This window comes from Crassostrea angulata, chromosome 7 (assembly GCF_025612915.1).
Source record: "Crassostrea angulata isolate pt1a10 chromosome 7, ASM2561291v2, whole genome shotgun sequence".
Lineage (NCBI taxonomy): Eukaryota > Metazoa > Mollusca > Bivalvia > Ostreida > Ostreidae > Magallana > Magallana angulata.
In genome coordinates, this window is record NC_069117.1 from 36,174,668 (window position 1) to 36,417,408 (window position 242,741).

Genomic DNA, 242,741 nt, shown 5'->3' on the forward strand with positions numbered 1-242,741 from the left:
TGTTGTCAGAATACTTGTATTATTATTAAAAGAACTTGTAGCCAGATACTCTCTCTCTCTCTCTCTCTCTCTCTCTCTCTCCATATTCATATATGAATTAATCGTCATTAAAAAAAAAAAAAAAAAAAAAAAAAAATCGACCTACCTACCCTATTTTAAAATTTCATGAAATAGGAAACACACATATTTTTTTTTTTGGCCTTAGTTGTATTGTGCTATGCAGTACATAGCAATGAGCTGCGTATTCACTATCTCTGTTTACTAGGTGTATGCCGCCATTACAGATGTTATAAATAGATCTATGCAAATTAGATCCAGGCTATGAGCTACCTTGTTCTTTTCATTGTTTAAGTTCTTTAAAAATCTGTTTAAAATAATAAGCAATTTATCACAAATTATTTAACGTAAAACAATTCATTTAAATTAAACAACTCACAGGAGATTCGTTTCACCTATATTTTTTAAAAACACATAAGCGTCCCTCTTCGAAGCTGTTGTTGTGAACACATGCGCTTGTAACCTATTAATTTTCTCGGACATCCCCTTACGGCAAAGAAATAATCAAGTCACCCATAATATCCTGCATACCTCTGTTGTTTTGCTCGGTAACTCTATAATCACTGCAATGTATCATATGCTAGATAATAAAAATACAGTCAGGGTTTTCCATTAAAATGTCGACAATCACACATCGTTAATTTACACATTTTTTAAGCAAAACTTTTTATTAGTTTGACCGGACTGACTAGACAGAAATTTTGTTAATCCGTATGAAAATCTATTAGTCTGTGACTAACGGACTAAGGTTAGTGTCGAACCCTGCAAACAAAAATTTTTATTGGTGTGGTCTAAGTTATTAATTCTTTAAAAAGTTTTACTTCAATATTTGGTTTCCATCATCAGATTTCATTTTTCACTACAATTCTATGGAAATTCCATGGGAGTATCCATCATGCACAGCAATCTGAAAGTATGCATTCACAAAATATCATACCAAGGCCATACAATTATATAGTTGCTGATATTGAGATAACTCCTCTCAATACGCTCCACATGTACATTACAGTATAAGCAGTGATTGGGAAGGACCTGCGCCACGCGCCATAGTCGCATTTAAGAGAAAAATGGCGCATTAAATCAATTACTCTACGCGCCGAAGTGCGCATTCAAATTTCTCATCGGTTATAAAAGTTTTAGCAATGTCCGCTGGAAATTTACTCTGTACGACTTAGCTAATCGTCTTTTAATACATTTGTTTTAAAACATCAAATTTCATTGGTCGTGTTTGGTAAAACAGAAATAAACAACCAATAAAAACGTTTCCACTCTTTTATGCGTGGTAGATTATTCCAGAATTTCCTCCGAAAGAGAAGTTGAAGTCGCCCAGTATTCTGAGTTCTCAATTATGTAAACTAACCGCAAATGCAGTAAAATGATGATTATCTAATTGAAAAGACGTTTTCACAGCCTCAATTAATCCCTGTTGTGATTATTAAAACTCACGACTGTCTTACCATGCTTATCGTTACTGTAGGGGTTATAAATACGGGTGATGCAACCACACTGCATTGAAAATTACAACCGATGTTTATTTATTTAAGTGTCGATACTACAATTAGTTGTAACTTGTAATTATTTGATAACTCGCAAAATTAATGTTTAAATAATAAGAAAAACAGTTATCTTCAAAGTTTGAAAGATTCTCTACATAACTGTAATAATTGGGTCAAAGGGTTTGACTAATACCTCCAAAAAACACAGAAGACTGATTTTATTTATCATTAAGCAAACACCATAACAAAAATTGCATCAGTGAAATGTATAAACACATCAAATAAATGAAATTTAACCAGTTGGTTAAGTTTTTAAATTTTATAGAAGTTGTTTTGCTCTAGGTTGGTCCTTGATAATTTCAATTTTACAAAATGGCCCCAATGAATAAATAGATGGCCCTTTCATTATGAAAATGGCCCATTAAAATTAATAACTGTGGGGCCATAGTCCCATTGACATTTTTGGCCTTCCCAATCACTGTATAAGCCTGTATAATACAATTAACAAAAATTTTAGATGTGTACAAATGATTGAATATATATTAATATACAAGCCAGTCACAACATTTATGCTTATCAAATATATGTATGTTATGTCTCAGCAATATTACATTCAAACATGCAAAAAAAAAAAATCAGTATGGTATACAGAACATCATGAGTTTTAGGTGTGGAAATCAGGTGTACAACAAAAATGAAAGGCTTTATCACCCAATTCTTTTATTTATTTTAGCCAAAGCTTTGTAAAATGTTGTGTTCAGATGAAGCCTACTGTTTTTTGTCAGAGAATGTACCACATAATCCTCTAATTCTTAGCCCCCCCCCCCCCCCACCCAAACAAGATTCCAGCAAAACCTAATTCAAAAAACATTTAAACAAAATAGATTACAATAGAGCTACAATAGATTAATCACTGAAAAAAAATTCTTCAGCTTCAATTCAGTCATGAATTTTTTCAGGGCTGGGACGATACTTTACTTAGATATGATACATATCACGATACATTGCAACTAAATGAAAACATGAATAAGGGCTTAAAATTTATTGAATCTGTCTATGTATTACCACATGTCCAAAGTGATTTCATTATATTTAAAATGAACGTTGAACAATTTACAAATTACTTTCGTCTTGTATTCACTACTTTTCATAAACAAGTAATCCGAAAGTTTTCCACACTCCAGATTTAGCTTCGATTTGACAACTTTATGAGGTTTTCTGCCATCTTTGTACTTTCATATTAGGCGCGCAGACTTAAAATAGCTGGTATATGAAGCTCGGATATTTTATGAAAATAAAAAAAAAGTTCGCTATGGTATCGTTGTATTAATGGTAAATGTATCGATCCAAATATCGTCAAAGTATATACCGTGATGCACTGGTGTATTGTCCCATCCCTATATTTTTTTGCGGTTATATGTTAAATATAGCAAATCAGACCAATATTTTATTGACATCAAATATACTTACATGTACTTGGCTGGGTACACATATTTTAACTTTCTTATTTCCTTTCTTTTGCAATGGATTACTTTCAGAGAGTATTTAGCGTTGATTTCCTTCTGCCCCTCCAAGATTTTTTCCTGCTGAAGCTCAATCTTTCTCAACTTGAAAAGTGGCCACGATGCTGGTCCTATTCATCAAAATAGTGAAAATAAATCAAAATACAGGCATTGAAGAGTTATTCTAGGCCTCTAAGGGGAATCAAGTCAAGTCGTACCCAAACCGACTCGTATAACCAAGCCGACTCTTAATCAATAGGTCACAGATTGTGACTATAATGGGTAGCAATTCTTGGTTAATAGCTACACTCTGTCCCGAGTTTTTCCTTCGTTCACTTTTTCTTGATATTTTGATAATCATAAATATCTATGTGCTCAAATTATGTTCATCCTCAAAATAGATATGAAATATCTTCAGATTATCTGTTTTGAAACACCCCTTTGGCTTTTGCCCCTTCAGATCTCAATATACTACTCAAAATAGTCCATGGGGATTTTTTACTGCACCAGCCATGAAATAGCCTGGATAACAAAAAATTGTGCAAGGTATATATTCCAAGTGATTTCAAGATGGCGAAAAGATGCAGACATTTCCTATTATAAATTTCCGTAAGAAATTTATTTACCTTCCTGTGAACTTTTATGAGTGAAAAATGATGTGTCATTGAATGGAGATATCTTGGATATATTTTCCATTTCATCGATTTCAACTGTACTTCTATTTGAGTGTATCCTAGGTGTATTTTTATAAAAAATCATCAAAAAGTGATGGAAGCAATAACTTGGGACAAATCATAATCAACATTGATTAAATTTGAAACTTGTGTGTTTAATCATTGCTCCCCCCCCCCCCCCCCCCCCCCCCCGTCCATTCTCGGGTTATTTTTTTATCATTTATTTTTAACTATATGTTGATTTATGCTACATTTAAAAAACACAATTAACGCAAAAGCTATGCAGAAAGAAAATATATACCCCTGGTATAAAAAGCAAAGAATTTGCAATGTCAGCAGACACCATCCTGTAAAATTTGACACCTCGCTAGGAAATCCTTAAATTATTTATACTTGTTTCTATCATATCGCTGGTTCTATGGTATCGCGGTATTTCTGTTTACTTATAGTAGCACGCGCTGAAATTGACATTTGACGTCGGAATATTTATAGACATTGAAAACAGACACGTTAAACATTACTGAGGTATATAAACTCACAAAACATTAGTTTCTGGAAATATTTTCGTATTGATAGATTTTTTAACAAAATAATATAACTACCGCGATATCATAGGACGGGCTCATAACTGAAAAAGTACTGACCGGCTGGAAATGACATTTCCAGCCGGTCAGTACTTTTTCCAGATGGTCTCTTTAATTTCATAAGGTGTCAAATGGTGAAAAAATAACTTGTGAATGTGGGGGGGGGGGGGGGGGGGGGGGGGGGAGGGGGTGAATATGGGAGTTGGGGGTCCCGTCCCCAAGCAAATACTTATACCGGTAGATAATATGGTAATTTGATAATATGACATACCCGACAATATTTATTGAAATGAATATCAATATTAAACAGTTATGACTGTGGGCATAATCATGTAATTTGAAGTTATTTTTAACTCGGACTATCCGACTATTTGATTACAAATCAGTTTGGTTACGAGTTGACTGTACTTCTTACAAGGGAAATAATCATGTTCACAAGGGGAAGTAACTATAAAATTACAAGAGCATGTGTTAATGGGACGCTTGTTTATCGATACTGTAATCACCACCATACCTATTAAACAACTGGTACTACTGGCCGGCGAACCTATCTCCAAGGTGCTGCTACATGTAAGAACAGAAGTTGAGGCAAAGGACTGACGTTGTGGGACTGTTTCGCCATCTTGTTTCTCACGAGCGCTCTACCTGCTTGACATGGTGGTGACTTTTTCTTCCCTTTCGGCACTTGACAATAGTCTTGACAATGGATGTTTTCCTAAAGATTTCGTCGATGTACGAATCTGATGATTCATAAGTCCAAGAGCACTAAATTCTGATAGATCTACTTCGCTACTACACTCAAATCCGACATGTTATCTCCATCGCAGCTTGGCGGGTTCAGAATTCTCTCGATTTTTGATTGGCTTAATTTGATTCGCATGCGCGTCTCTCTCTCTCTCTCTCTCTCTCTCTCTCTCTCTCTCTCTCTCTCTCTCTCTCTCTCTCTCTCTCTCATCCTGAATCAATTGTTATAATCAAATATTTTTTATTTGCTTTGTGAGGTGTTTTTTTTTTACTACAAATCAAATATTTCCTTGAAGTGATTAATTTAGTGGGTTTTTTTCGTCCCAAACCCCTTCCACGTACATGTAAGTTCAGAGCTGCAGCATATAATAATATTGGATGCTTTATAATATTTTGTCTGTTTGTATCAGTGTATAAACAATATTTTATTCTAAATGAAAGATGTATTAATGGCACATTAATTATCACGTATATTTAATGCAAATCAAACTTAGTTAAACTTCAAGTATAAGCAAATATACATATAAAGATCACACTAAAATTATCATAGTTATATATTTTTTCTATTAAACTTTGTTATTCTTTTTTGTATATTGTATCTAATCTACTTATACGTGTCTGAAAAAATAATCATTAGGATGTTTTGTGTTTACCGTCTCGAACCCCTCCCATGATTAAATCAGAACATAATGATCAGATAGTTTGATACATATAGACGATTTTGTGTATTTGCAATAATGAGTACGTAAACAACATTTTATTTTGTATAAAATAACATATTATTGACACATCAATTATCATATATATTTCCTGAATACCAGAAACATTATTAAACTTTATGTATAAATGTATTTACGTATGAATGTCAATTTTCTTAAACGAAACGTGTAATTTTTTCTATTAAACTACATTATTCTTGTTGTATATCGCATTAAATCTAATTATACTTTATTATAAAATCCAATCAAGTAAATGACATTATATTTTGCATATAATATAACGTTATACACAAATTATATTAAAAACAAGAAATATAATTTGGTAAGCGAATCTATAAAATTATATTAAACGCGACTTTTCGTGCAGTGTATTGATCGTTGCTCTACTGATACACGTGTATACATACGTGTTAGTTTCTTGTGTATTCTGTGTGAATTGAACGGTTTTTTGTCTCTTAAGAAACAATAGACCTTACCTACCTGTATATTGGAAGAAGACCGTGAAGCACACACCTTGTACACAAGCCTCTCTCTCTCTCTCTCTCTCTCATGTGTTTTAGGTGACTGAGAAAAATAGTTATGAACGAGTCGATCTACCTAAGTATGTCTTAAGATACTATGTATAGCCTTTGAACTTGCACCTAAATATTAACCCAAAAGTAGTATTAAAACCTTGCAGTCCACTTTAATTATTCCAATTGATAGAGCAAGATCACCATATCATGGTTTCTGATTCTTATATTTGTATTTTATGTATCTATATGAAATTGAAGAATAATACAATTTTATCCTTATATATGTATATATCATGTACAAGCACTTAATAAAAAAAACTATTTCTGATTAATAAGCCATCAGTTTCTAATTGGTCAGACTTACGTCTCTTCATAAAACGTGTATAGTCCATTCATAACCGTAAACATTGAAACATTTGTGTTAAGTACTAGTACTAGTACTATATATCTTCGAGAAGCTTATAAAATATACAGAAAAACAAAACTTATTTTGTAGGGGAAAATATCATTCATCATTATTTACGAGACACTCCAGGCTTATAACCAAGAATATTGACATGATTTGAATCACTTTACAACGTTAATCATTAAACCAGGGTTCTTTTTTTTCTCCATTAAAAACTGAGACCATAAATCGTAAAATTTTAACCCGGTCACATTTTCATCAGCTTGGAAAAATTAAACGAACTTAATACTGAATGATAACCTCAAAATAAAGCATATACTGAACATGTAGCTGCAATAATTATACCGGTATATTGATTGTGTTGAATATTGAATTAACCTAAAGAGTTCTGCTTTGATTTGGTAATTGCATGCTCTATAAGTCTGCTTTTTTTCTTCTACGAACAGAATAAGTCATCACTGGAAGGTAAAGCGTGTATTGGGTTTCAAAAGTCTATAGTGGGGTATGATTGAGTCTATGTTAGATTTTCTTGTTAGAAAAAGCCAGTTTTTTGTTTAATATTCAAACTGATACCCCCTACCCCTCTTTCCCTTGAATGGAATAATTATCCGCTACACTGATATCATGCAATGTAAAATTTTGCTACAGGCTTATGAATGTCCTGTGTAATATTTGATTTTAAAAGATTTAGATATAGTTTGGTGAACTAGGCGGTGAAAGTCTTGAGATGAAAAAGTTTTTCAAGATGTAAACAGTTACGAACATTGATACAGAACTAATTGTGTACGAAAATGTAAATGCACTTTGCTTAAAAAGTCTAAACTTTCCCTATATACATTTACTAGAATTAATAATTTAGGAGCATAAATATTTATAAAATCTGGAATGCTTACACAATTTAAGTACGCCAGCCTGTTTGTTTAAGAAATACATTATACCGGTATAGCCTTCATACACGGATAAAGGTTATGCCAGTCCACTTCTCTAAAGAAATGAAATTGTCGAATTGCATCTTTTGAATTGATTGAGTTGGTGTAAATATTAATTTCCATTACATGTCTTGAATTTTGTAATTACATGTTCACCCAACACAGTATTTACAGTTTGACTCCATACGTATTTCTGAACTTAGTATAACAGTACATTAATTATATATATTCACATCAGTATACTTTCCTTCTTATTTCAGACACCACTTTTAGATCGTATGAATATATAACATAAAATATTTTTATTATACGTAAAACACATGCATATTTTAAGGGTTCTTCGAAAAACTAGAGACCATCTGAGACATACAAAAGTAATGTACATGTATATAACAGTATATATGTCCCTGATTCGAGTTTGTAATATCAGGCACGTAGCATCAGGGGGGCCAGGGGGGCCTGCCCCCCCCCCCCCCCACACTTTTTGGGAAACGTAACATTTTCCTTTTTTTTTTTTTTTTGGTCTAGATTTTTTGGATGAGTCTGGCCCCCCCCCCCCACTTTAAAAAACGATGCTACGTGCCTGAATATATCTTTAATTAATTGCAACAAAAGAATATGGTATGAAAACACTATTACAGTATAATGATAACTATGTAAAAAGCTGAAGTTTTTCAAGAAATGAAAATAAAAGACATGGATAAATGATTAAATCAGCAGGCTTACTGTACAACTCAGTGTCTCGGCAGGCGTAAGCAGGGTAGGAACTCTTTGTCTTCTTTACAGACTTTGAACATTTAATAATATTTTCCATTAAACAGCGAATACAAAATAAACTTTTATTTCTTTGATCATGTATTTAGTTAGGGAACATAAAATATCCAAGAAAAAAAATTATGTAGGCGTGTTCTCTTCTCGGCAGGCGTATGCATTCTATGAGGCGCCGTTTTAATATTTTTGAGGTATTTTCTGATATCAAAAAATAAATATTTGATATCAATAATTCGAATTTTTGATATCAAAAAATAATTCTTGATATCAAAAATTAATTCTTGATATCAAAAAATCTATTTTGTGATATCAGAAAACCATCATTTTTTGATATCACAAATTCGAATTCTTGACATCAAAAAATGATTTTCTGATATCACAAAATAGATTTTTTGATATCAAGAATTAAAGTTGATTTTTTGATATCAAAAAATTGAATTCTTGATATCACAAAATCATTTTTTGATATCAAAAATTCGAATTCTTGATATCACAAAATCATTTTTTGATATCAAAAAGTCATTTACATTTTCTGATATCAGAAAATCTATTTTTTGATATCAGAAAATAAGACTTACATAAAATTACTATCAACTTAATGAATGCTCCCTGTATTGCAACTTTTGTAATTTGTAAGAAAATGTGTTTCAGGTCTGTAGATGTCTCTTAAGAATAATAATGAATGCCTTATTTTAAACCTGGTTTCATTCTGGCAAGTTTTGCCACATTAACAATGATCAACACTGCTTTCTTTGCGATTTGCTGTGAATATTGAAAAATGATGGCCTCGCATAATATAAAGAGTTATACAGGCGTACAGTTAGCGCTTTCTATACATAAGACCAGAATTATCAAGAACACTTATTAAAAAGCTGCTTGGTCCGATTTTATATCAAATTTTATGCACGCTTTTAAACGATGGCTATGCTTAGTATATGTATAATAATATACATTGTAGTACTTTTACCCGTCAATTATGCCAAATTTCAATGAAGAAAAATACGTATAAAATATGCTAACAAAACAAACGACATTAAAAGGTACCGCGTTATTTCGCCTCATGTTAAATTTCACCCCTGACGACGAGACGGGTATGGTTGTATTACGACTTTAACATCGCTTTAAATAAAGGTCGAAATGATCAGACAAATTACAATTAAACATGTGTACGTTTTGTTCGCTAATATTTCCAAAGTCTGCTTTCTTTACAATCGATGCATAGCATGCGGATTGAATAACCCCAATCATTCGGGGGACGAAACGATGTGGATTCCTTTTCTAAACATTCCCGTGATGCATTTTGGTTTGTTTTTTCGTTTGCCCAAAGAGAAATTATTTTTATTTACTTTTAATATTTCTAACTTTGAAAGGAGACTGATTCTGCTGGTGTAAATAGGAGAAAGTCCATAACTTTCTAAGATAAATGATTTGTATGAAAAAAAATTTGATACTGTAATTACAAAAAAAATCGGACCAAGCAGCTTTAAATTTTACATTAAAATAAATAAAAGACAACAAATATTTAAATGCAAATCTGACTCTGTAGTTCGGCAATTTAATTTTGGGTCAAGGGAGTATTCATTGAATAGGTGAAATTTATTCGCCATTTTCTTTGAATTTCTGATATCAGAAAATATAATTCTTGATATCAAAAAATCATTTTCAATTTTTGATATCAAAAAATCATTTTCTGATATCAAAAAATCGAATTTCTGATATCAGAAAATGATTTTTTTTGATATCAGAAAATCGATTTTTTGATATCAAAAAATGGATCGTATTTTCTGATATCAAGAATTCGAATTTTTGATATCAAAAAAATCATTTCCTGATATCAGAAATTCGAATTCTTGATATCAAAAAATCATTTTCTGATATCAGAAAATACCTCAAAAATATTAAAACGGCGCCCCATAGCATTCTGCGTAAGAGTTATCTATTTTACCGATTTTTACTAATTTTGTGTTAATTAACGAATTTAAAGTCAAGTTTTTATTTCTGTTATCAATTATTAAGCTAAGTAAACTAAAATATCAAAGAAATAATTAAAATAATCCATCAAATAAACGGCAGGCGTATACATTTTCTTGGCAGGCGTGTGATTTCTTCGTAAGAGCTATCAGCTTACCCGATTTTTACTTATTTTGTGTTAATTAATTAATATAAAATCAAATTTTGATTTCTATTATCATCTATTTAGTTAAAAGAAATAAAATATCAAAGAAAAAAGTAAAATAATCCATCAAATAAACAGCAGGCGTCTAGATTTCCTCGGCAGGCGTATGTATTCTACGTAAGAGTTATCTATCTTTACCAACATTGAACATTTTTGCTAATTTTGTGCAAAATAATCAATATAAAGTCAACTTTTTGTTATTATGATACTTAATTTAGTGAAGTTAAATAAAATATCAAAGAAAATATTAAAATAATCCATCAGGTAAACGGCAGGCGTGTGGTTTTCTCTCGGCAGGCGTGTTTTCCCCGGCAGGCGTGTTTTAGTATGACCGGTTATTAATCTGTTAATCGAAGAATAATTATTTTCCGTTCAATAAATGACTATTTCTTATTAGTATTTCATATGTTTTACCGGTGTAACGAAGAATTTTGACCCGGGTTGAAAATTGACCCGGGCGTCATTTTTCCACATTGAATATTGAGACCAAAGGTGTTGAATAAAGACCCTAATCCATTGAAAATTGACCCGCATCGTGGAATTTTGATCTTGAAACCGCGGTTCAAAATGCAACAGCAAAGAAGCACAAATTAACGAATCAATATTATAACTTGAGTTTATTTAATTAAAAATTATCAGTTTTTATATATTTATTCTTTAGATTTACATGTTTACATGTTTCAACGGGGGGGGGGGGGATTAAAATGAGACTTAAATAATTATTTTTTGAATTTTTTATTCATAATAAACTTTTCCCGTATAATTGCTGTGTGTGATATCTATATATTTTTAAAGAAATATATGTTTTTTAATAATATTAGTATACATGGTTACACGTTAAAATATTCAATTCAGTAAAACACTTTTTTTTAAATTTGTACAAAATAATGTACAAATATAAATAATTAAAAAAAAATACAATACGTCATATTATATAATTTTGGTTTTACGTTCACCCAGTAAATTGAAACTTTGATATTGTTCATTGTAAATTTTCTGAGTGGGTGTAAATAAAACAAATTACAGTATGTCATATTGAGATTTTTGTGTTTGCTATCTGAATTTTGTATTCTCACCCATCCAGCCAATAACAGTTTACGAAATGATGATATGCTAATATGATTGTACTCTTTCATGAACAATGCTGCTGCAGCAGTAACTATATCTTGAAAGCCGATTTTTGGTGTTTTATTTGTTCCGTTAGAATAACTGTTGATGTAACTAAATATCATCAAATCGCTTATTTTTCTAGGCATTAACAATTCTGCTTCATGGAATCTGTAGCAAGTTAGCAACCTAATTTTTGTACAGGATGACAATAGAATTCTGCTTTAAAGTTTCTAAATTGCTTTGATCACAAAAATTTATCATAAATTTACTAACAGTAATTGTTTTCGTCAATAAATTGGTAAATTGCATTTTTGAATAGAAATAAGTAGTAGATCATACAGCAGCGTTGGAGTAGATGATTGACCTTCCTATCACAGCCACGTACATTATTAATTTGATTTAAACGTGTTAAATGTGTATATTATGTGTATATACATGTAAGACATGAGGTACTTGAATATTAAATAAGTATCTGAATATTTATCATAAATGATTGTATGACATATTGTTGGTATACATGTTCACTCACACCTATATTAACAAACATATCACCTTCATTTATACCTGCAGAGATACAAACATAAGAATGATATTTTCATGATCCAGCCCATTTGAAAAGAACAGTAAATAAAAGGGAACTGTATATTTAGTAAATATACAGGTATAATACTTAAATAGGTTTAAACAATGTACCTTAAGAGAATCAAAAACGCTTTGGAGATCTTATATAAGTATAAACATGGGAAACAATTTTACAATTTTATCTATATGAAAAATCAGAACTACCATAAAGTATATAGTTCATATAAAATGGTACGCTAATGTCAAAAAGTTGTTTAAAAAGTTCGTCTCTTTGTTGAGTGTATCTTGGATATCCAGGGGGAAATCACATTTCCCACAGTATAAACATCGACTCACATCAGATAAAAAAAATCCTTAAATAAGGAAGCTTTACTAGCTTTATTCTGTAATTGACGTAAAATAATATTTCCTATTGTCTTAACTGAAATGTTTGTAAGCTCTAGGTATATTTTGTTTTTTAAGTTTTGTCTTAAAAGAAATATAAAGTTGATGAAATTTTCTCTTTTCTGCATGAAGATTATTCCATAATTTACATGTAGACGGAGCAAAGCTATTGTAATAAGTATATAGTGGTAGATAGTAAAAAAGCTAATTCGATCTATGATTATATGCATGTTCAGTAAGAAAATATGATTGAATTAAATCTAACATATCTTGCGGTGCTAAACCATTTATATTCTTGTAGAATATAATTAGTTTATGGTTATCCCTTCGAGATTGCAAGGTTTCCAAATTAAGCTCACTATATAAAATGATTTTAGAAGAATTAACTCTGATCTCTGTCACTGTCCTGGTTACTTCAATTTGTACATGATTAAGCAAATCGGAGTTTTCCTTGATACAGCTGCTCCAAACAACATATCTATCAGTTGTATACTTTTCGCATACATTTTCATGTATATACCATTAATATAATTAGATCAACAACCCTCCGACTGTATACTTAGATGCAAACCTACTTTTTTGAAAATTGATAACATTTTTGCTGTAGAAGGTATATGTTTTTAATTTTGAGAAAATATATTACGTCAGCTGCCTGTGTTTCTAATTTACAGGTAAATAATAGAATTGAAAACTCAAAATCATAGAAATAAATTGCATTTTTAAGAAGAACTATGACTGTATATGCAGAAAATTGGATGGTGCTTCAATAAAGTTAATCAGAAAAGTTTATGAAAAATCATTTTTAAGTCGTAAAAAATTTAAAAAATGTGTAAATATGTATATGCTATATATATACGTATAAAAAAAACCTAGTATATATGAAAAAGGATAAAAATATGACAACCAATCATTTATTATTTTGTCAGTGAAATATTCTGACTTCTTCAAATTAAGCATAGGTATCTGACATTATATCCTTTTGTCTTGATATAAGTATATACATGTATACCCTTTACCCAATAAAGCAGTATAGAGGTTATATATTTTCAATTATTAGAAAAATGTACAACGTCAGGTGCCTGTCGAATAGAGTTCTGTTGAATTGCCTTAAAAGTGACGATAACGGGCAATATATTTGTTAGATATATTTATTAGAGATTGTGACAAGTTTAAACTTTAAATTCTGTCACATGAGGGAATGAAAACCATGTCATCTATGTCAAAAAGTATTCTAGTCCTACTCGCCTGCTCCATTCCGAAGCAAACGGTCATCTTCTTAGCTTTTGTACATAGTAATGTAATAATAAATGGATATCATATTTTCGATCTAAAAACTAAATGTTTAATTGGACATATCAGCCTAAACGAAATTAGCCACGTCCGCATATGTATTGGACAGTATGTACATTTTAAAACTGAAACTGTCAAATATGTGCATGATTGTACATTTAAACCGTGTAGAGTAAGTTCCAGTTCAGATCAAAACTCTGTGGTTTGGGTCAATTCTCAACAGGATCAATTTTCAACGGGTCGATGTCATCAGAGTTTCGAAAAATCTTTCTCATACCGTTGAAAAATGACCCCGGGTATAAATTTCACGATTTTGGTCTCAATTTTCAACGTTGGAAAATGACCCCCGGGTCAATATTCAACGTTGAAAAATGACCCCCGGGTCAATTTTCAACCAGGGTCAATATTCTTCGTTACACCGGAATTAAACGTGAAATGTTCAGTTTTGTCTTAAATAAGTCCACAAAACCGTAAAATGTCGACCCGGGTTTGCCTACCCATTTTACCAGCTTGAAAATTAACAATCGTCGATAAATTTCTTAATATACAATGTTGTGCAGAAATATTTACAGCGAATACAGTTATATCAATTGGTAACATATCCTGAAAATTTCAACTGTACACACGTGCATCCAGCAAGGCGTGAGACTTTGTTTACCTCAAAGTTACACATGTGCTTGAAAATCAAGCCCGGGCCTTTTCACCCTCTCCGGAAACAACACGCATCAAAAATTCAAATGACCTCGCATTATTTCAAAACTGGGATAGTTAGACCTCTTACACATTGTTTTTCATCTCATTAAAAAAAATCAGCTCCTGTCTCGAGCGGAAACGCCCCAAATTCAAAGGAAAAATTCGGGAATTATTTTGCCTCAGCCTATTCTCTTTTGAGAAGTGGACAGGCATAGCCTACATCCACTTCTTTTCGCAAGCACATTGGCTTGGTTGTTGGATCGTGAATTTCCTAATTATTTGTTCCCGAAGAATAAAATGATTAAAATTGGTAATCTTATGTGTATTTCTGTGTATTCAATGTACATTAAAAAAAGTAAAGGGACGACACTCGCCATCTTGGATTTATAGGGGGTCCTCGTTTCAAGCTATGTTTTAAACAAGTTCTTCCGTTTCTCCAACGATTTCTGACGAGATCTAGGTTGAAAATGTTAAAATTACTTATTCCTATCGTCTGACTACATCTGTACACTGCATAATAAACACATCGTTCCAAAATGTACTAGATACTCGCCAAACTTATCGAAAGCAACGGAAGTTGATGAAAACCCTGAGGAGATCCGAAAGCATTGGATAAACCAAGAGGAATATCTTTTCGCGGAATTTTTGCTCTCTCCAGATTTATCATACATTTTCGGAACATCTCAGTGATTATATGGAGAATTTACGTCACTCAAAAGTAAACTTCCGTTGCTTATGATAAGCTTGGCGAGTATCTAGTACATTTCATTAAAGAATTTTGAGAGTTATTGCAATGTTTGTACTATCGCATAGCCCTCTAACTCCGTCACTACCCTAACTCCGTCACTTTCGGGAAACTCGCCGTTTGAAAATACACTCGCCGTTTGAAATCAAGTGCGATTATGACGTCATTTTTTGCAAATCAAAAATCTTCAATCAAATGTCAACAATTTACAACGGTAAATTTAAGAATGTCTTCAAACATAACAAAGTTACACCTTGTTTATTTAATGCAACAAAAATTGCGTGAAATCAGCTAACATACCACAAAGAAGCAAACGAGTTGGTTGTTATACAGTACTAGTATATTAAACCATTTTGATTTTTTGTTGCACTGTATTGAATAAAACTTAATGCATCAGTTTATATGATTTCAAGGGACCACATAATAAAATAAAAATGAATTATTTTAAAGGTACATGCACATGTAAGATCGTGCTCATCCGTTAGAAACTGCACAATTTAAAGTAAAATAAATGAACCGGATAATTTTCTTCCCATATGGAATATCAAATCTTATCTACACTTCCGATTATGAAGGTAATCATGGTTATTTAATTGCATGAGGTTTTCAAAAGAATTAAAAATAAATCAGGTCAGCTCAAATTTCAGGTCATTTCAAAATTTTCGATCTTTCATATTTTTTATGGACTTAACCGACCCAACATATTTCTGTAAACAGTCAGTAACAAACCTAATAAGTAATAATATAACAGTATCATATTATACAATTTCATGTGATATAATTCTATATTACAGAAACTAATATCATATTATACAATATCGTATGATACAATAATATAGAATATACAATATTGTATCATAGGATACAATATTATTTTTTGCATTATTTTTTGTAATAATATCATGTGATTAAATTATAAATTAATAATACAATATAATATTACACAATATTGTAGCATAATATACAATACTATACATAATGGTATCATGATACAATATCATAACATAAAATATCAAAAAAATTGATATATATAATATCATATCGTATCATATTACTTTTTATAATATTACATATGATATTATATTGTATCATATTAAACAATATTGTTTCATACCATACAATGCTATATCTTTGGAATCATGTTATATCATTTATCAACAAACACATCTATCTATCGAGCAGGTTTGAGTGAGGTAGGAGATTTCTTTAGCATCCTTGATAATGGAGATCAGGCTCTGCATCTGAAGCAACCTCTGCATTTCATTTATAATAAAGTTAAATCAACTATGCAAGCTATCATCTATAAAACATGTGAGCTGTTCCAAACAAGAGGCCCATGGGCCACATCACTCACCTGAGACACAATAGGTATGATAAAATCAGCTTAATGGAGTCAAAATACAAACTATCTGGACAATGTACAATAAAACATAATACATACTTTGTATCTACATTACCTGAGGATGTGGCCCTACCCTACCCCTGGGGGTTATTATTTTCACAACTTCGAATTTACACTTGCTTCCATACAAGTTTCAGCTATGCCGGCTGATTAGTTTCCGAGAAGAAGATTTTTAAAGATTTACTCTATATATTCCTATGTTAAACTTTGACACTACCTGAGGATGCTTCAACACAAGTGTCAGCTTTCCTGGCTGATTAGTTTCTGAGAAGAAGATTTTTTAAGATTTACTCTATAGATTCCTATGTAAAACTTCGACCCCCCATTGTGGCCCCACCCTACACCTGGGGGTCATGATCTCCACAACTTTGAATCTACACTACCTGAGGATGCTTCCACACAAGTTTCAGATTTCCTGGCTGATGAGTTTCTAAGGAGAAGATTTTTAAAGATTTCCTCAATATATTCCTATGTTAAACTTCGACCCCCCATTGTGGCCCCACCCTACCCCCGGGGGTCATGATTTTCACAACTTTGAATCTACACTACCTGAGGATGCTTCCACAAAAGTTTCAGCTTTCCTGGTCATATGGTTCTTGAAAAGAAGATTTTTTAAGATTTACTCTGTATATTCCTATGTAAAATTTCGACCCCCCATTGTTGCCCCACCCTTTCCCCAGGGGTCATGATTTTCACAACTTTGTATCTACACTACCTGAGGATGCTTCCACACAAGTTTCAGCTTTCCTGGCTGATTAGTTTCTGAGAAGAAGATTTTTAAAGATTTACTCTATATATTCATATGTTAAACTTTGACACCCCATTGTGGCCCTACCCTACCCTAAGGGGTCATGATTTTCACAACTTTGAATCTTCAGTACCTAAGGATGCTTCCACAAAAGTTTCAGCTTTGCCGGCTGATTAGTTTCTGAGAAGAAGATTTTTAAATATTTACTATATGTATTCCTATGTTTAACTTCGACCCCCCATTGTGGCCCCACCCTACCCCCAGGGACCTTGATGTTCACAACTTTGTATCAACACTACCTGAAGATGCTTCCACACAAGTTTCAGCTTTCCTGGCTGATTAGTGTCTGAAAAGAAGATTTTTAAAGATTAACTCTATTAACTCTATATATTCCTATGTTAAACTTCAACCCCCCATTGTGGCCCCATCCTACCCCCGGGGGACATACTTTTCACAACTTTGTATCTATACAACCTGAAGACGCTTCCACACAAGTTTCAGCTTTCCTGGCTGATTAGTTCCTGAAAAGAAGATTTTTAAAGATTTACTCCATATATTCCTATGTAAAAGTTTGACCCCCCCCCCCTATTGTGGCCCCATCCTACCCCCGGGGGTCATGATTTTCACAACATTGTATCTACACTACCTAGGGATGCTTCCACACAAGTTTCAGCTTTCCTGGCTCATTAGTGTCTGAGAAGAAGAATTTTAAAGATTTACTCTATATATTCATATGTTAAACTTTGACCCCCCATTGTGGCCCTACCCTACCCTAAGGGGTCATGATTTTCACAACTTTGAATTTACACTACCTGAGGATGCTTCCACAAAAGTTTCAGCTTTGCCGGCTGATTAGTTTCTGAGAAGAAGATTTTTAAATATTTACTCTATATATTCCTATGTTTAACTTCGACCCCCATTGTGGCCCCACCCTACCCCCGGGGGCCATGATGTTCACAACTTGAATCTACACTACATGAGGATGCTTCCACACAAGTTTCAGCTTTCCTGGCCGTTTAGTTTCTGAGTAGAAGATTTTTAAATATTTATTCTATAGATTCCTATGTAAAATTTCGACCCCCCATTGTGGCCCCACCCTACCCCCGGGGGTCATGATTTTCTCAACTTTGTATCTACATTACCTGAGGATGCTTTTACACAAGTTTCAGCTTTACTGGCTGATTAGTTTCTGAGAAGAAGATTTTTAAAGATTTACTCTATATATTCATATGTTAAACTTCGACCCCCCATTGTGGCCCTACCCAACCCCAGGGGTCATGATTTTCACAACCCTAAATTTACACTACCTGAGGATGCTTCCATACAAGTCTCAGCTTTGCCAGCTGATTAGTTTCTGAGAAAAAGATTTTTAAATATTAATTCTATAGATTCCTATGTAAAATTTCGACCCCCATTGTGGCCCCACCCTACCCCCGGGGCCATGATTTTCAAAACTTTGAATCTACACTACCTCTTGATGCTTTCATACAAGTTTCAGAATTACTGGCTGAATAATTTCTGAGAAGAAGATTTACTTTAAACATTATATTCCTATGTAAAACTTCGACCCCCCATTGTGGCCCCACCCTACCCCCGGGGGTCATGATTTTCTCAACTTTGTATCTACATTACCTGAGGATGCTTTTACACAATTGTCAGCTTTCCTGGTTAATTAGTTTCTGAGAAGAAGATTTTTAAAGATTTAATCTATACATGTATATTCATATGTTAAACTTTGACCCCCCCCCATTGTGGCCCCACCTTACCCCCGGGGTCATGATTTTCACAACATTGAATCTTCATTACTTGAGGATGCTTCCACACAAGTGTCAGCTTTGCTGCCCAATTAGTTTCTGAGAAGAAGATATTTAAAGATATACTCTATATATTCATGTTAAACTTCGACACCCCATTGTGGCCCCACCCTACCCCCGGGGGTCATGATTTTCACAATTTTGTATCTACACTACCTGAGGATGCTTCCACCCAAGTTTCAGCTTTCCTGATCTTATGGTTCATGAGAAGAAGATTTTTGAAAATTTACAAAAGGGCGTGGTCCTTAATTTTCACAACTTGGAATCCCCTTAGGCTAAAGATGCCTTGTGCCAGGTTTGGTTGAAATTGGCCCAGTGGTTCTTGAGAAGATGTTGAAAATGTGAAAAGTTTACAGACAGACGGACAGACGGACGACGGACAACGGGTGATCAGAAAAGCTCATTTGAGCTTTCAGCTCAGGTGAGCTAAAAACCTTAACCTTCTTCAGCATCTGTAACCTATACCTCAGATTCAGCACCCAAGCCTGCCTGGTGCATCAGTATCATAAGACACACCATCAATGCAAGTTCGTTGAATTACGGACCAGCAGTAACTTAGATATTGCTATCACAGGGCACCTGTAACAAAAACTTTAACCTGCTCCAAAAACCTTAACCTCCTCCAGCATCCGTAACCTATAGCTCAGATTCAGCACTCAAGCCTGTCTGGTGCATCAGTTTCATAAGACACACCATCCATGAAAGTTTGGTGAAGTACGGACCTGCAGTAACTTAGATATTGCTATCAAAGGGCACCTGCAACAAAAACTTTAACCTGGTGTAAAAACCTTAACCTCCTCCAGCATCTGAAATTTAGGACTCAGATTCAGCATCCAAGTCTTTCAAGTACATTAGTAGGTCCAGATGCATCATCCATGCAAGTTTGGTGAAGATAGGACAAGTAATAGCTTAGATACAGGACCTGCAACAAAAACTTTAACCAGGTCCGGACGCCGACGCCGACGCCGAGGGTATAGCATAAGCTCCCCCTGACTTCGTCTCGGTGAGCTAAAAACTATACTAGTATACAGCTATTTCTGTACAAGTTCGGTGTTTATAACATTAAAATCAACTGAACAGAGTGAAAATTGCAGTAATTTCAAAGTCAGATACCTTGTCGGGATACTGGGTAACCAATTTCTATTCTTGTTTACATCGGGGGTCATTTTTTACGGGGGTCATTTTTCTTCACGTTTAACATGAAGAAAAATGACCTTGGATCTTTTTTCTTCAGAATAATCCAATTATTCTACAGCAAGGGGGGGGGGGGGCATTATTCTACGCCGAAAAATTACCACCGGTCATTATTCTACGGGGGTCATTATTCTTCATTACACCGGCGTAGCCTGTCCAGGCCCCGGCGAACGAAGTTGGGCATTGGCCATCCGAACACGTGTACACACTTGGCGAGCTGAATTGAAAGTCATCGATTGTATCTATCGTACGGTTAGGGTTTACCTGGGGCATGTGCATCGGGGTTTCATACCTGAGTGATTTTAACTATTTATAGGTAGTCACACTTTAAAGAGCTGTATTTTTATTGTTGAATTGAAGGTCAAGGCCTTATTATATCTCATGGAAATATTTGAAATATAATTCATTATTGGCATGGAACAATAGACCCTCGTTTACGTATAATCTTGTAATTAAGTAACAATTAAGTACGTTTACGTATAATCATAACATGTCGAGCTACATGTAATATGTTACAGTTATGAACACTATGTTTCATATAAAAATGCAGCATTTTTATACAAAATATTTCGATTAACACCTTTTTCACGATAATTTGTGGTATCTTTTTATCAATTTTTTTAGGCTTCGTTTTCTGTATGCAATATTTCAGAAATTATTTTCTATCAATTTGCATTGATATGCAATTTGATCCAACACAAATGATTAAAATATAATTCATAAAAAGTGTAACTGTTGAGTTACTTGAAATACCACAGTTAATATAATTATGTAATAATCGTTATAAAGTGATACATCGCTTAATTTTCGTAGACGACGCTTCATCGTGTGCAGCTATAATTTTATTGATGACTTAACAGTTTTCCATCCAATCGGCAGAGCTCGTATGTATTGCAGGTGTCACTACAGTATTCAAGTTCATGCGCGGTTTCGGAAAAAATCAAGGGGGGGGGGGGGTCCGCTGGTTATTTGAGTTTGTCGGGGGGGAGGGGTTCCGAGGCATATGTTTGGTAATTTTTTAATGTAATTTAAAGAAATTTGAATTTTTCGGAAGGGGGGGGGGGTCCAGACCCCCTAAACCCCTCTAGATCCGCGCATGAAGACTATATATCCCTACTATTACTGCGCAAATCTAGATACCAAGTTATAAATTCAAAACAAACTTCTTGGAAAATCCGCCTGATATCTTTTTAAACAAAACCTTTTTTACAATTTAGTAGCAAAACCACATGTGCATCCATCAAGGCGTGAGAGTTTGTAACGTCGAAGTTACACGTGTGCTTGAAAAGCACAAGACCACAAGTCAAGAACTTTTCATTCATTCTCCACTTCAAAAAACAACACGCTTATAATTAAAATTCAAATGGTCTTGCATTATTACAAAACTTGGATAGTCAGACACCTTACACATGTTTTTTCATTACATAAAAGGTTAGCCCTTGCCGCAGGCGGAAACGGTCCAAATCCGAAGGAAAATTCGGAAATTATTTTTCCTCAGCCCTGTTTTGACGTGAACCTACAGTGAAATACTGTTGTGACATCTGAATCGGCGTCCATGACAACACCCTTTAAATTAAACTTGTCAAAACACGCTACCTTTTACCTATGATTAGACTTTATGAAATTAAATGATATACCCTAAAATATACCACAGAAGAGACTGTCTAGTTGATACTTAAATTGATTAGAAGCGACTCCATTTTGTATAATATCAAATATTCTAACATCTGGTAATGTTAACACATTAATGGTCTTTGCATGGGGTATTGTAGCAGAAGGCTGGAAATACTGTTCAAATACCAAAGCTAAAATTTTTAAGAATAAGTGGCATTTCCTGCAAGGCAGATCTCTAATGCGATCAGTATTATCTCTAGTTACTTTAGTCAAAACTTTATTGCTTTTTATTTTTGCAGTTGATATCGTAATTTGCCACTCTATTTTTTAGTGTTCGTCATGATTTTGGTTTGCAAATTGTCAGACGTAAGAAGAAAGAGATGATGAAAATTACCAAATAAACATAAAGAAAATATCAGTCATAGTCTAATTTTTGTTATTTGCGATAATCTTATTTTACTTTATTTTCTTCACAAGAAACATGTGCTGTTTAGCTCTGCTAAACATTAGCACATTTTTTATAGGCATTAGCATTCTGTTTTCATTGTAAGACGACCGCATGCATTAAGCATTGAAAAGATTAATGTATTCTATAACTAAGGCATATCCAAATTCTATATTATTTCAGAATTCTGAGTACGTGAAATTTACAATAACGAACCAATCCCGATTCAAATATGATTCTTTACATGTATTTTCAAAACATTTGGTATATTTTAACACTTTCTTCCCGGCTTAGCGCTTTCCAATTCTTTCAGTACTTTGATTTTACTATGGGAGGCATTGCTACTCCCAGGTCCACCATCCGAATATTTTTCAGACCTGCAGCTGTTCTTCATTATGGTTCTAAAACTTCTCATCTATTTACAAGTTTATATAATATTAGACTAATTAGAAAATTACAGGAATAGAAATAACCCTATAGCATTTAACCAACATTGCAAGTGTCCCTTACAGTACATGTGCCAAATTCTACTTTACTTTTTTACAAAAATTGTGCAACTTAAATATAGGTGTGTTAATTCAGAACGAACTTTTGGAAAATTACTCTTTACGTCTTTTGTAACAAGATTTCATATACATTTTAGCTGCAAAATACAAGGACATCCATTAAGGCAAGATAGCTCTTCTTTTTTTTTTTTTTTACATCGAAGCTGCACATGTGACTGAACATCAAGTCCAGGCTTTTTAGTTCCCTTCAGAAAAAAAAATTCAATACACGTAATTTGAATAGTCTCGAATTCGAATAACTCGAATAATTTGGGAAAGTCTAACATGTTCTTTTTTGTTTTATAATAAATACCCACCCTAACACAGCCGAAAACACTCTAAATGCAAATGGTAATTTATGGTGTTTTTTTGCCTCGGCCATGTTTTCACGTAAACATTCAGAGAAATAATGTACTGACATCTCTATCAAAATGTATTTAAGTTACATCCCAGCTTCTAAATGTAGGACAAATAGTTTATTTGCTTATTTAGTATACCCAGTATTTTAGAACATTGATTTCATTACATGTATAATTCATAAGTCAATTTACTTATGCATTTGGTTGGAATATCAGGGGAGGTTGTCCTGAACTTTTAGATTATTCCACACTTATGTCTTGATAAATTGATAAGCCATGCCAACAAACATTTTTTCAATAAGATTCAAATACATTTTCACTAAATATTGCTGGTAGTTTTACATTTGTTTTCCTTTTTTAGAATCATGATTTTGTGTTGTTGACTTGTGATTAATTGACAGACTTGTAATCAAACTTGTCAATCATATCAATAGTATACAGCATTATAATGATGAACACTTTTTATTTAGGACAAAATATTGTTAAACTTGATATTTATTGATGCAATGACACATGAAAATATCAATAACCATTCTTCTCAGGAGCTTGCTTGTGTGCAATATAAAGAAATCCGATGCTTGACAAAGCACTCACAAGAAATATGACATCAAACCATCGATGGTAGAAATTAAATTGCAGGTCTCCAAGTACTTCTGTGATAATTGACCTACAAAAAATCAAGCACATAATATTTTTCAAGACCCTGAAAGCCAAAGGTTATTCATCCATGCATGTATTCCTTGCAGAACAAACCGTTATATTATTTGGCAAAGAAATAAGTTATTAAATGCATACCTATATTCCTGCGGCATATTCATTCTAATAAGAAGTACAGAGCTCACAAAATACATACCCTATAACAAAACAATAATATAAAATTACTATAATAAAGTAATCAAATTGCATCAAGAAGAAGATCAATTAGTTTAATTATTAACACAATTTTTGTTTTAAAATTAGTGTTTCAAAGGTATAATGTTAAACATAATACTATCAAAACATTTAATAATACCTATATCAAAACCAAAACACATGATTATATGACTTGAACCGTTAAAGCATAAAATACAACCAGAGGCCCGTGGGCCGCATCGCTCACCTGAGCAACAACAATAAATTCAGATTAATGGAGTCATAATACAAAATATCTGCACAATGTAGTATGATACATGTAATTCCTTTATTAATAAAAATCCATCTCCCCCTTGGATATTCTTATGATTACAATCAAGTTATTTTTCTAACTGGATGATTTTATAGTCATATTACATGTTGCACATTGCAGTTTTCAAAGATTCATAACGATTGTTTATATAAAAGATATAAACCTATAACAAACTCTGAAATCCTTGTGAGGCCCAATAATAGACCTGTGTCCAAAGTATAAACAATTCACAATTTCTCAAAATGCTTGTATGTAAGTGAAACGATATATCATAACATATTAGTTTTTGTGAATATTAAAATGATGATCTTTGTAAAATTGAATCCTCAATGTGGCCACACCCTACCCCTTTGTTTTTTTATTTTAACGAATTTATTGAATTTACACTTCTTAAGGTTACTTTCACAAAAGTTACAGTTTCTCTAGGTAAATGGTTTTTGAGAAGAATTTAAAAGATTTTTTCTATGTATTCCTACGTAAAAATCCCCCCCCCCCCCCCCCCCCCCCCCCCCCGTTGTGACCCCATCCTGCTCCCGGAGATCATGATTTGAATGAAATTGAATCTACCCAGCCGCTATTTCAGGATGATTTCACACAAGTTTAAGCTTTTCTGGCCAATCGGTTTTTGAGAAGAAGATTTTTAAAGATTTTTCTCTATATATTTCCGTGTAAAAATTCAACCCACTATTGCGGCCCAACCCTTCCCCCCAGGTTTCAGGAGCAAAACAAACTCGAATATACATTAGTTGAAGATGTTCCATACAAGTTTCAGCTTTTCTGGCTATTCCGTTTTGAGAAGACGTTTAAAGATTTACTCTATATATTCCCAGGTAAAAATTAAACAACCCCCACCCTACCCCCAGTGGTCATGAGTTTCACAACTTTGAAACTACACTTCCTGAGAATATTTCCACATAAATTTCAGCTTTCCTGGCTGATCAGTTTCTGAAAAGAAGATTTGAAAAAAATTACTCTATATATTTCTATTTAAAAATCCTCCCCCTGGTTGTCATGATTTTCTCAACCTTTAATCTATTCAGCCTGAGGATGCTTCCACACAATTTTCAGTTTTCCTAGCTAATCAGTTTCTGAGAATATTTCTATGAACCCCCCTCATTTTGGCCCCGCCTTACCCCCTGGGGTCATGATTTTCACAACTTTGATTCTACACTACCTGAAAATATTTTCATATCAGTTGCAGTTTTCCTGGCTGATTAATTTCTGAGAAGATTTTTAAAGATTTACTCTAAATATTCTTATGTAAAAATTCGACCCCCATTGTGGGGCCACCCTATCCCCTAGGGTCATGATTTTCACAACATTGCATCTATACTGCCTGAAAATACTTTCATATAAGTTTTTAATTTGCTGAGCTGATTAGTTTCTGAGAAGTTTTTTTAAGGTAAGGTTTGCATTTTTTAAGGAATTGTACCAAAATTATACATCATTTTGTTTACTATACTGCAGGTTTTTTTGCATAAAATCAGTAAAAATAGGTAATTGGAGATTACAAGGCATCTCCTTTTTAGACCACCTTTAGCATGAAAATGAAAGTTTATGAACTTTATAATAATGGTGTATATTGTAGTTTGAAACAATATCGTATAATTTCATTAAGGGTGTTGTTTACTCAGGGTTTGAGTTCTCAAATAAGGATTGTTATAAAGTTCAATGTCATGAGTAAAATTTGTTCTATACACAAAAAGTAATTAAAAAGCAGATTTTGTTTTCCGCTAAAACATTTTGGCAGTACTCTAATATTAAAAGTTAAGATTATACATTTTAGTCTATATAATTTTGCATATTTTCTGTTGGTTTTAACTCACTTATTCATTAGAATAATCGTATTGCTTGAGTTGCACAAATATTGAAAATGCTTAAAAACGATAATAAAAAGACACCATATCTCAAAAGTTTCATCATTGACCTCATATAAATTTTATGCCAAAAGAATATTGTCTACATAAATAGACGAAATACTATAAATGGGTTTATATTTTCTAAATTAAATACTTAGTAAAATTGGATAAAAAATAGGTAGGGATTTAAAGACTGATAACGGGAATTCGGACTAGAATATTTTTAAAAAATTATTGCTGAAATTTTAATGCTTTGTATCTATTTTGTGCCACTACCATTCATTAACTGTATTTCATTTTTTAAAGTGTTTATTATCATTTGTAATATTTTCACAATTAAGAAAATCTCGATCATAGTGTAAAATTTTATGTGATTTTTCTTGATTTTTCAAAATATATTAAATGGCCAGTAACTCAAAAAGTAGGTCATTGACCTACTTTTTCAAAAGAGTAAAGTAACACTACAATCAAAGGTATATAACATACAGTAGATGGCTTTTCATTATCATCAGTGAATTTTTTTCATTCTGATACTTGTATGTCATCCTAATAAATAATGTATCAAATCATTTGTAAAGGTCATATTGTATAGTATAATTCAATATTTAATAAAACACTTCTATACAATATAATACTATACCATACAATATTGTATATTGTTATATTCAGTAATATATTCTCACTATATAGGTCTATATAGACAAATTATCAATAATTGTAATTTTAACTCATCAATATAATATTGACTGGCTAGGAATAATATCAAGTTAATATTTCCTCTATTGTAATTAATCGCCTCTGACTTGTTGATTCGTAAACTGTGACGTGAATAGACTTCGCTACTCCAAAACAAGATGACGTCATAATAGGCAATCAGTGAAGGCAAGTAAACAACGGACGCACAATGGGGCAGTTTGCTTTCGTAACGGATAAAAGGATTCCCAAATTACTGCGAAGTAAAATCAGGTAGAACATCTGTTACTTTATTCATACGAGCAGTGGAATATCACCTGTGACCATTTGATGCCAACAATATTTTAAAAATGGTTTTTATGCAAAATTAAATTCGTAGTTCTATGTTGAACATTTTCTGTTTTCAAATCCTTTCTTGAATTTTGGTTTGTTTCTTCATATCAAATGTTAACTGTGTTTTGGGGCAACATTGATTATAATAGCCCCTTGGCGTCAAATTATACAATTTCATGTGATATAATTCTATATCACAGAAACTTATATCATATTATACAAAATCGTATGATACAATATTATAGAATATACAATATTGTATCATAGAATACAATATTATATTTTGCAATATGTTATGTAAAAGTATCATGTGATGAAATTATAAATTAATAATACAATATAATATTATACAATGTTGTATTAAATATACAATACTATACATAACGATATCATGATACAATATCATAACATAATATATCAAAAAAATTGATACAATATCATATTGTATCATATAACTTTTTAGAATATTACATATGATATTATATTGTATCATATTAAAGTTATTAAACAATATTGTTTCATACCATACAATACTTTATCATAGGAATCATGTTATATCATTTATCAACAAACACATCTATCTATCGAGCAGGTTTGAGTGAGGTAGGAGATTTCTTTAGCATCCTTGATAATTGAGATCAAGCTCTGCATCTGAAGTAACCTCTGCGTTTCATTTATAATATAGTTAAATCAACTAGGCAAGCTATCATCTATAAAACATGTGACCTGTTCCAAAAAAACTAAACCTCATCCAGCATCCGAAACCTATGGCTCAGATTCAGCATTCAAGCCTGTCAGGTGCATCAGTATACATAAGACGCATCTCCATGCAAGTTTGGTGAAGTTCAGACCAGTAATAACTAAGATATCATCATCAGAGGGCACTAGCAATTACAATCTTATCCTGCTCCAGCATCCGCAACCTATGGCTCAGATTCAACATCCATGCCTGTCAGGTGCATCTGTATCATAAGACACACCATCCATTCAAGTTTGGTGAAGTTAGGACCTGTAATAACGAAGATATATTTTTTAGCATCCTTGATAATGGAGATCAAGCTCTGCAACTAAAGCTTCCTCTGTGATTCATTCATATTACAGTTTAATCAACTATGCAAGTTTGAAAAAGTACTATTATCTATTAAACATGTGACCTGTTCCAAAAAACTTAACCATATCCAGCATCTGAAAACTATGGCTCAGACTCAGCATTCAAGCCTGTCAGGTGCAGCAGTATCATAAGACGCACCATCCATGGAAGTCTGGTGAAGTTAGGACAAGTAATAACTAAGATATAATCATCAGAGGGCACCTGTTTCAAAAACTTTTATCAGCTCCAAAAACCTTAACCTCCCCCAGCATCCGAAACCTATGGCTCAGATTCAGCACTCAAGCCTGTCTGGTGCATCAGTATCATAAGACGCACCATCCATGGAAGTCTGGTGAAGTTAGAACAAGTAGTAACTAAGATATAATCATCAAAGGGCACCTGCAACAAAAACTTTAACCAGCTCTAAAAACCTCAACCTCCTTCAGCATCTGTAAGCTATAGCTCAGATTCAGCACCCAAGCCTGTCTGGTGCATCAGTATTATAAGACACACCATCCATGCAAGTTTGGTGAAGTACGGACCAGCAGTAACTTAGATATTGCTATCAAAGGGCACCTGCAACAAAAACTTTAACCTGCTCCAAAAACCTTAACCTCCTCCAGCATCCGAAACCTATAGCTCAGATTCAGCACTCAAGCCTGTCGGGTGCATTAGTATCATAAGACACACCATCCATGCAAGTTTGGTGAAGTACGGACCAGCAGTAACTTAGATATTGCTATCAAAGGGCACCTGCAACAAAAACTTTAACCTGCTCCAAAAACCTTAACCTCCTCCAGCATCTGAAACCTATAGCTCAGATTCAGCACTCAAGCCTGTCGGGTGCATTAGTATCATAAGACACACCATCCATGCAAGTTAGGTGAAGTACGGACCTGCAGTAACTTAGAGATTGCTATCAAAGGGCACCTGCAACAAAAACTTTAACCTGGTCCAACCACCTTAACCTTCTCCAGCATCTGAAATTTAGGACTCAGATTCAGCATCCAAGTCTTTAAAGTCCATAAGTAGGTCCAGATGCATCATCCATGCAAGTCTGGTGAAGATAGGACAAGTAATAGCTTAGATACAGGACCTGCAACAAAAACTTTAACCAGGTCCGGACGCCGACGCCGACACCGACGCCGAGGGTATAGCATAAGCTCCCCCTGACTTCGTCTCGGTGAGCTAAAAATATCTGTTTAATTAATAGGTTGATACTACATGTAGATCCAGTCGTTTATCAATTGATATAGCTCGATATTATTGTCATTTTATTGATTTTTTAAGTAGATAATAATAAATGAAATTTGATAAATTCATTATGAAACTAAATTCTTAGTATGAATATAACCTTTCACTTTAGCTTAATCTTTTTTTGTACTGTAACTTACAGTTATTCAAGTTAGAATATTTAGAAGAAATTATTCATGTCATTAGTGGGGGTTTTTTAAGTTCGTTTATTATTCCAGACTATTTTCATTGCATCTATTTTATAAAGATTAGATATACACTCTGAAAATTGTTTTTTTAACTGAATGTTATAAATAAAGAAAATGTTTACAATGACAACAAAATGTGGTGCATAGTGTATGAGATTTAAGCACAAAAGCAAATGCAAGTTAACTTTACGATTGTCATTTAATTGTTACAAATATGAATTTATACAATATATGCACCACCTTATTTTTGCCCCCGCTTTGTTTCTCTTGTGGTCTGTCAGTAATATATTTAGGCAAAATAGCAGTATTATTTAATAGATGCTTATAAAGTGCCGATCAGATCATTCAGAATAAAAAGTGAAATAAAATAATTTTTTCAACCCTTCATTAGTTTTAGTGCTACAAAATTGTAAAGAACAGATAAACATATAATCGGCTACTTTCTCTGTGTTATCAAAATGTGTTCAAAACAGCGTACATGTTTATTGTAATAATTAATGATAACATATTTTAAACATAGGTAATCACAGATTACAAAGCTCACCGAGACGAGGCATCAACTTTATGAGGCATCACCTTTAAAACCACCTTTATCATATGATATGAAAATCATAGTTAATGATCTTGGATATTCATGGATACTGTTTTGACACAATATCGTATATCATATGTAAAAAAATTGTATGATAATCCTATGTTCATTTCATACATTATTATAAGATACAATGTTTATCAATACAATAATATAAAATATGATATTGCATCCAATGATACTTACAATATATATCATTTAATACAATATAATACTGTAATAAATATTGATGCAATATGATTTTGTAACATATAATATGACATTGTATCGTGTTATACATTATTGTATTTAATCACATAATACAATATCATAATATCTAATATAAATACAATATAGCATTATTTGATACTATATCATATCACATAATACATCACAATATTGTAACATATGATATTATATTGTATAATATAGTATAATTTTGTATTGTATGATATTGTATCATATTTGATACACAATATTGTATCATATGATACAATATAATTTGATAAAACATTGTTTCATATCATATGATACAATATCATCTGATACAGTACGATATTATATAATACAATATCATTTTATACAATATCATATCATATGATACAATATCATATTATACAATATCATATTATATGATATCTTATAATATCATATAATACAATTTCATGTATTACATAACAATATATTATATAAACCAATATCATATTATACAATATTGTATCATACGATATGCTATAATTATAATATACAATATCGTATCATATGATACAATATCATATATTGCAATATAATATGAAACAATATCATTCGATAAAATAATATATTATACAATATCATATTCTACAATATTGTATAATTATATACAATACTATACATAACAATATCATAATACAATATCATATAATAATGTACAAAAAAATTGATACAATATCATATCATATCATATAACTTTTTACAATATAATGTATGAGATTACATTGTATCATATAAAACAATAGTGTATCATATCATAGAATACTATATCATAGGAATCATGTTAAATCATTTAACAACAAACACATCTATCAAGCAGGTTTGAGTGAGGTAGGAGAATTTTTAGCATCCTTGATAATGGAGATCAGGCTCTGCATCTGAAGCTACCTCTGCAATTCATTTATATTATAGTTAAATCAATTATGCAAGCTATTATCTATAAAACATGTAACCTGTTCCAAAAAACTAAACCTCATCCAGCATCCGAAACCTATGGCTCAGATTCAGCATTCAAGCCTGTCAGATGCATCAGTATCATGAGATGCATCATCCCTGCAAGTTTGGTGATGTAAGGACCAGTAATAACTAAGATATAATCATCAGAGGGCACCTGCTCTAAAAACTTTAACCAGCTCTTAAAACCTTAACCTCATCCAGCATCCGAAACCTATGGCTCAGATTCAGCATTCATGCCTGTCAGGTGCATCAGTATCGTAAGACGCACCATCCTTGCAAGTTTGGTGAAGTTAGGACCAGAAATAACTAAGATATATTTTTTAGCATCCTTGATAATGGAGATCAGGCTCTGCATCTGAAGCTACCTCTGCCATTCATTTATATTATAGTTAGATCATATATGCAAGTTTGAAATAGTGCTATTACCTACATATATTAAACATGTGACCTGTTCCAAAAAAACTAAACCTCATCCAGCATCCGAAACCTATGGCTCAGATTCAGCATTCAAGCCTGTCAGGTGCATCAGTATCATAAGACACACCATCCATGTAAGTTTGGTAAAGTTAGGACCAGTAATAACTAAGATATGATCATCAGAGGGCACCTGCTCTAAAAACTTTAACCAGCTCTTAAAACCTTAACCTCATCCAGCATCCGAAACCTATGGCTCAGATTCAGCATTCAAGCCTGTCAGGTGCATCAGTATCATAAGACGCACCATCTATGCAAGTTTGGTGAAGTTGGGACCAGTAGTAACTTAGAAATGGCTATCAAAGGGCACCTGCAACAAAAACTTTAACCTGCTCGAAAAACCTAACTTCATCTAGCATCCGAAACCTTCGGCTCAGATTCAGCACTCAAGCCTGTCAGGTGCAAAAGTATCATAAGACACACCATCCATGCAAGTTTGGTGAAGTAAGGACCAGTAGTAAGTAAGATATAATCATCAGAGGGCACCTGCTCCAAAAACTTTAACCAGCTCTAAAAACCTTAACCTCATCCAGCATCCGAAACCTATGGCTCAGATTCAGCATTCAAGCCTGTCAGGTGCATCAGTATCATAAGACACACCATCTATGCAAGTTTGGTGAAGTTTGGACCAGTAGTAACTTAGAAATGGCTATCAAAGGGCACCTGCAACAAAAACTTTAACCTGCTCCAAACACCTTAACCTCCTCCAGCATCTGAAATTCATGGCCCAGATTCAGCATCCAAGTCTCTCAAGTCCATTAGTAGGTCCAGATGCATCATTCATGCAAGTTTGGTGAAGATAGGACAAGTAATAAGTTAGATACAGGACCTGCAACAAAAACTTTAACCAGGTCCGGACGCCGACGCCGACGCCGAGGGTATAGCATAAGCTCCCCCCGACTTCGTCTCGGTGAGCTAAAAACGTTTAAAAGCCAAATTCACTTGATTCTGAAATTAAGTTTACAAAACCTATTAGTGGTCTTATATTTTAATTACGTAAGCAGGCTAGCGATGTACATGTACTGATTTAGATTACTTAAAGCTAGCATTGATTACAAGTTCGTTGCAAAAAATTTAACAATAAGTATTTTTAATTGATTAGATTTTATATTATTTCCAAATTTAAATTAGTTGTCCAAAAGTTTATGGAGCTTGATTTTTTATATAAATATACATTTTTAAGGGAGGGGTATTGACCAACTTCTTTGGAACAAATTCCTAAATGACAAAGGGTAAATACATGTAAATTGTGCGTACAACATCTACCATAAATGTAAATAGCAATAAGAATATAACCCGCTCAGTTTGTTTTATAATACATGTAGATGCATTCCGGCAGATAAGATGCTAGAAATTTTAGACAACGCTCAAAAACATGAGAGAAGTTTTTTTTTCAATAAAAAAAAGTTGGTGTGCTGATTATTCAAAATTTCCGTGGCATTTGAGCTACATATACAAGCACTAAATTATTCATGTGTCGACATGTTAACATTCATATTTTGACTTAATAAATATTATTTTTTTTTAACTTCAATTTTCATTTAAACACATTTACGAATTTATTGAAATGAACATGTATCTGTATCGCACATTATCATGTTTACTTTCAAGATGTAGTCCCCATTTAGTTTTGTAGGTGTCTATGCTAATTTTCAGACTCTCGAGATCCATGCCAAGCTTGCGAAAAGGATCATTATTTTATGTTAGAGCTTGGTGAACTCATTGTATCTTTTATTGATACGCGTAGGAGCAAAATAATTAGCTCGAATTGTCTCTCTAAGAGCGAAACATCCCGGAATCTTAATAAGCCTGCTGGGTATTTTCATAAACCTGAACGGGGGGGGGGGGGGGGGGGGGGCAATTGCAGCAAACACAATACCGCTTAGCTTAAAAATTAAAAATGCGACTTTTCATTTAAACGATTTCATTGCAGAATTTACGTTTTTAATTAAAACACAATTAGGTATAATAATGAACTAAGGAACAAGATCAGTAAATATGAAAGAAAGTAATTTAAATAATTACAGACTAAAATATATTAAAGCAACATAGAATTAAGCAAGCCATGACGAATCAAAGTAAAATACGATTACCGTTAATATGAAATCACTAAAGTGACAATCATGTGTAAATGTACAGAAGAATAAAGAAGTTAAAGCAAACTGAGAAAAAGAAAGATCGACATTTGCGAAATTTCTTTTTTTTCATAAAGCATGCACAGGAATCAAATGCATATATATTGGCACCATACATTTTTTTAAATGCCACGTTCATTGTACTTAGTTATTGATAATGAATAATTTTAAAAACATTCTTTGAATTGCACATGTAGTTTATAAAATCAGTTATTTACTAGACTAAGATATGATTTATTCAGAAAAAATGAAAGTGCGTTAAAAAGACTTCATAGTTTTCGTGACATTTACATTTTCAATGTGCACATGCAAGGAGCCGCCCCGGATTATATAAAAAAAATTATGTATTGATATTTATATATGCATTATTATTAAAAGTTATTAAAAAGTTATCTTATAATAATTTAAAAGTGATATCTTCAAAAGCAAAGATTATAAAAAATAAAACATTGGGGCTATATACCTAACATAAAAATGACGTTGATAAAATCATAACGTAACGTCGCAAGGTGAACAACGTCATAGGTAAAAAAAAATCCTTAACTTTAAATGCTAAATAAAGATATTTATAGTAATTGGATCTTTATGAAACTTCATAACTTTAATCTTCTGACATATATATGTATAAATCCATAAAAATCTGAAATTGTGAAAAAAATGCCATAAGGGCCCTTTTCTCACGAGCGCAATCATATCTGATCAGATAATATCATAATAAAAATCATACGATACATACCATAATACAATATCATATCAAGCAATATCATATAATGATACATCATATGATATGACATTATATCACAAAATAACATCTTATAGTAATACTGTATCCTTTTATATTATAAAATATTTCACAATACCTTATCATATTCTACATTTTGTATCATTTAATACAATACTGTATCATAATATATCGTACAATATCAATGAATATAATATGATTGAATATAATATCATATAATTTAATGTCATAGGCATCATCTATCCAAATTGGTAGAGAAGGAACCGGTAATAACTTAGATTTGGCTCGCAAAGGTCACCTGCTTCAAAAACTAAAACCAACTTTTAAAACATTAACCTTCTCCAACATCCGAGACCTTTGGCTCAGATTCAGCAATCAAGCTTATCAAGTGCATAAGTATTAGAAGATGCACCATCCATCCACCTTGGTAAAGATAGGACCAGTAGTAACTTAGATATGACTATCAAAGAGCACTTGCTCCAAAAACTAAAACCTGCTTAAAAAACTTTAAATATGAAATTCATGACTGAGATTTAGCATCCAAGTCTTTTGAGTTCATAAGTAGGTCCAGATGACCATATATGCAAGTTTAAATAAGATAGGGAAAGTAATAACTTAGTTACAGAACTTGCTTGAAAAACCCCAACCAGGTCCGGACCGTGACACCGGGGTAAAACATCTGCCCCCTGACTTTGTCTCCGTGAGCTTAAAAGGAGAAAAAGGTCACTGTGACCTGATATTAGGATATGAAGACATAAGGATGCTTACATACTTAGTCTTATACAAGTATCACTAAGTGTAGTATTGTACATGTACCTCTTTAAAAAGTTAACAATTTATTTTATAACCTTTTCTGGAGTCCAAGTTTCAGTTGGGGGTCACGATTTGAAAAATTTACAATGTACACTTTCCTAGGATGCTTACACTGTATTATTATAAATTGTAGTTTTTATGATTTTAAACATTTTCCATATATATTTCTATTTGTTTAACTTTGACCCTCTTCCCCTTGGGGCCAATACTATTTGAGGATTGAGCACTATATAGTTCTTGAGAAAAAGATTTTTGAAGACACAAAAAACTAATGATTCACAAAATATTGAATTCCACATATTTTATGTATCATATGAATAAACGGCCTTTGAACAATTAAGGTGTTTAAAAGTAAATAAATCCAATACTATATAGAAAATTAGAATTATCCGTTGGATCAACACATAAATATTGAGTTTCCCTTCCATTTCATAGCCACAAAAGCGCAGGGGAACATAAATAATGAAGAGTTGTATACATCATAAGCAAACACCCTCTCAGTGAAACTTGATGTCTTCAAGAACTAATATAATTTGTATTTTTGTTAAGATGTACTTTGTGATGCATATTATTTACTACAAGTACGAATAACTTCAAATTTCAATTCTTTTCTTAGTGCATCGATCCCAATTTAACTAATTTTAGACTGCAATCACAATCACAAGACACTTGTGAACTGTAAACTGATAGGTGATGATTAATAACGCGTGAAACCTCCAATATGATAAAAAAGAGATCAGTCTTTTAAATTATATAAACGAGGCAACACAGAGTGAACAACAATTATCTGATAATATACTTGTGTGAGCCAATATTTATATTTTAAGAGAAAGTGGAAAATCAAAATAGATGAATAAAACACTTCTAATCTGATAATTATATTATAAAGGAAACTGGTCTGGTAGAGTATCGGTATTTTTTTCCACTCAATATGTGCATCACAAAATATTTATGAGAAAAGTAATTGAAAGTAATCAAGAAAGTAATTATAATTACATTGAAATTCAAAAAAAAATAATTACGATTACAAGTAATCGAAAATCTCTTTGATTACAAATTACTGTACATTACTTGAAAAAGAGTAATAATTACAATCGATTACAATTACTTGATTATGATTACCCCATGCCTGTATCTCACAGCTATATAAGTCTGAACAATATATAAAATTTCATACATTTTTACCGTGTGGCTATATTGATCCTACACAATTGCTTGGGTCCTGGCCCAAGGGTGATGAATTGCACAAATAAGTTAAAGGGTTTAAAAAAGATCATAACCATGCATTCAGTTTAATTTTCCCTTCTGTGGATGTAGAGAAGAAGATTTTCTAAGATTAATACATTTTCACTATATGGCCATATTTGCCAAACTAATTAAATACTAATTACTTTGCAAATGTAATTAATTTAATAACACATTGCATTTGAGAATAAGATGTTTGTGAAACACTTATGCCCCCTCCCTTGGAAACATCCACAAAGAAAATGAAAGTAAACTGCAAATGATTGGAATTTTTCTAAGTCCAAGGGGCATAATTCTGTCGAAAATGGCTCGATCTTACCTTATATTATACTTGACTTAGATATTATCATGATAAACCTGTATACCATATTTTATTTCAATATGTTCATCCTCTGCAAAGAAAATGATTGGAAACTGCTAATAACTGGAATTTTTCTACGTCCAAGTGTCAAAAATGGCTCGATTATACCTTATATTAAACTTGACTTAGATATTGCCATGATTAACCTGTATACAAAATTTCATATCAATATGTTCATCCTCTGTGAAGAAAATGAGTGGAAAATGCAAAAAACTGGAATATTTCTATGCAGTAGAAACAGACTCTAACCAATCAGATTCCGAATTACTATTCTCTGCGATACTATCATGTCAGTGCCTACGGTTCAATTGGAGTCTATCATGTTATGACGCAGATTATGCACATTAGAATACAACAAAAGTAAGCATGCTATACATGGTTGTTTAGATAATTTATTGTAGAAGAAAATGGTACTAAACACCTTTGCATTGCATTTCGTATAAAAGCGAAAACGAATGCAACACACGGGAGGGGGTGGTTTAACTCATTCGGAGTTAGATACCTTGTGTTATTATTATACAATAGGGTAAAAGAAATTTCTCAGAAACAAGTGCCTGTGGTATAAACACTGATTAAAAGAAACAAAGTATTATACTACATGTTTATAAGCACATATAGATCTTAACACGTTGTCTATAGCTTGATTCGCCGCATTTTATTCACAGAGTTGGACTGTGGTTATGCCCGGTATGAAGGTAAAAAGACATTTACACGCATTTTTATTGAACGCAAGCGCCGATGAATCTTTTTGTATATATGCAGAGATCCTGGAAATTTTACAGGGGGGTTTGAAGAATAATTTTCTCTTTCGAGGAGGGGGAGCATGAGCGGATTAGAAAATTTTTCCGGGGTGGGGGTTGAGGGTCTGACCGTTATTTGAGTTTGCCAAGGGATGTCCGAGGCATATTTTGTTGGTAAGTTTATAATGTACACGTAATTGAAAGAAATTTTGCGGTTGGGGGGGGGGGGGGGGTCTGGAACCCTTTCCCATCCCTTCCAGATCCGCGCATGGAGAAGACCGATGCCGGTAATTTTACTGCAATTTTAACCTTTTTTATTTAATTATTCATTTTCAAAATTATCGGAATGCCAATATTACCTTTCAAAGCAGTTAAAACTTAAGATACGAACCATTTAGTCTCGGTGAGTATTGCGTCCGCGTACGAAAGAAATGGCAATATTCAAGAAATTCGGATGGACGATCTGGATCCTAGGTCGTCCATCCGATTCTTTTTCAGACTAAAAGTTACAGACCTTCAGTTAGAGATTGTCAAATTCTTATTGATTATGTCAATTTGTTTTGTCTCAAAGAATCATTTTTTTTTAATCAATTAAGTTTTACCTTAAAAAAAGAAAGAAATCGAGCTGAATTTTCAATGTTAGCATTTTACAATTTCATAGTCTAATAAAATTTCAAGAAACAACTCGTCATTGCTTTATCCGAAATATTGTATGGGAAAAAAGATTTAGATTGCATTTTTTTAAATAACAAAAGGATATACAAAATGAACTTAGATTAACCGCTAACAAACAGGCATAAAGAGAGACTGAGAACTAATTTCTTCTCTTTTTTACATCAAAAGAAAGTCAAGAATAAATCAAAATATATTTTTTCTTTATATGCGTTAATGGAAACGTAGATCAGCAAGGGGTTCTTTGTCGTGCAAGCACCTACTTAACATATTGTTACACGGGTCTAAAACGATGACAAATATCGAAAAGGCAATATTGTGGGTGAAGGATAAATATGTACATGTAGTTTGTTTTTTAGGTTTAATTTTGATGCATGTAATTATATTTATCTGCATCAGTTTTGTTTGTTGTTTTGTTTTGTTTATTAAAAAGGGGAATAAAGAAAATGAGTAATTTCCAGGCCCGTAGCATCGCTTTTGAATGGGTGGGTGGGGGGGGGGGGGGGCAAACTCATCCAACAGATCTTGACAAGCAAAAAAAAGGAATTTTTAATTTTCCAAAATCTTCACAATCTAATGGGGGTGGGGATGGGGGGGGTGCTTAGTATATCTAAAACTTCAATTTCAATCCTTATTTCATGATTTTAATTTCATACCATTTTTTTTTACATACGCCCAAAATAGTGGGGGGGGGGGGGGGGCAACTCCATGATAATTCAATTTTTTATATGTAAATTTTTAAAAATTAGTTGCTGCGAGAAAAAGTGGGCATGCTCTCCCCCCCCCCCCCCCCCCCCCACGAATTTTCCCATATGAAGTCAAGCATATATTTCCTTATTATCATAGCATGTTGAAAAAAAGAAATATTGTATCAAGCAGTTATTATGCGCAGATCATGCATGCATTCCTCTATGGTTTTCACAATTCCAGGAACTTACTAAGGAAAAATATATTTCCAGATAATATCGGTAACTTATAGTTCATTTAACAGTTAAGTTCCAGCTTGTCTTCTGCCACATGCAAGCACGTGTGTAATCCTGATTTAGAAATAGGTATCATGACCGATGTAAGGGGGGGGGGGGGGGGGTTGTCATCGCAACAAGATTGTGTACTAGTGTGTACATTCATTTTTAATTTATTATTAATGTTGAATTATTATTAACAAACATAATCATTAATTAATTATAACATGCAGTCTGGAAAATTAACTGGAAGAACTAAAATGCCAGGGGGTTTTGATTTCTCTATCTGCTGGACGATTTCATTTGCCTTAAATGTATAGGGTGTAAGGATGCCCGCCTACTAAATACACAACCATGCCCACACGTCAACCGATTACAAATGGCTGTATTATGGATTTATAAATCGTTCTAAAAGATTGAATCTGATATATCATTGTTAACAATTCAAAACTTTGAATTATTAAATTGGTTTTTATACTTACCCCGACCCTTACGAAAGAATCAATCCTGACCAATGGAAATTTTATTTACATGACTCCGCGCCAGAATGTCTCATTAATTTTTCGCAGTTATAGTAGACGAGTCCAAAAAAGGAACTTTTGAGACACATCATACAATGTGACCATATACCGTGAATACAGTTTACTTTGCGTCTATTTTCTTATTTTGAGAGTCCTTCGAATCATTGCTTGAAAATGAGAGAAAACATTGAATGCTGTTAATCTTTATATCATATAACATTTGAAACTGTTTTCATTCCACCCACAAGCTTGAAATTATGAAATAATTTTAATGAAAACAATATAAATAGTCGTCATAAATCCCCTATCAAACGACATATTACCACTTGGATCTGCGCGTCTTTTTAAAGGGACTTGGACACGATTTGACTTAAAATTTTCAAATATTTTTTTTCCATTTTCAATGTTTATATTGATAAATATAGAAGTTTATTCCCTATACTTAAAGGGATTTGGACACGATTTGACTTTAAGGTGGTATGGGACACTTCAATGTTGTGACGTATTGTTTATCGAAATAAACAATAAAATAAAGTGTTATTATATATTTCCAAAAGTGGTCGCCTAACTCCGTAGTGCAGTGGGTTAGAGAATTTATTACAAACCTGTAAGTCATTAGTTCGAATTCCGCTGGGGGTTTTACAATTTCTACCTTTTCAAATATTTTTAAAAGCTATATTTTGGTTAAATATTGTAAAATTTGAAAATTCTAAACCGGTGAAAGTTTTCCAATTATATAGTACTTTAATCCACATTGATATCGACAGATGTCCCATACCACCTTAAATTTTCAAATTTTATTTTTCCATTTTCAATGTTTATACTGAGAAATATTATAAATTAGAAGTCCATAATGCTCTGTAAAAATTTGAACTCAAATATTAAGTTATTATCAAGATACAGAGTTTATAATTCTTTGTTGTAAACCAAGCTCGAATATTGTCATTTTTAACGTATTTGTTGTATTGGTGTAAATTTCAAATGTAGCTTACTTTTGTTGATAATAGTAATAAGATATTGAGTTTGTTTAAATTATTTTTTACATGTCATTTTGTCTTAGAAATGGTAATACTCTTCATTACATTTTTTGCAAACAACTATAAGACTCGAGCTTTGTTTACATAGCTATCAATTCTTCCTCTGTATCTCGCTTGTAACTTGACTTTAACATTTAATATTTTGGTCAATCATTTAAAATACACCAATAAACCATTTTATACATAAAAATAAAAATAAAATTTTGATCTCAAATCGTGTCCAAGTCCCTTTAAAGAACCCAACTCTGATCACAGGATTCCACTTTACTACAGATGCATTCGCCTTTTCTTAGTCATATCCAAGGTATAAAGTGCAGTGCTAAACAACAGGTTAACAATTTACTTAGAGGATAACAAACTTTTAGTCAATGAACAAAATGGATTTAGAAAAGACCGAAGTTGTGAAGATCATGTTTTTACTCTGAACAGTATAATACAAAATAGAGATTCCACATTCGTTACATTTATACATAAATCCCATACATATATTTCATTGTATTGATGAATCATTTGCATGTTATTTGCATACTGTAATATGAACCTGGACATTCTAGGCTATTATTTCATTCATTCTTTGTTATAATCATGATATATTTTTTTTTAATGTACAAAGGTGGATCCAAAAGAAATGTCAAACTATGCATCGCGTTTCACTCTGGCGCTGTATTGTATAGAATGATAGATCAAAATTTTCCTTATCAAAATTCTAATTTGAAGTAAAATTTATAGCATGACATATATGTGACATCGCCGCTTCATGAATTTATGTCTTTTGTAAGGTTTGCATTTCTGAAAAAAATACATGCTTCAAAATTTGAAAAATACCCAAACAACACAATATTTTGAAAAAGAATAAATCATAGTCTTTTTCTAACTGTTTTAAAAAAAATACGAAACGTTACCGTCCATTTTGAATATCTACGCAATGCCTTTTGTCTCTAGATCAAGGAATAAAAGGACTGGACATTTTTTGCTTCGATGGATAAAAATCACTAGAAAATATACTGGAATTGATATATCAAACTAAAACTTAGAGCGAGTGAACAGGTACCCTAAATGTGGTTCCAATATCTAATAAAAGAATGCACATGTCATGGTAATACGTAAATTAAATAGACAGAAGATATACCCTCTGAAGGAAAGTTAAAACTAGGTTCTAACGTCATGAACTCTATTATTCAGTTCATGACTTCTTGAACAGACCTCGACAAAATGATCACACATTACAAAAAGAGAAATTAGTTTCTTTATGGGGAAAAATTAAAAAAAAAAAATGTAAAATAGAGCATCGTGGCCAAATTTTATAGAGTACTAAATTACGAAAATCTACCAGAACGCCAAAGATCAAGAAATAACGTCACTAGCGTGCGGTGATTATCCTTGCTTCACGCTCTACAAAACACATTGTATATTATCTTCAGAAATATTTATAATAATGCATTAAAATTTTCAGATCTGAATTGAATAAGGTAGATATCTCAAATCACAAGTTCTTGTCACTTTATGAGGATTTTTCACGATTTAATCGCATCTGTGACATTACTTTTGGATCAACCCTCGTATAGGCCCCCTTAGGGCCCTTGATTGGTGAATGAATAAATAAACACATATAACAGTAATACATTTACAAATTTATGTATCTGATGTTTTGTTTTTCATTTAATTGTTTTAAAGAAAAACCAACAAAGTGACGATAACCCCTCCCTTTGCAGTAAATAGAAATACCGCTAGCCAAGCAATGCTCTTCTGTTGAAAATACTTTGAATATCTTTCTAATAAAAGTCTTCATAGATGCAATTAGTGCTCCTAAGGTACAATGCAAATTGATATCAGAAATTGATCCCACAGGACTATGATTTTCTTTAATGAGCTTGTTAAATTTAATAAACTCCAAAAAAAATTACCATAAAGACTATACTATGTAAATTATGTAAAAAAGAAAATTTAATATTACAAACAATTTCAAAACTGCCAAAACACTACAATCATATCAGTAATCTCGAATTTCATTTAAATTAATGCCTTACAGTGTCACTTCATCAATTCATTTGACTAATTAATTTAAACAACTTCTAAAAATAGTTAACTTCTTTATTAATAATGATATTATTTATTTCCTTATAATGATAGAAACGTTTGGTTTACATAAAACAGTTTTAAAATAGCTCCAGAACCACAATCAATTTTACAGATTACCAATTTTCCCTGAAACCATGGTTCAGATTATGGTCCTCTTCGAACAAATGAATTCAGCCACACTTGTCTTTGATGTTCTTATCAGCTCCTAAGAATTTATCATTGACAAAGAACATTTTTGCATTGTCAGTTGATAGAATACTTACAAAAAATAAATTTAGTTAGGAGACAGACAAAAAAAAACTTCCTCTGGATGTTTATGTATAAATATATTTAGAGTGTTTTAATACTATTAATTAATTAATAAAATATGTAAGGATTACCTTCCTTACCTTTCAACATTAGTGTACAAAATATAGAATAAGGAAAATTAAAACTGTCATAAAATTATTAAATCTTGTCTGATCTTAAAAAAATTGCAGGTGCACATCTTCAGATGGTGTTCAACATATGTACAGATTTTCAGACTGTTCTATTCAGTAATAAAAAATTCTATAGGGGGACAATGTTGCGTCTACAGACACACGGACAGACAGACGGACAGGGAACATTTCAACACTGAAAACTATGTGCTGATGGACATTCCAAAAAATATGAGATCCACAATGGCGCAACTTAGATGTTGGAAACTGGACGGTTTCGTGGTGAACCTCTCAACGATAGAATTTGCATCTTTTGTGACTTTAACGAAATTGAAACTGAATTACACTTTCTTTTAAAATTGTTGAATATTTCATTGAATTTAAAGAATAAATGCTGCCTATCCTACATAGACTTTTTAATTGTATACTACCAACAGGACTCTTTCCTGAATCATGGTCTTCTTCTATTATTGTGCCTATTTTTTAAAAAGGGAGATAAATCTAATCCTAATAACTATAGAGGAATCAGCCTTGTTAGCAACATGTGTAAACTTTTTACTTCTGTATTGAACAACAGACTTATAACATGGTCAGATGAAAATAATGTCATTACTGATGCACCATTCGGGTTTAAATCTAAATGTGGTACAAGTGATGCAATTTTTGCTCTACATACTTTGATTACTTCATCGTTGGCAAATAATAAGACTTTACTGTGCCTTTGTTGATTTCAAAAAAGCATTTGACTCTGTTGATAGGTCTAAACTTTGGATGAATTTGTAAAAAATTGGTATCCAAGGAAAACTTTTACGTTTTATAAAAGGGTTGTATAAAAATGTTAAAGCATGTGTGACTTCTGATGGATTTTTGAGTGATTTTTTTTAACAGCAATCTTGGTTTAATGCAAGGTGAAGTTCTTTCACCCATTTTATTTATTTTGTATGTTAATGATTTTGAAATCAATTTTTTAAATTCTGAATGTGTACCATTTGAAATTTCGTCACTGAATCTTTTCCTTCTTATGTATGCTGATGACATGGTGATTTTTTCAGAGACAATTGCTGGTCTTCAATCTCTTTTGTATGAATTAACATATTATTGTAGCACATGGAAATTACACATTAATGTTGATAAGTCAAAGATTGTTGTTTTTAGAAAAGGTAAAAGAAAGTGGAAAATGGTATATTTATGGTAAATCACTTGAAATCGTAGATTAGTTTGCTTATCTAGGCATTATTTTTTACTACAATAATAATTTTTTTAAAGCCGAGAAACAACTTGCTGAGCAAGGTAAGAAGGTATTATTTTTATTGAAATTTTTTTTATTAGAAACATGTTTTTTAATCATAATACTTTGCTATCATTGTTTGATTGCTTTGTTGACAGTGTCATTAACTATGCCTCATATGTATGGGGTTCACTAAAAGCACCTAATATTGAGAAACTTCATCTTGATTTTTGTAAACATATCTTTGGAGTTAGAAGGTTAACTTGTAATGTAGCAGTTTATTCTGAATTAGGACACTGTCTTCTGCTGTACCAAAGAGTGTTCAACATAGTTATGTTTTGGAAAAAATACTGTACTATAATAATTGTATTATTCAACATTGCTATTATACACTATATGACTCTGTTGAAAAACATAATGCAAAAAACTTCTTGAATAATGTTAAAGAATTTTTATGCAATCTGGGTATGTTTGAAAAGTGGGGAAAAAAACCCAGCTGCAGATCTCATTGTTGTTAAACAACGTATTTTTGACCAAGCTTCATAGTATATTTTTTCTCAACTAGATATTTATAGTAAATGCTCTTTTTTCAAATACTTAATTGCAACCCATTCTTTTAAATTTTTATTTAAGGAAACCTATTCCAAACAAATATCAAAAGTGTATTTCAAGATTCAGGTCGTCTTCCCATCAATTGTCTACAGAAACAGGTCGATTATATAATATTGAAAGACACAATAGAAAATGTTTTTTATGTTCAAATTCTATTGAAGATGAATTTCATTTTATTAGTCCCCAACCGGTTTTTACCGGAGGGGACTATAGCTTTCTTCTGCGTCCGTCAGTCCGTCCGTCTGTCCGACCGTCCGTCCGTCTGTCTGTCTGTGCCACTTCAGTTTTCCACTGTTTTTTTTATGCGTTTGACGAATGATATGATATAAGCAGCTTCAAAATATCAAACTACAGATCAAGTTAACACTTTTGTAGCATCTGGTTGACATATTTTAGAGAAAATTTATTTTTTATATTCCAATTTTTTAATGTTCGGGTTCGTTATCGGGCTCGGTGTGTATCAAATAACGAGGAAAGTATGTTTTCAGTAATAATATCGTGCATTTCTTGGACCATTCCTTTTATTGTTTCTAACAAACAAAAAAGTTCTGTAAAATAGTGTCAAGCATTGTATTGTAAATTTAATCGACAGGTTTTTTGTATTATAACAATCGGGTTTGTTATCGGGTTGGTCTGTTGAGACGGTAAGAAATGGTATTCTGCATAACAGTGTATTGTTTTCACAAATTTCTACAAACCGGTAGGGGACGTGTATTGCTTATGCAATACTCTCAGAATGCTTGTTTAATAAGTAAAAGACTGTAAATAAACTAGGTTTGGAGACTTTCCCTGCTACGTGTAAACAACTGAATGAAGAAATTTTATGCATGTAAAACCAGCTTGGCGCAGGTGAAAGATCAACACAATTTTAGAATATTTTATATAAAATTGGTAGAGAAAGAGAATATAAGTACCAGTGTGAATCGTGCTTGGGAAACCTACGGATTTACCCCAATTTTTTGTAAATCGCCTTTGATTAGTAAAAATGTGCATTATTTTGATGATTTTGTGGAATGTTTCAACAGTATCTTCCATAAACGAAAGATGTATTTCTTTCCCAAGCAATAACTTCAAAGTATATGACTTAAAAAGGATTTTTCTTAAAAATATCTATGATTTAATGTCATTAATCCCCTGCGACGATGCGATTTAAATAGATCATTTGAAATGTTAGGATTCGCCCGTCACGTGATTACAAAGTACATATGACGACACAAAAATGCCTCAAATATAATGTTTAACATCGGTGTCAATAAATGTAACATAGATTTTAAGAAATACTCCCAGTCAAAGTATTTTTGCGATGATTCAAATGATATCGTTTTCTAGCCGTATTTTAGCATCGTGACGCCTTTACATTGCTGCGTATGTACACTTTTGCCACATTCTCCTGTTAACCTACCTGTACGTGTATATTGTTTACATTTATTGTACTGATAAGCTGTATAGCTTAAAGTTAATAAAGAACTAAACTGAACTGAAAAGTGTAAGCTGTAATTTTTCATGCTTGCATGGGCTATCACTGATTCATATTTCTAAAAGTGGCATTTGCTTTGATAGTTCATGTTAATTGATCAATTATTGTTTGTTGACTTTTTGGCTTAATAAAACACATTGTTTTGCCTCGGACTAGAATGTCGCGACGTCATTGGATGAAACGCGTCACGTGGCTGCCTTACAAATTTCTTTAAAAGGCAAGCGTCAAAATTTATAGGGCAACATGGCGGACGTAACGTTATTTGAACTGATTTTCTACACAAACGTTTGTTTACATATCAAACTTTAGGTCCTCGACAAAACAAAACACTTATTAGGTTTGTTACTGACTGTTTAAAGAAATTTGTGGGGTCGGTAAAGTCCATAGAAGGCTCGGCTCCGCCTCGCCTTCTATGGACTTTACCGACCCCACAAATTTCTTTAAACAGCCAGTAACAAACCTAATAAGTAATATTGCTGTACTATCAGAAATCATAGAAATTTGCCCTTGCATGGACAGTATTCCAATTTCTCTGTCTGTAATTAAAGGGACTTGGACACGATTTGACTTAAAATTTTCAAATTTTATTTTCCCATTTTCAATGTTTATACTGATAAATATAGAAGTTTACAATGCTATGTCAAAATTTGAAAGTCAAAATCAAGTTATAAGCAAGATACAGAGTTTATAATTCTTTGTTTTGTAAACAAAGCTCGAAAATGTCATTTTTTTTTTTTACAAATGTGTTGTATTGGTGTAAGTTTCAATCAAATGTATTTTTCTTTGTTGAAAATAGTATTTATAAAGATACTGAATTAGTTTAAATTGTTTTTTGCAGGTCATTTTGTCTACAAAATGGTAATTCTCTACATTACATTTTTGTAAACAACTACATGTATAAGACTCGAGCTTTGTTTACATAACAATCAATTCTTACCTCTGTATCTCGCTTGTAACTTGACTTTAACATTCAATATTTTGGTCAATCATTTAAAATGCACCAATAAACCAATTTATACATAAAAAATGAAAATAAAATTTTTGATCTCAAATCGTGTCCAAGTCCCTTTAAGGTAAAAGCATGACTATTTGAATTTTAATCAAACATGTGACCCTCTATCTCATAAACAAGAGATTTGCAACTTGACCATTGTAAAAAGCGTTGTGTATTTACTGAATTAATTTCTTTTGTCTTTGCGACAAAATTAATACTCATTTACCAACCATGTGAGCCAAAAAAAGTGTAAAATATGAATACAATTCACAAACTTGATAACATACCTTTAACTAGAACTGTCCTAATGGGACTATCACCCCTGCAAGGCTGATTTCAAATGGGACAAATAATTGAATTGAATAATAAAGGTTTGGAACACATACAAAAAAAAATTCTAGAATTGTAAAAAAAAAAATTAGTTAACAAAGAAAAATTAAAATCAAAATTGTCAGAATTTCACTGGAAATACATATCTATAACAGTAATACATTTACAAAAGTATGTATCTGATGATATATATTTTGTTAATTTAATTGATTTAAAGAAAAACCAACAAAATGACAATAACCCCTCCCTTTGTAATAAATGGAAATACTGGTAGCCAAGCAATGTTCTTCTGTTGATAAAACTTTCAATATCTTGCTAATAAGAGTCTTGACACATGCAATTAGTTGTTTCAAATTTTCCTCACTTTCTCCTATGGCACAATGGAACTCCATATCAGAAAATTGATCCCATACTAGGACTATGATTTTCTTTGATGAGCTTGTTATATCTAATAAACTCCCAAAACATTACCATAATTACCATACTATGTAAACAAATGTAAAAAAGAAAATTTAAAATTACAAACAATTTTAAAATTGCCAAAACACTACAATCATATCAGTAATTTTGAATTTCATTTACATTAATGCCCAATAGAGTCACTTCATCAATTTACTTGACTAATAAATTTAAACAACTTCTAAAAATAGTTTAACTTCTTTATTAATAATGATATTATTTATTTCCTTATAATGATAAAAAATTTTGGTTTACATAAAACAGTTTTAAAATATCCCCAAAACCATCACCCATTTTACAAATTATCAATTTCCCCTAAACACATGCTCCATCTGAACCATGGCTCAGATAATGGTTCCCTTGGGACAAATGAATTCAGCCTTGTCTTTGATGTTCTTATTAGCTCCTAAGAATTTATCATTGACAAACAAAAACTTTGCATTGTCAGTTAATAGAATACTTAAAAAAAAAATTCTTTATTAATTAAGACATAGACAAAAAACCTCTATCTGGATGTATTTATATCAATATATTTTAGAGTGTTTTAATACTATTAATTAATCAATAAAATCTGTAAGGATTACCTCCCTTACTTTTCAACATTAGTGTACAATATATAGAATAAGGAAAATGAAAACTGTCATAAAATCATTGTCTGATCTTAAAAAAAATTGCAGGTGCACATCTTCAGATGGTGTTCAACATGTGTACAAATTTTCAAACTGTTCCATGCAGTATTAAAATATTCAATAGGGGGGACAAAGTTGCGTCTACAGACAGGCGGACAGACGGACAGGGTGACACCAATATACCCCCCTAAACTTCGTTTGCGGGGGTATAATTAATGTACTGTATTTGATATGCACATGAAATTCAAACCTCAAGTGATAATTAATAAAATTTGTTCATTTGACTATATTATTTTAACTTACCATAAGTTGGGCCAAACAAAGGACTATCACATTTGAAGACTTGCTACTAGCTATTGCATAAAAGAACTGGAGAAAAAATGCAACATTTTAACAAATCAATGATACAAAAAAATGAGAAATGTTCAAGTGTTAACAGTCTATGGTAGAAAGATAAACTTACCCTTGTCAATGTTATTAGTAATCCTCTAATAGAAGTCACAATGATGATTCCAATTAAAAGGAAGGAGATTTGCTGTGACCAGAATTTTACCTAATTAAAGTAAATTGAAACACTATAATGCCATGAGGAACATCACCTACCTGAACAAGGATAATCACATAAAACATTGTTATACCCATGTAAAACAGTTACTTTATAACTCTTTACGTAAAACAAGAGGCCCATGGGCCACATCGCTCACCTAAACAGTTCCTTGTAACATTCTATTTCGTAGCGTATGCTATTTTTATTTTTAACTTTGAACCCTTTCTGAGGCCCCAGTAATGGTCCAAGGTTTATGGTTGGCTTTAACAATTTGGAATTTACACTATTTGAGGATCCTTGCACAGTTATCACACATACTGTAGCATTATAGTTCTCGAAAACACTTTTCAAAAACATTTTCCATATATATTTCTGTTAAACTTTGAACCCCTTTTGGGGCCCCAGTATTAGTCCAGTGGTCACAGCTTTATTAATTTAGAATCTACATTATTTAAGGATGCTTGCATAGTAATCTCACAAGTTGAAGCATTGTAGTTCTCTAGAAAAAAAATTTAAAACATTTACCCTCTGTATTTCTATGATAAACTTTGAACCCCTCTTGGAGCCCCAATATCAGAACGAGGGTCATGGCTTTTATAATTTCGAATCTACATTATTCGAAATGCTAACGTAGTTACCTGACAAACTGAAGCATTGTAGTTCTCGAGAAAAAGAGTTTAAAACATTTTCCATATATACTTCTACATTAAACTTTTAATACATCTCGTGTCCCCAGTATTAGTCCAGGGGTCACTATTTTAAAACTATCGAATCTACATTATCCAAGGTTGTATGCATAGTAATCTCACAAATTGTAGCATTGTAGCTCTCGAGATTAGATTTTTAACATGTTACCTATATATTTCTTTAATAAACTTTGACCTCTCTTAGGACCCCAGTATTAGTCCGAGGGTCACGATTTTACCAATTAAGAATCTAAATAAGCCACGGATGCATGCATAGTAATTCCGCAAACTGTAACACTGTAGTTCTCGAGAAAAGATTTTTTAACATGTTACCCATATATTTTTTTAAATATTAAGCGATTTTGAACCCCTCTTTGTGCCCCATGATTAGTCCGGGAGTCACGATTTTTACAAATTAGAATCTACATTATTTAAGGATGTATGCATAGTAATATCCCAAACTGTTATATTATAGTTCTTGAGAAAAATAATTTTAAACGTTTTCCTATATATGTTTAACTTTGAACCCCGCTTGGGGGTCCGAAGGTCACAATTTTTACAATTTAGAATGTTCACTATATATACCAGCTTTTGTGTAAATATTGGCGTTTCTGGTGCAGTGGTTCTTGAGAAGAAGATTTTTAAACTTTTTATGTTAAACATTCTGCCCTGCCTTAGGGGCCCCAGTTTTGATATTTAGAATCTTTCCTATACATATCAATGGCCGGAACGGCCACAAATTAAGGCGTCGAGCTGACATTTTCTTTAATATAAATTTTTACAATTTTAACATCACCATGTGATTGTATACTCAGTATATTACCTACGTAGTGATGCATTTGTAATACAATGCATCATAACTCATCATGGTTTCAAAAATTGAAGAAATTTCAAAGGTCAAAAATAAATTATCTTCTTTCTGCTTTAAACAGTCTTTGAACAAATTCCATGGGTTCATCATTTGTAGACGAGGGTAACACATTCACAGTGTTTCCCTAATTATAATAAAACATACTTTTATTTAGTTCAATTCCTGTGTGAAACAAGATTACACCTATGGTATGGTTGTTTACAAATAAATCCACACCACGTGCGTTGATCTGCCGTATATATAATGCTCAACCTACCAACTAGCTGCAATATTGCAACAAAATCACAAGATACATTTATCGCTTACATTCATTTTGGAGACTGTGCCCGAAAAGAAATAAATTTACATATTAATTTTTATTTTTTATAGGGCACGGTCTCCAATTGCAAACTGTAAGCAATAAACTTAAATAATATTTATTGAATTTTTACACCTTATCATATTCATCCGTCATTTCTTGATTAAACAAACTAACATACATATGCAATGAGTCGTCAATAATTAGGGAGACACAGTTGGGTTTCTTGGTGCACAATTAGTTGAATAAATGGAACAAAGATCTTGTAAACAATGTTCTATGTATTTCTGTATTAAACTTTGAACCTTGCCGGGGCCCCAGTTTTGGTCCGAGGGTCAAGACTTTTACAATTTAGAATCTTCACAATATATACAAGTTTTTGTGTAAATATTGGCATTTCTGATGGGGTGGTTCTTGAGAAGAGGATTTTTAAACACTTTTCCTATGTACTTCTATGTTTGAACCATGCCTTGGGCCCCCGTTTGGGTCCGAGGGTCACAATTTTTACAATTTAGAATCTTCACTATATATACAAGCTTTTGTGCAAATATTGGCATTTTTGGGGAGTGGTTCTTGAAAAAAAGATTTTTAAACATTTTTCCTATGTATTTCTATGTTAAACTTTGAACCCTGCCTTTGGCCCCTGTTTTGGTCCGAGTGTAACAATTTTTACAATTTAAGATCTTTACTATATACACAAGCTTTTCTGTAAATATTGGCAATTTTGGTGCAGTGGTTCTTGAGAAGATTTTTTTTAAAGTCACACACCATATACTCACTGTTTCACAATTATCTCCCTTTTAAAAAGGGTTGTACCCTTTATTTAACAATTTAAAACCCTCTTTTCATAAGGATGATTTGTATTAAATTTGATAAAATTTGGTCAATCTGTTTTAGAGAAGAAGTAAAAAATGTGAAAAGTTTACAGATGGACAGACAGACAGACGACGGACAATGGGTGATAATAACACCTTCGGTTCAGGTGTGCTAAAAACACAATCATTTCAGGTCTAAAACTGGAATTTTCACTTCAACATTCAAAATATAAACAAAAGCTTTGTTTACATAGCAAATACTTCCAAGCTCTCTAACTCGCTTATAACTCAACAAATGATACTCAAATTTTAGTTGCCTATTAAAAATGCTTTACTGAAGCACTGTAAACATTAAAATCAGACAAATAATTTTTGACCAAATTGTGACCATGCCCCTTTAAACTAGAGATACTGTGAGCAAGCTCACAATTGATACCCCCCGCTAAGAAAAATTTAATATTTAAACATTTTGAATTATTGGTATACTGAGCCGGATCCCGAATTTTTTTTCCACACATTTTATTTTCCTTAAAAAATTCATCGGGGCAGGCCATTTTCAGAGAGACGGGTATGAGAAAAAAATGTCTAAAAATAGTTTTATGTGGCCTGAGACAGGCAAGCTTTGTGTCAAAGGGGTCATGATTTCACAATTTTGGTAGAGGGTTTCATGGACATCATAATCATGCATTTAGTTTTTAACAAATATAAATGGGAGTAGAGAAGAACATTTTCAAAGATTTAATACATTTTACTATATGGCCATATTGGCCCCACCCTAGAGCCTGAACCCCTGAACCAGAGGCCATGAATTTCACAATTTTAGTAGAAGGCTTCATGGACATCATAACCATGCATTCATTTTTTTCCTCACATGTGTGGGAGTAGAGAAGAAAATTTTTGAAAATTCGGCTTTTTTGCATATTTGGCCCCGCCCGTGGCACCCCAGGGGTGGTAGAGCCATGCATTTCACAATCTAAATTCTTCTTACCATAGAGACATAAAAATGGTAACGATTGGCCTGGTAGTTTTTAAGAAGAAGTTAAAAATGTAAAATTGTTAACGCACGACGACGGACGAAGACCAATTGCAATAGGTCACATGAGTGACTCAGGTGACCTAAAAAGCCTTTAATTTCACTTCTTTAATTTTCGAGCTTATTAGAAAGTGTGCAAATAGCGGTAATAGAATTTTTGGAGCATGAATTTGTCCCGTGTAAAATTATGAAATAATCGATTGCAGAATTCCGAAACTGTTAATCCAAGTTTGTTACAAATGGATTAATCAGTTGTAACTACCGTAATACAGGTGCATATGATTTTTTTTTGTATTTTTTTATATATATAAAATTTCAATCATAAGTATAACTGAAAACACAATAGAAATACTATTATAAGATGTATATGTTAGACATTATTTTAAATGAAATTTATTTAATTAGAGTAATTTATTTTCAAGAAGAAAAATAAAAACAACTAGAGCAAAGCTCGTTGTAAAGCAACGAGTGGGTCTTCCGTTAATGTCGGAGGTAAAGCTTGAAGTTTCTGTAAGAGGCAGAGCTCTTATACCATATAACAAGAGTAACTAAAATAAAAAGATGAAAAAAATCGAATTATTCCTGGTACGACTTAACAAAATCCGAATGATTTTTAGTACGAATTGACAAAAACATTTTTGATTTCAAGAACCACTTATCAAAAAAATCCGAATGTGTTCAAGTACGACTTAACAATTAATTTTGGTACGCGTTAATTTTACTTTGAACATTACGCTGTTTTTTAAACCAAGGACGCAGAAACAAAATTTCCGGAAAAATCAATTTTTAAACCCCGATATCTTTGTAACGCATCGTCTGATTTTTAAACGGATTTCAGTTTCGTACTCAGCATTAAGATGACTGTAAGATACGTACGTTTAATTTTTAAAATCGAAAATCATGAAATTGAAAAAAATTGGTTTTACTTCCGGTTTCGACCGGAAGTGTCCGAATTGAGTTACCAGCCTTATGTCATAAGTAAAATAGTAGTTATACCGCGAAAAACGTCAATATCTGACGAATTTGATGACATCATCGAATAATTTTTTCAAATCATAGAGATCTTTCAAAAACACATAAAACCTAAAAATTTCAAAGCAATCGATGCAAGCGATTTTGAAATATTTGAGTTGGAAAAAAAATAAAAAGAATAATAAGAATAAGAACAAGATATCTGTGAGCCAATGCTCACTAGTGATACCCCCGCTCTGATGTGAATATGCAAAATAAGCAAAGTCGACATTTAACAGGAAGCTGGCATCTGATTGGTACAGAAATATATCCCACAATATGGCATGCCTAAACAAATAGTGTGTTTAAATTTCAAGCATCTGCGATAAATAGCTGCTGAGAAATCTTTGAGGAAAATTGGTTTGAAAATTTTGGCTAAAATAAACAAAGTACTCATTTAACAGGAAGTTGACGTCCAATTGATACAAAAATATATCCCACAATATGGCATGCCTAAACAAATAGTGTGTTAAAATTTCAAGCATCTGCAATAAATAGCTGCTGAGAAATCTTTGACAAAAATTTGTTTGAAAATTTTTGCTAAAAATAAACAAAGTCGTCATTTAACAGGAAGTTGACGTCCGATTGATACAAAAATATATCCCACAATATGGCATGCCTAAACAAATATTGTGTAAAAATTTCAAGCATCTGCGATAGATAGTTGCTGAGAAATCTTTGACGAAATTTTCTTTGAAAATTTTAGTTAAAAAATAAGCAAAGACGTCATTTAACAGGAAGTTGACGTCTGATTGGTACAAAAATATATCCCACTATATGGCATGCCTTAACAAACACTGTGTAAAAATTTCAAGCATCTGCGATAAATAGTTGCTGAGATAAATGCGACAGAAATTTTTGTTACGGACGGACAGACAGACGGACAGACAGACAGACAGACGGACAGACAGACAGACAGACACACAAGGGTAAAACAGTATACCCCCTCTCCTTCGGAGCGGGGGTATAATAAGAAATAAAAGAAACCGTAGAAAAACAAAAGGGTCTTCTGTTGGAAACGGAAGACCCTAATAAAAAGAAACAATAGAATAACAAGACTAATAGATAATAATAATAAACTAGTAGACTAATTGTTCATGGAACAATTAGGAGGTCTTTACACCATTCATTTGCCCTCTTGGTTTGTTTAAATCTTTTGCGGGAAATCTGTAAATTTGAAGAAAAAAAATGGTTCTGCACAGTGGTACCGATCCGAGTACCCTTAGATTATTAGGCGAGAGGGCTGCCGCTACGCTATGTCGCTTGTTACTTGACTGAAGGTGAAAATTGTTGAGTTGTGTAGTCAATTTGGATGATGATAGAAAGAAGAGATGGAGCGTTCTTTCTTCCATCTGAAGTTGATACCCCAACATTGAGAAACCTTTAGAATAGATAGGAGCCTAGGTTGCTGATAGAAATGTAAACACGGATTTTCAGTGAAAGTTGAGCATGAATTTATTAGATACAAATATCAAAGCGTTGAAATTTCGTTTCTCGGGATGATGTTTCAATGCCGCTGAGGTGGATAACTTTCTTCAATAGGGTTCATTTCGTTTGAAATTTGGCAGGCAATTAGATTCAGGTGTGAGGAACAGTCCCATGAATTTTCGCCAAGTTCTACAGAGTTTTACTGGAGCTGGAATTTTTATTTGGAGGCGTAGCTAAAACGCGGTCTGGAGTCAAATGGCAGGCAGTGTTTCATCCTTTCAAAAAATTCTGACAAACGGTTGTAATTAACACTTTTTTAGGTTTTATTTTAAAAAGGATTATTAAATTTCAAGTGCAAATATTGAGGGTCAAGTTCATATAAGAATTCAATCCTTGTATAAAAGAAGGTGGGGGGGGGGGGGGGGGCTAATTGTACATAAAACTAAATCTGTTACATATGTTGCATATGCTTATAACTCATTAGTTCTAAAAGGTCAAGGTCAAAGGTCAAGGTCAGGTCAAAGTCAAACCTAAAAATAAGGAGGGGGGGGGGGTTAAAGAGCTAATTGCACATATAAATGAATCTGATATGTATATGTTAAATATACTTGTAACACATCAGTACTTAAAGGTCAAGGTCAAAGGTCACACAAAAAAGGGGGTGGGGTGGGTGGTGTTTTTTTTTAATTTCGTATGTGTTTGTGAAATCAATGAAATTGAAAGGGGAATTACTGCCAGAAGGGGAAATTTGACCCTTTTGGGGTCAATAGATTGAAGAAACTTCTAAGTGTACTGAAGACATTGGTAAAAGTTTCAAGTCTCTACATGTTATGGTTTCAAATCCTTGCCTGCAATTTCACAGTCACTTACCAAGACTTAAACATAAGAGAAGATTAGCAAAGGTCGATTAAAATTCGCCATGACAAGTTATAGATCTCACATTTAAAACTAGATGCTGTCATTAGACAGTAATACCCTCACCAAGTGTTTGCCCCTTAAAATAACACTGTTTTGTCAAAGTACAAGTTTTAGTAAAAACAAAGGCTACATGCAATTTCCAGTAATTTTTAAAAATTATAATTTTCATAGAGGATGAGATCCCATCCCATAAAACTCACGAGAAGCCTTTTATGTAAGATTTGGGGTTGAACTATTTGCATTTGTACTAATTTTTAAAGTTAATCAATAACGTTTAACATTTCATGTCATAGAAAGTATGGTCTATATAATTATTACAAACAAAATTATGCCCCTCCCCTCTGCGGTTGCCGGCTTCAGATTTGCTTCTGTGTGCCAACATCTTTGTGTGCATGGACTTTGAGAAGGGGTGGGAGTGAGTGGTCTAGACCCTCCTCCTCCCTTGAAAATTCCTTTATATCACTGTAATAGTAAAATTACCAAACCCCAATCCGCCCCGCCCCCCGCAAACACAATTACATGTATTACTCTGATCCCCCCACTTTCCTCATGGATAAATAAATATACATCAGAATTTTTTTTATAACAACGAAAGCCTGTATGTGTAGTTGCAACAAAGAAGATTGTAAACAGTGCAAAATAAATGACATACATGTGATTATATTGCGCAATGACTTACAATGCTGAACTGCCAGGACAGAAGATAAAATTACTGATTTAAGGTAGCTCCAGACTCGTAAAATTCTCTGAGGAAAGTTGAAAAACCGAACCGATTTCGACTTAATAGACTTAAATTTCATCAATTGTTAGAAAAAATATACATGTCATCACACTTTTTGAGATGCCAGATAAACATAAACTAAAGCATATTTTAGCATTAGAAAAATGTATTTTTTTTCTGTTAAAAGTAAAATCTTGAAGGCAGAAATTTGTTTTTCTTGTTTAATTTTAATGTCAACTTTATCAGAAAGCTAAAATTACAAAAAAATTTTAAAATTAATCGTTGGAATAAGAAAAACTATAGCATTTAGACATACAACTGAGAGAAAAGTCAGAAAAAGAGTTATTTCCCCTTTGGATAGATAAAATATATAAAAATTTGGAAATTTAGTATAAAATTAAGTGCGTAAATATCTTTAACCTACCAATAATTCTAATTACATCCATGTGATTATATTCACATAAAATAAATAAAACTATCTTGCACAATTTTTAAAGAATTCAAAGTTTTACAAAAAAGTGTGACGTCACAGAACACTGGATCTACTTTAAGCTGGTATAAAACACATGTCAATATTTATGTGGATAAAAGTGTGTTATAATCAAAATTCTTTCATGATAATGTTTAAGAATTTTAAAATTTTACAATACATATATTTGTCCCCCCCCCCCCCTCTCCAAAAAAACTAAGTTTTTAATTTTTTAGAAACTTAAAAGCCCCAGCAGGATTTGAACTCTTTACTTACGGACAAGTAGTTAACACTCTAACCCACTGCACTTCACTGTTAGGTAACATTATTTTGGGGGAAAATATTACATTTATACTTTATTGTTTATTTCAATAGGGAGTGCATCACAATATGCAGGTGTCCTGTACCACATACCTTAACTTAAGACTGAAATGTGTGCTTTACATATTCATTCACCTAATAAAATAGTGCAATAGGTTTCGATGAATATTTAAAGTCATAAAAATACATGCATGTTACAAATAACTGATCTTTGTCTCAAGTTACTTACACAACACAGGTCTGCAGGCCGCATTAGCAGGTACTAGTTTTACCCAGCTCTTTGGTTAGATGTGTAATTTCTCGTGGTGTACATACCAGTATGTGTTTTCCATATACAGAAAAGGTTTATAAACACGCATAAACGTTTCTTCTGTGATGATCAGCTAAAGGGATTCCTATATTGTGCTCTAATTGGATTATCATTATGATGTTGACCAATATAGGTAAGCATAATACATGTAGTAGCATGTACAGTATTATGAGACACCGCCATAGGTATAAGTATTACTTTCACTTTCTAAATAAGTGATCTCCCTTTGCCAGCATACTGTATCATCATCTTTTAATATTTGAATAAGCTTATCATCATTACCTATCCTTTCGCATTTGTACAGTTTCTGTCATTTTAATTGCAAAGGTTATTTTTTCATTTGTCAGACTTACACTATTGAGTTGACCCCATATTGACCCTGTGACTTTTTGTATTAAATTTGTGTATTACATTTAAGTAAGTTTAGAGACCTATTATCATGTTTATATGAGTTATAATAGGAAGGAAGGGGTCCTTTTTTCTTAATGTATTATGATGAATCAAATTTAATGTAGGCCATGGCCCTATGGGATTGTTCAGACCCCAAGAAACAGGAAAATACCAAATATCTTGAAAACTGTTTAGATCCTTCCCACTAAATCATATATCATAATTCTTGTGTCTAATGTCATTATGATGCATTAAAAGGTGTTAAGTATGACCCCCAGGTAATGTTTTTAAGGTGGAAGGCTACATCGTCACAATATGTCTGACATCCGATTACGCCATTTTGTTCCGGATTGATAGCATTATGTCGTGGTACAAAATAGCTATACACCGTTCAATTGAACTCTTTTAACGAGGGAGATCAGATAAGAATGTAATCACCTGATTATATATAAACGCTTAAAAAATTTGTCAATTCCCTTCGTGATTAAGGGTGCAAAACACAGTTTTATATGTAACGTTATAAGGATGTTTTCAGATGAGGGGAAAGCAAAACTGACCCCTATACAAATAAATTGTAAAAACATGTTACATATATATCTATATATCAATAGAAAGATAAAATTGTGAATTTTTTAAATATTTAAGAATAATGCACATGTAACTTAATGCTAGAATTTATTTGGCATTCAAAACATGCGGAAAAAAGACAAAAGGATGCCTCTAAATGCAGTACACCCATGCATTTTAGGCTCCCCCTAAAAGCAGAATGCAACCAAATCAGCAATTTTAATTTCTGTACATTTTCAAGAACAAGTCCTTAGGAATCGTTTGATAGAATTTTCAGGGTACATTCGCCAGCTTTTCAAAGAGCTATGTCACCCGCTAAAACATGTATGAAATTCTACATGAAATTCCAGATGTTTTTGGAGTTACCTCTCTTTATTTTAGAGTCTCACAAAATTAATTTTTAAAATTTTTCTACATACTCTTTTCATGTATTCGACAGATAATCCACTATATTATGCAATTGAGAATTTAAAAAATTAATTTTCATGTATACCGCATAAAAATAGCAGGAAAATCCCTACCCATCATGCTTTTCCCCAGAGAAAACCCCCTGGATTTTATACGAAACTGTGTTTAGCTACCTAAAGCTTTCAACTAACATTGATAATCAACTGTTATGTACAGAAAACGTGAAATCGAAATATGCTGTTGGCAATACATATTTGTCATGTCATCTGCAACAGACGATAATAAATATGTGATGGATTATCGATAAAGGTGACCAGATTTAATATTTTCACTTGAACCATATATGCATGATTAATATAAAACTAAAGTTCAGTTAAGTACCATCTCTTGTATTATTTGAAACATTTGCAGTATAAGACTTGCATTGAAAGTTTGACACTTAACTAATGTATTTTAATTGAAAAAGATATAGCTAGGTAGCAAGAGCAATGGAAGCCCGGATTTGCAAGCCAAATGAGGGAACGACAGAATCTTGAAAAAGAACATGTTTTTAATTACAACACGTACATGTGTATCACTATGGACATCTAATGTATGTATCAATATGCATGTGGTTGTTTATAATTTGTATTGTATATAAAAAAAAGGGCAATGAAACTACTTACATTTTGTTTTAAAGAGTTAAATATAAATATGATGCATTCATCAAAAATATATCGTTTTCAGATTCAAACATTATCATAAGCACTACTAACCTTATTCCTACATTTTAGCATATACTTGTACCTTTTTAAAAAAAATTCTTTGTGATTTTTTTTTAATTTGAAAATTGGTCCCAAGATATTAGAGACCAAGTAAAATCAAGAAAGACAACTCTTAAACAGGATCTTTCAAACCAAGATTTTTGCAATAATTAAGTATTTCTTTTAATTTTTCAATTTCATTCAATTTCTTTTTTTCATCTCATTAACCAACGATTATTGTTTCTTTTTCAGATTTTTGTGGGATTTCATCCAGCAGTTTGCCTTAAAAGAATTTCTTAATATTTTAGTTTGATATTTATGTGGATTCAAATAAAAATCATACAAACTTCATTCATGATTATTTTGTTTTTCATTTTCAAACTTTATAACATTTCACTTTCATAAGAGTTTTAAAACAGAAATAATTAAAAATTTGACTTATCTGGTTATCTGGAAGCAGATTGATATTTTAAAAATTCTCTAAAAAATAGAGTATTGTACTTTGAGGTCTATTATTGTTGAATACTGTGCATATTATTAGTAACAAATGCATGCAACAAAAATCTCCTACTCTTATTTGGTGTAGACACCCCCCTTAAACACACACCCTCTCTCTAAAATAGGAAATGATGATATATTTTGATAACTTTTGAGATCCCCATCACTAAACCATATCTATTCTTGTTCTTTGTGTCATTGCGCATCAAATGGTATATAGGTTATGCCCCTTTGGAGACACCCTGACTTTCTCGAACTAGAAATAATAAAGTATTTTATCTTCTTCACATGTAGTGTAGTGTTTGACCCATGTGGGTAATTCTTATCTTAATGATGAAACTGCTTTGTTAAGGCAACTTAACTGTTGCCCCAAATATATACAATATTTTCTTTATCTAAAAAATTACAAGAGGTCCATGGGGCCACATCGCTCACCTGAGCAACTATGGGCGTTCAAAAGATATTGTGCCATATGGCCCTCGGTAGAATAACAAAAAAATAAATATTGTAAAGTATTCGAATTTTACACTTATTTTTGCATACACGTAATCTTTGACATTGTACCTTCATGAAATACTGTTTTTACACAGAATAAGAAAATCCTACGCAAGATATAGAACTAAATATTTGGTAGGGGTACACTGTTATATAACTTCTAATTCCCTGTATTTTCGTTCTGCCCCCCTCCCCCACTTAATAAAGCGATCAAAATATATGAGAGCATATAGGTACATTTTCTTCCTCAACTACTTACTAGTTTTTGTATTTTTTTTTAGATATAATAGTTATTGTATTTTATCAAATAAATCCAACATGTATATATGTGAAGAAGAAAATTGCACCTCAATGCGCTCAATTTCTCAAATTAAAAATATTTAGCAATTTAATTTGTTTTCTCCATTATAATTAAATGACTGTTGTTTACCTCGCGTAAACTCGTGACTTTTATAACTTTACTCACACTTGATTGATGAATACACTGGACTGAAAAATGTTGTCACGTGACATGTTAACGAGCTATAAAAATCAGTGTTACCGTATTGACAGGCACATCACTCTAATTTACTACGGCCCACTCATTATTTTCATTTTTATTCAAAAATAACAAATGGCTACAAACCAGGATAATTTTCCGATGTAATATTTTCTTAGGAATAGCGATAATTCTTTTATCCCCGCAACAGAAATGTGTCAGAACTATGGAAACTGTTTTAACGATGTCGTTTTTATTTACTCACATTTCACATTATTCATTGTATAAAGAGAAGGCCCCAGAGAGTAGTTATATTCAGCATATCATTCTTTAATTTTTTTGTGTACAAGTATTTAACATACTCTAATTCATATAGAATTACTAATGATCAACCAAAATTTCAGCGTCAATCATAGAAATATAAGCAAGATGAGCTCAAAATTTTGCTAGGTTTGAGTCATATTTTGTTCACATGAGTTTATTACATTCAGCTTAAGATTTTTAACTTGGTATTTCCTATTCGGCATTTCAAATAGAAAAAATGAATGGCCTCAGATCTGTGTACAAACATAGAATTGTGAGCAAATCTCTGTATCTTGCTTATAATTCGAAGCTTCACACTCAAATATGGTAAGTAAATAGAAATTGTAAACAATTAAACACAAGAAACATGCACTATAACAAATAAAGAACGCAATTTATTTTTCAAAATGAATCATATACATTTATATACCTACATATTTCCGTCAGCGATATAAAACTCTATTTAAACTGAATAAACTCGAGAAAATGCCGAGCATCTCAACAAAACATATTGCATTATTCTACCATTACGCAAAAGATGATACCGAATTACCGATAGCCTTAATGAATTGCATTTTAGTTCTTTCTTAATACATCAGATGTTGCTTAATTTGCGCAGGTAAACAGTAAACTGTTTGATTTACCGAAGTCTCTGATACGTAAAAATCAGGAAACACAAGCGACAGTTCCCAGGTTAACGCAAAGCATAAATGAAAACGAAACGAAAATCACAACAAGCTAACACCACCGTCATATGTGAAAACTGTCAACGCATTGAAATATCTAGCCTCAATTTACTTCAAAAAATCGGCACCAATGTATTCTGCATGTTTCAAAGATTCCCTTCGTACACGGACTGTTGCACAACAAACAAATTCATCATTGTCAGATCGACCCGTTTATCATATAGTGTCCTGGCTGCTTTAAACAAAGAGCTGCGTTTTAGAATTATAGAATACGAGTCTTGGTAAAATGGGTAAGCAAACCCGGGCCAGGGCAAAATAAAAGCCGGGGCAGATTGGCAATTGTCAATTCCAATTATTTTGCAGCAATATTTACAGCGAATACAAATATACTGGTCAGTGAATATCTTGAAATTTTAATGAGATTGGCAGATTAATAACTGTCAATCTTTTGTTCTGCCCTGGCCCGTTCATGCCTACTCATGGATGCTATAAATTGCTTGAAACACGCCTTTTCTTTCTTATTATTTTCGTTATAACTCAGATTTGAAAAAGAATTAGCCCATAATTTTTGCAATTAATATTTTCCTTCCCATAAGGATTATTGATGCTAAATTACGTTGAATTTGCCTAAGTAGTTCTTGAGAAGAAGATTTTTAAAAAATGCACCCCCTTTTTTTTTTTTTTTTTTTTTTTACAGTTTTGAGGTTTTCTCCGCTTTCAGTGAAAATTTCTCTTTCATTTCTGCAATTTATATTTATCTTTCCATAAGAATGCTTTGAGCCAAATTTGGTTGAATTAGGATAAGTGGTTTTAGAGAGGATGTTCAAAATGTGAAAAGTTTACAGACGGACAGACAGACGGACGACGGACAAAATGTGATCAGAATAGCTCACTTGATCTTTCAGGTCAGGTGAGCTAAAAAAGCAATTTCCAAAATCTGAATGTGCATCTAGAGAAAAATACCAAGAAATGATTTATAATTTGCTACTGTACACATGTAAGAAGAATCTGAATCTTTAGAACGTTACCAGGTTTGATTGGGGTGGATGGGGGCGGATGTGGAGGATAAACATTTAATTTTAATAATTTATTGTTATTAATTTTAACTTAAATATTAGTTATTGATCCCCAGGTAGAAAATAAGACATCTGATCATATCTCAATAGATCATTTGTCAATTATGCAAGATGTAATTTGATTTTTTTTTTAAAGAAAAATATTTTTTACCAGTTAATAAAACTTGTTGTACCCCAAATTATATTTTGATTTTAATAGATCATTCGACAGTTAAGTAAAGTGTAAATTTAAGGGTTTTTTATTTGAAGCAAAAATAAATGGCCTTGCAAGGTTTTTTTTTTTACAAAAAAAGCGTGATTTTATTTACCCCACCCCACCCCCTATCTCATCTCTAGATCCACACATTGCACATCTATAGGACAGCCCCTATCATATCCCAAGGTATGATGTGTCTATTCATTAAATCTAAGAGGAAGTTCTGGGATATAGGTTTTTTATGGAGTGATAAACGTAAATTTTCTGCTACTATTTGACTCCCTGGATGAAATTTAAATTTTTAAAACCATATTACACATCTATAGGACAGCCCCTATCTTATCCAAAGATATGATGTGTCTTATTTATCATAATGATTTATGATTTATTATATTATTTATTAATCATAAGAGGAGTTCTGGGATGTAGTTTTTTTAAGTGATAAATTTTTTTTGTCTTGTATAATCCGTTGTTGGTGGCAATGTACAAGGTTGTATCGTGCAATTAAAGGATGCTGTAATCCAACAAACACAACAAGGTGATTTGTAAGCATGTTTAATATATCAACCAATGAATTGATTTGAACATATTTTATTGGGTAAATTACACAAAAGGATTGGAAACAAGTTCTTACAACTTACAAGTTCCTCTCCTTATGATAACTAGAGGTACTGTGAGCAAGCTCAAATTGATACCCCCCGCCAAGAAAAATTTAATATTTAAACATTTTGAATTATTGGTATACTGAGCCGGATTTTTTCCGAAATTTTTTTTCCACACATTTTTTTTTTCCTAAAAAAATTCATCGGGGCAGGCCATTTTCAGAGAGACAGGGATGAGAGTCTAAAAATAGTTTTATGTGGCCTGAGACAGGCAAGCTTTGTGTCAAATTTTAGCTTCTAATATTTCCATTAATACAAGACATAACACAAAAAGAATTTAGCATTTTTGAAACAATGACCTTGAACTTCCTCAATTGACCTTGGGTCAAGGTCATGACACACCCATAGGTCATAAGCAATCCTTATGTGAAGTAAAAACTTCCAATGTTTCCCCAATAAGAAAGATATGGACCTGACACGAATTTTGCATTTTTCTGCCAGTGACCTTAACCTTTCCCAAATGACCTTGGGTCAAGATCATGACAAACCCTTAGGTCATAAGCAATCTTTGTGTGAAGTAAGAACGTTTAATGCTTCTCCATAATGAAGATATGGACTGGACACAAATTTTGCACTTTTTCTGCCAGTGACCTTGACCTTACCCAAATGACCTTGGGTCAAGGTCATGACACACTCTTAGGTTATAAGCAATCATTGTGTGAAGTAAAAACTTCCAATGTTTCCCCAAAAGAAAGATATGGACCGGACACGATTGCACAGACAGACGGACGGACAGACGGACGGACGGACGGAACAGGGTAACAACAATATACCTGAACTTTCTTTAGAAAGTGCGGGTATAATTACATTCAACTTAAGATTTTTAAACTTGGTATTTCCTATTCAGAATGAACAAAAGCATGGCCTCAGTTCTGTGAGCAAAGCTCTGTATCTTGCTTATCATTCGAAACTTTACACAGCTGAATATGGTTAGTAAAGAGAAAATCGTAAACAATTAAAACAGAAGAAACATGCACTATAAAGAAAGAGCACAATTTATTTTTCATAATATATATATACCTATATATTTCTAGCAGCAAAAACAATCTCCGTTTAGATTGAAAATGCAGAGCATCTTAACAAAACACGTTGCATTATAATCAACCATAACGTAGAGATCGTACCAAATTACCAATAGAATGTATAGTATTCATAATATAATATGTTGTACGTGCATCAGATTTTGCTCATTTTGCACAAGTAAACAATTAACTGTCTGATTTACAGAATTCTATATTCGATATGGGGATTCAATGTGTAAAAATTCCAAAATACGGGCGACATTTCCCCTCAACTTCAAGTTAAAAAGCATAAACGAAAATTAAAACACCGTAAAACCACGGTCACAAGTGAAAATGTCAACGCATTGAAAAATTTAACCTCAATTCACTTCATGAAATTGACAAAAATATATTTAGCATGTTTCAAGTATCCCCTCGCACGTTAACTGTCGCACAACAAGCAAATTCATCTTTGTCAGTTAGACCCGTTTGTCATGCGTCAACATTCAAACATGGCTGCCTTATACAACGAACTTTTGTTTTCGATATGGAATACCGAACCCGAAGTTATAAAGTGATTGACAGCGATTATCTCTTTATTCTTATTTTCGTTAATTACTTAAATTTGAAACATAATTCGCCGATAATTTTAGCAATTTATATTTCCTTTCCATAAGGATTATTTATGCAAAATTACGTTGAATTTGACTTAGTAGTTCTTGAGAATAAGATTTTTTAAAATGCACCCCCTTTCTACAGTTTCGAGGTTTTCTCCGTTTTAAATAATGATCGGTCTTTCATTTCTGCAATTTATAATCACCTTTGTTTAGGGATGCTTTGTGCCAAATTTGGTTGAAATTGGCCAAGTGGTTTTAGAGAAGAAGTTTAAAATGTGAAAAGTTTACAGACGGACAGACGGACGACGGACAAAAGGTGATCAGAAAAGCTTACTTGAGCTTTCAGCTCAGGTGAGCTAAAAACCAAATGCTTAACAAACAGTTTTTCTATTTCAAATACAGCACATTTAAGATTTTAGTCCCCTAAAATCTCTAATAACGTCATCAATGGGTGTGGCAATAAGATTTTTTACAAACTAATATTGTTACCATCAACAACTTTGCTTCTAGAATGCTTTACAGAATGTTGTTCGTTTATAAGGTATGTGTAAGAGACTTACCGAGTCTCTTGGCCCCTAACTGAAGGGGCCAGCCCCTTTTTGAGTTCATTCAAAAGGTCCCATGAATACTAACATTTTTTTTTGCTTACAACCATCTAAAATTATTGTTCATTTTTTAGATACAGATGATTGAATATTGTCATCAACTCTTGACCCACGGGCCATGAATTTCACAATTTAGGTAGAGGAGTTAGTGGACATTATAACCATGTATTCAATTGCTTACCCACATGTGTGGGAGTTGAGAAGAAGTTTAAGATATAAAATTTTTTACTATATGGCCATCTTGGCCCCACCCTAGAGCCTGAACCCCTGACAAAGGGGTTATGAATTTTACAATTTTGGTAGAGGGGTTCATGGACTTTATAACCAGGCATTTAGTTTTTAACAAATATATATGGGAGAAGAGAAGACGATTCTCTAAGATTTGATACAGTTTTACTATATGGTCATATTGGCCCCACCCTCGAGCCAGAACCCCTGACCCAGGGGCCATGAATTTCACAATTTTGGTAGAGGGCTTCATAGACATTATAACTATGCAACCAGTTTTTTCCTCACATGTGTGGGAGTAGAGAGGAAGATTTTTGAAAATTTGGCTTTTTTGCATATTCGGCCCCACATGTGGCGCCCTGGGGGTGGTACAGCCATGAATTTCACAATTTAGATTTCTCTTACCATTGAGATGCCTCACACCAAAAATGGTAACAATCAGTCTTGTAGTTTTTAAGAAGAAGTTAAAAATGTAAAATTGTTAACGCACGACGACAGATGAAAACAGATAGCAATAGGTCACCCGAGTTTACTCTAAAACAAGGAGGCTAGTATACTAGCGTTTACTTTGCTTTTAACAAGTCTACTTGTTTATTTAATAAAAATTCAAAACTACTTTTTTTTTCAAATGATAAGTCAGTACTGAAGTACTGACGGGAGTTGATTTTATCGACTATTATTAATCTTAAAATCAACGATATGTTATTTTGCTTGGTAAGTAGTTGATAATCTGTATTTAAATTACGCACATTTTTATAATATAAGTTCTTGGACTTTTCCAAAAAGAATTTCGAGAAAACCTCTTATGAATCATGTTGTGTAATATTTAAAAAATAAAAAAATTGATTCCATCAAACTATGTATCGGCATTCGAAATATTTCAAAAATTGTATGGATCCAACCAATAATGAACTCTAGTCTCGTTCAACAAGATGCTCGGCTGTCTCCATTATCTCCATCAAGTAAGAGATACCAGGTCACGTGATAGCTTGATGATGCGACCTCTTAATATAGACTGACTCTCTGCTTGTAGGAGATGTACAGAGACAGCCGATGGTCGAACGAGACTATATTGAACTCTGGCGTGGAAAAATATATAACTGAATAAAATTTCTAAATTGTTCGTACTATTTAAAATCTGACCATTTTCAAGGTATTTATTAGCTGCAGAACTGTAGCTCTCCGGGAAAAAATATTGACAGACCGCTCTGTCGATATTTTTTTCCCGGAGAGCTACAGTTCTGCAGCTAGGTATTTATAAATAAGTTTCCCTTTTTAAAAAATGCTTCAACGTACATTACATCGAATTTATCGATTATTTTCAAGAACTAAGTCTTGTCAGCCATAATGATTTGTGCTTAGGTCCAAACACTGTTTTAGTTTCGGTTTGCCAGAGTAACTGCATAGGAGAGTTAATTAAAAATCAACTCCCAAAAATACTCTCATAACTCTTTTGATCATACAACTTCTTAACTGCATTCTATTCAATGATTAAATACTGGATATGAACAAGTATAGGAAGATAACTTCATTGCGAAGAAGCATGGGAAGATAACTCCATGAACTGTTATACTCCTCTTCCCTGAACTCTTTTCAAATGCTTTTACAATATCTTATTGATAACTTTGATAGACAGCTTCATTATTTTTCTTTTCTAAACATGTGAATTAACTTATTTCTTTCCTTAAAATTCATGAGCAGAATAAAATAAGAAGACAAATACAACCCCCCCCCCTCCCACCATAACCCTTGCCTTACATGCAGGAAACATAAAATATTATTAAAAATGACAGCTTAATGTTTTTTTCCTAAACATGCAGTTAGTTTATTTTCTGTGTCAGTGGATATTTTAAAAACATTTTATATACAATAACACTAAATCACAATTTTGGCCCACCCTGCATTAAGAACCCATTCCCTGTACACTATTTGAGTGTTTTTCTCCCTCCCTAGACCCAAATCCCTAAATTGGGAGACTTGAGATTCAAAATTCTGACAGATGGCTTTATTTTCTTTCTTTACATTCTGTCAGAAGAAATTTTTTAAACATTATATGCATTAACACTGTATGGCCATATTGCCCCCCCCCCCCTTACGACCTGAACCTCTGACCCAGGGGCCATGAATTTTACAATTTAGGTAGAGGAGTTTGTGGACATCATAACCATGCATCCAGTTTTTTCCCCACATGTGTAGGAGTAAAAAAAGAAGATTTCCAAGGATTTAATACATTTTCACTACATGGCTAAATTGGCCCTGTCCTAGAACCTTAACCCCTGTACCTGGGGTCATGAATTTCACAATTTATGTAGAGGAGTCCGTATACTTCATAACCATGCATTCAGTTTTATTCAAATATATATGGGAGTAAAAAAGATTTTATAAGATTTAATACATTCCCACTATATGGCCAAAGTGGCCCCAACATAGAGCCTGAACCCCTGACCCAGGAGCCATAAATTTCACAAATTTGGTAAAGAGCTTCATGGACATCATAACTATGTATTCAGTTTTTCCCTCACATGAGTTTGGGTAGAGAACATTTCTTTTGAAAATCTTTTTTTGCATATTTAGTCCCACATGTGGCCCCCAATGGGTGGTAGAGCCCTGAATTTCTCAATTTAGATCCCTCTTAGCATTGATTAATAGTAATTTTACTATTGCGGTAATATAAAGGAATTTACAAGGGGGGCCTGGACCCCTCAATCCCACCCCTTCTCTAAATCCATGCACACAATGATGTTGGCACACTACAAAATCAAATCTAAAGCCGGCAACCGCAGAGGGGAGGGGGCATAATTTTATTTTGTTTGTTATAATTATATAGACCATACTTTCTATGACAATTGAAATGTTAAGATTATTGATTAACTTTAAAAATTAATTCACATGCAAACAGTTGAACCCCAAATCGTGTGTATTATGGGATAGGATCTCATCCTCTGTGAAAATTATAATTTTTAAAAATTACTGGAAATTGCATGTAGCCTTCGTTTTTACTAAAACTTGTACTTTAACAAAACAGTGTTATTTAGGGGCAAACACTTGGTGCGGGTATTACTGTTCAATGACAGCATCTAGTTTGTAGCTGTAGATAAGTTTACAATCAAATATGTGCTAGAACTTGTGGTTATGATGTTGTTAGGGGATTAATAGGGCTTTTACCTTTCTGACTCAGGGCCTCAAATTTTAGTACAAATGTACTGGAAAATCAGAGAGAGAGAGAGAGAGAGAGAGAGAGAGTTTATTTAATCAGAGATCGATTCAGTAAAGAAATTGATTATCTTTTTATGTGTTTCTTTTATATATCGATTATTTTTCTTTTTGTCTTTGGTTTATCTTTGCCGACAAATACTATGTGATAAAATAAATTCTGCTAAGTCAGCAAATAAAATAACTACCCCAGTTTTATTTCTACATGTAAACGATCAGTGTTAAGCAATCACTTAAAAAAATACGAAATTTAATGAATTTTGACCTTATGCTTAATCACTAAACAGGTGTAATAAATCCTGTTTTGGGGGAACATTATATGAATGTAGTACTTTGTGAATATTTATAAACTTAAAGACAGATTCTAAATGATTATACAATCCCCATGCACCGAGCAGTAATGATGTTTTTTTTATTAAACGTGAAAATTTGTACTTTTTGCTTCAACAGTGTATTTCCCCGATCAGTGTTTACACCTGTTTATTCCTAGGATCAAACACACAGACAGGTGGGCAGTTTTCACACCTTGTCGCAGTCACCAAGTCGTATGTATAATTCCGTGTGTATACTTTAGAGGCTTAATCCCAGACAGACAAACGATTTTTATCTGTAGATCAGGCCTGCTGTAGACATACACAAACACATTATATAAGCAACATTTCTAAATAAAGGCATGTATACATGCATGCATGTATCTATATATGTGAATTAAAACTAAACAGTCGTCCTCTTAAAGCCATGTGCATTGGTAAATGTTGTGTCAATACAATCATTGAGATGGCAGAATTTCTTCGATGCCGGTAAATCGACCCAACAAACCCTCATGCGGTCCAACTGCAGTAGTGCTTTGGCGGCATGTCTTTGATGCCTGCAATGCGACGACTGTCTGAATATAGCGAGCTAACAAAAAATGCTCTAAATTTGCACTGAAAAAAACCCCCTATTAATTTCAATATAATTAAAAGACAAAAATAAAACGGACAAGTTTCTGTCCTTTAAAAAAAGACTGCAATACATGGACCATATGCATGTGATTCTAACAAAAACATGAAAGTCTTAAGATTATCAACGATTCCACCGACTCTAGCCACCTGCTTTAAACCACTAAATCTGTATGTTGTATTACGTATACATGGAATGGCATGGAATCCCAATCCCGAATCAGATAAACGTGTGCTAGCCTGGTTCCCTGAGCGACCCATTACGCACAGGAACCAGGCTAACTCATGCGCAGGCTGAATTTTCCCCATAGCATTCGGTTTAACATTGCTTATTTATTTTCTGAGTGGACCTAAGGGGCCTCGCAAAAAACATTCAAATCCATCATTTTAAAGATAAAATCGTTAAACAAAACACGATTAAGAGAGAAAACACATTCGGCACTTGGGGACTGAACCTGGGTCGCCTGGGCACAAGTCCACTACTCTAACGACTGAGCTACGTAGACTCTCGCTTCAAGACATTGAAGCCCAAAATCTTGAAAGTGCATGGATTGATTTTAAAACAAATTTCAGATTCAGAAGTTTTGAGAACGTGTATATCGAATAAAAACATTTTAAAAAATTCAATTTAAAAAAAAAGAATAATTAAGGTCTTTCATTTCCTTCCAGTGACGACTGGAAGTGACAGCGGACGTTCGAATATAAAAAGGGCACTGTGGCCGTTAATTCTCTACCATCTCTAAAAATTTGAAAGTTTTTTAATACTTTTGGAGAAAAATAAGGCACAAGCAAAAACATAAAATCTTTAATATCTCAGGACCGGAGGTGTATCTCCCGCACTTTTCATTAAAGAAAATGAAACTCGACCGTTGACTAGAAATTTCTTCATCAGTAAACATCAACTACTCAACACATTGGCAAACAGAGATGAAAAGTGCAATGGACATTCCCTCAGAATCGGGGCTGCCACATCCGCTGCATCCGGTAATGACAACATGATAAAATGTTGGGAAGATGGAAGTCTGACTGCTATAACCGTTAGGCCAGCATTTTTTAATTTTTAGATTTACGAAATATTTTTCAAATTATTTGGGTAGGAGGAGGGAAAAAAAATAAAAATAAAATTGAAAAATTTGTCCGTCGAGAAAAAAAATAAAAATAAAACAATTTTTCAACAATATTTTTTTTATTTTTAAAATAAGAACACATGTCCAGGAGCTGCCATTTTTTAAATATATAAGTAATTTTGGTTGTTGATGATGTTCTTATCATAACATATTTTATCCATGGGCACTAAAAATTTGTGTTAATATATTGTATATGCATGTATAAAAACGAAGGTTTTTTTTTTTTTTATATATAATTACATGTATATATATACAAGTACATACTGTACCAAAAAAATTAAGGGAGTTTTCACTTCTTCCTTGCAGAAAAATAGGAAGAAGTTTGAGAAATCATTCATCTGATTAAGTTAACAATGCTATTCACAAATTCAAAATATAAAATATTGTTACTGAAAATAAATTGGATTAGAAGCATGTCCATAAATGTCAGTAAAAAATCAAACAAGTTTTTTTTATTTAAAAAAGACGAACTAATTTTTAAAATTTTATTTATTTATGTAATTATACCTTTAATAAAGGAAATGTTTCGTTATTTTGTTAGCTTAATGACAAATAAAATCATTCTCTTTCCTTCAGTCATAAGGCTCCTGTGTTCAGTCTGTTTAGGGTTATTAGTCCAACCCTATGACCCACTTACAACCGTTATGTAGAGGATCTATTTCCAAACGGTTAAATTATGATTATTTTAGAATTTCTTTTGCAAAAAATGTTTTTTTTAAATAAGTAACTTATCATTTTCTTGCGCCAATGAGGTTTTTTTTTTTAATTTACGGAATTGTGATAGAAAAAGACTTCAACTTCTCTTTCTTGAGGAAATTCTGGCTAAGTTGCCGATCACAAAACTTAAAAGGGTCGTAAATTGTAGGGTTGGACGAAAGCAAACAGGAGTAGGCCCAATGGTGTTTTTTTGTGACTTCTAGTGCCTGTGACTTGATCGGAAAGAACTTGGTCTTTTTAATCAATGCATGAAAAACAATAATTCAGACTACACGTACGTGATTGCATCAACATTATTTTTATTTTTACCAGAAAGAAAATTTCGGGTCGGAGGAAAAAATAAAATTAATAGCTAGTTCTGGTCCTTTTATTTTTATTTGAATTTTTAAAAAAATAGGGTCGGCGGGTTTGTAAATCGAAATTTCAAAAAATGCTGGCCTTACATCCGTACAGATGACACATTGTGCACCAAGTCATTCATTGTGATAATAAATAAAAAAAAATCCATGTCGATTACAAATGGAAAACTGTTTCTGTAATTCCCAAGGATCTGATATTCCATATGCAGTTCAATTGTGTCAAAATCCTCACTCATAATTAAAAAGAATGTGATATTCCATATGCAGTTCAATGGTGTCAAAATCTTAACTCATGTGCAATATAGATATTAAAATAACAGTGTTTTCTTTGCAATTACATATTATACATGTCATACTGATATGGAATGATTTATAAGCTCTATATAAATTTTGTTTGTTTCTCTCATTTTATTGTGCATTCAACTTAAAACATGTGTATACTTTACAGTGTTTTTTTTATTGTTCTATAAGCTTTGTATATATGGTTTTTTCTCACTTTAATGCTGTGTTCAAATCATAACTAATGTATAATACAAAGTGTTTCTTTCTAAAACCATACATAGTATTTTCTTGCAATTATTGTACTGATATGGATTGTTTCATAACTTTTATAAGATATGTCCAGTAAAACTCGGTTATAGCGAAGTCCTAGGGACCAATGGATTTACTTCGTTATATCCGTAATTCGCAATACTACCTATAGCAAATTCACTATATACATGTTTTCTTTCACCAGACTACATTTTTTTCTAATTAAGGGTTAGATTAAAAATACACTTTTTTGATATCTTTAATAATCTGATTGTGAATTGAAGAATTTATCTGAAAGTTCAAACTATTATGCTAAGAGGTAGGTAATGAAAACTTTTTAAGCTGTTAAGTAATTCGTTATAAAAGTGTTAAATTTCGTTAATATTCACCATTACTGGACTCAAAATCAGTTTGCAATATCCGTAAATTTGTTATATTGGAAATAACCGTAAAATTTTGCAAATGTTTGTTAAAGGGACATGGTCACGATTTTGGTCAAAAATTATTTTTTCGATTTTGATATTCACAATGCTACCTGTGTCCCCTTAGAGGGCCCCATAATTGCCTTGACCAATTAATATTTTTAATTGAGGAGTAGGCGTTCGGAGAACACACCGATGGGGGTAATTCAATTTCTTTTGGGGACTCTCAGCTACCTCAAACACATCAATTATCTGTTTGTGATACCTTTATTTTAGGTATTTCACACATGAGTAAATAAGCATATGTTGTTTGTGCTACCTTCATTTTGGGCATTCCACACATGAGTAATTATGTCATGTGTTATTCAACCCCAAAGAAATTGCATTTTTAGCATACATGGTACATTTGGTATCAAGGCCATCTGCCACAAATACATGCATAAGGCCATCGGCCTTCTTCATTTCCAAGGCCATTGGCCAATCACACAAGGCCATCTGCTACAAAAAAGTTTCAAGGCCATCGGCCAATGAGATGTTTTAGTGTTTTATCTTATGAAGTGTTAACTGTGTATGCAATATCTATTCCTAATATTTAGCATTGATGATGTGTATAGCTGAGTAGTTCTCAAAAGGCAAATAAATACCTCAAATTATTGTTTATATAAAAGGTACATTGTCCATGTCAGTTGTATTCTATTACAATATACTGTCAGTGCATTTGATAAATGGAATAACAGTCATGACTTTTTTGGGGTCTTTTCTTCAGGCTTTTTACATTTTGATTTCTTTCATTGTCTCTAACAAAATGTTCATATGTTCATGAACAGTATTCTGTTTTCATGCAGAGGAAATTGATAAAGGAGCAGGCTTATAGAATTGTGCAAATCAGAATCTTTGTTGCAACTTGCAGTTGTAATATGGACCAATTTGAAAGTGTCATTACTGAACACGAATTACTATATTGGTTACAGCATATACTATTAGGTAAGATCATGTTATTAAAGTAGAGAGCTCTTTATCTAAGGTTAAAATTATAAATTGATAGGAAACACTTACATCAAATTGAATTCCAATGTAGTTGACAGCTATTTCTATTCCTCTTGTAACAGGGTCAACTTTACCAACACGATCAAAAATTATGTTTATCGTTGACTGCAAAAAAAAATGACAAGTAAGTTAGTGCTTGTGAAGAACATACAACTGTATTGTCAAGAACTCTTTTTACTATATTGAAAGATAAAACAAAAAGTCTTTTTAGATTGATATCTAGATTGGATGCTGATCAATGGCTCCTAGGAAAAGTATGAAAATGTGAAAAACTCAACCGATCTTTGAGCCTTCTGCCAAGCTGATTTAAAACAAATAGCTGTGTTCTGGTGAATTTTAAATGTAGATTGTTCTAGGTCTAAGATGCATTATTTAGGAAGATTTGATGATTTTAATTTTTTTTTTAAATATGAAAATAGAAGTATTTGGTAACTTCAAATAATGATTTCTGGGGATAGGGTATGGTCACAATATGGGGAGAGAAAACCAAATCTTTAAAAATCTTATTCTAAAAGTAAAATGTATGTATAAATCATGTCATCAGTATATATGTTCATTTAAGATAGACATAATGATGTCAGTTAATCGAAGGTATCAATTGTGAGTGAAGCCCTTCTCAGCACGCGGGGTTATAGGGGTAATTAGTAGTTATATAAAAAAAAAATTTAAATGACTACTACTTATGGACACCTGTTCATATAGAAAAAGTAGATAACCTTCAGCAAAAATTTTATTTACTTTTTTTAAATTGTTGAATAACTTTTAGGAAGAAAAAAATTGCAAATGCAGATCACGCGCAAATTTGCTAAAAATTTATCTACGGTAAAAATTTCCAGATTTATGGTAATATTTAAGCGATAATCTTTTTTGTGTTTTAAGTTTTCCGCTCCGCTTTCCCTTCCGCGTTTTAGCAACACCCCATGATAATGGATAGAAACCAATTGCAATTGGTTACCTGAGTCAAGTGAAAAAGAAAGTGAATTTTAAATGACTATACTAATGTTGCGTTTTGGTATAAAAGGCAAAGAAAACAATATTAGCATCCATTATGCTAACAAATTCATTTTCATTTATGACAACAGTACACACATATTAGTTTATATACTTTATATGCAATATTTTGCCAAAAAATCTAATATCTTTTCATTTGTTAAAGAGAAAAAAACACAGCGACAGTAATTCCCTTTGCAGTAAATGAAAATAGCCATGCAAAGTTCTGTGGATAAACACATGATAAAACCTTTAACATGTTTCTTATGTGAGTCTTGACAGATTAGTTTTCCTAACTTTCTTTTATGGTACAATGTAACTCCATACCCCAGAAAATTGATCCCACAAGACTATGATTTTCTATAATGAGCTTGCATTTTTTTACCTTGGATAAACCTTGCAAAACATTTATCATAATCCGCAAACTTTTATTATTTAAATGTAAAAAGGAGAATTTAATATAACAATTTCAAAATTGCCAAAACACTATGTCTACAATCATGAGAATGATTTTAAATCTTAATTGTAATACATAAATGCCCTATAGGGTCACTTTATCAATTTATTGCCTGATGTCAGGCATATCTAAGGTTTAAAAGTTACATTCTCCGAAACAGTGCAGACAATGGGATCAAGCAATATCATGATATTTTACAATAAAGATTAACCGATGCATGTTTAAGGTGTCAGCATTTACATTCACAATTGATGAAAATGTTATATGGGATGTATTAAATCCAGCGAGCAAGAGTTTTCAAGTAAAAGGGATGTTCCCCATGCAGTGCACGTGTATAATCCTGATTTAAAAATAGATCAGCATTCCACCATATTTGAATGGTGAAAAAAGGGGGTAGGGGGAGGGTCTTTGCAACAAGTTGTAACATATTGCCTATTACGATACAATGTAAGTAATAATTGGTGGTGGATTATCATTATTACAAGAGAGTCATCAGCTTGGATTAAAACAAATATATATTTATACAGCTGGAATGTTTACTGGAGGATCTAAATTGCCAAAGCGGGTTGCGACCCGATTTTCGTTCAGTTGGGCGATTCACTAATCTCAAAACTCGTGGGTCTTACTAAATGCACATTACTACATTGAACAACTACTAATCAAGTGTGTTTGTTAATTCGATATATTTCTTCCAAAGCATCTGATCCAAAGTGTAATATACATGTATGTAGCTGTTACAAAACAAATGTCAAAAAATTTATTTGAACCCCTCCACATGGATCCCTGCCAATGGATGAGTTCATTCACACATCTCAGCCGTTGCGTGAATGGTAAAGCAAAACTTCGCGCCATAATGTCTCATTCATAGTTTTTGCGCGCCGATTAGTGGACGAGTCCGTTGGGATCATGTGAATACCACAGAGCACACCGTGCTCTGTAAACACCACAGGCACGTATGTTACAACGCACTTTGAAAAATTTTGCACTTTGAAATTTTGTTTTCAAAGTGTGTTAATTTTGGGACCAAGTCAACGCACTTGGAAAAAAATATTTTTTTTTCAAAGTGCGTTGATATTGTCGATATTAACGCACTTTGAAAAAAAATGTTCATGGTTTAGTGAAAACAGTTGATAGTTTTATATACAAAAAAAGATTGTTTTAACCTTGTTCAGCTTAATGTGAAATATTTAAAAAAGAACTCATTGCATTCTCAGCTAGCTTGATAAGCAGTTTCTAGATGAGAATTTTTTTCTTTTCTCCTAAGCTATTAAGACAATGTCAACAATTAACACCAAAAAACTTTGGGAGGTTTGAATTATCCAATATCACATAAACTTCATTGCATAGCAACTGCATTTCCTTTTTTGAGTATGCAGCAAATTTACCTCTCATCTAGTATACTAGGGCTATGCCCGAACGAATATGATTTATATATATGAATAATGGAGATCAATGTTTTATATATTTCAACTGGCTTATTGCAAATATGATGTGAAAACAAGAGGCCCATGGGCCACATCGCTCACCTGAGGAACAATAGGTATGATAAAATCAGCTTAATGGAGTCATAATACAAACTATTTGGACAATGTACAATACATGTAGATCCTGTATCAATAAAATCCATTTTCCCCTGGATATTCTTATGTTTATAATCATTAGTCCCTTTTCTAACAGGATGATTTTATAGTCATATCATATGTTGAGTATTGCAGTTCTCAAAAAGATCCAACAATAGTTTATATATGGGATATAAACGTACATCAACCTCTGAACCTTCTCGGGAGGCCAAAGAATTGTCCTGGGGCCAAAGTCTTAACAATTATAAAGAATCATCTGGCTGATTAGTTTCTGAGAAGATTTTTAAAGATTTACCCTATATATTCCTTTGTTAAGCTTTGACCCCCCACTGTGGCCCCACCCTACCCCTGGGGATCATTATTTTCACAACTTTGAATCTACACTACCTGAGGATGCTTTCACACAAGTTTCAGCTTTCCTGACTGATTAGTTTCTGAGAAGAAGATTTTTAAAGAGTTACTCTGTTTATTCCTATGTAAAACATCGACCTCCCATTGTAGCCCAAACCTACCCCCAGGGTTATGATTTTCACAAATTTGAATCTACACTACCTGAGGATGCTTCCACACATGTTTCAGCTTTCCTGGCTAATTAGTTTCTGAGAAGAAGATTTTTGAAGATTTACTCTATATAATCATATGTTAAACTTCGACCCCCCATCATGGCCCCACCCTACCCCCAGGGGTTTTTATTTTCACGACTTTAAAACAACTTTGAATCTACACTACCTGAGGATGCTTCCACACAAGTTTCAGCTTTGCCGGCTAATTAGTTTATGAGAAGAAGATTTTTAAAGATTTACTCTATATTCCTTCATTAAACTTCGATCCCCATTGTGGCCCCATCCTACCCCCGGGGGTCATGATTTTCACAACTTTGAGTTTACACTACCTGAGGATGCATCCACACAAGTGTCAGCTTTCCTGGCCGATTAGTTTCTGAGAAGAAGATTTTCAAAGATTTACTTTATATATTCATATGTTAAACTTCGACCCCCCATTGTGGCCCCACCCTGCCCCCGGGGGTCATGATTTTCACAATTTTGAATCTACACTACCTGAGGATGCTTCCACACAAGTGTCAGCTTTCCTGGCCGATTAGTTTCTGAGAAAAAGATTTTTAAAGATTAACTCTTTATATATTCCTTTGTTAAACTTTGATCTCCCATTGTAGCCCCACCCTACCCCCAGGGGTTATTATTTTCACGACTTTAAAACAACTTTCAATCTACATTACCTGATGATGCTTTCACACAAGTTTTAGCTTTCCTGGCTGATTAGTTTCTGAGAAGAAGATTTTTAAAGATTTACTCTATATATTCATTTGTTAAACTTCGACCCCCCCCCCCCCCCCCCATTTTACTTTTTTAATCTTTAGTTTTTAAGATCTGTGTTCAAACATAGAATTGTGAGCAAATCTCTTTATCTTGCTTATAATTCGAAGCTTAACACTTAAATATGGTTAGTAATAGAAATTGTAAACAATTAAACACAAGAAACATGCACTACATGTATAACAAATAAAGAACACAATTTATTTTTTCGAAATGAATCATATATATACATGTATATACCCACATATTTCCGTCAGCGATATCAAACTCTATTTAAACTGAATAAACTTGAGAAAATGCCGAGCATCTCAACAAAACCTATTGCATTAATCTATCATTACGCAAAAGATAATGCCGAATTACCGATAGAATGAATTGTATTTCAGTAGGCACCTACCCCTACATCAGATTTTGCTTAATTTGCGCAGGTAAACAGTTAACTGTTTGATTTACCGAAGTCTCTGTTTGATTTAACACGTAAAAATCACGAAATACAGAAGATAGTTTCCAGGTTACAAAGCATAAATAATGAAAACGAAACGAAAATCAGAACAAGCGAACACTAACGTCATGTGTGAAAACTGTCAACGCAATGAAATATAAAAATATTGAAAAATAAAAATCAGCACCAATATATTTTGCATGTTTCAAAATTTCCCTTCATACGCGAACTGTTGCACAACAAGCAAATTCATCATAGTCAGATCGACCCTTTTTCGTATAATGTCATGGCTGCTTTAAACAAAGAACCTCGTTTTAGAAGTATGGAATACGAGTCTGGGTAAAATCGGTATGCAAACCCGGGCCGTGGCAAAATAAAAGCCGGGGCAGATCGGCAATCGTCAATTCCAAATACGCATTATTTTGCAGCAATATTTACAGCAAATACAAATATACAAGTCCATCAAATATCCAGAAATTTTAATGAGATTGGAAGATTAATAACTGCCAATCTTTTGTTTTGCCCTGGCCAAGTCTTGCCTACCCATTTTACCGGATGCCGAGCCCGAAGCTATGAAACTGATTGAAACACGCCTTTCCTTTATTATTATTTTCGTAATAAGTCAGATTTGAAACAGAATTACCCCTTAATTTTTGCATAAGGATAATATATGCTAAACTACGTTGAATTTGCCTCGGTAGTTCTTGAGAAGAAGATTTTAAAAAATGCACCCCCCTTTTTCTACAATTTCAAGGTTTTCTCCGCTTTGAAAACAGATCGGACTTTTATTTCTGCAATTTATATTCGCCCTCCCATAAAGATTCAAAATGTAAAAAGTTTACAGACGGACGGACGGACAGACGGACGGACGGATGGACGGACGAACAGACGGACGACAGACAAAATGTGATCAGAAAAGCTCACTTGAGCTTTCAGCTCAGGTGAGCTAAAAATGCTGCTTTTGCATGCATTCGCTATTAAACATAAAAACCACATTTTCCATTTTAGTATGTGATGAAATATGCTCTTATTGGGAAATCTTTTTTTTTTTTGGAAACCAAAGGCCTGTCTCGCATACGCTTACTTATTGTGCATTATTGAATGTGTTTGTGAAATTTTGACCTTAAGGGCCCTTTCCTTGTGACGGCAGTCATTTATTCCCTTATAATGATCATGATGATAGAAACTTTATTTATATAAGACAGTTTTAAAACAACCCACAAATCACTGCCCAATTTACAGCTATCAGGTTCCCCTGAACACTTGCTTCTTCTAAATCATGGCTCAGATAATGGCCCTCTTGGGACAAATGAATTCAGCCACATTTGTCTTTGATCTTCATGTAAGTTCCTAAGAATTTATCATTGACAACCAAATTTTTGCATTGTGAGTGGATTGAATACTTTAAAACATATATGACAAAAAACCTGCATCTGGATGTATTTCTATATATTTTTTTTTTGCTTTAGAGTGTTTACTTTTAATTAAGGTGGAAGGCTACATCGTCACAAACATGTCTGACTTCCGTTCGAAACGCCATTGTGTTCCGGATTGATAACATTATGTCGTGGTACAAAATAGCTATACACCGTTTAATTGAACTCTTCTAACTAAGGAGACGAGATAGGACTGAAATCACCAAAACGCTTAGAAAATATGTCAATTTTCTTCCTGTTTAAAGCTTTTAACTAACATTGACTATCAGCTGTTTTGTACGGAAAACGTGGACTCTAAATAATATACCGTTTCCCTGCTCTGCTGCTATTGGCAATACATTTTTGTCATGTCATCTGCAACAGACGATCATACATATGTGGCGGATTATCGATATAGGTAAGCAGATGTCAAATTTTCATTTAAACTATATATGTATGATGAATATAAAACGAAAGTACCGTAGTACGATCTCTTGAATTGATCCTAACTTCCCAAATTAAAAAAAAAAAATGCAGTAAAAGACTTTCACTGAAACTTTGACATTAAACTAATGTATTTTGATTTAAATAGATACAGCTAGGTAGCAATAGCAGTGGAAGCCCGGATTTGCAAGCAAAATGAGGGAAAGACAGGATTCTGAAAAGGAGCATGTTTTTCATTTCCACACATGCATGTGTATCACTATGGACATCTAATGTATGTATTAATATGCGTATGGTTGTTGTTTATAATTGCTATTGTATATAAAAAAGTAAAAGGCAATTTATAATATAATTAACTACTAATATTTTGTTCTGAAGAGTTAAATATATATAATGCATTCATCAATAATATAATTGTTCAGCTTCAAACATTATCATAAGCACTACTTATCTTATATCTACATATTTAGCATAGACTTGTTCCTTTTTTAATTTTTCTTCGTGATTTTTGTTAATTAAAAAATTGATCCCAAGATATTTGAGACCATGTAAATTAAAGAAAGACAACTCTTAAACAGGATCTTTCATACCAAGATTTTTGCAATAATTAAGTATTTCCTTTAATTTTTCAATTTCATTCAATTTCTTTTCTTTATCCCATTCACCAACGAATATTGTTTATATTTTCAGGTTTTTGTGGGATTTTGTCCAGCAGTTTGCCTTAACAGAATTTGTTTATATTTTAGTTTCATATTTATGTGGATTCCAATAAAAAATCATACAAACTTCATTCATGATTTTTTTGTTTTTCATTTCTAAACTTAATAACATTTCACTTTCATAAGAATTTTAAAACAGAAATGTTTAAAAATTTGATAAACAAGGGGTTATCTGGAACCAGACTGATATTTTAAAAATTCTCTAGAAAATAGTGTATTGTATTTTGAGGTATATTATTGTTGAATACTGTGCCTAGTATTGGTAACAAATGCATGCAACAAAAATCTCCTACACTTATTTGGTGTAGAGATCCACCTTAATTAATAAGATTTGTAAGGATTACCTCCCCTAGTTTTCAACATCAGTGTACAATTATATATATTGTAAGGAAAATGAAAACTGTCATAAAATCATTAAATCTGGTCTGATCTTAATAAAAGTTGCAGGTGCACATCTTCAGATGGTGTTTGGCATATGTAATATGTAATATATGATTTTCAGACTATTTTATGCCATAGTAAAAAATTCTATAGGGGAACAAAGTAGCATCTACAGACAAGACTGACAGATGGACAGATGGACAAGGTAATTCCAATTTACCCCCCTAAACTTTGCTTGAGGGGGTATAACTACTTTTAACAGGTGGCATTTTATTCATGAATTATCAAAAAATTAAAATCCAAGTTATATGCACATATCTGATATATTTTCAATTAATCTGCTAAACAACAACTCCTTATCTTGAATATGAAGGAAGAGTTATCCATACAATACAAGTGTAATATTTTGCCACAAAAATAAGTTCAACAGGTGTTTTTTATTACATCCCTTCTTTGATTTGACATATAATTTCACACCATATAACATGTATAAATATAAGGAATTCACTATTTTCCAAGAGATTCGTAGCACAGTTGAATGCCTGATTGCACAATTATGTATTAAATAGTCTACGATTTGGTGTATTACAATATGATAATAAACGAATAATTTTATAAGTTTTGTTTATAATGTATCATAACACCGACAAAGAACTATATATGATAAGAGTTAAATTTGGCCCCCATAATTCGCCATTTTTTAAGTGTTTCGGGTACAATAAAATGTTAACTAATTTTTTTAAAGAGTTGATATAAAATTTATTTTTCATCTATTTATTTGATTTATATGCACTCACTGGCAGTATATGACGTCAGAAGTGACGCCATTTCTATAATTCAATCAAAATCAGCCAAAAGTTGACATTTTTCTTATCTATTTACGAATGGGAAATATAGAGCGCATGCTTGAACAAGGAATATTTTCTTGTCACTTATTAGTCTTGGCTAGATACATCTCTGATTAAAATATTTTATTTGTTCAAGAATGCGCTCTATGTTTTCGGAAGGAAAAACTGCTTGAAAACAAGCTGTTTTACGCTAAAAATGCAAAAATGGCGGGAAAAGGTTGTCTTTACAATGTCATATTTCTAAATTGTGGGCACTTGAACCAAAATGAATATTATGCAAACACATCACATACATATCTGTACTAAGAAAACAAAGAATGATAGTAAAATGATGATGTTCATTTTAGGGGGCCATTTTAGGCCCTTATCATATATAGTCCTTTAGTTTAAATATTAGCCGATAACTGGTACTTTGTTAATGGACATCAGGTTCTATATCTGGAGCTAGCTCTACAATTCATTTATATAGTTATATCAACCATGCAAGTATGAAATAGTACTATTATCTATCAAATATGTGACCTGTTCCAAATAAACTAAACCTCGTCCAGAATCTAAAACCTATGGCTTTGGTTCAGCATCCACACCTGTGGAGTGCATCAGAATCACAAGATGCATCATCTATAATTCAAATCTGATAAAAATTGAACGAATAAGATTTGTCTATCAAAGGGCATTTTCACTAAAAACTTTAACCAGCGCAAAAACCTTAACTTCATCATGCATTCAAAACCTATGGCTCAGATTCAGCATTCAAGTCTGTCAAGTGAATAGGTATCATCCAAGTGAGTTTGGTGTGAACCAAAAATAACTAACTTAAGAATATATAGGGCACATGCTCTCAAAACTTTAACTAGCTCTAAAAACCTTAATCTCATTCAGCATCCAAATCATATGGCTCAGATTCAACTTCAAAGCCTGTCAGGTGCATCAGTTTAATGAGACGCGCCATTAATGCAAGTTTGGTGAAGTTAAATCCAGTTATAACTAAGATACATGTATAATCATTAGAGGGCACCCGTGCTCCCAAAACTTTAACTAGCTCCAAAAACCATAACCTCATTCAGCATCCAATACCTATGATTCAGATTCAGCTTCCAAGCCCGTCAAGTGCATCAGTATCATAAGACGGATCATCCATGCAGGTTTGGTGAAGTTAATAAAGACCAGCAGTAACTTAAAAATAAACAATTAAGGGCATCTGCTCCAAAAACTTAAACTAGCTCGAAAAACCTCATCCAGCATCTGAAATTCGTGGCCCAGATTCAGAATCCAAGTCTTTAAGTCTATAAGAAGGTCCAGATGCACCATCCATGGAAGTTTGGTGGAGAGTGAACAAGTAATAACTTAGATACAGGACCTGTTCCAAAATCTTTAACCAGGTCCGATGCCTACGCCCAAGGTATTTGACTCGGTGAGCTAAAAACAGAGAGAAAGAGAAAGTAGTGAAAAATAATACACCTATTTGTAAAAACAAAAAAGTATACTTACAATAAGTATTTTCCACACACAATAAATGGAGAAGAAATAACCCAAAAAGTTAAAATATTTCCCTTTGAATGTCTTCGAATAAGCTATTCTTTCCTAAAAAAAAAAAAAGAGTACATATCATTAATCAATTTCACAGAATTGTGCATATGTAGAGTAACAAATATATTAACTATTACGAAAGCATTTGTATAACATATACCTTGCTACCAAAACTTGTTTACAACTAGTGTGATTCAGTAAAAAGGTTCATTAGCAGACTAAGCATACATGTTTACTCTACCGATTTACGCAAAAGTCTACCACTTTTTGGCTCCGTCTCCCACCAATCGCTTTTACTAAAAAATCTACTGCTTTTCTTCAAAATACAAATGTACATTCCTTGTCTTGATAGATAGCCATTTTGGAAGCTATTGTGGTCCAAAAATCTTGTCAGGTTTGAAATTAGCGCCTGACATTGAATCAGAGGCACACAAACACTTTTAGTTAGGTAAATGATAAGTTTCAAGCATGTGTCTTACATTGAACGATGAAAGAATCCACTTTCAGTGTTTACATTAGTCACAAGACATTTCTATATATAACTCACAAAGGGAAAAGAAGCTTTGTTCTTCTACACGTGGCTTCAAGGATGACTGAATATATCTTTAACTTGACTTGCAGCTTATTGCAACACTGCATGATTTATAATAAATATGTAAACATCATTTTTCATTGTACATACATGTGAATGCATGAAACATACGTACATGACTGAAGAAGATTGAATATTAAAGATCACCGGTTGCAGAGAGAGAGAGAGATAGAGAGAGAGAAAATCAATTATTTTTATGTATGTGTACATTTATTTTCTGAATTATAAGAATGACTGTGATTCCCCCACGCACGAGGAAGATAATCTTTGCTAGCCAAGGGTTTCAGATACTTTACGTTCCTCATAAACTTTAAAGCTACAGTGAACATGAAAGAAGATCGACTGCATTAAAAAAAACAGAAAACATAAATATTATGGACACTGCTTGCACAGAGAATGAGAGAGAGAGAGAGAGAGAAGGGGGAGGGAGAATGCCATAAAAAAGACAATTATCTTTGGGAGTTGATTTGTAATCAACTCTCCTATGCAGTCACTCGGACAAACCGAAAGTGAAACAGTGTTTGGACCTCAGCACAAAGCATTGCTCCTGACAAGACTTAGTTCTTGAAAATAATTGATGAATTCGGTTTAATGTATGCTAAAGCATTGTTTTTCAAGGAAACTTATTTACAAATACCTTAAAAATAGTCAGATTTTAAATGGTACGAACAATGTAAATATTTTTTGTAGTCGTATGTATTCCTACGCCAAAGTTCAATATAGTCTCGTTCAACTCGACGCTCGGCTGTCTCCGTAAACCCTTGTCGGAGATTTACGGTGTCAGCCGAGCGTTTGGTTTAACGAGACTAGAGTTCAATATAAAATAATTGCTTGGATCCATACAATTTTCGAGAAATATTTCTACCACTGATACATAGTTTGATTGAATTAATTTTATCTTTAAATATTATTTAACATGATTCATATGGAGGTTTCTCGACATTCTAGTCGAAAAAGTTCAAAAATTCATATTATAAAAATATGCGTAATTCAAATTAGAAACTACGTATACATGTACTTGTCATGCAAAATAACATATCATTGATTTTAAAATAAATAAACATCGACAAAATCAACTCCCGTCAGTTCTTCAGTACTTTGTTTAAACAAGTACACTATAATACATGCAGCTTTCCAAAAAGCTTGCCTGACAAATGAAAATTGTTTCATAGGAAAGATGTACAAATTAGGCTATCTTTTCAAAAATATATATCTTTTAATTTTCGCTGCTGTTCATAAATTCATAAATGGAACGTGTATAATCATGAATCAATTTAAATACATTTATTTTTTTCATCTAGTGCACGTACTACAATATATGGAAATATTCGCCCCGTTTTATTTTGCCCATTTCGCCCCCGTTGTCAGCGGGCGAATTGAAGACTAGGCGAATTCAAATGTCTCAAAATATCTCAGTATCTTTAAGCATAACTTTGGGCGGGCGATTTCAAGACGGGGCGAAACCGTTTGCAACTGAATAAGGGCGAAAATATACAATACAATAATTTGACTTTAAGCTTGTAATGTGGATCTGGGCATTCTTTCCACATATTTCAACCGCTATTTATTATAATCATGATTATATTGTTGTTGAATGTGTATGCCCCTTGATGACCCTTTAATTGGTGAATAAACAAACATAGATTTGTGTGCAATTTTATTATTTCAAATTATTTTAGGATTGTTCATGTATCAAAAAATTGTAGGCTTGACAGCAGAAGAGAAAACAGACAAAATTTAAATTTTATTTGCTAAATAAAGATGCAAAACCAAAGGCCATTTTTGTCATTTCCAACCATAGGAATTTTTTTTGTTTTCAAATAAAGCTACATGTGTACACGTGGTATTCTCACGATCCCAATTTGGACTCCTCCACTAATGTGATATTAATTTATTACGGCGCGAAGTTCCATTAACATGTACTTTCACCCTCTGCCTTTCACCGAAAGGATTAGATCATCGCTGCCTTGAATGAACTCATTAATGAGCCCAACAATGGATCTATGGGGGGAGGCGGTCAAAGAAATAAGATGGGGCAATAAGAGGGCGCAAATGCCCATTTGGTTTAGTATTGAAACAGAATTTTGAATTTTTTCCACCAATTAAGTTTGCAAAATTTCTATCTATAGTCAGTTTTTAATTATATAACAAAAAAAAAGAAAAAAATATTGTCGAAAATTTTGGTGGTATCGAACCCGTCACATAAAAACCCTAGATATATAAGGTTAGCTTATGTCAAGTGCTCTAACCACTGGGCCATTTCAGACACAACAAAGTGGGCCTTTTAATATTATGTCTGACTTTGGCCAGAACTACCGGACTTGTAATTTTTTTTCAAAACGTTCAATTGTTTGGATACAAAATGATATTTTTAATGTAAATGGGTCATCTCTCAACGTTTTTGTTGATTGAAATTGGTTTGTTTTCCAATAGATCTTAATTAGACTATGAGAAAAAAATATGGAGCACAGACCCACTCTTGAAGTTAAAAAAAAATGACATTATTTGCAGGTTTTGATACGTTTGAGTCTATATATTCCAAGTATTGAACATACCTATAGGTTAAAAATCAATGATTTGTTAAATATATATTGTTTTAAATGATTTTTAAAAATCCGCTCAGATTTATTGATACTTTAATTTTTCAGTAGCCTGTCCGACCGTGTATGGGCATTTTACATGCCTTATCCACCCATCTTCTTTGTTGATATATTTTTTTTTAACAACAATATATGTATATTATATTTTTTGATCGAATTGTTTAGGAAGAGTCAATTGTATGAATTAAAATAGTGATGCACACTACTAGTTATTGTTTAATGTACATTTAGTATGACACGTACATGTAAATTAGTTTTTTTTTTAAAATTAATGAAATTGATCAAAAAATCGGGACAAGCCCCGCTTCAGCGAATCAGTTCCTCCAGAAAATATTCCAGCTTTAGGAATATATATTTATTTCAATCCGAACTGATTATTTTTTGTTGATAATGATACAGCAAACTACATTGAAGCGTTTAATAGTAGCTAACTCCACAAAAGTTATTCGTAATGTTTTGACTGACCTTTGTCCAATCAGATCGTAGCTGGGCGGAGTTGAGACCTTAACTTGAGAGAGAGAGAGAGAGAGAGAGAGAGAGAGAGAGAGAGAGAGTTAACTGGTTAATGGAGCAAATTATAGCCTAGATGAGGCAGATGAGCTAACTATCTGTCGACAATAATTATAAAGTGACAAATCAAGGTCTAGTATATCTTTTTTAATTTATGAAACTTTGAAGACAAATATGTCTATATATAGATAATGTGAGGAGGTAATGTCAAACATTGAAGACTACGAATATTTAAGAAACTGTTTTTATTACAAGTGTTACCGTTAGTACTCTAATCAAAGTTTGCCGAATCTTCCTGGAATTAAACATAGGTTGTAAGTTTACTTTGTATAAAAACTTTCTTCATGGTTACTCAGTCTGAAACATTCTTTACCTTAGGACGAATTTGTCCGCCATTGTTTTACTTTTCCACTAAGCATCCACCTGCGTTGCCTTTCCTTTACACAACATCTAAATTCATCATGTTCATTCATTCGCATTTCAAAATATTTAATGTCCATATTCTCGGACTCCATGCTAGGAAATTTAGTTGGTTAGCTACATCATTCTTATCCATGTACATGTTAATTGTCGACGGCGCATGGCCAAAGAAATTTTCACAATAGTTCTTTAAAACGCTTTAAAGTTAACCAATATAGGATATATATGTAATTTTTATAAACAGACCTTAGTTAATTTGTTTGCAAGTTACTAATGATTATTCCTTCATCGGCACCACTTATAATTTACTCAATTCACTCTCTCTCTCTCTCTCTCTCTCTCTCATTCAAATCACGAGCGGCAATGTCTTAACTCCGCCCAGCTACGTACTTACATTCTACCATAATATACAACATCCCTGCGAATGTTATCGTCATTTAAATTTTAGACCACGTGTTTTGAATGATTGAACATTTTAGGGCCAAGCCCTATAGATCCTTAATGGGGACAGACATTGGTGCTTTGAGTACCGGTAATGGAATCAATTAGAATCATCAATACAAACATTTTCTCTTCTACAATGCTTAACAAAATATTTCTCCTTCTCTAGATATATTGCATATGACCATAAGTTGCTAACACTAGTATTCATTTCAGCTTCTAAAATATGTATCCATTAAGGCGAGGAATGAAGAAGTCTTCTTATCCAGGTTGATTTAAGTGCTAACATAAATTCTGTGTAATCGATCATCTTAAGCCCTCCGTGATTGTAGTCTTGAATGATTGTATTTTTCTTAATTTTATGTATATCTGACCCCCAGAGATAACTTTATCAGACTTTTGTATTAATTCATGGTCGGGTTTGGTAAAGTTAAAATCAAATGATTCATTTTGGGTACAATTAAAGTTTTTATATACTATTCTTCCAATCGGAGTTAATTTTCTTGATTTCCATTGTTTAACTGTTTGTTCAATTTCCAAAATTTTACTTTTATAATTAAGTTCTGGCATTTCCTGTAAGTTAACTGAAAATTTAATTCCTAGCAGATCAAAAGTTGTATTATTCCAGGTTAGTTTCCATCTAGAGTGATGAAAAACATCTTTTGAAAATTTGTTACTGCCTATCCAGACCTGCATTTTTGTTTTCGTAAAGTTAATTATTAGACCTGAAATACTCGCAAACATATCTAATTTTATAAGAATCCCATTTAAATATTCAAGTGATCCATTTGTAACAAGCGATGTATCATCTGCGTATTGAGAGATTTTATATTCTTCTCCAGCTATTGTTATTCCTTTAATATCTTTGTTATTTCTTATCAAAATTCCTAATATTTCAGCACATAATAAAAATTGGGTGAAATTGGGTCACCCTGCCCACAGCCTCTTTGGGGTTTAAAATATTTTGAAGAGAATCCATTTCGTAAGGCACATGAATTTATATCATTATAAAATGTTTTAACCCAATCTTTGATAGGTTGACCAAAATTGAATATGTCAAGTGTCTGATAAATAAAATCCCATGATATCGAATCAAAAGCTTTTTCAAAATCTATCAACATTAGCAGACCATGTATGGAATTTCGTTTTGTATAGGTCATAACATCATATACAATCCTAATGTTTTCACCTATAAATCTCCCTTTTATAAAACCTGTCTGATCTTTACTTATTAATTTGTCTAGAATTTTTTTAATGCGTTCTGCAATACAACCTGAAGCTATTTTATATATGACATTAAGAAGACTAATAGGGCGCCAGTTTTTCAAAAATTGTTTAGGTTTTCCATCTTTTGGTATGCAAGTTATAATCGCTAATTTATTTGGTTCTGAAAATTGCATTAATTCTTTAGAATTATTGATTGCTCTTGCAATAAAAGAGCTTTTATCTGTCCAGAAAAACTTGAAAAATTCACATGTAAATCCATCAGGACCAGGAGTTTTGTCATTTTTCATTTTTTTTTAAAAACTAAGAATTTCAGACTTGGTTAATGGGCCTTCAATACTTTTAGATCTGTATCGCTCAACTTTGGAAATTCAATTTTCTTTAATTTTGTAAAAAAAAAAACGTTGATACAATAATTTTCCTTTTTTTTGTATAAGTTTTCATAAAATGATTTTGTTTCATCTTAAATTTTAAACTGGTCAGATACAACTTGTCCATTGAAATATTTGCTTGCTAATGTAATTTCTTGATTCTAGTGAAGTGAAATATTTAGAGGGTTTCTCTCCATCTTCTATCCATTTAATCTTTCTCCTAATACACTCACCCTGCATCTTTTTCTTTCTGATAGCTTCAACACACCTCACAGCCTTATTAGCATAATCGGAACCTTTCTGGTTTTTATATTCACGAAAGAATGAAAAAACCCGAGAAAGTCAAAACTTCGTATATCTCGGGATTTTAACGAGACCAGTCTCATACTCGTGAAAATCGAGAGAGGAGTTTAAATGGAAAAAGTAAGTAAAAGTTTTTGTTTCTTATATTGGCAAGCTTTTAAATTATTTAAAGTTGCAGAACAATTGTTTATTAATGTGAAGTCGAAGTTTGGGGTGATTAGCCTTATCTCTTTAAATTTTGTTCAGCATGAAACAGTCTGAACAGCAATCCTCGATTTTGTCAATAATCTAAAACGTGCTAAGGAGTAGTCATTCGTCGGTAAGAACATCCTTACTTACCGTATTTTTCGGGGCATAGGCCGGTATTTTTTTCCTCCGATGAGCGAGCCCCGGCCTATCCCCCGGGATCGGCTATTCTTAGACTCAAAGTTAAAAAAATTTAACAGTAAAATATAAAATCCATGTACTGTTGTAGCAATTTATTATGAGGGTTGGTTTTTTTTCATCCGTTTGAACTATTGTTCGATAGTTGTCCCGTTGATAATTTTTGTAATGACATCGTGAGTAATAAATGTACAGTACTGTACAAGGTATTTCTTTACAACCCCAATCAAAAGAATTTTTTCCCACGTTCGTGTATGAACCCTGGAAACTATTATTGCATAGTAAAAAAGAAAACGAAACCGGGTAGAATGTAATATGACGGAATTTTGGTGAATTCTTCATTTCTGCGTTCGTAGGAATCACTGGTCTTGGGTGTAGAATAAATCAAATGCTATGTGTTTTTACAATTAATTTTCTGTTGGATGAAATAACGGTATTCTGGTGTCGTGTGTATATACAAAGGTGTGAAACCCGTGACTAAAACACAGCCTGGGGGCACGTAGTGTACACCGTTACACTTCATTGCACTAACTGTGTTTTTAACATTACAACTTCTCTGCATAACGGCAAGTCACTATTTAATTAATTAATGGAAAGAACACAAATTAAATATTTTATGTTTGGTATTTCGTTTTCTCATTCATAGCGATTACGGGGGATAACTCTATTTGGATATGAAACCACGTGTTGAGCTAATGGACGCCATACCCCGTATTTACAAGTAGCTTTCAAAGTATAACTTGATTAAATGAGATTTAGCAATAAGGTATTAATAAAATATAACAGGTTTGGTAAAATATTATACTTAGTTCTACCAGAGAGAACCACGGAGGTTGGTGTTGCAATTAGATTTACACTATGTAAAATTACGATACACAACGATACACCGACGAATACGGAAGAGACCAAACAGCCACAAAACACAGATTAATTTTTAAAAATTGCTTGAAATATATATGTTAAGCAAATTTAATAACTTTAATTACTCTTTTGACTTTCTACATCGATATTCTGAGAGTATATACTTAATACGGTGACTTTCTTAATCAGCGGTCATACTTTCACTATAGTAATCATCGATTGAAAATCGGCTTATCCCCCAATTAGGCTAGTCTAAGGATTTTTCTTGAATTTTGTCTAAAAATTAGCAATTCGGCCTATGCCCCGAAAAATACAGTACATTGTTAAACTACTCAAAAACTCTTTTAAAAGCCTACAATGCATTAAGTCTAGTACAAGTGTTACAAAAATGTCGATAATTAATGGTCGTTGTGAAATGTGACTTGAAAGACATGTTTTAGTATGAAATGTGTATGCAGGTGTATTATAGTCAGTTTTTACACATATTGTTACGTAGCATACGTTAAAAAAATATTGTATGTTTTTCCTATAATATTGACTATTGAGTTTGTGTCAATCATGCTTTCAGTCATTTCCATACAGAATTTCCTCGACACGTAGTATGTACACTGTACATGTGGTTTTGATATCTGTATCTCATTCAAACTGTTAACTTTATGTCTTATTTATCTATTAACGATGAGAGTGTTTATGAATCAAGGGTCTGCATTTGTTATGTAAATATAACATTATACGATTGAGAGTATGAGATAGAGATAGACTCAGAGAGAGAGAGAGAGAGAGAGAGAGGAGAGAGAGAGAGAGAGTGTGTGTGTGTGTGTAATTACTGTGTACCGTACATGTAATTGTTATTGATTGCCTAGCTTCCATGAACCATATATATATTTCAATAATGCCACATTGCACTAGAAATATTGCTGACAAAGATGTTAAGAGAGATCATGGAGAGAGAGAGAGAGAGAGAGAGAGAGAGTATGAAAAGCCATAACAAATTTTATAGTTATATGTCATTTCCCACTTAATGAGTTGTTATAGCTGTTATCATGGTAATGTTTTGACCATGTCTCAGATACTGCATGTGCCCATAAAAAAGTGTAATCTATGACACACCCTTTTGTTTGATAATGACAGCATTTAGCTTTGTAATGATAGCTAGTGTATCTTTTTTCTTCTAATCTACAGGTTTACCTGCGGCTTCCAGATGATCTGAAGATCAGGAATATAGAAAATATTGTCAATTTGATATTGCTAATGACCCAGTCAAGTCTGCTGAAGCCCAGAAGGTACTTCTTTGTCATGTAATAAACTTACAACTTGTTTTCCATATGTAGATATATTTGGTTTAAGCTGATTGAAAGCCAAGCAAGGTCATCTAAATAGCTACAATGTCTTGTGTAAAAGAAAGGTTTATATGGGCATCTTGTTGCAAATCTGCTTGATTATTAGCTGCAGATCTGTAGCTCTCTGGTTGAAAAAATTCGGATAGACTATCCGAATTTTTTCAACCAGAGAGCTACAGATCTGCAGCTACTTGATTATCTGTATTTTAAGGGGTGGGAACCTCTGAAAGGAATACCCGGAGTTTGAAAATATTATAAACTTTAAGAGATGTGTTTTACACTCTCTGAGAAAATGGGATTTGCAGAAATCCCATGAATTTCTTATGCTGGAAATATGTTTTTCAGATTAGTTTTTGTTATTGACGCAATTATATTTTGGTGTACATAGAATGTTGATAGTTGAAAGTCATACAGACAATCTCTCTGTCCACTGGATATCTAAATATCTTTGAAGTTACACCATAAGTCCATTGAAGTTACACATTCATTACATTTATCATGTGTGTGCAGAATTGATTGAGCCAGGTTTCCTGATGTTTCCTGATGTTGTCATATAAGTGATACATTGTACTGCTTTAAAAAGTATATATCACTTGTGACTTACTGGTATATTAGTACATATTTCATTTGTAAAATCATTTGACAAATTTAAGTGTTTTGTAGTACTGAAATGTTTTTATGGCTTTTAAAATTACTGAAAGTACATGCACATGATGCAACTAACTTTTGACGCTGTATATATAACAAAAAGAAACTGTCAGCTGGGTTTAAAATTAGTGGCAAAATGATGTAATACATGTATGTACAATATTAGAAAAGATTACATTGTTAGTAATTGCACATTCCATAAATAACTTCATTGAATATATACATGTGAGTATTTGATGAGTGCACAATGTTTGCAAAAATTACATGTAATTCTCTTCACACTTTATGTTTATTCTATTTTAGTTTCCAGACCATGACATTAATGAATATTCCTTGAATGGAATGCATGAGGATTAGAATGGAACCTTATTCTGCCTTTTTACCAACTCACACCATCTTTTCAAGATTTATGGAGCCAACCACAGAAGAATTTGTTCTATACACATCATTCATAACATTCTTATTTATGTTGCATAACTTTAAATGTTACTGGATGAATTGTGTTCACATAATGAATACCAGCAAACTTTTTATCTAACATATGTTTTTATATTACATATTCATATACATGTTACATAACATTTTTGGAAACAGCTATTTTTTTTAAATTGGAATTTAGCCTTACTATTTTATACAAGTTTTTTTTAAAGGGACTTGGACACGATTTTAGATCAAAATTTTGTTTTCAATTTCTTTATGGATAAAATGATTTACTTGCACATTTTGAATAATTGACCATAATTTGAATGTTAGAAGTCAAGTGATAAGATAGATACAGGGGTACGAATTTATTGTTATGTAAACAAAGCTCGAGTCTTATGTTTGTTTACAAATAATATAAAGTATGAAATTACCATACTGATTCGATGTGATCATAAATGATATTAATGATATTATTAATAGAAAAAAGCAACATTTAAATGAAACTTACACCAATAAAACACATATGTTAATAATAACAAGACTCGCGCTTTGTTAACAAAACAAAGAATATTTGATTCTTATCTTTCTTTTAACTCAATATTTGACTTTCAAAATTAGTATCATGATTTTTTTAGAATGATATATGCAATTTCATTAATTTATTTTTCATTTTAAGAAAATTCATTTTAAAAAAGATCTCTTACAACCTGTGTATTTTTTTTTCAGTTTACATAACACAGTGTATTAATTGAATGTAGTTGTGTAGATTTATACATGTACCTACAAGCAATATACATTTAATATTCACCAGGTACATGTACCAGCCTACTATATTTGATAAATAAATGTACTTCTTTCATGCCTTTTACTCATTGTTATATGTATTATTTATAATTAAAATACTTTGAAAACTTTTCTCAATTTATTTATTTTAGTAAGATTAAGAAACGGACTATAGTTAATGGATGTTTTCAAGAGTTGTCTCTCTTGGGAACAATAATGAATGGTCCCCAGGGTTCATGACCCTGAATATTGAGTAGGCTGTGAGGTGTGTTCAAGCTCTGTTTGTTTATTTGTTAGCTCTTCTGTGGAATAATTTATTACGTTTTGTTCTATATTTGTTATATATTTTTCAAGAGCTGACTTTTTTTCTTTATTTTCTGTTTTTTAAAGGTTGCATAAGAGATTGTTTTCCCTCTAATTTCTGTAAATAAACAAGATATCTGTGAGCCAATGCTCACTAGTGATTCCCCCGCTCTGATGTGAATATGCAAAATAAGCAAAATCTACATTTAACAAAAAGGTGGCATCCGATTGGTACAGAAATATATCCCACAATATGGCATGCCTTAACAAACACTGTGTTAAAATTTCAAGCATCTGTGATATATAGCTGCTGAGAAATCTTTGACGAAAATTTGTTTCAAAATTTTGGCTAAAAATAAACAAAGTCATTATTTAACAAGAAGTTGACGTCCGTTTGATACAAAAATATATCCCACAATATGGCATGCCTAAACAAATAGTGTGTTAAAATTTCAAGCATCTGCGATAAATAGTTGCTGCGAGATCTTTGTCGGAAATTTGTTTGAAAATTTTGGCTAAAAAAAACAAAGTACTCATTTAACAGGAAGTTGACGTCCGATTGGTACAAAAATACATCCCATGATATAGCATGCCTTTACAAATACTGTGTAAAAATTTCAAGCATCTGCGATAAACAGTTGCTGATGATTCTTTGACAAAATTTGTTTGAAAATTTTTGCTAAAAATAAACAGTCGTCATTTAACAGGAAGCTGACGTCTGATTGGTACAAAAAGATATCCCACGATATGGCATGCCTATACAAATACTGTGTTAAAAATTTCAAGCATCTGCGATAAACAGTTGCTGAGAATTCTTTGACGAAAATTTGTTTGAAAATTTTTGCTAAAAAAAACAAAGTCGTCATTTAACAGGAAGTTGACATCTGATTGGTACAAAAATATATCCCACGATATGACATGCCTTAACAAACACTGTGTAAAAATTTCAAGCATCTGCGATAAATAGTTGCTGAGATAAATGCGACAGAAATTTTTGTTACGGACGGTAAGACAGACAGACGGACGGACGGACAGACAGACAGACACACAAGGGTAAAACAGTATACCCCCTCTCCTTCGGAGCGGGGGTATAAATATCCATGAAAGTTTGATCTTTGATGGTAAATTGTATTGTATCATTGTCTATATTTAATAAGTTATCTGCATGATAAACTGGACATGTATTGTATTTTAACATCATTTATTGTTTTCTTAACTATATTAACATAATCTTTATCTGATAATAGTGAGTTGTTGAACTTCCAGAACCCTCTGCCTCTTTTTAAGTTAATAGCGAGCGCAGCTCGCCGGCGTGCAGCGCTGGCGCGAAGCGAGCTCTACTGGCAAGGCGTGTGTGAATAGAAAATTCGGACTAGTTGCACATTCATTCAACGGATTTTTTTGGCGTCAGTAAATCGGACCAGTAATGCATCGTTTTAATCGTCCCAGTAGTTCCCTGTAATCATGGCAATTTTTATCACTTCACACTCTCACGAGAATCAGCAAGACAAATTTAGACAGTAAAAACAATAACGATGTAAGCGACATACAGTCAATGTTACCTCTAAAGTTCACCTCAGTACACTTTCAATCAAAAATAATCGTGTGACGTCACAAACGTTTACACATTGATCCGATATATTTTTTCGGAGTCAGTAAATTTTGACCCACAATTCACAGTACCAATGGTTTCAAACCTCACGTTCCAACATCACGTTCTCCCGAGAATCAAAGTAGAACCTTTGAAAAGCTTATAAGATGTGTAATTTTAAGAACATCATGCTTTTAAAGTAAATAAAACAGTATACTTCGCATACTTTTATTTCTCAGGGGAGTTTTAAAGAGTAAGACGACACTTAATTAACCAACGTCAGTTTTGACGTAACAATAAGCACTGATAAGAGGAAATTACTATAATTGAAGTTATTGTAAATCTGCTGAAATGACCAAAATCCTCTCAAAATCTTGTAAAGGCTAAGATAAAGAACAGCTGACGAATAAGGACATTTCTTCTGATACAGGAAACAGTTGTAAATTGCACTAATTTGGATGAATGCTCACAAATATTTTATTCACTATAATTACGGTAATTTCCTGAAATGTAACGTTATACGTAGCAGCGCCTTTTTTTAAAGGGGGTGGGTGGGTGGATGGCAGCCTCATCCAAAAAATCCTTGCAAGCAAAAAGAAAAATAAATCATGAAAATTCTAATCCTTCAGCTCTTTAGCAGTTCAATGGTTTCTTTATTTTCACTTCCATTTATTACATGCGGGGGGGGGGGGGGGGGGGGGGGGGGGGGGGACAACACCATGTTCTTTTAACATGATAAGCAAATATTTTTAAGCGTAAATTAAAAATAAAATTAAACATTAATTATTTTTTTTTAAGTGGAGGGGCAAATCCATGGTAAGTCGATTTTCTATGTATAAATTGACAAAAATGAAAACATTTTAGCATGGGGGGAGCTCTATGATGAGTCAAGTTTTATATGTAAGTTTAAGAAAAAATGTCTACGGCAAAAAAAAAGGGGGAAATCAATCAATCAATCATAATCACAATCACTTTAAAAGAGGAGATGCAGTGCAATGAATACCGGTATTTATATATTAAAATCTTTATTATTTAACAACATTGTATCTGAGATTAAACTATTGTTCTACATATAAATAAATAATTATAACAAATCTTATAAACTATGAATAATGAAAATTTACTGAAAAATAGGTATGTTTTATTTTTTGGCATTCAAATTTCAAGTTGTTAATTTTATTTTATTAATTTATTATAATTCATTGTTTGATCACTTGCTGTGCTCGCCCCAACGGTCGCACTGTAAAACATATTATTTATTTTGCAGTAAAGGACTGCTGGGGAATGGTCTGAGCGATAGCTATTTTCAAATTTTACACATGGGGTCATTGCTTGTTAAGATTCTGATATTATTGTTTTATTGGATTTTTTCGTCTCCATGTATTTCTTGTTAATTCTGGATTGTTGCTACGGTAAAAATCCTTGAGGTTGAAATTGTCCATTAAATTTTAAACTTCTTTTCTAGAATTTGGATTATTTAAATGTAGGTAATTCATGGTATCTAGATTTTTGTTGAGTACTAAATTAAAGTCACCACCTAATACTAAATGTTGAGTAGGGTAAATATCTTCAATTTTATTTGAAAGCTTCTTATACAATTCTGGAGAGTCCGTATTGGGACCATATATATTCACTAGTATCAAGTTTAGGTTTTTAACTGTTACATCCAGAATAATATAGTTACCATTGTTATCGTTAAACTGATTGTGAACTTTTATTTCACAGTCATTGTTGAGTAGAATGGCTACTCCTCTTGAATTTGATATATAAGAATTAAAAAAAACTGTATAGCCCCATTGAGTCTGGATTAAGTTTTCGTTTGTATTTACAAAGTGTGTATCTTGTATAAAATATATATTATAATTTTTTGCCTTGAGATGGTTAAGAACATCTTTTCTTTTGTTTGTTTCTCCTAAACCTTGACAGTTTACAGTAAGAATCTTTAGTTGATTTTCTTTATCCATAATCAAAAAATAAGACTGAAAATTGGGTTAAACTGCCTCTGTCTGTGGGTGATTTAAAAAATCCAAGTAGTAGAAGAGTTGAGTGAGAAAAAAATAAACAAGAAAATATGCAGTTGCAAATTGCAGTCATGTTGTGATCCAGAGACTATAATTAATAGAGTGAGTGGGTTCCTTTTTTTCCGAAAAAAAACCCCCGATATTAGTTACGATAATCTACTGGAATGGCAAAAACCCAATTAATATCTCTTCTTTTTAGTGCACATATAGTACAGGTGTAAGAAAAACTTGTTGCCGAGTCTTTATTCTAAGTATTATTTTTATCAATAGTTCAAATGAGCTGTCAAGATACATATACTGAGACTTTCCTTAACACGTGTTTATGTAAATAACAAAATATTTCAGAAGAATATTTTAGATGATCAAAATTTTTTACTATGATTAAGACTTGTGCAAAAGTTTTCTTCGAGATGAATGTGGTGATAGGGGCTTGGGTATGCGATAGCATTGCAAATTTACCCCCCCCCCCCCCCCCCCCCTAAAAGTAGATCATTGAAAAACTGTAGTAATATAAACTTAAAAAAATAATGAAAAGCACGAGCAAATAAGGGCCAATAAGGCACTTACTTCTATACAAATTACATAAAAAGAGCGCTTACCACTAGACTAGGCACTTTGTCGTGAGCCAAACATGTAAACCGGAAGTAGTATCTGCGAACTAATTTCAAAATTGGGTTGACAAGTGCAGAAAAAAATCCGGAAAAAGAGCGCACTTTTTGTGCCAATTCAGTTGTACAAAGTTGGTGATAAAAAGAAAATATAAAGGGGGATAAAACCCCAAAGACAAAATCAACAGAAAAAGGTCAATGTGCATCATTTTGATTAATAGTCCATAATGAATTTAACCACATGGAACCATATTAATATTATGATAGTATACTGTATTGTAAAAGGTATGAGACATATTTTATAAATATTGAGTAAAATAAGAACGACGTCTACAGATTGTATATAGTCATGTACGTAATGTTCCACGGAAGTGATTAAACATCAGTGTTAAAAGAGTTTAATCTTTTAAAGATAATTTTTTTAATGCACTTGCGCCGGTGTCTTTCATATGAGTGAACCCTCTCACGCCTATTTTGGATCCAAACCATCGCGACACCACGACTAAAGCATTTTGTGTCCCATTATCACACATGGTGCGTAGCAGTGCTCTTCAAGCCCCGTGTTCGCCGTCGTCGTCAGATTCCTCGTGTTGTATCCCATCTTTGCTTACAAAGCAATTTGCAATCACGTTATGGCTAGCGCTGGATATAGTAGGGATTCGCATTATTTCTACGAGTGATTCTCTGACTTTCTTGAATGAGTCTATGGTCGTTGCGTGTGAGGCGAACCGGTTCCCATTGTCTTCCATGTGGTTACCTGCGCTGATGGAGAGCTTCACTGTGTCACCTGAGATGACCTCGTTTGCCGTAGGGCGCGTACCATTTTATCCCTGTAGACGTTCCCGCTTTTGGTAAAAATGAGTTTGTCCCCCTTCAGCCGGGTTTCAATATTCTAATCGGCATATGATTTTTGCACTTCCAAAAGCTTTCTCCTTTGCTCAATGAGTTCCTCTGGTTGATGACTCGAGATTCTGATAGGTGACCGTTTATCTTTTAACACCTTGATCCTGCCCATGATCAGGTCTTTGTCGTTCTTACTATTTAACTGTACACACACAGGCCTTGGGTGTTTTCTGTTTGGATAAATCCCTCCCATTCTGAATGCACTTGTGATCTGAAGTTTGGCAACAATTTCATTTTGGAGATCTAAATCATGAATAAACAAATTTCTAACAATTTTCGCTAGACCTATTTAGTCAGATTTTTCCGTGCAATTTTCATTTATACCATTGATAATGATATTGTTTTCTAATGATCGAGTCTTCAGATCTAAAATTTGTTTCTCTTGTGTGTTGATTTTGAACTCTAGTTTTGAGATGTAGTCTTTCAAACAACATATTTCTCTAGTCATTTTGTCTTGTGAGTCTTTTAATTCAATTATTGAATAGATAGTTTTGTTTGCTTGCTCTTGGACTTGTTCTAGACGTTCTTGGACCCCGCGTTTCCCCTGTAGTTCTTTTATTATTTCGTCCATATGCCGCCCTTGACTATCTAAACGGAACATGATGCTTGCTAGTGTACTCTGAATACTTGAAATGCCCTGCATAATTTCTCGCAACTGGAAGCCTTCCACCCCGGAGTTTTTATCTATCTCATTATCTTGAGTGTCTTCCATTTCGTTCAGGGGTCTTTTTTTGGGGTTTATATTAACCTTTTGTTTACAAAAAGACAGTGCATTTATCAGGGAGAATGTTAACAACAGTTGAGTATCGCTCACCTTCACCTAGTGTCCGTCCTTTGTTTCCAATATTTTTCGATTTCCAAAGCAAGTTGCACACCACAATTCACAGTTATCATTCCAATTTTGAATATTGAATATTCACATACTAAATATTAGTTTTCAACTGTCTCACATACTTTTTACAAAAGGTTTTTTTGGAAAAATTCATCCCACCGAAAAACTCCCAACTTACATCTCGAGCATGCGCACGGTCTAGAATTATGACCTCTGGCAATCATCTGTGAAAAAATGGTCAAAATCGGCCGATTAGTTTCTGAGAAATCGCGTGCACAAAATTCGTGGAAAATTTTTTTTTAATAAGAAACAGAACGAACACAATAAGGTCTTCCGTTGGAAACGGGAGACCTTAATAATAATAAGAAACAGTACGAAAACAATAAAGTCTTCCATTGGAAACGGGAGACCTTAAAAATAAGAAACAGTACGAAAACAATAAGATCTTCCGTTGGAAACGGAAGACCTTAATAAACAGTACGAAAACAATGAGGTCTTCCATTGGAAAAGGGAGACCTTTAAAATAAAACAGAACAAAAATAAAAGGTCTTTTCGACCGAAAGTCAAAAAGCCCTAATAAGCCTTGTAGTTTTTAAGAAGAAGTGAAAATGTAAAATTGTTAAAGCACGACGGAAGACGCACGTCGCACAACAGGTGAAAACGGATAGCAATAGGTCACCTTAGTTTACTCAAGTGACCTAGAAATAACTAGATGCAATCTGATTGCGAACAATGAGAGATCTTCTGTTTGAATGCACCTTAGAGCCATATTTGCCCATCCCTAACATCTGAACCCTAGTTCCATGGGCCATCAATTTAACAATTTTGGTAGAGGGTTTCATGGGCATCATAACCATACATTTAGTTTGTTCCCCATGTGTGGGAGTAAAGCAGATTTCTGAAAATTTGCCCATATTTTGCATATTTGGCCCCGCCTATGAGGCCTAAGTGTGATAAAGCCATAAATTTCAAAATTTAGATTCCTCTTACCATAAAGATGCTTCACACCAAAAATCATGATAACTGGCCTTAGTTCCAGTTATCAAGAAGTTAAAAATGTAATACACAATGCATGATGCACGACGAAGGACAAAGACCAATTGCAATACATCACCTGAATGACTCAGGTGACCTAAAAATCTTATGACAAATATTGTGCACTTTTGAAGACAACTAAGAGAAAAGTAATATTTACCTGTGCATTATGGAGATCTACAGACTCCAAAAACAATTGTTTTGCTAGCTCTTCATAGGCTTCAGTTTCTTGCTTCAACATTGACATATCTTTTTCAGTTGTTAAAAGAATCATACATCACATGTTCAAATGATTTCAGTACTTTTTCTCACAATTAAGACATAAACAACGTGTGGAAAAAATGACTCACTCAGGCATTTAGACAATTTCATTATTAAACGAGAACTTTTTTTTGTCTTCAACAAAAAGTAAGGGCTTTTCGACAGCCCCTTTTTCCTTTTTTATTAAAAAAAAATCAGAAAATCCACAGGATGAATGACCATCTTTAAGTTCTCCTTAGAGATAGCTTAAAGGTAGCTTAAAGACGATCTATAAGCCACCTTTAAGCTATATGTGTTGCTTTAAGACAGCTTAAAGAAAGCGTAAAGATGGCTTAAAGGCAGCTTAAATAATATATCTAAAAGCAACCTTTAAGGACAACTTATAGGTCCTTAATGTCCAAACTTCTTTAAGCCACCTTTAAGCTATCTTTAAGCCACCTTTAAGCCATTAAAATATCTTTTAATTCAATATTGTGCTTAATTTACCAACAAAATATATAAACTATATGATAATGATAGAAAAGGTATTAAAAATGGTTTTTGTTCTAGAAAATAAAATGAAAAAAAATAATAATCAAAACGCCCAAGACGAGAATTGAACCCGGGACCCCTTCATTTACCATCATCACCTCACTTCCTCTGCGCCACGGCAACTTACATATTTTCTGTGGTTTTTATATCCTATATATTAGTGGATATTGAATCAACGTATTCAATGTGTATTTTTTACTTGAAAAGATTTTGACTTCCATTCAAATTGTAACAATCAATTATATCTAATTTATAAATTACATGCATGCATATATTTAGAATGAAATACGGAAAAAATATATTATACCTAAATGGAAACAGTTAGGCTTACTAGTAGGCCTACTTAGTAAATTAATTTAAACGAGTAGATAAACGTTCATCTAATTCATAGCTAAATGAAATGCAAGGAAGAAGATGAAATCATTTCTTTTATTAAATGCATTGAAACTATTAGGAAAAATTGTTCTACACAATTTTTCCTGGTTTTCATGATTACGGCGCCGTTCCTGTATGTTTAAATATTTAATTGTACACAAGATTTTTAGACTATCAATTCTATAACAAACAATATTACCAATTACGGGTGACGTATTAACTGCATGTGGCAATTGCAAATGATGTATACATATACTTGTACATACAATTGTATGATGAACCAGGCCGGGTATGCGACATATTTACTATTATACATATATTTAAACAATTTACCCCAATTTATGATCACTGGTACAGTAATTAATTAGCCTCTAGATTTTACTCTTACATACATGTATCTTTAATTTGTAGACATAACATTTTTAAAACCCAGAGTTAAGAAATAATACTTTGAAAATGAATTACAAATGTAAATAAACTCTTATCGTATACACGTACATACTAAGATTTCAACGCCTTTAGAAACCCTAACGTGCACCTGGGCATACGACACACCTGTTGTGTATATCTTGTATATTCTGTGTTAGTTCCAGGGGATTTCTTAAGTTGGACAAACAATAGACTCTAATTAGATAATTATACACAAACATGCATCTGGGCACACGACACAACTGTTGTGCATATCTTGTATATTCTGTGTTAGTTCCAGGGTTTTCTTAAGTTGGACAAACAATAGACTCTAATTAGATATACACAAACGAACAAAACTAGACAAACAAAGCAGTAATATCCTGCCCGATATAACAAGGGCAGTTGAGAGTCTTTTCATCTTTAACATATATCTGGCAGATCTAGAATTAGACCTAGAAGAAATAATTAAAATTGAAAAAAATACATACCTTAAACCGATTATTAAATTAAATCATGCATTTTTGGTTCATTATCTTTATTTTGTTTAATAACTGGATTAGCTGCAGGACTGTAGCCCCCGGTCTGAAAAAATTCGGAAGGACGACCTGGGAGCTACAGTGCCTCCCATAGTAAATCAAAGTACTGAAAGTACTGTTAGACGGCGGCGTCGTTTGAAAGTGGCATATTACATGTAACAATGAGTGATGTATGATAATTATTTTTGTCGAAAACCGCGGCCAGTATCGCATTCATGTACTAATACTTAACGCTTACTCGCACAACTAGTCGTGAGTTTCCTACATGGATAATTCTGTGGAAATCGTAGCTGTGATCTCACTCTACACTTTACAAATGCTGTGTCTCTTGGTCGTCATCTTTTGGGAAAGACCCAAAGATTTATCACAGTACTCTTTGTCGTATAGAAGTTTGTATCTATATTTTGTATCAATATGTTTATATCTATATCAGTTGACATTAAAACCCCGTTTGAATGGTTGCCACCACATTTTGAATGAATAAATCAAATCCAAAGCGATTTCATCACAGCACGCCCAAATATTTGATTGTTTGAAGAAGGGGAATTTTGGTTTATTCCTTTTTGACCTTTGGGTTGGCCCCGCAAATGGGAACAACTTTTGAAAAGTGTGGATTGGACTATTGTGCTTTAAATATATTGTAGATTTCTCAAAGTAACGAGAACAAATAAAGCTTCGGTATGATAAAATACTTATTTTTACTAACTATTTGGGCATACATATAGTATATTAATTGTCCCTCTCGACAGCATTTTCCCTCATTTTCTTCACGGGGAAAAAGTTGCAGTCTTGTGGATCATCACATTTGCTTTTTTTTCCCTCATAGTCAGTTAATACATTAAGGTGTAAAGAAAACGGAATGGGTTTACAAGAACCTGTTTGATAAAACTGGTATTGCTTTTGGAATGCACGTCATCATGAAACAGAAGAGTAAATCAATATTTTATCTTCGACTTTAGGGGATTATTTCCATTTGCTCACAACGAAAGTGAATGAAAATTTTAAAAAATATCATACAACATTCGGTCGCGGCAGTTTCATTAATCAACGTTTTAAACATTTGTTCTATTGTATTTAGCTATAGATTTATTCAAACCATTTGAATGAATTCGGGAAAGTCACATGTATATTTTATCGCTTCTCAGTACACTTTAACACGCATAAATTACTTGCTACATTAAACTTTTCTAGTAAACTTACAACAAATATTGATTAATTATACAAAATAAGTTTTTAAAAACATCAAACAAACCAAATTCAAGCTGAACGCACGTTTTTCTGACCGTACAGCTGTGTATATAAAGAAGATGGGGGGGATAAGATGGCGCAACTGCCCTTTTGGTTTAGTTGTAAAATACAATTTCAAATTTAGCATTTTTTCAATTAAATATGTTTGATATGTTATTATGCAAGTTTACAAAATGGTAATTTCTAACTATATTCAGTTTGAAATATTTCAAAAAGATAAGAAAAAAATAATAAATTGTTAAGTTTTGGTGGTATCGAACCCAAGTTCTATAAAGTTTCCTAATGGCTGGTGCTCTAACCATGGTGAGCCATTTCATTCACAACAAAGTGCGTTGTTTAAATGCTATATGAGACTATGACCACGAATTTTCGGACTTGTATTATATTTCTAAAACTTTCAATTGTTGAGCTACAAAATGACATTTTTGAACTGTAGTGGGTCATCTCTCCACATTTTTGTTGAGTCCAATCGGTTTATTAAATTCCATTAAACCACATTTAGACTGTAAAAAAAAAATATTGAGCTCAGACCCACTCTATGAAAGAAAATGAATTGAAGTTATAAAAATTACACGATTAGGAGGTTTTGACACGCATACGCCAGTGTAAATCAATATATTGCAAGTATATTTAAAATATTTAAAGATTACAATCCGATGTTACGTTAAATATACATTGTTTTTAATTATTTTTTTGAAAAAGTATCAGATTTAATGATATTTTAATTTTGCCGTATCTAATCATTCCTCATATGGGCATTTTACACGCCTTATTCGGCTATCTTCTTTGATTTTATTCTTTGCATGTACTAAACAATAGATCTAGGGTTCGCAAATCCCGGCAATATTTTCGGAAAGCTATATTTCTGTAGCTCAGCAGAATTCTACAGTCATCTATGAAGCACATTTTTTTGCCTTCATGTTTCATTATTTATCGCAAATATAGCATGAATGTATACGCTACGGCCGATGTAGCATTGTGTTAAGTGATGACACTTTCTAACCGGTGTGTATTTCAATTGCGAGTCGCAACAAACTGGCGCATTTATATAGGCCCGCCTATTTGTAAATGCATGTTGACAAAATGTTGAATTTCAATAAAATGTAATTTATGTAATATTCATTGTCAGTATCTGTTGTGAATTCTTTGGAATAAGCTTCAACAACAAAAAATATACTGCTCAACTAAAACTAATGCATTGAAAATGGCTGAATTTATCGATGAAGCATAATTGCTGAAATATGAAATGGCAAACCAGTTTAAATAGTGTGTTTCTGACAATTATTTATATCATAAAAAACAAGAAGCAATTATTGTGAGATCTCTTGACCAATTATCGCAGTGATATAGTTTATATGCAGTCCTGATACAGAGTTAAACGTCAAAACTGGCAGTTTGAGCCTTAATTAATATTATTAATACCGCGTAAGCAGATAGGGTAACGGCTCATTTAAAATAAAACCCAATTTCATACATTATTTAAATGTATGCACAAAATAATTAGCAGCTATAATGCTTAAAATATCTGATAAGATTAAAATGAGTTCTCATACTGAAATCGACACGTAGATAAAACACTGCATACATGTACCTAACAGAGTTATCGTTCGTTATCCGCTAGGGTCCCCGTGAGAAATACCCTTCCGGTCAGGACCGTAGCAATAGACAGTGGCTATAAATAGCCACCGTCTAAAAAACTGCAATTTACGGCGCACAAAAAATTGCACTAGTTTTGGACTTATTAACCTTATTTTCCCACCAAATCTTTAAAAATAATTAGTACCATTAAATTCTTCAGCATATTTGCTACTGATATCGTCACTTTACTTGCCTCAGAGTTTCTCTTAAACATGATAACCGACCTCAGAAAATGAAGTATGTTAATTTACGTCGAAATCGAGAGTCGCCATTTTTAAATGTAAACAAACTTGCATCACTTTAATTTACAGGGCTGGTGATGGTGTTTAAAAGACTATCAGAAGCAAGTGAAGTGACGATATCTGTTGTAAAATGTCCGAGGAATTTTTTTGGATCAAATATTTGTACAGAATGTGTTCGTATATGAGATTAATCAGTCCAAAACTAGCGCATTTTTTGTGCGCAGTAAATTGCAGTTTTTTACTATGGGATGCACTGTAGCTCCCAGGTCGTCCATCCAAATTTTTTCAGACCGGAGCTACAGTCCTGCAGCTATAACCGGATGAACTGAGAGAGAGAGAGAGAGGGAGAGAGAGATTTCACCGATTAATTTATAATAGGAAACAGACATAATTAAATATAATTTCATGCCCAAATTTAGTTACAGAGACTGCGCTCACCCCCACAATATTTTTGAATAATTTTGAAACCAAAAGAAAAAAAATTATAAAGAATTTTATAACACCAATCTGTGTCCATCAGAGCACTGTTGATGATAGCGATCTGTGTTAAATGGAGCGACAATTAAAACCGCCTGGAAGACCGCCCTCTTTGGAAATTATATCATCACTCGGATCACCCCTTTCCATCCCTATAAAAGACCTTTTGCATTTAATATATGTTTTCATTGTTCAGTTTGATCAAACTTGACTTAAAGGGAACTTAAAGATGGTTTAAAGACAACTTAAAGGGAGTGTAAATGCCACTTAAAGATGCTTAAAGTTGGCTTAAAAATGGCTTAAAGGTGACTTAAAGAAGTTTAGACATTAAGGACCTATAAGCTCAGCTTCAAGGTGACTTCAAGGTGGCTTAAAGATTGTATATCCTTTAAGCCACCTTTACGCCACCTTTACGCCCCCTTTAAGGACTTGCTTAAAGATTGTTTTTCGCCCTGTGATCACTTCTTATATATTTCCCATTTTTTTCAACGCCTAAGTTTTGCCTATTGCCTTAAAAAACTTTAGAGTAGTGCAATGTCAAAAGAATGATAACTCCAGATTTTTAAAAGTTGCTACACTTTTACAGGTAATTTCTATTGGAATATAAAAGTAAGTATTCATTTCTTGGTCACAAAATTTGTACGCCGAGAGTATTTATATGCTTTACATTCTTACGGCAAAGTCTTTTTTAAAAGTCTTAATTGATCTTTAGGCCTTTAAAAAAAAACCTATAAGGACTCTAAAAGTGGCCCCTTGGACCATAATTTTGTACTCTTTATTGCAAACAATAGACCAAAAAGATTTTAAAAATCGGAAGAAAAATAAACAAGAGGCCCAATGGGCCACATCGCTCACCTGAACAACACTGGCTTTATATGGACGTTCAAAGGATACTGTGCCATGTGGCCCCTCAGTAGATTAGCCAAAAATGAATATTCGAATTTTAGACTTATTTTTATATATACTTAATCTTTGACATATTTACCTTTATGGAATACCATTTTTATCGGAAATAAGATCATTTGCAATATCTATACTACTATATTAAAATAATAGACTTTAATACCGAGAAATCGGAAGAGAACTGTCTTTTGTTTTCTATATTTAAAACATCATGGGTACTTGAAGATTACCTATTTGTATTCATTTTTTCTAAATCAAGCTTTGCTAATTAATAATCAATGAAAATTCCTTTAAAAATTCTGGAACTTAACTGGATTTTTTGGATTTTACAATCTTGCGCACGCGCATTACATTCACGCTAAATCACGGGAGGCTAAGTTTACTTTTCCACAATATCACATTTGCATGGATAAACTCAGAAACAATAATACAAATATGTGTAAATTTTCATTCAAAATTTGCTATCTATTCTGTTCGAATTCATCAAAGAAAATACAAGAGATAACTCTCAGTGCATTTAATATGAAAAATCGTGAGAGTTCCGAAAGTCAATATGGATTGTAAATTTGAAGCGAGTAAAAAATTGGTGAAAAAGTGTTGAATTCTTCCTTAACATTAATTAAATTTTTAGATGAAAGGTATTTACAGCCTCCAAATGGTTTGTTATGAATAATTTGACTGTCATTTTCAATGCAGCTTCATTAATTTACTCCAAAATCGTTTCGGAGCGATTCTGCAATTTTTTGCTACATTACGGGTATATGAGAGGCATTTTAACTGTGGTGAAGGCCCGTCCCGAGACACAGATTATTCAAACTATGCAGAGTGTAGTGAAATTAATAGCATTATTATAGGCTTAACAGCTGCTTAAAGCTTGATTATGTAAATGTCAACAATACGGTGTGTCGATGTATCAATTTCGTGAATGTCCGATCGCGATATCATATGCAAAATGTCAACTTGTGCACGCACGGGTCAAAGTATAGTAAATAACTAAATTTTCATTTGGTGTTCACTGTTAACTTCCAGTTCCCTTTATTGTAGCGCCCCCCCATCACTTTATAAAACGAGTAAAATACATGAGAGCATAAAGGTACATTTTCTCCCACCACTACTTACTAGTCATTGTATTTATTTTTAAAGAATCCTATATGTGAAAGAAGAAAATTGTACCTCAATGCACCAGAAAGAAAGATTCCTAAAATTAAAAACATTGAAAAATTTAATTGGCCTTCCCCATTATAAACGATTGTCGTTTACCAGGCATGAATTCATTTCGTATGGCATTTCATATCTAAACTCACTTGACTGATGAATAAACTTAACTGAAAAATGTTGTCACACGTTAAAGAGCTATAATTCAAATTAATGTATTGGCAGGCATGTCGCTCTATTGTACCAATTATTTTCAGCTTTATTGCAAAATGACAAATGTCCACAAACAAAGATGATTTTTCGTTGCAATATTTTTTTAAGAACACCGATAATGTTGTTATCCTCATAAAAATAATGTTTCAGGACTATGGAAACTGTATAAAAGACGTCGTTTTCATTTACTTGTGTTCGAAAAACTATCAAAAAGGACTATATATGGTATGGGCCTAAAATGGCCCCCTAAAGGAATATCATTATTTTACTGTAATTCTTTGTTTTCTTTGTACAGATATATATGCGATGTTTTAACTTAATGTTCATTTTGATTCAAGTGCCCACAATTTAGAAATACGGCATTGTAAAGACAGCCTTTTCCCGCCATTTTTGCATTTTAGCATAAAAAAGCTTGTGTTCAAGAAGTTTTTCTTTCAAGAAACATAGAGCGCATGCTTGAACCAACAAAATATTTTAATCAGAGATGTATCTAGCCAAGACTAATAAGTGACAAAAAATTTGTCCTGGTTCAAGCATGCGCTCTATATTTCCCGTTCGTAAAAAGATGAGAAAAATGTCATTTTCGACTGATTTTGATTGGATTTTTGAAATAGCGTCACTTCTGACGTCATATACTGCAAGCGAGTGCAAATTAATCAAACAAATATGTGAAAAATATATTTTATATGAACTCTTCTAAATTATAGCATAACATTTTATTGTAACCGAAACACTTTAAAAATGGTGAATTATGGGGGCCAAATTTGACTCTTATCATATATAGTTCTTTTTGTAGATTTCATGCAATTCATTGTTGAAAGAGGGGCATCAGAAAGTAGTTACAGTATGTCATCCTTTTAGCAAAACATTTCTATTGGTCAACCAAAATTTCAGCGTTAATCGTAGAATTATAAGCAAGATACATAGCTTGGTTTGTGTCATGTTTTTGTTCACATGAGTGTATTACATTTAACTTAGGATTTTTAAACTTGGTATTTCCTATTCAGCATACAGCAAAACTCGGTTATAACGAAGTCACTGGGACCTAGGAAATTACTTCGCTATATCCGTAATTCGTTATAACTGTATAAGAAATTCATTAAATTTACATAGCTGGGGATCCAAGATGACTTCGCTATATCCGTAAATTCGCAATATCCGTGTTCGTACTAAACGAGTTTTACTGTATAAACTAAAGCATGACCTCTGCTTTGTGTACAAACATACAGTAGCATTGCACGCAAAGCTCTGTATCTTGCTGATGCCCCGATGCTTGACTCCCATGTTAGTAAATAGAAATGTAAACAATTAAAACAGAGAAAAATGCACTAAATCAAAGAAAAAACTCAATTTATTTTCAATCATATATATATATATTTATATGTTTCTAGCAGCGAGAATAATCTTCGTTTAGATTGGAATTGCCGAGCATCTTAATAAAACATGTTGCATTAATCAACCATTACGTACAGATCGTCAGCTGATCGTACCAAATTACATGTACCAACATAATGAATAGAGCTCTCTAGTATTCTGTAATATGTTGTCAGTGCATCAGATTTAGCGAAGGTATATGTAAACAATCAGCTGTCTGATTTACACATGAAAATTTTAAATTCTAAAATAAAGACGATGGTTCCTCTCAAGTTGAAATATAAAGAAACTAAACATGCTATAAACGAAAATCAAAACAAGCTAAACTCACCGTCACAAATGAAAATGTCAACGCATTGAAATATTTAACTACAATTTACTTCACATAAACGGCACAAATATATTTTGGATGTTTCAAACATTCCCTTTACACATAAACTGTTGCACAACAACTAAATTAACGAGGCCAAGTACAGAACGAGTACGCATGCTTTCGTGCAGCGTTTCATTGGTATTATGACGTCATCTTTTTGCTTTGTTGACGCCATGGCGTGATAGTTTCAATTGCAGATATTCAGCGAAAATTTGTTGAAAAAAGCTCGTTTGATGCGTAAAATTGATTTTATATTGTGGAATAAACATAAATGTATCGAAGTTTAAGCTATATTTGGGCTCGGGTCTAAAACGTGAAGAGGGTTCAGCAAGCCTAGCCCTCTCACGTTTTCTTAACCCACCTAAATATAGCTTAATTCATATATTTAAAGACAGTAACCATGTATTTTATATTAATGATCCTTAATATGTGATGTTATATATTTGTTTATTACTTAAATATGTTTGAATGTTTTGATAATACTATAAAGATCACCATTTCCATCTTTGGCAAATAAAAAATAGCCATTATCTATCAAACTTGGAAATTGGGCATACAAAAAACAACTTTGATAAGACCCCTGGAACAAACGTGGAGGTAAAAGGTTTTTTTTATTTGACCATTTGATGCCTTTAAGCAATAACTTCAATGTGTAAAATAGAAAAAGAAATCCATAAGGCAGAAGTTTAAAAAAAAAATATAAAAAATGTGCAAAATTGATACATTTCAAGCAAAATCGCATAGAGTCCTATGTTAAAAATTAAACAAGAGGCCCATGGGGCCACATCGCTCACCTGAGCAACAATGGGCGTTCAAAAGATATTGTGCCATATGGCCCTCGGTAGAATAACAAAAAAATAAATATTGTAAAGTATTCGAATTTTACACTTATTTTTGCATACACATAATCTTTGACATTGTACCTTCATGAAATACTGTTTTTACACAGAATAAGAAAATCCTACGCAAGATATAAAACTAAATATTTGGTAGGGATACACTGTTATATAACCTCTAATTCCCTGTATTTTCATTCTGCCCCCCTCCCCCACTTAATAAAGCGATCAAATATATGAGAGCATATAAGTAAATTTTCTTCCTCAACTACTTACTAGTTATTGTATTTTTTTTTAAATATAATAGTTATTGTATTTTATCAAAAAAATCCTACACGTATATATGTGAAGAAGAAATTGCACCTCAATGCGCTCAATTTCTCAAATTAAAAATATTCAACAATTTAATTTGTCTTCTCCATTATAATTAAATGACTGTTGTTTACCTCGCGTAAACTCGTGACTTTTATAACTTTACTCACACTTGATTGATGAATACACTGGAATGAAAAATGTTGTCATGTGACATGTTTAAGGTAGTCCTATACTCTGCACTAAATTGGCTCAATCATTAAAAGCTTAGCTTTAAATGATAAATATACATTCTAGCAATACATATACAAAAGAAAATGTATGTATGTTTACATGCTAGTTTGTTTGTTATCACCTCTCAGACGGGTGTACCCCCGTGCGAAAATTGTTGACAATTATGAAATTTGCCACACATCCGTTTTTTCTTAAAATAATTACCAATTTTGGGAAAATTACAACTGAACATACAAAATAGAGTATAAATATTTATTTAAGCCATATCTCATAAATAATTTTGCGCAAACTTTTGTAAGTATGTACGCTTTATGGACCTGATGTATCAAAATAGAATACAAACAAGAGGCCCAGGGGCCACATCGCTTCCCTGAGCAACAATTGCCTTAATTCTGATCAAATTAGCATTACAGTTTCAAAATATCTTGACGACTAAGTACAGTAGATCTTGCTTAAAAAAAATTGAAAATCTGCCAATTTTTATCCACCTCTTTCTTTTGGTAAATACCAAGCCCCTTTTGTTGTTGTACCTGTAAGAAGATTTTTCTCTATTCCTATATACCCCCCCCCCCCCCATTTTGTGGCCCCACATTTCTCTAGGGTATCATGGTTTCATCAAACTTATATTTGCATAACCTGTGCATTCACACTAAGTACTGAGTTTTGGACCGAAAAACTTTCCCAGAATATTTTTAAAGATTTTCTCTATATATTCCTATGTAAAAATTCAAACCGCCATCACGGACCCGCCCTAACACTAGGGACTGTGATTTTAAATTTACAATACCCGAGGATGCCTCTACACAAGTTTAAGCTTTTCTGGCCAAATGGTCTTTAAAAAGAAGATTTTTAAAGATTTTCTCTATATATTCCTACGTAAAAATTCATCCCCCACTGTGGCCTCACCATACCACTGGACTATTATTTCAAAAAACTTGAATCTATACAATTTGGAAATGCTTCCACTCAGATTTGGGCTTTCCTGGCCTAATAGTTTTGAGAAGAAGATTTTTTAGAGATTTTCTCTATGTATAAAAATGTATCCCCCATTGTGGCCCCGCCCTACCCCCAGGGACCATGATTTGAACAAACTTGAATCTACATTATCTGAGGATGGTTACCTGCCAATTTGAGCTTTCTTGGTCAAATAGTTTTTGAGAAGAAGATTTTTAAAGATTTTCTCTATATATTCCTATGTAAAACTTGATCCCCCAATTGTGGCCCCACCCTACCCCCAGGGACCATGATTTGAACAAGCTTGAATCTACAATACCTGAGGATGCTTCCATTCAAATTTGAGCTTTCCTGGCCTAACAGTTTTTGAGAAGAAGATTTTCTCTATATTATATATTCCCATGTAAAACTTGATCCCCCCATTTTGGCCCCACCCTACCCCTGGGGACCATGATTTGAACAAACTTGAATCTACACTATCTGAGGATGCTTCCCTTATAATTTGAGCTTTCCTGGCCTAATAGTTTTTGAGAAGAAGATTTTTAAAGATTTTCTCTATATATCCCTATTTAAAATTTCATCCCCCTATTGTGGCCCCACCCTACCCCCGGGGACCATGATTTGAACAAACTTGAATCTACACTATCTCAGGATGCTTCCACTCAAATTCGAGCTTTCCTGGCCTAATAATTTTTGAGAAGAAGATTTTTAAAGATTTTCTCTATATATTTCTATGTAAAACTTGATCCCCAAATTGTGGCCCCACCCTACCCCCGGGGACCATGATTTGAACAAATTTGAAACTACACTACCTGTGGATGCTCCCATTTTAATTTGAGCTTTTCTGGCCCAATAGTTTTTGAGAAGATTTTTAAAGATTTTCTCTATATATTCCTATGTAAAACTTGATCCCCTTCTTGTGGCCCCTCCATACCCCCGGGGACCATGATTTGAACAAATTTGAATCTACACTACCTGAGGATGCCTCCACACAAGTTTTAGCTTTTCAGGCCAACTAGCTTTGAGAAGAAGATTTTTGAAACATTCCAACAAATTTTCAATAATTCTCAATTATCTCCCCTTTAAAGAGGGCCTGGCCCTTCATTTGAACAAACTTGAATCCCCTTCACCTAGTGGTGCTTTGTGCCAAATTTGGTTGAAATCTGCCCAGTGGTTCTTGAGAAGAAGATGAAAATGTGAAAAGTTAACGACGACAACGACAACGACGACGACAACGACAACGACAGACATCGGACAAATTGTGATCAGAAAAGCTCACTTGAGCCGCCTTTGGCTCAGGTGAGCTAAAAATGCAATGCTAGTATCGCGTTTGGTAATTTTTTTACTATTTTATGGACTCAAACTTAAATTCATGGTGTTAATTCTATAGATTGACATCTTAGAAAAAAGATTTGGTAAAATAAATTATATGTTGATGGATTACTTTTCACGCTATAAGCTCTAAACCAAGTAGACCCTGACGAAAAAATCCGTAAAAATCACATTCTGCTACAGTTTTCTGCCTAGATCTGTCAACAATGTTAGATATCATTTAATCATTAATTAATTGACGATTGATTAAATTCGAAATAGCTTCTGTCTCTAAATTTAAACAGGTTTTAGTAAAAGAAAACGAAAAATTCGAGGGGGGGGGGGGGTGGGGGTGGCGTCAAAACAAAGGAGATATATAAGCATACCTGAGATCCTGGTTCATCAAAAACTTCGTTTTTCATTTTACTTTAACAGAATCGAGTTTCTCAACATTAATCATTTCTATCTCTCATAGAATACATATATTACCGTTCTAATTGCTTATTATTGCCATTGTTTACAACAGCGATGTAGAGCAAAATCAATACCGGGTATCAAAAACGCTTTGTAAAAGTCGAACCTGTAAAATCCGTATTATGACGTAGTGCGATACTCGGACTACTTTAAGAGCTATAAAAATCAATGTTACCATATTGACAGGCACATCACTCTAATTTACTATGGCCCACCCGTTATTTTCATTTTTATTCAAAAATAACAAATGGCTACAAACCAGGATAATTTTCCGCTATCATATTTTCTTAGGAATAGCGATAATTCTTTTATCCCCGCAACAGAAATGTGTCAGAACTATGGAAACTGTTTTAACGATGTCGTTTTTATTTACTCACATTTCACATTATTCATTGTATAAAGAGTAGTTATATACAGCATATCATTCTTTAATTTTTTTGTGTACAAGTATTTAACATACTCTAATTCATATAGAATTTCTAATGATCAACCAAAATTTCAGCGTCGATTGTAGAATTATAAGCAAGATGAGCTCAAAATTTTGCTAGGTTTGAGTCATATTTTGTTCACATGAGTTTATTACAGATCAGCTTAAGATTTTTAACTTGGTATTAAATTTTCCTATTCGGCATTTAAAATGGGAAAAAATGAATGGCCTCAGATCTGTGTATAAACATAGAAGTGTGAGCAAATTTCTGTATCTTGCTTATAATTCGAAGCTTAACACTCAAATATGGTAAGTAAATAGAAATTGTAAACAATTAAACACAAGAAACATGCACTATAACAAATAAAGAACACAATTCATTTTTCAAAATGAATCATATACATGTACCGGTATATACCTTCATATTTCCGTCAGCGATATTAAACCCTATTTAAACTTAATAAACTCGAGAAAATGCCGTGCACAGTAAACTGTTTGAGTTACCAAAGTCTCTGTTTGATTTGATACGTAAAAATCAGGAAATACAAGCGACAGTTCCCAGGTTAACGCAAAGCATAAATGAAAACGAAACGAAAATCAGAACAAGCTAACACCACCGTCATATGTGAAAACTGTCAACGCATTGAAATATTTAGCCTCAATTTTCTTCACAAAATCGGCACCAATGTATTTTGCATGTTTCAAAGATTCCCTTCGTACACGAACTGTTGCACAACAAACAAATTCAACATTTTCAGATCGACCCGTTTATCATATAGTGTCATGGCTGCTTTAAACAAAGAACCTCATTTTAGAATTATGGAATACGAGTCTTGGTAAAATGGGTAAGCAAACCCGGGCCGGAGCAAAATAAAAGCTGGGGCAGATCGGCAATCGTCAATTCCAATTACGCATTATTTTGCATCAATATTTACAGCGAATACAAATATACTGGTCAGTAAATATCTTGAAACTTTAATGAGATTGGGAGAATAATAACTGTCAATCTTTTGTTTTGTCCTGGCCCGGTCATGCCTAACCATTTTACCAAGACTCATGGATGCTATAAATTGCTTGAAACACGCCTTTTCTTTCTTATTATTTTCGTAATAACTCAGTTTTGAAACAGAATAAGCCCATAATTTTTGCAATTTATATTTTCCTTCCCATAAGGATTATTCATGCTAAATCACGTTGAATTTGACTCAGTAGTTCTTGAGAAGAAGATTTTTTAAAATGCACCCCCTTTTTTCTTTTTTTACAGTTTTGAGGTTTTCTCCGCTTTCAATGAAAATTTTTCTTTCATTTCTGCAATTTATATTCATCTTTCCATAAGAATGCTTTGAGCCAAATTTGGTTGAATTTGGTTAAGTGGTTTTAGAGAAGAAGTTCAAAATGTGAAAAGTTTACAGACAGACAGACGGACGATGGTCAAAATGTGATCAGAATAGCTCACTTGAGCTTTCATCTCAGGTGAGCTAAAAATTTTGAGATGACCCCTTAAACAAACGGTGTGGTAAATGTCTTATTTTTTTTATTTTAAAATAATAATTATATCAGTAGAAATTCATGTAAAAAATTTCATTCAAAAATCTAGGGCAGAAAAAATTAGACCCGGCCTCCTTAAATTCATCTCCAATCAACTTCAAGATGGCTGCTTCTAACCTCTAAACTGGTTTGATATATGATATATTGAGCCCGAAGTTAAACTGATTGACCTCTATTCTCTCAGTCTAATTATTATTTTTGTAAATTACTCAAATTTGAAACAGTCAATTAGCCCTGAATTTTTGCAATTAATATTTTCCTTCCCATAAGGATGATTTATGCTAAATTACGTTGTATTTGACTCAGTAGTTCTTGAGAAGAAGATTTTTTAAAATGCACCCCCTTTTTCTACAGTTTCGAGGATTTCTCTGCTTTGAATTAAGATCGGTCTTTCATTTCTGCAATTTATATTTGCCTTCCCATAAGGATGCTTTGTTCCAAATTTGGTTGAAACTGGCCAAGCGGTTTTAGAGAAGAGGTTCAAAATGTTAAAAGTTTACAGACAGATGGACGGACAGACGGATGGACAGACTGATGACGGACAAAATGTGATCAGAATTGCTCACTTGAGCTTTCAGCTCAGGTGAACTAAAAAGTAACAGCAAACGGGCTGTTTTGAATGTTGACCACTGCATATCCCTAGTTTTTCTTAATTATGTACCTGGTCTGTGCATTGTGTGTGTCATTATACTATTGAAATATTGTAATGTTTACTTTTTGAGAAAACGAACGACAATTTAACATTGAAACTCCCATAGACGATTTTCATCAACTCATAAAACCGGAAGTACTCCATATTTTTTGTTGAGAGTTAGAATATATTTAACTACTCCTACGTTTACATTATCAAGGCATCTTCTTAAAATTTCTTAGGTCATTTGAATTTTTTTGTTTTTTTATCCCCCCTTTTCTGAAGTTTGAGGTTTAATATCTCAAAAACAATAAAATATAGAAAAACGTTTACACGGACAAATTTGTACAGCTTGACAAGATACATCTTATTCTATTATTTGAATGCTAGCTGTATCTCAAAAAGTAAGCAATATATTGCGTTTCATTCAATTTTTAGTAATTTCCTTGTAAAAACTGGAAGTAACGGAACTGGAAGTCCAAAACCTTACATACACGTGTCATCAACAATTGCTTTAAGACAGTTGCATAATTGTTTCAATATGTCTTTCGGTTTTTAAAAACTTGCTGACACAAATCCTGTCGAGAATAATATTAAAAAAAAGATGAAAACAATAAGTCTTTTGGACTGAAAGTCAAAAAAGCCCTAATAAAACAGAACAAAAACAATATGTCTTTTCGACCGAAAGTCTCCAACAAAAAGTGAGGGCTTTTTCGAAAGCTTTTTTATCCCTTCTTTATTTAAATGTAAAAACAAATTCATCTCCAATCTATTTCCAAATCTTTTTAACGCCTTGGTATAAACAGTTGCTTAGATAGGAACTTATGAGCAGTGCAATGTGAAAAGAAAGATAACTCCAGAACTTTACAAGTAGCTACACTTCTAATTTCCAGAAGAATATTCTTAAAAATCATTTTAAAGTAAGTAATCATTCCTCGGACACAAAACTTGGTATGCCTACATAATTAATACTCTTTATTCTTACAGCAAAGCGAGATAACTCTTTCTAAAAAAAATTGAAATTTAATAAGTTGTGATCTTTAGGCCTTTTAAACCCCTATAAGGAGTCTAAAAGTGGCCCCTTGGACCAAAAATTTTAGGTTGTACTCTTTATTCTGAACAGTAAACAGAAAAAAAAAATTAAAAATTGGAAGAAAAATAAAATAGTTACCTTAAGATCCCTTATTCTTTCGAATTGCCAACCCAAAAACTTATCCAACTGCGCATTCTGTGTATCATTTTACAACTGAAATATTGTAATATTTACTTGAAAAGGTTTTGAGAAAACGTTTGATGCATGATTTTAGTTTAACACTGAAACTCCCTTAGACAATTTTCATTGACTCATAAAACCAGAAGTACTCTATATTTTTTATTGAATATATTCTTGGAATATATACTTCTATCTAAACAATGTTCAGGTGTCTTAAAAAATTCCTAAGGTTTTTTTTATTATTTTTATTTTTCATCCCCCGTGTTCTCAAATTTGAGCCCCAAAATCTCACAAATAGTAAGATATAGAGAAATGCCCACACTTAGACAAGACAAGATACACCAAATTCTTAAATTTGAATGCTCTAACTTAAAAATTGATTAAGATATTGTGTTTCAAAGAATTCATAGTATTTCCCTTGTCAAAAACGGAAGTGGCGGAACCTGAAGTCCAAAATCTTACATACACGTGTCATTTTTAACTGCTATAAGACTATTTCATAAGCGTTTAAATATTTCTTTCTGTTTTCAAAATATTGCTGACAGAAATTCTGTCGAGAATAAGAATAATTATTCTGATGTTTTACATCAGAATAACAATATGTCTTTTCGACCGAAAGTCAAAAAGCCCTAATAAAACAGAACAAAAACAATAGGTCTTTTCGACCAAAAGTCAAAGAGCCCTAATTAAGATGTTTTTTAAAATTAAAATGAAAAAAAAAATAGAATGCACTTTGAAGTTTCTATTTTTTAACAGGAATATAGGTGCATTTGAAAGTACAGTGTACATGTATAAATATTTAGTGATATATAGGATTCTTTGGATGAATGAATCAAGATAATAAACCTTTCCAGTGCCTTTAATGTGTTAAATAATAAGATATGTATTGGTAGATAAACATGTCACCATTCCACAAAATTAAAACATAAAATATGGTTTGTTTTAAAATAAAAATGAACAAAAACAGACTTCTAACAACTGTTCCCTAAAATATAAAATCCTTTTACTGGGAAAACTAAAGTATTTAGACCAGCCTTAACTTGTATGGTTAGAACCATGATGTAAATTTATAAATCAGAATAACTGTTTTTTCTGGAATATATCAGACAGTTCAGGTAATACAATTTCTTTGACTTGACCTATCGTTAAAGATTTCCTAAGCCCAAAATGAATTTAAGAGGGCTTGATGGTTGTGGCCATTTTTAGACTGCATTGATCTTCTTTATAACTCATTCTATATCGGTATCTCGAACAGCATAGTTTTGTGGAATACTAGTTTTAAATATGGAAAAAAAAACATACACTATTTATAAAAATACAAATTCAATCATTATTGAAATGAAGAAAAGTTGTTGATTGTTTAGGCCTATTAAACAAATACTAATGGTTCAAAGTTAGACACATTAAGGATGCTTACTGGTGGTCATTTTATTCTTTTATTTAAATCAAAACACTGTGAGTTGTGAAATATACAGAAAAATTTTCAGATTCTAGGTTACTGAAGCATTGAAGTGAGGGGATGTTTCAAAAATAGTTCGAACCAGAAGTATGTGATAAAGCAAAAGGTTTATCACACAAATAGTTTACACCCACATATGAGATAATTTCCATTCTAACTTCTGTGTCTATCCAAATTAAGCATGACTCATTCTTCTAGCTTCTTACATACTTATTGAATATCACATGCCTACCATCAACTAATCAATCTATATTGTTAAAAAAGCCTACACTCCTTCACTCTCAAAGGATACTCTCTGATGATCCACTGCCCGAGGTGACTTTAGATATCATTCCCCACAATCCACCTTGACTTTTGTTAATGGTTGCCTGCTTCAGTCGTTCTTGCCTAGCTAGTGCTATTCTAAGAAAAAGATAAAACGATCAAAAGATAAACACAATCAGGAGGTCCATGGGCCTTAGTAGGTATCAGAGTATAATACAGCATTGTGGAAGATTCACAGGGGGTATTTTGATACCGTAAATCTGAAAATTTTTAAGTCTGTAAATTTTTGCGAATCCACGTCTTAAAGCTATAGATTAATTTTTACATTTTAAATTTTTACTAATTGTCAATGGCACTCAAAATAAATAGCACTCAAACATTAAATGGCACAATGTTAGCTAACCTTAAGACATCGTATATTATCGCCGCCTCTAGGTTTCTCACAAATCGTATATGTCGAGCGAGCAAGAATGAGATGCCCTATCACAAGTATGTTTCAAATGACAATCTTGCATTTAGTATAACAAGTGTATAACTTCAAATATTTTTATTCTTGTGCATATCTCAATATTACAGACCCTGAAACGCACTACTACACCAGCTGTATGTTCCATGCACGCTTCTCACACGCTATACCGTTTGTGCGATATGATACATTTCTCGCATGGTGCAGAGGCTTCTTGAACGATACGATACCTTTTTTAGATGCTTTCCATACGGTTTGTACGGTTTCTGTAAGATATGAATTTAAGTTCTAACAATCGATGATTATAATTTTTTTATTAAACAACTTATTCACATTAATTGCAAAGTATTAAGAATTATCACAAGTTTAAATTAATAATATATATCGTCAATGACAATCCTAAATATGGCCTCATAGACAAATACCCGCCGGATAATGTAGCTGTTTGCGGGAACGGGCGAATTACACCAAATGTTGTTTACTATTGATTATTATACCAATCGGTTTTATATATCAGGACTTCTTGCATTCTTTTTTAGGATGAATGGATAAACAATTAAGAAACTACTTTTAAAATCTATGTAACTATCACTTTACTCTTGTAGGTTTTCGTCTTACAAGCCCCTCTATATTTTTTTTAGAATTAAAATGCACGCACACATTTCAAGAAAAAGGAGGAATAAAGAGTAATGTGCTATGTAATGTCTGTTTAAAAACGATTTTTGTTAAGTCACCTGAGCCGGGAAATTTTGCTAATGATCAAAAGTTCCTGTTTTTTCTACAATAATTCATATCTTAATTTTCCCCGTTGAAATTACTTTTTTCAATTTTGTGAATGAGAGAGAAAGATTTCAGAGATATGTTTTTAATTTGACACGCATTGATTTGAGAATTCGTACAGAAAGAAACATTACTTTGTATGATATCAAATTAAATTACACTGTACATCACAGCGAGTTAATCCATTGATGAATAAATAATTTCTACTAAGGTTTAACCGTGGTAAGCATTATAACAATTGGAAACTAGTGGGTATTGTTTTTTTTACAAAAAATACATGTCTCCCCTTTTTCCCAAGGATTGTAATATGGGGCAAATTTAACAAGTGAAAAAGAATGATGTCAGCTATATGTTACCCAGACCCAGACAAAATTTTTATACCCGCACTTTCTAAAGAAAGTTCGGGTATATTGTTGTTACCCTGTTCCGTCCGTCCGTCCGTCTTTCACGTTTACTTTCTCAAACTGCTCTCACATCTTATAAACCAGCAAACTGAACTTTTGGAGTTTGATTTAGGGTATTATGTTGTTTTGTAAAAAGGTTTCAAAAATTCTCTGTTAGTCCTTGGGGTCAAATAATTGGTAAAAAATGACGTTTTTTCACAAAAAACCTTCTTCCTCGAACTCCTCCTACATTTTCAACAGTAGGCAAATCATCTCTTGGAATATGTTTTAGGGTATCCTATAGATGCGCAATAAAGTTTCGAAATTTTAAATTTTGTCCTGGGTGTCATTTAATGGCTGAAAATGACGTGTTTTTTTTACCAAAAAAACTGGTTTCAAAAACGTCTTTTTTTTGGGGGGGGGGGCAGTAGCCAAATGATCTTCTAGAATATGATTGGGGGTGTCATATTGAAGTGTGATCAGGTTTCAGAATTTTTTTTTGTATAAGGAGATCAGTGGGCAACAAAAAATGGCGTTTTTTTGCTCCTCTTACAACTTTTGGAGTAGCTTCGTCATCTCTTTTAAAAATTTAAATTTCATCCAGGGAGTCAAATAGTAGCAGAAAATTGAAGTTTATCACTCAAAAAAACCCCATAGATCCTAGCTATATATATATAGAACTCCTCCTAAGATTTAATGGATAGACACATCATATCTTGGGATATGATAGGGACTGTTATATAGATGTGCAGTAAGGTTTTAAAAACTTAAATTTCATCCAGGGAGTCAAAAAGTAGCAGAAAATTGACATTTATCACTCCAAAAAAAATATAGATCCTAGAACTCCTTTTATGATTTAACGGATAGACACATCATATCTTGGGATATGATAGAAATTGTTCCATAGATGTGCATTACGGTTTTGAAAAATCAAATTTAACCCTGAGACCCATTACCTACATACCTTTTTATTTTTAAACCCTTTAAGGATCAAGAATATATATGGTTAATATAAGGGGTGGGGATCTCAACCGTTTTCGATATATTCGTGCAGACTTCCTGTTCGAGGGGGGTCATGACCACCCCCAGGGCCCATGACCTACATACCGTTTGATGCCCCTTAACACAAGGAGCAAGAATATATATGTTTTAAGGGTGGGGATCTCAACTGTTTTGAAGATATTAAGGGACTTGCTGTTCGAGGGGGTCAGGACCACCCACAGGGCCCATGAACTACATAACATTTGATGTCCCTTGACATCAGAAACATGAATATATATGGTTTAGGGGTCATGATTATAACAGTTTCTGAGATATATGGTGCATTGTAATTTCAAATTACTGGGGAATGGGGATGACCCCAGGGGTCAGATCTAATAAACCCTATATATTGCCAGTAACAGTCAATATATGATTATGAAAACCCTATATTATTATCTTTGTCCGTTTTCAAGTTACCATTTACAACAGAGTCTACGATTCTTCCTACAAGGTTTAATGTTAGACCCCACACCCTTTTGACCCCCCCCCCCCCCCCAAATCTACCCAAAATGAGAAAAATCAAACCAGGGTGCACAACTAGATGAGAAAAATCAAACCAGGGTGCACAACTAGATATGCAGGCCTATCATATCCTAGAGTTTTGTAATTTTTGTTAAGCCATCTCTGAGAAACAAGTTCAGAGCAGGAAAGAAGAAAAAGAAGAAGATGAAGAATAATAATACATGTATTAAGAACCGTACAAAAACAATAAGTCAAGATAATTTCAGGAAGAGCACTTGGGATCATGACCTACATACCATCTGAAATGCCTTGAACAAAGAAACAATAATATAATATGTACATGATATATGATTCAATTTAAGAACCCAGATATAATCAATCATCTATGTTTTGTAATACTTCCTCTGTATATATATACATGTATTAGTTTGTGTTTTGTTCTATACTATTCATGTTCATGACTGTAGTATGGTTTAGTCTTATTTTGAATTACATTAAAAAATTGTCAAATACATGACTTGGAACCCCCATCCCCAAACAAACTCAAATATAAACTGTCCCCCCCCCCCTTTTATTTGTCGAATGATCTATTAAAATCAAAATATAATTTGGGTGTCTAAAAACTTTTATAAACTGGTAAAAAATGTTATTCTTAATAAAAATTACATTACACCTTGCATAATTGACAAATGATCTATTGAGATATGATCAGAGGTCATATTTCTACCTTGGGATCAATAACTTAAATTCATTGACAAGTTGAAATTATTAACAATTAATGATTCAAATTATAAATGTTTATACTCCACATTCACACCCCCCCCCCCCCCATCTAACCTGGTTTTAAAGATTCAGTCTTCCTAATACATTCTTACATGTGTACAGTAGCAAATTTTTAATCATTTCTTGATTGCTTTTTCTCTCCTGATGCACGTAACATTTTGGAAATTGCTTAATTCAATTTTTAAGATTTATAAACAAAATGTTATATGCATTCGCCTATTTGGGACAATTGTAAAGTCTCTTAAACAAAGCAGTGTCATCATTAGGCTAGGAATTACCCACATGGATCAAACACTACATATGAATAAGATAAAATACTTTATTACCGTAATTACGTAACACATAATGAAATATATGGATATATAGGAGTTGAGATCGACTCAAAATTTGAATTTTTCTTAACGTGATTTTGAATGACAACAGTTGTGAATGGAATTGGAGATCATTTTGGAGAATAAACGGGTATTGAAAATAATTCATGCACAGGATCATGCGTTTGGCAAATAAAGTGTCTTACAAATGTTAATCTTAATGTTAAAGCTGCTTGGTCCGATTTTCATTAAAACAAGTGTACGCTTTTAAACAATACTTATGCTAATTATATGTGCAATGTTAATAGATGTTGCAATACTTTTCCCGGTCAATTAAGCCATATTTCAATGAAAAATAATGTTTATGTTGAAACCCGTTGAATCCGGATGTTGTGTATTCCGCCATGCTGTCAAATCCGGCGACATTATTCAGCCCCTTCAGGCTTGACATTTTCCTAACATTTTTGTTTAAAAATGTTGTGCAATCCGGATTCTGTCTATTCTGTAAACTGCCGTGGTAAAAAAAAAACTGACTGCTTATTACCGTCTTCCTTGGAAGACGGTATAAAGAGTTGAAATAATTTACAGTCTCCGGGTTGTCCACTTCCTTTCCTTTGTGATTGGTTGAAAATACATGATGTGAAAATTTACATTTACTACATTGGTTGAAATACTGTTCGGCGCAAGGGAGATAATTTTCTGATGATCTTTTCCACGTACGGCTTAACAAATTTCGTAGATTTCAAATCTTAAAAAGTGAGAAAACGAAAAAGCAATACAAATTGCTATGAATGCAGCCTTTGGTTTTCAGGTCCAACTAGTTGAAAGTAACATTCTATAATATCTATTGAAATTATTTGTTTTTCTTTTAGAATTGTTCATTCAAATATTTATACAAAAATGTAAAAAAAAAAAAAAAAAAAAAAAATTGATGCGGTATGCCTAATATCGGTAAAGTTATTTGCACCTTAGATAGATAAATGCAGTGGTATAACTTTGATTTTATCAAAATAATACGATTCTACGACTCTACCTAAGACACCCCTGCCAATGTGTTCGGAATGTTTTCTTTATCGTTGCTAAGTATGTAATAAATCCAGAGGTGCTCGAATGAAATTTCACGAGACTTCACCGAGATTTGTTCAGTTCCTGTGAAATTTCGAGCGGAAGTATAAGTGCTCGGACAATATTCTCATAATACGTAAGTACTGGTCGATTTTCATATCATATCCTACTTTGATTTATGTTAAAACATCAACATCTTTTAAGATGTATGTCTTATTTCATTATCTAGCGTTTTTTAAATTAACGATGATACTCGAAACAGAGTTATCGTTCGTGATCATCCACGTGTAGAAAGGTTGATAATATAAACATTGGGTTGCTTAATAAATTCATAGCCATGTTTAATGCTTTGGCAATGCATGAAAACTTAGTATATCGAGCCATTTTCAAGGAACATTCTGCATAAAATAGCACAGTCTGTTTCACTATTAGTGTTATTACTAGGTTAGTTGGGATCGAAAATTAATTCTTAGGGGGGATTGTCTACTACGCATGTTAATTGTCGCAACAGCAGAAAAAACTATTTTTGTATTGTCACATTTATTTATAGGACACATTTTACCCACCAATTAATGAAGATAAAGTTTAAATTCAATAAACCTCTAGAATTTATATCTGACTACAAGTACCTAGATTCTCTAAAATAGACTATAAACACGAGGCACGATTGTTACTGCGAAACTAAAAGGGTCAAATAAAACCATGTGATTTAAAATTTAAATGACAATAACATTCGCAGGGGTGTAAGATCTCTTTCACCCTATAGTCGGTCTTAACTTACAAGCTCGGGTACGCAGTTCTCAATTTTAGACACGCAGGCTTAAACGACACATGACACAAAAATGTTTGGATAAATCCACTCGCCATGCTATGTAGAGGAAGGTGACATTTTTATAAAAAAAGAGTTAACTGTCTTTGATGACTAACTGCTGTTTAGGGTTTGTTCTAAAGACGGTAAGCTTTTTTAAACAAGAGGCCAATGGGCCACATCGCTCACCTGAGGAACAATAGGTATGATAAAGTCAGCTTAATGGAGTACTAGTCATAATACAAACAATCTGGACAATGTACAATAATACATGTAGATCCTGTATAAATAAAATCCATTTTCCCCTCTTGGAACTCGGATAGCCCTGATTGCTGCCAATATTTACAAGAGCAGACTTTAATCACCGCTCCTGCACTTAACGTTACGCAGGCAGGGATGACCGCACACCTACGCAACTCAACAGGTACCAACGTTAACGCAATCAGGGATGACCGCACACCTACGCAACTCAACAGGTACCAACGTTAACGCAATCAGGGATGACCGCACACTTGCGCCAACAGCTCAACCTAACGCAAGCAGGGAGTGCAGCACACTTGCGCTAGAAAGGCCAGAACACCAACAGGGATGACCATACACTAGTGCCCCGCCGCAACCACCACCAATACAAGCAGGTATGACCGCACTCTTGTATTAATGCTATACAGGGCAGGAATGACCACACACTCTGTATCGTAAGTTAGAAAACACGAAGATTAGATAGAGCAGGGATGTCAATCTATCCGTACCTGTTCAAGTTTAACCCCAGACAGTCGCTCGTCATAGTGTAATAGACACTGTCCCTATATATGTGCCGGCCTAAAATAATTCATAGTATCTAAAAATTGGAAATCAAAAATAAACAAACTAATCTGGCCTAAACCAAAACTACTTATGCAGAACAACTTATATACATTGAATATTTATTATTGTATAAAAATAATCATCACAATAATTGGTTAACAGTGGATGCATTAATCAAAATAATCAAGAATCAATAAATCAAGGGCAATAACTCAATACAGTAATACAAAAAGATTCCAATGAAAAAATACCTGCCTGCTTTAATTTTATAGTCATATCACATGTTGAGTATTGCAGTTCTCAAAAAGATCCTTTACAATTGTTTATATATGAGATATTTAGCTACATCAAACTCTGAACCTTCTTGTGAGGCCGAAGAATTGTCCTGGAGCAAAAGTCTTAACAATTATAAAGAATCATCTTGCTGATTAGTTTCTGAGAAGAAGATTTTTAAAGATTTACTCTATATATTCCTATGTAAAACTTCGACCCCCATTGTGCCCCACCCTACCCCCAGGGATCATGATTTTCACAACTTTGAATCAACACTACCTTAGGATACTTCCACACAAGTTTCAGCTTTCCTGGCTGATTAGTGTCTGAGAAGAAGATTTTTAAATATTTACTCTATATAGTCCTATGTAAAACTTCGACCCCCATTGTGCCCCACCCTACCCCCAGGGATCATGATTTTCACAACTTTGAATCTACACTGCTTGGGGATGCTTCCACAAAAGTTTCAGCTTTCCTGGCTGATTAGTTTCTGAGAAGAAGATTTTTAAAAATTTACTCTATATATTTCTATGTAAACTTTTAACCCCCCCCCCCATGAGGCCTCACCCTACCCCCAGGGATCATGATTTTCACAACTTTGAATCTACAATACCTTAGGATGCTTCCACACAAGTTTCAGCTTTCCTGGCTGATTAGTTTCTGAGAAGAAGATTTTTAAAGATTTACTCTATATTTTCCTATGTAAAATTTCGACCCCCCCCCCATTGTGGCCCCACCCTACCCCCAGGGGTCATGATTTTCACAACTTTGATTCTACACTACCTGAGGATGCTTCCACACAAGTTTCAGCTTTCCTGGCTGATTAGTTTCTGACAATAAGATTTTTAAAGATTTACTCTATATATTTCTATATAAAACTTCGACCCCCAATTGTGGCCCCACCCTACCCTCGGGGGTCATGAATTTCACAACTTTAAATCTACACTACCTGATGATGCTTCCACACAAGTTTCAGCTTTCCTGGCTTTCTGGTTCTTGAGAAGAAGATTTTTGAAAATTTCTCGAAAGTTTTCATTAATTTCTAATTATCTCCCCTTGAAAACGCTTATGGCCCTTAATTTTCACAACTTTGAATCCCCTTTGCCTAAGGATGATTTGTGCCAAGTTTGGTTGAAATTGGCCTACTAGTTCTTGAGAAGATGTTGAAAATGAGAAAAGTTTACGGACAGACGGACGGACAGCTTTCAGCTCAGGTGAGCTAAAAAGCTAAACTTGTAATTAGTGAGAGTTATCTCCCGTAGTCCGGCCACTTATCGTTCGATCGGCCTTCTGCAAGATACCGGTAATTAATGCTCAATTATCGACCAATTTTTCTGTCTTTGCTATTGATTTAAACAAGTAATAGCTTTCCAAAAAAGCTTGCCTGACTAAACAAAATTATTCAATAGAAGCATGCAAGTATCAATTATTAATTAGAAATGAATTTTAATTTTCGCTGCTGATCATAAAGGACTATGTGCGGTATGGTCAAATATCTGCCCCCAATTGTAACCAATTTTTAAATATTGTCCAATTAAATTCAAATCTTCATAAATCATTGTACAGTTGATGACTATAACTAAAATCATGATTTTAGTCACCATTGTCCATTTGCTATTTATCTATGACGTCAACTAAATGACCTAATTCCCGCAAATTTGTAAACAATTGAAAATATTTCCAATTTTGCTTTATAATTTGCATTCGGAAGTATAGAGCGCAGGTCTGCTCAAGTAAGATTTTAACATATGTTTATCTTCTGATAAATATACACATTATACTAAAAAATGGTACTTGAGCAAGCCTGCGCTCGATGTTTCCCAGTCGAAAAACCATCGGAAAACACCCATATTTTGCTACAAAACATCAAAATATCAAAATTATGCAATCGTCATGACGTCATTTCTACATTATGACGTCACTGTGGTGATAATCTTTTGTACCCTTATTTTAAATATGATTCTATCTATATTCCACCTTATTTTTAAAGCTCTTTATAAAACTTTAATTTTGGGGGCAAAAAATGCATAAAACCGCACATAGTCCTTTATTAACGGAACGTGCAAATTTAAGACAAAATGTCAGTCTTTTCCTCGATCTAGAACATGTACATATATATATATATCACTTGAAATTCATTTATATTATTAATTTTTTTTTTTAGGAATGTGCACATATCATTTAAGTTTATGTAAGCTTGAAAGCTGGAGAGTAAGTAGCCGTTTTTTTTAATTGTACATGTATTAGTTATATTAAGATGCAAAATCAACTGAAAGGCATTTTTAAAAATTTCCAACCATGTGAAATAAGAAAGGGTATACAGACACGTTCTGTTTTTTAATGTTGTGTGTAGGCAGCTTAATCAAAATCATCTTGACAAGCAATTAAAAAGGGGTGAATTCTCAAATTCATGAAAAAACCCTAACTGTAAGTTCAATTTAATTAGAATTCCTTATTTGCAGTTTCATTTATTGCATGCTCCTACAAAAGTGGAGGGGGGACAAATCCATGATATTTCCATTTATTCTATAAAGTTAAGAAAAGTGCCAGCTGCCAAAAAAGTGAGGAGGGGGAAGCAGCCTCCCTCAGCCCAACTCCCGATGCTACGTGCCTGTGATGTAAACACATGGTGTGCTCTGGGATATTCGTATGATTCCAATTAACCATGATTAACGGACTCGTCAACTCGCTCGCAAAAACTATCAATGACACATTATGGCGCGAGATCCTGCTATTACCGTTCACGCAACAAATGAACTCATCCATTGGCAGAGAGCCATGGGGAGGGGGTCAGATGAATTTTTTGACATTTGTTTTGTAACAGCTACATACATTATATTATGTTTTGGAAGAAATCTATCGAATTAAGAAACACATTTGATTAGTAATTGTTAAATGTAGTAATGTACATTTAGTAAGACACGCGAGCTATGATCCCTTTTCAAGATTAATGAAATCACCCAACTGAACGAAAATCGGGTCACACCCCGCTCTGGCGATTTAGTTCCTCCAGTAAACATTCCAGCTGTATAAATATATATTTGTTTTAATCCAAACTGATGACTCTCTTGTAATAATGATAATCCAACACCAATTATTACTTACATTGTACCGTAATAGACAATATGTTACAACTTTTTGCGATGACCCCCTCCCCCTTTTTTCATCATTCAAATATGGTGGAATATGCTGACCATTTGTAAATCAGGATTACACACGTGTACTGTATGGTTTTACTTGAAAACTCTGGCTCGCTGTTGTTATTACATGCCATATAACATTTTCATCAATTGTGAATGTAAATGCTGACATCTTAAACATGCATCGGTTAATCTTTTTTGTGAAATATCATGATATTGCTTGTCCCATTGTCTGCACTGTTTCGGAGATTGCAACTTTTAAACCTTAGATATGCCTGACGTCATGACGTCAGGCAGCAACTGTAAATATAGATGCAAAGAAGCAACTTATTTCAGTTTATACCATTAAGTCTTGTTATAAATAAAAACGCATTTTTGCCATAATTAGATTATAGTTCACCCCATTTTTTCAGGCCGTGATTCAAAAAAATGCGGGAGTAAGACAGCCAATATCATTTTCATCCCCTCATTATGACTCGAAACGTTCTAATTTCAAATCAGGCACCAAACAATGACGAGAAATGGAAATATTCGACCGATCTAAATGTTATAATATTCTTATGATAAAATTTCGTATTTATGGCAAACGTACCGTATATACTCGCCTATAAGTCGGATTTTGGGAGTAGAAAATTGAGTGAAAAGTGGGGGTCCAACTTATAGGTGAGACATAGTAAAAAAATATTCACAAGAGAGAAGTAAGTTATATTTCTTTTTAAATGATAAACAGATAAATGCATTGAACCTGTGTTCATCAGGAAAATTCAAGCAGTCAGTTTTTCACACCTAAGGTGATGATAGATATAGGGGTCATGTCACCTAAAACAACACAAGCCAACACCCCAGTTTAAGGGGCTAATTACCAACCTAATCAGTCAGTAAGGAAATAAATCACTATCATCAAATTTTCAAAAGGACTCTGACTATTTGAATACTTGGTAGTTTTGAAGCTATTACCAACTTGTAATTAGTGTTATAAAAAATAATGGCATTTAAAAATCAAAAGTTATTAACATCATAGACCCATGATAGAAATAGTCTAGAAGCAATTATGGGGTGAAACAAGGGTGAATTTTTTTTAGAACTCAAAACATGTATGATAAAATGTGGTATTATATTGAGAGTATCTGTACATTTATTGTCCTGAAAAAGTGACCCGACTTATAAGGGAGTCAACAGCAAAATCTTCAAATTAAAGCTGGAAAAAGGCAACCGACTTATAGGCGAACCGTACTTATAGGCGAGTATATACGGTAGATTAATTATTTTTTTTCTCCTACAAGATATAAGCGCACTTGTGTTTTGTATCCATAACTTTTAGACTCCTTATAGCCAAATCTGTCAAATATCATGGTCGTTTCACCCTCTTGTTGCAAACCAAGCTGAAATGTTCAATCGATGCGTTGTTGAACGAAAACCTGACTAGAGAAACTTACTGGATGGGCCGTCTAAAATTATTGATTTTAATGAGAAAGGACTATATATGGTATGGGCCTAAAATGGCCCCCTAAAAGGAATATCATTATGTTACTGTAATTCTTTGTTTTCTTTGTACAGATATATATGTGATGTTTAAACTTAATGTTCATTTTGATTCAAGTGCCCACAATTTAGAAATACGGCATTGTAGAGACAACCTTTCCCCGCCATTTTTGCATTTTAGCATAAAAAAGCTTGTTTTCAAGCAGTTTTTCTTTCAGGAAACATAGAGCGCATGCTTGAACCAACAAAATATTTTAATCAGAGATGTATCTAGCCAAGTCTGATAAGTGACAAAAAATTTGTCCTGGTTCAAGCATGCGCTCTATATTTCCCATTCGTAAAAAGATATGAAAAATGTCAATTTTTGACTAATTTTGATTGAATTATAGAAAAAGCATCACTTCTGACGTCATATACTGCAAGTTAGTGCAAATAAATCAAACATATATGTGAAAAATATATTTTATATCAACTCTTCTAAATCATAACATAACCTTTTATTGTACCCGAAACACTTTAAAAAATGGTGAATTAATGGGGCCAAATTTAACACTTATCATATATAGTTCTTTAGAAACTTTTAGATTTCACAATGTGTAATTTTTGTTACGTTACAGGAAAATTGTCATTTCATGCACATATAATTTGTCAATCCCCATGCAGACTGCAACTTCACAACAACAACCAGCTGACACTCAACAGGCCTCTTCGCAAGCCACTGTAACACCTGACCATTCCCTACTGGCAACAGGTTTAACATTGGGTGTAGATTCCAAAATTAAGGCAAAATTCCACGCAAATGAGTTTATCAAATTTGCTGTCCTGTTGCAAAATGATTTTGATCATGATTAGACAGACAAGTATAAATCGGTTGATAAAAATGGTGAGCTCATTTTTGTTAAGGCTAACGAGAGGGGACCTATCAAATCTATAACTAAATGGGTAGAGGCGTTCCACATATTTGTCGCAATCTATGCAGAAAAGTTTCCCCACGAAATTGGAAACTTAATGACGTACGCACACACTGTGCAAAAATTTGCCGACTCGTGTGGGGACTCTGCTGCTTTAATGTATGATGAAAAGTTTAGGCGATGGCGCGAAAAAGAACCTTCATTATGTGCTTGGGAGAAGAAAAATATTGAGCTATACCATGAAGCTTTAGTTTCTGGACTAGATTTTAAACTCAAGTACAAGAAACAGCCCTTTCGTGCCCAATCCAAGTCACATAACTACTGCTATTCCTTCAACAATGTTGGCTCGTGCACAAAAAATAACTGCCCCTCATCAACATGTTTGCTAGTACTGTGCGGGAAAGCATCCGCGTCGACAGTCTCCCAAACAAACCTTTGCAAAACAAAATGCTAGAAAACCCGCCAGCACCTCTAACCAACAAGGCTCCACTAAGTGATAGGGATATAAGCATCATCACACCAATTCAAGTCGACAAATTGGCCAGTTATCTTGACGGCTATGATCCATCTTTAGCCCAATTTTTAATTAATGGGTTTACCTTTGGTTTTAGAATCCCATATCAGGGGCAACATTTTTTTAGAGTTTCTAGAAATCTCTCTTCTTTGAACAATAATGATGGAATCCTTTAAAGTAAACTCATCAATGAGTTACAAGCCCACCGTATAAACGGACCTTACCCAAATCCACCATTTCCTAATATACAAGTTTCACCTCTTGGATTGGTACCCAAAAAGGCTGTTGGTGAATTTCGTTTGATACATCATTTATCTTATCCCGAGGGTACGTCTATAAATCACAACATATCTTAAGATTTGTGCACAGTACAATATCAATCAGTGGAAACTGCTATTGATATAATTAGACAATTGGGAAGGGGTGCGTTGTTAGCAAAGACAGATCTCGAGAATGCTTATAAACAAATCCCTATCCATCCCGATGATTTCGAACTACTTGGATTCATGGTCGACAATATGTATTACTACGACAAAACATTGCCTTTTTGACACAGCTATTCATGTAATCTTTTTGAAAAATTCAGCTCGTCTCTTCAATGGATCCTTGAAACAAAATTCTCTATTATACATTGCGTGCACATCCTAGACGATCGTCAAAATGTTACAGTGCTCTGCTTGCCTTTTATCAACTACTGTAAATTCCTTATTTTACGCGAGTACTTAATTCCGCGATCCGACTGTTCTGTATCAAATCGCGAGAACTTAAAACCGTGATCCCACATTGCGTTGGACTTATTATTCGCGTCTGGTCTTGTTAACTAACAGTAAAAACCGAAACCGGTGTAATGTTGTATTCCGAAATAAAAAGAGGTATCTTTCTTTGTTATTGATTAAAAGAGTTATCTTTCATTGTTTACTGTTCTTGAGGTTTGGTCAATCACGTGTGAACATGAGTACTTTTTATGCAATTAAATTCACTCCAATACTTAGATAAGATGACTACTCCGTCGATCAAGACGTTTTTTTCTCCGCAAAGAAAAGCTTTATTACCTGTTGCAATCTCGCCATTACAAGAGACTGTTAACAAAAATGTGGAAAGAGAAATAGTTTTATCTTCTGTATCACCTGCTAGTGAATCGAGAAAAAGGAAAAAATATGGGAATTACTCGGGAGAACTAAGAGCCAAAATTGCAAGGTATGCCATCGACCACGGAAACACCGCAGCAGCGCGCCACTTTTCGTCAACACTTGACGCAAAAATAAATGAAAGTACTGTCCGTGGCATGAAGTCAGCCTACGAAAAAATGAGAAAGATAAATGAAAAGATGAAAATAGCAACCACTATTACTTCTATTCCAAAATCTCCCAGAGGACGCCCGTTGAAGGCGACATGGACACTGAAGTGTGTGACTATATAAAAAATCTTAGAGTTGCGGGGGGTATCGTTAATTCGAGAATAGTTATAGCTGCAGCTAAAGGCATCATAACAGCTAGGGATAAAACCCAACTATCCGAATATGGCGGTCCGATTTTCTTAGATAAACCATGGGCAAAATCAATTCTTAAACGGTTAGGTATGGTGAAAAGAAAAGGGACAAAGGGGGTTAAAAGTCTTCCTGGTGATTTTGAGCAAATAAAAAAGGAATTTTTGGATAGAATTCAGACAGCTGTAAAAACCCACAATATACCAGATTCACTTATCATTAACTGGGACCAAACCGGTTCAAATTATGTACCAGTGGATAATTGGACAATGGACTTTGAGGGATCCAAGCAAGTAGCAGTATCTCATATTGACGATAAACGCCAAATGACCGTTCTTCTTGGCATCACGAAGTCCGGCTCGCTTGTTCCACCTCAGCTGATCTACCAGGGAAAATCTGACTCCTGTCACCCTGTGTACCCCTTTCAAAATGACTGGGATATCACGCACACAGAGTCTCACTGGTCCACATCGGATTCAATGGACAGGTAATTAAATGAAACAAAGTTAAATGAACTGGAATTTGACCCCCCCCCCTCCTGCAATCCCCAACCATTTTCTACACTTACACGTTATTTATATTTATTTTATTTACAGGTATATAGACAAAGTTGTCATTCCATACATCGAAAAGATCAAAGATCAGGATGACCTTCCACTGAAACAACACGCTTTATGTATCTTTGATGTTTATGCTGCTCATCGGGGGGAGCAGTTTCTAAACAAATTACAGAAGAATAATATTCATGTTGTGTTTGTCCCTGCCAGTTGCACCGACCAATTACAACCGTTAGACTTGGCGATTAACGGACCGTTTAAAAAACACATGAAGGCCCAGTTTGAGAATTACTATTCAAACAAAGTTGCGGATCAAATGAAACAAGAGGCCCAGGGGCCACATCGCTCACCTGAGCAACAATTGCCTTAATTCATTACAGTATCAAAATATCTTGACGACTGAGTACAGTAGATCTTGCTAAAAAAAAAATTGAAAATCTGCCAATTTTTTTTTTTTTTTTTTTTTTTATTTCACACATTCTGCAGACATACAATGCATGATTATGGTGCTTTAAATGTAATAATTCAGAAGTGCAAAATATTTTTTTTTTTAGAGAACGGAAAAAAGAGAGAAAGAGAGAGAGAGAGAGGGAGAGAGAGAGAGAAAGAGAGAGAGAGAATTCAAGTAAAAATTGGATTCCAGATGTTCCAATGAGTATCAAAAATCTCATTTTCCTCTTCTCTGTGACAAAAGGTACACATTTTAGAGTTTACTTTCTTAATTTTGAATAAAAAAGAGTTTGTTGCTAAAATTTTGTTAATTATTCTGTATTGGAACCATTGAAGTTTACAGTTTTTTGTTATTATGAAAGGTAGTTTATGGATTAATTTCCATTCCATGTCCTCTATATCTAATAATTCATTGTCACAGAGGTATTATTGTTTAAAATATCATGGAAAAACTTTGACTTTTTACATTTCATAACTTTATGTATGTTTTCTCTAATAAGCGGGTTTGCTAATTTTCTTAAAGTTTGGTTTTCACCCAATTTTCTGATGTATGTCTTTACAGCATGGATTATACTTGCATATTCTAAAAAGTTGACCTTTACATTCGTATACATATCACAAAACTTATCAAAACTAAGAAAAGTACTATCTTCCTCAATGATATCATTGATGTATCTAATATTATTATCAAATAGTTGTTTATTAAAAAGAAAATCTGCCAATTTTTATCCACCTCTTATTTTTTGGTAAATACCAAGCCCCTTTTGTTGTTGTACCTCTAAGATTTTCCTCTATTCCTATATACCCCCCCCCCCCCCCCCCATTTCGTGGCCCCACTATATTCTCTAGGGAATCATGGTTTCATCAAACTTAAATCTACCTTTAATCTCATAACCTGTGCTTTCACACTAAGTACTGAGTTTTGGACCAAAAACTTTCCCAGAATATTTTTAAAGATTTTCTCTATATATTCCTACGTATAAATTCAAACCGCCATCATGGTCCCGCCCTACCACTAGTGATTTTGCAAACTTGAATTTACACTACCCGAGGATGCCTCTACACAAGTTTAAGCTTTTCTGGCCAAATAGTCTTTAAAAAGAAGATTTTGAAAGATTTTTTCTATATATTCCTAAGTAAGATTTCATCACCCATTGTGGCCTCACCCTACCCCTGGACTATTATTTAAACAAACTTGAATCTATATGATCTGGGGATGCCTCCACTCAAATTTGGGCTTTCCTGGCCTAATACTTTTGAGAAGAAGACTTTTAAAGATTTTCTCTATATATAAAAATGTATCCCCCATTGTGGCCCCGCCCTACCCCCAGGAACCATGATTTGAACAAACTTGAATCTACATTATCTGAGGATGGTTACATGCCAATTTGAGATTTCTTGGCCAAATAGTTATTAAAAGAAATTTTTAAAAAGATTTTCTCTTTATACTCTTATATAAAAATTGATCCCCCAATTGTGGCCCCACCCTACACCCGGGGACTATGATTTGAAGAAACGTGAATCTACACTACCTGAGGATGCTTCCATTTTAATTTGAGCCTATCTGGCCTAATAGTTTTTGAGAATAAGATTTTTAAAGATTTTCTCTATATATATTCCTATGTAAAACCTGATCCCCCAATTGTGGCCCCATCCTACCCCCGGGGACCATGATTTGAACAAACTTAAATCTACATTTCCTGAGCATGCTTCCATTTCAATTTGAGCTTTTCTGGCCTTATAGTTTTTGAGAAGAAGATTCTTAAAGATTTTCTCTAAATATTCCTATGTAAAACTTGATCCCCCTCTTGTGGCCCCACCCTACCCCCGGGAACCATGATTTGAACAATTTTGAATCTACACTTCCTGAGGATGCTTCCATTTAAATTTGAGCTTTTCTGGCCTAATAGTTTTTGAGATGAAGATTTTTAAAGATTTTCTCCATATATTCCTATGTACAACTTGATCCCCCAATTGTGGCCCCACCCTACCCCCAGGAACCATGATTTGAACAAACGTGAATCTACACTACTTAAGGATGCTTCCACACAAGTTTAAGCTTTTCCGGCTGAATAGTTTTTGAGAAGAAGATTTTTGAAAAATACCAACAAATTTTTAATAATTCTCAATTATCTCCCCTTTAAAAAGGGCATGGCACTTCATTTGAACAAACTTGAATCCCCTTCACCTAGTGGTGCTTTGTGCTAAATTTGGTTAAAATCTGTCCAGTGGTTTTTGAGAAGAAGATGAAAATGTGAAAAGTTAACAACGACAACGACAACGACGACAACGACAGACAACGGACAAATTGTGATCAGAAAAGCTCACTTGAGCCTTTGGCTCAGGTGAGCTAAAAAGGTGTGAAAGTGGAAGACATTAAAGTTGACCTGCGGCTATCTGTCGTTAAACCTCTACACGCGAAGTGGGTGACGAAATCAGTTGACGAGATATCGAAAAACATTGAACTTATCAAGAAAGCGTGGGCAATGGCCGGAATCGAATACTAGTAGTGACTCAAGAATTGATCAATATAATCGGACGTTTTTTTGCATCATTTGTTTTTAACCATAACAGTGTTGTGTCTCATTACAATCAAAACGTTTTAATTTACGCATTGTATATATTGTGCCTGAAATGAGAGTAAGAGTTATCTCTCATGTAATGTCGTCAGACTAACGAGTACATGGAGTCTTTTAAACACACACAATAATATGAAATGTATTGTAGATAATTGATGTTTTATTTAAACGAATGCTTTAAAATGGTATAATAATCATACATAAAGCATGAGAATTACCTGGTTAGGTAGAAAAATCAGGAATCGCGAATTTCAAATCCTTTGAGTTCACAATTGATAATGATAATAAAAGCGAGATTTTAGAATCCGCGATGGGGGCTTCTCGCGATTTTACGCGGATATAAATTCCTCGCTTTTTATTAGGAATTTACAGTATCTAAAGACATTGGCTTACCATAAAATTGAAAAAACTGTTTACCCCACCACAACTCTCACATTTTGGGGTCTGGAACTAGATACTTTGAACTTTGAAATTTGATTACCTCAAGATAAATTAACTCAATTGAAATTCGAAATCCAAAAATTCAAAGCAAAGCGTTCTGCAACTTTGAAAGAACTGCAATCTTTAATTGGTATGCTCAATTTTGCTTGTAGAGTAGTTTCTCCTGGTCGTACTTTTTTGAGACGTCTTATAGATCTAACAAATGGCCTCAAAAAAACCATATCACCACTGTCGACTGAATCTACAAGCACAAGCTGATCTGCATGCCTGGGGGGTGTTTTTGAACCAATTCAATGGCAAAGGTTTCTTTCCATCTGGCATAACCCATTCTTCATCTTCATTGCATTTTTTTACTGATGCTAGTAATGCCGGATTTGGATGCACCTTTCGCACAAAATGTTTTTACTCCGAGTTTGCTCCTGAATGGTTAAAGTACCACATTTCAGTTAGAGAATTTTGAACTATTGTCATTGCATTGGAATTATGGGTACCTCTTCTGAAAAACTGTACTGTTGTATTACATTCTGACAATATAGCAGTTGTGCATGTGATAAACAAAACTACATCAAAGGACCCTATTTTATCTTATGCAATTGATGAGGCGTTTAATGATTCTTTCATTGCAACACAACATTCATTTCCATGCCAAACATATTCAAGGAATTTCTAATACAGCCGCTGATTTACTATCTCGCTTGCAGGTGAAAGAATTCAAAGCCCACTTTCCACATATGGACAACGAGCCAACTCCAGTTCCTTCAGCATTAGTGTGGATTTGACTGAAACAGCCAACTTTTTGGTCCGCAACTCTCTGTCTGAATCAACATGATCAGCTTATAAAATCAGCTTATTTAACATACAAGTGTTTTATTGAACAATCCTTTGAACATCATGCATCCCCTCTACCACCCTGTGTTCATCACCTGTCAGCATTTATTGCGCATTGCTACCTGAAAGGATTTGCTGCATCCACAACTTCAACACTGATTTCGTCACTTAGTTTCATTTTCCAACTTGGTTACTACACAGATATTACACAACATTTCACCATTCATAAAATGTTTCAAGTATTCCGGATATTAAAACCATCATCTGACTCACGGCTACCTATAATCCCAACAATTTTGAAGAAAATAATTCATGCTTCTGAGTTTACTACCATCTCAGCTTTTACTAAATCCCTCTTTCCGGCAATTTTACTTTAACATTTTGTGTTTTTTTACGAGTAGGAGAGATTACATAAACAAATGCTCCAGCCCAGCATTTTCTTCTTTTTGGAAATATCACGTTAGGATCCGATAGTCCATGCAATAGGTATATAGATATAAATATACCTCACTTTAAGCATTCTAAAGCAAACACAACTAATCTACGCCTGCTGCAAAATACGACGGATCCTTTAGTTTGCCCATGACAAGCACTTCTACATTACCTAAATCTTAGGAGACATTCCTCACCATCGGAGCCGTTATTTTCTTTCATGGATGGTTTGCCCATATTGCGTCAATACTTCACACAGCAACTGCGTTCGGCTTTAGCTTTTTGTAATTTGGACTTGCACCTTTACAAACCTCACAGCTTCTGCATTGGGGCTGCTACTACAGCTGCCTCACAAGGGTTTTCGGAATTACAAATTCAGAGCATGGGTAGATGGAACTCTGGTGCTTTTAAAAAGTACATTTGAATCCCTACACTTAAGTTTTGATTGACATTCGTTTGAGATTTGACATTTTTGAGTTAGATGGGCAAGACAGGGGCTTCACAATCCTTTCATCTAGCAACCATTAGACAGGGGCTACTGGTTGTGTTTTGAATATCTGTGCAATTATTTTACTTTGAGTCAGGGGCTCAAATAGTCAATTTGCTTGTACATGTTTTGTCTTTTGTAATAATAGTCTTTATGTTGAAACCTTTTTTAGTTTATAGTAAATAACAACCATTAGACAGGGGCTACTGGTTGTGTTTTTGACTTATCTTAATTTGAGTCAGAGACTAAAACACTCAAATTTGCTTGTACATGTATGCTTTTTCTAAAATATAGTCGTTATGTTGAATGGTGTTCCTTTTTCCACCAATTAGTAATTTTGTTATAACCTGGTACAATTTTTCTTAACCATGCACTGACATTTCTGTTCAATTGCAATGTGATTTTTGGATATGGGGCGTTAACAAGATTGTCTATATTTATATATATATATACAGGTATATAAATCTATCGATGAGTGATATAGCCTATCTTGTTAAGGTGGCAGATGAACATCCCATATCATTACTTATATAGCAGGTACTTTATTATCTATTTCTGCCAAGGGTCTAAAACTTTGCTGCATACTAATTTACTAGTCACAATCTCAGGATATTGTGTGATATTTTCAAGGTTTTTTGTATGAATATTGTTCTTTGAGTTAAATGTCATTTATTGGAGGAATGCCTATTTTCTACTTGTCACATCACATAACATATTCGTTTCGTATTATATTATGTTGTGACTTTGACTATGGGATTATGTTTCATGCAACTTTTATGCAATGAATTCTTCAATAAATGACCTGTTTTATTCTTTACGAAAGAGTTGAGTTTTGTATGTAATAGTATAGATGTGAGCAGGCAGGCATAAAACACATTTATGTCCATAAATAGTTTATGCATGTTGATCACTTTATTTGTATGTTTTTGTTTAGCACGTGGTATTGTTTCCACTACTGTGTATTTTAGTTTAGGCATGCGCACTGGCAAGTTATGCATATTAGCTAGTCTGCGCATGCGTAGTCATTGTTCATTTTGTAAACATCCATGATTGTCCACTGTTTGCTACCACCCTCCCCTCCACCTTTTTATTGTACATCATTTGTAAGGCAGATGAACACCCCTTATCTTTACTTATATAGCAGGTACTTTATTATTTATTCCTGCCAAGGGTCTAAAACTTTGCTGCATAATAATTTACTAGTCACAATCTCAGGATACCGTGTGATATTTTCAAGGTTTTTTGTATGAATATTTGTATGTTCTTAGCAAGTATGTTCTTTGTGGTAGGTGTTTGTTTAGTTAGCTATACTAGATGTTTGGGTATAAGACACAATAAATTTTTTCCTTCCTCTTAACTCTTGTTAATTGTTTATAAATGTCTTTGTATTGGTCACAGCAGGACACTTTCATTTCAAATTCTCTTTTCTCGGTTTTATAATAATCTTCCACAGTTAAAACCTATAAAGATTCACTACTGTAATAGTCATTCATGTGAGAAACACTTCTCCTACTTCATTTAAATCAACGTTTAAACATTTAGATTTCATTTATTCACTACTCTACATGTCATTAATGTTTAACAGAGGAAATTATGGTGAAATATCAAAGAGAGTCAGAGTTTTTCACAAGCTCTCTTATCCGTCCCAAAACTTGGGCATTCCGTCAGCAAAATTTGTGTCATATCTTTTAGGCACTATAATCCGTAATCAGTAATTTTGTATTATGTTTAAAGAAAATTTGAAACTGCGTAGCGAAGTACAATTGAAGTTTAGAGTGAAAGTGATCATCTGTAGTCGTGGAGGCGAAAAGAGCACTGAACCTATAATCAGTTTGAGTGCCATCTATAATAAGGGGTGGGTAATATGGAGTTTTATTTGCTATTACATCATGACTATTATCAATATGACAATCCTCACTGCTATGCACAGAGCTTTACTCCAGCTTCTTGATATATACTTTGATACACTCTTCATTAAAATGATATTTGTTCTGTGGAGCAACAGCACTGATATAGTGTAAATGTACATATTATTCTGTGCAAGGCTTTAAATTAAATAAACATGATTTGTGATTTATACATATTTTTAAACATGCATAAAGAGTCTTCATAATCAATAATTACCTTTATGCTTTTTAAACAATTTTTCACAAATCTTGATGAGCATAATTATGCTTGGACAATGGTTTTCATCTTTAATGCTTTATTGAAAACAAGAGGCCCAATGGGCCACATCCCTCACCTGAGCAACACTGGCTATATATGGGCGTTCAAAGGATACTGTGCCATGTGGCCCCTCGGTAGATTAACCAAAAATGAATATCCGAATTTTAAACTTATTTTTGCATATACTTAATCTTTGACATATTTACCTTTATGGAATACCATTTTTACCAAAAATAAGATCATATGAAATATCTATACTACTATATCAAAATAATACACTTGAATTTTTGGGCTTTAATACCAGGAAATCGGAAGAGTACTGTCTTTTGTTTTCTAAATTAAAACACAATGGGTACTTGAAGATTAGCAATTTCTTTTTATTTTTTCTAAATCAAGCTTCGCTAATTAATAATCAATGAAAATTCCTTTAGAAATTCCGGAACTTATCTGGATTTTCTGGATTTTACAATCTTGCGCATGCGCATTACATTCACGCTAAATTACAGGAGGCTAAGTTTGCGTTTCCACAATATCACATTTGCATGTTCACGCTAAATTACAGGAGGCTAAGTTTGCGTTTCCACAATATCACATTTGCATGGATCATATAAACTCAGAAATGATAATACAACATGATTGTGTAAATTTTCATTGAAAATTTGCTATCTATTCTGTTCATCAAAGAAAATACAAGATATAACTTTCAGTGCATTTAATATGAAAAATCCCGAGAATTCCGACATGGTGTGTAAATTTGAAGTCCACTTTGCTCCCCATAAACCCTTGTCGGATTTCATTATGAAAACTCGGTGATGTGGTGGCGCTATCTAGCGAGCAACTTGAGTTGCGCCCCTTGCATATTTACATTTTAGTCGAATTTAACAGCAGGTTATATACACAATACAGCATTAATACAACTTGAAAACATGTTGACTACCGAATATCGGAACATACAAGGTTGTATGCATGATAGTAATCTCACAAATTGAAGCATTGTAGTTCTCGAGAAGAAGACTTTTTAACATGTTACCTTTATATTTCTATTATAAACTTTGACCCCTTCTTTGGGCCCCAGTATTGGTCCGGGGGTCACAATTTTACCAATTAGGAATCTACATAAGCCAAGGATGCATGCATAGAAATTCCACAAACTATAACATTGTAGTTCTTGAGAAGAAATTTTTTAAACGTTTCCTTTATGTTTTTTAAAATGTTAAAATTTTGAACCCCTCTTGTTGCCCAATCAATTGCCCGGGAGTTATGATTTTTACAAATTAGCATCTACATTACTTAAGGATGTACATGTATGCATAGTAATATCCCACACAGTTGCATTATAGTTCTTGAGAAGAATATTTTTAAAACATTTTCCTATATATGTTAAAATCTAAACCCCTCCTGGGGCCCCACTTTTGGTTCGGGGGTCACGAGTTTTACAATTTAGAATCTTCACTATATATACAACCTTTTGTGGTAATATTGGCATTTCTGGTGCAGTGGTTCGTATTGTGAGAAGAAGGTTTTTAAAACATTTTCCTATGTATTTCTATGTTAAACTTTGAACCCCGCCTGGGGCTGCAGTTTTGGTCCGAGGGTCACGATTTCTACAATTTAGAATCTTCATTATACCTATCAAAGGCCGGAACGCCCACAAAGGCCTCGAACTTACATTTTCTTTAAAATAGGCATCATTAATTTAAATTTCTGTACCAATAGTCGTATATCAAATAATATCAGACTAAAAATATTTTGTGTAACTATATTCGTACATATTATAGTATTTATTGCCAATCAGACAGCATACAAATACACATAAAACATGGGTTCATCAACAAGATTTCACAATAGCCCTCGCCATGCACTTGGACACATCCGTCCTCGACCAAGGATCCCGCGAGATAGAGGTCTGTGCACGCGCTGTCGGAGTTAGGTCGTACGTACAATAAGTCCATTAATACCACAATATGCAACTATATTTTTATATGCAATTTTAACATCACATGTGATTTTATACTTGGTATATTTCCTTTTAAAATACGTAGTGATGCATTTGTAATACAATGAATCATAACTCATCATGGTTACAAAAATCGAAGAAATTTCAAAGTTCAAATATAAATTATCTTCTTTCTGCTTTAATCACTCTTTAAGCAAATTTTACGGGTTCATCATTTGTATACAAGGGAAACACATTAACAGTGTTTCCCTAATTATAATAAAACATACTTTTTTTAAAATTTAATTCCCGTGTGAAACAAGATTATCTATGGTATGGTTGTTTATAAATAAATCCACACCACTTGCGTTGATCTGCCGTATCTATAATGCTCAACCAAACTAGCTGCAATATTGCAACAAAATCACAAGATAAATTTATCGCTTACATTCATTTTGGAGACCGTGCCCGATAACAAATCAATTTACATATTACTTTTTATTTTTATCGGGCATGGTATCCATATTAAATGTGAGCGATAAACTAAAATAATATTTAGTGAATTTTTACACCTTATCGTATTCATCCGTCATTTCTTGATTAAACGACTTTATATACTTATGCAATGAGTTGTCAATAATCAGGGAGACCCGGTTGGGTTTTTTTGGTGCACAATTTAGTTGAATAAATGGAACAAAAGTCATGAAAACATTTTTCCTATGTATTTCTATGTTAAACTTTGACCCCCCCCCCCCCCCCCCCCCCCCCCCCCCACGGAGCCCCAGTTTTGGTCCGGGGGACACCATTTTTACAATTTAGAAGCTTCACTATATATACAAGCTTTTGTGTAAAAATTGGCATTTCTGGTGCAGTGGTTCTTGAGTAGAAGATTTTAAAAACATTTTCCTATGTATTTCTATGTTAAACTTTGAACCCCACCTGGGACCCCAGTTTTGGTCCGAGGGTCACGATTTTTACAATTTAGAATTTTTACTATACATACAAGCTTTTGTGTAAAAATTGGCCTTTCTGGTGCAGTGGTTTTTGAGAGGAATATTTTTTAAACATTTTCCTATGTATTTCTATGTTAAACTTTGAACCCCTCATGGGGCCCCAGTTTTGGTCCGAGGGTCACGATTTTTACAATTTTAAATCTTCACTATATATACAAGCTTTTGTGTAAATATTGGCATTTCTGGTGCAGTGGTTCTTGAGAAGAAGATTTTTAAAGACACGCACCCTATACTCACTGTTTCGCATTTATCTCCCTTTTGAAAAGGGCTGTGCCCTTTATTTTAACAATTTATAATCCCATTTCCATAAGGATGCTTTTTACCAAATTTGGCCCAGTGGTTTTTGAGAAGAAGTCGAAAATGTGAAAAGTTTACAGACGGACGACAGACTACAGGTGATCAGAAAAGCTCACTTGAACTTTCGGTTCAGGTGAGCTAAAAACCAATGCCTTATTTGTAGCTCTGATGCCTCTTTAAGATTAGAAGAGTAAACTAAATTACTAACCTTTTCTTCTTCATCAGAATCATATCCATAGTTTGCATCAATCTCTTTTCTATATTCTGTACATCTGTTTCAGTTACTGCTCTTTAAATGAAAGTATTAAATTATAAATAAAAGTACATGTAACTGGAATCAAAAATTATTTACATAACTAACACAATTTTTTCTGCATACACAGATTGTTAAAAAGTTTTCAGGCATTTTGGAACCAAGAAAAATAAATAAAGTTAGAAATCTAGCATAATTGCTGAACCTGACATACCGGTATTGTAAAGGAAAGAATGACCCTAAGAGGACTTACTTTCCTACAACTTACCTCATATTAGATATACTAATAAATACACCAAATAAGTTGAAGACCTAATAAAGTTGAAGACCTATATACTGTACACAGGCTTAAAAAATAGGCAATCAAAGAGCTAATTCACTTATATGAGGCATTACTTATCTGAAACCACCATATTCATATCACATGATAATCATAGGTTTTGATCAATGTTATGTTATTATACATGCACACAAAAAATTAATGTTTAATGTTATCCTATACAATATGATACATTTGATATGACTTTTTTCAGTGATATCATGTAAAAATCAAAACATATAAATTATTTTTTCATATAGTAGTTCATCATATCTTCATTCAATAATAATCATATACTATGATACAAAACTGAGCCATAATTGTTTCTTATGATTCCAGGATTGGGGTAATGCTAAAAGTAATGGTAATGTATTGCAATACATTACATGTTTTGAAAGTAATGCTTGTACTGCATGTGTAATGCCATTTTGGCATTACAAGTAATGGTAATGTAATGCATTACTTTGCAATGCAATATGTCCCAAGCCTTTATGATTCCAATAAAAATTTAAAACAATTATATCATGTGTTATATTCTGGACATGAAAATCATATAAACATTTGCAACTTATGACAAAAATGTAATAGTTATACATAATAATAATAACAGGATTTTTAATATTGAGGGAAACAACAAACTGTAAACACCATTCTGAATCTGAACAACATGCATGAAGTTTGCTCTAACACGGCCATCTAACCCATTTACTAGCATACTCAAAATTTTTAAGGTTATTTGTAAATGAATTTTTTGCTTTTTTAAGGTATCCCACTCCTCAATGTTCTTGTATCAAGAATTTCTTGAAAAGTATATCATTGAAATCTTTAGACAAAACACACTTTAAAAATACACAGATAATGGGAGGTCAGTGTTCATCCATCTGAGTTACGGCATATTTAATTTGACCTTTTTGCACCTAAAATGCGATTTCAGTCTGATTAGGATTTTTTGTCAGTATTATTGATCAAGCAAACTTTTTTCTAAAAATATTGTTTCAAGTTATGCACAATGGTCACAATCAAGAAATCAAGAAAGGAATTACAAAAAAAAATTGTACGAAGCTGCATAAATTTTTGTGTGATCTTTTCACAGGAAGAATGACAATCATCAAGTTCTCCTTAAAGACAGCTTAAAGGTGCTTAAAGATAGATTAAAGATGATCTTTAAGCCATCTTTAAGCTTTATGTGTTGCTTAAAGGTGGCTTAAAGAAAGCGTAAAGATGGCTTAAAGGCAGCATAAAGACTATCTTTAAGCCACCTTAAAGGACAACTTATAGGTCCTTAATGTCCAAACTTCTTTAAACCACCTTTAAGCTATCATTAAGCCACCTTTAAGCCATGAAAAAAATCTTTTAATTCAATATTGAGCTTAATTTACCAACAAAATGTATTAACCTTATGATAGAAAAGGAATTAAAAATGTTTTTGTTCTAGAAAATAAATACTTTTATCTTATGGGTAGTTTTTATATCCTATAAATTTGTACACATGAGTAGAGAAGAACATTTTTACCATATGGCCATATTGGCCCCACCCTAAAGCCTGAACACCTAACAAAGGGGTCATGAATTTCACAATTTTGGTAGAGGGCATGGACATCATCACCATGCATTTAGTTTTTAAAGCAATATGAGCTGCATTTTTCATGTTGAATATTGTTTTACTAAAATGACAAAAATGACAAAAATATCATGGTTTTTTAATTTCTGTTAGCCATATTTTTTGTGGAAAAGGCCGTTAAAAAGCCTTATTTGGAGCAAAATTGAATTATTGTCGTCCTGTACAAAAATTGATTTGCTATATATTCCTAAGAAGAGAAATATTTCGTTTGACAAAAATTAATGATGTTTTCAAATGTTATTTATCATAAAAGTTTAAGTTATATGCAAACTTATCATATTAGCAGGTTTTAGCAGCAAAATAAAATTCTAAAAAATACAGCTCATATTGCTTTAACAAATACATATGGGAGTAGAGAAGAAGATTTTCTAAGATTTAATACATTTTTACTATATGGCTATATAGGCCCCACCCTAGAGCCTGAACCCCTGACCAAGGGGTCATGAATTTCACAATTTTGCAGAGGGCTTCATGGACATCATTATCATGCATTTAGTTTTTAACAAATATATATGGTAGTAGAGAAGAAAATTTTCTAAGATTTAATACATTTTTACTATATGGCCATATTGGCCCCACCCTAGAGCCAGAACCCCTGACCCAGGGGCCATAAATTTCACAATTTTGGTAGAGGGCCTAATGGACATCATAACCATGCAACCAGTTTTTTCCTCACATGTGTTGGAGTAGAGAAGAAGATTTTTGAAAATTTGGCTTTTTTTGCATATTTGGCCCTGCCGGTGGCACCCCAGGGGTGGTAGAGCCAAGAACTTCACACCAAAAATGGTATCGATTGGCCTGGTAGTTTTGAAGAAGAAGTTAAACATGTAAAATTGTTAACGTACGATGCAGGACGACAGACGAAGACCAATTGCAATAGGTCACCTGAGTGACTCAGGTGGCCTAAAAAGTGTCAAACGATTAAGATTGCAATTTTTTATTGCTTTACCTTGACCTTTGACCTTTATGTCATTTTGATCTGAAAAGGTAGACGCTTCAATACCAAGTGGTCCGATATTTATATGATTATTGATTCAAAAGTTACTAGTGTTTTTATTGAATGTTCGAAACTTTCAGGGGCAATAACTGCTAGAAAGGGACTTTGGACCCTTTTGGTATGAATGAATTGAAGGAGTGTCTAAGTGTACTGAATACATTAGTAAAAGTTTCAAGTCTCCATCTCTAACAATTAATGAGGAGTACCGATAACAAGTATTTTGTACAATAGGGGCAATAACTCCATAATTGTTACATGGTACATTAAATGGAAAGGATCAAAGGGTTATATTTTGAAAGGTCTTATGATGTTCTACTACATCCATGAAAAGGTTTTCTCTACCACCCTAAACAAAAGAGACCTTTATGTCATTTTGTTTGGCCAAGGTAGATGCTTCCATTCCACGTAAATCTACCTTAGAGGAAGCCCTTTTGACTATCGTGTATTAAGAAATCAAGAACATTTTTAATTCTATTTGCGATGCATGCTGAAACTATTTTGTATGTCACATTAAGGAGAGATATTGGACGCCAATTAGTTAAATACTCACTTGGTTTATCCCCTTTTGGCAGCATAGATATAATACCTTGTTTTAGAGTGATTGAAAGTTCGCCAATATCAAATTCCACATTTACTGATCTTAATAAAAAGCATCCAAGATCCTTCCAAAAAAAATTACAAAAATTCTGTAGTAAAATCATCACATCCTGGACTTAATTTTGTTGTTTTTCATGTTTTTTAATGTGAATAATGCTTCCTCATTAGTTATGTAACCCTCTAAATTCTTAGACATGTTTTCATCAAGTACTCTAATATACAGCCTACTCCGGATATATTGAAATTCAGGGGACCATGCAAATTATTTCAATATATCCGTATTTCAATATACATGTATAAGCGAAATTGACTGATGTGAAGCCGCCATTTTTGAAAGTTCAATCCTAATGTTATCATAGAAAACCAAACCCGAACACATTATTTGGTCTTCATGTATCTATTATACAGTGAACAGATTACATGGAATATTAGTCCTTGAAAGTTTAATTCCGTAAGTTTTGTATGTTTCATTTTGTTCACTATCTTAAACATCATCATAATCTCCGAACGCATTCTTTTACGTTTTAGAGAAAAATCACCAGACTCAAACGATTCAAATCAGTACTGGTAAACGCTGCTTGTATATCATCGTAAGTGTACTCGTGATAATCTCAACACCCATAGCTATTTTGAATTTAGTCTTTGTCCTTTTATCAATAGCCATAACTAGTTCGTATTTAGTGTCCGAAGATAAGGTTTTTCTTCTCCATGGGGTTTCCATACTGCGTCTAGCCTCAATACATCCGTATATGTAAAAACAAAAAAATTCAACGGTGAATAAAGTTTATTTTTATAAGAAGTATAAAAACACTCATGATGAGAACTTATCAATTCACACCTTTGTATATTAACCGGTCAGTCTGGCATAATTACTGTCACCAACCGTGACGACAGCCGCTAGGGAGTACTTCAATATAACCGTTATAAAAACACTTAATTATCACCTATGGGGACCGATTAGTGGCTTCAATATAAGCGATATTTCAAAATAGCCGATTTCATTATATCCATTATATCGATATCAATGCAAAGAAAATGAGAGGCAAAAACTGGGGATTTATTTTTATTTCAAAATAAGCGATTTCAATATACGTGGAGTAAGCTGTAATTCTTATCGACAGTAATTTAATTATCAACATCTTGTAATTCTTTATCATAGCAAGAATATAAATTTTTATAAAATGTCTCAATTTCTGCTAAAATATCTTCCTGTAAGGTAATAACAGTACCATTGCTGCGCATAAGTTTGCTAAGTTTTATTGACATAATTCCTTTTTTCTAAACTAAGAAAATATTGTTTTGGCTTTTCATCCTGTCCAATCCAGTTAAGTTTTGTTCTAATAAATAAATCTTAAATATAATCTTTTCTGAATTCTTCCAAACTGTTATGTGCATCAGTTAATTTTTGAATAATGTCCTCTGAATCATTACTATTCCTCAATATTTCTAGTTGTTTAATTTCTTCTTCCAGTAGTTTAATTGTTTAATTATACCCGCACTTTCTAAAGAAAGTTCAGGTATATTGTTGTTACCCTGTTCCGTCCGTCCGTCCGTCTGTCACGTTTTACTTTCTCAAACTGCTCTTGCATCTTTTAAACCAGCAAACTGAATTCTTGCATGGAGTTTGATTTGCCGGGTATCATGTTATTTTGTAAAAAGGTTTCCAAATTCTCTGTTAGTCCTGGGGGTCAAATAATTGGTCAAAAATGACGTTTTTTCACAAAAAACTTTCTTCCTCCAACTCCACCTACATTTTCACCAGTAGACAAATCATCTCTTGGAATATGTTTAAAGGTATCTTATAGATGCGCTAAAGGTTTCGGAATTTTCAATTTTGTCCTGGGGGTCATTTAATGGCTGAAAAATGATGTGTTTTTTTGTTGTTTTTTTTACAAAAAAAATGGTTTCAAAAACGTCATTTTTTTGGGCAGTAGCCAAATGATCTTCTAGCATATGATTGGGGGTGTCATATTGAGGTGTGATCAGGTTCCAGAATTTTGTTTTTATTAAGAGGATTAGTGGGCAACAAAAAATGACGTTTTTTTTGCAAAAAAAGTATGGTTCCCAGAACTCCTCTTTTGCAGCAGCTACGTCATCTCTTGGGATATAATTGGGGCTGTCCTATATATTTGCAATAAGGTTTTAAAAATTTAAATTTCATCCAGGGAGTCAAAAAGTAGCAGAAAATTGACGTTTATCACCGAAAAAAAACCATAGATCCAAGAGCTCCTCTTATGATTTAATGGATAGACACATCATTTCTTGGGATATGATAAGGACTGTTCTATAGATGTGCGGTAAGGTTTTAAAAATTTAAATTTCATCCAGGGAGTCAAAAAGTAGCAGAAAATTGACGTTAATCACTTCAAAAAAACATAGATCCTAGAACTCCTTTTATGATTCAATGGATAGACACATCATATCTTGGGATATGATAGGAACTGTTCCTATTAGATGTGAATTACAGTTTTGAAAAATTAAATTTAACCCTGAGGCCCATTACCTACATACCTTTTGATGCCCTTTAAGGATCAAGAATTTATAAGGTTAAGGGGTGGGACTCTCAACCGTTTTCGAGATATTCGTGCACTTCTTGTTCAAGGGGGGTCATGACCACCCCCGGGGCCCATGACCTACTTACCGTTTGATGCCCCTTGACACAAGGAACAAGAATATATATGGTTTAAGGGTGGGGATCTCAACTGTTTTGAAGATATTAAGTGACTTGCTGTTCGAGGGGGTCAGGACCACCCACGGGGCCCATGACCTACATAACATTTGATGCCCCTTGACGTTAAAAACATGAATATATATGGTTTAGGGGTCATGATTATAACAGTTTCTGAGATATATGGTAATTTCAAATTCCTGGGGGGTGGGGATGACCCCCAGGGGTCAGATCTAATAAACCCTATATATTGCCAGTAACAGTCAAAATATGATTATGAAAACCCTATATTATTATCTTTGTCCGTTTTCAAGTTACCATTTACAATAGAGTCTACGATTCTTCCTACAAGGTTCAATGTTAGACCCCACACCCTTTTGACACCCCCCTCCTGAAAAGTGGTTGTCTAACCCAAAATGAGAAAGATCCAACCAGGGTGCACAACTAGATATGCAGGCCTATCATATCCTAGAGTTTTGTACAATTCTGTTCAGCCATCCCTGAGAAACAAGTTCAGAGCGGGAAAGAAGAAGACAAAGAATAATAATACATGTATTAAGAACCGTACAAAAACAATAAGTCTCAAAATTTCATTCGGAAGACTTAATAATAAAGATTAAATAGAGAAAGGATCATCAAACATCAATAATTTAAAGATAATTGACAATTTCTGATTCTAAAGGGGTCAAGATGATCCCTTAGGGTCATGACTTACATGCCATAATGATCTGATGCGCCATGACCTAAGGAGGAATAATATCTTTGGATTAAGGTGGGAATCTCAATAGTTTTTATGATATTTGATAATTTCAGGAAGAGCACTTGGGATCATGACCTACATACCATCTGAAATGCCTTGAACAAAGAAACAATAATATAATCTGTACATGATATATGATTCAATTTAAGAACCCATATACATGTATAGATCCATCATCTATGTTTTGTAATACTTCCTATGTATATATACATGTATTAGTTTGTGCTTTGTTCTATACTATTCATGTTCATGACTGTATTATGGCTTAGTCTTATTTTAAATTACATTAAAAAATTGTCAAATATATGACTTGGAACCCCCACCCAAAAACAAACTCAAATATAAACTGCCCCCCCCCCCCCCCCCCCCCCCCCCCCCCCCCCCCCCCCCCCCCCCCCCCCCCCCCCCCCCCCCCCCCGGGTAAACTGGTAAAAAATGTTATTCAAAAAAAAAATTAAATTACAGCTTGTATAATTGACAGATGATCTATTGATATATGATCAGAGGTCATATTTCTACCTTGGGATCAGTAACTTGTATTCATTAACAAGTTAAAATTAATAAACAATAAATGATTCAAATTATAAATGTTTATACTCCACATTCACCCCCCCCCCCCCAAATCTAACCTGGTTCTTAAGATTAAGTCTTCTTAAAACATTCTTACATGTGTAAAGCAGCAATTTTTAAATCATTTCTTGATTCCTTTTTTATCTCTTGATGAACATTAACATTTTGGAAATTGCTTAATTCAATTTTTAAGATATATAAACAAAATGTTATATGCATGTGTATTTGCCTATTTGGGGCAATTGTAAAGTCTCCTAAACAAAGCAGTGTCATCATTAGGAATTACCCACATGGATCAAACACTACACATGAATAAGATAAAAATACTTTATTATTTCTAGTTCTAGAATGTCAGAGTGTCTCCAAGGGGGCATAACCTATATACAATTTTACGCACAATGACACAAAGAGCAAGAATAATTTATATAGGGTTTAGGGATGAGGATCTCAGATCTCGGAAGTTAACAAAATATACAGTGTATCATCATTTCCTTTTTCATAAAGGGGGGGGGGGGGGGGGTTAAAGACAACACCTGGGGGGTCATTAATGTACTTTAAACCATTTGATGCATCATAATGACATTAGAAGATATTTTGTATTTTCCTGTTTCGTGGGGTCAGAACAGTCCCATAAGGTCATGACCTATATTGTATTTGATCATTATAATACATTAAGAAAGAAATACTCCTTCCTTCCTATTATAACTCATATAAAAATGATAAGTGTCTACACTTACTTACATGTAATACACAAATTTGATACATAATTGTTTATACAGGGTCAATATGGGGTCAACTCAATAGTGCAAGTCTGAAAAATGAAAAAATTAACTTTTGCAATTAAAATTACAGAAACTTTACAAATGCGATAGGATACACTACAGCCAACGCGGATCCCGTATTTTCCCGCAACACCGTGATGGTGTTTTAATCCTTTCCGCGATATCATTGATTAAACTAAGAAGGAGAAAACAAGCGCTGTTTTAATCATTATTAGAATTTAGATATAAATATTATTACAAGAAAAATTCATTATTTTCTTTGAATTGATTTTAACAAACTTCTATAAAACTATTGCTGCATCTATTTTGTTAATGTTGTTCAAGAGTCCCAAACATAGCAATGTATTATGCAAATCATGCATATACGTGTACTTGAAAATTAGTAATATTCTAAAGTATCATTTTTTGCATATAATGATTTGAAAATATGCCACAAATTTAAAGAAGACAAATATTCCGCGATGTACTGTTATAAGGTCGCTACCGTAGGCATCAACTCAACTTGTGTGTTTTCTCCTCAATCTGAGTTATTTAACTCATTAAATATTTTCCGGTCTCTCTCTCTCTCTCTCGTTTTAAATAAATCAGATTATATGTACATATAGGATGATCGGTGTTAATTAGAGTCTAGGCAATGGTATGTGTCAGCTGAAGAAAATCCCGTAACATGTGTCCCACGTCTAATGCCTTGAGCCATTGAGCGGGGCGTGGAGAATATCGACAGGAGACTCACTTCGAGCGAATTAATGCATAATTCAGTCAGGTACATTGACAATCGGTCATCCCTGTGTTTACGGGTGTGAAACTATTACATAACACTTCCTGACCATGGCAGCACCTGTGCTCTGACCACGTGCCGTGAAGAAATTTTATTAAATGCTGAGACTCTCTCTCCCTCTCTCTCTCATTTCAAATAAGTAATATTTTATGTGAACTGCTAAAGTAGTACATGTAGCCGTAACGACATTCTGATTGAAATGCACATAATAGCACATGTTTTCGTAACGGGCGTTTTCAGAAATATCATACCAGGGACGTATATATTAAAGTCCCTGATCATACTCGTCTTCTGTCTTTACAGCATGAAAATAAAATAATGCCTGATTCAGACAGGTATATAGAAAATCACAAGTATGGCACAATTTATAGAAAAGTTATCCCTGTGTTTACGGGTGTGTATAACTATTACATAACACTTCCTATCTGTGACCACGTGCCTTGAGAAATCTTATCGAATGTTGAGACAACTCTCTCTCTCCTCTCTCTCTCCCCAACATCAAAATATATAAAATTCTAAGAAAATTGAAAATGAAAACTTTCTTAATTTTAACATGGCTAGAAGAATAAATAATATACCACATATCGAATAAAGAAGTTTTTTTTTACTTATGCACACAAACACACATCTTTGTTCATATGATTCCAATAATGATTCAAAACGTACATTCATTCAAACAATCACATTTTTACCATTTTAAAAAGTACAAATACTAGATGTGTAAATAAAATTTACTTTTTAATTTAGCTGTGTTCTCAATTCCTGATTAACCCTGAGTATAGTCTGTTCATTAATTGTATTTCAATCGAGTATTAAGTATATCATTAAAATTAAAATTAAATAAAATTATGGATGTATTTTGTAAACACTGTGTTATGAATACGCAGAATAATTTCCTTAAATTTAAATTGAAAAACAAATTTTCATTTGTTTGAAATTAAATTATTCTATCGAGAAAAGTTTGCTGTTTGAAAGAACGGACTACATACTTCTATTTAGCGGACCCCAAGTCACACTAATTGCTGCAAGTCACCTACCCTGACGGCAACCACCCAAATTATATATACACATACTGTATACGTAATGTTACGCAATTCAACTTCCTCTGTTGGTCAACTGACACTGCGAAATTTTAACATGTGATGGATACCCCAGAATAAATAATCATTGATATTTCTAAATCCCAGGTTTTGAACGAAAAACAATGATAAGCTTTTTTAAATATTAAAAGATGATGATACAGTATGCTGTCAAAGGGAGATCACATTTAGAAAGTAAAAGTAGAACTTATGTATGCTGGCATCTTATTATATTGTGCTACTGCTACTACATGTATTATGCTTACCTATATTGGTCAACATCATAATGATTATCCAATTAAAACACAATAATGAATTCCTTTAGCTGATTGTAACTTATCCTTTTCTGCATATGGAAAACACATGCATGTATGTATACACGTGAACCCATCTAATCGAAGAGCTGGGTAAAACAAGTACCCGCTAATGAGACCTGCAGACCTGTGTTGTGTACGTAACTTCAGACAAAGATCAGTTATTTGTAACATGCATGTATTTTTATGACCTATTCTTCAAATCCACTTGCACTATTTTATTAGGTTAATAACAGCTTTAAGGTGGTGCAGGACACCTGCATATTGTGACACGTATCCTTCCTATTGAGATAAACAATTAAGTATATCAAATATTTTCTGGAACATTACTGTATTGTAGGACCTCTTATGCCCAGCAAAAGTTGTTCAAAAAAGTTGATCATCAATAACTACATGTAATTCGTCATTCTTAACTGTATGGATACTTGCAGGATTGTACGGAAATACAGCATATTGTTCTTTAACTTTTTGTATATTACTTTTCACTAGATTAACATAAGTTTGATCCTGGTGGAGTGAATTTTTGAACTTCCAAAAGCCTTTACCCTTTTCGAATTGAGTAAAATAGATTTTTATATAAACCATAGAATGGTTAGATCTTTAACCAGGTAGAATGTCAGATTTATCCAATTAAGCCATTAATTCATTTGAAATTTTAAAAAAAATTGATTCTCGCCTTTTTAACTGGGTTTGTTTTGAACCAAGTGTATCTTTTTCGTTGTTCATACTTCACTCTCCATGGATTAGTTAAACTGTATACTACTTTCATATTCAAAACCTTTTCCCTTGCTCTTTTATTATTTACATTGGTATAATTAAAAAAAATCTAAATCTATATCCTGAACAACTTAGGTTAAAATCTCCAGCCATAATTATAAATTCACCTTGGAAGTTTGAAATGATGTCCAAAACTGATTGAAAAAAAGTTTGGATCATCATTATTTGGACCATATATATTTACTAATAATATGTCATATATCTTATATATGTTAATTTCTAGAACAAGTAAATTACCTTCCGTATCCTTGTATTCATTTAGTACGTGATATTCAAAAATATTGTTAAACAAAATTGCAGTGCCTCGAGAATTAGATTGTCCAGGAGATATATAGATGTTATAGACTCAAAAGGATCTAACTTGTTCATAATCATTAAGAGTGAAATGTGTATCTTGCAAAAATGAAACAGAGAATTGTCCTCTTGTCGAGACCACCTAGACATCTACAATTAAATGTTACTACCTTAAAACTCATAATAAACTAAGTGTATAAAAAACGGTGTGTAAACAAGATGACATGAAGGCGATAAGGTAGAAAAACACTTTTCTTACTATAGCAAAGACCCCTACCATTCTCACACAGTACAGACATATTCCCTTTGAAATATATATATATAATTTACCAGCAAAGTTCACACGACTTCCACACATACATACATACGAAGCAAAAAAACCAAAATTAATGTCAAAGGAGCAATTCATGCAAGTTTCTGGTATAAACGGGACATTGATCCCAAGTCCGAGCTTTTGCTGCTACAGATTCGATCCCGATGCGTTTAAGCGACACTACTACCATGGACATCATGCTCTATTTTATTTGTTTATATCATCAAATATATCATAAGTGTAACGACGATCGTTCTTGTTGATTGCAAACACTTTGCTGTTGAAGTACCAGGCGGAATACATAAGTTCATGTTCTTTGAGTTTCTGTATGAACATTGCGTTCTGCTAAGTAATGTGGTCCACCATCAAGAACTCCTCTTTCATCTGTTTGCGGTGTTTCATGATAAGTATTTTACTTTCCGGACTTATCATCCTCAAGATGATCGGACGGGGTCCACCGTTCCTATTTCCGGGGACTCCGTGGATTGCAAGAATGTCGTGAGGGTTTACATCGACTTTCACCTTTTGTTTTAGGACTGCACAGAACTCCTGTTTGAGGTCGATTTTTCTTTCCAACCCAGTATTTTGATGTTGCATTTTTTGGGAATATTGTGGGTTAAAAATTTCCACTGAAATGACTTGGCGGGCATTTTTTGTTGTTATTTTAAGTTCATCACTCATTTTCTGTAGCTCTCTTTTTTCTTTTGCGATTTTTCTCCCTTTTATCAGTGAGGTCCATATTGAGAGCATCAAATTTTTCGCTGTTATCAGTACTGGTTTGCTTCAGTTTCTCGTCGATATTACTGTGTGTATATTTTTTTATCTCACATTTTAGTTATGTTTTCAGTTCAGTCTTCAATTCTTTTTTTAATCCATCTTTGATTGCGGTCTTGATTTCTTTGAAGAAATCGCCTTTTAATTCTGATAATATATTTTTGACCACACCGTATATATTAGTCTTTGTTACCATTCCTTGTTTTATTTCCTGAAGGCTTTCGAGAATTGAATGTAGGTCAGTTTCACCTGTTATCTGATCTCACCTGTGGTGAGGCCCCGACAGGGTTTTGATCAGAACTACTTAATTGTGGTTTTTTCCGCTTTTTTGTCTGATACAACAGCGTTTTTAACTGCGGCAGATGCACATTTAATGTTCAACTGTACAAGATTTTTCTTTTTGTTGTCTTTTGTGCCCTTAGTGGATGGTGTGGTTGACAGACCAGGGCTAGCACGATTACTGGCCATGTTTGTGTTAACAGTGTTCAACTTAAGGTAATTATCCATACGTCACAAAACAACGTCTGACGTAATTCACGCGTTATTACGTCTTGTCCATGCCCGATCTAATTGAGAGCTAGCGTTAAAAGGTGTAATTTAACGAGTCCGGGTCTAATTTGTTCTGAAATCAAGCTGACCTAGGAATTGATTCAAAACAAAGCTATTCAAAATACTGACAACTGCAATCAATTAGGCCTATTAATCAGCGAAATGAAAACTTGACTGGGTTGTGTCGATTGCATACTCGTTTTGAAAATATAGACCTCTTACTGTTTTCCTGCATAAACATCAATGCATTATAAGGTTGAATTTAATCCAAATATTTGAACATTAATCCCCGAAAGTCCATAAACACCCAAAATGAAATCCTGACCGAGATCTATTCCAGTGCATAAGGGAGATAAATACACGAGGGGAAATCATTTGACTGATATCATCTTTATCCTTTTCGCTTAGCAACGAGCATATATATATTTTCCACACAAAAAATGTTCTTAGAATTAAAACCATACGCTGAAGAAAAGTTATTTCATTTTAAGAACAGTCTTTAAACCAGTTAAAAAGAATGTTGAATAGAGGTTTGTCTTAAAAGCATATCAGGTAGTTAGCATTATCCACGCGTGTGACTGCAATTTCTAAATACCGATCTCGATCCATTATACTTAAAGATTCCAAAAGAAACCATCTTTTGCGATTTAAATAATACAGATTAATCAACAGTTTGTTTAAATCATGTTTTCTATTTAACAATAAACTAAACATATTTTTTTAGACTGATGAAATAATAAACCTATGCACAATTTTATTTTTATGGATCTTTTTTCAAAATATATATTTTAATGTTTTTTACCAAAAATACGCCCATTGTGATCCTGAAAAGGCCGGTCCTTTGGGTAATTTTATTTCCAATTGATTAAGGACGTTAGGGGGTAAATAATATCAATATTTCAGAGAATTCTGTACGTAAATAAAATTACAAGAGCTTAAATTCGCTTTGAAAATTTAAATCATTTTATCTCATTTGTTAGCAGATTTATCTATATTTTAATAAATAAGCAAGTGAACAAAAAATTATTTGTTTTGAAATGATAATTCCTTCATTTTACATAGGATACAAGTCAAAAAATGATTTTGTGAAAGTAAAATTTAAGGCTTAGGCTTAGATTCATTATGTATGAAAAAAGCGCCGTTTTCCGCAATCGGTTCTATTTTTAGCCACGGCCATAGCTTTAATGATACCGATGGACCAGCCAACTGAGTAAAATCTGATAAGAACATATACTCATATACATGTTTGAAAAATATGAAAAAAATCTGTACGCATTTTATTTATCAAGTGGGGTATGGACCTTTACCTTAAAGGTAGAATACATAAACACTTCGAATTACGTTCTTATTCTCAAAAAAATCGCAACTTACTGAGCACTGCGTGACTCCAGAAAGCTCTGCTCGCAAATATTATCCAATTGCACATTGATACACTTGCAGAGAGCTATTTATATTCCACTTTGGTAGAGCTTGAAAAGAATGGGTCCTACGCCATTGTCAGTCACGTGACTCCCCCCATAGATCTTGACGCGTTATACATATTAGCCATACACAGAGTACTGGGATGGAACAGAGGAGGACCGTACCCGTCATTGCGAAGTTCCATGACACAGACACAAAAATCAAAGTGATCAAAAATCGTTCCAAAGAGGAAATTAAGAAGCGCGTGTGATGCACAACCACCTGACTCAGATGAACATGCAACTCATCAAAACTCTAAATCGGGACAAGCGGATAAAAGGCGTGTGGTACAACAACGGCAAAGTATTAGCGAAGGACTATGGCGGGAAGAGACATCGATTCAATATCTTAGACAAAGTGTCAATGAAACACCAATTACAGACCCTGAAACGTACTACTACACCACACGCTCGCTGCACGCTCGCTACACGCTCGCTAAACGGTTCACACGAAACGCTGAACGGTTTACACGAAACGCTGCACGCTTTGCCCGAAACGCTAAACGATTTACACGAAACGCTGAACGGTTTACACGAAACGATTCTCGCACGAAACGATTTGCTCGCTTTCCACATGCATTGGACACGCTTTTATCCTGATCGATTCGGGTCCTCTCGGATTTTTACCCTGACTCTGTTAGTAAGAATTAATTTTAAGAAAAAACGAAATAATAGAAATACTGATATTAAAAACATATATGTATAGAAGTATTGAATTTATTAATTAAATTAATTTGGTACTTATATTTAAAGCAAAAAAAAATTATTCAGAGAATTCGCCAAAAATATTACTTCTATAAATATATTTATTGCTCAAAAGAAATATCCATGATTCTTATTAGTGTCGTAAATAATAAAAATTCCAGAGAAAAAAGTTACCGTAACACAATATGCAATACCAAAAATAAAATCCGTATGATTACAAACTGAAATCGGTTTTTCAGTATTCGGCGGGATTTGTTTTTTCTTCTCACGTGAATATTTTTATTGGTTTCAGAGAATACGATGTAAAAATACTAACTGTAAATAAACCTGTAATTATTTACATTCATAATTTTGAAAGTTATGTAAAATGAAATTAGTCACATAAGTTAGAAAATGCTATAAAACAACCGATTATTTTTTTTTATGTCGAATCATTCGCGTAAATAAATGTTCCGTACATAATATCACAGAAAAAAATCAATGGATTAAACAATAAAGAAAGTTGTCATTACTATTTCGCATTTCGAAAAGAACAAAAAATAAAAAATGATTTAGATTTTTGTCTCAATGTTCGTATACATAACCGGCGCCCCGCATAAAGGCGTACAATATATCTATCATAATTTATTTGAATTAAGTACCATGCATATAGATTCCCATTATAATTAATTGCATGTGTACATTTTAGGAAAATTTCAGTGTGTTAATTACTTGTAGTTTTCCGTTATCAGTGTTTAAATAATTAGAATAACTACTTGTAGAACTATTTTTAATCGGGATTCAGAAGAATTTACTTCCCGCATTTCATAGAAATGAACAGTATATTTTCTTTCTATGTTTACATTTAATTTTGTTCAAATTAATGTTAAATAATCTATCATTGAAATTGTGTGCATCATCAAATACTGATTCCGACTACCTTGAAGTCATTAAATTTCTATTGGCTATTGACAAAAAAAGAGACGCGTGACCATCCAATGAAAACGAATACACAGAGTTTGATTGACAGGTTCAGCCAGGTGCAGGTCTACCCGATGTCCGAGATTATGTGTACTGGTTGTATACAGCCGAATAGTCTCAGTCTTCTTTTAATACTTTTCTTTTGTTTGTTAATTAATTAATTTAATTTTGTAAAAATATAAGTATATCATTTCTTATACATGTAGATTTTTTTCACGAGAATATCTCAAAGGAGTTTTGCCAATCACAAACAGTTTAAAGTAATGTTTAACACGAGCGCTTATTTGAAACAATTAAATTGTCAGAGAGTTCCGAATGAAATCTGATGAACGTTTCACACGGTTCTCGCACGCTTTGCCCAAAACGATTTACACGCTTTGCCCGAAACGCTGCACGCTTTGCCCGAAACGCTAAACGGTTTACACGAAACGCTTCACGATTCACACGAAACGCTAAACGGTTTACACGAAACGCTAAACGGTTTACACGAAACGTTTCTCGCACGAAAGTCGCACGCTTTTTTGGTGTAGTAGTACGTTTCAGGGTCTGTAGTATCCTCTTTCCCAAGTTTAAATAAGATATTTTGGTGAAATGTTTATTGATTAAATCAATTGATAACTGATACTTGTCAGCGATGAATGTTAAGATTAAATATGTATCGCTATCGAGTATACAAAATACTATACAAAATTCTGTATTAGCAAAATTACGTGTTCCCCCCCCCCCCCCCACTTGTAAAAATCAATTTCATTTATAAAATAAAGGAATATGAATTAATATTCATCAGTATGATTATGGTCAAATTTTCATGCTACTTGATTTTTATAATATGATATGAAATATGATTAAGGGATTAATCATATTTCCCATATGAAAAGAAATTGGGGGCCGTTAAAAACAAGAACAGTTTTCACCTGAGACTGCCAGGTTTCAAAATACTGCGACGTTGTCGACAAGGTGAGAAGCTATACAGCAAGAATGCACAGTTTTACCTGAGTTACCTCTGCTAAACTGCAATCGATTTCACACAACGAGGACTCGATGTAAATATGCCAACGGCGTTGTAAAAATTTAAACCTTCCCCCATTGTGCCCCCAACCCTACTCCCAAGGCTAATGATTTGAACAATCTTGAATCCACCTACCTGAGGATACTTCATACAAGTTACAGTTTTCTGGCCAATCGTGTTCAGAGTAGAAGATTAAAAAAAAAATTCTATACAATATATTCCTATCAAAAAAATTAGAACCCCCCCCCCCCTAATTGTGATCTCACCTTACCCCTGGGACGATTATTTGATCAAACTTGATTCTACACTTTCTGAGGATGCTTCCACACAAGTGTCATCTATTCTGGCCAAATGGTTTTTGAGAAGATTTTTAAAAAATATGAACAAAGAATCTGGGAGAATAAGCCGTTGCAAATGCCCACGACCTTCTCATACCTCTAATAAGAAGTAATAAACGAGTTAACTGGGCATTTAAACGGTGAACAGTATTGTCCAAATGAAAATGTCCAAAAAGGCGTAACTGTGCTTAAATTTTATAGTATTTACATAAACTTTAAACTGGCAAATTTGAAATGACAGTCACGTAATCATTTAAAGAGTTTAAATACAAAAATGTTGATTACTTTCTAAAAATATTTTATTTACTAATTTACCTCAGTCATCATATATAACCCCTAACGCAGGGGAGTCGACAAAGAGTATGGGGGAGTCGATTCCACCATTTGTAGTAGTCGATTTTTTCCGCTTCGGAAACAGGAGGAATTTAGGAAACACCTTTTGTAGGTATTTAAAACAAGAGGCCCAGGGGCCACATCGCTCACCTGAGTAACAATTGCCTTAATTCTGATCAAATTAGCATTACAGTTTCAAAATATCTTGACAACTAAGTACTTTGTTGTTGTACCTGTAAGACGATTTTTCTCTATTCCTATAAACCCCCCCCCCCCCCATTTTGTGGCCCCACTTTTCTCTAGGGTATCATGGTTTCATCAAACCTATCTGCATAACCTGTGCTTTCACACTAAGTACTGAGTTTTGGACCGAAAAACTTTCCCAGAATATTTTTAAAAGATTTTCTCGATATATTCCTATGTAAAAATTCAAACCGCCATCACGGACCCGCCCTACCACTAGGGACTGTGATTTTAAATTTACAATACCCGAGGATGCCTCTACAAAAGTTAAAGCTTTTCTGGCCAAATGGTCTTAAAAAAGATGATTTTTAAAGATGTTCTCTATATATTCCTATGTAAAAGTTCATCCCCCACTGTGGCCTCACCATACCACTGGACTATTATTTTAAAAAACTTGAATCTATACAATTTGGAAATGCTTCCACTCAGATTTGGGCTTTCCTGGCCTAATAGTTTTGAGAAGAAGATTTTTAAAGATTTCCTCTCTATATAAAAATGTATTCCCCATTGTGGCCCTGCCCTACCAACAGGGACCATGATTTGAACAAACTTGAATCTACATTATCTGAGGATGGTTACCTGCCAATTTCAGCTTTCTTGGTCAAATAGTTTTTGAGAAGAAGATTTGTAAAGGTTTTCTCTATATATTCCTATGTAAAACTTGATCCCCCAATTCTGGCCCCACCCTACCCCCAGGGACCATGATTTGAACAAACTTGAATCTACAATACCTGAGGATGCTTCCATTCAAATTTGAGCTTTCCTGGCCTAATAGATTTGAGAAGAAGATTTTCTCTATATATTCCTATGTAAAACTTGATCCCCCAATTGTGGCCCCACCCTACCCCCGGGGACCATGATTTGAACAAATTTAAATCTACACTACCTGTGGATGCTCCCATTTTAATTTGAGCTTTCCTGGCCCAATAGTTTTTGAGAAGAAGATTTTTAAAGATTTTCTCTTTATATTCCTATGTAAAACTTGATCCCCTTCTTGTGGCCCCACCCTACCCCCGGGGACCATGATTTGAACAAACTTAAATCTACACTACCTGAGGATGCCTCCACACAAGTTTTAGCTTTTCAGGCCGAATAGTTTTTGAGAAGAAGATTTTTGAAAAATACCAACAAATTTTCAATAATTCTCAATTATCTCCCCTTTAAAGAGGGCCTAGCCCTTCATTTGAACAAATTTGAATCCCCTTCACCTAGTGGTGCTTTGTGCCAAATTTGGTTGAAATCTGCCAAGTGGTTCTTGAGAAGAAGATAAAAATGTGAAAAGTTAACAACGACGACAACGACAGACAACGGACAAATTGTGATCAGAAAAGCTCACTTGAGCCTTTGGCTCAGGTGAGCTAACATATCATAGGCATCGGAACGGGGGGGGGGGGGGGGGGGGGGAGCTAGACTTGTAAAAAATATTGACAAGCAAAAAAAGGTCTTTGGTATGTATAAATTTGCAAAAAAAAAGGTAAGGGCGCCCCCCCCCCCCCCCCCCCCCCCCCCCCCCCCCCCCCCGGTTCTGACGCCTATGATATATACCACACGGAAGACAGCGGTAGTCAAACCACTTCTTACGTATAACAAGGGGACTTGTTATTCGTCACTGGTCATACTTTTTGTTGGTCTTTGGTCCGAGTGGTCTATGTGTCATCTGGTACAACTACTATGCTTTTTCTTTCACAACAAAACACGCATTTGTAATGTGATTTTCCTGCCGATACAATTGGAAGTGAAATACATGCCTAGTTAATCGTTGAATTTTCATTAGGCGCACACTGTACATTTGACTTAGCTTGTATTCTGCATTTTGAGCACAATTACATAGTTTTGTCCAGTGTATGTCCCTGTTGTGTTAACAAGACTCTCAAGGATTAAGAGATGGAACGTTTTATCTTGCTAACATGTTGTTACTTTGGGTGTTTTCCCGTGTTATTATTATTTTCGGTATAAAAGGGGAAATAATTCGCTTTGAGGGATATTATCCTTGTTGGATTATTTAACAGCTCTACTCGTGGGAGCTTTCCAAATATGGTTCGTCCTCTACGGTGGCTGGAAATCCAAAGAAAGGAGATATAAGTATAATAATTGTTATCAGATGTTTTATTTAGGATGGCGTCAATGGAAGTGACCAAGCTTGGGCGCATTTCCACCGACAAACCCGCTTCTTTGGATTCCAGGATTTTAGCCAATCAGAATTTAGGATTGGTTGATTTACCGAAACAAAAAACACCAAATTTTATTTTTAAATAGACATTTGTGGGAAGACATTGCCATTTAATAGTTTCTTGCATGCACCACAACCATCTGTTTGCAATATGAATTTGTGCAATCTTAAAGACAATAAAATACATTTCACATCTTATAAAATTAGTAACATTTTAACAATGTATATTATTAAGTATAAAAAGAAAATTACATTTTAACAATGTAAACAAAAAGATAAACAAAAAAAAACAAAACGCGTACGATTCGAACATCCTCTTTTACAGTGACATTTGTTCAAAGAACTCCTCGCTTACCACTACACCATCGATTCGCTTGTTTAGACGGTACAATATAGCTGATTGTATTGTTATCAGTATTACGCAAACAACTGGACTTAGCCATTTAAAGATCAATCTTATAAATTAAAAGAAGAAAACTTACTTTTTACCAAAGAGTGGGTTTTCATACCTTTTTTTGGAAAATCGAAAAAGATAGACGTTATAATATGTGTTATCAATATCCGTTCTTTAAAAAACGGTACGATGACCCACTCTATGAAAAAAATATAATTTGAACATCCGATTCCTATATCATTTTGTTGCCAAATTAGCATATAACTATTTTGTTGTCTTAATAACAATTAAATGTGAAGTTAAGTTTTGTGGGTTATGGCAGCACTGAATGTATATGATTACATATGTTTAATAAATGTAACAAAAGTGAAATTTGTTAGTTTTTTTAATGGACCTATGTGGTTTTTTGCCTCGGCTTATTCCCCCAGATTTTTTCAATAAATCCTAATTATATCCCCTTGAAAAAAAGGCATGGCCCTTCATTTTATCAAACTTAAATCCCATTACCCAATGATGCTTTGCCCTAGTTGAAATTGGCCCAGTGGTTCTGGAGAAGAAGACAAAAATGTATGATGTTGACAGACGGGCAGATGGACAGACGGAGGCTTGACAAAAAGTGATCAGAAAAGCTTACTTGAGCCTTCGGCTCAGGTGAACTAAAAACTACTAGACACCTGATAAAGTAAAACATGGAGGTATACGGGTAGTTTACAGCTCCAAACCCAGAAAGCACAGCCATTAATGTGACCCCAATGACCCCAATCCTTCCAATACATTGCTCAATTGAGAAGATTCCTGTAAAAACATATTAGAAACATTTATGAACAAAAAAAGACTATCAAAGTAATTTTTTTTCAATTCAAACACCATGATAATGATCAAATTCTTTATTTTCATATATCATTAATTTGCATTGATTGTAAAGTATAACAATTAAGGTCAGACGACACATTCCTCAAAAAATGATTATTTTTCAAATTATTAATGGCCTGATAAAATACCATATATATATATATATATATATATATATATATATAAGTGCTGAAACGAAGACCGTAAATTAATATTTGAATATTCATGACTGCTATTGAATTTGTAGACGTCATTAACAAAATATTAGGCATGTTTGATAAAGTATATTACTCTGTGATTGTAGACTGCTAAAACATGTCAGTTCGAAGTACGAGAGTATCCATTAAATTAGGTTCAGATTTTTTGTTTCTGCAAATTATATTTTAACTTTTCTTTTTAAATCTCCAACTGTCAGTAAAATCAAAAGGTTTATTACTTCTTTATAAATTATTAATATACTTCAGTCCTGACTCCATGAGATGGATATATATATATATATACATAACTTCGTACGTCATTCCAAATATTTTCACCATGTTTGATTATAGAATAAACAAGAGGCCCATGGGCCACATCGCTCACCTGAGGAACAATAGGTATGATAAAATTAGCTCAATGGAGTCATAATACAAACTATCTGGACAATGTACAATAATACATGTAGATCCTGTATAAATAAAATCCATTTCCCCCTCGATATTCTTATGTTTATAATCATTAGTCCCTTTTCTAACAGGATGATTTTATAGTCATATCATAGGTTGAGTATTGCAGTTCTCAAAAAGATCCCTAACAATAGTTTATATATGGGATATAAACGTACATCAAACTCTGAACCTTCTCGTGAGGCCAAAGAATTGTCCTGGGGCCAAAGTCTTAACAATTATAATGAATAGCTGATTAGTTTCTGAAAAGATTTTTAAAGATTTACCCTATATATTCCTTTGTTAAACTTTGACCCCCCCCCCCCTTTATGGCCCCACCCTACCCCTGGGGATCATTATTTTCACAACTTTGAATCTACACTACCTGAGGATGCTTTCACACAAGTTTCAGCTTTCCTGGCTGATTAGTTTCTGAGAAGAAGATTTTTTAAGATTTACTCTTTTTATTTCTGTGTAAAACATCGACCTCCCATGGTGGCCCAAACCTACCCCCAGGGGTCATGTTTTCACAAATTTGAATCTACACTACCTGAGGATGCTTCCACACAAGTTGCAGTTTTCCTGGCTGGTTTCTGAGAAGAAGATTTTAAAAGATTTACTCTATATAATCATATGTTAAACTTCGACCCCCCATTGTGGCCCCAACCTACCCCCAGGGGTTATTATTTTCACAACTTTGAATTTACACTACCTGAGGATGCTTCCACACAAGTTCCAGCTTTGCCGGTGGATTAGTTTCTAAGAAGAAGATTTTTAAAGATTTACTGTATATATTCCTATGTTAAAATTCGATCCCCCATTGGGGCCCCACCCTAACCCCGGGGGTCATGATTTTCACAAGTTTGAATTTACACTACCTGAGGATGCATCCACACAAGTGTCAGCTTTCCTGGCTGATAAGTTTCTGAGAAGAAGATTTTTTAAGATTTACTGTATATATTCCTTTGTAAAACTTTGATCCCCCATTGTGGCCCCACCCTACCCCTGGGGGTCATGATTTTCACAACTTTGAATCTACAGTACCTGAGGATGCTTCCACACAAGTCTCAGCTTTCCTGGCCGATTAGTTTCTGAGAAGAAGATTTTTAAAGATTTACTCTATATATTCATTTGTTAAACTTCGACCCCCCCCCCCCCATTGTGGCCCCACCCTCAGGTGAGCTAAAAAGGTTAAGTTTACAATTCAATAAGTTGGTTTCTGGAAGAACAGACTTTGAAAATTTTCTTAATAAATATTGACAATTTTTTTACTTTTTTAATCTTTAGCTTTTAAGATCTGTGTACAAACATAGAATTGTGAGCAAACCTCTGTATCTTGCTTATAATTCGAAGCTTAACACTCAAATATGGTTAGAAAATAGAAATTGTAGGGTAACAATTAAACACAAGAAACATGCACTACATGTATAACAAATAAAGAACACAGTTTATTTTTTCGAAATGAATCATATATAGACATGTATATACCTACATATTTCCGTCAGCGATATCAAACTCTATTTAAACTGAATAAACTCGAGAAAATGCCGAGCATCTCAACAAAACCTATTGCATTAATCTACCATTACGCAAAAGATAATGCCGAATTACCGATAGAATGAATTGTATTTCAGTATCCCTACATCAGATTTTGCTTACTTTGCGCAGGTAAACAGTTAATTGTTTGATTTACCGAAGTCTCTGTTTGATTTGATACGTAAAAATCACGAAATACAGACGATAGTTCCCAGGTTACAAAGCATAAATAATGAAAACGAAACGAAAATCAGAACAAGATAACACCAAAGTCATGTGTGAAAACTGTCAACGCATTGAAATATTTAGCCTTAATTTACTTCACAAAATCGGCACCAATATATTTTGCATGTTTCAAAAATTTCCCTTCATACGTGAACGGTTGCATAGCAAGCAAATTCATCATAGTCAGATCGACCCTTTTTCGTATGATGCCATGGCTGCTTTAAACAAAGAACCTCGTTTTAGAAGTATGGAATACGAGTCTTGGTAAAATGGATATGTAAACCCGGGCCGTGGCAAAATAAAAGCCGGGGCAGGTCGGCAATCGTCAATTCCAAATACGCATTATTTTGCAGCAATATTTACAGCGAATACAAATATACTGGTCCATCAAATATCCTGTAATTTTAATGAGATTGGCAGATTAATACCTGCCAATCTTTTGTTTTGCTCAGGCCAAGTCTTGCCTACCCATTTTACCGTATGCCGAACCCGAAGCTATTAAACTGATTAAACACGCCTTTCCGTTATTATTTTCATAATAACTCAGATTTGAAACAGAATTAGCACTTGATTTTTGCAATTTATATTTTCCTTCCCATAAGGATAATTTATGCTAAACTACGTTGAATTGAACTCGGTAGTTCTTGAGAAGAAGATTTTTAAAAATGCACCCCCCTTTTTCTACAGTTTCAAGGTTTTCTCCGCTTTGAATACAGATCGGACTTTTATTTCTGCAATTTATATTCGCCCTCCCATAAGGATGCTTTGTGCCAAATTTGGTTGAAATTGGATAAGCGGTTTTAGAGAAGAAGTTCAAAATGTAAAAAGTTTACAGACGGACAGACGGACAGACAGACGGACCGACAGACGTACGACGGACAAAATATGATCAGAATAGCTCACTTGAGCTTTCAGCTCAGGTGAGCTAAAAACACAATAACGACCTAAATTCCGGAAATGTCCTGTATATTTTAAATTAAAGAACAAATTTGATTCAAATATCTTTTTATTTTAAAACTGTCCATGTACCTTTCCATAATAACACTCCGTAACTCACATTTGTTCAAACATTTTAGCAATTTATTTCTTCATCATCTAATATATGAATAAAAAAATTCAGAACGTTAGTCTCCGTACAATGTAAACCCTGCTTTTACTTTCAATGAAAACAAATATGGCAGTCATAGATCAGAGTTTTCAAATGGCATTGTCTTTACTTTCGTTCAGAGTAAAATGTTCCCAGACCCAGCTTTCCCTTTCCATCGTAACGAAATAACACGATGCTGCATAGTTTACACCACTTTACATGGGTTAGTTAAACATGTGACTGAATATTTGAATGCTATATATACATTGGAATATGAGAAATAAAAATATATATATATATATATATATATATAGACAAACACACACACACACACATTTCTTTATATCATCAATTAAAGTGTATTTTCAATAAGATTATATAAGAAGTTGCATACTCTAGTATCTTGCACAAATGCCTGATAAAGAACCGTAATAATTTGCTAGAAAGCTTATCAAAGTACTGTGGAATCATTAGATTTCGTGGTGGCTCAATTTTCGTGGAATTCGTGGGTACCTCTCATCCACAAATTAACATCCTCCATGAATTAATAAATTAAGGCAATAAAGTCATATTTTCTTTTGTATGTATACCAGAATACACGAAATTACGTCCTCACGAACATGTAAAATTAAAGCAATCCACGAAATTTGGCCCCCACGAATTTTAATGATTCCACAGTAGTTGTAAATCAATAACAAATTCCTGGAAAAAGTTATAAAAATTGAAGAATGTGTCATCTGACCTTAAATAAGATAAAATAACAAGACAAACCATGCTTAGGACTCAAAATTGGAAATGGGTCACCAATCTTCCAGAAAAAGTAAAGAAATGCCAGCCATGCCCCAGTTGTCATTAAAACACGAATGTGTCGTTTTTGAGGAGCTGAAAATTACAAAATAAATCTTTACCATCTGGTATGTACCTGATACTGAAGCTGAAAGCAAACACTAAGAAAGGTGAAAAAAACAGAAGACCAGCTGGAGCAAATATACAGAAAAACTTGTTTAGTACGAACACAAATATAGCGAAATCTCGGATATAGCAAAGTTGTTTTTTAATCTCTGGAAAAATTCTTAACAAACTTTGCAAAATTTAATGGTTATAACGAATTCAAATACAGTCACACCTGCTGTTAGAGCGGCCAGTTTTAATCCCGTCCGTTTATTTTTTCACTATATTTAAACTGATTTAATAGGCCACCTGTCTAACGCGGCCAGCGGCCAGTGTTTTTAGGTCCTGTGGTTTCAACATTCCTGTTTTCAACGGCAATTTTGTCTGTTTTGTCACATAACTTCTGAGTCTGACATGTGACCCCGTTTCGAAAGAAGCCAAACTTTGACAGCTGATAATGAGTTAATGACAAATAATTGAGTGTGTAATTTAAAGTCTGCTGAGATTTGATGAGATAATTGATTATAACACCTGCTTTGTGTTGTTTATAGATCTACAAGTAACTATATGTTACTAAAGGCCAGTCTTGCACTTAACAGCTTAACATGTACAGCCATCTGCCGATAATACGCCACCTTCATTTAAAGAAAATTTCTTTGAGAGAACTAAAAGGGGGCTTATTATACACCCCAGTGTAATTTTGACACTTTTTACGAGGTTAAACATTGGCTATCTTAGTTCAGTACATAGCGTTTGTACGGAAACGCTACTTCTGATTGTTTACCAAATTTAATCAATTAAAATAATTGTTTGGGTGTATTTAGCTGGAAATTTTTTGCTCTTAATCCCTTGATAGATAAATTAAACTAAATCGGACACTTAAAATTAATATAAACTGGTTTTTTCCGCAATCCGAAATATGCATTCCCCATCTGCATGTATGCCGCCATTACAGATGCTATTAATAAATCTGTGCAATAGAGCCAAAATGAATATTCTTGGGGTTTTTTTCATTGATTTGAAACCTGGAATAAGAGGCCATGCACCTGTCTTAAGCAGTCAGTTTGTCATTGTCCCACAAGTGGCGCTGCTTAAAACAGGTGTGACTGTATAACAAAGGACTATATACGATAAGGGCCTAAAATGGCCCCCTAAAATGAACATCATCACTTTACTATCATTCTTTGTTTTCTTAGTACAGATATGTATGCGATGTGTTTACATAATATTCATTTTGGTTCATGTGCCCACAATTTAGAAATACAACATTGTAAAGACAACCTTTTCCGCCATTTTTGCATTTTCAGCGTAAAACAGCTTGTTTTCAAGCAGTTTTTCCTTCCGAAAACATAGAGCGCATTCTTGAACAAATAAAATATTTTAATCAGAGATGTATCTAGCCAAGACTAATAAGTGACAAAAAAATTTTCCTTGTTCAAGCATGCGCTCTATATTTCCCATTCGTAAATAGATAAGAAAGATGTCAATTTTTGGCTGATTTTGATTGAATTATAGAAATGGCGTCACTTCTGACGTCATATACTACCAGTGAGTGCAAATAAATAGATGAAAAATATATTTTATATCAACTCTTCTAAAAAATTAGTTAACATTCTATTGTTCCCGAAACACTTAAAAAATAGCGAATTATGGGGGCCAAATTTAACTCTTATCATATATAGTTCTTATTGGATATAGTGAACTGATTTTGAGTCCGATAATGGTGAATAATAACGAAGTTTAACACTTTTTAAATTAATTCCTCTACAGTTTAAAAAGTTTGCACTAGCATTTAACATCACAGTTTGAAGGAATTTATTTTCACATAAACTCTTCAATTTACAACCCAATTACTAAAGGTATCAAAGGAATGTATTTTCATTTTAAACCTAAATTTAAAAAAATTGTCATCTGGTGAAAGAAACTATGTTTATATAGTGAATTCGCTATAGTAGTTATTACGAATTCGTTATACAGATGGTAATAACCAATTACAGATATAACAAAGTAAATCCATTGGTTCTTTACGATATAAACCAAGTTTTACTGTATATGATTTCATATTCAACTCTAAGACACAGTTATACAATAAGTTTGTGGAAAAAAATTGAAAATAAGAAATTAAGGGGCTTAGCACACCAATATCTTATTTGATGGATCAACAATATATATATATATATATATATATATATATATATATAATTTCACAAAAGAGACTAATGCAAGCTTTTCATTATTTTACAGTGTACCATGCTTAATATAATAGTTATTTTGCCAGGAAAAATTATTATATATCAACCATGTACAAGTATGCCATGTGCCTATTCATGTCTGATTTTCAGGTTTTATTACTATCTATTTCTAAACAATGTTATTTCCACCATAATTGACGATTTCTTCTAAAACATTACTTTAAATGACTAAGTTCGACAGCTGGTATTTTTTTCATTAATTATCAGAAATCAAAATCCTAACAATATGCACACACCTCTGATAATATGTACAATTGATCTGCAAAACAACAGCCTTCTATCTCAAAAACTGTAGGGGGAGTTATCCATACAATAGGGATACTATATATGCAATATTTGGACAAAAATTTACTAAGTTCGACAGCTAGAATTTCGCCCGCCATTTTCACCATTTCAATAACTGGATTTTTCCGTTGGAAAACGGGGTTTAAAATAAAGGGCATTCACTTATTCAAACTGTAATGAACTTCAATACACAGCAATGTCACTTGACAGGTGAAAAGGTAATTTACTCAAGCCATGTGCATTGAGGCGTGACTAATCCCATCTGGCCAGCACTGTCGGTAAATTTCAATGTAATTTGGGAAGTCAGAGTGTTTATACAAGCTACTCATGAGGGGCTAGCACATGAAAAAAGTGTATTGTATTGTATTTGTTTATTTGCTAAAATTCATATGAATTATAAGCAGTTGTTCAAGTTCAAGTTCAAGCTCTTTATTCCAAGAGACAAATGTCTCATAGGTTATACATATGAACATATACATATTAAATAAACAGTAAGAAAAACGAAGTGTGCATAATCAATTTGGATAATTCATATGAAGAGTTTGTTGCTTGTTTGCATAATATAAATAGTAACCTAAATTACACAGTTCTTTAGTATTAGAGGTAGATAATAACTGTATAACTGTTGTAACATGTACATAATAATAAACATATCCAAACACTCTATCTAAGCAAAAGTACACGTCACTACTAGTATTAACGTCATACAATATTCTACAAAAAATATTATTCATAAATGCACATTCATATGAGGAGAGACCCTATAAATCAATAAATCAAAAAGTTATGTAAATGATATTAATAATGGTAATACTTTAATTGGATGTACGAATAGTATGCCATTCCTGTTTTTTACAAGCCTCACGCAGATACATTGCGAGATGGCACAATTGTTTGCATGAATGGCAAGGAGTTGAACTAACTTTAACATTGAAGGACGAGTTGAAAGATGAAAAAGGTGTAAAATTCAATTGATAGGCATGATCTTTCTACTATATTAAGCAGGGTACACTATTTAAGCTATTACTAGACTTTGACCCGTCCGTGCACAGGTAGACATTGCAAATGATATCGGACATTTACAAAATAGATACATAGACACATTGTATTGTTGACATTTACATAACCAAGCTTTAAGCCTACAGTAATGCTATTAATTTCACTACATTCTGCTTAGTTAGAATAATGTGTCTTGGGACAGGCCTTCACCACAGTTAAGATGCCTCCCATATACCCCTAAATTGTAGCAAAAAAATTGCAGAATCACTCCGAAACGATTTTGAAGAAAATTAATGAAGCTGCATTGAAAATAACAGTAAAATTATTTATAACAAACCATTTTGCGGCTGTAAATACCTTTCGTCTAAAAATTCAACACTTTTTCACCAATGTTTTTTACTCGCTTCAAATTTACACATCATGTTGACTTTCGGAACTCTCGGGATTTTTCATATTAAATGCACTGAGTTAGAGTTATTTCCCTATTTTCTGATGAACAGAATATATAGCAAATTTTCAATGAAAATTTACATGTATTTGTTTTATCGTTTCTGAGTTTATCCATGCAAATGTGATATTGAGGAAACATAAACTAAAGAGCCTCCCGTGATTTAGTGTGAATGTAATGCGCAAGATTGTAAAATGTTTTGTTGATTATTAATTAGCGAAGCTTGATTGAGAAAAAATAAAAACAATTTGGCTTTCTTCAAGTACAAATAATGTTTAAAATATAGAAAACAAAAGACATTTCTCTTCCGATTTCTCGGTATTAAAGCCCAAACATTTGAGTCTATTATTTCAATATAGTAGTAGAGACAATCAACCGATGTAAAATACAATGATTTATTGAGAAATGGTTTTCTGTTTTGAAAAACTATCATATCAACCTAACTATAATATTAAACAGGTATGATATTAACTGGGGCTCTCTGTATATGATTTTTTTTGTATATTAAATAGTCTTGTATTTTTAAATAGAAACTGGAAAACTTGTTTTGACTGTAAACAGGATAATTTTGGAGTTGAAATTTGGTCTAATTTGTTGCACTATTCAATTATCTATTAATACATTCAAAGACTGCCAAAAAAAAATTAGGACATATTTGATTATAGTCTGTCCCAAGTTATTGCTTCCATCAATTTTTAATGATTTTTAATAAAATTACACATACCTGTGAAAGAAATACAATTGAAATCGATGAAAGGGAATATATCCAATATATCTTCATTGAACAATTATCCCTTTTCATTCATACAATTTCACAGGAACGAAAACAATTTTTACGGAGATTTATAATGGGAATTAAATGTTTACATTTTTTCTTCATTCGGAATACACTCGGAATACGTCACACAATTTTTAACGTTATTATCCGGGCTTAATAATGGCTGATGCAATGCAAAATCTCCGTAGACTTTCAATTTTGGGATGTGTATTGAAACCTGAAGCGGTAGAGGGGGCGTTTCAAAACAGATAATCTGGACATTTTTTATATTAGTGGATGAACATAGTTTGAGCACAAAGGTATTTACTATTATTGAAATATCAAGCAAAAAGTGGTGGAAGCAAAAACTTGGGATAGAATAAAAAAAAATATTGATGAAAATGAAAATCAAGAATTCAAAAACTATGGATGAAATCTAGAAACCAACTATCACTCGCATTAAAAAATTGCTGTCACACATATTCAAACAAGAAACTAGAACACGATTGTGAAATTCAAGAAATTTTTAAATCTTCAATTCAAACCGATCCACATAAATGTTATTTATTAATCCAAAACCAAAACAAATTTAAAATATATCATATATCACAATTTTGCAGGAATTCTAGCTTGTTATGCTGTAAAATATTTTGTTCATTATTGATCTTACAATGCATATCAATTTTTTTGTCAGAGTAAACTGCATTGTTATTATGCACCTTGAAATTATCAAGTTATATTTACATCTACGTAGTATTATTTCCTATATTTCTTATGAAAACTTAAAGTTAATTGATAGCTCTATAGAAACAGCCAGCCAGAAATCTACACGCCCCACTAATTGGTCGAAATCTGCTGCGACTGAAACTGACAGGAGTGAAATTGACACGCCCTGTTTATCGATTGGTCGAAACCTACAGTGACCTAAGAAAAATCACAAACTGCACAAAATCATGACAAAAATCACAACATCATGATGATAACAGGAAACGATTTGGCTGTTTCTTTTAACTAACATACTTATGCACATTACAGTAATTTAGTGAATTTTGCTTACTTTTGAAAATCAATTTATTAATTAGACAAAAGAAAGATGTAAATATAAATAATAAAAAGCTTTCTTTGATGATTCATGCCGGTTATGAAGTTAGCGATCATTGCAGCAAAAATTTACATAACCCCCATTAGTGGGTTATGTATTTTTTCTGCAATGTCACTACCTTCATATACCGAATGAATCACCAAAGAAATCATTTTATAGTTTAAATATTGCACTTATTGAAATGCTTGTTATTTCTAATACTCCGAAATTTATAAGTCATAGAGTCTGCAGTATCATAGAGACTTGGAATTTTTACCAATGTCACAAGTTATCTTAAAGGATCCTTCAATATATTCATAATGAAAGGAATCATCCAAAGCATCTTTCTGGTAGTTATTGCCCCTGTAAGTTTCAGCATTTTGCTGAAAACACAACTTGAAAGTCATTAAAACTTTCAACCTCTTAGGAATTAGGAGTCTACTTTCACAGATGAAAACTAAATAAAATTTTGAACTTCTTAAAATAAAATGGGGGAAACAATTTTTAGAAATGATTGATTTATACAAACCGGTAGGTATATGGTGGAAAGAATTGATTGAAAATCAAGAACTAGCATACTAATTTCTTACTTTTATTTTCATTTTTTATTTGTCCCAGAACTTTCAATTATTTGATATATATGTATCACAAACAACGTTTTCTTTACATAGTTGGCCATTTAAAGGTCTTCCGCAAGGAAATAGCCAATCAAACTTAGTTAATTGTAGTTCCATATATATGTAGAGACAATTTCTTTTCTTTCTTCCCTTTTTGGCATCTTATTTTAGGCCTATAGTATTGATTTTGGACTCATTGATTAGGATAATTATTACTTCAGTGGAATTGTCACACTAATTTTGATGGAACTATTTTCAAGATGAGCATGATGCAACTTCCTGGATGGTGCTGAGTCTGTTTGTCAACACGTGAAACCCACATGTATTTGGGGGTAGGTATGTTTACTCTCAATTATCTCTCTTAGAATGAAGCCAAATAAGGCGTTATTTTTCTGATCTAAAATTTTTCTTGAAGCATTTAACTATAATATCTCTTTCATGAATCATATGCTGAGAGTATATAGTTAATTATTTAACTTAATTAAAGGTATATAGTAACATAAATGTGAAATTAATTTCTTGTGTGAGACCTAAATTCAATTCAATTTAATGGTTTAATGACATCACCATGTTGGCATACATTCAAAATGAAATGAAATGACAGACAAAAGAATATTATAACATAAAGGCTATAGCATGCAAGACAGTTTTAAAAGATATGACGGTCACCCCAATTGACCCTTGGCTTTTGCTAAGGATATCACTTCTCCTTTAAAACTTTCAGACATAGAAGTTTGAAACTTTAATCTATGTTTTTTTATCACATGGAGCATGGGGGGTGTCATATAATATAGAGAAATATCTTTTAAATTCTTCTTCTTAAAAAAATTGCCAAGAAAAGCAGTTACCTGGTACTTTAGTGGAGCATCCTCAGCTAGTATACATTCTAGTTTGTCAAAACATGACTTTCAGGATTAGAGAGAGCCACATTGGGGGTCAGAAAAATTATACATAAAACCTCAAATATTATAATAAATGGTATTACATGTACTAACAAGTTTAAGCAAGCATCTTAACATATTGTTGATTCTCAATTGTTTAGACTGTGGCCCCTGGACAATTCTTGGTCACCAAAATGGGTTCAAAATTTAATGTGTGTGCATGCATGTGTGTGTGCGTGCATGCGTTTTTAAACATTTTCCCTATATATTTCTATCTTAAACTTTGAACCCCTTCTGGGGCCCCAGTTTTGGTCCAGGGGTCACAGTTTTTACAATTTTGAATCTACACTTTCTGAGGATGCTTGAAAAGTAATTTTAAAAATTGTAGCTTTGTAGTTTTTGAGAAGAAGATTTACTGGTAAAAATTTTCCTTTCATATTTCTATGTTAAACTTTGAACCACCCTTGGGGCCCCAGAAGGTGCCCAGGGATCATGATGATAACAATTTAGAATCTTCACTATATTTACAAGCTTTTGTGTAAATATTGGCATTTCTAGTGTAGTGGTTCAGAAGAAGAAGAAGATTTTTAAGCCACATACTATTTTCTTGTTTCATAATTTTTTCCCTTTTAAAAAGGGTTGGGCCCTTTATCTTAACTATTTAGAATGCCCTTCCCATAAGGATGCTTTGTGCTAAGTTTGGATTAATTAATGGCCCAGTAGCTCTAGATAAGAAGTCAAAAATGTGAAAAGTTTACAGATAGACAGACAGGTAATCAGAAAAGCTCACTTAAACCTTTGGTTCAGGTGAGCTTAAAGCTAAACATGGCATTGAAGTTCTTTAGATGATTTTTACACAGTTTTTCTATATACCTTTATGCTGAACTTTAAACCCACCTTAGGACCCCATTATTGGTTTACGGGTCACAGTCTTAACTAGAGGTACTGTGAGCAAGCTCACAAATGATACCCCCACGAAGAAAAAAAATCATAACTCAAGTACCAGTATTTTTCTATTACAGAAAATGATGGATGCTATCTATTTAACCTTCCATATTCTATCAATAATACCTCTTCTATTTTTTTTTTAATTGTTAATGCTAATATGAGTACACAAACCAATTTCTATTCTAGAAATTCCATTTTATTTCAACTTAACTGTTTATAATACATGAATACATTTGCATCCTTATGTCATATATTATGTGATTTGTTATCAGATAACAAACATGACTGGAATCAAACGACATGTCTAGCAGCCATTATATGTTTCAAATTTTTGGCACACCAAGCCCAATTTTTTTTCAAACATAGATAATCACAGGTTACAAAGCTCAAAGAGACGGGAATCTACACTACCTGAGTATGCTTCCACATAAGGTTCAGCTTTCCTGGCTGATTGGTTCCTGAGAAGAAGATTGTTAAAGACTTACTCTATATATTCCTATGTAAAAATTCCAACCAACCCCCATCGTATGCCCACCCTACCCCCGGGAGTCATTTGATTTTCACAACTTCGAATCTACACTACCTGAGGAAGTCTCCACACGTCTGTCAGACATCAACATCATAAGACTCACCATCCATGCAAGTTTTGTGAAGTTGGGACCAGAAATAACTAACAGATAATCATCAAAGGGCACTGCTCAAAAAACTTAAACCAGTTCTAAGGAGAGGCCAATTGGGCCACATCGCTCACCTGAGCAACAATGGCTTTATATGGGTGTTCAAAGGGTATTGTGCCATATGGCCCCTTGGTAGAAAAACAAAAAAAGAATACATGTACCATAAAGTAAACTGTATCCAAATTTTACACATATTTTCCTACACTTAAAGGACATATCGCATATTTCTAAAGTATGGGACATTTTACATTTTTTGGCCTTCCTTGTGTATCTAATAATTACTTCTAACAGTTTGATAACGGTAAAAAAGCGGTAATTAGCCATAATATCAATTTAAATTAAGGCCCGATCCTTTAAAAACTTGTTAATTAGATAGCGTGTCACGTGGTACAGTGACGTCACATGTGACCTTCTTCGAACAGCTGATTGTAAACAAATTGTAGGCTTAGCATCATCTTCCTTAAATTTGGACATTTATTCACCATGTACGTTGTTTTTTTACATGCAGACTAAATTAAAAGTATCTTATTATTCAGTCGTACATGTTTGAATGACCAGTACGGATAAGAAATGATGATACAGCCGAAGAAGCAATGATGAAGTTGGCAATACCGATCAAATTGATCGACAAGTAAACATTGCAAACACAACTAGTAAGGATTTTAGCTCAAATAAATCGGTTAAAGGTGTTTATGATATTAAAATCGACAACAGTCTTGTTTTTTGGCGTTCCTAACGACTCAGAATGTTCATTATTGTAAAACTGTGGTGCACAAGAAGTTTGTTTATTCGGCTGTACCTGGTAGCAACTTTCTAAGGTTGTTTTCATCATATTACAATGTATAAATATATATTATAAAAGCAGACAAGAACGTTTTCCTTAATTATTGTTTTTTTCAACCAATCTCCGTATTTTTTTTTTTATCCATTTACGTATATATCTATATCGACAAACTTTGTCTATTTCCCGCGTATACATTCAATATCGACAACTCGATCCTTGACTTCTCCCACAAAACAATTAAACTCAGAAATCTCACCTACCGTACATAAATAATGAATTCTGCAGAGGTGAGCTATAAATGAAGAAATAATCTATATAAAACCAACGGATACATGAACGTATAGTTTAACAATAACAATAAGAAAACAGCTAATGTAGCGAGGCGGTATCCAAAATGGCGTCCTCTCTTGTTATTTTTCTCCGATGAACTTGTGTTTTCTACACAGGCCCCTGTGCATAAACTTCTATTATTTCTCTTTGAAAAATAAATACGATTTATTTATGAAATTTTTTTTACAAAAATATACCATATAATCAATAATAGACGCATTGAATGTTAATTCATAAATACTCTCATCGACAGATGGACCCCTATTTGTCGCAAGATTTCCGCATACTTTCGTAAGGGAAACTTTAAAGCTGCTTAATCCGATTTTATATCAAATTTTATGCACGCTTTTAAACGATGGCAATGCTTAGTATATGAATAATTATAGACATTGCAGTAGTTTTACCCATCAATTATGCCAAATTTCAATGAAGAAAAATACGTACAAAATTTGCTAACAAAACAAACGACAATAAAAGGTACCGCGTTATTTCGCCTCATGTTAAATTTCACCCCTGAAGACGAGACGGGTATGGTTGTATTACGACTTTGACATTGCTTTAAATAAAGGTCGAAATGATCAGACAAATTACAAATAAACATGTGTACGTTTTGTTCGCTAATATTTCCAAAGTTTGCTTTCTTTACAATCGATGCATAGCATGCGAGTTGAATAACCCCAATCATTCGGGGGACGAAACCAAGCGGTTTCCTTTTCTAAACATTCCCGTGATGCATTTTGGTTTGTTTTTTTGTTTGCCCAAAGAGAAATTATTTTTATTTACTTTGAATATTTCTAACTTTGAAAGGAGACTGATTCTGCTGGTGTAAATAGGAGAAAGTCCATAACTTTCCAAGATGAATGATTTGTATGGAAAAAATTTTGATACTGTAAGTACAAAAAAATTGGACCAAGCAGCTTTACAAAACAACAGTCCAAATCCCCATTTTTGACAGTTAGAACACCCGCAGGAGGCACAAACACCATCATGTCCTGTTATCGGCAATTTAATAGGGGATAATTAGTTTAATTGTCGTTTAAATCTAATCCAATTTAAAAGATGGCTAACATCACCTTCTCGCTTCATATCGCATATGACGTCAAACATCATGGCTGGTAGATCGAGAGAGAAAATATGCATATCGCGACATTTGACTTTCATCGCTTTCAAACTCACGAATTAGCCAGATTATTTGATAAAAACGATAATAAACTTCATTTTTAATTAGTATAGAATGATTTTATTTAAAAAATTCAGAAAATTGAAAAACATGCAATATATCCTTAAATCTTTGACATTGTACCCTTATGAAATATCATTTACCATAAACAAGATCCTATGCAAGATATAAAACTAAATTTTTGGTAGGGGTATATGCTTTTAACTTTCAATTCCCTTTTGTTTAATTCTGCCCCCTCACTTTATAAAATGATCAAACTATAGATCAGATTATAGATCAAGAGATTGCATATAGGTACATATTCATCTTCAATTACATTGTATAAGCTAGTTATTGTATTTTATTAAAAAAAAATTCCTATTTGTGAAAGTAGAAAATTGTGCCTCAATGCGCTCAAGTTAAAAACATTAAAAAATTTAATTGGTCTTCCGCATTATAAATGATTGTTATTTACCGGGTGTGAACTCGTGTGACGTTTTATAACCTTATAAGTGGAGGGGGGGGGGGGGGGTCCCCCCCCCCTTTTTTTTGCAAAGTTAGACATAACTGTACTCAAAATCTTGTTTTTTTGTGCTTGTCAAGATTTCTGATAAGGTCTAGCCCCCCTCTCAATGAGCCTCGGACTGCAATGTATTGACAGGCATATCACTCTATTTTACTATGACCAACCCTTTATTTTCATCTTTAAATCGAAACGTTAACAAATGGCTACAAATCAAGATGATTTTCTGCAGTAATATTTTCTTAAGAATAGCGATAAATTAATACATTTATCCCTGTAATAGTAATGTTTAAAACTGTTTTAAATAGGTCGTTTTTATTTAATTTTGTCTGAAAAAACATCAAAGTTGGTGTGGATTCATCATATAAGGAGGGGGCCCTAGAAAATAGTTAGGGCATTTCATCATTCTAATTTTTCTTTAAAAGTAATTAACATTTAGCGAGGCATTTCTGGTGATCAATCAAAATTTCAGCGTCAATTGTAGAATTATAAGCAAGATACAGAGCTCACAATTCTGCTTGGTTTGAGTCAATTTTTTGTTCACAAAAGTTTATCATTCAAGAAGAAATATGCAATAAAACAAAGAAAGAGCACAATTTATTTTTTATAATATATATATAAACTTATATATTTCTAGCAGCGAAATCAATCTCTTATTAGACTAAAAATGCAGAGCATCTTAACAAAACATTACGTAGAGATCGTTAAGAAGTACCAACAGAATGTATAGTATTTATAATATGATATGTTGTTAGTGCATCAGATTTTGCACTCAAATTTGAAACAGAATTCAATGATAATTTTTGCAATTTATATTTTCCTTTCCATAAGGATTATTCATGCTAATAACCTTGAATTTGACTTCGTAGTTCTTGAGAAGAAGCTTTTTTAAAATGCACCCCTCTTTTTCTACAGTTTCAGACGTCAATGCCATGGGTATAGCATTAGCTCCCCCCGACTTTGTCTTCGTGAGCTAACAACCAATTTTAATATGGGGGGTAATCGTGTTCAAAAACTTATAAATCCGAATAAGCAATCATGTTGATGTGTGAGCCTGAGTATGAATGAGTGTAATTTTGATCGTATAACCTTTAAACCTCAGGGATAAACACTCTTTAGAGTTGACCCACTGGCCTTCAATCTAATTTCTCCTACAAATGCTTAATTGCAGGTGTAAAATGCTGTTCGTTATTTACATGTACCGGCCGATAACCTGCCACTATAATACAGACTTCAAATCTGTAGTCTCTGCAGTTGTATTTCCGTTTTCGAAATATCACAGCTGACATGATTATAAATCAACAAATGTAAAGTCTACAAGTTTGCTGAATTTTGACATGATCATATAAGGAAATAGTGACCTCACCGATAGAAAAGGGCTGAAGGTAAAGGCATGCCGTAATCGCCGGAATAGAGACGGAATAAATAAGAAAATAAAACAGGTAGGCCTATAATCTTATTATCTCTGGATAACAACATTTCTTAGAAAGTATTATTTTTCGGAAAAATGAATTATAAGATTGGTGTACATTTTATATGTATCAAGAGAATGTAAAAAGATGCGAGTGAAGAATTCGATCGGCTTTCAATATCTTCTTAGAACTGGAAAAAATTACATATAATGACTTTGTTTGAATATACATGTATATAGATATACACGCATTTTTATTAGAGTACATGCAACAAATTGTTTAAGTATAGGGCTCAGGTGAATTAAGAAACTATCTCCAAAAGCATCCATACCGCTACCACAAATCGATAAGAAAAACAAACTAAATTTAAGGTCAGATGACACGTCCTGAGCATCTTTTTTGTATCTCATCGTAATAAAGAGTTCCAATAAAAACTATTAATTTTATAATTATTTTTATAATGATTAAAATTTACTTGAATATGGTAATATGTCTGGATGGCCGAGTGGTTATTACCGTGGCCACTCACTGCCAGAAGGCAATAGATTATAGAGGTCATGAGTTAAAAGCTCTGCCCCCGCTGAGATAGAGTTCTAATATAGTGAATTTCGCTGTGCTGTATTTTTATTTATTTTCATATGAGCTAATTCAACTGTATTTCCAGAAGATTATACAGGAAATTGCATACTCTAGTATTTTGCAGAAATGCCAGGTAAGGTACCCTAATTTTTTGCTTGTCAAAGCTTGTCAAAGTAGTAGTAAAGCATTAACAAATTCCTGGAAAAAGTTATATAAAACTGAGGAACGTGTCGTCTGACATTGGTTTTAAGGTTTTGATTAATATTCATAAGAAGCGACACCCCCTTTAAAAATAAATAAAAATTCCAAAGATAAGTTTAACTGTCGTGAAATTAAAGCTAAACACCGCTTGTAAAAAGGATTAAACCCTTCGATATTTTTAAATATTTTATAATTAAAACTCAGTTCATATACGATTGAATTCATCTGACCCACCCTGATCCTTACTTTCAGAAATCCAATTTCCAAAGAAAAAACATAATTACAAATACATAAATATACTAGTATACCCTTACTTTTTCTTCAAAACCTTTCAATTTTTAACAAAACTTGGTGCTTTATTCAATAATTGTAAAATTTCTTTTTATTTACAATAATTATAGTTTTAAATTGTTTTATTATTTATTTTTAACTTGCAAAACAAAATCATTTTGATACTTAAAATCAAAGGCCGAAACGGCCACAAAGGCGTCAAGCTGACATGTTCTTTTATATTGAATGATATCAATAATTTGAATTTCTGTACTATAATAGTCGTATATCAAATAATAATGAGCCACATCGCTCACCTAAGCAACACTGGCTTTATATGGGCGTTCAAAGGAGGCCCCTCAGTTTGTTAACCAAAAATGAATATCCGAATTGTCACTTATTTTTGCATATACTTAATCTTTGACATATTTACCTTTATGAAATACCATTTTTACCAAAAATAAGAGCATATGCAATATAAATAACTAAATTTTCAGTTGGTGTTCACTGTTAACTTCCAGTTCCCTTTATTTAAGCCCCCCCCCCCCCATCACTTTATAAAACGATTTAGATACACGAGAGCATAGAGGTACATTTTCTCCCTCCACTACTTACTAGTTATTGTATTTTAAAAAATCCAACATGTGAAAGAAGAAAAGTGTACCTCAATGCACCAGAATGAATGCGCTGAATTTCTCAAATTAAAAACATTGAAAAATTTAATTGGCCTTCTCCATTATAGACATCATTTACCAGGTATGAATTCATTTCGAATGACATTTCATATCCTAAATCACTTGATTGAAGAATAAACTTAACTGGTCACATACGTTAAAGAGCTATAATTCAAATTAATGTATTGGCATGTGTGTTGCTCTATTGTACCAAGGCCCATCAATTATTTTTATCTTTATTAAAAAACAACAAATGTGTACAAAGATGATTTTCCGTTGAAATATTTTTTTAAGAACACCGATAATGCTTTTATCCTCATAATAATAATGTGTCAGGACTATGGAAACTGCAAGACATTTCTATTGATCAACCAAAATTTCAGCGTTAATCGTAGAATTACAAGCAAGATACATAGCATGTTTTTGTTCACATGAGTTTATTACATTCAACTTATGATTTTTAAATTTGGTATTTCCTATTCAGCACAGCTGCATTTAAAATATAAACAAACTAAAGCATGACCTCAGCTTTGTGTACAAACATATAATAGCATTGAGCGCAAAGTGTATCTTGCTTATAACTCGAAGCTTGACTCTCAGGTTAGTAAAACAATTAAAACAAAAGAAAACTGCACTAAAACAAAGAAAAAACTCAATTTATTTTTCATCATATATATACTTTAGTTATATATTTCTAGCAGCGGGAATAATCTCCATTTAAATTGAAATTGTTGAGCATCTTAATAGAACATGTTGCATTAATCAACCATTACGTAGAGATCATACCGAATTACACGCACCAACATAAAATGACCCCCCATGGTGGCCCCACCCTACCTCCTGAAATCATGGTTTGAACAAACTAGAATGAATCAACACTACCTGAGGATGCTTCCACACAAGTTGCAGCTTTTCTGGCTTATTGGTTTTAAAGAAGAAAATTTTTTTCAAGATTTTTCGCTATGTATACCTATGTAAAATTCAACCCACCCACTATGGCCGCACCCTACCCCCGGGATCATGGTTTGAACAAACTAGAATGAATCTACACTACCTGAGGATGCTTCCAAACAAGTTAAAGCTTTTCTGGCCTACTTGTTTTTGTTGAGAAGATTTTACTCTATGTATTCCTATGTAAAAATTTTCGACCCTCCCCCCCCCCCATTGTGGCCCCACCTTACCCCTGGGGATTTGAAAAAAATTGAATCTAAACTACCTGAAGATGAAAAAAATTGAATCTAAACTACCTGAAGATGCTTCTACACAAGTTACAGCTTTTCTGGCTAACTGGTTTTTGAGAAGAAGATTTTTAATGATTTTCTCTATACATTTGTATCTAAAAATTTGATCCCCCATTGGGGCCCCACCGTACCCCTGGGGATCATGGTTTGGACAAGCTTGAATCTACACTACTTGAGGATGCTTCCACACAAGTTACAGCTTTTCTGGCCAATTGATTTTTGAGAAGAATATTTTAAAGATATTTCTCTGTATATTTCACCTCAGATGAGCTAACAATTATTTAAGTCTCTGCTACATGTACACACACTTAGTATTTCCATCAGCAAAATCAATCTCCGTTTAGACTGAATAGACTAGAGAAAAAACAGACAACTAGCCTAAATCACATTGCAGTAATCAACTATTACGCAAAGACCATACCGTATTACCATTAGAATTTGTATTTTAGTTGTTAAAGTACCGTACCTGTTAATGTATCTTATTTTCGCAAGTAACAGTCTTATTTACCGATGTCTATATTTAATTGATACGTAAAAATTACAAAATACAGGGGATGGTTCCCTTAAGTTACAAACCGTTATTCATGAAAACGAAACGAAAATCAAAACAAGCTAAAACCACCCTCAAAGGTGAAAATGTCAACGCATTGGAATATTTAATCTCAATTTACTTCACAAAATCGGCATTAATGTATCTTGCATGTTTCAAATATTCCTTACGCACGCAAACTGTTCCACAACAACCAAATTCATCTTTGTCAGATTGACCAAATTCTCATACGTTCGTTAGATTGAGATATGGAATACCGAGCCCGAAGTTATAAACTGATCGAAGCCCACCTTTTCCAATTATTTTTTTCGTAATAACTCAAATTTGGAAAAAGATTGGCCCTTAATTTTTGCAATTTATATTTTCCTTTCCATAAGGATAATTTATCTTAAATTGTGTTGAATTTAACTCAGTAGTTCTTTAGAAGAAGATTTTAAAAAATGCACCCACCTTTTTCAACAGTTTCGAGGTTTGCTCCGCTTTGAATAAAGATCGGTCTTTCATTTCTGCAATTTATATTCGCCTTACCATAAGAATGCTTTGTGCCAAATTTGGTTGAAATTGGCCAAGTGGATTTAGAGAAGAAGTTCAAAATGTAAAAAGTTTACAGACGGACGACGGACAAAATGCGATCAGAATAGCTCACATGAGCTTTCAGCTCAGGTGAGCTAAAAAGTAAATGAATTATGTTTTGTGTTGTTTTAAAGACAAAACTCAGTATAATTCCTTATAAAATAGGTAGTGATGCGTTTATAATACAATTACTCATCATGGTTACAAAAATTGAAAAAGAAATTTCAAAGTTAAAAAATAAATTATTTTCTTTCTGCTTTAAACATGCAGTCTTTGAACAATTTTCACAGTTTCATAATTTGAATACATCAACAGTGTCCCTAATTATAATAATAAAACATACTTTTATTTATTTCAATTCCCGTTTGAAACAAGATTACCTATGGTATGGTTGTTTACAAACAAATCCAAAACACGTGCTATCTAAAATGCTTGACCAAACCAACTGCATCATATCGTGTTTATTTATTGCAACAAAATCACTACATATGTTTATCGCTTACATATATGTTGGAGACCGTTCCCGATAACAAATAAATTTACTTATCAAATTTTTATTTCTATCGGGCACCGTCTCCAATCAAATTGTAAGCCATAAACTTATATAATATTTAGTGAGTTTTTACACCTTATTGTATTCATCCGCCATTTCTTGAATAAGCAAATTTATATTTATGCAACGAGTTGTCAATAACCGGGGAGCAAAGTTGGGTTTTTGTACACAATTTAGTTAAATAAACAGAATAAAAATCTTGTAATAGGTTTAATACTTTAAAGAACTTATTTCTTATGTGCATTAAAAAGGCGGTGCAGTGCATGAATTTTTGGACGATTGCCAATCCAGAGGATCGCTATAAGGCCGCCGAGCATTAGCTAGACACCTTAAAAAGTATAAATACATACATTTTTCTGCAATAAATTATAAAATCTTTGCAGGTCGTTTATTCTAACCATGCAATTGAGAAAAATAACAAGAGAAAAGCTGCCAATGTGACAGCAAACTGGTTTTTCTTTTGTGTGAACAGTATCCATAAACCATTTGTTAATCCTGAATAAATAAATACTACCTATCCAAAGAAATGGGATACTCTATGTGCAATGTTTTTGCGAAAATAAATGACTACGTTCAACAGCTGATATTTTTTCAAAAATTATTAGAAATTAAAATCCTACCCATTTGCATACCTATGATATATGTATAATTGATCTGCAAAAGAACAACACTGTTCTATAGGTTGCACAATCAGAATTACACATATTCATTCTCAGGCTAACACACCAACACGGTTGCATATTTGGATTTACAAGTTTACATGTCTGGAATTTTGAACACTATTACCCTCCATATTCTACCTGAGTGATTCAGGTAGCCTTAAAATGCTAATTGTTTTCCCTTGGACTAAAATGTCACATTTTCATTGGTTTAAACATTGCACATGATTGCCTCATATATCTTTGTGAGAATTAATATTAGGCAATATGGCCGTCATTGGTCGACGCTTCGCTTACTCATTTCAACATTTCATAGTATTTAATACATAAACCGCATATTCTTAAAGTATTCGGAGTAGTTGCCCTTTGAAATTCTTAAAAATTAGAGTAGTTGCCCTTAGAATATTGACATCACATTGTTTTGTCTGGAGCCGAACAAAATGGCTGCGTCGAAATTTGCTAAAATCTCTGCAGAGAAAAGGGAGAAAACATTTAAAATTGAATAGCAACAAAATATTGTAGGTAAACATGGATGAAGCAAAGATTTTGAAAGAGTATTTGAAAGGTGAGATTGAAAGTTTTGAAGAGTTTAAATGAGTTAAATTGGACGAGATGTTAGGCATCTTGTACATGGCTGTGCTATGATCATCCCTATTTGTGAATAAATATGTCGCTTAATAGTCCTCGGGAAAACAAAACACTTATTAGGTTAGTTACTGACTCACTACGGAAATATATTGGGTTGATCAATCTCACAGACGGCTCGGCTTCGCCGAGCCGTCTGTGAGATTGATCAACCCAATATATTTCCGTAGTGAGTCAGTAACTAACCTAATAAGTAAAAATAGCTATCTAAAATATAATATGTAACCAATATAAAAAATTCTTACCAAATCTCAAGTTTCCAATGATGAAGTAACCAATGTAAAATGGAAGGATTGCAACCAATACAAAAAGAAAGGCATACAATCCCAATTTCCAATGAAAGTATCTTGAGCTGAAAAGAGATAAATGTGAATCTAGAAGTGTCTTTATAGTACATTATAATACCTCATGCATGGCTCATTTCAAATGGGTCAAATATGAATATGCCTTATTTAAGTAATTTAAATAACGAGAGCCCCATGGGCCACATCACTAGCCAGAACAACTGTTCATTGTGTCATTTCATTTTAGTTTTTAAATATTTTTGATTTTAACAATTTATAATCTACATTATTTGAGGGTGTTTGCATAGTAATATCACAAATTGTATCTCATTGTAGTTCTTGAGAAAAAGATTTTTCCAACAAACATTCCCTTAGCTCTGTGTACAGGCATCTTAACAAAACACATTGAATAAATCAATCATTCCACTTGCATGTTTCACGTAAACCGCTGCACAACAATTGGCAAACAAATAGATATTTGTCAATCTTTGTCAGATTGACCCTTTGAACATGTGTCTAAAATTGCTCCTTTAAACAAAGGGCCTTGTTTTTGAGATATGGAATAACAAACCTGAACCTATAACACCCCCCCCCCATCAATTTTGACATAAGGCCACATAAAATTAATATTTAGATTCTCATTCTGAATTGCAAAAATATGGGGCGGGTGGGGGGATTTTATTTATTATTTTAAAACATCTTTTTCTCCGTTCATGTTCTAGAAATAACAACTGCTCTATTTTTATACCTGCACTTTCTAAATAAAGTTCGGGTATATTGTTACCCTGTTTCGTCCGTCTGTCTGTCACGTTTCACTTTCTCAAACTGCTCTTACATCTTATAAACCAGCAAACAGAACTCTTGGAGTTTGATTTCGGGTTGTCATGTTGTTTTGTAAAAAGGTTTCAAAAATTCTCTGGTAGTCCTGGGGGTAAAAAAATTGGTAGAAAATGACATTTTTTCACCGTTTTCTTCCTTGAACTCCTCCTACATTTTCAACCGTAGACAAATCATCTCTTCGAATAGTTTTAGGGTATCCTATAGATGCGCAATAAGGTTTGGGAGTTTTCAATTTTGTCCTGGGGGTCATTTAACTCTTTTCCCCTTAGAGGTTTCTATCCTTTAACCCTTAATGACGCGTTTTGACGACCCTGGCCATATCCTTAATGACGACTTTTGACGCACCCTATATACAGCTTTTAATTAGACCCCTCAACACCTGTTGTTTATTATAAACATTGACCGGTATACACCTGGCCATGTATACGGATGGTTGTTCACTCATTCTAAATAAAGATATCACGTGATTTACCTGTGTATGGTGGTGTGATGCATTACTACAATAAACAAAGATGGCGGACTTCGATTCGGACATCGCACATGTTTTCACTTTTTGTTTATAATCAAGTTTAGAGGCAGAATTTTCTAGATTTATTGGTAGTGAGATTGAAAGATGAAAGCCAGATGTCAAATTCATGCAAAATTTTGTGGAAAAATCTGTGTAGTTACAGAAAACGGAACACAAGGTGTGCATTACCTGCAACCCCTAAATACACGAATATACCGGTAAATTTGTATTTATTCAAAAAGTCAACACACTTATTTAGTTAACATGCTAGATTTATCAAATCCTCTTACACCATTTATCATGTTTATTGAAAAAAAAACGTAAATATAAGTCTGAAAATGATAGACATGAATTGAAAAGTCAGTTACAGGTACATTTAATTATTTATGATCAAAAAACGAATTCCATGATGATAATGGAATCTTTCTATAAAAATTATTAAATAATTATTTGTAATACATACAGTTATAAATATGTTTATCAAATATCTGTTGTGAAATTATTCTTAATAAAGCTTTAATGTAGAACACTCAGTTTAATTTTCATATACCTGTTAGCACCTGTATTGCTTTATTAGTGACTTTAAAAAAATATTTTTCAATGAATATTAAAATTTTAATTTATTACAAATCCATTGATATATAATTTTCTATGTGTTTAATTTGCTAAGACCTGTATTAAGTCTATTCAAAAACACACACCAGCTGTTTTCAGTTCATCTGAAAACAGTCTAAGGGTAGCCCAGGGTAGAGTGTTAAGGATATGGCCTATGCGTCAAAAGGTGGCATTAAGGGGTAAAGAGTTAATGGCTGAAAAATGACGTTTTTTTACAAACAAGAGGCCTATGGGCCACATCCCTCACCAAAAGAACAATAGGTATGATAAAATCAGTTTAATGGAGTCATAATATAAACTATCGGGACAATGTACAATAATACATGTAGATCCTGTATAAATAAAATCCATTTTTCCCCTGGATATTCTTCTGTTTATAATCATTAGTCCCTTTTCTAATAGGATGATTTTATAGTCATATCACAAGTTGAGTATTGGAGTTCTCAAAAAGATCCTTAACAATTGTTTATATATGAGATATAAACCTACATCAAACTCTGAACCTTCTTGTGGGGCCAAAAAATTGTCCTGGGGCCAAAGTTTTAACAATTATAAAGAATCATCTGGCTGATTAGTTTCTGAGAAAAAGATTTTTAAAGATTTACTTTACATATTCCTATGTAAAACCCATTGTGGCCCCACCCTGCTCCTGTGGGTGTCATTACTTTCATACATTATTTTAACTTTGAATCTACACTACCTGAGGATGCTTCCACAAAAGTTTCAGCTTTCCTGGCTGATTAGTTTCTGAGAAGAACATTTTTAAAGATGTACTCTATCTATTCCTATGTAAAACTTTTAGTCCCCCTGCCCCTTATTGTGGCCCCACCCTAATCCCGAGGGTGTCATTACTATCACAACTTTGAATCTACACTACCTGAGGATGCTTCCACACAAGTTTCAGTTTTCCTGGCTGATTGGTTTCTGAGAAGTAGATTTTGAAAGATTTACTCAATATATTCCAATGTTAAACTTTGACACCCCATTGTGGCCCTACCCTACCCCCTGGAGTCATGATTTTCAGAACTTTGAATCTACGCTACCTGAGGATGCTTCCATACAAGTTTCAGTTTTCCTGGCTGATTAGTTTTTGAGAAGAACATTTTTAGAGATTTACTCTATATATTCCTATGCTAAACTTTGACCCCCCCCCCCCATTGTTGCCCCACCCTACTCCCGGGGATCATGATTTTCACAACTTTGAATCTATACTACCTGAGGATAGTTCCATACAAGTTTCAGTTTTCCTGGCTAATTAGTATTTGAGAAGAAGATTTTTAAAGATTTACCCTATATATTCCTATGTAAAACATCGACCCTCCATTGTGGCCCCATCCTACCGTCGGTGGATATGATTTTCACAACTTTGAATCTACACTACCTGAGGATGCTTCCACACAAGTTTCAGCTTTCCTGGCTGATTGGTTCTTGAGAAGAAGATTCTCAAAAATTTTCATTAATTTCTAATTATCTCCCCTTGAAAAAGGGCCTGGTTCCACCGTCACCAACAATTTAAAATCCCTCAACTTATTCCTCAACTCAAATCCTTTAAAGGAAAGTGCATAAACTTCAGGTCAATACTTATACCTGAGGCCAAGAATTGAGTTGAGGAAACTTGGTGACGGCAGGGCCTGGCCCTTTAGTTTCTAAACTTTGAATCCCCTTTGCCTGAGTATGATTTGTGCTAAGTTTTGGTTGAAATTGGCCCAGCAGTTCTTGAGAAGATGTTGAAAATGTAAAAAGTTTATGGACATGCAGACCGACGGACAGAAGGACAACAGACAAAATGTGATCAGAAAAGCTCACTTGAGCTTTCAGCTCAGGTGAGCTATAAAACTGGTTTTAAAAACGTCACTTTTTTGCAGTAGCCAAATGATAGAATATGATTGGGGGTGTCATATCTTGGGATATGATACTGACTGTTCTATAAATGTGCAGTAAGGTTTTAAAAATTTAAATTTCATCCAGGGAGTCAAATAGTAGCAGAAAATTGACGTCTATCACTCCAAAAAAACAGAGATCCTAGAACTCCTCTTATGATTTAATGGATAGACACATCATTTCTTGGGATATGATAAGGACTGTTCTAAAGATGTGCATTATGGTTTTGAAAAATTAAATTTAACTCTGATGACCATTACCTAATATCATTTGATGCCCTTTAAGGATCAAGAATATATATGGTTAAGGGGTGGGGATCCCAACTGTTTTGAGATATTCAAGCACTTCCTCTTCGAGGGGGGTCACAACCACCCCCGGGGCCCATGACCTACATACTGTATGATGCCCCTTGACACAAGGAACAAGAATACATATGGTGTAAATTAAGGGGGGGGGGGGGGTCTCGACTGTTTTGAAGATTTTAAGGGACTTGCTGTTCAAGGGCGGTCAGGACCACCCACAGGGCCCATGACCTACAGAACATTTGATGCCCCTAGACATCAGAAACAAGAATATATATAGGGTTTAGGGGTCATAATTATAACAGTTTTTGAGATACATGTATAAGGTAATTTCCAATTCCTGGGGGATGGGGATGACCCCAGAGGTCAGATCTAATAAACCCAATATATTGCCAGTAACAGTCAATGTATGGTTATGAAAACCCTATATTATTATCTTTGTCCGTTTTCAAGTTACTATTTACAACAGAGTCTAAGATTTTTCCTACAAGGTTCAATGTTAGACCCCACACCCTTTTGACCCCCCCCCCCCCCCCCCCCCCCCCCCGAAAAATGGTTGTCTAACCCAAAATGAGAAAAATCAAACTAGGGTGCACAACTAAATATGCCTAGAGTTTTGTACAATTCTGTTCAGCCATCTCTGAGAAACAAGTTCAGTGCGGGAAAGAAGAAGACAAAGAATAATAATACATGTAATAAGATCCGTACAAAAACAATAAGTCTCCAAATTTCATTCAAGAGACTTAATAATATGATTAAATAGAGATAGGATCATCAAACATCAATAATTTAAAGATAATTGACAATTTCTGATTCTAAGGGGGTCAGGATGACCCCTTTAGGGTCATGACTTACATGCCATAATGATCTAATGCGCCATGACCTAAGGAGGAATAATATTTTTGAATTAAGGTGGGGATCTAAATGGTTTTTATGATATTTGATAATTTCAGGAAGAGCACTTGGGATCATGACTTACATACCATCTGAAATGCCTTGAACAAAGAAACAATAATATATGTACATGATATATGATTCAATTTAAAAACCCAGATATAGATCAATCATCTATGTTTTGTAATACAGAGGGTTCCACTTATTCTGATAGCGGTTAATCGAATAATTCGATTAATCTGATATAATATCAAAACACCGAACTATTTCTTATATATGCCTTTATATTTTTTCCTGATAACCTGATTGGAAAAAATGTAATTTTCGGTTAATCTGATAGGATTGAGACTGTGTAATAATGATTTCCCACCCTCTAACAACTGTATATTCCTTTGTTTAATTGGTTGACTTGTACTTCCAATGTATATATACATGTATTAGTTTGTGTTTTGTTCTATACTATTCATGTTTATGACATTAAAAATTGTCAAATATATGACTTGGAATCCCTACCCCCAATCAAACTCAATTATAAACTGCCCCCCCCCCCCCCTTAATTGTCGAATGATCTATTAAAACAAAATATAATTTGGGGTCTAAAAAGTTTAATAAACTGGTAAAAAATGTTATTCTTTAAAAAAAAAATTACATTACACCTTGCATAATTGATTCAAATTATAAATGTTTATACTCCACATCCACCCTCCCCCCCCCCCCCACCCCCCACCCCCATCAAACCTGGTTCTAAATATTCAGTCTTCTTACATTCTTACATGTGTACAGTAGCAGATTTTAAATCATTTCTTGATTGCTTTTTTCTCTCCTAATGCACATTAACATTTTGGAAATTGCTTAATTCATTTTTTAAGATTTATAAACAAAACATTATATGCATTTGTACTCGCCTATTTAGGGCAATTGTAAAGTCTCCTAAACTAAACAGTGTCATCATTAGGCTAGGAATTACCCACATGGATCAAACACTACATTTGAATAAGATAAAATACTTCATTATTTCTAGTTCTAGAATGTCAGGGTGTCTCCAAGGGGGCATAACCTATATACAATTTGATGCGCAATGACACAAAGAGCAAGAATAATTTATATGGTATAGGGATGAGGATCTCAGAAGTTAACAAAATATACAGTGTATCATCATTTCCTATTTCATAAAAGGTGGGGGGGGGGGGGGGGGGGGTGGGGGTTAAAGACAACACCTGGGGGTCATGTACATGTACTTTACACCTTTTGATGCATCATAATGACATATTGGAAATTATTTTGTATTTTCCTGTTTCATGGGGTCAGAACAGTCCCATAAGGTCATGGCCTACATTGTATTTGACGCATTATAATACGTGTACATTAAAAGGAAATACTCCTTCCTTCCTATTATAAATCATATAAAAATGATGTCTTTACACTTACTTGCATGTAATACACAAATTTAAGGTGTAATGTCCCTCTGATAAGAAAGATAACTTCTGTAGAAACTAATATCATTTTGTTTCTGTTAACTCACAATCATTAAGGCATGTAACAACAAGGGAGGTGGTGCTGGGTCCCAAATTATGTTGGAAGACGACACACTTATTTAAATTAAAATATAGCAACAACAAAAAATTTGAACAGAACCAGCTGAACCCCAGGGTTCTTTTGAAGCAGGGGGCAAAAAAGTAAAGAAAACTTTTACAAAATATTACAAGAAACATATCGTAATGATAAAGTATTTATAAGGCAATATCTACATGACTATTCCTCCCCTCTATCCCTTAATTATAATTGGGGAAAATGTGACCAAGACAATTACAAATTCTAGTTATAATAGTTTTTAACTTATTACATTTCAAATGTTTAAAATTGAATAAGGCTTTTTTATTCTGAGTGAGCAGATATGTGAAAACAAAATTGAAAAAAAAACAATATCTCATTTGATTCAAGACAATATATCCCTATATTGAGGTCATACCAATTACTGGAAGATTATTCACTAGATCTCCTTTTTATGTTATAACAAAATGTCCCCCACATCCAAGCATTCCCCCGGATGTGTTTGATGAGGGGCATTCTTGGAAGACAGCCTGAGGCTGAGGAGTATCAAGTAGCATTATTTCCTGGCTATTATGCTCGGGATCGCCCTTCAAAAAAAGCTAAAAACCTACCTGGAAGTGACGTCACATACCGTATAAATAGTGCTTCCATTGTGATAAACACTCATAATTTTAAAGCAGATTTATTGTCAAATATGTATTTTTATTTGAGGTGGGATAAACAATTCTCAAAACCCATACAGGGAGGGAACCTTGATACTCCTCAGCCTCAGGCTGTCTTCCAAGAATGCCCCTCATCCATCACATCCGGGGGAATGCTTGGATGAGGGGGACATTCTTTTCATCCAGCCTTCGGCATATCGGAGTATCAAGTAGCATTTTCAAAGTATTTGACAATAAATAAAAATCCTTCCAAGTAGAGAAGATTCTCAATCAATGATTTAAATAAACATAGACCGTTTTAATAAATCAACTTTGGTTTCATCATGTGGAAACACAAAATTGCTTTATCATCTTAGCCACAAAACACATCAAATGTACCCTTTATTTTCCCCCACCAATTTCTATAATAATTGTCCATATTGTGGCTGCATGATTAACGTTTTCTCAGAAAATAATGTTTTAAAACCATTCTGCCTCATTTCTCTGTGATATACCGTAATTAAATACATTGTTGTAAAATCCAAACTATCTAATTTTCTGTCTGTAAGATGTTAATAGAAAGAAGAATGAATTGCATTCATTGAAATGTCAGATTTTACTGTCTGATATATAGGGTACATTATAATAAACATATAATACAGCTATAATGTAATTAAATGTATGATCTTCTAGCTTCCAATGTAATGTAGAAAACAAATGTTTTCTTCCTTGAATATAAAGTACCAGTATTATATTCATGCATGATTAAGTTTTGCAACATAACTAAGGTACAATGACCCTCTATTCAGAAAAAAATATACTCTTCATTAATTACGTATATGTCAATCATTCTTTTATAAACTAAAATCATATTTATATATACATATTTTGTCTAGCTCATATAGCTATATATTAGGATCAGTTAAGTTTTCTTTGAAACTTAGATATTATCAGTAAAAGCAATAGTATTCACTTGTGTACAGAAGGATGTCAGGTATAATTTGTCTGATGTCTTTGAACATCAACGTTCCTTCCTTTGAAAATTCTTAAATCAATATCTATGACTTTCCTGGTATGTGGTATTTATACAAAAATCAAAATGCTAATCTTTCATAACACATCCATTTTGATATATTAATACACTGTACAACCAAACTCTGCATGAATTAATTAGTTTTAAGAAAACTAATTTCAAAACTTGCAATCTTTTCTAAATTTTATAATTATATCTTCAATATGAAATAGGTTAATATAAATGACCTATGTTAAGATTTTAACCTCTAGCTAGGTACTGTTTTATCTTAAAGAATATGGAATTCATATTTGATTTTCCATAAATCTAATATATGTATCATTATAAACAATCTATTATTTACATATATACATGTATATTCATGGAGTATATATAACGTTTCCCTGTGGAACATTGTATGACATTAATTTTTTGTGTATTAACAATTTATGACAAGACATGAAATCTAATATTAAGTTCTTTGTAATGTCATTTTTTGGTCTTCAATATATCTATATTCATGTACTAATCACAATAAGACCAACAATTGGGAACTGTAAACAGGACTATTTTTGCCCCATGTTATTTTCTTAGATTGTAAACATTTTTGTCCCAATTAAAACTTGCCCAGACAAAGCTTTAATTGTTTATAGAGAGACAATGTAGGGCATCGTAATTCGCCTAGTCTTCATTAATACACCCACTGGCAAAGAGACAAAAAATAAAACAGGAACAAATGTGTTCCCTGTAATCATTCTTGGAATTTATGAATGATCAGATATGTTATATCTATGGTAACATTATTTACATATATGCCAGCAGCTAAATATGAGTAAACATTTCTTCAATAGTAAATATTGTACTATATAAATATCTTTGTCCTTTGATCGAGTGATATGATTAAACACAATCACTATCTTGAAATAACTTATTATAATCAAATTTCATATTAAATGAAGTAAGCGAAAGTATCAATCCTGTTAATTCATATATTCAATCAATATGACACAATTAGAAAATACAGAAAAAGAACTTTCTCAATCTTTTGCAAAAGAAATTCAATAATCTTTAATATTTAAAAGTTTTTCCCATCATTTTAATTTTCTGTTGCAGCTACTACATAGCCTTGTGTTCACACAATGTCTTAACACATATATCTGTAAAGTTAATATTTTCTAATCTATTCTGATTCAAATTCTGAATAATATGTACCAGAAACGTTCTAAAATCTGTTTTAAATTTGTAGCATCATATATACTAAACACCATTAGCAAGTAAATACATGCAACATTTGTCTTTTCATGAAGACTTCAGTTCTGATGATAAGTTCTGAAGAGATAATCAATAATTATTCACATATACTGGAAACCATTCCAATGCATCGATCAACTAATACATATATGGTAAGTATATAATAAATGTATGAAAAACAGTTTGTTCTTTGCTTTTTCTCAATATGAACATTGTAAACATGGTGCTAGCTAGTGTATCGTAATTCCAAATTAGAGTTACTCATGTAACCCATCTTGTATAAAGAGAATCTCAAAAAATCAAATTTCAGTGTCTCTAAATATATAATCAAACATATAATCTCATGTTTCATATCGTATATTCAATACTCTATTCAATAACTTATAACTGTATATTGCCAATTTACCATTCAATTATATCTCTTCCATTGCAATATTCTATTACAAATGTATTTTTACATTTATAATTAATCCTTATCACTGGATTTTTCCTTAAAGAGGAAGGTTGTAAAACAACTGATCTCCATTGACAATTTGTCTTGGTATAAAATTGCTTGACATATGGTTAAAGTTTAATTCACCAAATTCTTAAGATAGAAATAAAAGATGGTCACATATAGTCTCTTTCTTTAATATATACTGTACTCTTTCATTTCAATCTAATTGAGCATGTACCATACTTTGGTAATAAGTTTTAATGTTTATTTTTATAACAAATAGGGTTTTAGTGAACATTGTATTATTTCTGGATTTTCATTCTGACCACATTGATCCTCTTTCACTCTGAACCTTTTCTTTTGGTATTATATCTCAGGATTTCAGCAATGTATCATACAACTTCATTTCTTTATATCATAAGTGTCATAACAATACTTATCAAGCCTTAGTTTCCATGAAGTCTTCATTTAAATTAGCTTAAAATACCGGTAAATTCATGTATGGTGTCTGAAATCAAATCATCTAAGTCAATAAATGTTTGGTTCTTTGTTCCTCAAATCATCCCCATGAATCATATAATGATGTGCAGGTTTATGACTTTTGTAATACTTATGGATGCAAAAAACAATTAAATAGTAAAACCATATTAATTATTTGACTGAATACATGTACATTAATTACCGGTACATGTACTTATTTTAAAAGTACTTTTCAAGTCAAGTATCCTAATGTTTGTTTGATTTCTCTCTATTACTAACTTTAATAGACATATATATATGGCTTTCATTCAAATTTTTTAATCGATACTGGTACTCCTGTTTTCAACATTCACTGTCACTTCAGTCAAACTTTATAATTCGATCTTAACTCAAACTTTATATCTGAATAAAACTGCACAAACAATTGATACAATTCAAAACACTGCATGGATTGTCTTTTGCACCCATAACAAACAGTGATCAATTTAATTCTCTAATATTTTATGAATCAGTTCGTCTTTCAAAAAATTCATGACTCTCCAAGATTTTAAGCTTCTTTCTTCCAAACTTCACAACATGCACAACTTCGACTGTACAATGTAATATAAATAAATGTAATGTAGACAATCATCTTTTCTGTGACAATAACTTGAAAACACCATATATTATGTGTTATAAAAAACATACGTATACCTAAGCTTCTCATCCCAGAATTAAAACATTTCACAGCCAATGTATTGCTCTGAGAAGCAAAATAAATTCCTGTTCATTAGTGAAATTTCTTGTTTGGTCTTCAATGACACCAAATAATATTACTGATATCATCAGCTGTACTTATTTCAACCATGTGCAAACTGATGCCTTAAATACTTCTTTTTTATCATGATCAATAAACCAACATTAATTTCATGTAATGTATTGTATCAGCCTGTTCCGATGTTCTAAATTGACATCTTCTTTCACCTACATGATTTAGTACAGTTGTATTATTAACCTGAATATTATTTTGTTCAAACTTCAGACCTTTGGTCATTTTACTATGAGCATTACATTTTGTAAATTGTGTGTCGTAAACCAATTATCTCCAGTATCAGTCAGCAGTTAAGAGAAATTCCATCTCTTGTCTCATTTATATCCCTGATATTGAGATCAATAAAACCATAAGAAAAATCTGAACACAGCGTGTTCTAATTGTACTGTACTATTCAATATATACACAGCGTGTATATTATTCAACTTGCGGTGTAAAATCTTTTATATAGGCAAGTTCTGAACACAACGTGTTTTATAAACTTACTATCAACCAATACACAACGTGTACTGTAAAACTTGCGGTAAAATATATTCACGAAAAAATTCTGAACACAGCGTGTTCTTATCGTGCATTCAACAAATACACAACGTGTATAGTACAACTTGAGTTGTAAAACCACATGAACCATGTGTAAAACGAAATGCACGGATTATCAATCCTTTCAAACCAAGACTTCGTCATTGGTAGATTTAATTCGTTTTCAAAGGCTTTACAAACCTTGCAATTAAAGACCACGTCTTAGAAAATTTATTAACACCGCAATAACCATATAACCGACAAGGGCTCATGTCCCGATGTCGCCAGAAAAAATATGAGTGTTTATCACAATGGAAGCACTATTTATACGGTATGTGACGTCACTTCCAGGTAGGTTTTTAGCTTTTTTTTGAAGGGCGATCCCGAGCATAATAGCCAGGAAATAATGCTACTTGATACTCCGATATGCCGAAGGCTGGATGAAAAGAATGCTCTGGTTAACACTTTTAGGATTTCTTAAATATATGGATCCATTTACTATTATCTTATCCAAATTTAAAAACAGAAAACCTTTTCTGAAAATTTAGAAACTGTGGCAATTTACCATACACTGTATGTAAAACATGTATGTAAAGCCTGCAATAGTCTATGATAAAGAAAGCATGATTGAAGCAATTTTTGTTGCAAACCTATACAATAAAGTGCTATTCTGAACTAAAATGCAGCGCTTCAATATGTTTTGTAATATGAATTGAAAATGTATACATGTATAACTATATATTATTTTCATATACATTTTATGTTTTTAATTTTATGCTGCAATGGTAAAATTTAGCTTTTTCTAATCACTATGTTTAGTTTTCTTCATATCATGATTAGACACATTATCAATTTTTGAAAAATCTAGCAGCACTTCATCACTTCAACTTTGTTTCATATGAATCGATTGATATTGACTTTGATGAAAATCAATATGAAATTTTTTAAAATATATATGGCAAAATCAATAGCAGAGGGACATTACACCTTAATACAAAATTGTTTAAACAGGGTCAATATGGGGTCAACTCAATAGTGTACATGATTAGTCTGACAAATGAAAAAATAACTTTTGCAATTAAAATGACAGAAACTTTACAAATGCGATAGGATAGGTAACAATGATAAGCTTTTTTAAATATTAAAAGATAATGATACAGTAAGCTGTCAAATGGAGATCGCTTATTTAGAAAGTGAAAGTAAAACTTATGTATGCTGGCGTCTCATTATATTGTGTTATACTACATGTATTATGCTTACCTATATTGGTCAACATCATAATGATAATCCAATTAAAGCACAATAATAAATTCCTTTAGCTGATCATCACAAAAGAAATGTTTATGCATGTTAACTAATCCTTTTCTGCATATGGAAAACACATACATGTACAGACCCTGAAACGTACTACTACACCTTTCGTGCGAGAAACATTTCGTGTAAACCGTTTAGCGTTTCGTGTGAATCGTGAAGCGTTTCGTGTAAACCATTTAGCGTTTCGGGCAAAGCGTGCAGCGTTTCGGGCACAGCGTGTAAATCATTTTGGGCAAAGCGTGCGAGAACCGTGTGAAACGTTCATCAGATTTCATTCGGAACTCTCTGACAATTTAATTGTTTCAAATAAGCGCTCGTGTTAAACAGTACTTTAAACTGTTTGTGATTGGCAAAACTACTTTGAGATATTCTCGTGAAAAAATTGAATTAATTTTTAATACACAAAAGAAAAGTACGCGTATTGAAAGAAGACTGAGACTATTTGGCTGTGTACAACCAGTACACATAACCTCGGACATCGGGTAAGACCTGCACCTGGCTGAACCTGTCAATCAAACTCTGTGTATTCGTTTTCATTGGATGGTCTGGCGTCTCTTTTTTTGTCAATAGCCAATAGAAATTTACTGACTTCAAGGTAGTCGGAATCAGTATTTGATGATGCACACAATTTCAATGATAGATTATTTAACATTAATTTGAACAAAATTAAATGTAAACATAGAAAGAAAATATACTGTTCAATTCTATGAAATGCGGGAAGTAAATTCTTCTGAATCCCGATTAAAAATAGGGATTTCAGTTTGTAATCATACGGATTTTATTTTTGGTATTGAATATTGTGTTACGGTAACTTTTTTCTCTGGAATTTTTATTATTTACGGCACTAATAAGAATCATGGATATTTCTTTCGAGCAATAAATATATTTATAGAAGTAATATTTTTGGCGAATTCTGTGAATAAAAATTTTTTTACTTTAAATATAAGTACCAAATTAATTTAATTAATAAATTCAATACCTCTGTACATATATGTTTCTAATATCAGTATTTCTATTATTTCGTGTTTTCTTAAAATTAATTCTTACTAACAGAGTCAGGGTAAAAATCCGAGAGGACCCGAATCGATCAGGATAAAAGCGTGTCCAAAGCGTGTGAAAAGCGAGCAAATCGTTTCGTGCGAGAATCGTTTCGTGTAAACCGTTCAGCGTTTCGTATAAATCATTTAGCGTTTCGGGCAAAGTGTGCAGCGTTTCGTGTGCAATGAAGTGCAATGGGTTAAAGTGTTTACATGTCTGTTGGAGCATTGGGGTCCAAGGTGTATTTTTGGTAATTTTACCATTGATATAAATGAATTTTCATGGGGGGGGGGGGTCTGGACCCCTCACTCCCACCCCATCTCTAAATCTGTGCCCACGATGATGTACATGTAGGCACGCAGAAGCAAATCTTAAGCCCGCAACCGCCACAGGGAGGGGGCATAATTTATTATACTTTCTATGACATGAAATGTTAAGATTATTGATTAACTGAAAATTCACTGCAAACAGTTCAACCCCAAATTGCACATAAAGTGCTGCTCATGTGTATTATCATTTGGGAAGGGATCTCATCCTTCAGTTATGAAAATTATAATTTTTAATTGTATTACCAGAGCTTGCATGTGGCCTTCATTTTTAATTAAACTGGTACAAAACAGTGTTATTTAGGGGCAAACACTTGGTGAGGGTATTACTGTCTTAAGACAGCATCTAGTTTTAAATTGTAATTGTAAATGCAAATATGAGTAACGAAACCCAATTTTAATCTTTTAATTTCATTTTATTTCAACTTATCTTTTAATGCACAAAGACATTTGTATCCTTATGACAACAATCATGACTGGAATCACCCAAACGGTAATCCACATGTTTAGACAGCCATTAAAATGTTTTGAATTTTTTGTATACCAAGCCCGATTCTTTTTCCCAAAATTATTTTCAACTTCTTTTTGTCAAAATAAAATAAAATGCATCAGGGCGGGCCATTTTCAGAGGGGCGGGTGGGGATAATAATCTGAAAATTAATTTTATGTGGCCTAATTTGCGCAAATTTGGGACAGAATTAGCCCTTAAATTTTACAATTTATGTTTTCCTTCTATAAGGATGATTTATGCTGAATTATGTTGAATTTCACTCTCTTGTTCTTGAGAAGAAGATTTCTAAAAATGCAACTCTTTTTTACAGTTTCAATTATCTCAAATTTAATCCAGAGCGCTTTCGCCTGATCGGCTCTTCAGTGGATTTCAAATTGTGTGTGTATACCGTATTTCACGGAATTTAGGTCGATACGGTTTATTGGGCGAAGGAGGCCGTTTTTAGCCATAAAATAAAAAAAAGTATAAATAGGTCGACTTCGAAGAATTGGTCGAAAAATTACCGCTAGTTCTAATGAATAAATGGTTTAAGCCAATAACGTTATCATATAGTAGCCTTTAATCTTATTTCACAGTTTTAAACAAAAGGGAAATAAAATGTATTTCTTGAAAACATCGTAAGAAAATGTCTGAAATTGCGTCAAAATTTTCAAACCAAATAATTCAGTACGGCCGGTTTTAATTTAAGATCGTTTTTTATTACTTCCCTGCCATGTGTACAAACTGGTGTTAACCGGGGGATAGTTACCTAGCCTGGAGGCATGACTACGGTAGCACATGCCACCCTGTGTCTCTATGTGACTTTTTACTGTGTATATACACACGAGTCAACCTCTGATCTTATTGAAGCCTGCAGGCATGAGTAGCACGTGCCGAGAGTTCAACTGTGTATAAATAAAGTCAGCGCTACCCAGACTGATTTCAGAGACACCTGGCTAAAATTTCATCGAAAGTTTTATGTTGAATATACAGAAAAAGACTTGTTCATGTATTCTATTATGAAAACAAATTGTTTTCTTTTTTATTTCTACCCGACGATATTTCCCCCCATAATTACCCTTTGTACGGTTCTCATTTTACTTTTACCGCGCGAAATCGATTTCCTGTTTATCGTAAGCACACGATCAAAATGCATGACAGCATTTAATGATTCAGTCAGTGATCTAAGTAAGAAATGTAAGAAGAAATAAATCTATTTACATTTAATTTTGTTTAAATGATAAATTACTACAATATATTGATTAAAATCCATACGATTTTTACACAGAAATTCAAGCATTAGAGAGGTTGAGATTTAAAACGTGTACGGGTACGCGTACGTGTATTAAAACAAACGTACACGTACACGTTTTTGTGATTTATCAGTTGAGATTTCTTAACTTGTAGGATACATATGTGTACGTAAATCGACACAGTTTAGTGACATGAATTTATTTAGTTAATTCCAAATAAATGGTAAATTTCTTATCAATTTTCATGCAAATGAAGTTTAAAAATCTATATAATGTATCACAAGAATACAGTCACTCATCAATAAGATTTTATTTGTTCTAAAAAGCTACACTCTGTACACGTTTGTACTTACGTGTAGACGACACTCTACAAGTTTAGAGAACATGTAGAAACCATGTCGTCACAAAAACTGATGACGTAATACGCGAAGAATTTAGGTGATTCCCCTAGTTCACGTACACGTACCCGTACACGTTTGAAATCTCAACCTCCCTAGTATTACAGTAAACACTCATGATTTTATTGGAGGGTTGCATAAATTTTTGCAAAATTCCAACCAAAAAAAAAAACATAAATTGGGCGAAGCGATGAATAGGGCGAGGTCCACATGTCCGGGGGAAAAAGTATCGACCTAAATTCCGTGAAATACGGTTTATATATATATATATATATATATATATATATATATATATATATATATATCGGATGCTGATGCCAAATTATAGCATAAATTCCACTTACTTCGTCTCTGTGAGCTAATAACAATACCAAATAGAACTTTTTTTGTCTTTAACAAAAAGTAAGGGCTTTTTTGACGTCTCTTTTTTCATTTCTTGTCTTAAAATGTCAAGAAAAATCAAATCTATATTTTTTTTCCGAATTCCTCATCCTTTTTGTATATAAGAATTTAAAAGTAATGTAATGTCAAAAGAAAGATAACTCCAGACTTATAAGAAGATATACTGTTACTTTCTTAAAGAATATTTTCAAAATAATCATATAAAATTTATAAAAATCATATAAAATTAAATACCCATTTCTCAGAAACAATATTTGATATGCTTTATGTATTTAATCTCTACATTCGTTGAGGAAAGCTCTTTCTAAATTAAATTTTAAATTTTTAAAAGGTGGTGATGTTTAATCCCTAAACTATTAATAATATAAAAAATATGTACAACAAGACAAGATGTATCTAATTCCATAAGTTGAAAGTTCTAATTCAAAAACTAAACAAAGTATTGCGTTTCATTCAATTTTTACAATTTTCCTTATAATAAACTGGAAGTACCAGAACTGGAAGTTCAAAACCTTACATTCCATAGATTGATATACTTGCTGTAAGACCGTTGCATAATTGTATTTATATACCTTCCAATTTTATAGAAATCGTTGACAAAAAACTGTCACGAAAAATAATAATAAAAAAAGACAAAAACAATAGGTCTTTTCGATCGAAAGTCGAAAAGGCCTAACAACATACCAAAACATTTTCAGAAAGAGCACATAAAATCAATAATTTTAATTTGAATGTGTTAGGCAGCTCTAAATCATTGCTGTTTATTATTACTAAGGCTGTTCAAAATTAATTCTTTGTTTAACATAACCCGCGCACGTAGGTTTCAGCAGAAATGTTGTTTTGAAAAAACAAACAAATCCGGATTTGTAAAAGTTCCGGTTTGAGTTTTCATTTAGCAACTGATTTTTACATCCTGTACGAGAGAAAAACATGCTCATGCAGAAACACTCAAACAGCATCGAGGTATTCATTATTTATAATACGAAGAAAACGAGAGTCTACGCCCCTCTCAAAGAAAAAAATTCAAAATGAACAAAAATGGATCAACACATGATCAAAATTCATAGTAAAAATCTTATTTCAAGATTGAATGATGTCGTTTGTCAAGTTACAGAGTCTGAACCATGCTGTCAGAACCAACTTTTGCCCAAAAACTAGGTTTGTTGTATACATTTTTTAAAGTAGTCTATTAACAACTGAAATTACTACCCATCTTTATAAAAAAAAAAATCAAAATGTGTACGGTGAAGTTACGAATTTTGCATTTTTACAGCTTGGAAAAGCTTCTTACCAACACTGTACTGAAAATATGTTTATTCAAAAGACTTAAAAATTTTACCTTTCCCCATTTACTTCAATTTAAACTTCATGATCTGATGAATTTCTGACTACTTATTTTTTGTTCAATTTCAAAGGTGAATGAACCCTTTAAAATCATACTGAGATTTTGGTGTTCAAACACACAATATTTTATGTTAAATATGATAGTTATGGATGTAATATCTTGAAGTGAAATGCAAAGAAGAAATATGATTGAGTCCCAATGTTATGCATTAAGTCAGCATAATTTACTTATTTTAGTTCTCAAATGACAATGACTGCAAATCCCTTACATTTGAAATGTATCTACATTTTTAAAAAACATTTTTTAATATTTATAAGGAATAATAATAGGAAAGAAGAAGAACTGGAATACACTTATGTTAAGAACCTTGTTTTGAGTTCTTAGACGTATGTACAGTGAATCTTAATTACAACATAGATCTGATATGTTAAGTTTAAAATGTGTCATTATGAAAATGTATGAAATAATGTCATTATTTTGATTGCAGATAATGTGTGAGTCACATGTGTTGAGCAACTTTTTCCATAAAAAGGAAATTTAAAGTTTTCCTTTGGTTTGCTACGTTTGTGGTGATGAAAATCCATTGAATGTACTACTTGATGTGCTTGCAAGTCACTCCACTTCTCGCCCAGTATACATGATGTACTCACAGAAAGGACATAAACCCAAATTACACAAAGTATTTGCTTGGAAAATGCAAGAATTAACATGGACTGAATCCTACCATATGTATTATATAACAGTGTTGATGTATTTGTAACTGAATGGGTGGCTTTCAATAAATACACATTTGTTTGAAATTTTTGTTTGTTTATTTTTTTCCTCCCTCCCTCGTAGGTTTTTAATTTTCCTGTTATGTTAAACGTAGAATTAATTTTAAACAGCCTAAATAGCATAAACAAACAAAACTTACCTAGATTCAAGGAATCCAAGTATTTCAAAGATGATCAGTTCAAACATAGTACATGACAATGCAAATGTAATAGAAAAGACCAGAAGAACAACAGAGTGATGGACCTGTAAGAAAAATCAAGCATGTTATAAATTGTGAAGTTTATTTGATAGCTTTGTCAGATATTCTATCTCCCCAATTACATATATGCATAAATACTTTTGCTTAAATTATCTTATTAAAAGTGTATATTGAGCTTACACCTCACTTCTAAAAGAAAATCAGTTTGTAGATGGGATGAAATAACTTATTCGGATTTTGATACAAGTAACAATGCTCACACAGACTGGGATATAAAAAGAAAATTTAAGAATACTCAATAAATCAAAGTAAAATGATAAATAAATCCTGTAAAATTAGGATTAAGTAAATTGAAAAAAGCTGAGTGAAATAGATGGATCAAACATAAATACAATAGGTACAAACTGAACACGCAATTAGAAAAGGAGCTTAAAGAACTTATCGATATAACAAGAGGCCCATGGGCCACATCGCTCACCTCAGGAACAATAGGTATGATAAAATCAGCTAAATGGAGTCATAATATAAACAATCTGGACAATGTACAATAATACATGTAGATCCTGTATAAATAAAATCCACTTTTCCCATTGGATAATCTTATGTTTATAATCATTAGTCCCTTTTCTAATAGGATGATTTTATAGTCATATCACATGTTGAGTATTGCAGTTCTCAAAAAGATCCTTAACAATTGTTTATATATGGGATATAAAGCTACATCAAACTCTGAACCTTCTTGTGAGGCCGAAGAAATGTCCTGGGGCCAAAGTCTTAACAATTATAAAGAATCATCTGGCTGATTAGTTTTTGAGAAGAAGATTTTTGAAGATTTACTCTATATATTCCTATGTAAAACTTTAACACCCCCCCCCCCCAAAGCTTTCCTGCCTCATGAGTTTCTGAGAAAAAGATTTTTAAAGATTTACTCTACATTTTCCGATGTACAACTTCGACTCCCCATTGTGGCCCCACCCTACCCCCGGAGATCATGATTTTTACAATTTTGAATCTATACTACCTGATGATGCTTCAACACAAGTTTCAGCTTTTCTGGCTGATTAGTTTATGAGAAGAAGACTTTTAAAGACTTACTCTATCATATTCCTTTGTTAAACTTTGACTCCCCATTGTGCCCCCACCCTACCCCTGGGGATCATGATTTTCACAACTTTGAATCTACACTACCTGAGGATGCTTCCACACAAGTTTCAGCTTTCCTAGCTGATTAGTTTCTGAGAAGAAGATTTTTAAAGATTTACTCTACATATTCCAATGTAAAACTTCGACCCTCCCATTGTGGCCCCATCCACCCTGGGGGTCATGATTTTCACAACTTTGAATCTACACTACCTGAGGAAGCTTCCACACAAGTTTCAGCTAACCTGGCTGATTAGTTTCTGAGAAGACGATTTTTAAAGATTTACTCTATTACATTCTTATGTAAAAATTTGACCCCCCCCCCCCATAAAGTTATATCACACATGGTCTCTGGCACCTTTCACTCACAGTTAAGACTGCACAATACCACTTGATATCTTTTTTGCTCACGTTTTTTTAAGAATATCTAGTTTTAGTTCTTCATAGTTTTTTGGTTTTTTTTACAGTATTTCTCTTTGATAATTATAGGGAAAAATCTGTATGTCAGATGTAATCGTTTGACCAAACATAACTGATTTTTTTCCTCTTTAGACATATTTTTGGCATAATTAAGCATTTTCAGGGTTTGTATTGGCTTTTTCCGAGTTAAACCCATAGTGTTTGTACTGGTAGTTTCCTTTGTGCCTTGACGTCCAGCGACATAACGTTAAGTAAATTTTAAATGAGGACTGTCTGTCTTAAGCAACTGATTTCCATTCAACAAAACAACTTATCCCTTGTCATTATTTGGTACATAGAATAGACTATTATGACAATACTTATTAAATTTGAGGTTTCAACATTATTATATTATTTGGTTTTAACTTTAAAGGTATCTTGTTCCTCAATATTGTTGTATCAAGAATTTCTTGAGAAGTATATCAATGAAACCTGTAGAGAAAACATACTTAAAAATTACAAAGCAAAAGGGGATCAGTTTTCATCCCTCCGAGTTATGGCGCATTTAATTTGACCTGTTTGAGTCAACATATTCTAAATATTGAACATACTCAAAGGTTAAAAATCGATGATATGTTAAATATGTATTGTTTTGGATAATGTCTTTTTTTAAAATATCAGAATTATTGATATTTTAATTTTTCAGTATCTTATCAGTCCATGTATAGGCATTTTACATGCCTTATTCACCAATCTTCTTTTAGATAGAGGGCTTCAAAAGTAAAATTTTTCAAAAAAGCTCGACACTTGAGCTTTCAGCTCAGCTAAGCTAAAAATTTACTCCCCCCCCCCCTTTTGTGTTCCACCCTGGCCTATCCCCATGCAGGATTCAAGATCTGAACTTACTTAAACTACCTGAGATTGCTTCCTCACATCTTTAAGCCTTTCTGGCCAACTGGTTAACTTGTTTTTGAGAAGATGATTTTCCACTGTTTTTTCCTATGTTAAAATTCAATTCCCTGTTGCTGCCCTTCCCTATCCTTGGGATCACGATTTAAACTAACTTGAATTCAAACAAAGTTTAAATTTTCCTTTGTTTATTCCTATACATTTGAAATTCAACCACTTATCCTGATCCCCCCAGGGATCAAGATTTTGACAAACTTGAATCTACACTTCCTTAGAATGCTTCCAAACAAGTTTCAGCTTTTCTTGTCAAATGGTTTCTTTTCAAGATTTTCCTTTATTTATACCTACGCAAAAATACAACTCCCCATTATGCCCCTATTTTATAGCTATACCCTATGATAACAATTTGAACAAACTTGAATCTACACTACCTGAGGATGCTTTTCTTGTCAAATGGTTTTTGAAAAGATGATTTTCAAAGATATATTTTTATTTAAACCTATGCAAAATACAACCCCCCATTTTGGCCTCTTCATAGCTTACCCAATGATAACAATATGAACAAACTTGAATCTACACTACCTGATGATGCTTCCACACAAGTTTCATCTTTTCCGGCCTTATGGATTTTGAGAAGATTTTTGAAAATACCAACAAATTTTCAATAATTCTTAATTATCTCGTGTTGAAAGAAGTGTGGTCCTTCATATTAACAAACATGAATCCCAGTGAGGCTTTTGTGCTCAATTTGAATGAAATTGGCCCAGTGGTTCTGGAGAAGAAGTCGAAAATGTAGAAAGTTTAAAGACAGGCCGACCGACTGGCGAACGCTGGACACAAAGTGATCAGAAAAGCTCACTAGAGCTTTCAGCTCAGGTGAGCTAAAACTTTACCAATAGATGGTCAATGCACAACAGGTGAAGAGAAAATCTAATTGGAACCTTTTATTGATTTGCATAAGCTAAAAAGGTTTTGTTGAGGGAGAGGGTCCATGTCCAAAGTGTTTGAGAAGTGATCCAATAAGATTTGGGTTTAATTTTTTGCAATATTCATGAAAGAATGGTCTTTTGAAGACTTCAATCAAAATTTAAGCAAAAAAAAAAAATTAATATTTTACCTCATAGTCTTTAAAAAGTTGTTTCAGAAAAAATACCCATCCACCAGCAAAAAAGAGAACGGTCTTTTGAAGACTTCAATCAAAATTTAAGCAAAAAAAAAAAAATTAATATTTTACCTCATAGTCTTTAAAAAGTTGTTTCAGAAAAAATACCCATCCACCAGCAAAAAAGAGAACCTAAAAGAATAAAATGTTTAATTCATCAAAACTGCAGATTATCTACTTTTATGCCCCTGAAGATCAGAAGCATAATTTGTATGTCTTTTTGTTCTTCAGTCTTGTTTATGTGTCAGCAAAAGTATTCATACGTTCAAAACTGTAGAATATAAATATTTCAAAAGTCATATACCCAATTATTTAAGAAGTACTCTATTAAATGTAAAACATAGTTGAAGAGACATAGCAACTTTTTGATTATGAAAGTGGAGCCTCGTTAATCCAAGTCAAATCATTTAGATACCAGGTAGATGATGTGTTCAGATATCTTAAATGTGTCACCACCTCTATGATTCTTTATAATGGAATATGTATATATTTACATTTTCCAGTGTCTTTGCCTGTGATAACACTACGTATCGATTTTGTACTATAAAACCCATAACTTCAACTGACCCCAAATTGAGGCGCCAGCGGGGTTTGCATATATACATGTATATATTTAAATATTTCATCGTACAATGGCACAAAATTATATAAATATAAGTAATAAGGAATCATTCTTTGAATATTATGAGGTGATAATTTCGGTCGGGGCGTGATCAAATCTATCATAAAGTCCTTCGGGCTTTATTGGATTTGATCACACCCGACCGAAATTATCACCTCATAATACTCAAAGAATGATTCCTTATTCCTTATATAATTTTCAATGTCAGCAATGTGTGAAATAACTTTGAAACTGAAAGCTCTCAATATTTGAAATATACAAGTATGTAAATACATGTAGGTATAAATTTTAAGACTGAAAAAAAACAAGAGGCCCATGAGCCACATCATTCACCTTAGCAACAACAGCCATATAATAAAATAAGCTTTAAGGAGTCATATTCAAAATATCAGGACAACATAGTATAATAAATCTATTCTCTTTTGAGAAGTAAACAGGCATAGTCTACATCAACTTCTCTTCGCAAGCCCTCATATTTTGATTCTGGAAAATGTGTAAATGTTGGAACAAAGGCAATCTACGCTACGACCCATGTTTTGAATATAGTCAGTATATGCCCTGAATTTTCATAACAAACCTATAATTTCCAAATTTTAAACATCAACCCACTAATCCACTGTCAAATTATATTCCCAACTTCTACATCCTGGGTTTGAATTATGACATCGCTCACTATAGGTGGTTTAAAAAGTAGAAAATTTAGAGTTGGAAAAATTGTAAAGAAATTTGTTTTGCGTTTATGACTGTAGACTTTGGATTACATTTTTTCTTGTAATTTAAAGAGCTAAAAAGAATGATTTAACTTTTTTGAAGAAAAATTAGCAAAATACATACATTTAAATAATTGTGTCACAAATACAAAACACTCGATTTTAATCTTTCTTGCATCTTAAGCAAATTTTGGATGGGTCACCAAAAAGAGATGGTTAAAAAGGGGAAAATATCACTACATAATTTTATGACCAACAATTTTTTTTTTGTACATTGCAAGATTAAATTGATTCAGAGACGGTTTCCATAATTTCTTTCAAACATTTCCAATCTTATCCGAAACAAAAACATTTAAGCTGCACTGATAAAAATGTGATACACAAAATTTAAACCTGGGATGTAAAAGTTGAGAAAATGATTTGACAGTGGGTTAGTGTTGATATTTCTGTGATTATGTGTCCATTAATGTTTAACCTGTGGAAATAATAGGTCTGCTACGAAAATTCAGGGAAACTGCAGTCGAAGCATCAGGCTTGGGGTATAATGCTAAATGTAATGGTAATGCATTGCAATGCATTCCATGTTTTTAAAGTAATGCTAGTAATGTGTAATGCCACAAAATTAGCATTACAAGTAATGGTAATGAAATTCATTACTTTCCAAAATCTAGTGTAATGCTAGCATTACATGGCATTTCTTTGCATTACTATGCTTATTTATGCATGTTCACTTTAAAAAAATGTGATGAATAAATGAATAGTTGAAATTGAATTTGACTAAATTTATTTTTTAAGAAGAAAGAAATAATTCTTGAGATAAAAATGTTTTAATTGTATTATTAAAAAAGATTTTCAAAAATTCATTTTTGAATTGCTAATATTGCTAAATATAACAGCACAATTTTATAACATTTTTAAGAGTGTTGTTATTAAGAGTTTTTAATCATTTAAACAATTTACTCCAATTAGTTTGCACTTCAATAAGAAATGTGTCAACAACACACTATGCCCCCAGGATAATCTAAGTATCATATAAGAAGTGCTAAACACCCCAATCCCCTTCCCTTCGCTATGTCCCAATAGAATAGGAGACAGACATGCACCTTTAAAAGCAAAATGAATGCACTATCGATCCATGATGAAAATCAATATCACTTCCAATATTATAACCCATTTGAAAATAATTTTACTTACTTATTCTCTCTCTCTCTCTCTCTCTCTCTCTCTCTCTCTTGTATATTAAGTACACTGTACATTAGTTTGGACTGATAGAAAATACAAGATTCATGTATTTTTTCTACTATTGCACTTAATATATCCTAAGATAAAGATCGTCAAACAGTACTTTTCAGTCCAAGCTTCGACTGCTCCTGTAAAACATTTATTTAGTATAGCTGGGAAGATTTTCAAACTAACAGGATGCAGATAAAAGATGCACCCTTTGAAACTTCGATCATAAAGTGCAACAGCAATCTTTTGTCTTAAAGTGTCCTCCGTAGAAAAAAAATACGATTCAAATACAGTATCTTAAGAAATATAACTATATGGGAAAAAACCATCTGTTTATGAATTACTACAATTAAGTTCCAAAATTATAAAGATTTGTGTAATCTAGCTGGGGAAATATCTCTATTTAGCTTTTGATAACCACAACATTATTCCATAAATTGTTTCTTGTTATGCATGTAATTCTTTGTTTCTATTTCGTATCCTACATCGATTCTTGCCAAATGTCTATAAATATCATTTTACTTATGTAATATGTTGTTCATAATGCCACAAGATGATTATATATTGAGCAAATAAAGAATGACTCTTGTATAGTCATTGAATTTGAACCTGATACTGAGCATGAACCTGTAGATATGTTAAAGAGTGTTTTATATATTTGAAACATTAAAGGACTAAGTGCGGTTTTATGCAATTTTTGCCCCCAAAAATCAAAGTTTTAGAAAGAGCTTTAAAATAAGGTGAAAGATAGTTAAAATCATATTGGAAATAAAGGTGTAAAAGGTTATCACCACTGTGACGTCATAATGTAGAAATGACGTCATGAATATTGCATTATTTTGATAAATTGATGTTTTGTAGCAAAATATGGGTGTTTTCCGATGGTTTTTCGACTGGGAAACATCGAGCGCAGGCTTGCTCAAGTACCATATTTTAGTATAATGTGTATAACTATCTGAAGAAAAACATATGTTAAAACCGCACTTGAGCAGATCTGCGCTCTATACTTCCGAATGCAAAATATAGAGCAAAAATGAGAATATTTTCATTTGTTTGCAAATTTGCGGGAATTGGGCCATTTAGGTGACGTCATAGATACACAGCGAAAGAGCAATGATGACTAAAATCATTATTATAGTTATAGGCATCCTCTATACAATAATTTGTGAAGATTTTATTTTTATACGATACTATTTAAAAATTGGTTGAAATCGGGGGCAGATATTTGACCATACCGCACATAGTCCTTTGCAAAATATCTTTATTAGCTTTACTTTTTTAAAACAAAGTAATGGTAATGGTAATACATTACTTTACTCATGTAATGGTAATGTAATGCATATCTTCAAGAAAATCAAGTAATGGTAATGGTAATTTAATGCCCAAATTCATGAAGTAATGGTAATGTAATGCGCATTACTTTACAATGTAATTAGCCCCAAGCCTGCGAAGCATATTGCATATTACATGCAGTACAAACCAAAGACAACCGTTCACTATCAGAAAAAGGACCCCAAGGTTCAATTTAAGTGTCCGCTTTGGGTTCACTTCAAGTCTGTTAGGGTGGAACCAGAGTGAACTCCAAGTATAGAACAAGCTGACACAAAGTCAGAACTCAAAGTGAACACAAAAAGTTAGAGATGCAGGGTCAAATTGACTTAAATACCTGTCAATCAGGATTATCAATAAAACACATTGACTCATAAGAACACTGACCAGTCAGTTCTCTAACTGACAACACATTTGTACTAGAATCATCGGCCAATGAAAATCATTGCTTACATTTAGTAATGTACAAATATTTAAGTTCATACATGTATATAAATATATCAATTATATGCCTTTATATTTGTATTAACTTGTCTTTTATTACCATCTTCCTTGGAACACAGTAGTAAGAAATCAAAAAATTTACAGTCTCCAGGTTGTCCACTTCCTCTAGCTCCTTTGTGATTGGTAGAAAATACATTTTGTGAAAATTCACATTTATTTCATTGGTTAAAATACTGTTCAGCTCAAGGGAGATAATTTTCTGATGATCTTTTTAACGTATGACTTTACAATTTTCGTGGATTTCAAATCTTAAAAAGTCAGAAAATGAAAAATCAATAAAAATTGCCATGAACGCAAGTTTGGTGAAGTTAGGACCAGTAATAACTAAGATATCATCATCAGAGGGCGACAGCAATTAAAACCTTAACCTCCTCAAGCATCGCAACCTATGGCTCAGATTCGGCATTCCATGCCTGTCAGGTGCATCTGTATCATAAGACACACCATCCATTCAAGTTTGGTGAAGTTAGGACCTGTAATAACTAACATAAATTTTTCAGCATCCTTGATAATGGAGATCAAGCTCTGCATCTGAAGCTACCTCTGCGATTCATTCATATTACAGTTTAATCAACTATATATGCAAGTTTGAAGTAGTACTGTTATTTATTAAACATGGACCTGTTCCAAAAAACTTTACCTTATCCAGCATCAGAAACCTATGGCTCAGACTCAGCATTCAAGCCTGTCAGGTGCACCAGTATCATAAGACACACCATCCATGAAAGTTTGGTGGTTAGGACAAGTAATAACTAAGAGATAATCATCAGAGGGCACCTGCTCAAAAATCTTTAACCAGCTCTAAAAACCTTAATCTCCTCCACCATCCAAAAAACCTATGGCTCATATTCAGCATTCAAGCCTGTCAGGTGCATCAGTATCATAAGATGCACCATCCACGCAAGTTTGATGAAGTTGGGACCAGTAGTAACTAAGATATAATCATCAGAGGGCACCTGCTCAAAAAACTTTAACCAGCTCTAAAAACCTTAACCTCCTCCAGCATCCGAAACCTTTAGCTCATGTTCAGCACTCAAGCCTGTCTGGTGCATCAATATCATAAGATACACCATCCATGCAAGTTTAGTGAAGTTAGGACCAGCAGTAACTTAGATATTGCTATCAAAGAGCACCTGCAACAAAAACTTTAACCTGCTCCAAAAACCTCAACCTCCTCCAGCATCTGACATTTAGGACCCAGATTTAGCATCAAAGTCTTTCAAGTCCATAAGTAGGTCCAGATGCATCATCCATGCAAGTTTGGTGAAGATAGATACCGGACCTGCAACAAAAACTTTAGCCTGGTCCAGAGGCCCACACCATCGCCGAGGGTATAGCATAAGCTCCCCCCGACTTCGTCTTGGTGAGCTAAATAATTTTACAATTCAATACAATTTCAGTATGTGGCCATATTGGCCCTACCCAACGGTCCTGAACTCCTGACCCAAGGGTGTTGAATTTCATAATTAAGGTAGATGGTTTCATGAATATCATAAGCCTACATTCAGTTTAACTTACCCTGCTGTGAATGAAGAGAAGAATATTTTCTAAGATTAAATACATTTTCACTATATGGTCATATCAGCCTGACCCTAGGGCCTTTAACCCAAATACAGGGACCATAAATTTCATGGTTTTGGTTGAGGGCATCATGAACATCATATTCATGCATTCAGTTTATCTCACCCTGCTGTGGATAGAGAGAAGATATTTTAAGATTTAATACATTTTCACTATAATGTCCATATCTGCCCTGCCCTTGGGCTTGAAGCCCGGACCCAGGAACCAGGAATTTCACAATTTTGGTAGAAGACTTCAAGGACATCATAATCACGCATTTAGTTTAAGTATAAGCCCATGAGGCCCCGAGGATGGTAAGGTCATAAATTTCACAATTTTAATTTATTGTATCCTAAAAATGTTCAAACCAAAATTGGTAACAACTGGCTTTGTACTTTTTAAGAAGTTAAAATTTAAAATAGCTAACAGACGATGCACAACGGACGATGGAGTGCGCACAATGATGGACTAAGACCAATAGCAATCGGTCACCTGAGGGACTCAGACTACCTAAAAATATGTAGCATCCTTTCGTAATTCTTTGCTTTCATAAATCAACCTCCAAATGATGTATATTTAACCCTTTTTTAAAGTTTGCAAATGATACTTACATTAAATGTAGAGAAAGGAAAATACAACACACCACACTTTCGCATTACTTCCTCATAAATATGTCAATGACACCAATCATTTTTCAGGCGATATTAATTCAGTATCATCATATAAGTATTATGTTTCAATTTGGATAAAAAAAATCTATTGCAGAATTTTTTAACAATTTTCTCTAAAAAGAACACTTTTTCTCGTTATTTTCGATTGAAAAAGAGATAAACTTATAAAAACAACTTTCAAAATTACATGTGTTTTGTCTTTCCTAAAAATATAATTTGTTAATAATGTTGTTTTGATTAATTTATTTATTTACAGCAAGAGCACTCGCCAGCACTGAGCTATAAGAACCAGTGCGCGCAGGAAAAAAAACAAGCTAAACCTACTGATTCATCAAGAACATTTTTTGGTCAAAATCCCGTTATGCTCTCTATAACTATTTTCTCCCATAATGCTATGCCAAAAATGGCTAACATTTAACTCTTAATTTACAGTGCCTTGAGGCTTGAGGACACTTTTTGAGTACCGCAAAAGCATTGATGAGATCCAAGAGATTTTTACATGATTCTATTCCTTCATATTGAGTTGAGATACATACTAAACAAATGATTAGAGATTTACATATGATGTCACAGTGATCTCATGTTTTATTTCCCGCAATAAATTTTAGAGGTGGATCAAACATCTGTTATGCATGTACATGTACTATAACCTATTTCAGTATAAACTAAATTTTGATAAAGAGATATTATATATATATATATATATATATATATATATATAATAAAAAACTTTTAAAACACTGTTTCAAAATATTTCGACCGTGTTACCGGTCTTCAACAGTCGGTGTTTATTGTCCATAGCAACACAATGTAGAACATATACTATGACGTCACAATATGAATACAGTCTGGCAAGTGACGTCATACAACAATATTGCGCTAAAAACATATGAAATATAGGTGAGAGTCTATAGAAAGTACATTGATAGCTGTAATTAGTACATAAACAAGTAACATATGAAAAATGTATAGATAACGTGACATAAAATAAAGGAAATGTCTATACAAACTAGTAATAATGTAATCTAAAGACAATAATGTTCCCTTTTGTTTATACTAAAAGGCATATAAGTATTTAATTTTTTCTTCCACAAATTTTCTCTGAATTTTCTGTAAGTTTCATCTTTGTACAATTTTTCAATATCTATATATATATATATATATATATATATATATATATATATATATATATATATATATATATATATATATATATATATATATATCTATATATATATATATATAAAAATAGAGAGAGAGACACACACACAAGAAGCAAGAGCCATGCATTACAGTAAGTACAAATAGGGAGGAAATTAAAAAAAGGTCATTTTGAATTAAAACATCTATGCAGATATTTCATATAGTCAAACCGTTAAATTGGAAAATCGGAAATTACACACCTTCAAACAGGGACTGGGGGCACTGATACAACGTATGTTTAAATTAAAAATTAGAATGCAAAAATAAACCAATTAAAAAATAATTATGAACCAGGAAAAAAATAAAAGTCAGATAACAAGGTACAAAAAAAAAATAATACTGTATTTATCATTTACACTTTTGACCAAATTAACACAAAATTATATACAGACTACTCAATTCTCTCCAAAAGCAAAGAACAGTTTAAGGGGGAAGCAAGTCTATGTATTTTGTAAAAAAAAATTTAAACTTAGAAATATTATATAACTCTCTCTCTTTCTTTCTCTCTATCTCTTTCTCTCTCTCTTTGTTCTCCGTCTCTCTATCTCTCTCAAAAATTCTTTGATGTTTATTGATAACTGTCACAATATCACTATGTTCACAATGAAGCAAGGTATGTGCAATTCTTGCTGCTCTTGCCACAATGGTAGCACTGTAAAACAAACTATATCTTTAGTGACTTTCGCAAAAATGAATTGGACCTGTCCTCAATCCTTAACTAGGGATGTCCCAAGGTTTAGTGAGGCAACAACTTTTAACATCCTTAAGGCTAGCCAAAAATTATTAAGATCAAAGCCGACATGTATTCATAAAAATACTCTGTTGCCATATCTTTTGTGATTCATCCCCAACTACTTCTTGGAATATACAAGCTAGTCCATTGATATATCTATAGGAGTGAGGCATTCAGATTGCATAGACTTCTCAATAATAAGTATGTAAAAAGTTATTACCTAAATGCTTCATAATGTATGAGGGTCAATAAAAAACTACAAAGACTTTTGTCATATCTATGTTACTTAATGTCATATCATTACTAAATTTGGTAGACATAATTTAGCAATGGTTTCAAACAATTTGCAAGAGAAAAATTTATAACTTTCTTTTATTTCTAAGAATTATTTAGAATCTAATTCTGTGAAAATGGTCACGGCGCACAGTCAAATTTGTGTTATATTAACAACTAGACACGATCTCGTTGCGAGCAACGAGGAGGTCTTCCGTCCGATTTTTAGAATATGGAATGACCTTACTCTTGACCTTTATCAGCGAAACGTATCCGGAAAAGGAGGCGGGATCTATGAGTAATAGGTGAAAGACTATCTATCCCTTTGGTGTCCCTTATTTGAGGGATCAGCTCCTATTCATTCATTTTAATCAAAAGGTATTTTTGTGTACCACTAATAAGTATTTAGAAATTGGTTACCGTTTTTGAGATATCTGGGAAAAATCGTTTTGATATCCGGTCCTTATACTCCTTTTTAGGGTCCAGATAAAAACAATATATGGTTGTACATTGTTAAGCTCAATATTTTTAGCATCTTTTGTTAAATATTGCTTTCCAAATTTTTCCTCCATTTTAAGATATTGAGCATCAAAGCCTTAGACTTCTGGCCCCTTAAAATCCCTAATTACGTAACATAAGAGTAAATGATTGCCATGTACAGGTACATTACATTAGAATGAACATAATTGCTTCTATAACGTATCACAAAATATTTAACAGTAAAACGTTACCATTAGAATACTTTAGAGCCCCCTCAGCCCCTTATTAGAAGGGCCAGCACCTTTTTCATGATTTCAAATGAAAGCTCTTGTCAATTCAAACACTGTTTGTTCAACAAGTAATTACAAATTTTGTACGTTCTTGAGATATTTTGAGAGGGTCGTGTTAGGGGCCAACCCTGTAACTCCTTTAAGGGACCGCATAACAAAGAAATTATAGTTGATTATTGTTAAGCTCAATATTTTGAGCATCTTTTGTTCAATATTACTTATCAAAATGTTTCTTCATTTTGAGATATTAAGCATTAAAGTTTTGGACTTCTGGCCCCTTAAATCCCTAATTACGTAACATAGGAGTAAATGATTGCCATGTATAGGTAAATAACCTTAGAATGAACATAATTGCTTCTATAACGCATCAAAAAATATTTCACGGTAAAAGGTTATCATTAAAAGACTCTAGAGCCCCCTCAGCCCCTAATTTGAAGGGCCAGCCCCTTTTTTTATGATTTCAAATGAAAGCTCTTGTCAATTCAAACACATTTTGTTCAAAAAGTGTTCACAAATTTTGTACCGTTTTCGAGATATCTGGAGAGGGTCGTTTTAGGGGCCGACCCTGTAACTCCTTTTAGGGACCGCATAACAAGGAAATTATGGTTTCAGATTGTTAAGCTCAATATTTTGAGCATCTTTTGTTCAATATTGTTTATCCAAATGTTTCTTTATTTTGAGATATTGAACATCAAAGTTTTGGACTTCTGGCCCCTTAAAATCCCTAATTACGTATCATAGGAGTAAATGATTGCCATAATTAGGTTAATAACCTAAGAATAAACATAATTGCTTCTATAACGCATCACAAAATATTTCACGGTAAAAAGTTATCATTTAAAGACTTTAGAGCCCCCTCAGCCCCTAATTTGAAGGGCCAGCCCCTTTTTTTTATGATTTCAAATGAAAGCTCTTGTCAATTCAAACACATTTTGTTCAAAAAGTGTTTACAAATTTTGTACCGTTTTCGAGATATCTGGAGAGGGTCGTTTTAGGGGCCGACCCTGTAACTCCTTTTAGGGACCGCATAACAAGGAAATTATGCTTTCAGATTGTTAAGCTCAATATTTTGAGCATCTTTTGTTCAATATTGTTTATCAAAATGTTTCTTTATTTTGAGATATTGAACATCAAAGTTTTGGACTTCTGGCCCCTTAAAATCCCTAATTACGTAACATAGGAGTAAATGATTGCCATAATTAGGTTAATAACATAAGAATAAACATAATTGCTTCTATAACGCATCACAAAATATTTCACGGTAAAAAGTTATCATTTAAAGACTTTAGAGCCCCCTCAGCCCCTAATTTGAAGGGCCAGCCCCTTTTTCATGATCTGAAATGAAAGTTCTTGATTAAATTAAGTTTTTTTGTTCTACATGTTTTAACAAAATGCTTTCAAGAAAAGAGATACTTAAAGAAAACCAAGAAAAATCATGACGCCTTTTTTATCTTATTTTTCAAGCTCGGGCGAGCTTCGGCGCTCTTTGAGATAAAGATGATTAATGACCATTAGACACTATTTCAGTCTTTCGTCTATCAGCCCTGAAAAGTTCAACATCATATCTTTAATAGTAAAAGAGGAGTTCTCCGCACAAAATACCCCTATAAAAACTGATAAATCCACGATATCTCAAGACAGGAAGTGACGTCATCAACAAAAAAATTTTCCAACAAGGTTCAGACCAATACCTATCAGAACTGAAAATTTGACGTAAATCGGTTGAGCCGTTTCCGAAAAATCGCGTGCACAAAATCGGTAAGAAAAAAAATAATAATAATAATAATAATAGGGAAAAAGAAACCTAAGAAAAACAATAAGGTCTTCCGTTGGAAACGGAAGACCTTAATAAGCCATATAATGTTGAAACGAATATCTCTATAGATTGGGCTTAAAACCAAATAATTTTGAAACCTCAAATTATGTATAGTCATGGTATTTTATGTACCAAATAATTACGGGAAATGTTGTTTTGTTGAACAGATATTAGTCACTATAAAGACAGATAGTCCTCTTTAGAATTGACTAAAATCATTGAAAATGCTCAATAATTGTATTTTGAATATCAAACAGTTTGAAAGAGAGTAGAATATCTGTAAATATTTGGTAAAATAATAAGTAACGCCAACTGACGTTCAGGTTTATCCTTACTTTAAACTAAAGAGATACACGGTTAAAAAATGAAAACTTTGAAGAACTAACTTATGATTCTCAAAAAAATGTGTGTAAACTGTACACGTTTAATCTTGACGTCATGTTTTAAATATTAGGCAAGAGAAATTTAATTTTTAGTTTTATGGATCCGCCGACCCAATTTTTTTCTGATTTTGTGAAAAAAAATTGATCTTCAGAAATTTTTCTGGAATTTTTAAGTTTGACCAATCATGGTTTTAAAATTACTTTATTTTATTTGAAACCTGCAAAAGGTTTGACAATGTATGCATTTAAAATTATAAAGTTTAAGCATCTCTATAACATGGAGTATTTAAGATGGAGGTCAGCCATGCATGGTTTGGCTTAAAAGTTTATATGAATAGCAAAGAAAAAACAAGTTTAATAATATGTTTTACGGTGCGACCGTTGGGGCGAGCTCAGCATGAGATCAAACAATGAATTATGATACCAATAAAAATAAAATTAACAACGTAAAAAAATTTGATTGCAAAATAAAGCAAAACATACCTATTTTTTTCAGTAAATTTACATTATTCATAGTTTATCTGTTTATAAGTAGAACAATAGTATAATTAAGATTTTAATATAAATGTTCAATTGCACTCTATCTTCTCTTATAAAGTGGATGTAATGTATGTCAGTTCATCCCCTTTTTTGCAGTAGACATTCTTTCTTAAACTTACGAACAAAAATTGACTTATCATTGATATAAAACTCGATATTATTTTTATATTATGGAATTAGGCTCAAACAGAGTTTGACTTTTAGCAAAACAGAGGAAATTCGGACTAAATTTTTCAGATTTTGTTTTTTTCACTGAAATATTTTTGGTAGTACTAAAATATTAAATGTTAAGATTTTATTTGGTAACATAATTTTGCATATTTTCTGTTGGTTTTATCTCGTTTTTTCACTTTTTCGTTAAAATAATCGTTTGGCACATACTACAAAAATATTGAGGAATTAATGCTTAAAAATGCATGATAAAAGACGTACACCATATCTCAAAATTTTGATCATTGACCTCATATAGATTTTATGCCAGCCGAGAAAAGTCAATATACTTATGCAGTTTAATACTACTATAAATGTTTTAGCATTATCATCATTCAGTTTTTTGTATAATTTTGAATCAAAAATGGGTAGGATTTGAAAACTGATAGAGGAAATTTGGACTTGATTATCTATAAAAAAAAAAAAGTGATTGAAAACTTAATGCTTTGTATCTATTTAATGTCACTGCCATTCATAAACTGTATTTCATTTCTTAAAAAGTTTAGAAATTGGCATTATTTTCACAATTAAAAAAATCTCAATCATAACTAGTGTAAAAATTGTTAGGAATTTTTCTTAAATTGTATTTTTTGATTGACCCTAGTAGATATGAGGTCATGAAGATTGTCTTTTTTAAATTTGATTAATGTTTAGGATCGAAATTTTGGCGATTTCTGATATTTTTTTAACAGGGAAACATCAAGCACACCCTTGCTCAAGTATCATTTTCAGCTATTATGTGTAGTGTATTATATCAAAAAAATATCTTGTATGAAAAATAATTTGGAAAGATCAAACTAAAAAAACTACACTCAATAAAAAAATGAAACTTCCAGTATTTTATTTGGCATTAAATGTAAAAATTAGCTTGCACTGAGAAGGTTGCTTTACTCAGTAATACTCTGCATGCCATTCATACAGAGTGCACAACCATTGCATCATATTGCAAACCCTTACAACTCTCTATCCAACATAATAAATAAGCGAAAATAAATCCAAATAAGTAACAAAGTGTGATCATTTTTATCAGTTTCTTTAAATTTACTAAACACTCCAGTTTTTAAATTAAAGTCCATGCTGTCACAGCTTAATTGATCTACTACAGTGTTTGGTTTGTGCATGTGCAACAATATGTATAACAGTACAATACCTGAAAACATCCCATAATAATCAAAGATTGTTGATATTAGTAAGACAGGGCTTCAGTTTACATCAATTAAAGTATACCATTGAGGGAGTCAGCAAGATTCCAGTTCTCCGAGAGCAAGTCTATTTCCCGAGGCGAAGCCGAGGGAAATAGGCTAGCTTGAGGGGAACTGGAATCTTGCTGACTTCCTCAATGGTATACTTTAACTGTTTTATTATACTGATACAAACAATCAATCAGGAAAAGTTCAAATTAATATCATTCTTCGTGTATCCAACAAGTTATAACATCAAAATAAACATAACTTAATTGCATGTGCGATGTAGACTGTGACATAGGCAAGTTATGCTATACGAAAAAGATGAATACCTTTAGCTAATCAAAAAGGACGTTGCAACTAGAATTAAATGATATGGTTATGAATATTCATGATTTTATTCGGAATATTTCGGAACTTTTCCTTTGGTTAAAAGAAATTAAAAAAGTGTTCCGAATAGGGTGTATCAGTTCATCGAACTGACGCACATTTCTGCAGGGAATCAGTCTGTTTTGCAGGGAATCAGTCTTTTTAGAGCGATTCTCAGGGAATCAACACAATATATTGAAATTTTCTTATCAGAGACATAAATAACAGAGATTGGCAACTGATCGAAATCTCACAAAATCTTGCAGTCCCTATTGTGAAGTATTCCCATTTTAAATCAGTTTATCTTTCTAATAAACAATTTCATCGAAATATAAACAACTAAAACCTATTACCAAAACATTCAAAATATTATATTTTCAAGAGATTATGTCTTATAGAAAATATTAAAAGAGGAGTTTTATGAGGCAAATGGCTACCCGTCATCCGAGATTTTGCTGATGTTTTATAGCCATTAATATATTATATTTTCTATATATTTATGTTATTTTTCAATTTTTCAAAAATGTCTAAAACCTATGCACATTTTTCATAAAAACAATATACTTTAATTTGGTTTAAGATCATTATCTCAGTTTACTTATATGTAGTTCTCAAAGTAAGGTTGGTCCAGTTTCATTTTTCAACAACAAAACATGCTATTAATGGCAGAGTTGCTAATCTCTGTTATTTGTGTCTCTGCTCTTATATAGTGAAAAAAGTAAAGGTATAATAATCTCTTTTGCTTGGTGCTTCATTGGATATATTCCTACCTGTGTACTGGCTGTTACTTTAACTTTAAACTGTGTTCCTACAAGTTTTTGTGTATGTAATGTGTTATACTCTGTCCCGAGTTTTTGCTTCCGCCACTTTTCGCTTGATATTTTGATAATAAAAAATACCTTTGTGCTCAAACTACATCCATCCACTAATATGAAAATGTCTAGATTATCTGTTTTGAAACGCCCCCTCTACAGCTTCAGGTTTCAATACACATCAAAAATTAGAAAGTCTATGGGGATTTTGCATTGCATCAGCCATTAATAAGCCCGGAAGATAACGTTGAAAAATTACGCAAGGTGTCCCGAGTACTTCCGAATGGAGAAATCTCTGTAAGAAAGGAGTAAGTGCGGTTTTATGCAATTTTTGCCCCCCAAAATCAAAGTTTTAGAAAGAGCTTTAAAATAAGGTGAAAGATAGTTAAAATCATATTGAAAATAAAGGTGTAAAAGGTATCACCACAGTGACGTCATAATGTAGAAATGACGTCATGAATATTGCATTATTTTGATAAATTGATGTTTTGTAGCAAAATATGGGTGTTTTCCGATGGTTTTTCGACTGGGAAACATCGAGCGCAGGCTTGCTCAAGTACCATTTCTTAGTATAATATGTATAACTATCTGAAGAAAAACATGTTAAAATCGCACTTGAGCAGACCTGCGCTCTATACTTCCGAATGCAAAATATAGAGCAAAAATGAGACTATCTTCATTTGTTTGCAAATTTGCGGGAATTAGGTCATTTAAGTGACGTCATAGATAAACAGCGAGTGAACAATGATGACTAAAATCAAGATTAAAGTTATAGGCATCCTCTTTACAATGATTTGTGAAGATTTCATTTTCATACGATACTATTTAAAAATTGAAATCAGGGGCAGATATTTGACCATACCGCACATAGTCCTTTGTTTTTGTTCCTGACCTGCAAAGGGTCAATTTGTCAATGGAGATATCTTGGATATATTCCCTTTTATCGATTTCAACTGTATTTTTTCAAAGGTATGTGTATTTTTATTAAATATCATCAAAAAGTTATGGAAGCAATAACTTAATATATAATGGGACAGACTATAGATACTATGATAGCTAGGTGAACGAATGAAATAGCTGAATGCAGTTGAACATGAGTAAGTCTTAAAGCCAAGAAGTGTTCCCAAAATAACAGATGTGTAGTGATCAGCGAAAAGGAAAAAATTAATACAAATCAAAAACTATATGACGCTAGATGGAGTTGAAAGGACATTTTGCATATATATGTCTTTACAAGAAAAATCCAAGACTATAATAGAAAGTAAGAGGTTAATAAAATGACGTTAATTTCATGTGTACAAAATACACAATATATCTCTCTGATCAGCGTGCACGGGGCTTCCTTTTACGTTATACAGTTATAGTTTTGGTTATACACAGCTGTTACGTAACATGTTATATCCATGCACATCCCCCCAAACTAAACCTAAAAATAAATTTTTACAAAAATCCACTATTTACCTGCGAAAAGAACATTAGGCACGAATCTAATAAGAATGACATTTTTAAATACTGAAAAGTGAGTCGTTGCTTCCAAATCAATCCCGGTTGTAAATATATGATCGGAGTCGAGAATCAGAATTTGTAAATAGGTGGACCCACAACTCGTCCCACCGTCTATTTGTACCGGGCACCAACTCGATATGATTTCGTTGTGTAAAAAAAATTGAGTTAAAAGAAGTTTGTTTTCTTTATGACATTTTCGATTTTTAATTAATTTGATTGCCTCATTATTATTTCAATATATTTGTAAAGCTTTTAATGAGACATTTAATTTGTGTACTGCAATAATATGTTCTGATGAACAAATAATTATTTTAATTTTTATTTATAATAATATGTTTTACCAGTTTACGGTGCTACCGTTCTTGGCCAGCGCATCAAGAATTACACATACCATGCATACCTTGCATCATTGTCAACCTAGTGTTATTTAGGTATCAACGAACGTCAAAGAATTTTTGAGAGAGTATTTTAATGGTTACGATACACACAGCGCAACCCCCTACCCCCAGAGAGAGAGAGAGAGAGAGAGAGAGAGAGAGAGAGAGAGAGAGAGAGAGAGAGAGAGAGAGAGAGAGAGAGATCCCTGTTTGTAGGTGTGTAATTCCCCACTTTTAAATTTAATGGTCTGACTTTATGCAATATCTACATAAATTTTTTAACTGTTTATTTTTTCATTTTATTCCTTTTTATTTAGTTCAAAATGTCCTATTGTTTATTTCCTCCCTACTCATATACCGTTACCTGCCTTCTATACATGCATGCACAATTAGCTTAAAAATGGATCGATATGACAGTAAAGTATGGCTCTTCTTAGTATATACATGTATTTATCAGTTTATATAATCTCCATATTAAAAAAAATTAAAACATATCATATGTCAATGAGGCAGGTATCGCAGTCTATACTGAAATAGCTAGTACACTCATTACAGATCTAAATTTATCGCGGGAAATATAGCGCGAGAGCTATGTGACGTCATCCATGACTTTGTTTGTCTTTGTTAACGACGTATTTCGACTCAATACGAAGGTATGGAAGCATGTAACAAATCTTTTGAGTCTCGCCAAAGCATATGCGGTACTCAAAACGTGTCTTCAAACTTTAAGACACCGTAAATTACGAGTTAAAAGTCGGCCATTTTTGGCAAAGCACCACGGGTGAAACCATTAGCGAGCATTATGGGACGTAGACAAGAAATTTTGTTCGTTTTGGTTTAACTCGTTCTTTTTCCCGCGCACACTGGTTCTTAGAGCTCACTTCGCTCGCTAATATGTTTTACGGTGCGACCGTTGGGGCGAGCGCAGCATGTGATCAAACAATGAATTAAAATAAAATTAACAACGTAATTCAATATGATTGCAAAACATACATATTTTTCAGTAAATTTACATTATTCATAGTTTATAAAGATTTGTTATTTATTTATTATTTATTTATTTATAAGTAGAACAATAGTTCAATCTCTGATACAATGTTGTTGAATAATAAAGATTTTAATATATATGTTCATTGCACGTACTCTATCTCCTCCTTTAAAGTGATTGTTCATCCCCTTTTTTGAAGTAGACATTTTTTCTTAAACTTACATACAAAAATTGACTTATCATAGACCCCCCCCCCCCCGCTAAAAAAAAATACTTTCTACACATAGAAAACCGACTTCATGGAGTTGCCCCCCTCCACTTTTAAAAACAATTTTTTTTTTAATTTACGCTTTAAAAGATTTGCTTATCATTTTATACAAAAAGAAAATGGAGATTGGTAGCATGTGATACATGGAAGTGAAAATAAAGAAATCATTGGACTGCTAAAGAGCTGAAGGATAAGTATTTTCATGATTTGAGAATTAACCTTTTTTCTTTTTGCTTGTAAAGATTTTTTTGGATGAAGCTGCCATCCACCCAACCACCCCCTTTAAAATATCAAAGTACTGAGAGTACTGAGAGACGGGGTCTTGAAAGTGTACTTGATTTCCTCGAATATGCTTCCAAAAATTCATCTTCGTTAGCCAAGGGTTTTCGGTCCACTTCGCTCCCCATAAACCCTTGGCGGATTTTATTACGAAAACTCGGTGACAAGCTCTGTTTTATGATTGGCTGCAGCTGCGAGTAGTTGATCCAATCGCAGTGCTTGTAAATATAAACTTTAAAAGAAAACACATGTGTAATCTTTGATAAATCATTAGGTGCTTTTAACAAGTTGAGACACACGTTCTCGAGTACAGTGGTCGATGGTCACTGGGATTGAACATAGTTCTACAAACTTGTCAAGGCTCGCGTGATAGCATGGGAAGTAAACATGGCGAATGTAGAAGTTGCCTATCCCGTTAGTAAATACGTTCCTGCTTATGGTTATTGCTTTTAAAGGTTCAATGAGCTGTGTTTTATTCACGATAACGATACCTGGTTTTATGGCATGAAAGCTTTCATATAAATCGGCGACTTTTTCACTCCCGGTACAGGTCCTTACAAAACACTATGAATAAAACATCCCGTGCTTTCCTTGGGTTATAACTTAATTCGTATTTAATCACTGTTAATAGCATCGTTAATTGTGTTCCGATATTCGGTAGTATACATGTTTTCAAGTTGTATTAATGCCATGATGTGTATATAACCCGTTGTTTATTTCAATTAAAATGTATATATGCAAGGGGCGCAACTCAAGTTGCTCGCTAGAGAGCGCCATCACATCACAGAGTTTTCGTAATGAAACCGCCAAGGGTTTATGGGGAGTAAAGTGGACCGAAAACCCTTGGCTAGCGAAGATGCCAAAAATTATGAGTTTGAATTAGTTACCTCAATTTATGTTATTTCGGCTTTCTTGCAATTGTCTGATACTTTGTACTTTGCCTGATTTTTACTCAATCCCGGCCTTCATAATTGTAGAAAATTGACACAACGGTATTTTATGTAAAATAAGACCCCAAGGAAAAATTAAAAAAAAGTACTACTAACCGGGAAAATCAAAACAACTATATCAAGGAAGATACCGGTAATTAGAATCATTAGATTTATTCAATTTTGTGATCCAAGAGAATATCCACAAGTCGGACGGTATCCGTTATACAAGGTTTATGAAAACCTCGAAAACTCTCAAACTGCTGAATTAACAAACAAAGTTAATATTTGTATACCGATAACAAACACAGGCACCCGACGTTAGAAATATTTCTTTTTAAAATAAGATTCCAGGTACTCTAACAATAAAAAGGTTTGTCACGGTCGCCATTTTGATTTTTTAGACCGACTTATCTGACACGATTTTCTTGCAGCGATTCATGCAAAATTAATAGGTATAAATAAATCCGTACGCCACTTACTACCTTTTTGTGTAAACTCGAACATTACCTACACGAATTACGATACAACCGCTCCGTTCATTAAAAATCATTCTCCGAAAATCAGAGACATAAATAACAGAGATTGGCAACTCCGCAATTAGCGTGTAAATGTTACGGGGCCAAACTTACTTTGAGCACTACAAGTGCAACAGGAATCTTGTATAAGTCATTAAATTTGAACCTGATATTGAACATGAACCTGTCAATATGTTTAAGCATGTTTTATTTATGAAACATCTACAAAAACTCTTCATTTAGCTTTTAAATTACTTTTTTAAAACTTATTGACTTTTCTCAAAGTAATGGTAATGGTAGTGCATTACTTTACTAATGTAATGGTATTGTAATGCATTACTTCAAGAAAATGAAGTAATGGTAATGGTAATTTAATGCCCTAATTCATGAAAAATGGTAATGTAATGCATTACTTTACAATGTCATTCACCCCAAGCCTGATTCCAACTAAACCGGACAACATGAACATTGACATTTTACTTGGTTCTTCAATCGATAAGATTGTATTAAAATTATATTATTTTTTTATATTATTACAGTCCATTGTTCAAAATTTAAATCCAGTTTAATTAATTAAAGAGCCAACGAACGAGAGTCATACCGCAAGTAGACTGGAAGCCAATGAAACACCTATTTAATATGTAAAACATCTTTTGATATGTAAGACATCTTTGTATAATCCGTCCTGATTTTAACTTCGGCTCGCGCATGAAGTTCGGTAGTATTCAGGTTAAAGATTGTCAAAAAAAATTTCACGACTTTTCAAAACTGGCACATTGCGTTTGGGAACTTTAATTTCGATTCAACCTTCAACCTCTTCTATTGATTAATGAGCTTGTACACCAACTGAATCGTCAACGGCGTTTTGCATTCAGTTACGTAACTCATTCCACATTTGAACCCGAGCAAGAATATTTTGATCAATAAAACTATTTGTTTATTTTTCTAAATAAAATTTGGTTTATACACAGGGGACTTAAAAAGATTTAATGCGTGTTTTTATAATATATATTTACTGAAATGCATCAAAACTTTCTGCACTATTTTCTTACGCGCAGACTCAATTCATGTGTTCTACGCGTGCCCTCCGGTTTGATACTTCGGCTGACAGTAAACTAATAGACGGGGTCACGTGACCACGTCTAAAAATGAAAGACGGTTTTTAGCTCATATGACCTGAAACCTCAAATGAGCTATTTTGATCACATTTTGTCTTGCGTCTGTCTGTCAGTAAACTTTTTCTCATCTTCTCCAAAACCACCTGGCTAATTTCAACCAAACTTGGCACAAATCATCCTTAGGCAAAGGGGATTCAAATTTGGGAAAAATAAGGACCATGCCCTTTTCAAGGGGAAATAATAAGGAATTATTGAAAATTTTGAGAACTTTTCAAAAATCTTCTTCTCAAGAACCATTTAGCCAGGAAAGATAAAACAAGTGTGGAAGCATCCTCCAGAAGTGTAAATTCAATCTTGAAGAAGCTGAAACTGAAAATCATGACCACAAGAGATAGGGTTGGGCCACAATGGGGGGGGGGGGTCAAATTTTTACATAGAAATATACAGAGTAAATCTTTTTAAATCTTCTTCTCATAAACTATTCAGCCAGGAAAACTAACACCTGTGTGCAAGCATCCTCCAGAAGTGTATATTCAAACTTGTGAAAATCATAGTTCCCGGAGGTAAGTTGGGCCACAATGGGGGGGGGGGGGGTCAAATTTTTACATAGAAATATACAGAGTAAATCTTTTTAAATCTTCTTCTCATAAACTATTCAGCCAGGAAAACTAACACCTGTGTGCAAGCATCCTCCAGAAGTGTATATTCAAACTTGTGAAAATCATAGTTCCCGGAGGTAAGTTGGGGCCACAATGGGGGGGGGGGGGTCAAATTTATACAAAGGAATATATAGAATAAATCTTCTTCTCAGATGGCCATGGCAGATAAGCTGAAACTTGTGTGGAAGTATCCTCAGGTAGTGTAGATTCAAAGTTATGAAAATCACGATCCCTTGGGGAAGCGTGGGGCCAAATGGGCGGGGGGGGGGCGAATTTTTACACAGGAATAAGTAAAGTAAATCTTTAAAAATCTTCTTCTCAGAAACAATTGGCTAGAAAAGCTGGAACTTTTGTCTAAGTATCCACAGGTAGGGTATGGTAGGGTCAGGTAGGGTAGATTCAAGTTTGTTCAAATCATTACCTCTAGGGGTTGGGGGGCATAAATTTATATAGGAGTATATAGGGAATATTCTTTTTTCTAAAAACCCATTTGCATAGAAAAGCTGTAACTTTAGTGGAAGCAACCTCGGATAATGTAGATTCAAATGTATTCAAATCAAAATCTTGAGGAGTAGGATAGGGCCATATTGGGGATCCAATTTTAAAAGGAAAACATTTTAGATATTCACAAAAGCTGAAATGTTATGATATACATTTTTACTTATATGCAATCATTTTGACACATTCTTGATTCTTTAAAATTGTTTAGACTTTGGCCCCTGGACACTTCTTGGGCCTCACAAGGGGTTCAGAGTTTGATGAAAGTTTATATCTTATATATAAACAATTGTAAAGGATCTTTTTGAGAACTGCAATGCTCAACATGTGATATGACTATAAATCATCCTGTTAGAAAAGAGACTTATGATAATAAACATAAGAATATCTAGAGGTAAAATGGATTTTTATTAATGCAGGATCTAAATGTATTATACTACATTGTCCAGATAGTTTGTATTATGACTCCATTAAGCCTATTGTTCCTCAGGTGAGCGATGTGGCCCATGGGCCTCTTATAAATTAATTTTACATTAATTACTTATCAGGTAAAATTCAACTTTAGCTTACGGACATCATAAAATACGTGTTGAAATACCAAATGGTGTAAGCAATTATGTTGGTGCAGGCATTTTCTAGCTTATTGACAAAAAGTCTAGATTATTCAAGCAAAAATGTTCATTTTAATGTTTCACAACTGTTTAGACCTCCAATTTAATGACGATTTTTAGCTCACCTTGGCTGAAAGCTCAAGTGAGCTACTCTGATCACATTTTGTCTGTTGTACGTCCGTCTGTAAACTTTTTACATTTTGAACTTCTTCTCTAAAACCGCATGGCCTTGCAATTTCAACAAAATTTGTCACAAAGCATCCTTATGGGAAGATGAATATAAATTCCAGAAATGAAAGACCGATCTTCATTCAAAGTGGAGAACACCTTGAAACTGTAGAAAAATATGGAGGGTAATCGTATTCAAAAATCCAGACATGTTAACTTGTAAATCTGAATACGCAATCGTGTTGGTGTGTGAGTATGAGGATAAAAGTGTGTAATTCTGATCGTGTAACCCTCGAAATAAACACATAAAAGATTTGACTCAGTTCCTTCGTATGATGCACATTTTGCAGCTGAATTGTTTTCGTTAGTTAATTAGACCTTCAACTTTGCACACTTTCAACCCGTAGTCTCTGCATTTTTAACCGGGTTTTCCAACGGAAAAATCCGGTTATTAAAATGGTGAAAATGGCAGGCGGGCGGCCGGGCGGGCGGCTGCCAAAAGGGTACCCTCATTGTACGGATAATTCCTCCTACAGTTTTCAAGATAGGAAGTTGTTCTTTTGCAGATCAATTGTACATATATCAGAGGTGTGCACATTGCTAGGATTTTGATTTCTGATTATTTATGAAAAAAATACCAGCTTTTGAACTTAGTCATTTTTTGGCAAAATATTGCATATAGGGTACCCTCATTGTACGGACAACTCCTCCTACAGTTTTCAAGATAGGAAGTTGTTCTTTTGCAGATCAATTGTACATATATCAGAGCTGTGCAAATTGCTAGGATTTAGAATTCCGATAATTTATGAAAAAAATACCAGCTTTTGAACTTAGTCATTTTTTGGCAAAAAATTGCATATAGGGTACCCTCATTGTACGGATAACTCCTCCTACAGTTTTCCAGATAGGAAGTTGTTCTTTTGCAGATCAATTGTACATATATCAGAGGTGTGCATATTGCTAGGATTTTGATTTCTGATTATTAATGAAAAAAATACCAGCTTTTGAACTTAGTCATTTTTTGGCAAAATATTGCATATAGGGTACCCTTTCACCTTATCCATTTCACTGGATACGGGTTGACATGGATTATGGATACAGTTCACATAAAAGAAAACCCGGTTTGCTGTCACATTGACAGCTTTTCACTTGTTATCTTCAGGTTTGTCAATAGCACATCTGAC

The 242,741-nt window shown here is 33.1% G+C and overlaps 1 protein-coding gene and 2 long non-coding RNA genes across 5 annotated transcripts; 2 read left to right on the plus strand and 1 right to left on the minus strand.

Moving 5' to 3' along the window:
* Positions 1-23,977: 23,977 nt before the first annotated feature.
* On the minus strand, positions 23,978-235,211 carry LOC128155164 (Golgi pH regulator-like). Of its 3 annotated transcripts, none has more exons than XM_052816743.1 (15): positions 235,100-235,211; positions 218,792-218,851; positions 215,050-215,153; positions 195,791-195,897; positions 176,328-176,438; positions 171,887-172,007; positions 150,364-150,444; positions 124,289-124,398; positions 105,021-105,109; positions 86,629-86,721; positions 76,537-76,632; positions 50,253-50,342; positions 50,093-50,158; positions 24,294-24,352; positions 23,978-24,165 (listed from the first exon to the last, which is right to left on the minus strand). In XM_052816743.1, the coding sequence occupies exons 1-15, from the start codon at positions 235,139-235,141 to the stop codon at positions 24,021-24,023; spliced, it is 1,374 nt and encodes a 457-aa protein (XP_052672703.1). In that variant the 5' UTR covers positions 235,142-235,211; the 3' UTR covers positions 23,978-24,020. The 3 variants fall into 3 exon arrangements, with proteins under 3 accessions (XP_052672703.1, XP_052672705.1, XP_052672704.1); XM_052816744.1 differs by lacking the exon at positions 23,978-24,165 and adding an exon at positions 43,759-43,846 and having other exon boundaries at positions 24,318-24,352; XM_052816745.1 differs by lacking the exons at positions 218,792-218,851; positions 235,100-235,211 and adding an exon at positions 218,675-218,728.
* Positions 82,816-83,996, plus strand: LOC128155165 (uncharacterized). The gene is made up of 3 exons (XR_008239551.1): positions 82,816-83,163; positions 83,338-83,463; positions 83,880-83,996. It is a non-coding gene; the product is annotated as an uncharacterized LOC128155165 (long non-coding RNA).
* LOC128155166 (uncharacterized) lies at positions 92,999-97,699 on the plus strand. The gene is made up of 3 exons (XR_008239552.1): positions 92,999-93,447; positions 95,556-95,656; positions 96,665-97,699. It is a non-coding gene; the product is annotated as an uncharacterized LOC128155166 (long non-coding RNA).
* Positions 235,212-242,741: the final 7,530 nt, after the last annotated feature.

Excerpts from the sequence above, each read along its gene's own strand:
- LOC128155164 (XM_052816743.1), bottom strand. The coding sequence starts at position 235,141 with ATGTCATTCTTATTAGATTCGTGCCTAATGTTCTTTTCGCAG. Across the intron at positions 218,852-235,099 it reads GCCTAATGTTCTTTTCGCAG|GTTCTCTTTTTTGCTGGTGG; the intron begins GTAAATAGTGGA and ends TTATTCTTTTAG. Across the intron at positions 172,008-176,327 it reads AATTTTGAGTCCTAAGCATG|GAATCTTCTCAATTGAGCAA; the intron begins GTTTGTCTTGTT and ends ATGTTTTTACAG.